This window comes from Rhopalosiphum padi, chromosome 1, assembly GCF_020882245.1.
Source record: "Rhopalosiphum padi isolate XX-2018 chromosome 1, ASM2088224v1, whole genome shotgun sequence".
NCBI classification, from domain to species: domain Eukaryota; kingdom Metazoa; phylum Arthropoda; class Insecta; order Hemiptera; family Aphididae; genus Rhopalosiphum; species Rhopalosiphum padi.
This window is the reverse complement of record NC_083597.1, coordinates 72,188,166-72,476,523: the sequence shown is the minus strand read 5'-3', so window position 1 is coordinate 72,476,523 and position 288,358 is coordinate 72,188,166. Positions and strand designations below refer to the sequence as shown.

The 288,358-nt window shown below is 26.3% G+C and overlaps 12 protein-coding genes, 24 long non-coding RNA genes, 1 other non-coding gene and 4 pseudogenes across 38 annotated transcripts; 15 read left to right on the top strand and 26 right to left on the bottom strand.

The window, feature by feature from the left end:
* Positions 1-134,136: 134,136 nt before the first annotated feature.
* LOC132918153 (uncharacterized) lies at positions 134,137-135,110 on the bottom strand. Its single transcript, XR_009660389.1, has 3 exons — positions 134,958-135,110; positions 134,735-134,882; positions 134,137-134,280 (listed from the first exon to the last, which is right to left on the bottom strand). It is a non-coding gene; the product is annotated as an uncharacterized LOC132918153 (long non-coding RNA).
* Positions 135,111-142,011: 6,901 nt separating this feature from the next.
* Positions 142,012-143,326, top strand: LOC132918118 (uncharacterized). The gene is made up of 3 exons (XR_009660382.1): positions 142,012-142,150; positions 142,221-142,368; positions 143,201-143,326. It is a non-coding gene; the product is annotated as an uncharacterized LOC132918118 (long non-coding RNA).
* Positions 143,327-146,168: 2,842 nt separating this feature from the next.
* On the bottom strand, positions 146,169-147,393 carry LOC132931660 (uncharacterized). The gene is made up of 3 exons (XR_009662770.1): positions 147,236-147,393; positions 146,996-147,142; positions 146,169-146,308 (listed from the first exon to the last, which is right to left on the bottom strand). It is a non-coding gene; the product is annotated as an uncharacterized LOC132931660 (long non-coding RNA).
* Positions 147,394-152,144: 4,751 nt separating this feature from the next.
* LOC132917741 (uncharacterized) lies at positions 152,145-153,357 on the top strand. Its single transcript, XR_009660325.1, has 3 exons — positions 152,145-152,256; positions 152,327-152,474; positions 153,232-153,357. It is a non-coding gene; the product is annotated as an uncharacterized LOC132917741 (long non-coding RNA).
* Positions 153,358-158,053: 4,696 nt separating this feature from the next.
* LOC132917742 (uncharacterized) lies at positions 158,054-159,228 on the bottom strand. Its single transcript, XR_009660326.1, has 3 exons — positions 159,069-159,228; positions 158,829-158,975; positions 158,054-158,189 (listed from the first exon to the last, which is right to left on the bottom strand). It is a non-coding gene; the product is annotated as an uncharacterized LOC132917742 (long non-coding RNA).
* A 1,896-nt stretch (positions 159,229-161,124) lies between these two features.
* LOC132917743 (uncharacterized) lies at positions 161,125-162,232 on the top strand. The gene is made up of 3 exons (XR_009660327.1): positions 161,125-161,228; positions 161,299-161,446; positions 162,106-162,232. It is a non-coding gene; the product is annotated as an uncharacterized LOC132917743 (long non-coding RNA).
* A 2,444-nt stretch (positions 162,233-164,676) lies between these two features.
* LOC132932034 (uncharacterized) lies at positions 164,677-165,809 on the bottom strand. Its single transcript, XR_009662806.1, has 3 exons — positions 165,699-165,809; positions 165,462-165,608; positions 164,677-164,806 (listed from the first exon to the last, which is right to left on the bottom strand). It is a non-coding gene; the product is annotated as an uncharacterized LOC132932034 (long non-coding RNA).
* Positions 165,810-167,933: 2,124 nt separating this feature from the next.
* LOC132926785 (uncharacterized) lies at positions 167,934-169,498 on the top strand. The gene is given in 5 exon segments (XM_060991189.1): positions 167,934-167,937; positions 168,717-168,832; positions 168,834-169,004; positions 169,179-169,247; positions 169,349-169,498. Coding segments are annotated over 5 exon segments (510 nt in total).
* Positions 169,499-170,267: 769 nt separating this feature from the next.
* LOC132926778 (uncharacterized) lies at positions 170,268-175,779 on the bottom strand. The gene is made up of 6 exons (XM_060991175.1): positions 175,612-175,779; positions 175,230-175,409; positions 174,108-174,488; positions 173,717-173,785; positions 173,483-173,628; positions 170,268-170,292 (listed from the first exon to the last, which is right to left on the bottom strand). The coding sequence occupies exons 1-6, from the start codon at positions 175,777-175,779 to the stop codon at positions 170,268-170,270; spliced, it is 969 nt and encodes a 322-aa protein (XP_060847158.1).
* LOC132931691 (uncharacterized) lies at positions 170,515-171,854 on the top strand. The gene is made up of 2 exons (XR_009662772.1): positions 170,515-170,920; positions 171,732-171,854. It is a non-coding gene; the product is annotated as an uncharacterized LOC132931691 (long non-coding RNA).
* Positions 175,780-177,604: 1,825 nt separating the features above from the next.
* LOC132931921 (uncharacterized) lies at positions 177,605-178,877 on the bottom strand. The gene is made up of 3 exons (XR_009662793.1): positions 178,730-178,877; positions 178,490-178,636; positions 177,605-177,740 (listed from the first exon to the last, which is right to left on the bottom strand). It is a non-coding gene; the product is annotated as an uncharacterized LOC132931921 (long non-coding RNA).
* A 2,744-nt stretch (positions 178,878-181,621) lies between these two features.
* Positions 181,622-182,712, top strand: LOC132932321 (uncharacterized). The gene is made up of 3 exons (XR_009662843.1): positions 181,622-181,709; positions 181,780-181,927; positions 182,588-182,712. It is a non-coding gene; the product is annotated as an uncharacterized LOC132932321 (long non-coding RNA).
* A 4,283-nt stretch (positions 182,713-186,995) lies between these two features.
* On the bottom strand, positions 186,996-188,303 carry LOC132926770 (uncharacterized). The gene is made up of 4 exons (XM_060991167.1): positions 188,286-188,303; positions 187,607-187,993; positions 187,234-187,302; positions 186,996-187,145 (listed from the first exon to the last, which is right to left on the bottom strand). Exons 1-4 carry the CDS (start codon positions 188,301-188,303, stop codon positions 186,996-186,998), a joined length of 624 nt encoding a protein of 207 aa, XP_060847150.1.
* Positions 188,304-188,736: 433 nt separating this feature from the next.
* Positions 188,737-189,956, top strand: LOC132932073 (uncharacterized). Its single transcript, XR_009662809.1, has 3 exons — positions 188,737-188,848; positions 188,941-189,087; positions 189,821-189,956. It is a non-coding gene; the product is annotated as an uncharacterized LOC132932073 (long non-coding RNA).
* Positions 189,957-191,320: 1,364 nt separating this feature from the next.
* Positions 191,321-194,625, top strand: LOC132926761 (uncharacterized). Its single transcript, XM_060991155.1, has 6 exons — positions 191,321-191,450; positions 192,498-192,520; positions 192,647-192,775; positions 193,603-193,980; positions 194,290-194,358; positions 194,455-194,625. Exons 1-6 carry the CDS (start codon positions 191,321-191,323, stop codon positions 194,623-194,625), a joined length of 900 nt encoding a protein of 299 aa, XP_060847138.1.
* Positions 194,626-196,167: 1,542 nt separating this feature from the next.
* Positions 196,168-197,416, top strand: LOC132932320 (uncharacterized). The gene is made up of 3 exons (XR_009662842.1): positions 196,168-196,283; positions 196,354-196,501; positions 197,291-197,416. It is a non-coding gene; the product is annotated as an uncharacterized LOC132932320 (long non-coding RNA).
* A 2,811-nt stretch (positions 197,417-200,227) lies between these two features.
* Positions 200,228-201,361, bottom strand: LOC132932326 (uncharacterized). Of its 2 annotated transcripts, none has more exons than XR_009662848.1 (3): positions 201,206-201,361; positions 200,969-201,115; positions 200,228-200,357 (listed from the first exon to the last, which is right to left on the bottom strand). It is a non-coding gene; the product is annotated as an uncharacterized LOC132932326 (long non-coding RNA). The 2 variants fall into 2 exon arrangements; XR_009662849.1 differs by having other exon boundaries at positions 200,969-201,132; positions 201,206-201,239.
* Positions 201,362-201,995: 634 nt separating this feature from the next.
* Positions 201,996-204,772, bottom strand: LOC132926751 (uncharacterized). The gene is made up of 5 exons (XM_060991145.1): positions 204,605-204,772; positions 204,260-204,439; positions 203,102-203,482; positions 202,242-202,310; positions 201,996-202,145 (listed from the first exon to the last, which is right to left on the bottom strand). The coding sequence occupies exons 1-5, from the start codon at positions 204,770-204,772 to the stop codon at positions 201,996-201,998; spliced, it is 948 nt and encodes a 315-aa protein (XP_060847128.1).
* A 1,727-nt stretch (positions 204,773-206,499) lies between these two features.
* LOC132932319 (uncharacterized) lies at positions 206,500-207,627 on the bottom strand (annotated as a pseudogene).
* Positions 207,628-210,046: 2,419 nt separating this feature from the next.
* LOC132932322 (uncharacterized) lies at positions 210,047-210,895 on the top strand. The gene is made up of 3 exons (XR_009662844.1): positions 210,047-210,168; positions 210,246-210,393; positions 210,777-210,895. It is a non-coding gene; the product is annotated as an uncharacterized LOC132932322 (long non-coding RNA).
* A 1,516-nt stretch (positions 210,896-212,411) lies between these two features.
* On the bottom strand, positions 212,412-216,248 carry LOC132926741 (uncharacterized). Its single transcript, XM_060991134.1, has 5 exons — positions 216,180-216,248; positions 213,820-214,122; positions 213,015-213,398; positions 212,641-212,709; positions 212,412-212,564 (listed from the first exon to the last, which is right to left on the bottom strand). Exons 1-5 carry the CDS (start codon positions 216,246-216,248, stop codon positions 212,412-212,414), a joined length of 978 nt encoding a protein of 325 aa, XP_060847117.1.
* A 1,758-nt stretch (positions 216,249-218,006) lies between these two features.
* Positions 218,007-218,868, bottom strand: LOC132926729 (uncharacterized; annotated as a pseudogene).
* A 1,862-nt stretch (positions 218,869-220,730) lies between these two features.
* LOC132932143 (uncharacterized) lies at positions 220,731-222,064 on the bottom strand. The gene is made up of 3 exons (XR_009662819.1): positions 221,987-222,064; positions 221,775-221,921; positions 220,731-220,857 (listed from the first exon to the last, which is right to left on the bottom strand). It is a non-coding gene; the product is annotated as an uncharacterized LOC132932143 (long non-coding RNA).
* A 2,263-nt stretch (positions 222,065-224,327) lies between these two features.
* On the top strand, positions 224,328-225,103 carry LOC132932324 (uncharacterized). The gene is made up of 3 exons (XR_009662846.1): positions 224,328-224,401; positions 224,480-224,627; positions 224,975-225,103. It is a non-coding gene; the product is annotated as an uncharacterized LOC132932324 (long non-coding RNA).
* Positions 225,104-227,748: 2,645 nt separating this feature from the next.
* Positions 227,749-231,094, bottom strand: LOC132926717 (uncharacterized). Its single transcript, XM_060991120.1, has 5 exons — positions 231,017-231,094; positions 228,943-229,251; positions 228,314-228,697; positions 227,961-228,029; positions 227,749-227,898 (listed from the first exon to the last, which is right to left on the bottom strand). The coding sequence occupies exons 1-5, from the start codon at positions 231,092-231,094 to the stop codon at positions 227,749-227,751; spliced, it is 990 nt and encodes a 329-aa protein (XP_060847103.1).
* Positions 231,095-232,658: 1,564 nt separating this feature from the next.
* Positions 232,659-233,721, bottom strand: LOC132932325 (uncharacterized). Its single transcript, XR_009662847.1, has 3 exons — positions 233,632-233,721; positions 233,405-233,552; positions 232,659-232,793 (listed from the first exon to the last, which is right to left on the bottom strand). It is a non-coding gene; the product is annotated as an uncharacterized LOC132932325 (long non-coding RNA).
* Positions 233,722-235,782: 2,061 nt separating this feature from the next.
* LOC132932323 (uncharacterized) lies at positions 235,783-236,714 on the top strand. Its single transcript, XR_009662845.1, has 3 exons — positions 235,783-235,936; positions 236,013-236,159; positions 236,575-236,714. It is a non-coding gene; the product is annotated as an uncharacterized LOC132932323 (long non-coding RNA).
* Positions 236,715-238,405: 1,691 nt separating this feature from the next.
* LOC132920452 (uncharacterized) lies at positions 238,406-239,199 on the bottom strand. Its single transcript, XM_060982896.1, has 3 exons — positions 238,825-239,199; positions 238,642-238,710; positions 238,406-238,558 (listed from the first exon to the last, which is right to left on the bottom strand). The coding sequence occupies exons 1-3, from the start codon at positions 239,125-239,127 to the stop codon at positions 238,406-238,408; spliced, it is 525 nt and encodes a 174-aa protein (XP_060838879.1). The 5' UTR covers positions 239,128-239,199.
* Positions 239,200-243,054: 3,855 nt separating this feature from the next.
* Positions 243,055-244,454, bottom strand: LOC132932328 (uncharacterized). The gene is made up of 3 exons (XR_009662851.1): positions 244,302-244,454; positions 244,030-244,216; positions 243,055-243,182 (listed from the first exon to the last, which is right to left on the bottom strand). It is a non-coding gene; the product is annotated as an uncharacterized LOC132932328 (long non-coding RNA).
* A 1,304-nt stretch (positions 244,455-245,758) lies between these two features.
* LOC132917732 (uncharacterized) lies at positions 245,759-246,834 on the top strand. The gene is made up of 3 exons (XR_009660322.1): positions 245,759-245,816; positions 245,909-246,055; positions 246,689-246,834. It is a non-coding gene; the product is annotated as an uncharacterized LOC132917732 (long non-coding RNA).
* A 958-nt stretch (positions 246,835-247,792) lies between these two features.
* On the bottom strand, positions 247,793-249,768 carry LOC132926707 (uncharacterized; the record flags this gene model as incomplete). The annotated part of the gene is made up of 5 exons (XM_060991110.1): positions 249,601-249,768; positions 249,000-249,308; positions 248,344-248,730; positions 248,011-248,079; positions 247,793-247,933 (listed from the first exon to the last, which is right to left on the bottom strand). Coding segments are annotated over exons 1-5 (1,074 nt in total), but the record flags the coding sequence as incomplete, so codon positions are not given.
* Positions 249,769-252,344: 2,576 nt separating this feature from the next.
* LOC132926698 (uncharacterized) lies at positions 252,345-255,233 on the bottom strand. Its single transcript, XM_060991100.1, has 5 exons — positions 255,228-255,233; positions 254,476-254,784; positions 252,936-253,322; positions 252,603-252,671; positions 252,345-252,530 (listed from the first exon to the last, which is right to left on the bottom strand). Exons 1-5 carry the CDS (start codon positions 255,231-255,233, stop codon positions 252,345-252,347), a joined length of 957 nt encoding a protein of 318 aa, XP_060847083.1.
* A 587-nt stretch (positions 255,234-255,820) lies between these two features.
* LOC132932327 (uncharacterized) lies at positions 255,821-258,073 on the bottom strand. Its single transcript, XR_009662850.1, has 3 exons — positions 258,000-258,073; positions 257,773-257,920; positions 255,821-256,115 (listed from the first exon to the last, which is right to left on the bottom strand). It is a non-coding gene; the product is annotated as an uncharacterized LOC132932327 (long non-coding RNA).
* Positions 257,524-257,596, bottom strand: Trnak-cuu (transfer RNA lysine (anticodon CUU)). Its single transcript has one exon. It is a non-coding gene; the product is annotated as a tRNA-Lys (tRNA).
* A 1,816-nt stretch (positions 258,074-259,889) lies between the features above and the next one.
* On the top strand, positions 259,890-261,030 carry LOC132932318 (uncharacterized; annotated as a pseudogene).
* Positions 261,031-262,563: 1,533 nt separating this feature from the next.
* LOC132926689 (uncharacterized) lies at positions 262,564-265,422 on the bottom strand (annotated as a pseudogene).
* A 3,375-nt stretch (positions 265,423-268,797) lies between these two features.
* On the bottom strand, positions 268,798-270,199 carry LOC132918154 (uncharacterized). Its single transcript, XM_060979268.1, has 4 exons — positions 269,891-270,199; positions 269,283-269,663; positions 269,100-269,168; positions 268,798-269,025 (listed from the first exon to the last, which is right to left on the bottom strand). The coding sequence occupies exons 1-4, from the start codon at positions 270,182-270,184 to the stop codon at positions 268,873-268,875; spliced, it is 897 nt and encodes a 298-aa protein (XP_060835251.1). The 5' UTR covers positions 270,185-270,199; the 3' UTR covers positions 268,798-268,872.
* Positions 270,200-275,009: 4,810 nt separating this feature from the next.
* LOC132926680 (uncharacterized) lies at positions 275,010-276,927 on the bottom strand. The gene is made up of 4 exons (XM_060991079.1): positions 276,691-276,927; positions 275,636-276,022; positions 275,261-275,329; positions 275,010-275,183 (listed from the first exon to the last, which is right to left on the bottom strand). The coding sequence occupies exons 1-4, from the start codon at positions 276,820-276,822 to the stop codon at positions 275,010-275,012; spliced, it is 762 nt and encodes a 253-aa protein (XP_060847062.1). The 5' UTR covers positions 276,823-276,927.
* A 2,692-nt stretch (positions 276,928-279,619) lies between these two features.
* LOC132931651 (uncharacterized) lies at positions 279,620-280,604 on the bottom strand. The gene is made up of 3 exons (XR_009662769.1): positions 280,470-280,604; positions 280,243-280,390; positions 279,620-279,740 (listed from the first exon to the last, which is right to left on the bottom strand). It is a non-coding gene; the product is annotated as an uncharacterized LOC132931651 (long non-coding RNA).
* A 1,202-nt stretch (positions 280,605-281,806) lies between these two features.
* LOC132931667 (uncharacterized) lies at positions 281,807-283,118 on the top strand. Its single transcript, XR_009662771.1, has 3 exons — positions 281,807-281,958; positions 282,037-282,184; positions 282,996-283,118. It is a non-coding gene; the product is annotated as an uncharacterized LOC132931667 (long non-coding RNA).
* A 3,465-nt stretch (positions 283,119-286,583) lies between these two features.
* On the bottom strand, positions 286,584-288,145 carry LOC132931476 (uncharacterized). Its single transcript, XR_009662657.1, has 3 exons — positions 287,990-288,145; positions 287,773-287,919; positions 286,584-286,697 (listed from the first exon to the last, which is right to left on the bottom strand). It is a non-coding gene; the product is annotated as an uncharacterized LOC132931476 (long non-coding RNA).
* Positions 288,146-288,358: the final 213 nt, after the last annotated feature.

Here is a 288,358-nt window from a genome sequence, read left to right as displayed (position 1 = left end):
GATAAAAGGTATAATATTCCATGTATTTTTTTAAACGATAAATAAAATAATATTACGTTAAGTTGTTATCGATACAATTTTAAGTATTTATTAAATTATATTTGTTGTTTTAAGACTTCGATTCCGGAAACGGATTTTGTTCTAATCCACCAGCTGATTATTCCTGATAAGTTTATCGCTTTGAAATAATATTGGAAGTTTTTTTCTCGAATCTTAAAGCGTGTAAAATCGAATACCTATTTACGTGAATATTATATATATATAGGCTATTTATCGTCCACGACAGTCTTTAAATAGTATATACACGTTGACCGGCTGTTTAGAATATGATTTCTTCCGGGGAAACGAGTGTACTCAGCCTCTGGGTCTTGCAAGTGCGGGGTCGTCGTTCTTTTAAAGGATCGTCTGTCTCTTTCACGCTCTCTATCTGTCTGTCTCTTCATACTGTCGCTCCACGCGGCCAATCATTTTTCTTCTTTACGTTTCTCGTTGCATTACAGACATCAAAAGGCGTTAGCACATACCTCTCACTGACACTCACACGTACACACTATCGTGTAATTCTAGAAGAGATGGCTGTGTGTGGGTCGGTTGGGAGGAGGGATTTAGAGACCGACTAAAACCGTCGGAATCAGACATTTTTCAAACACGCCACGAGAATATCCCCCACCTACTACTATCCGGTTGTTAAATCTTTGTGAGCCCTGACATCCATTTGTTATCCGCAGGTAGACCTCGAATAGCGTTAACGACTTGCCCCACCACATCCGGCGTCGTAACTGTGAGGTGTCGGGGTCATTGATGGTGATGGGACCAGGAACGTGGTCGAGGGTGGGTGACGGAATTTTGCAAACGAGAAAATAGAAATATTTCCTGTCAGTTTTAGGAATTCAGCTCGCCGGTGAACCCGTCGGACGGCGTCTGTTCGACCGACGTAAAATTGTTGTCAGCCAACGAACCACCTAAAAATACCTTTGGCGCGAGCACCATGTGTGTGCTTACATGTCGTGTATGTAGCCTAAGTTACGCGGCACGAGCAAGACTTTTTCCTCGCATGATTTTCTAAAAAAAAAAAAAGATGAAATCGTTTTCGTTGGCGGTATTTTATAACTCGAGGTCACATAGTTGCGACGATGCCTATTGGAGAAATATTAGTTTCCCCAAGTCTTACATTTTGCGTGTTTTCTGCATAGATATTATATTAAAAACGAACTTGACTTATAAATTATATGTTACTATTACCTTTTATGCATTTATTTTCACATAATAATACATCTCAAGTGTCCAATAACCATGAACAAACAGATTTTCAATTAAAAAAATTATAAACCATCGTTATTATATACTAACCTATTTTTGGTCATAATAAACACATAATAATACATTATTTGACACGTATTTGACACTTTTCCTTGGCTATTTACTTAGTTTTTTACCGTCTCATTAAATATTAATTCGATTCTCGTGAAAAAAACTAACGTAAAGTATACTCGTTTTCGACGAGTAAGAATTTGTATTTGTATATTAAACATTATAGACGAATAATACGAATTAAGGCGTTATCGGATCCTTTTTTATGTGTAACGAATTCAAATTTGTACCCTTTCATCGGACCCCTAAGGCGTACAACGGCAGTAGTCGTGTATACACAGAGACGTAATCGTTGTATTTTTGTCGCGAGTGTATGTAGCAACGACTCCGTAGGCGTTTTAATAACAATCGCGTTAAGTAGTCAGCATTCGTTTAAATCGAAATTTATGCGTATTTTAATAACGTTCACGCGCACTTTGTATTGTTTGCCTGTAAACTTTCTCCCGGCTATTTACGAAGAGCGCCTGTAGTATCGCCGGTGACGTTTACATCATTACCACTGAAATTTAATTAATTGCACAGCCGCAGATACTGATTTCATATCACCTTTTGACTACCTCTCGATATCTTGCTCTGCACTATAACTTGTATATAAATTCTTATTTCATGTTCAATTTATTTTTCTGTAAGTACCGAAAATGTGTCATTTTTATAAAATATTATTATTTTGTAGATATATAAAATACAAGTGGATTTGCGTTAGTTTTTAGCATAAAATCGTTGACATGACACATTGTATAGAGGAAAACTGTTAGCGAAGTTATAGTTGATAAAAAGTTATGATATTCTGTCTTTTATTATAGTTTAATACTATCGTACGTGAATATTTACATGTTATATTTATTACCCATTCTCGGTATTTTCAATTTGAAAACATTTCTTAAATTTAATATAATATATAATGATATAAATAAAGCATTGATATTATATTGCACGACGCGTATTACTTCCTCTTGCTTATTATTGAATGGAACAAAGTCCTTAAGGGGTATTATGGAAAACTTTTAAATACGGACTGTTGTTTAGCAAATAAAAAACTTTAGATTCCGATAATATAGACAAATAACAATAATACAATAATAATAAAACATTAAGAAATGTTAGTTTCTTTGAATTATTTAAATGGCTACAGATCTTAAAGACTGAAATTGGCAATTTTATAAATTTTAAATTGAAAAACAAAAATTCATATTAAAAGGAAAAATAACCAATTACGCAGAAATCGAAACTTCAAACTTGCTTTTATTTAAGTTTTTTGAGTTTAACTAAGAAACGCGTCAGTTTTATAAACTAAAAAGCACCAACGTTTAATATAAATAAATACCATAACGTCGGTTCGCGTTATTATAAAAATATGAAGAAAATATTATTTTTTTAATAATACCACTATACCCGTTAGCTGGCGCACTGTATAGGCAATTTCGGTACATTGGCGTGGAAGACGTGTATTTCAAACTTACTGACTTCATGCACAATGGAAATCTTTTGATACGACGACAAAAATATATTTAATAAAATCTAATAAATTTTATTCAATAATATTCTAATTACACGTAGAGCTTGGGCATTTAGTCGAGCACCCGATAAGTAATAACAACGCATTAATTTATTAAACATGGTATACTCATAAAGACGATATAATTATAAACATCAGTCAAAAAATAAATCAAAGAAAAATCGTTTCGACTATGGCAATGCGTTATTATGTGTGTACGTATAGCCATATTTATTCATATATTTGAAATTGGTCTACAAGTTTGTCGTTTTAACGATACAACAATAGCAATCGAGTTTATAATTTATGTATAGTCTTTTAAGAGATGTACGTATATTATCTGGCCTCGGATTCTTGGGTTACGAAGAGGCGCTCGGGTTTGTTTCAGAAGTATTATAAAGTTTGGAATGAACCCAAGGGACTTCAAACATATCTGTAGAAATTTGTTTTTTTTTTTCGTAAGAAAAGCTGCGACCCATATTATACACTATACAGTTACTGCAGGCACATACGTATTATAACAGCAGGCGGTCGGCTGCGGTCTCGGTTTATTGAGGTGTTCTGCATTGTGAAAACTATTTATTGGGATTTACATAATGTTATGGTTTTATAAAAATGGTTATATTTATAATATGAAGTGTTCTCATTCTGGTATAATTGCTCAAGAAAAATTTTTGTTTTTTATATTCACATTTTCCAGTTTTCGATTTCGCCAGTCTTTCGTCCATAACATCGAATACAAATCCAATACCCATATTTATTTACAGATTTATAATACATCGAATAAAGCTATAACGGTTAAAGTAAAGATAACAAACTCGCTCTGGCTATATAAACATTATATGTATATAGACAATAATAATATTAACAGTAGTTCCTTCCTACGGAAGTCACTTTCTCCCCACCCCCTATTGAATCAATTAAACCTAGTATTGATTTTTACCATAACTATGTTTGCCATTAACAATAGAACTTATGTTTGCCCATTGTAAGCATATGTGTGAGTGTGTGTATTGAAAATGTTTTCTCTGCTTGTTCTTTATTTCCTTTTTTTTATTACTTCTCCCCCTCAACACACTCACGCGTATATATCGTATATATTCTGGCCAGATCCGTGTATGCGTGGGTGTACGCCAAACGATCGATTACGCCAATGTCGTTTTCTACGGTGTCCACCGCCGCCGCCGAGTAGAATGCAAATACATTCCGGCGAAGTTTGTTTAAACAGCGTGCAAAGACTGCAAAGGGTGCGAGCCTTTGCCTGTCTACGTATAATATATATATAGTGTATATAGGTATTACAATATATATGGAAAGTCGACAAGTAAAAGAAAATGCGTCACGCGCAAACAAATGGACTAAATCACAAAAACAGGTCAGAAATTTACTTTACTCACGGATCATTTTCTTCCCTAACTTCGTTTCACATACACATACGCGTGTGTGCGACGAATCCACGTTTCTTCAAAAACGTTTCCAAAACGTGTTTCAATGCACGTTTTCCTATGTAATTAAAATTTGTATGTAAAAATCTCCCGTGCGTTATACATAATGATAATAATATTAAAAACAGGTTGGCTCTTTTTTTTAATTACCAACCAATCTTTTTACAACGCCTTGAGTACGACAAAGCTTGTTATCAATTACCTAATTTAGTGATAAAAACATCATATTTAGTCTTACAATTAAAGTCGTTTCAAAATAGTAAATATGATATTTTATAACATTTCATTGTTACTTAAAAAAATAAACCTCATTATAGTATAATCATTGAAATATTTTTTTACGTATTTTTTATGTATAAGTAATTAATTTAGACATTTTAAAACATTGATGAATTTTCGATAACTATATTTAAACCTGATTTTATTTCAATGCAGTCCTCCCGTTACAACGTATTATTTAAAACAATGAAAGTTCTAGGTAATATTATCATTGCCAGGCCATTTTGAGTGAATGTATATAAAGTATGTTATTTATAAACGTGTTTTAACAATTTCGGAACTGTTTAAGATATTCCATAATAATATTATGTAAATATGGTAACAATCGAAGAACGTGCGTAGAAATAATTTGATTACGTCCGCTTATAAATTGCAAGAAATTTTCAATTCACAACTTAACTATAAAATACGGTACTCGACATAAAACTTCAAAATGGCTACGGTACCGTAATTGATATTAAAATGTATATTATAATTTATAATACTTATAAAGTTTAATAGATTAAAATATAATAATATTTCGTGATAAGATAATTTTTAGTTATATAATATATGATATTAATAATAAATTATACTCACATTGTATAATAATATTTATACATTTTATTTATTCGTAATACTATAATTGTAATTTGACAATTAATGTGATATATTTATAGTTATTAAAATGTTTAAATAAAATTAATCAAAAAAAAAAAAAAAAATATTGGCATCAAATAAGATTGATAATGAAATATTACTTTTATATTTTTAGAAACACCACATACTGTATTACGGTGGTCAAATTTTTAATTTATTTTATAAGAATAAATATTTGTTTGAAGTTCATTTTGATGAAGCAGAATAATTTAGGTTCGTTATCGAAAACATTTTCCGAAGGAGTTCGTTATACGCTCTTATATCGAAAGCATAACAGGCTGAGGAATAGTAGACGTAGTGAGGGTAGATGAATGGAATTGTTTCGAAAAGTTTTTTTTCTTCATCCGATTGGTCTAACTAGCCATGTACGCTTTGTCCATAACTAGAGGGCATTCTTAACAGTAAAGGTGGTTGCGGTGGTATAAGGAATAAGTTTATAAACTTTCGGAAGATTGCCTCTTCAGCCACCGCCCATTTCGCCTCGAGTTTAGAACCCTAGCCTCTTCTTATCTTTAAATAAACTATCGTAGTAGTATCGTACTTGGAATAAGTAATCAGCGTAATATTTTCTTATTTTACATTTGAATAATTTTCTATAGCTATATAACTAAAGTATATCATAATTTTGTTATTATTATTTTGAGTGTATTTCGCTGTTTCGTACATTTTATATATACAAATATATGTATTGGAATAATATAATGAGCATGTAGTGGTTAGTTATAATAATTTTAAACAAATAATTATAAAAGTGTATAACCGTCGGAGTATTTTTTTATTAAGTTAAAACATTATAATGTTTCAGAAAAATCATGTGTTAAAATTCGTATTAATTAATCTCTGTAATCAATTTGTATCATAATCTATTATAACTTACAGTTCATTAATTTACAAATTTTCACTCATTTTATATTTTGGTTTTCATCGTACCTATACTGTTTTTTTTTTTATTATAATTCAGTATTTACAATTCAGTTGTAATTCCAATTTTATATCGCTTCGAATATTGCCGATATTGAATTATTTAAATTAATTTACAAAATAAAAATATGTGTTAATAACAACCACTTTATATTGTAATTATGTTGTGTTTTAGTAGGTATATAATATATTCTCAATAATTCAGTAAGAATTTGACGTTTTCAGATATTAACCTAAATCAAGTGAACGTATTATGATTTCTACCTAATATTATTTGAGAAATGTGAGATTTTTCTATATTTAATACGTATATATGTTTTCAAATTTTAATATAAAGCAGTAGACTTTTTCGTCAAATTATAAAAGTTATTAAAAAATCTAGCGTTTTTTTTAGTATATATATATAAACTTGATTACAAAATTTAGTTATGTATATTATGTTTTTTTAATAACACTGCATTTAATGTATGCTTATTAACCGTGTCGAATTAATTTTATGACGAAAAAAATACATAATAATATATTTTACATCATTAGCTGAAGGGATGAACGTTTAATGTACCATTACGACGCGTTCAACTTTTAATTTAGTTTTACGCATAATATGTTACTAATACTTTTATTATACTATTATACAAAGTAGGTACGTTTATTTTTTTCTGCTTTATAAATTACATGGTTGCGTTATGATATCATATGAAACTCCCGCCTGACGTAATTTCCAACAATATTAAAAATATATTTACATTTTTTTCTATGTGTGGCAACATACGCACAACATCATTATTCATTATTTATTTAATATAATTTCCAATATAAATTATGATAATGATAATTTATTCCGGAATAATATTAAAATGCTGGAATTAAATATGAATATAATCAAAAACTAATCGAAAATATCGAATAATATCTAATATTATCGATTATTACTACATTTATATGTTATGTATTTTATATGCACCACGTTTCGTTTAAAATAAAATTAATTTTATGATTTAAATTCTATTTTAGAGAATGTGATAGTTATTATCTATTATATAATTTACTCCCCATTTGCAACAAAGTTAAGTAAAACTAAAGTAAACCAAAGAGAGTTCACCCCCGGGAATAGTTTACAGGTCATTAAAATCTAAAGAGTTTACAATAATAATCCATATCGTGTCATGTTCTATACAAATAGGTTACACAATGTTGTTATCACGTTATTTACCAATATTTCTGATTGTTTTTGTTTAGCTAACAACCTCAACTTATATTATAACAATACAATACAATGCAAATACTTTCATTGTATGTATTGTATTGTCGATTCATAGGTGAAAATTTAAAAACCAACTACATTTATTCTTATTATTGTACGTGACATGAAAGTTAAGTTCCATTTTATATAATTACAGTCAAAAATAGAAGTTTTATAAATGTATATATTTAACATTTTCACTTGCTTAACAGCATGATTTCGCCACTGAAAGAGGAAAGTCAATTTATTTGTTCCACGGTGCGTCAAATATTTAAATACGACGCGAAAATAGTTGGGCATGAATTGAGATTTCTAGTCAAAATTTCGTCGAACCGGGATAGGCGTATACGTCGTATTGAGCTATATAGATAATATTATAATTTATAACAGTATATACCTGTGGACTAGAATAAACGAAACGTAAGCCATGAAAATGGTATACGATCGAATAGACGGACTGGTCGTGGCGAAAAAAACCTTTTCATAAGATAGGCTTAGATCGTGCTAACTTTTCGTTGCCAATAGATTTAAATTAATGAGGCTGATAGCTGCGTTGAACGCGATTTTTTCCCATAAAAGGGTCAGCTTTTTGAATGTATCTGTTATACGATATTTTACTGTACATTATTTTGTATAGATTTGGAACGTAGATCTAGCTATATGTATTATAATAGGTTTTACATAGTGCAATGTAAAAAAAGTCACTTTAAATAAACGTACCAAATATTATCGTACATTAAAGACGATTTGTATTATTTATGTGTAATAGATTTTTTATATATCCTTTATTATATTGAAGGTCACGTATCTATACTAGATTTGTATTATTTTATAGCTAGAAACTGTATAATGGGGCAACCGGAAAATGCTGTGGGATACAGGAAAAAATCAAGGATTAAAGAAATAATTATAATTAAGAACAATTTTTAGGTAGACGGAATATTGTTTTAAGCTTGTAAATCGTAAGTATTATATTATTGCGAATGTAGATTTTACCAAAGTATTATTTCGTGGTGGTGGTGAATCAAATATTTTTTTTTATCGTCACCACGTCAGCGGAAACAAAAGACAATCATGTAGTGCTGCAGCGTATTATATACGTACTTCGTCGTCATCGCATCATAAAACAATTTATAATTTATATATGTATGATATGTATAAACCTATGTATTATGTATGGTATATGCATTATTAATACCCCATACAAACAGTATATTATGTATATTATTTCTGTATATAGACTCTCGCGTCGTTCAAGTGTAGGAAGGTATAGGTATATGCGGAAATGGCCGGTATGGCTGTAGGGGTTTACTGTGAGATTATTTTATTATATTATATAGTTATTATCGAAATACCGAGCGTATGATGGGGATGATCGGCAGTATCTATATAAACAAATACAAAATAAAATAACCCCACATTACACTACCGTACCGAAATATAATATTATTATGATGCAGGTATACACGGTATACAGTATACTATACCGGCAATACATTAATTTACTATTTATTAAATTTGTAGGTATTTACCTATATTATGATTTTATATGGTGAAAAATGATAGTTTTACACCACCGAGATTACGCCTATCTATATGTTTAAACTTTTAAAATGTTCGCAGGAGGTAGGATTAAGAGCAGTATTACAAGTAGAAGCGAAATGGTACGTATAAATAGATTGAAAATATTATCAAATCCAAAACATGAGCCAAAAATCAAACAATATATTATAGGTATGTAATATGTATAATCAATATTTAGCTGAATTTCAGTAAAAAAATTCTTTAAAAATTATTGCATTGAACAATAAATATCTTTTGAACTTTTACCTCAGTAACCAATCGAGATAATTACATTTATTTTTCGACAAGTACTTTATTGTAGATACCTATAAGTTTTAATACTGTGCGTTAAATGTTTCGTATATTTAAAAAAAGTTATTATCTGAAATTTCAGTAATGTGTAGTGATTATTTTTTTTTTACCGATACAAGAGTATTTCAATAAACCTAACGAGTGAGTGGTACCTGATCGCTAATTCTTAATTCAAACGTTACATTGTTCATCGTGGTAAATAATTGCCTGCAGTTGTTTTACGATTGTCAAATTGCAATAATCATAGATAAAATATAAAATATTTTCTGAATTGTGCATAGACATTATTTATTATACTTGTATATGGTTTATGGATTTGTGACAAAAAAAAAAAAAAACAAACAATCAAACAAAACACATTTACCCTGTTCGTAATATAATACGAGACCAAAGCGACATTGTGAAACCAATTTTATGGTTTTGAAGATATTACTGGAATGTATATAATCCCATATCAATCTGTATACAGCGTATTCTGCATGCCACGGTTGTCGCATGTAATAATATATGTATATTATTATGTATATATGAACTAGATTATAACGGTAGACGCGCCAAAGCCGGTACATGTTTTTCAAAATTAGTTTCCGTCGAGTTGTCCCGATAACTATGAAAACTCGTTGAGCCAAGTAAAAAGTAATTTTATAACATACGAAATATAAATGTATTTTTTCAGTCTGAATCATATATATTTGTATTTTACTATGTTGTATAATATGCGTGACGAAAATTTCGTGTTACGGTTTTAATGTTTCACAAAACGATTGTGCGCGCGAATAATCCAAAACGAAAAAAATAATATCGGTCGATAAATTACTATTGCCGGTTGTTATTTCACTGGTGTAATACACGTTGTTATATTATCTTTATTTTTATTAATTTATCGAGCTCGTCATCGCTGTTACTTATCGAAGCGCCAAAATCCCTATCTTTCGTATTTTCTTTCATTCTCGTTATAGTAATGAATCGTTTTACGACGCCCCCCCCCCCCAACCATCGTTGGGCACGTGATCTACGTCGTAATCGACCCTCGTCCACGAAATCGCAACTCATACACTGCTATAACTCTATAATAACCGATATCAGTCGAATAAACGGTAAACATTATATAAAAACCGTACGAACTTGTTATATATTGCTACGAGGTAGAATAACACTAATAATATGTAAGTATGGTTCACAGAGTTTTGATAATGATAATGTTGTATATATTGTGATATAATATTGCGTCACAAATTATCGACGACGAACAATATTGTTGACGGACGAAACGACGAGGGATTATTTCGTGTGCACAATAGATACAGCGTAATGACGACGATGGAACGCATATTTGGCAGTATATTACGTAATTATACCATTACGAAGAGAAAAAACTGACCTAATTATCACACAATGCTCAAAAATGTACCTACCATAAATCTGTGTCATTATTGTCATTAATTTATTGATATACCTTTTGCACGACAATAATGTATTATGTAATATTAATTTTCGTCGGACAAACATTATGTGCATAGACGCATAGTGGTTTTGTACAAGTACTAAAAAATATAACAAATCACACCTCTTGCAAAATCAAGGGTTTCCGTATATTTGTGATAAATGCGTTGTCATCCCCGAATACATCTATATTTATATACACTTAGTATATTGTTTAATAAATGTATACATATATTTACATAAAATACGCTCTATTACTTACAAGTCAACACTTCAACGTAAACGGGTCCCGTTTCCGCTCACTTTACGGGATGTTTGTAAACATAATTATTATTATTCAAATCGATGCACGTCGTACTTTGCACTATATACGCACAGTACACAAACAACAGGCGTTGGAACAATACCTTCAAAACATTCGTGCAAATTTTAGGCGAGTATATAATTATCACTACGTTTAAGATACCACGCGTCAAAAAAAGGGAAATATGTAAGCGAAATTTACGAGTATGGACACTAGTATAATTTTTATATAATCACCAGAAACTTTCGAGGACCAGCTTCAAAATCATAAGTGTGATATACCTAATCATTTTTAATAGTGCTTAATTATAATATTATTTAATTGAATATATTATTTGTAAAACGTGAAAAAAAAAAATAATCAATAACTTAACAAATATAATTATTTGTAATAACGAAAATGTTGGTAATTAAACGAAAAATAGGTTAGGTACGTTTTGATTAGGTGACATTATACATTTATACATAGTTAGGTTATAAGTATGCAATTAAAATATTAGATTGATAGAATTTATTTATTTATTTTTTATTATGTAGATTGCTTTTTTCATTGTAATTATTAAGTATCCACTTTTGCATAGGTGAGTAGTTTCTACCGCGTGTTCAGGTAAACACGTATGTCATGCGACAAACTTGAAAACAATATAATATGTTATTAAAAATCGATTGAAATATTTAAAAAAAAACGATAATTATAAATTATAATATATAATACGAGCGCAGCTCTACACTATTTTGCAGTTGTAATAATTACGTAATAATAATATTATTATATTGTGATTTTTGATATTTACGGCTTGTCGTTATTGTGTCAGAACCAGTGACGGCTTGAAGGAAACCACAGTCACTCTAATCTCGACAAAAATACGCCTTTCCGCGGTAAAAACCGTTTAAACAAGAAAAACTCATTATTTCTGAACTGCAATGTACGTCGAGTGGGTGAGCGCAACTAAATTATATAGGTATATGTATCTGGTGTATTTCAGTATTTCAACAACCGCTTGCGATATTGTTTCAATATTTCATGTAATTATAAAACAAGTGATGTGATTTAAAATTAATTAGATATTTTATTTTTACTTATTCATTTATTTATGTAATATAAATAAAAAGTTAATAATTTTTTTACTTAAAAAAACTATATAATATATAGAAAAATAATTTTTTATTAATTAAATACTGTTTTCACACGTTATATAATAATCTAATATGTATGATTAATGTTTCATTTTTAAAATAATGGGTACCGAGTAGGGATGATATATTTATATAGTTATTTTTTTAGTAAACAAATTATTAATTTTTTCTTTAAGATTCAGAGTCGTATTTAAAATAAATTTATATGTTACACACGTACAATATCATTAACTCGATTTACGCCAAGTATTTTTCAATTACTAAAATAGCCTAAGTTCTAAGTATAATTTTGTTGTTTGAATTTTAATTAAAATTAAAAAGGTACATTTTGTATACATTTTTAATGTTATAAAATATATTATGTTCTAGGGAAAAAAGTTAATCAACAGAATTACAATGGGTATTGCATTTTATCAAAAACCATCAAGGTGTATGAATATATTATATTAAGAATAGTGATGTAATAAAACAAGTTATGCGTATATTTTTAACAAATATGTTTATATTTTGTTGTATGTATATATAATTATATAATTTATGTTTGATAAAAATGTCAAGTATCTCTAGTCATTTATTCTTGAATAGGTAACATAAGAAAAAATTTGATTTTTTGTCAAAATCTGTATTTGTATAAGAATTCCCGTTTTTGCTTAATTTATTGTTCTGATAATTTCAAAAATATTTAAACATTTTTATTTTTGAACCCCTTAAAGTACCAACTAGACTCAATTCGTAATCAGAAACCACCCTTTAAATCGAAGATCGATGCTTTTTTTTTTACTATAAGATGTGTACACAGACAAAATAAAGTAAATATGCATCATTCATTATAAAATCAATACATTTATCGATCCACTTAAAATTTTAAACGAAAGTTGCTATTTAAGAAATAAAAATATAAAAGTAACAATAAAATAATATAGTAATAATATAAGTATTCTCAAATATTTTACTGGTTAGTAATTGTATTGCTCGAACAAATTATTGTTAAGAACGTTAATAGTTTAAATTGAGAGCCTTACCTATTTTAAAAATCATCCTTTATACGATATGTGAAAAATGGAAGAAAAGTATAAAAACGCTCTGGTTGTGGATATTCAAGAACAAAATTTATAATAAAAATAGCTCAGCAGCGTAACGTTGTTCCATTTCGTAACAACGATCAATGGTTTTAATTTTTTTAACATTCGTTTTTCTTTTTTTATCGACGACACAACGGTTGTTAATTGGTAAGAAATCGTATCGGAAATGATTTTTTTTGTATTTGAATAAAATTCCGTTTAATAACGTCTTTGAATTTATATTATTTTTCTTCTTTTCTTTTATTCGGTAAACGTTGGAGCGGAAAACGTCGGTGAAAGACCAAAATACAATTACAATAATTGGCCATTCGTTTAATAAAAAAATATAATAATATAGTATAATTTAAATTGTATTATTGTAAAATGGTATTTTCTCCCACTGGTCCATTCGTTCGTCAGTAGGTTCAGTAGTTTTATTATTATTATTATTATTATTATTCAACATTTGGTTAATGAATAAATATTTTATGGATATTCTAATATTATTATATTGTATTGTATCATAAGTACAAAATGTTACATTTTTATAATTTATAAATTAGTTAATATGAAATGTGGATCCACAAAACTGAAATAGCCAAAATTTACGATACACTTTAGTCATAAATTTATAACCAGCATGTAAAACCAATTCAATTCATATCCAAATTAAGTTCAACTCGAAATATATAAAAATAATTTAAAAAAACATTGAACTGGAGGAGTTTCAAATTACATAAATCAATAAATTATACTACAATAATTAATATCTTAACGACACATTATTATATATAATAATTCATCTGGATATTGAAAACGTGTGTTTTTGAAAATATCAAAGCTGTAAACTATTTATGCTTGTAAAATTATGATGGTATATAATAAAAAAGGAACATTTGTGTATATTAATATTTGCATAACATTGAAAGTAATATTTCGCTCTTGTACGAACGAAATGTTAATTTTAAGGGCGTACATATTATGTTCGTTTGTTTGTTTTCGTTCTATTTTTTTTTTTTTAATCTGTAATTAGTGTAATTATGTTGAAGTGTATTCATTAATCCTACAATGGTAACATTAACAATACTAATTTATAGTACTATAGTGACATGTCATGACATGATTATCGCAATATTGTACTCACGGGTGTTTATTTCAGTGATAAAGTTCTCAGGCTGTGATTGTCCAAACGCAATTCTTGTTAAACGTATATATGCAATCAAGGATTGAGTAGGGACGTCAACGCTTGAGACGTTTATTCGTCGAGATCCATCTTCCCACAGGACGGCGTGTTGGATAGATGATTTAAGCACTCATCTGGTGCCGAATACAGCAGGAATCGTAAACGATATAAATACAACACGTATAACAATAAAATTATTTTTAGTATACTATATTATTTTTTTTAAACTTATTTGTAGTGTCAACATTAAATATTAAAATTCGATAATAATTAAATGTTATAAACACATTTTTTTTTCAAGAATAATTTTGGGAATAATAATAAGGAAAGTAATTTTTTTTCTGTTTTGAATAATTTATTAGTTAACTTAATATAGACTATATTGTAGTCTATATTATAAAATTGTATTATGTACAGGGTTTGAGGGTAAATATTTGTACAATTCAAGTGTAATCTTAACAGTTGATATCACACAAAATTAGAATCACTGTAATAATTGTATTATAATTTATAATATATACTGTAGGTTATAAAAAAGTTTTTTTTACAAATTTTAAACGATGCTTTTTATATATAAATATATATAGGTATACATATTAATGTGTAAAAAAATAAATGTTAATTTTTTTATAGATTTTTTTTATACTAGCAATATAAAATATATTTTACAAATTAGGTATAAAGAATTTCGAATTAAAATAATTAATAAATAGGATCATTGATAAATTATAATCAGAACTCAGAAGTAAAAAAAAAATATATTAATAAAATAGTTTTAAATTTGTATTACTTAAATATTGTACTTTTATTTTATATATCATATTTATTATAATGGATAATATTATGGTGTATTATTTTTTTCGGAAATTTACCAAATATTAATATAATATTTAGTTTTACTTTCGCATTTCATTATTTATCATTTTTCTGACACTCTATATACGAATTAATTTGAAATGTCTTATGCATATTAATGATACAGAGTATGTTTTAAATATCGACCATGACTACCCCGAATATGTTCAATACACAATATATATTCATTTCCTAAAAACAATAACTCTACAATTATAACTCGTTCTGCATTTTACAAATGAAGAATATTAAACACATATTTTATAAAACTAAAAATATATTTTACTATGTAATATCATAATATGGAATACAAATACTATTTTAATCGATCGTAAAATTCATAATATAGCATGCGTAATAATACGTGAGTACACATAAAATGTGCAAATTTGCATATTGTAATTACATTTTATAGAAATAGTATGACAAGTTTTCAAAGGCATGGGAATCTAAATCTAAAAGTGTTTATATTTTTCTATCTATACGAATTAACATGATATTTTATTTTAAATTTATTCATTCAATTATATTATGTATCTTTATGAGTGGTAGTTTACATTTGGTATTTTTAGTATAATTATTATTATATTTTAGTTTTATATTGTTAAAATCAAGATAGTTTCATTCAATAATCGGCTGTAGCCCATAAGCGCAAAATATGACTCAGACACAACCCAAAATAGAAAAAATAAATATTCCATAAGCGCAAAAAATACCTTTTTAACAAAACATAAGCATAAATAATTGTTACTAAAATAAAATGAATTTAATCAAAACCTTATAATTAAATTAGATTTTACAGTGATATTAAAACGAGTTCAACAACTTAAAATTAAAATTACATATTGGTATTAATTTTATTAGAATAGTTAAAATTAGTGCCTATCTAAAACATATTATTTGTAATTTTAAGTCCAAAATTTTTAAGTAGTCCAATCTGAAATTTTTTTTTCTATGTACAAGTTCCATGTTTTTATAATGAAGTTGACTTTAGAGCTATCAAATACCATTTGTTACGAATGTATACTATTTATATTGTGTAGTTATCTTAAATGATAATATAATCAACCATCACTACGATAAAATACAATACGATAATTATAATACTAAATTTCAATTGAACTCGATTAGTGATTACTGTTGTTTTTGAAATATAGAAATACTATATAGTTCAGAAATTTGTCGAATTTGCGTTTTTTTATTTAACCGTAATAATTATGTTGTTATTATAGTAATTACTCCAAAAATGTAGTTTTAATGTTTATATTTATTTAAAATGTTGTTGGTAATATATTATGAATGGTAGTTGCGAAAACATTATTTAAATGCTTAATATCTAATATTATAGTGTTGTCATTTCAATTTTTCCCTTGAAATATTAATCAACATCTATAATTAATTTACGAATTTTATATTTTTATGCAATTGCTTAATACTTTATAATATAAATATAATATATTATTATATAAAATAATTGTGTTCAAGCGATTTTCTTAGTAATTGTTTGATTGCGATTGCATAATCCTTATATTATAATGTATAATATATAATAAACACAAAAAGAATACAATTTTGAAAAATACTGTTGCAAACTTTATATTTATTTTTCATGGATTAAAAGTTGTAATTTTCATTTCATTTCAGATATTTATATTTTTAGTTTTTTTTTATCCATGATGTTTAAATTAATATATTTATTTTTTATTTGTATACAAATCAATTCTAGACTAATTCGAAATAATTATTTAATATTAAAACATTGTAAATCGTTCTATAGACATTATTAATGCAAAGTGTTCTAACAAACGCTAAAGAAATAGAGATTTTAATTGATAATGATAAGACATAATGAATACACAGTGTTTTTTTTTTGTTTTTAAATAATTTATAATAAAAAACTTTGAATATTTAAGTTTCAACTACGTGTCACATAGGTACTCATATCAGTTGGCCGTTCCGCCGTCGGTATGTATCGTATCATAAACGGTGCGTGTTGTCACAAATATCAGAATTCATATATTATTAAACAAAAAAATAGGTAAAATAGGTGGGGAGAAGTTGAAAATACTTTGTGAATCGTTCGTTCATACATCGGTGGCTTAGCCGTAATACTAAGTACCGCCTGCCGCTAAATTTATTATTATTATTATTTATTGTGTTACGCTTGCAGCAGGCCTACGAAAGCCGATGAATTCTGTCGATAATAATTAACCACGCCGATATTGTATGCGTGTTGCGAGAACGATTTGTCTGTTTAATCGTTCGACACTCAAAACGATAGGGCGAACAATACGTACACATAATATATTATATTGTTATGATATAACGCTGTACCACAGGTATCGCCGCCACTCATTGTTCCGTCAGCCCCGGTCCGGAAACAATGAGGAAATTAATTTCCCGCGTATATTGTTTTCGATGGAATGGCGGCGGCGACGACGGGAAAAAACTCACCGTCCTTCCGAGGAACACCCTATAGGCAGAGAGGTACGTATTGCAGAGTACGCATTCGTTTATCATTTTTCTCGTCTGTATTAAAGGTCTCCTCCGTCCTATTGTGATAAAATTATACCTACGGAAAATTAAACGGGTCCGGCGAGCGGCGTCTCACGAGTGTAAAAAAGATATGCGACGGAAAAAAAATGTCAAGAGCCGCGATAGTGTGGATAGTGCGGGACCGAGAGAAGAGTGTGCACGTATAATACGCATGTATAAGTATTATAAATATATGCGAAACGTGACGGCGAGATAAGGATATATTATATATATATACACACACACTACTTCGCTACTTGGGATTTGCCGAAATCGCGTTTGCGGCACAATTGTTTTTTCGTAGTCGACCGTTGTCTCTCGGGGTTTTTTCCGCAGTTTTTTGTATTTTTTTCCCCCATGATGGCGGTGGCTCCGGAACGGGACAGTAGTCAAAATCGGAGCGGAAACGCGTGGTATATAGCTGCTTTTGTCTCGGCGCACAATTCTGCTCCTTAACGAGTTTCAATTAAGAGTTGATGAGATTAGAGTGGATGCGCGCGAAAAGCGGAGACGGCATTATTATAAGATATATCCGCGGAAACCCTTTTTTTTTCATCCGTTCGACTGCCACCGCCACCGCTGTCACCACCACTACCACCACCACCACCACCGACACCACCACCGCCACTACCACAACCACAACCACAGTGAACCGCATTGTCACTCTCTCGCTGTTACATCGGGGGAGCTCGTAACGACCTCATACTCCTGTGTGTCATCTGGACGTTTCAACCATTATTTAAAATAATTATAAAATCCTCCATGCCGATACTAATTTCTGGTTTTTGAATAATGAAATCATCGAATCACGCGCATTACTCCGCGATTCCGGTGTTAATATAAAATTATAATTATTATAAAAACCGCGTATATAGGTACACTCGCTTATTTCGAAGCGTGTGTTTTGTCTCGTTTATTAATACTGGAATTCACCTGAATTCACGTTATTGTATATTCTGGAAACTGCAAAGTAAACCCTCCGTGTAACGAGCACCACGACTCTTATAATCCATTATAATATCATTATTAATTATTTATTATAATTATCACGTTTTTCGAAAAAAAAACATTTTTTTACTAAAATAATAATAATTACACACAACGATGTCACGAGCATTCGGTTCGATTTTAATTTTTTTTTTTTTTAATTAAAATATATTTCATTTTTTCTAATAATACATATAACATAATATTATACACGAGTACCTATTATATTGATTATCATGTTATAGCGTAGTAGGTATTGTGATCTTAACTATTTATACTCCGTGTATACAGTCACTGTAGTATGGTTTTTAACTTATAACTATACATTTTATGCAGTATATTTCTAATTAAACGTCCAATGTTAAATGCGATAAGTTTGTCAATATAAAATGTATTTTTTTGGCTGAAGTAAATCCCTAAAAGTTTTTTTTCCTTAACGTCATATTATAATGTATACAATACATCAAAGGTGTATAATAAAATGTAATAACATAAAAAAATAAATTTAAAATGTAATTTATTTCTAGGTATTTCGATATATTGCCTACGTATTTTTATATTATTTTTCGCAATTTACGTAAGTTTCGTTTAATCGTTCGGCAAATTGTTATTTCTTAAAACTTTTCATAAACTCGTTTTTTCATTATATTTTCATCGTCGATCGTATTCAAAATGTATTTACCAGAAATACGTGGGTGATCGTAATATTCGATAAAGGGTGATAAATCTGTGAAAGTTCACTTAAAATTAAACACGATTGATTTCCTGTGTTCGATATAGCTACGTTTGAAACTATTTTTACTAATTATTACTGTCACTTTGTATTTCAAAAAAGATAATATGTGAAATCTAAAAAAAATAAACACACAAGTCTTAATAAACTTTAAACTATTCAAATATCATATTTGCAAAAACATGTTCAAATAATCTTACGAAAAAAACTAAAATTTTAACTAGATTTAAAAACATTTGTCTTTACACGAGCTAAGAAAAACAGATAAAACTCCCGAACGAGTAATAGGATTTATTTTTTGAAAAGCTCATAATTTGGTTATAAACTTGATTAGCTTGTAGATGACCACGCGTTAATAAAATATAGGTACATAATTTATAATATAATATGTTATATGAATACCGAGTATTTTTCTACAGTTTTAATTTAATTGTGTATATTATTATCTAAAATTGTCGACGGACATAGTTACTTGAAATATATTGTTTGCAATGCACTTCGTAACCACCAATATGACAATATATAAATTGATTCATAGAATCGTCTACTCACTCGTGTCTCTTTTAATTGATCTATTCTATGAGTTTAACATTTATTGCATACGCTTTATTTATCGTGATATTCACAAGATTTCACAACTCGGTGTTTAATTTTTTTTTTAAACATCTTATAACATAAATCGAAAAATCGATGTGCATCACGATAAAGTAACTTGAGATCGCCGTTAGATGTGTCACTAGAAAATTGGTAGTTCTATAAATTAGGTAATATACTAAATAGTATATTATGACATGTGTGCAAGGTAATTAATAACTTAATAGTTAGTTACTTTAATTAGTTTTATGTTTGTGTTTATACGTGTTGTCTAGACATTTCTCTACATTGAGGAGCATTTATTAGGAACAAAGACAAAAAAAATATTGTATACATATATACTACTGGTTGCTGCAGCACAAACACTGTATAGCATAGCATCGTTATTACGATAATACTTATACCGATAAAGCCAATAATTTTATCATATTTTCAGCGTTATGCTTAGAATTCGAAATTGGTTTATGCCTATATAGTCTATACTCTATACTACTCATACAATATTATTACGTATATATATCGTTGAATAAAACAATACGTAATATTTTTGTGTGATACAATACTATATTATATTATTTGTATTATGTATTATGTATTATGTGTGTAGTGAGTGGCATATCTTATAATATATTCCTGGTCATGACTATCGACATCGATATTATCTAAGCCTACCTCGCAATATCTTATACCGTTACGCCGTACAGTGGAATATTTTAATAAAAACTATAGCCAAACTTTTGGTTTTTTTTTATAAATTTCTTTTAAATTAAACAATCTATACATATTTTGTGTAATAAGTTTAAGTGGTAATGGAAGACGGTTTGAAAGAGTGAATTTATAGGAGAAGCCGCCCAATAACTACTAGATTATGACTCCTGATTCCTGAGTTTATAGGGTTAAATAAAAAGAATAAGTAGTCACGTACTCATTTTTTTTCAATCTATTGGGTTACTGGACATTGGTTTGGTAAGATTTTTTTGCTAGAATATTTGAACGCCTAAAGAATGAGATTTTGTTAAGTGAGTAGGATTTGATAGCGATTTATAGCACTGTGTTCATTTTTAGGTTAGAGTGTAGTATTTGATTATATATATAATATATATACAAGACTTTTGTTTTATATTATTTTTATTTTTTAATGTAATATGTTTGGATTTATTTTAACTTATCAGCTTTGGCACAAAGTTTCTGTACGCGAATAATGAGATTGTAGTTTTTTATTGTTTACATGCGAATATGCGATGATTGAATTTTTGTTGGCCAAAATTTAGTGTTAAAATTACATTTGAAATATATATACCTATATATAAATACATAATATGAAAGTAATAACTATTTTTTATAATAATAATTGATTTATTTGTAGCTAAATTGTGCTAAAATAATTCTTATAAATGTTTAAATTTTTTTTTTTTTAATAACAAACGTTCGTTGTTATATTTATTGTTTATAACAAAATTAGAAACTGGATTTTTATGATTTTATATTTTTACTGAAAGTATGCAGCTCCAATAGATTTATTTTCTTAGGAACTGACATACAAAAGGTTTTAAAGCATAAAAAACATATTTCAAGGTTAAACTATAATTAAACAATATACAACAGTATAATATAACCATAGAATAGATTAAAATAAATATGACTTTTGGAATATTTTTTTAAAAATTAGGATTAATTTAACCATCTTATAATTGTTATTAACTGTTACTTGTATTTGTTGTTCAATATTTAATACATGTTTAAAAAGATAATATTTTTCCAAAAAAAAGAATATACATGCATATATACAATTTTTAAGATTTAGGCACATATAAATCTGGTATCTACTTATAACTGTTAACTATGTGTCTATATTAGCTATGTAGCGGCGGGTATGATGGATATTACGACGAACAAAGATATCCTGTGTAAACACGTGCCATAATAACATATATTATACTGTTTTAGATATATATTATGAATGTACATTTATAACGATGTCCGGTGGATTGGATATAACAAGGTGGCGGAGACATTTAACATATTTCGCGGAAGTGATTCGTCGGGTGAATGCCGGAGTTTGTATTAAATAATAATATTATGTTCCGTGGAATTTCACGATGACTAAAGACTCGACCGTGAAGTGAAGTGTAGAAGTGGTGGCAGTACGGCACTGCGGGCAGAAGGCGGTTGTTGAAAAGCTGCTAAGGGAGAGATTGTTTGTGATGGTCTGCTTTCTATGTATAGGACGAAATAAATGTATAACATAATATTATGACAAGAATGATAATCCGAGCGTTATCGAGGAGATATAAATTAATTCAGACGTCCGTCTATTGTTTGGATAGATTATTGTTTGAGGACGCAACTTATCCATCGAAATGTTTATAGAAATCGAGTAGTATTTTCGCTAAAAGTGTAACTACAGTTTACGATTATACGATTAAACTGTCTTCCAAGTATAGGTAAGTATAGGTTTTTTACTTAAAATATCTCTAGGAATTTTCGTGTTTACCGCACTACGGATATACCTACTCAAATTCTCTCCCATTTAATATCCATAATTTAATATTATAACGATTTTTGCAATATTTACGTATAAGACATCGTGGTGGGACTACTATAATGAAATTTATTTATTTCATTTATTTATATCCTTATAACAATAACATTTTTAATAGTATTTTTTTTACAGATATTGTAAGTAAATTGAAACCTTTGAAAAACTAATTTGATTTATATAATAATATGTATTCGGAGAAATTCGAGTCGATACCTGGATACAGAAGAGGGAATTCGAGTGAGTAACTTTATTAAATCCCGATGTCAATTCGAGTAACCTTATAAATAAGTAAACGGAAGGCTGGGCAAGACCGGAGGAAATCCTTTGAGTGTGTCAATATCATTTTTTAGTGCTTAAATCCAAACAAGCGACCGACACGTGTGGAAATTAATAAAAATTCAACGACAAAACGGTTTCGGAAGGATAATAATAAGTAATTAGTATCACGTTTATTCGTCTCGTCGTGACGTAGAAAAAAAAAAGAGCCGACTCTTGGGGGGCATCGCAGGCGACGTCGTATAAACGCAGTATATGGAATTATACGAGTCCCGTCGCGTGTAAGACAATAATAACGATATAATAATAACACTCTATGCGTTTCTCGTGGGCCGCCCCGTTCGAGTCTTATATATTGCTTATTCGATGCGAAATTAAATCCAACACGGTTACAATTGTATTATGCTCGTGTCCCGCACCCGTCGGCCGCCCGATCGTCTTCGTCAGCAATAGGCATATTTACTTACCTCTTCGCGCGCATCTCTACAGCCTATACACTATACAGGTATATACGTGTACTACGCATATATATATATATATATATATATATATATGTCTATGGTATACATAATATTGTGCGTAATGAAAATCGTCGTCGTCGGATTATTGTGCCAAAGGGACAACGCCGTACTGACTGTCTCTCTCGCCGCGCTGCAGTGTCTCGCGCCCTTCATAATATAATAATAATAATAATAATATATAATAATAATAGTACGCACAGACGCGCGCGCGTGCATAGCTACGCTCTCGGGAATTTCCAGTGAAAACCATGTATTCACGGGCGAAAAGTCAACAATACGACACCGGGGCCCGACGCATAGTATTATGTGTACTACTACTACTACTAACTACTACTACTACCACTACTACTACTACTACAACTACTACTACAACTACTATTATATACAACTCTGCAGAGTCGCGATCGGGATAAAGGCCGCGTATTACTGAGCCGCCGCCGTCAGTACCGGCTGTCCTATATATTATATTTATATATATATATACGCGACGTGTATATAAGCGGGTGAGAGTGAATTAATTAATTATTCAACGCGCGAACGTCTCGCGATTATTGCAAAACGCGATTCCCCGTCCGTCGACGACGTACCTGCGATGCTGTACAGCATCACGATCGTTTTACCACCGCGGACGGTCCAATCTGCAAGGGGGCACGGCGAATACAAAATGAGTTATTATTATTATTATTTTTTTTAATTTCGACATCTGAATACGACCTGCGACGACTATCGTATAGAAAACTTGAAAAGAGTAATACTCTTCTACATAATAATATGTTAAGAAATATTATATTATAACGATAATAATTATTTCGATTACTCTTCGCGCGTTTTTCGTGATTTCTGCTGTATACAGTCACAGTGGCTATATGCAAACGAAACACTCTCAGAGTAATGTGTGTATTGTAATACTATTTAGTGCGCTGTATACAGTTATATATAACATAATTTCTACGATCTCTGCCGGCAAACCTACGCCGTTTCGACGTCTGCGAAATATCATAATATACAAGAGCGTAGTTGTTCGCGTTTGGCTCGTAAACTATTTCCCGACGACTTGAAAGATTATCTCTGCGTCTCTACATTTACGCGAGTGCAACAACGCGCGAACGCGTGCTTTCTGGATACAATGCGCAATGTTTTCATCGCATTCTTGTTAATGAAGATAGTTTTATTTAGGTCTTTCCAGTGGTTTTTTCTATAATATATGTTTTTTTTTAACTTCTAAACGTTTTTGATTTAATTTCTGTACATTTCGAACACTAAAAACTCATAAGATTTCATCGGACTTATTATTAGATTTAGTATTATGCGAGTATAGCAACATATTACTGTTTTGTGGGTAATGATGATTATAATATTAATGCGACAACATCATTTGTACAATTTAATTTTTATATTTCTTAGTCATCGAGTAGATACTGTATATATTTATGTTTTATTATAAACATCAAATTTTAGTATGGATTCGACGAATACAATATTGACCGGTGTGTGGTCTTTGTATCGACTAACTCTTTGAATCGGGTGAGAACTAACTCGTATACAATTTTTTCGTTAATAAAATATAGTCGCGGTCGTTCGAAAAATCATAAAGTTATAAGATAATAAAATATAAATCGACTGCATTGGCTATTCGACTACGATTCTCGTCAATAAATCGTATTACACAATTGCGTTATATACCTACCCACCTAGTGAACTATAATGATTATTACGATCGTTTCGATTTTTGTCATCACATTTCCGCAATATTATTATTATACGCTATAAAAGCCCAAGCCTATGACTGCACACGACAGGCGGCATTTGTAAATAATAATGCGCGTGTGCCATAAACGTGCGAGTAATAAAATAATAATATTAATATATACTTTTTTGCCGCGGCACAACTTTTTGAACGCTCAGAACGATGCTGAAGACGAGCACATCGCGTAGTATTAACTACAATATTATCGACGATATATTGTTTTATGTATTAGTTCATAATTTTATAACACTTCATATTATAATAATACACAGACACGAGATGGTACAAATTCTATAAGCCTCTGGAATCCTTTTAATGTTCATAAAAACGTTGTACGAACATTAAAAAATAATCTCACGAAAAAATAATAGTATGAATACCGCAGTTTAAGGTCACGTTATATAATATTATATTATAACTTCGCCTTCGATATAAATACATTCGTTTAGGGTCTGCTCATCAACAAACTATATATATATATCTGGTGCGCGAGATAAAATTCGTTTTGCTTAGGAAAAAGAACAACAAAAATGAAAAAGATTTGTCGTTATTACTGTATATAGAATACCCATGCTTACGAACTTTTGTAACGAGACAAATTTATCACGATGGTAAATGCTTTACTGTTACTTTTTAGGACTTCATAAATTCATAAAAGTGTTGCCAAAAAGTTCGAGGCGAAGCCCGAACCAAATTCAAAATGATTGTTTATGGACGGTGTGGAAACGAAATGCTGACGTTGGAAAACGCGAAGTTCCGTCGAGTATTTAACGCGAAAATTCAACACGTGATACGAATCTACGGACGGTATAAGTATACTTATACAGATGTCGGCTATATACGAGAATGAAAGAATTATGTGTTTTGAGTTACGACCAATTGCGGTGCTGTGAATTGAAAGTAATAAAAAGCTATTGAATATAAGTACTCATAGGTATATATATATATATATAAACTAAAGATTGGGAAAACTGGAAATATAAAATAAAAAAGATAAACATTGACGTTTTTTTATTTTATTTTTAATACAATTTATTATTTTAGAATATAAATGAATAATTATTTTACAAAACAGAATGTTTAAGTACAACTTAATTTAAATGTATATAAATAATAATAATAATAAAAAATACAACTTGCATAAGCAAATAACATAATTTTTGTCAATTTCGTTGATGTAATTTATTGAAATATTATGTTAAAATATACAAAATATAATTTGGTATAGGTACCTATAATGTAAGACAAAAATGTTGGTTAAAGTTAAAATTATTTTTATAAAATACGTAAATACATTAAATGTACAGCTGAAATATAATTCATCTGCGGTCGATAGACCGGTGAATATGTATAAGAAATTATTATATAGTTAAAAGTGGCCTATTATTATAGTACAACTTTATATAAATTTATAATTTGATTTTCAAATTGAAATATAAATATATTGTTACGAGCGTGTTCCTGAAAATAAATCGATAAATGCCTTCATAATTAATATAAAATGCATTGTAATTTGTGGTAACATGAAAGGAGAATAATAATTTAGGAGTACAGTGTGTTCCGCTTGATGTGATCGTTGACATGTATAATCAACCGTTTATTGGGATAAAAAAAGAAAAACCCAAATCAAATTTTCTGTCTCCAATTTAAAATTGACCCTGTAATAGATAATCACTATATTACTGAATAAATGACAATTAAATCATTTTATGAACCACTTTATTAATATTATGGATTTTCGCAATTATTATGTAATCATATTATGATCAACTACTGGTATACAATTAAATTATATCTTTGAACTTATCATTGTACCGTTGTACGTCGAGTCGTTATATATAGTTATAATACTTTGTGTTGTTCAAATATGTTCCTAAAATGTCAGACAAATGGAAAAAATGTATCAATGAAAGAAAAACAATTAGTTATTCTTTTTCATACGCTGGAAAAATGTCCACAGAGAAAAGACGCATAACATTTGAAATTTCTCATTCTATACCATAAATAAACATTTATAAAATCTCAAAAAAAATATTTTAACATCAAGAAAACATTTTCCTCGATAATTTAACACTTATTATTTCATCATAAAATAAAAATTACAAATTATAAATTTTGATTTTAATAATTTCGGACTTTGATGAAAAACAAACAACAATACATCACTCATTTATCCAATCTCAAATCAATATAGTTTTTTTTCTTTATTTTAAATGTATTTTTTTTTTTTATTGAGTTTAATTTTACATAATGCAAATTGAAAAAGTATCATAAATAAATAATGTATTTATTCAATTAATCAGTTTATAGTTTCAAAATCATCTGCACAAATGTCACCAATGATGGTACTAAGTCACTGTATAATAGTATAGTCATTCTGGTAGACCTAAAAACGTGTGTAGGTTGTTGAAATAAGAATGAAAAAGTATTTAACATAATATTAAAAATAATACTGCGAAATTTACTCGTATAGACAAAACCAGGTAACACTATTAGGCATATCATCTGGTCAAATCACATAATTCGGTATAGCGGTTACTAATATTATGATTATACGAATGCTGTAAAAACATAAAAATCACGAGTTTATTATTATTATTATTTTTTACAAAATGTCAAAACGTCCGCGTTGGCCCGAAAAAAAATAATTGGACGTTTATAAGAAATCTTAGGAATGTCAGTCGTATTTGCCGTGAAGAACGATAGCAACGGCTGTTAATATTCGCGGCATTTGGAAATATTACATTTCAACGATTTTCCGGAGGGAGTAATTTCAGACATGACAAAAATTCGCTAACATCCAAATCCATCCCCCTCTTCCTGCCGACACACGGGTAGTAATGTCTACTCGGATAATCGATAATAATAATGTCGCAAAATCGTGTGCGTACAGACAATAGACATATTGAATAGTTTCTTTATCCGAGGGCATTTAATAAGTTTATACGAGTTGTACACTACAATTTCATCGAGTGTCCCTTGTGCGTAAAAAATAGAAGTAGAAGTAGTCTACGATTCAGTTCAAAAACTTGACAACTTGTCGCGATAACAAATATTAAACAGTTTTAAAACGTTTTAACTTCTCTTAGGAAAAAGAATAACTACTGCGAATCAATAGTAAACCACTTAAGTTTAATCGTATAATACATTTCCTAATTTGAATTGTTGTTGCGTCAATGCGTCCAACAGTAAGTTAATTTCTAAATTTATTATTACTTGTTATTACTGATAAAGTGATAAGTGATAGTCATCTATAGTGCTCAAATGATTAATTATCGAATTTATTGTTATTGCAGTAAGTTTATATTATAACACTATACCTACTTTGATACTGTGTACAAACAACTCATCCGAACTGATAGTCCCGAACTATATATTCTATATTTTCGAAGACGTAAGAGCATCCATTTCCGTTTTTATGACTTCAATTTAGTCAAATAATTAAAATCGTTTTCTTTCTTTTACTGTAAATTTATTTATTTATTTTTTTAAATATTTTAATATTTTTGGCGTCCATCAATAATACGGCACTTTTTGTCTACTCGTAATATCACAAAAATATCGATTTTAGCGCTTTAAAACAGTTAGTTATAGATTCACACCGAAAAAGTCTCACGGGAAAACACCATAACCGCAGTTTTGATAAAAATAGACTTGGACTCTTATGTTTCGTAGATATTGTAATAACTAATAATAATACACCGGAATAATAAATAACGTTAATTTAAAAATGAATGGTTCGAATATCATACATGTCGTATTTCTCGGTACAATAATCTTATATTTTTTAGATTTTTGATATTTATTTTAATATTTTTGTTCATCATCGTATTGCTAACACGTTTTTGTACCTACCTAAACAAAATTTTCTTTTTACACGCGCGTATCGTGACATAATATTGGGGGCTGTTATTGTTGAATATTATTATTTTACCCACTTTGTTTCGACATATTATATGTGTTATAAACACATTAAATATTTTTTAAAACTGTCCTCGTGCATTATATTATTGTAATACATTTCGACCTTATCGTGATGTTTGAGTTATGCTCGGTGATCGGAAGGATCAAAACTGTTGCGCTGCTCATTTTGCGGTTCGTTTAATATTTTACTCGCAAAACGTTTTACAAAATTCGGTTGACAGAGTAAAAAAAATGTATTTAAATAATAAATTATAAATATTTGTGGACGATAACCAAATATCAATGGATAGATATAATACAGTGCAAGTTTAGTAATATAATAGAAAACAGATTTATTAGCATTTCCACATCGTATGTACTAATTAATTATATTATAATGTAGCGAGCTTTGATATTTAGCCAATTTGCTAATTATATATGTATAGAGGTATACATGGTATAGTGAAAAATAAAAAAATACACGTTAAATGTGTAGTTAAATATACTACAAACCTAGTTTCAAGTATTTTTATCCTATTTTTTTTTATTATTATTTGTATTGATTACAACATTAAAATTAAAAATACAGGTAGATTCAATAAACATGCTCACCCCTACTTTATTATTTAATGATACATTTATTTGAACATTAATTTTAAGAATTTTAAAGTATAACTACTTAAACTCAAAGATAGTATTTTAAAATCGTTAGATTTGTAAAACATTTATTAAAGAATCATCCTAAGGCGAAAGAAAATTATTTTTTTCAAATGGTTACTATAGGTACTATTTTTTTAATGTAAATAAATAATCACGTGCATTTTTTTTTTTATGTGATGTTTTTAAATCGAGATTATTTTAACGAATAACTTCTGAGTTATTAAACTTTATGTACTTAATAAAGATAAGAAAGTCTTTAAAAATCGTTTTCGCAAAATGTTGGATAGACCGATATTATACTTAGTAAAATATCTTGGAATTATTTAAAAAAATATAAAACATTAATACTGTATACTACCTTATATATCATATTTTAAATCCATCGAAGCTCTCAAATTTTTGGAATCATAATATTATATTATGGATTATTGAAAAAAAATAATAACTGAAGAAATAATTGTTAAATATCATATTTAAAAGTGTATAGAAAATGAATTGATTCTTATTACTTATATCTATACACGACCAAAAGTTTCCAGTTTGAGTTATTATTTATATATTATTAATTAATACTAATATATTTATAATAATTTGTAAAAAATGCTTAGTACATGCTATTGATTACATTTAAATATTACATCTATTTTGTATTTATGTAAAACCATTTTTAAATACTATATTATCTTTAGTATATTAAATATAATATATATTAATAACTTAAAACTCTTTTAAACTTTGATTAAAATACATTAACTTTTTTTTTTTTTTAAGTGATCTGCTTAATAAGTTATAGTAGGTAATAAAAAAATATGGTTCTCATAAAAAAAAGTTTGTATTGCTACAACAGGAGTAAACGCCACTTATTAAAATAATATAAGAATCTAAGCATTTTAAAATAATAGGCTTTTATATAATGTTCTTAAAAATTCCGAAAACTTGAATACTGTTTTCATACAAATAAATTATTAAAGGATAGATTATGGAGAAGTGATCATGATTGATAAATCACCCTGTATGCAGTATAGTGATAGTGATTTTTTTGATTTTCAAGTGATATTTTAAACTCTAACGCTACACTGGTAAAATAGATAGTTAATAAACCGACACTGATATGCGACACACACGGGTTTGATATTATATATTATTATCGGACAAACCAAACGCACGGAAATAGGTTTTGCGGAAATCCAACGTTGCAATATAAAATGATTTAATGTCACCGGTTGAAACGCAATGCTTTGTTTGTTCTATTGTTTTACACTAAAAATTAATAAAACGTCGACGAAAATGAATGATATGTACCGCATCGATGATACGCCGTCATGCCTATAAATACATAATATTATTATAGTAAAATTTGGTAATTTATTAAAACGTTTAAAATAAATCCAAAATCAAACACGTCGCACCCCCAAACTCATTTATCCGATGTATATCAGCTATTGTATACGCTGCATATTATTACTATTATTTTATTGTTATTTTGCGCTGCAGATATAGTGTGTAACGTTTTGACTTATAAATTACTTTATCATTATTTCAATAATATTATTTACCGACTATTAATTCTTAGGAAATATTAAATTTAATGTATTATAGTTGTTTGAGTGCGAGAAAATGTTCGTCTGTTTTTCAAAAGAGGTTATTACAACGTATAATTATTACCGGTATACCATAGCTAGTGACTATAGTGAGTTCCTACTGGTAACTCAGTATGTATATTATGTTATATATTATACTGATTATTGCGTTTATGCATTCGTCTGTAAACAGTGCGTAGTTAAAAAGCTTCTATGCTCATACATTCTGTTTCTGAAAATTATGGAAAATATTTATGGTCTGCAGTAGGCTTTTTGATTTAAATTAAACTCCACTTTAAAACCATAAAACACGACCTAACACTGTGCAGAGTCCATGCACAAAAACATTAACATAATAAAACAATTCACGTGTTGTAAAATGAATATTATTGTATAAAAACGTATTTATTAATATATTATACACATATATTATAATATGATTATATCGTAATTGTTCAGACAATTTATTCGACGACGTAAAAATGCGTACAAATGCAATCACCAAAAATCATTAACGCTGATGCGATAACACATAAAATGGTCATCATTATTATAGCGCAGGATAATGAAGTTTTTTTATAATACAAAACTCTCGTTGTTTTTAAAAGTATAATTTCGAGTAAATTCTATTTATGATATAATATCTATGCAATTATTTTTTCATTCGAATTTTGATATTTATATCTAATATTTTTTTTTTTATAAATCCATAATGACAGTTGGAATTAAACACTCAATGTGCACAGCACCTAGGTAATCCCATTTCCGGACATTATTGAAAACAAACAATAAATAAGCCTATATGGAATATGGATGGTATTCGAATTTGTGTTTCGCAAAAATAAAAAATTCGTCTTAATAAAAATCAATGCTTTGCACCAGACATTCGAAAGCTTAACCCTCAATTTATTCCGTAATAATATACTGACATGCCGCATTTTAGCACGGTTTCGTGACGTATATTAAACGCATTTCGCACGGTTTATATACGAATAACGATATGAAATATACGTTTCTGTCTCGCGAAGCGTTTGAATAGTTTCCGCGACGGACTCTGTTCGATTGGAATTGTTTATCGGTAGAATGCAGTGTGACGCTAGCCAGTTAAAAAGTTTGTGCTATTCTATATGCTGCAGGTTTTCTTACCGCGCGACCGGCTCCGTAAGCGACTCTTTGGCTTAATTCTCAAAACGAAAATTGAAAACTGGCAACTACAAAAGAAAAATGTATATTTAACGGAAAAGTATATTATACTTATTCCAACAAAGTATCCGAATACTTCACAAGACGTGTGATGGTATTGCTCCAAACGTATATAATATATTATATACCTATTCTGAAAAGGAAAAACAGTAAAATTATAATACTGTTGAGTAAATATTTTAAATTCTTATACACAAATAATACTATTATAATACTATGATTTGAAGTTTAATAATTGTAAGTTTAAAAATGTAAGTACATTACTATGATACAATTAAGTTAAAATAGTAAAACAAAGTTTAAAAACTTCTTTAAACAATTTATACAAACAATGATTCTTAAATAACTTACTTGAAATGTAAAAATAGTGTAAAATTAATTCTACTTAGCTAGTTGTATTTATTAATCGGATTAGTTTTATAAATCGTATAACTGATTGCATAATTTATACTTTTGAATATTAACCTATCAGATATTCAGTTATTTAAAATATATAACAAATATATGATGACTAATATTAGTAATTAAAAAATATGCAAACAAAAAAATAAAATTCAAGTACAATACTTTAATAAAAATTTAAGCATTGGTATAGGTTGATTTAATTTTTGCCAAATACATTACATTACTATTTAATAATTTTAATAATATATATTTACATTATATATTATTGTTATCAACTTACAAAGTTAATGCGATCTAAATACTGAAAAGGTTTTATATTTAAATAGGAAATAATTTAAAATTATCTAAATGCTCTGAACATATAATAACATATGTAAAAGTTTCAAGTTCCTAGAAAGTAAAAATAATATTTTTGAATTACATTCATATAAATAAAACTATTATTCTTCGTATAAATAACTAATTTAATCTAAATTTTAACTCTGAATATTTATAAAACAAATTGTGCATATTATGTATCCTTAGATTTTCGTAGTTTAAGAATAAACTACCTACGAGGAATCTTGTTATACATTTTCAAACTATTTTACAAAGCCAATAATTTTTTATTTTCATTATTTTATAGAAAAAAAATTCAAATTTCAAATGTACATAGCTAAAAGATAAAATAAAAATATTTTAAAAATACTTCATTTTATTCTAGAGAATTGAACATTTAATACAATTTTTAAATATTTACAGTTATTCAAAATATATTTGATTTGAATTATTTACAATAAAATAATAAATGTTACGATTTTATCAAAAACCGGTTTTTAGTAAAAATTCTAGATTTTCTTATCTTTTTTTCTAGTTTTTCCAATTACTTTTGTATAAATATATAAATAGTCATGAGGATTTTTTTTTACTTTCGACCTCCCAAACCCAACGTATTAACTAGATTGATTTGTTTAAAAAAAAATTGAAGTTCGAAATTTAAGTATCTTTTTTATTCATCCAAAAAGTCTCAAAAAGGATGACAGACACAAAAATAAAACCCACTTCGTTGTAAAATCTATACATTCATTGTTCCGTCCAGAATCTAAAAACCGTATTGTTATATTTTATAAACAATAAAATATAGTTTAAAATAGCAGGTTAAAACAATATACGGGGCCTCTTCAGATTGCGTTCACGATGGTCATTACTAAAAAATACAGCATGTGTATAAATGCCACTTTTAAAAACATAATATTATGCACGGCCCAAATGATTCACCACTTCACCAGCTAACCACATGCAACGTTTTACTTTCAATATGATTTTTTTCAAATTCAGATTTCTGGAGTTTTTAAGTATACTTAAAGAGCATAATATTTTCAAATATTAAGATTTTTACACCAATTGATGAGTGAAACCGCCCAATGACAAAATTTACTTATTTTTCAAATAAAATTCAATATACGTATTTATACTGTTCATTTTTCAACGCATGATTTTTCGCAAATATTTTTGAATTTAAATCCTAGCAATTAGTTTTTAGTTATTAAATTGTATTCACGAGGGATTATAGTCCTTAAAAATAGCTTAACGAAAATATAAAACAGTTGTGACATCTGATGTATTGGATCTAGTATTTACTATACTCGGTCAGTTTTTACAAATTATAAAATATGAAAGATTATTAATCACTAAAGTTTTAAAATCTTCGTAACCCTTAAACATTTAAACTATTTTGGTCTTGGACCAATATTATAATATTTTATTTAACATTACCTACGTTAAAATCATTATTTTATATATTTTTATCTTTGTATAGTACATAAAGTTAAGTAACTTAAAAATTACTCGTTCGAATTCCGAGTTAAATATACACTTTTAAAATAGTCTTCTAATCAACGATTTACTAGAAATAAAAAAAAGATTCTCGTTTAAAAAAAATAATTTGGAATCACGCCACGGGACACTACATCGTTAAATAGTATATAATATATATATATTTATTTGAAAATAAGTCTTCTGTTAAGTATAGGTTTATTTAAAAGTTTCCAAAACCGGAATTTAAATAAATTTATGACTTAAGTGAAAAAAAAAATGGGTTCGAGAACGTTTAGTAAATCGCCCGCTATTAAACACGACCGAGGAGAAATTATATAGCTGACTGACGCAGCAGCGGATGGGCGAGAAAAAAATTGCACTAGAATAATATAATACAATAGTTTAATAAATAATATTGTAACGTACACGGCATAACGTGCGTGTATATATTATGTATAGTATAGCTGGCGCAGCGTTGCATAAACGCGCTTAGGGTTTCTTATGCTATAGAAAACATATCTATAATAGGGGGCGCGCTAGTTAATTAAAAACAAGAAGACGGTCTCGTGTTAAAATTACTTAAACGCGCGGGAGATGTTATCCCGTGTACGAGACACCGCGCCGCGATGGTGTACATGTTATTATATATAACACGACTAAATTATAATATTATATACACGCGCATTATGTTAATTTCGAACTCGGCAAATTATTGTCGTCCCATAAGCGAGCAGCGCTATCGTCGCACTATTTAGTCTGAGATATATAAATGCAATAATATATTAATAATACCGCCTGCAGAATAATATACAGAAAAACGAAAGATTTAATCGCGAGCTATTTAAATATTTCCGTTGCTGCAATAATTATGCTCGGATTTATTATGCATTATTAGTCGCATTCAGAATCGCAATAATTAGTGCTGCGTGGTATTAAATGTACTTAAAAATATAAGAAAAACAAAAACCGTTACATATAAATGATATTGTATAATATAATATATACATTGTATACCTGCGCCAGTCCTACGGTGATATTAGTGAGTAGGTACCGGGCCACTGCATCGCAAGGATTTATTCCAACTTTACTGGTAATACATTTTTCATACCTTTTGCCATCACAAAAAAATATATAATTATTATATGTTTAATTTTAAACCAATAAAAACAATTAGACAATCATGTCAATGGGTTTTTTTTTTTTTTTAGATGAAAAGTCGAAGACAATCGGTGGCAATCGTCGATATTTATAAAATCTACAACACAAAAAAACCGTCCTTATCAATATACATATATATGTAATATTATGTATATGACTCGCTTATGGTCAACGATCAACATCGACGAAATAAACTATTTTTATATTAATTCGACAGATTATTTTTGTTACTATAGCTACTTTTTTTTGCCCTATACATTTTTGCTAACACGGCAAAGTAAATTAGAAATATTTTATATATTTCTGAATTTAATGAATTATGTTGATACTTATTATACTTTTTATACATATTTCCTAATTAGTATTCAACTACACCAATGTGAATATCAAGCACGTTAGCGCATGGCGTATAAATACCTGAACGTGTTATATTGATGAATGTGACTATTTCAGTACGTTTTCGAATAATATTTTCACTGGTTTATTTTTAATTTCTCCCCTTTTTGTATTACCATTATGCGTTTTTTTTCGTCCACAATTTAGGGTAGCGTAAAAGCCAAGTTTCAACAGATTATGTCAACCAAAGTAGACCAACAAGTCAAGGTGGACCGCATTGTTGAACCGTTTTTGTGAAGTATGTGGTGTGTGCTAGTATATCGTCGGCTTGGTGACGTAGGTACATACCCGTCATGTATGCCAAAATCTATTTTGATGGAAAAAAACAATTTTTTCTCCCAATTTTCCAAAATGGGACAGCATTTGATCGTGGTAATATATTATATATACATATAATATATATATTAATAATAACGTGACCTATATTTTTATATTTTTTTTTGTTCTGTAGAAATTGATAATATGTAATTCATAAGTGGATTAATTAACATTGTAAATCGTATTTGATTTCTAAAAAGCCCTCAAATGCTTTTTTTTTTTTATTAAGAATACAATCGTTTTTTAAAAAAAAATCATCCATTCTAGAAAATTGGGCGTTAACCTCTGAAATCAATTATTAAAAATTAATAAAAATCCGACCAATCTGAGTAAAAGACGTAGTGTAATTTTTTTTTGACATTTAGGTTTAAATTGGTTTAAATTAGTTTTCGTAGGGTTAAAATATTTAATTTAATTGAATCAAGCGGCCCGTGTTGCTGTTTCGAAATCAATAAATTCACTTTTAAATGTAATTGACTGCATGTACGTGTTTTCTTAGTGACTCACTCTTCGTTAAATATGTACTTATAATAAATTGATATTTTACTATACGAAATTACATAATATTTGTGAATGCTGACACAGGTTTAAATTTTTCGAAAATGTGCACTTAAATATTGTTACGCAATAAAATTTCATTACTCATATAATATAAAATATAAGAACATTATAAAAATTACCATTGTAATCAGTAACCATTGCAGACTATTACCAACTTTCAATAAAATGAAGATAACAAACGCCACTTTATAGAATTGACGGGCCATAATAGCAAAGATTTAATCAACCCAAAATAATTTACTTCGTAACGCATGTTTTAAACTAAAAATATATCGTGAATACTAAAAATATATTATGTTTTGATTGGAAATTCTATATTATGTAAATACATGTCACCAAAAAATAATAAAAAATATTCGTCGTCGTCCGCTTCGTCCGTCTTCACAATATTATTAAACGAGCTTATGACGTCGTGCGGACGTACAGAAACGTCTAAAATCAGGCTTTCTCATTGGTCCATCCTATATCGAGGCGGATTGCCCGCCGTTGCGTTTGTGCGATTAGCCAATTATACGCTATACGAGTGCTAATATGGGGAAAATTAAATGAACGACGCCGGAGAATCGTTATAATAAAGAAAACTGCCATAATATGGATCAGTATAGAAACCCCGTTGGCCGGTAGTGGGGCTCGGAATTCGGATATAGGGAGATCGTCGACAAACGTACATAATAATATACTAGAATCTTTTCGTCCCAATTATTTGTGTGCAATTCATATTATACTTTTGTACAATATTCTTCACTTATCGTGTTAACACACGTTTTTATCGTCTACGCGTTGTAATTAAAAATGAAAAAAGCTGCTTTGTATTTAAAACTATTTTGGTGATATATAGCTATAATAACAATAATATATTATTCGTACGAAAATACTGTTTTTGTAAATTTATTAGCAATAACTTTCTTATAATAAATCTATCGCGTAGGTATATTATAGTTGCTTGTGTGTCTGTATATAATATAATATGTCAATATTTGCGCTTTTAACTAATTTATTTATAGCTAGGCAATTCGTGCGACCGAGTCTGTATTATTAAAACGTAACGCCGAAGACAATGATATATTATTATTACATATGAGATTCTCGAGAACGCGAATCGGACGACAGACCTTTGGACGTTTGCAGAATGCTTTATCGTAATCAATATTTGTATACTTTAATGCAGTTTTGTGGGAAACTGCGTTTTTTCATATGGTAAACGGTAGACTTTGCTTTTAAAGAATCGATGGTACACAATATTATGTAGCAGCTGGTATTTTACGATAGCCAAAATTTACGCAGTAAAAATGTATTTCAATATAATTGTACCTATGTTTTATTAAATGTTAGCTGTGACAATATTACATGTTTGTATCATATTATAATTAAGTATGATAATTAAATCGGGGGTTTTATGGCATATAATTTAATGTGTATTGTAATTTTAAGAAGTTTTAAATACATTATTTCTATTTTAATAACCTATATCAGAGATAGGCAACTGTCGGTCCGCGTAGCATTGTCCATTTTTAACTGGCCGTGCTACATTTCAAATAACTTTATAAAAATATAAAATGTTAGGATTTTTCTGTATTTTATTTTGTTATATTTATAAAATCGATATAATGCTTATCGTAAAACACAGATATGAATTATTATTTAGTATTGAACTATTATTAAATGTCTAAGTATTATATTATTATTTATTATATATACGTATGTATACCCATACCCTGACCTATATAAATACAACTTGATATAAATGACCATAGAAAATTACTGCCATTTCATAAATTATATTAATAATTTCAAATATCTTGACAATTAAACTGACGGATAACACAGATTAAGACGGTTATAAAAATACGTGGGTGTTGTAGTCGCTTAAAAACTTAACATTTTTCTATTAGTAATAATGTCTAATGTATATTATTGGATGGCTTCTCAGCGTAGGTATTCAGGCTGGATTATAAATATTTAGCTACACAAACTAGTTTACTGATATTTAACATTTGCAAGTTAAAAAGAAAGAGAAGTAATTCTTTATATTAATCTTGATTTATATTTTACTATATAAGTTTAACTTTACAAGTTAAAAATATTAGTTAACTTGTATACCCTCGATGGTCATTTACCATTTGATCGTCATTTTTAGTGCTCCATTAATATTATATTTATTATTATTTACGCTACAAACAGTATAAATACATATAATATATTATATATTATGAGTGGATGATAATAATTATATCCCGGCGTTTGTCTCCCGAGTAGTCTCTGCGGGGCTTGCGTAAAAACTAAAACTCGATAATCGCTTTTTGAAGTGTGTAGAAAAATGCTAAAACTTGTTTTAATTACAATTTCTCGTCGTCTTTTTCTCGTAAAATGTACAGCGACGGTGGGGCATGCCATTAAAATACGCGTGCTACAATTATATCGTAATAGTAAATGTACCGGTGCCTACACCGTTCTCTCGCATTATTTCTACGATGATAATAATAATAATAATAATATCGTGATATTAATTGAGGTTGAGATATGAATATATTTTTTTTTATCGGCAGACTCCTTTCAGTTTTACTATTGGTAGATAATTATTATTGTTCTTTGTTCATCATCAAACGACAATCGTTTTATTATTTTCATTTTTTTCGGAAGACGATTCTATGTGAACAGTCTAATATACGCTTTCTGCAATAATTATTCAATTTGGTATTTATCCATTTAATTTAATACATAATAATATTATTTTTGATTTCTGTTTTTATATTACTTAAGGTGACATCGCTTGATTGCATTGTAGTCGTGTATTAGATGTATATAGAGTTCCTACGGGAGCCTGAGATAGGATTTTTTCAGACGTGATATACAAGAATTATATCGGTATTTAATCTTTTTGACTTTAAAATATTTTTAATAAAAAAAAAAACAAATCGAAGAATTCTTACGATTATTTATTTCACCGCGACTACTGCACACAGTTTCATACAACGGTTGCTTTTATACGTGATCCACTATATTATATTCATTTATTTACAGTATATTATATTTGTCACAGATGTCGATAATGATACAAAAATAATAAAAAATTTATAATTTATGTTGTTTATCGTGAACATTTATAATATAACAGAAAGATGATATTATAATATGACTTATATCGTACCAAATACTAAATGACATAGTCAATATTTATATAGTTTATAGTAAAACGCAAAAACAAACTTTTCGCAAAATTATATTACATCGCACAGCGCTGCACAACTCTATTGATTGGTCATCACTTGTCACAAATATACGATGTTCATATTATTGGAAATATGATATTGGATACAGATTCCGGTCATTTTTTAAATCGACATCAAATTTCTAAGTCGTAAAATACTGCGATATCAACGGTATCGTAACAGCTAATGTACTATATAATACGCGCATAAGTGATAACGTGATGGGTGACATAATATAATATTAATAGTATTGTTTTATTTGGCTATAATATATTTAGTGCATAACATACTGAATAAACCACAGATACAAACCGGTAGGCATTTAATTGTGAAATGAAACAATTTTTCAAAAATGCAAACATTAATTTTCAAACAATGAAAACTAAACAGTACCTATCGGTTTTGTTTTTGTCGAAGTGATTGGAGTTGTTCGTCAGTTGAGTTTACATGTATACCTATACAATTAGTGATAAATGGATGTGACTTTTTAGTAAGAGAATAATATATTATTATGATACTTTAGTCTTAAAGTTGACATAATACTATTAACGCGTGGGGGCCCCTCGTGCGTGTTTACACTGTTATATGAATATAACATTTATTATGATAAATTTTTGTACTTGTTTATCAAACCTTACCAACCTACGGAAAACAAAATGTCCGTGAATCGGTTTATACGAGTATATTATATGAATTATACATGCGCATTTCACAATGCACACTTCTAATAATAATAATAATTTATTATAATGATCATACTTTTTACGTACGTAAATAATTATAAAGACCGAGTGGAAAAGTTTTTCTCAAAATAACGATAACATCCGTGACAAAGTTTCTTTGAAATACGAATTTTGTATCTTATAATTATAAATTAAATTATGCTATTATTATTATTATTATTATTGTTGTTATCATCATCGTCATCGCTGTTATTATCATTATAATATTATGGTATACAATATACATATTCGGTGGCGTGCTCACGAATTTCGTAAACCGAATCCCACTCGAAACTTTCAGCTTTGTATACGCGTAAAACAGAATCGATTTCGACGTGGACTACTTACTATATTCGCACGATGGTTTGCTGGATGCACTATAATATATAGCTATATTATACTCAGCTACTCAGCGTAGGTCTTGCGTTATTCGTTTTATCTCGTCGGACTATCTTCAAACTGAAATATTATATATTATACTCGTCCCGCGCCTGTCTGGCCGTTTTTCTTATCCAACATTAATATTCTAAAACGTCTCATCAATGTTTTGTTATTCCCACAGATCATAAAAAAAGTGTGATCGAATAATTTATTAATTTTTCCCACATCGATGTGTCTTAATATATTAAATGCTATCGAATGAGTATAACTATATCACGAGCGTGTACGATTTGAATTCGATTATATTATAACAATATAATATAATGGTATACCTACAACAAAACATTTTGGAAAACGGAAACGGTTTGTTAGCCTATTATATCACTATTCACTATAATAAGTAGTATATATTTCGCGATAAGTATGTTTTTTTTATATAATATATACCTACCTAGTACCTAGCTATTACAAGACATTTTTTTTTTTTGAATATATAGTATTTACTTATTATAATATTATATAATAATATACATGTATGACATATTATTTAAACATTTGTATAACTCGACATTTTTTTATTTTTTTGTAGGTGTGCAGAAATAAGAATAACTGAATAACTTACGAGGAATAAAGTATTAAGTTTTCAAGATTTTTAATTTAGTGAATAATTTTTTATCAACGTTTATAAAAAAAAAATTAAAAATTTGATATGCCTATGAAAATCTCAAAATGATTTTAAAAATGTTGAAAAATAATATAATTTAATGATAACTACAATATAATAATTTTGTAAACATTTCAAGTATCTACGGTTATTCGTTTTTGAATTACAACAAAAACCAAAAATCATTTGGAAATAAATAGTTATTATACCAGTTAATATCAATTTAAAAATGTAAACTTCAAATACTCATATAAAACTAATGTGGCTTCCCGGTAAGATTTTTTTTATGTGTAGATTAAAATCGTATAAAGAACATTTTATTCAATTTAAATTTCTTAGATATAAACAGAATATTTGTTAAGTATTTTTTTAACTAAGAAATAACATTTGTTTTTCGAGATTTTTACAAATTTCGTTTAAGTCATAAATTTAAAATCTTTTAAAATATTCTGATGTTATAACTTTGATATTTTTTATTGGTAAAAGAACAACTTATTAGAAATCGTATTTAATTAAATTGTCAATTATTATTACCAATTATAATATTTTTATTGAAATTTACTAAAACCAAATCTAAAATGAATAGGAAATTGCAATTGTCTATAAAATATAAATAGACAAATAATAATATTTATGTGAATAGTCAAAATATTTTAAAAATTATACCATATTATATAGAAAATTATAATGTAAATATTTAGTTCAGATTCTGTGGTTTCGTTTTTGAATTACAACAAAATAAAGAAATAAATGTAGTCAAAATCGAGCCTAGCTTAAAAACTCCGGTGTTCCTTAATTTCTTGTTTGTTTTTCGTGATTGTAAAAAAAGTACTGGAACTTGGACCTCTTTTAAATAAAATTATATCCAATTTTCTATCCAAAACTACCTTAAAAGATGAAAATCAAGACATTTTATCAAAAAATATTATCGTGTATTCTTACACAAAAATAAAATAAGACACATCATTGTAAAATCAATACATCCATCGCTCCCATTAAAATCTAAAACAAAGTTATTTATGGTTATAAGCTTTAAAATAATAAAATATTTAATATCAATAGTCATATGCCATATACATATTTGTATTAGAGTTAAATAAGCAAATAATTTTAACAATGTTTCGGACTTGCGGATTTTTAAAAAAGTACCTATTCGCATGCTTAGGTTGAGACCATAGAGTTATCACCAAAACAAGATGCTATTAAAAAAAATAAGTGAAATCACGAGTTTTACAATAATATCTATAAAAGGTTATGAAAAATTGTATTAAAAGTAGCTTAAAAATATTAATATTAAATTTAATTCGCGAACTCAGGACGACCTATAAATTACATCAAATAGTGTGCTAATATAATATGTGATACATATATAATATATATTATAATAAAAATGTGAATTTTAATTTAGCCATTTGGTAAAAAGAACTACGAAAGCGTTGGTAATTCTGTATGACCTTTGATCTAGGAAATGGGGAACGAGAAACGGTTAATGATCAAAGTTTTGTCGCAAAAAAATCGTCTAAATTAATTATAAATCACTTTAACGCGTGACTTTATATTGTGTAGATCACAGAACAGCACGCTACAATATTGTATTATGAGTGTAAATCATTCGTTTGAATTCAGTGCGTTTTAATTTAAATTTCAATAGCTATATTCTTATTTGAAAATATTTGAACGTATACTCGTATAATATTGCCCGTAAAATCAATACCCCATTATTAACTGGTAAAAGCAATATAATATGCTTATTTCCTATTATCAAATACAAAATAATTTTTGTCACATTTGTACATTTAGGTACCTATGCTCTAGTAATTACTATTATAATGATATATGAAAGAGGCGCGTGTAAAAGTAAATACGCGTAAACGTTTTGAATTTCGTTTTAAAAAACTCGTGTAAAATGTGTTAGACACGAATAATTGTTATATGAATACGATATTATTATTATTATTAATATATTATTGCATGTAATACCTGGTTGAATTCACTAGAGGTACTGTGATAGTTAACGATTTATGACGGCATTATAAGGATTGTTTTCTTCTCATTCTTCGTATTTTCTTTGTCAACAGTGTGGACCTGCGAAAACCGCTCGGGCGGAAAACGCGCGTCTTATAAATGTTATATATATATGTGCATATATATATATATATAATGGATGGTATTAAAAAGTCGATTTTGAAAGAATAATTGGATTTAGAACCCTTATTTCGTTCTATATAATCCCGCGTAATTATATACGCGTTATCTTAACTGCGCTCTCTAATTTCCCGGTCGAAAACGTAATTATTTCGCAGTGATATAACGTCCGGATTGTATAGACGATAAATACAATATAGTCACTGCCAGCTGGTATGCACAATGTGATTTTTTGTCAACGCAACAATCTCTCATTTTTTTAGTTGTGACTTCGCCTTGTTTTGGGAAAATCGTTTTGCTTTTGAACTTGATTAGATTGATTAGATATGTACTATAAACTTGGTATTACAGGGAAATTATTACTTGATGTACTTACACATTGCAGTGGATATTCGTTTAATAACGTATTATTTTATTCAGGACAATAATTATAATTTATATAGGTACTTCCGAAATATCACTCAATATCACTCATAACACGTTAACAATTACAATAAAATATGTATTCGAAATAAGTTAATTTCAATAGACGATAATAAGCGTTGTGCAAGTATATCTCAGATAAAATAGTGTAAAGTTTGCGTTCCTTGTTCTGGTTTTGTATTATTTTAAAAAAAGTTCTAGTTTTAAATATGGAAATATGGTTTTTGAAAATTACAAATTAAGAGTTAGCCAATTTTCAATGTTAGAGCCTTAGTGAATTGGAAATATGAAACCTGTAAGTACAATTATAAGTATTTAAAGTCATCTGTTTTTTTTTTTTTTTTTTTAATGAAACTAAATAACCTAGATAACTTTTGTAATATAATATTAAGTGATATTATGAAGAGAAATCATATATTTAGATGTTTAAGTTAAAAGTTTATGACACCATTTTCTATTCGGTCTTTCGGATAAGATTGTTTACTTGGATGTTTTTTAGATGATTAGAGAGTGAGTTCTAGTAATTTGTGTACGATTTAATAACGATTTATAGTAATTTATTAATTTTTAGATCTGAACGGAGTGTTTGATTTGAGACATAGATGAGGGCTTTTATTATCCTACGATATATTTTGTTTTGAGTAGTTTGTATTTTATTTAGGTACTACATTTTTTCGGTTGCAAGCATTTTATGTATTTATTTTACAATAATATTTGTATTTTTGTATTTTGAAATATTTTTTTTATAGGGGAAAAAAACTTATTTTTAAATATTTGGAAAAAGCTAAAAGTTACAGACGCATAATAATATTACAAGTTACAACTGCAGTATGGAAACATTGGTTATACAAAAGTTGGACTGTATTTTTTCAAAATCTGTTATAAACATAAATTTACAACGATTTATAATTGTAATCAAATTGAATATATCATCGATTAAGTTCCTAATCAATGAAAAGGTAACACGTCAATTAAGTAGTAAATGAATAAAATGAAAATTTCAAAAACAATTAATATCATTGAAAAATCAGTACAATATTATTCGATGTACTCAAAATCTGTTAAAACGCTAAAATTGATTCTTTATATGAAATACATTAATTTCGGTCCCAATAAGTCGACTCATCTCATACGACTCTAACTATCGCTATAATAATGTGCGTGTATAACATTGGGTTCCGGCCTCGGTCCGGCATCCGTTTAGTCGGGACTAGAATATTGAGGCGGCCTAGCTTATTATTGCACGCTAAACCGCAATATAAAACACTTTGCGACGTACGCACGTTATTGACATTTATCATATTAATATTATTATCACGACTGCTGCGATGACGGCCGGCCACGGCACTGCTCGACGTCGTGTAATGTGCGGTATCGGAACGTTTATTTCCGCACGACCGTGCGCCGGGCCCGGTGCATGCCGTGCCGAGAAACCATAAACGATTTCGCTATGAATACGTTACGACGACGTCCCGTAATATCGTGACGCGCAGAAAACGCCACTGACGACAAGGGGCGGCGGCGGCGGCGGTGACGGTGGCGGCGTAGGAGGTGTTGGTCCTATTCTCGCGAGACTGCGTATTCGCGCGGACCGCGCCGCAGCTTTGTGTGATTCGTTTTCGCGGAACGTCGCGAAATTCGATTTCGGACCTCGAGGGAATACCCGCCGCCGTCGACCGCACACTGAATCCGCGACAAGCCGCTATATTATTATATTATATATTATATATTATACACGGACCGGGTTTCCGTAGTATAGACGCTCACGCCTATACCTTACTATATATATATATATATATATATTATATTGTATACACACTCTATATATCGCGTATATGTATAGCGTATATTATTATACGTCCGCTCTTTTTTTCCTCTTCCGTTTTAATTAAAAATCGCCACGACAGGCCGTCGTTTTTTTGATTACACGACCGACACGGCGGCGGGACTATAAGTCGCGCGAAATTTAATAAAAGGTTTTTCACGACAAAAACTCATTAAATGCGCGTCGTCGTCGTCGTCGTCGTCACCGTTGTTATTATTATTGTTATTATTATTTGTCGGCCGGAGTGACCCGCACTTCGTGGGTGGTGCATAGATGAGGTATAAACGACACGATTTTAACTATATACGAATAAGTTGAAAGCCATAAAGGCATCGAACACATTTTTAGATCAGCCATTATTTGTACAGGATTCGTATAGAAAAAATATGGATAGGTACACCTACTCGGTGATAATTTGTACGCGTGACACATGAACTGAATACGATTCGCGGTCGGCGAGTTGTCAATCACTGACATTGTTGAAATAATAGAAAGAAATACGACCATTAAAAACCAATATTTTTTACACACCAACAGATTTGATTTGACTAATTTGAGGTGCAGACACCACTATTTTGACGGTCAAAGTCAAACTTTTGCACCGGTTATTATTTTCTACGTCATGGAAAACGCTTGACATTCATAATTTGTATTATAAAAACTGTTAGATGATATGTTACTAATAGGAACCGTTCCTAATTTGTTATTTTCCATTTAGTCGAGTATGACATTTATCGATTTATAATTATAATAATAAAGAAAATTATCAATATTAAGATTGGTGTAAAGTTAACATACGTAAAACTAATTCCTTTTGAATTAAGAATTAAACGCACAATAGCAGAAAATTTAGATATTTATGTGGATTGTGTGTGTGTTGAATTGCCAGCTTTACACATTCGACGATGGCATCTTCACCACAGTTTATAAGATAAGTGGTATTTTATATTATTTATAAATAGCACTAGCAATATACTCCGGAAAAAACAAATCGAGAGCGTCAAAATAATGTATGTGATGTATACCAGGCAAACATTTTAAATTTAGAAATTCATCAAATTGTATTATTTTTATACAAAACAAATTTTAATATTTTTTCGTTCAAGATTTATATTAAAAACATTAAAAAAAATGTAAAATGATATGATATTTATTGGTAAATAATGTAATGTGTGTGAATTTGGCGACCTTCTGAGCCATGTCACAAGACGCCACTGATCGTAGCATCTATTATGATAACAACATGAAATCAAAGAAAAATATAATATAGAAAGTACACTGGATCAGCTGAACGGATCATTGTACCCTTAGAGTATAAAGTATATTATTGTCAAAGTTAAAACCATTTAACCACATCCGTAATCGCACAAGATTTTGTCAACGTGTTTTCCTCTTTGTCACGAAATAGCAAAAACGGAAACACTTCATTGGCGAGTACCTAACTATTGAGCATTGAAAATTTTATAATCTCGCAGTCTCATTACAGCATTCATACTTACAACTCCCAAGTAATTAATTGTATGCATTTCAATATAAATTATAAATATTAAATAATATATTTTTGTTATCGGAAACCGTCGAAGAGCGAGTACACGGAATACAACATGTGGTATAATTATATTATACATTTACATACTGCGTACACTTTTCGATTGATGTGGATAACGATATTATGGACGTGGGTCGATTTCAGTTGTGGTTTGCAAAAGTCTAATAAAAACCTACGTAATAATATAATGTAATATCACAGCAGTTTGTGATATCATAATGATACTCTCGACATGTTATACGATACCACAGCTGTCGGAATCGATTGAAAAATATAAAATGTTAGCTTGTTTTTTTATCAAAACCAACAGATGAAGAGATTTATAAAAAATAAATACCAACTGTACGATTATATTATAATGCATAAATTTAACGGTTGTCACGATAACATTATATCAAACAGGTATACATCCAAATGATCACAACTGCGACCTGTATAGTAGTCATTATAATATACAATTTACATTCTACATGTTATATCGCTACGGCGCGACGTAAACATAATTCTAAAAACTCACTACGCGTTCAATTTCAAACTTAAAAGACAGCGTCACGCCCGTCATGATGATATAGAACGAGATTAGTAGATGATCCGAGAGTATTATTCTTACTATTGTGCCTCGATATAAAACGAATAAAGCATTTAATCTATCGTACTCGACTTCCTTTTTCGATTTCAAATATTATATTCCAATGGTTTTATTCACGTTGAATGTTAAAGTGAATCACATAAATTCATACAATACACATGGTCGGTAAAACGGAGACATGTATGTTAGTTCCTATACATACAGTGGTAAAATTGAAATATTGTGTTAGTTCCTACACAGTGAGAAAATTGAAATGTTGGATAGTAAAAATACATAATTCTGTCTCAGGACTAGCAAGGTACTACGCAAGGTACTACCTTTGTATATGTGCGTGTGTGTGTATATATGAGTATAGTCGATGTGGTAAATTTTTTTCATTGTATGTCGTCGTTGTCGAAAATGTATCATACCCTTCATTTAGTGCATATTATTTCAACAAAACGATAGTAATTAGAATAAAATTCACACAATAAAATTACAGATTTCGCGATTTATTCCTAAAATCTATACATTTTATAAATGTGATAACTTTTTTTTTTTTTTAGTTAAAATCAGATTTTTTTTTTTAATATAAAATGTTTTTTTCTATTTTTTTGTTGGTTCATTGTGGTAGGCTACAATTTATCGTTCTTAAATTAGTTTAAAAAGCTTAATAATTTATTTTATTTATAATATTTGTGTATGTTGGTGATATTAATTTTAATTAAAATACAAGTGAATATTTTGATAACGTTTGTTATAATATGGATGATTTCAAAATATATACATGTTTTCACAACTCATCAACCTGTGTAAAGGAAGTAATATATATAATTTCTGTCGCTAAGTAGGCTCTTTATAACGACAACATTGTAAATTTCCGTTTAGCAAAACTAACTTTAAAATTAAAGTGATTTAACCTGTTATCGATACTAGCTCAAGGTATACAAACTAAGAACATTAAATAGAAGTTTGTAAGGAATTTTAATTTTGACACAAATTACATCGAGTATTGTAATATTTATAATTGCTCATAACTCCCTTAAAAATGTATAAAAATGACACTAAAACTGCCGTACAAATATAGATAATTTTCTTTAAACTATAAGTTGAATAATAGGTCAATCCTCTCTAATGTTAAAGACAAAAACACAAAATTAGTTATCTTCCTAGTGTACCGAGATGATCTGTTAATATTTCAACGTCTCGACTCAATTGCAGCAATCTAATGACATCGTATAATCATAATAATTTGTATTTACTGAAAAGTTTGAAATTGTGTATCAACGTGTAGACTGCAATTGCATTATAAAAGCATCATAAAAGATAACCATTATGTTATGACGACTGACCTGCTGAAGTGTGATAAAAAAAATCTTGCAAAACAATGTTTATCCAACTATGATATATAGAGGATTTAGTGACGATGACTTTCTGCGACGTAGATATAACTGTCCGTCTGAGATGTACAATCCTGTGGGGTTTATATGAGTAGAATAAGTTGTAAGTACCTATTTGAAGTTAAGATGAGCTGAGTAGTAGATCAAAATGTTGCAACTTCACAACTTCACTCCACTCCGATTATAATATTAACTATAATATATTTTACTGATTTAGTTGTTATATCTACTAGTTCAAAATTTAGTTTTATTGAAATTTTCAGATATTTATTCGTGTTCCGGGATATGAATAGTTAAACATTTTGATCTTCGTATAAAAATGTAAAAACCTGAAAAATAATAACGTTGAAAATAATAAAAATATTTTTATTTTTCAAAATTCTTTGCTAGAGATAGATTCTATAGTAAAGGACAACATTATTTCCAAAAAAAAATTAATATTTTTCGAGTAAACGGTGTGTCTATATCTACCAAACAATCATCAATTAATTATATTATATTATGACTTGTGATACTACATGGATTAAAATATTATTTGATACTACAATACGTGTAAAGTATATAGGTGTATATTACACATATATTATAAAAATGGACTTATGGACACTTTTTTTAAAATTATTAATTAGTATATATTTATAAAACCATAATGTATTTCTATTTATTTAGATTTTTACACCATTTCAGAAGTTTCATGTCGTATGGAAATACTGACATCTACTTGTTTTTCAAACGAGGATCAAATACTATTTTTACTGTAGATCAATAAACAGACGATTGCGTGTATCTAAATCAAAATGCGGTCGAGTATACAGAAGTTATACCGCGGTATATCAAGGAAAATTGAGGATGAGCATATTCGGTGAATCATCATATACCTATATATATATTTGACACTGTGCAATTTAGCGAATAATCGCGTAGGTATATAATGATATACGCGCGCGCCTATTCATTTTAATATAAATATTATATATATACGCAATGCACCTTAACCGCGATCGGCTGTAAACGCCTTTGCTGGTTTACCTATAAGCGGCACGCCATTTTTTTTTCACTGCGTTTTACCTACACTCGGGATATCCTATAAAACTATATTATATGCGTACTGTGTATATACTGTAATATATTATACACTATCGACACGCTAGCTATATGTACGTATTGCTGCTGCGGCTGCAGATAACGGCCCCTTGCAACGTCCTCGCGATAATAATAATACAATATATTTCGTCACCCGCTCACATATAATATGGTAAACTGCTACAGAGGCTGTTTATTTATACTCGTATGTGATTTTTTTTTTGTTTTTTTAACAAATGGTTTTACGAATTTTAAACTTCCATAATTAAAGTTTAATATATTATACACGAACAAAATTCAACCCCCGTCCCAGTACTACGTGACCCAGTGATATATGCGGCTGTATGGACACATTTTTGTACTGTTATAATATAGTCATTTTTTTTTTTTTTTTTTTTTTGATTTAACGCCTGCGTAGAATTATTTATTCACATTTTTGGAAATTCGCTCACATTTTTTTCTTGTATAATACAATTATAGGATTTAGATCTATTAAAATTGTATGCTTTCCGATAGCCTTTCAAGACATTGTGAATATGACCTACCAATACTTGGTGAGCACCAGTACTTTAATTTGTAAAGTTTATTAATTTTTATTTCTAAGTACATATTTTTTTGTTTTAATATTAGAGAATTTTATTTATCATATAGTTATATATCACTACTTTTTACGTATTATTTAAAAATATTCAAATTTGATATATAGACTATAGGTTTAGGTTTATAGATAACTACTGTGAATATTCATGGGAACAAAGTATAAATCGATAGTATATATATACATGACAATCGTGATAATTTGGCTTTTACTGTGAAACAATATATAAAATATATATTATTAAAAAAATAGAAGTTGTGGACCAAATCTTTTTTAAAGGTTTAACTAGTTTTAGATTCTGAGCAGAGCAAAGAATATATGTTTTAATAAATAATTATTATACCGAATATTTGCTAAGCGTAATATAATAATTATAATAACTAAATAGTAAATACACATAAAACGTGATTGTGCATTGTATACAGTTAGTTGCGGTTTTCTTTATAATAACATACGTTGTGTATAAAATATATAATATTTATTATAAAATACATTATTATTACTGTACATAATGATATAGACGCGAATCGTTTCCGCGTATGATGGCTATATTTAAATCGTATTCGTTATATATTGTTATAACAATGTATAATGTATGTCTAGCCGATACAATATGTGGAAATTTAAACATACTGTAGCAGCTGCGTTAAACGTAAATCAATTTTCTGGTTTAATATACACTCAAAATCGTTTAGGGACACGCACGCGATTCCGGCGCGTCGCGCGTTGTACTGAAAGTCGTATTACAATAATAAACGCATTAAGCTGGTGGAGATAAATTTTTTTAGATACTCGTATATCCACGATCGAAATCGTAAAAACTCAAAACTAAAATCGTATTATTCCCTTCCCTTACATCGATCCATCCTATAAAAATATACCATAGTCTCTAGCGAAAAACGAGGAGATTATCAATAAATTGTATATTCGCGCATAAAATATCTCGTATAATAATAATGCCAACAACGATAATATAAATTGTAATTCTTCAGAACCGACGTAGATCCTCTGTAAATTGGCGGTCGGTTACAACTCACGCCGTAATTGGACAGTGGATTTTGCAAAAAATAGCAAACCATAAAAGCAATAATACAATTATCAGTTATACTAATCAAAAAAAATAACTTAGGTATTCTATATGCAACGTGCCAACGTCGTGTTTTTCGGTCACTTATTTCTGTATGATAGAAAAACATTTATGTTTAGTGACTATTAAAATCCAAAAACACGTGAACAGATGGCACACTTTGACGATATGGTTATGGGTTGCCTACACCATTGGGGAAATATACTTTTATTCAATTTTTCCGGCAATGTAATTTAACGCATGTTCAAGAATATTCGGTATCATTATTATACTATCATACATGATGCTTAAAAACGTTCATTAAGTATTTGCAGTTTATTTATTGATAAAATGACAACTCAAATTTTTATGTTAAATAACTAAATGTTTTTAAAATATTCTGTAAAGTAAACATATAATAAGAGTTGTATTTTCTTAGACATTCCATACAGTTGTCGTGAAGTAAATGGACGAATTTTTAATTTAATTTTTAAATTTTTATGAAACCTGTATAAGATATACCGACGTCGGCTACGGTGCATATTACCGTATACTGAATAATAAATTTAATATCAGACACTACACATTATTTTTAAAAATAATTAACGTTTTACAAAATATCTTTGATTATTATAATTTTTCAACTTTTTTTAAAAACAGAACGTGCATTTGTAATTCCTTATTCTAAAGCAGTATATTTTTAGAATATTTCGTTATAACAAATACATTTTAAAATAATTAGTTTATAAATTATAAGTTTATATAAGTGGAGTAGAGTGTACAGGCAGAATATTGGTCCACTAGTCCACTCGTATAAACTTTAAATAGAAATAAATTACTGGTAATTAATTATAAACTACTTAGTATTTATCCAAAATTCGATTTTTTTGTATTGAAGTACTACGAAGAATATTTTGCTTTTAAATAATGAATTAAAAATTTATGTTTTCATTTAAAAGAGTACACAACTTCACTAAAATGTTAACGATAAGAAATATAAAAATTATAATTCTAAATTTTACGGCGGTACAGATTACGTAATCACGCTGGCTTAAAGTAATATAAATTACATTTGGGAAAGGTGGGTAGGGAAAAGTCCTTTGCCCGTACGCTCTCACGCAGACTGGTTCATTCGAAAGCATAAATAAAAGACGGCAATTTGAGCCATAATAATGTAAAATGTAAAGTCCGTGGCGGAAAAAAAGTTTTATAAAACTTTAAACGTGTTTTGACACGGCCAGTAGAACGAATAAAAAAATCTGTACGAAATTTCACTATCGGAAATTTAACCTTATTGCAACTTTCCAATACTATGCACGTGACCAAAATGTATATGGATTTATATAATATTATTATACGCTCAACTTGGTAAGCTAATTTTCAGTCAAAATTTAATTTTTTTCTATAAATTTATGAAAAGTTTTAAGTTTATCTAAAAATATAATGCTGGTGATTATGGCGACGAATTTCCAATTTTAAAATTCATAATCAACTCACATCAACACACTTCTAACAAAATAATACCAATTAGTTTTAAAACATCTAAACTCTCTTTAATTACCTTTTCGAACATACTATAATAACAATATTGCAATAGAATAATAACTGTTGTGTGGAAACCTAGCTTAACCTTACCAATAGATAAGGGTCAAAAAATAATTAATTTCAGACATTTTCTATGTATTGTGCAGTTTTTATTTTCCTTTTTTTTTTTTTGCCATTTACATGTACATCGTAGACAGTATAATCACATATCAGTTGTTGTTGTCAATATACGACAGAAATAAAAATAGTTCATGACATTTTACAATAACAAAAAAAAATAATAATAATAAAGATAAACATCATTAAATAACGTTTGAATTTTATCTTGAAACTGTGTTTTTATTCAATCGATTGTCAGTGTTAAGCATCCCACGTCGAATAAACCTACGTACGCCAGCCGCCACTGCAGATCCGCCCAGTACGCGCGCAAAATATAATAATTAAGGAGATCCGGACGAGAGCGATATTTTTCGGAAATTCATCCCCGCCGACACTAGACGTGGCGCGTAATCCCGGGACGTCCGAAATGTTAAGGAACTCCGTGACCGAGCAGTCTTCAAAATATATTATTATACACAGCACACGCGCGGCGATAGTTCGCCGAAACCCTTGGGAACAGAAACTTTCGACATCATTAATTTCTAGAAAGTTATCGGAATCTTTAATCAAATATTATATTATAATTAATGGTTAATTATACGTGTGTATATATACACATTATTATGTATACACTGTTTGTACAATACTATTACGAAAATATTATTATTATATAGACACTATATCGATGCAAGAGGTGCTGAAGTTCATAGCGTTCCTGCGAACATTTTACGCAAGAACGATCAAAATATATTATTGAATTTATACCGTTTGATTTGCGCCACCTTCGGACTATTTAACCATTTTTTTTAATGTTCATAGATAAATATTCATTACTATAAAATGTTAAAAACATCAAAATATGAGCCGCGCATGTATTTCGACCCCATTATCGCGGACCTATATATTATTTTTAATGACAAATTCAAATAATTAAAAAACTACGCGTTTGGACTTCTATTTTAAATACATTAATAATAAAAATAATTTACCTATATCTTCTTAAAAATTTTCAGTGAAAATACATTGCTTTTTATTTAAAATAAAAGCTGATACCGCGCCCACTTAACACTCCTTATTTAATGTTCTATAGTAACTATCAAAAGTATTCGGAATTATGTCTTTTAAGTACATTTATAAGCTCAAAAAATAAAAACAGATTTTGAATAACTCCATTATTAAATGAAAAATGTCGATAAGCGTGTTCGGTGTAGTATCGCCCTGTACATTAATATGATTCTCGAGGGTGTGATATTATACAGTGTATTCGCGTGCACGCCACGGGTACGAGCTAATAACGAGCGATGAATAATTTAATATCACAATATATTATAATAGATTCGCCGGATCGAATCAAACGCCTCGCAGGGTAAAAAAAAATAAACGAAACGTAAGTCTTACATTAATATTTACATATTTAACATGTTTAATAACCCGTGACATTAATGCACGTCGGCCGAACAAAAATTTGCGCGTATAAAGCGTCCTACACACATTATACTCATACATTATATGCCGTCTTTTTTATTTATTTAGGAAGGTTTTTTTTTTTTTTTTATCAAAAGACTTTTGAACCTCGAGGTAGATTTTCTAAAAAAGTTTGTCTCGTTAAGCTTGCAGAATTATAAACACTATTTTTTTGTGCACTGTACAAATGTAAAAGACCGGTGTTTTTAGCGTTTTTTTTTTCCATCCGTCGTATTTATTTAACCGAGACATTATTTAAAATTCTAATACATTTTAACGTTAACGCGTTATACATCATTGCAACGCCGTCGTGTACCTGCGCAAATGTTTTATAATAATTTATGGATACGAATCATCAAATTAACTAGCTGGCTAACATTTAAGTACTTACGAGCATTATTATGATATATATATATGTATGTATATATTCACGATATTGTTATACCTACAAACGCTTGCACGTGATAAATTGATACAAGTGCACAAGCGCGTTTGTCCATTACACGGCCGCCGGATTTTAATTAATCAAAGTTAATGTTTGGGCTTTTAATACGTTCATTTGTAAATATTTAATTTTTACGTTATTTTATCTGTTCAAAATGTTTTGGGCGTTTTATTATTTTTATATTGGATTAGCTTCGGTAACTTACGGTCCATCGACTGACTAATATTTTACTTTAAAATATTTATATATACATATATATATATATATTATAACACAATTATATAGCACACACGTTTGCTAGTATAATAAATTATCTATAATATTATTATTTCTTTAATGATTGTTTTAATTGTCAGTTGTCTGATGTCTCGTTTCACTATTATATTATACTCGTATTGTAGTGATCGGAAATGGAATTCGGGGCCGTCATTTTGATTTCTGGAATTTTTTGTTCGTTATCGAGGAGCTTGGCGGTTAATATTATTGTGCCCAGTAGGTTGCAAATTTGGATGAATCTTCTTTAAACATAAAGTAGTTGTACCTATGTCGGCATGCGCTATTCATACAAATACGTTAAGATGGAATTTTCTTTTCTATTTAAATTGTATTTTTTCCAATGTTCGGTATTGTACATTTTACTTTACACTGAGTTTGATTGATTTTTTTCTTCACAGTGCACATAATTATTTTTTATTAATTTATTCAAGTCTTTAAGGCGTCTTTGTTTTCACAAAATGTTAAGTTAATCTCTCTTTGGTTGTTAGTTTTCAGCATATTATGTCAGTTTAGTTGTTGTTTTCTATCCCTTAATGTTGCTAATGATATTGTTTTTACAATATTTCGCTTGAGTATTTTTTTTTATAAAATTATTGTTATTAATAACACATAATATCGTATTATCAAAAATTGATAACAATAATGTACGATGTAACTATTCAAACGAAATCGCTTTGAAAATAAATAAAAAACGCTTATCCAAATATACACAGTATAATATGGAAATATAACTATTTTACATTAAAATTGCATTTGAATGTGTCTGATCATAGTGATACTCTCTGTATAATTTTTATACAATGTCGTTATATATATTATGGTGTACCTGATGCGGCTATTGTATATTATGACCAGCGTCCTTTTTTTGGGGGATGATGAAAATCGACGTTTCCTCTGTTTCGTTTATATAGATAAGGTTGTTATATATAAACTCGTACGTCCATAAATCAAAAACCCAATCGCCGACATATAAGCACAGTGTATTTAACATGGTTATTACATTACGTTCAATATTATGTATACAATATTTTATTTCGTTTAGCACACTTTGTTTAGTATACAATATTATATTATGTGTACTGTGCAGAGACTTACAATTACGGAGAATACAAATTGCGTGGAAAACTAGAACAATACACTTATACGAGGTACTAATAATATACAAAGTATACTGACAAATCCGACTATATCGAAATTGTATACCGAAATATCAAACTTCCCGAGGTCACAATAGCTTATTAACACGATTATTTTAGATCAATCGCGTTGTGTAATAAAGATATATTAGATAGTGGTCTTTCGAGTCCCTCGTGTCCTTTGACAACATTAAACAACAGCCTTGTGATTACGTATGACTGTGTGAGTGTAATACTATTTTAATATTAATATTAATATCGTCGCCAAACAATGTAGTGATCGTTTATAATTCTAAATACATCACGATGTCGGTGTTTAAAAAAAATTATAATGTTGATAACAAATATTAAAAAATATGAATCATTTTTTAATTGAAATTCAACATTTGTTCTCCATAAAACTAAAAACTTCGCGCCCGAGTGTGGTTTGCATCATACTATATGAATATTCTGGTTTACTGCGTATTATATACACTTGGTCGAATAAGTTATTGTAGAGCATCCCGATGAATAACAATAATACGATGAGCGACGGAAAACGAAAATAAATAATTCTTTATTTTTTTTTCTTTTGCGTAACTCCGAATCATATAATATAAGATTTCGGGGACGCGAACAAACCAATTACGTAGTGTATAATATACATAATATATTAACGACAAGGCATAGAAAGTCGTGAACGAACCATAACGTCTCCACGCTTTCATTGCCAGTGTATAATAATTAAATTATCTACAGAAATGTAATTTGGATCGACGGATTCGCACCATCACAATTTATTACAATCGTCGCGTCAGTAATGCGTATAGTAATATATATATGGGTGATTAACCAAGCACTCTCACCCTAGTTTTTCATTAATAATTGATTTATCCAAACGATTATTTTCGGAATTTTTAAATAATATATTTAAGTTGCAATATTTTTAAATACTTTTTTTTACCGTATACCATTTATGGAGTATCACGTAGCGATGTAAACTGACTTCTTTCAATTGGCACCAATTGTTTACTATACATTGTAAAATATTATACATATATATATATATATATATATATATATATATGTAATATAAATTAATATACAAATGAGTAGTTCTTGAGTTTTTAAAATGTTTATACTAAGGATGATTATCGTAATATGTTTGAAAGATTTGGAAGCTACTATAGTTTGAAAACTTTAATAATTAATATTAATTCATCAACATTTTATAGTTGGTAAAAATAATCATTGTATTATAAATATCAAAAAAAAAAAAAAAAATACTAATGAATTTAACGTTATATACATTTTATATTTTTTAAGACCATTTGTTAGTACTATTATTTTTAACGTGTTCATATAATTACTCACAAACTTTTCGTTCGAATTTATATTTAGTCACATCAACACGTTTTAAAAAAATATCATCTTTATAATAATATAATATTATGTATTAATATATACGTGATACCAGTATATGTGTATAAAGCCACGTGGTAATAATTAAAATCTAAAAATACAAAATTTGTTTTTATAAACTATCCATATATAAACGGAGATTTAGAAATAATGTTGTACAAACGTATTAATTAAGTTTGGTTTAAACTTGGTACACAAGCCTAACCCGCTTTGTGTGAATTTCTCTTCCCTCTTGCATCCTTTAACCCAGACCCATCGTATCAAGACCAACAGTTGTATAACATTATAACAGTGCGCGGTAACCACGACATTCTATACGGGCTGACAACTCGCACATAATAATATAACAGCAAGAGAATTCGAGGAGTGTTCACACAAAACCACGGCAATATAACTTTGCAAAACAAGACTCGATACGGCCGTGTCATCTCCCGGGTATATTTGTTACTCTAAATAATCTCAGTGGATGCAAAACACAAAAAGCGCACATAATATAAGTATACTCGTACTTTTAATATTTTTATCTTCGTCGTCCAAACGTCGTAATAAAACAACGTTGTCCATATTATACCTGGGTAATATGTACCAGGTGATAATATTTTCAACGTGAAACATTCTTCATTTCACAATCTTATTACTATTAAAGTTTTAGAATTTTTTTTTTTTCATAATATCACGTTGTTACCTATGCAAAAAATAGTTATATTTTATACATCTAAGTATAATATTCTGATAAAATATATTGCTTTGTAATAAATAATAATTTAAAATGTAAGTAAAGATTAAAAAAAAATAAGAACTTATAAATAATTATTCTTTTAATTTCAATAATCTTTCATTTTTTTAAAAATGTTGTTGTCATTTAAAATATTATGAAAAAGATATTTTAAAAAAATTAAATGGTTTTTGAAATTTAAAAAAAATATTCTTCAATAAAAAATCCCGCAGTTGTGTTATATTATAATAAAGCATTGCCATCACTGTATTTGGTGACCATCACTCGACGACAGTTACTTTATATATGATATGACTATAATATTATATAATAAATAAAAAAAAAAAATGTTAAAAAATAACTAATTATTTAGACGTAATTTTTCATTATATTTAATCGGATGCATTATGTTAGCACGTTTGTATGTTTACGGAATAACATAATATAGTTATACCTCCATTTTATAAGTCACTCTTAAGTCGACAGTAGGTACTTCGAAATCCCAATGTTTGCGCCGAACCGTGTAAAATAATACCTCGTACATATGGGTCCAAACTATAACCTGACCTTTACGCGACTTACAGGAACGCAATGTAAACGCCGAATTCGTTCCGTAGCTTAGGTATCATCATGTAGTGTGAATGCGGCAATTGTTCAGTCGGTAATTCTATCGTCGGGATAAAATTAAAAAAAAAAAACATATAATATACTGCGCAAGGGTATGTCCGTGGACATGCGATTAAAATCCTGATTTCCGCAGAGTTTTTTTATATTTTTCTTCTTCTTCCGCACCGCACCAATCGTTTCGCGAATCGTACGACTGCGGCCGTCTCCCCGGAGATGTCGTCAAACGATCCATAAACTCCAATCTACTCTAGTCGTGTGTTTACACCGCTATAACTAAGCGAGAGGCGGGTTGGAGATCCCCGCGGGAAAATGTAGAGCACGCGAATGCCGGAGCGGGTTTTCCTGGTGCGCCATATGGAAGAGGGTAGGAAAAAAAACGCGCGTGGCAATTTATCATTATTCGCTCTTTCTTTCTTTTTTTTCCCCCACCGCGCGCCGTCTGCGTCTTTTTTCCGCTCGTCTCCCGACCGACCGACCTACTGCCCGTCCGGCCGACCGGCAGAACATATAAATTAGAATCGGGTAGACTTTTCGTCAAGAGACGGTCGTGCGCGCGAGTCGGTGACGCAAATTGATGTTGGCCAGACTTTCATGGGGGAAAAAAAAAATTTAAGGATAATGCAACTTTTTCGACCCCCGGATCCGTCGGTCCGTCCGCGGTCCCAGACCGGACTCGGTTCGATCCGGGACAGAGACCCGACACGACCCGAATGCCGCGCGCCGAGAAAACGGTTACACGCGTTACATTAATAACGATCGTCCGTCGTCGTAGTCGTATTCGCGGACGACGAGACGGAGAAAAAAACTGCACGGAAACGTCGGAGCCCCCGACCAGTCGACCACCGCAACGTCAAACGCGTGATGAATTGGATTTAATACGCTCACGAGTACATTGTATTTCAAAAGTCGAAAAAGAGCTTCAGTTCACAATACAATAATATATTACATGTTATATAATACTACATACTCCTGAAGACGTTTTACAAGCGTTTTTTCATTTCATACCAAAAAACCGTATACGGCGCGTTTGAAATTAAAAACAATACCTGGCGTACCTATTATAATATTTACATGAATATAATATTATAAAAAATAATTATATGAAGTGAAAAATATTACATACACATTAAAATGAAATGTCATAAACATATGTATTTTGTAAATGTTAGTTTCGAAACAGTGGAACCCGTTCTGCGATGTGCAGCGAAAGTTTCGAGTGTAACTTATTTTTAAGTAGGTCACTATTTAACGGACGAGTATTCGATTTCAATAATACATCGTTGTACACGAAAAACGATTATAGACGGAGATGGAGTGTCAGACTCTATATTTTCTAACGATATCATCTTATAATATATTTACACGATTGTTATATAAATAATACGCTGTAGATTGAACTAATTTTAGTTAAAAGTATCGCATAATATTATACTATACACTATTATAATATAAAACAAAAAACTGTATAAAAATATTATGTTATAGTCCAATGCTTTTGGTATTATCAAAAAACAGTCGAAGTAACTTTGATACCAATAACCAAAGAAAACATCGATTTTTGAACTATATTAACACGGCGATGAGAGTTGTGTCACAAAATAATACTTATTATTATTAAATGTATGAGTGATAATATGTTTTTATTGAAGTAAATCATCAAAAATGATCTGTAGAACTTTTTCTTAAAAACACGATATAATAATATAATCATATTTGACAACAACTACATAACTATAAGTTGTTTAAATAATTATCACGAGATTTTCAATAGGTGCACGCTGCATGTACTGGATAAATATACCAGAAGGTCGCACACCAAATAGATACCAGCTAATATGTAAATAAATTGTTATTGTTAATGTTTTATTGATAATAAAATTATATGATTCATGTTAACTTATAAGTGAATACCAACGGGCCATATAATTATGTGTATAGTGTCGTGTTTTTGTCCGATAAACACCATAAAAATATTTTAAATATTTTTTAAATGTTATCGTGTGTAAAAAATGTAAATGCATATAATTGCGAAATTGTTCAAATTGTTATGGTTAATAAAAGAACTAAAGTACCTAGTTAGTTTATGGAAAGTAGTTATTAATCGTTTCAGTAGTGTCATTTGTTAAAATTTAAATTTAAAATAAATGTTTATACTTTTTGACAGGGAAACAAAAATTTTATCAACATAAATCTATAGAAAAACTAAATTTCAAGTGTAAGTAAAAAAAAATATGCTTCAATAACGTTACTGTTTAATAATTATATTAATCAACGGTTTCTATGGGTAACCTTACGAAAATGTTGATAAAAAAAAAAAATAATAACAGTTATTAGTGGGGGGCGTCTTACTCGAAATTGTCAACGAAACAAACAATTATTTGTATCCAATTCAAACACACATATACAATTTACATATTATATTATATGCTAAAACACCTTTAATACTATGACAAGTAATAGTATACATGTGTGTGATAACTAAGTTACCGTAGCTTCTTTAAATAAAATATGACACGCAAATAACGGGTACCACTCTACTGTTAAATAGGTGTTGAAAAGGCTATTGCAATGAATGTGTAAAAATTGAATTCAATAATATATCATTGTACACGAACAATGAAAAGACGGCCTGTCCACTTATATCGCTAATTATTATACTTCATTATGTTTTTTTTTTTTTTTTTGTATTACTACTAAAGTAATTTATTTTATTAATATTACTACGGTAAAATGATTTAATTTTGACCGAAAACATATCATACTATATGAAATTAATATTTAACTATTATAATGATGTTTATTTTTATTATATCGTATATTATTGTTATTAACTTTTGAGTCACTTGTGTTTACCGTAAAACAGTGTGAATAAGTCTATCGTATAAATAGATTAAAAATAATCTACAAGTTTTAAAAATGTCATTATTGTTATTATTTTATAAAGTAAACAATTTAAGTCCCCAAGAATTTGTTTTTCGAATTATAAGAAGATAACTAAGATTGTTGTTATTCGTTTTAAGAAGTAATTACGTCCATATTTTAATTCCACCGTTCATGAAAATAAAAAAAATAGTGCTTATATAATTTATATTTAAAAATGTATTTGTTTCAAAATGAACTACACATGAAAAACATTGTGTTAAATATTCAAGTCATAACTATACACATTGAATATTTTATAAAAAACAAAATAGTTTTCAAATTTTCGTAAAACATGAAACGTGTATAAAACATACTGTGATAGTATATTTTCGATATTTTTTTTATTGACATATTATGAACAGCTTACGAAGAACTTTATATTACATTTTAAAGGTTTTTGGTGAACGAAAATATCTCATGTCTATAAATAGCTAAAAAAGTGCTGAAATATTATTAAAATGTTATCATGACGTATATTAAATTATAATAAAACATTTTATAAAATAAAAACATACATCATTGTAAAATTAACATATTTATCCTTTCGCTCAGCAACTAAAGAAGCCATAATATTTTTAAATGTATCAATAAAATGATAATTTTTTGAAAATATTAAATATTTACGGTTATTCATTTTTAAATTTTAACCAAAAATCTTAATTGACTTTGTCAAAAACTGGTTTCAAGTAAATAGTATCATTTATTTTCAAAATTATATTTCGATTTAGTTTTATTAAGTTAATAGAATATTCTAGGAATTTCCTCTCTTAATGTATATCAACTTGATACTATAAATCACCTTTAATATTAATTATTTTGTCATTTATTCTATTCCAAAAAGTGATCATAGACAAGCGAAAATGACTAAAAGTAAAAAACACATATCAACATCATTGTAAAACCAATAAATTCTTCATTCCACTAGGAATCTAAAATGTAATCGTGTAATAAATGTAGTGCTTTATTGGCTATAAAATACAATCGTATAAAAATCAGAAGAATGGTGTAACATTTCATTAGATTTTTGTAATAACATTCAAATGAAATAAAATCTCATATTATTATTTTGTCAATTATTATTGTACTGTGAAAAAAAAAGTCTACGAAGACCAGTAAAAGGAAAGAAGACCAGTTTCAAAAAACGAATGCGTTTAAAAATGTTTAATTAATTTTCGTGTAATTGTAATTTAGCTCTCAAGTCTAACATCCCAATTAGTTTTTAGTTAAGAGAAATATTCGCGGACTTTTCCATTTTCCACGCTACAAGACAGGAATAACAAACTTAAGCGTAATGTCATCTAAAGAATACGCACTACAGTCGCTGTCAGACTCATTACAAAATTATTATCATCATCATTTTTGTTTTCAATAAAATAGGGAAGTGTATTTATTTAATTTATTTGATAATTTTTATACCATAAAATATAGATAATTAATGTAAAATAACAATTTCAGTTTCGTATAAAAAAAATCGAAACGTTCTTATGGAACTGAAATCACTATATTATTATAGATATCTGTGCAATTATTTGGTGATTGAACTACGTGTTTTAGTTGATTTTAATGAATAGTATTCCACTTAATCACGATCATTCAACGTTCAGTATGTCATAAATTAATAAATTATTTCAATTAAAATCGCTGTATTGAATCAACAACCGTTCTAACTGTAAATAGGACGCCTATAATTTTATGCGGCCATTATTATTATAATGGCGACTGTTCGGGTAAATATTTTCCGAATGCGCAACCGAACCGGTGAAACGAACTTTCCATTATATTTGTGCTATAATATAGCTGGTATGAAAAACACTGAGAACCACACCGGACTTGACTAAAATAATATATTCCGACGAAACAACGCGCCAGCGTATTATAATATTAATACTACTTCAGTCGGCCAATCGGGAATTAACTAGATTACAAATTTCCAGAGCAAGTGGATCGGCGTTACCGGACCCATTGAATACTTTACGGTCTGTCAGATATTTGACTCGACTTAATTAATTTTTGTAGTTTTTTTCGTATGTTCGTTTCAACGTTATTTGAAAACCGGAAGCTAACAAAGTGAGAGCCGGAAATTACAATTAAGGCGGTATAACGGGCCCGGGGTGTTTTAATAAAACCCGTCGAGCTAAGACAACGCGTGCACGTGAGTTATATCAATAAAGTACGATAATATAATACGAACAGTGTAATGTATATGATTTTTATTGAACGGTTTAATTTATTATTATGTCGGACACGTACACTTTGATGTACCGATATTGCCTATACAATGCTCCGAACAACACTTAATGAAAAAACTCCAACGAGAGTAATGCGAGACGATTAAGAGAAAGTAAATAAAGTTTAACGGCCAGTAAATACTTGGTAATTAGTCGGCGATCGTTTTGAGATAAATTCCGTTCGAAACTCGGAAAACGTTTATATTACGGCACAAAAGTAAATGGACTTTTTGAAGATTAAATTTGAATAATGCAGTGATCGAATTATTGTAATCGGAGCCAATACGATCCCACAAACAAAAATATGAATAAATTCAATTGCCCCAGGAGTTTTATTGACTGAGAATTATTGGAGCCTTTGCAAATTGAGTTTTTCCAGCGTTTGATATTCTGTAAATATCACTTACGCTTATCATAATAAACCTAACTAAATTAAATAAATTGTGTAGACCAATTAAAAAATAAAATCGTCCGCTCCCGACCTAACTATATGTATATTGTAACGGAGCAACCTTAAACATTATTAAAAAGGCCCTTCACAGAGCCAAAAACCATAATTTATAATATATACTTTGTCCATTCATAGCGTGGCAAATACACGTCAATTAGCGCCGTCACAATTAGGGTAAATCAACTACTTAAGCGGGCAACTTACCTGCCACCCATTAGTCTTACAAGCTCGGCGACGATACTTCTGAAAATTGTTGAGTCTGTCCAGCGTGGAAATATAACCATAACGTCCGTGGCAGAAATGGCGGTGGAGTTACTAGGGAGTTTACTAGTTGGTATACAGTGTGTACTGGGTATAGTATATTAAGCACTGGTGATATTCCGAGAGTCGAACATCTTCTTCGACTACCTCCGAACCTTCTACACCTCGTTGAATAAAACAGAAACTGAAGGATTTGTAGAAAGAAAACATAAGCAGTCCGAGCGTTCCGGTAACCAGACCAACAACCAGCCGCAACCAGTGTCACCAACACCTGACCAGCTACCACGAACGAACGTAAATGAAAATGGGTTAACTAGACCCTATAGTGCGGACATACAACCGACAAAGGCTAATTTAATATTCCACCAGCTACACCACTTGGACACAATCCTACTGATTCGGCTAGCTATACGGATGGTAAGCTACTGATTTTATATTACACACTTCACGTGAAATTATTATTATACAGTTTGATAACCTCCCGTCATGTTTGACGAAGAAAACCAGACAAGCTGAAACCCGGTCACTGTTAATCGATGCGCCATCAGTAATCCCGTTGAGTACGGATACTCTACCCGTAGTTTTGAACCTTACCTGCGAGGCAATAAATACCAGATTCGTGGTCAACTAGTTAAGTGTACAGATACTTATAATACGGAAAACAGTTTTAATCAGACAGTTACCTGGTCGACGAAAAAATCCGTTCGACCTATTCCGTGGATACTAAAACCATCCATTTATGAACCGTTCAATAAAGTGCGCCTACTTAGGCCATGCTAAAATCTGAACGGAATGTGCGAATGAAAATCACTTATCTGAGCGGCCTTACACATCTGACCGGTTCCTTCCATTAGTGTATTTTTAATACTTATGTCGTCGTAATGTCGTACGATGTATTACTTTTAAATTATATGATTATCCATAGTGCCGACGTTCGCTGGACTGCCGGGATTGGCCTAGCCTAACGACCCACGGGTGTGTACCGTTTCAATAATATAATATTTAATATATTTAAATAATACGAAATAATAAAACTATGTTCTTTTACACAAAATATGGTAAACCCTTTGGTATAGAGTATACAATTTGTATAGAATTAATTATATTATATAATTAAAATAATAATATATTAATTACAATTTTAGTAATGAACGACGTAGATTATTAGCCGATAACAATAGCAAATTCAGTATCAACAATTAGCTATTGTATTGGACTCAATTAAGTATAATGGACATGACAGATTCCAGCCATAAACCAAAATTTGAAATCTGGGACCGAATCGTATAACTCTCGATATGATATCCCGTCTGTATTGCCGTGTAACAATATAATAATTATTATTTTAACAGCGGGCGCGTATCGCAATCATCAAGGTGCTAAACTTTGGCAACCGCGAGTAAAAATTATATTTATGCGAAAAGTATAATCACGTATTTATATTATTTTATTATCATCGTAGGTTCATTTATAACCGTTTTAATGACTTCTCGTCGGCCGTCGAGTTCGTAATAATATCGTACAAGTCACTAACACAATGGGTGTTTGTCGTTTTGTTTTCTACTTAAAGATTATATCTCGACGTTTATTTTATTATTACGACTCGGGTGCTCGTATAATACGTGTCGCACCGTGTCCCGACGATCGCCATCACCTTCGCAAGCACATTGAAGTCGTATCGGACTTCACGCTGCCGTTAATAATAATAATGTACGGAACAATATGTATTTTGTATTACGCCTATATAATAATAATACTGCTGTTATAATTACCATCGTTCGCCCCTTTCGGGATTTTACAATACGATATCATAATATCCTTTTAGTCCGCGGGGAGCGGCGCGTACAGCCGGTGTACTTTATAGACGTCCTAGGTACTTTATATTGTATTATTAAATAATATGATTTTCGACTAACGGTCAGTTCGATGAGAAAAGGATAATATTATAGCCGGTAGATAGGTACCTACTCAGATTTGGTTTCAACGTTATAAATGTCGGGTTGTCGGTGTCCTGCAGCCTCTGGCCGCAATATGTCTGGAAAGTTTTTGGTAACCATTAATTATGATAATAATGTGCGAGGATCATGCGACGCGTCAACGATGATATTAATATCATTATTATCTCCCGAGCGATAATTACGACACGGTATTGCAGCAGATAAACGCGCATATTACACAAAACTAATAAATTTCGCGTATACAACGTCGTAAAAATATAATGTAAAATAATATTATGGTATCCGAAAATGACCATTCGTCGTGAATTTTTAGACTGTGGATTTCAAAAATATTTCGTTTTTTCCGTCCATGTCAATTTAAAATAATACTGTTACACGGCGTATAATAATTAAGGTATGATGATTTGTTGACTTTACTAAAATTTATCGAATTAATAACATTTTTTATTCTAGAATTATGGTTAAATTACAATCTGTTTATTATAATTGGCACCTGAAGTAATGTTATCTTATGAAATATGTAGGTATTTGTTATTTGTAAAAATCACGTTTTATGAATCAAAAACGTAAAATCGCCATTGCATGTTGTTTCGTGATTTGACATTATGCGATAAATGTGATAATTTAATACTTTTTTAGCTATATACAAATATTATTATATCATATTTCGTGATCCCGTTTATCTAAAAGTTAATAAATCTTCAAATGTAAATTTATGTTTAACGCCTGATTTATACAAACCAATACGGTAATATAAGATTTACAATAAAATATGTTTCACATAATATAACAGCCGTATGTACTGCCAAATTAAATTTAAACGAAATAAAGGACTTCAAGATGAATGAAATTGTAATTTTAAAATATTATATGAAATGTAAAAATGACTAGTAATATTCCAAAATAATTTAATATTATGTTAGTGTTATTATTATTATTCTTTCTTAGTGAGCGGAAAATGGCCTATAACAATGAATTTAAATATTTTAGCATCTTATCATTGTTGCCGTATATATTATAATCTCATTTATTTTTTGATAAAAAGCTCTCCAAAATCAAACGCGTTTTACTTTGGTGTACAATCATATTTCTTAAAATGTTATGAATAATTAATTTTTATTAGACATTTTTTTTCGGGCAGAGAGAGGAATTTACCACTATAATATTTTAACAAATCGCTTCGGATTAACTATCAATAATAAAACAACAACCGTTTTTTTTTTTTAGCATATCGTTAGCATTATATATGGACGTTTGCAAAACATATTTCTCAAGATGCAGCAGCAATTTATACATTTTCCATTTGTCAGTTATGTTGAGTTATCTGTGTAATTGAAGTTGTACAATATCACACTAGGGAAATTATTTTACTATTTTAATTATTGACGGCCATCATATTATTATAATTTACATAACATATTTTAATTTCTACGATTTAAATTTAAATATTAGTTTATACGACATCGATTGGTTCATATTCCAAACTATGTTAAAACAAACTCCTCAGAAAGGGTATTTTTTACGCTATTTGATTGAATCGTCATTAAGAGGTTCTAAAATGTAAAATATTTACATCCATAATGTATATTTACTATAAATATTACTGTGGTAGCCGTTAAGCTTACACGCTGTACAGCTCTTGCATGTATATTCCGGTACGGCGGTAAGTCGAGTCTTTTTATCGTACTATAATAAATCGGTGACAGAGGGAGAGGGTGATTATAATAATAATAATTAAAAAAATATATATATAATAATACGGCTGATCAAATAGCAGACACGATGGTTGAAGTTACCCGAAACCTGGTGGTGATGGCGGTGGTGGTCACTTTACGTTGGTTTTATTGTTATTATTTTTTTTTTTCCAAAATACATTACGTAGTTTAATCACTCGGCACGCTCACGCTCAGAAGGCGTCCCATACCACGTTGGCAATAACTTTTACGGGTCCATTGCCGTCCCCTGGAAAGGATAATAATAAAAAAACAACCCTTTTTTCAGTTTTGTTTTCTGTGATAAATACCGCGTGAAACGTACCCCTAGATATGTAGGTCATGCGAGTACAAAAACAAGCTTTTTTAACTTGAAAATTCGTTGATTCTTTTTTCAAAACAAACGCAGAAACAAAACGTTGGTATTTGATATGTTTTCATAACTGTAATTACGTTATTTACGGTATTTATAACCTGTTTGATGTATAATTGTATGTGTTTTGTTATCATTTTCCACTCACATATGACTTAGCTACATAACATTATAACACTGCCAATATCACAAAAAGAGCAACACTCGATCAAGATTTCGTGTGCAGAAAATAATTTTGGATAAATCTATCATTTTATCTCTTTCTGGACAATATTATACTTCTGTGCTATTGTGATATTTTTCAGTTTTAGATTTCTAAACACAATTTTAGAACACCTCATACCATACCGTACCTATTAATTACTGGTACTTATAATTACGATTGCTGATTTTATTTATTATCTGTAGCTAATGTATATACGATACACGTACGATTGACAGTCGATTGTAATATTAATATAGATTTATACTAACCGATATTAAGCAATTTACACCAATGGAAATTTAAATTATATAATAATTTTAAATGTTTTATGGAGTTATAGATGAGTGAAAATACGTTTGAAAATCAAGAATTTGACAGACTCAATGAGTGAACTTTCCTAACATTACGTTCAATATATTATATTATGCAACGTTCAAATGGTTTTTTAAAGGCAATTTTTTCACGCGTTACCCAAGTCAAAACCATTTTTTTTATCGATGCTCATTTTACATATACCATATTTTTAGACATCACATGAAATTTCACAATATATTTTTCTTAAGTGATAGTGATAGTCAAAAAAAATGTAGAAAAAATTAATTCTTGAAACGCCACTGCAATTATTAAATAACTATGCAATATTCGTAATTATTGTTTATCATTTTATTTTTGTTATAAAATCTTCAAAACTATCAATAACAACGGTTATTATTGTTAGTTTTGAAAACTTACAAAAACAATAACAATTTTACAAATATTTTGAAATTATGTAATTCATTATGCATACATATCATTCGTGTTCAGTTTAATACAATTGATCATATAGGTCGGTGGTGACTCTTAAAAATATAATTATATTTGTGATGTTTTCTATGTTTGAACCTAATTATGCTTCGTCTATGTGTCTATATGTTACGTAGAATGTCGTGTTTTCGGATGTCTTTGGTGTATTGTTATTTATTATAGTGTTGGAATATTTTTGATATAATATGTAATATGCTTTACCGTTTGGTTCACACCGAAGGTAAAACCCATTGGCGACGTTTCTCTTCGACAGTTGGAAACACTAATAATTATTATTACTTTTACACAATCGCGTAGAAAATATAACATTTCAAAACAGGCGTCAAAACCGGGAGATTGTGAAATGATATCGGCGGGAGGAGAATAGAGAGACAGATCGTATATATATGTTTGTGTGTGTGTGTGTGAGTGAAATAGTGCGATAGAGGGAGATAGAATGCGAGCGTGTATAATATACTCTACGTCGCATGGCTTTTGAACCGGACGAGTATTGTTTATGGGCCCCCTCGAGGGGTATGGGGGATGCCGTAAAAACGTCCGACCGCAGACAGACTAATAGCTATCGCGCACTCGGCGGAATTTTAGGCCGTTTCCCGTCCCCTTATTCTCCGTGCCGCGCGTAGGGGTTTTTTATTTTAATTTTTTTTTTCCGCTCTTTCGGGCGAACGAGTGTGGCGCGGCGCGTCCCCCGTCGATCCGCCGTGCCATAAATACGCATTACGCTGCAGCGCTGTTTCCGTTCCGGACGTGAGTCCGCCAGAGTTATTTATTTTACAGGCAGTCTCCGCGGCGGGGATGCGAGTGGGGGGGATGGCGACGATGAGTATGTGGTGTTGCGAGTGTGTTATCTCGACGATAACGCCAGCATTCGTATATGTATGTTATATAATACCCACATACACACTCGCGCACGGCACACACGCGTAAAATATTATATTATTGTGTATACTATACGGTTGGAATTCAAATTATAATATTTCGCGTTCTTATCTCCGCCACGAACTTTTGAGCCGCGTTCGGCGCCGGGTGGTTGTTTCGCTCGTGCGGAGGCGGGTTCCCGGCGAGTATATAATATTATAGTACGCGTAAACGACTTATTTGCGACGACGACGACGACAACGGTCCTTCGATAACGTTTATGCGCGATGCGCCGCTCGGGATCGTCTCTCCGATAAACATATTTTCGCGCGACAGACAGACGAGTGTGACGACGTCGCACTGCGGTGACGACGATAAAATAACGTTACGACGTCGCGTGGTCGTCGTCGCGGTGTATAATAATTTCGTCCGGGAAATCCGACGTGAGTCGACACGGAATCGGCGAAAGTTTGTAGAGGTAGTCTCGCGGGTATATGACGTGTACTTCATACAAGTCGGTTCTTTTATCGAACGACGCCAATCTCGTTTCGCAGAACTGTTTACTATTTTTTTTTCCGTAAATATTATACATTTTATTATTTCCCATCGTTTTTATCGCCTAAAAAGTTCTGACGACCACATACATTTTTAATTGTATCTCTTTATCAAAATATTATTCGGAGTACTAACTACATTTGTCGGAGTACCAGTCGTACAATTCAATCAATAATATTCATCTGTGCGTTAAATACGTATAGCTCATAAAATACTGTGATAAATTAATATTCTGCTTTGCGTTAAGGAATTAAAAACTCGTGTTATCATTAAAAATGAACCAAATTAAATTATGAAAAAAGTTTGTTCATTAATAATACTGTTTTCCTCGTTAAAAGTACCTGTCGGACAGTAGTATCTATGCGATCGTATGTTTTTAGAAAACTCAAATTATTATAGTACAGTTGATGTGCGAACTAATGTTTTCACGCGCTAAACTTTACCCATATCTTTATTTCACGCCGACCGATAACGGGTGTAAACTATGATATATTATTTAGTTATTAAATTTCAACAATCAGTTCACATTCATCGCCCAGTGTGCACGCGTTGCCGTTATACTCTCATCAAATGTCCAGACTAACGTTATTAATTTAAACAGAATGTATCGAGTTTTATAGAACTTAGCAATTGCTCAACTGACTTTCGCCATCCTTTCTGTGAATATAAATTTTAATTTTAATATAAATATAATTAATAAATAATAAGAATATCGTAATATAAATCATAAATAAATAAAATCTAAACAACTTAGAATTTCCTAAATCACCATCATACACGGTGACCTTTGCACTCCACATATAATTAACTCGTTGTGTCAGCTGTAACAATACTTCTAAATTGGAATAAACTGTATCACCCCCCCCCCTCCTCATGATGATATTAAAAATCAAATAATACAAATTATATAAAAAAAAAATTTAATATATTCATCAATGTATGTATAGTATGTAGAATAATTATGTATATAATGTATGTAAATATATTATATAATCTTAGAGACGTGGCCCACTGACGGAAAGCAGCAGCGTCGGTAAGTGTGTGTAAATCACAATCGAAAGACTTTGAAAAGTTTTAAACACACACGCGCATATACAAAAGGTACATATAATTAAAGTGCATGTTATCAAAGTTTTGTAACGTTACAAGTTTAGTTTACACACACATACGCACACAAGCCGTTTTATTATGTGTATTTATATACATTATATTTATAAATTATAATACGTGTAGCTTACTCCGAGTGGAGGGTGTAGGTGCGATAGACTTATTGCAGTCTGGTGGAATATTTACATTCGTGTATTATGCCAAATATGTATAAAGTCAAAGTGAAAATTTAATTCGACTCGTTATCTTAAACAAATGTTAAAAGATATAATATAGGCGGAAGAAGAATATTAACACCGTGCACACTATACCATATCTATATGTACGCCGAATTACATAAAACATGTTTGAGTGCAGACGAAAAACGTCAATATTAACGTTAAGAGAAAACGTGGCAGGTTTTCTCCCTTTGAATGATTTTCTTTAAGTCGATTTAAAACCAAAATATTGCCGATTTTGCAAAAGTCATACACTGATGGTTGGGTGGGCGTAAATAATATTTATCTACTAAAAGTATTTATACTTTTATGCTATATAATATACTAAATTGTTATTGCCATATTTCATAAAGTATCAATTTACGTTTGGTTATGTTCTGATAATATCAATCATTATATTTTATTTATTTTACTATTTGCAATGACATTTAAAAAATATTTAGACTAATATTTTAAGCTATTTCTAATTTATAGTTTTTATTAATTATACATCAATAGTAGAATAATTTATTATTATTATGTATATAAATTATTGATTTATAGTGGTATAAATATTAAATATATTCTTCTTCTTCTTTGGCTTTTTACAGGCCTTTTAGGTCCATTGCCGCAACAACATACTGTCTCCATTCTTCTCTGTTTTGTGCCGTTTCTTCAGCATTCCTTACTCCCAACATCTTTAGGTCTTCTTTTATTCTATCAACCCATCTCTGTCTAGGACGTCCTCTGGGCCTCTTTGCGTTTGGTTTCCATGCGGTTATTTGTCCGATTAGTCCTTTTGATCTCCATACATGCCCAGCCCATCCTATTCGTGCGCTTTTCAAGATCCCAGTAATATTGGGTTCGTTATATAATTCCTCTAAATTTTTATTGCTACGTATTTCATATTCTCCTTCACTGTTTTTGTTTGGGCCAAATATCTTTCTCAATATCTTTCTCTCAAATACTTCTAACTTTTTTTCATCTGACTTTGTCGTCGCCCAAGTACTGCTTGCATACAAAGCTATTGGTCTGACTAGAACTTTATATAATGTTACTTTGGATTTCCTTGATAATAGTTTTGATTTGAACAATGGTAATAGTCCATAGTAGCATCTGTTTGCTGCAATGAGCCGTCTTTTCACTTCTTCGTGGCTATTAGCATCCTCATTAATATCTGCACCTAAGTATTTAAAATTTCCTACCCTTTCAAATGTGTACTCATTTACTTTCAAGGAATCCGATCTGTGGTTTTGTCTAGATACTATCATGTATTTTGTCTTTGTCTCATTAATTTTCAGGCCAATTTTTTTCCCCTCCTTCAGCAATATATCTGTTGTGTACTTTAGGTCGTCAACTGTTTCGGCTAATAGTACTATATCATCCGCGTAAGCGACTGCCGTTAGATGTCGATTGTCTTTTATTTCTATGCCCTTAGATTGGGATATAACTGTCCTCATAACTGATTCTAGGGCGATGTTGAACAGTGCAGGTGATAAAGCGTCACCTTGTCTAAGGCCAGTCGTTACCTGAAACTCCTCTGATAATTCTCCTCCAAAACTAATTTTACTTTTTGAGTTATATGTACACGATTTTATTAATCTGGTTAACTTGGCTGGTATTCCTAACGATTCCATGACTTCCCATAGTTTGTCTCTGTTGATTGAGTCATACGCTGCTTTGAAGTCAACAAATAGCAAATATGTGTCTTTATTGTATTCGTGACTCTTTTCAACAACTTGTTTTACGATGTGTATTTGATCTGTTGTTGATTTTCCTAGCATAAAACCAGCTTGGTATTCTCCAATTATTTCCTTGATATATGGGTTAATTCTAGTCAGTAGTATGTTGGATAATAGTTTATATGAAGTATTGAGTAGTGAGATCCCTCTATAGTTTTCACACTCCATGATGTCTCCTTTTTTGTGTATAGGGCATATGATGGATATACGCCATGCTTCGGGTATCTCCTCTTGTTCCCAGATTGTGTTCATAAGTTTGTGTAGCTGGTTCAGTAATCCTTGGCCTCCCTTTTTTAGGCATTCAGCTACTATTTCATCATCTCCCGGTGCTTTCCCGTTTTTTAGCATATCTAGTCCCATCTTCACTTCGTCTTCTGATGGTTTTTCAAGCTGCTGTTCTACAGTAGAGTATTGAATTATTGTGTTATTTTCATTTGGTTGGTTTAGCAATTTTTCGAACATATCTTTAAATTCACACGCAATTTCTTTACTCTCTGTTAGTAAGGATCCATCATGCTTCTTCATAGCTGTTGGCCTAGTTTGATATCCACGTTTAACTTCATTTACTTTTTCGAAAAATATTCTGGAGTTGTTATTCCTGTTGTTTTCTATGGTGTGTATCCGTTCTTTTTCCCATAATCTCTTATTCCTTCTGATGACCTTTTTTGCATCCTTTTGTTTTTGTGCTAGTAGCCTTTTATTGTCTTCACAAGGGTTCTGCAAAACTTTTGTTCTTGCTTTGTCTTTTTCCTCTTGAGCTGCTTTACATTCCTCGTTAAACCATCTTTTCTTTGTCTTTTTTGATACATATCCAAGTACTTCCTTTGCTGTTATTTTGATTGCTTGCTCTACCTTTCCCCAGGCTTCATTCAGGTTCACCATTTCTTGTATGTCTCGTAATTCTATCGATATTTTTTCTTGGTACACTTTAGCTGTTATTGTCTTCAGTATATCCTTATTAATTTTTTCTTTGTGCTTATTCTTTATTTTCCATTTTGTTGATATTCTGAGTTTGATTTTCGCTTTCACAAGGAAATGGTCCGACATTGCACTACTCCCTCGCATACTTCTTATATCTTTGACACATGATTTTATCCGGTTGTCCACTAACATGTGATCTATTTGATTTCTTACTAACCCACATGGGGAGATCCATGTTTGTTTGTGTATATTCTTATGAGGGAAGTACGTGTTACTTATTATCATATTTTTGGCTGTGGCAAAAGTGATTAGTTTGTTTCCATTGTCGTTCGTAATTTCGTGAAGGCTTTCGGATCCAATTGTAGGTTTGTATATGTTTTCTTTTCCAATCTTCGCATTGAAGTCCCCTAGTATTATTTTCGGTTTATCAATCGGTAGGGTGTCACACACCAGGTCTAAGTCTTCATAAAATTTGTTTTTTATGTCGTCACTCTTATCTTCTGTCGGTGCATAACAGTTTATTAGGAACATGTTGTACCATTTACATTTGAGTTCTATGTAGCATATCCGATCGCTTATTGGTTGGAACCTCACTATATTTGTCGCAACGTTATCACTTATTACGAAACCTACTCCGTGTTCATGTTTATCTCCACCACTGTATAATATTGTATTTCCTTGAGATTTCAAGGTACCTGAGTTTGTCCATCTCACTTCTTGAATCGCAGTTATATCCATCTCATATCGCTCAAGACACGATAGGGATGTTGTCAAAGCTCCAGCCCTATACAGAGATCGCACGTTCCAGGTTCCAATGTTGATGTCCGTTAAATCTTTGTTCCGAGGCTTATTATGTTGTTGATTCTTAACATCTATTTTTTTTTTATGAGGTAGGGTTGTCAGCCCTACGCTCAACCCCCAACCTGGAGGGCCAGACCACACCAACTAATTAAAGTCAGCGTGGGGCTATTGCAGCACACTTTTTGGTGTGCTGGGCGATGGGCGCGCCACTTTCCCAACGCCAAAAAATATTAAATATATGATAATATTATATAATATATTTAATAATTTAGGCTGGTCGTCTTTGCTTAAAATAATATCTCGTATGCAATTATAAAGTGATCATATTCAATGATAAACTCGAATCATACAGCATACAATATAACAGAACAGTTATCCTTTTGACCCTTTTTTTTATAGGGTATCGTTCTGTAACTGATTTTTTTCTGAACACATTAATATTAATACAATCGTACGAAAGTAATTAATGCGCAGTATACAATATGATGACGTATACTAATAATTAATAAAAAGACAAATAGACTGAGTTTAACCTTTATTGTATACACCCACTCTACCTGAAAAAGGTCTGAGATGATTATAATATTAATTTTCATATATTATTGACTGAGATCAGACCGACCGGTCAACCAATCAAATCGTACTTTAGGTTTCGTTCAGTTTTGGAGTAATAACACAGAACGTACACGCCAACGCCACGTATGATATTTATATCTCCCTCTACGTGATATCACATCACGGGTATATAACCGTCTCACGAGTTATTTTCTTTTTTATTTCGATATACATATAATGTAGACATTTTTTTTCCACCATACCATTAAATTATTCCACGAAAGTATGATGCTACATAGAACAAACGCGCACGTCGTGGACTTTAAAACATAACATTATTATTAATGCGCGTGAACATGAGATGATGAAAAATGTGTCCTTGCGGCTATGCATTTCCCCCCAAAACACAATCGTTTCGTATAAGCTACTACGTGCCATGCTACGCGGCACAGACACGAAGAGATTACAATATACTTTAATATAATGTTCCCAGGCGAATTTGTTATTATTATTTAATGAAAAATATCGTTTGATTTAATTAATTAAAAAAAAATAAAATATTTATTCGAAAACCACTTTTGAGTCAATTAATAACCGTTACAAAAAAATCGTGCTGCACATAAATCAAAAAACCTAAATAATTATGTGTTTATGTGTTTAATCACTGTAAAACTGTTATACGATTTCTACTACTTGTCCAATATAACGTTTTTAATATTTGTTTTGATGACCTATACGTATCGATATACTTAATAAATATATATATATATATATATATATGAGTGTGTGTATTTCAAAAACCACTTACGTCAATTAATAGCCGTACCAATAATTTCCAATTAATAAAAATAAAAACATTCACGTAATTATATTTTAAAATGTTTAATCACTGTGATTTTGTTAGGCATATAATATTATTTGTTCAATAAAATGTTTTAAAATTCAATCATTTCAATAAAATAATTTATTACGTACGTGTATTACTATTTTAAATGCGTCTACCTAAATTGTACATAGTTTACTTCATAAACCTTTAGTTTAAACGTAACAGATATATTACGGACGGCTATAGTTTTTATATTTAATTAAACAAACACAGTATTATATATTATTATAAATTAAAATAGTTTATTTTTTTTAAAGATTAAAGTTTGTATATTAAAATATTCTAAACTACATTGCAAGCAATATTTCACAACCAGTACATCGGACCGACTCGAAACGATACTAGAGAATTGGAGTATTATTTCAATACCAATATTTGTTTTTGTCATTTTCTGAACATAATATATCAATTATTTTCGCACAGGATGAAAAACGCAGCATTCCAATAATCCTTATGCCGGGATTATTTACTATTTGCGTGAATATTTTAAAAACTCATAAATTGTTGGATTTAAGTAGAGTTTTCGTGTACAGCTTAGTAAGTCTTCAATAAGGACAAACAAGTCGTTACAGAGTATACTGGGTGATTTATTTATGGTAAAACACTCATTCTTTCATAAAAAAAAAAAAAAAACGTTTCTGAAAATGTACAAAAATATATATTATATATTTTAAATAATTCTAAGTTATTACAAAACAAATTTTTGAGAAAACAAAATTATTAGATTTATATCGATAGATATAAGCTTATACCTATGACTGTATTCATTGAAATTATACGAATAAAACATCATCAAATGTTTTCAGTGCGTATCTTTGAATATTTAATGATATTAACGTTAAATATACTGCATTGATCGATACAATTTGTAATGCTAATATTATGCATGTTAAAAGCTACGTAAACTACAAATTAAATACGTTGATTTATTCTCGTAATCGTAATATTTTATTCTTGTGACCGTGTCACGAATTCGTGTTCAACAATTTTGTTTAAACTTAAACCGTATTAATTTTATAACATTGTAATATATGTATCTAAAAATGTTTACTGATGCTCAGAGCCATAGAGCCAGTATATCATCATATTAATGTGTTGTACACTTTTAAATAAATTTTAAACAAACTCATTATAGTGGATGGAAATGTGTTTCCGATTTAATATATTATTACTATTTTTTTTTAAATTGCGCGTGGTTTTGATCACATAGTTTCGCTTTTTATGTTCATATCCGTATACCAGTATTTAACACATTTGTGCATTAAATTCGGTGCCCTAATAACAATTTATATTACACAGTAAATTATTCGGGACATTATAGTCTGAAACGGACGGGTGTCGCGGCGGATAACGATTTTTATTTTATTTATAATAATACCATATTATATCCGTTGACCGTGCCAAACCAAATCGTCCGGAAACTCATTTCCGTCCGCGCCACTCATCTTGCCGTTTATATCGTCCCGAGAAATCCGCCAAGACGATCGAGCGCGATTTGTATACATCACAATGTCTGTATTATAATATTATAATAAACAATAAGCGATATATGTATATATATTATACATATACAAATTTATATGGATAACAAATATTTGCTTTTATCTGTATAAAATATATTATTATTATATTGTTTTACAAACGACCACCGCGGGCGCGAAGCGTTGTTTTTCGCTTATCCACTCGACGACGACGACGACGACGGTCGTTTGTTTTTATCGATGTACCTACCTTCCTGTATGGTAATATTATGTGTGTATATATATATATATATATATATATTTACAGAGCGGTTGTACAGACCGTTAAAATACATTGTGCGGTGTTTTATTTTTCGATAGTCTTCCATTAGGACTTTTACCATCATTTGCCGTTCGTGCGTGCTGCAGTATCTGTGCGCGCGCGTGCGCTATAATATAATAGCAGTGCATATTATATTATTATTATCGTCATTATTACTATTAGTATTACCATTACTATTACTATTATTATTATTATTATTATTCCATATATACACCGCGATTACCGACGTCGGGCGTAATCGTCGTAACTATATATACTCTGTGCCGCGACGATAACGATATTACCGACTATACCTATACCGAGGGCGTAGTCCGAATGAGAGCACAGTTTTATTTATCTATCCGGAATAATATAATAATGACTGTGCTGTAGGTAAATGTGTTATTTTTTTATTTTCACGACACGCGCAATTCCGAGTTAAACGAGCTGTAGTACTGCAGCCGATGACGATCGACTATTGTTTATTATTATTACCGATACTGCAACGCGTATAGGTAATAGGTATATCATAGGTATAAAAATATCGCATAGACATTTTTAAAATAAATGTATTGTTGGCCGATTTACCGAGACATTGTAATTGATTAAAAATCCATAATTTTCAAACCCAAATGTTAAAAGGAAACTTTAAGACTATTTTTGAACACACAAAATACATATATATGTTTTTTTTAATATAGGTATGCCGATAACACAATCAATTACGAGCAACAATAACTTAACGAGTACCTAAGGACATACGCCATATCGAATTTCACAAATTTTCGATAAGTCCGTAAAAAAATAATAATATCGCAGTTCTGCAGATAATATAAAAAAAAACATTGTTGATAAATTTAAATCAGAATTGTGTTTTTTTTTTTTAGAGAAATATAAATCGAAGAATATCCCATCAATAGTATATAAAACTTACCCATTAAATTATATAGGCTATGTAATATACAGGATATAACAGGACTATTTAACAAATATAGTAACATTTGTAATAGAAATTTCCGTAGAAATTAAGGGTTCAATGAGAGCAATCTAAAGGCTCCACGAATATATCCCGTAAATTCCACATTATTAGGAATGATGACCATCGTGGCTCATACATTTTTTTTTATTTCAAATGAATGTCCTTGGTTTTTTTTTTGAGTTCATGTATAAGAACTTCAGGACTCCGCGGACAAAATATTTTTACGTATTTCTTATATAGATTTTGGTAACGTTGGTCACTACTATAATTTCATATTGTCGTAATAATATGTGTTCGACAACAGGCTATTTTATAATTCTATAGATTATACTTTCTTAATAGCTTAATAGCTTTCTTAGCTTCAGCTGAATTTAGTTTCATACATTTTTCACACTTCTCTAGAAGTACTTGAAGATTTTTTATTTTTTTACTCACCTCTATCTAATTGTTCCTTTATTCATTTATTGATACTTATTGTTAATGAGGATATTTATTTTAATTTTTTTTTAAATCTGTCTAAATTGTAATTGTATATTGTTGCTGTACATTTTATTATCTTCAACAATGTAACACAAATTAGACGTTTGTCTCAAAACATTTCGCTCGGCGTCATTCTAACGTTTCGCGAATAAAATAACCGATGATTTTTGTGAAAACTACACACACATAATAATAAATACCCATCTAAATCGGTACCGATAACTTGTGGTAGTATAGGTAGGTAATATATTATTGATATGTCGCAGTTATGACGTTGCGTGTGGACATTGTCGACGCACATGCACGACGATTATCATAATAATAAATATTAAAAGCGATACGTGAATACGGTAATAATGATAATAATAACGGGGAACGCTTCTTTGCAGGAAAATTGTGAGGATTAAAACCGGTCAAAAGGGATGACGTGCAAAACATTTTGTATTTATTTCATTTTTCATGGTTATGATACGAGCTCCGAAGTGTAGTCGTGTTTTTTTCAGATTTCCTCCACTAACCGCGAGAGAGCGAGTAGGCTATTGAGTTTTACGATGATGTGCGTTTTTATTATTATTATTATTATTATTACCTATCCACGTTATATTTTTTCTCTAAACACATTTCGTGCTAGTAAATGCATTCTCTGCAATATATTCTTTCGTTTACCTATACATATATATATATATATATATATACGCGCTGTCATATTCAATCGGACGGAAGTTGAGCGTGTATTCGTGTTGTATTTATTGTCTGGTTGATTTTTTTTGTCGATATTGTGAAATTTCTATTATTTTTCGAAGAAATAGCGAAAAGCATAACAACATTTTTAAAAAATAAAACCCTATACAATTGTCTACACTACAGACTTTTTATCACAATATAGGCAGGTACTTAACTTATATTTTTTATTTTTTTGATAATTTTAAATATAGACTTTATGAATTAAATTTAGAAATACTCATGATATAATATAATGTAAATATATGCATTTTATTAATAAACATAATTTAAAATTTTTATAAATTTGGCACAAGTCATTTTAAAAACTTGTGTAATATTTTAATAACCCTTTCTCTCACTCAAAAATAAAAATAATAATAATAATTAACAACAATAACGATGAACAAATAATATATCGAAAAATGCTGAAAAATTAACTGATAATAATGATAATATTATATAGTCAGAGGATAGAACGATTGCCTCCAAATAATTTAAATGAATATATTTTTACATAACTTTTAATATCTTATAATGTGCTAATATTATTATAATTATATTATAAGCAAGATAATAATATGTCTTCCAGAACTATTATTTCAAATAAATATAAATCATCATGACTGTATATTGAATGTGTAATTTATAAAAAAAATAATATGCGAACTCCAGCTAAATATATAAAACATTACTATGAAATAATAACACAATGGATGGATTATGGTTTAATAACTAAGGTATGTATAACGGTCTTATTTACTAGACTTCCCTTTTTGTCATACCTTTATAAACACTATGTAAGTAGTCTCTAAACCACAATACTAGTTTAAATTATTAATATTTTACCTAATATTAGTTTTTCTATAACAACAGTGCTTTCAACACATCGTTTATTAAAATGATTGTTTGATATTTTAAATTTTAAAATTAAACAAAGAAAAATGCAGATCCCTTGGATTTATTTTTTTTAAAGAATAAAACAGCCTCAAACAAGAAGTCTTAACCAAATACAACGAATAAATAGAAAAAATAATTAAAATACATAATACTTACAATAATAATTATTATATTTTAAATAATTTCAAAATTCAACAAGTATCAAATGTAATTTTTTTGAAAATAAACTTTCTTTACAAAAAATACTTTATATCTATTATTGATTACTCTGACGATATATCATTGCTGACATAAATTACAGATATAATATAATCATAATATTTCGATCACCGTATAATTTTGTGCATAAGAATCGTCGTCCATCAGTAAGTCCAAGTTTTATTTAAAAAATCTTTCTACTTATACCGAAACTTACTGTTAAGTACACAGACACGTTTAGTTAATTATTTAAAAAAATAATATTTAAATTCAAAATATTAGTTATTCAGCCCAACATATGACAATAATGTATTTTAATAATATTTGCCTCGTCGCCCGCAGAATGTGTACAATGTTCCGTGGATACAGCAGGCGGTGTTTTTGACATAAAAAAAATTATTGAGAACGTTTTACAGGTCATCGTAAAACGCACGCACCTCCATTTTTCCCAACTATGGTAATAAAAATTGTTTATTCGGAAATTATGAACTCGCCGTCGTCTATTACTACTACCTATGCAATATTATGTACAATGTTCTATGCAGGTACATAAATTACATATAACGGAGGGAGTGGGTACATTGTGTGTTTATTTTTTTCTCTACAATAAACTATATGACGTTATTAACGTATGCGTAATAATGCGTTGTAATAATATTATTATAGGATGTTCGTATTTATCATCGAATAAAATAGAAATGTGTTTTATGAAACATTTTTAGAGGAATGGAAGGTAAAAAAAAACTTCTGTCACCTCGATCAGAATTATAATTATATACTGTTATTTTTTACAACGTATGATACCGGCAATTTAAATTCGCGCACACAAAATAAACGAAATGAAACGAGAGCAATATTGTTGTATTCAAATGTGACTACAGCTGCAGCAGATCGTTTTAAACAATAGTTTGTGCTGTGAAAACGGCGTACTATAATAATAGTTTGGTCGAGTTCAAAAAATAAATTGTTCTTTTGCACGACTCGACAGGAGCGTTGATATAAATTAGTGAAACTAAAAAATTAGATTAAAATCGAATAATTAATTTGATTTTAAGTGATAGGTATACGATACATAATATATATGATATATATGTATATGTATATATGTATAGATAGGAATAGTAAAGTGTATGTATATGCGTATATTGTATAAAAAACAATTTTAAATTTATTAAAAGTTTAATTCTGTCAAACGTTTTACTGAGATTGAGTTCGAAATTAACTCGTCATTCATTAAATTAATGTGAATACAATTATATAAGAATTCATTAAGAACACCGACTAATTATATTATTGAGTTAAAACTTAAAATTAACTTACCATAAGCTTATTAACATTAGCTCGTTAATGGCCAGGCGTTGACTGTAAGATATAGTAGTTATACACTATTACTATAGTTTTATAGTTTCTACTACGGCAATGTAAAATCAGCAATCTTGCGCAGAACATTTTTTTTATAGTCATCGATTTCCCCAAGGAACACCAAAGATGATAACGATTCCAACAGTTTAGATCACGCTCATGTCATTTATATTCAATGAACCTTATTGTCACACTATCGATTTGATTTTCAGTAGGAATTCAGTATATTAATTTTTTATTTCACCACCTAAAGAAAATTATGTTTGACTAAATATTTGGCGTATAAATATAATTATTGATGTATAGTCTGTAATTCGCATTAATTTATGGTGACATACTTCTTAAAATATAAGAGCAGTGCAGAGTTTTAATAATTCAATATTACACGTCATAATGGAACAGTGCAATGGAGTGTAACTCTCAGGTCAATAAAACTTGGTAAAAAAATATACATTCGCTCCTGTTTTCGAAATCAGATAAAATAACTGCGTGTGAAGAAACCAAAGTTAAAACAGTGGTTACTCGAACAAAAAATAAAGGTGACAAAATATACATATTATATAATGGTAATGGTTGTCGACGTTGAGTTTGTATTCATAATAAATAATTATTGTTCTTTTGGAAAATTCGAAATACGGAAATACTTTTTGAAATTTTAGAAATCGATTATTGTGACAAAAAAAATTCAATTAATAAAAGTATACGCATACAGATTCAGTTATTAATTGGATATTGATTAAATATATTTAATATTATAAATACGAATATCAAAAAAAGATAATTTATATATTTATTTCATTTAATTCATTTTGAATAATTTTTTATCTTAATTTAAGTGAATATAATATAATTATTGCTGTATTATAATGTAAATTCATAGTTTAGATTATATTACAAAGAGATGCAAAAATCTTACTATTGATAAAATCAATATTGCCATTATCAGAACACGTATGTAGATTGTGTGATTTAAAATATTATAGTAATAATATTACTCGTAAAATCTAAGTTTATATGAATAAAAATCGCAATATATTGACGTCATACTATATTTTATAGAATGGACATTTTAAATTTTATTAATAAATATTTATAATTATAATCTTTAGAAAAAAATGGGTGTCATTATAAAATGAGATTCAGATTTAAATACTGAATTCTACATTATAATATTTTAATAAAAATTAACTAAACGTTATAAAACTGGTTTCTTAAATTTCAAGTATTAAATTATCGTAGTTTTAATAAGAGAAAAAAGTCACTCGATGTTTTTATTTACCTATCTTATTAAATGTTCGCGATGTTTTTCTATCTTATTATAAAAAACTATTTATTTTAATAAAATTGTTTTGAGTCAAATATGAAAAAGTGAATTATTATTATTTATATTCCTTGACTAAATTTATCGAGATATCCACTTTCGCGCAAATCCGGACTCGAATATTAATAAAATTATGATAGGTAACATGTGCTTTTCAAAAATAATAATATTAGGTACACACAGTGTATAATATTTTACGTGCAGAGTTAATAACATTGCGCTATTGTGCATATTATAACATAACAACGCGGGATAAATAAATGCAAAACAGTTGTGCGAGTGAACTAAAATATTAATATAATTATGGTTCTTAAACGAAAATACGGGTCCACATAAACAACAATTTACGTTACGAAAAAAATATTTATTATTTTTGTTGTTTTAAACCACGCGAGAAACGTTGGACGTGTTTTATTTTTGTTGGTTATTTGTTTTTTGGCTCCGTAAACCGTTCATCGCTCCGCCGGGATCGACCACTCTACGCATAAGTGAATAATAATATTATAAATCTTACACTTATCGTTCGAGTGTGATTGTAAATCGAAAACCGCAAGAGATAATCTGACCGTAAAATTCTATTATCACGGCTCTCCATTATATTATATGTCTAAATCTAAGAATTTGCATGTGTTGTACGGTGAAAGACGATAATTGATAAACAGCGTCCCGTCAATGAAGTCATTTATCAAAATTATTCAATCATATTACGCAGTAGGTAAATGTTGAAATACAAAGCGTTTTAAACTGAAATTTGTACATATTTCATAGTTCGATGACGCCATTTAACTAAATAATTAGTGGTCAACGACGATAAATCTGAAATAACACATTGGTTCATTTTATTAATATACATCTTTCCTATTTAAATACCTACTTAAAACAATTTTTTAATTTTTCTTGTATTGCAGTTTTTAAAAATGTTTTGTCTGTTAATAAAAATATACAATACAATATAATAAACTTGAATGTGCTATTTATATTTTATGAGTTACATGATACAAATCTATGATGATTTCTGTCCACTAAGCAGGCGCAAACGCAGGAAAACATTTCGGTTTTTGAAAAAATGTACATAAATTATGATACTATTCATTTGTAGGTCAGGTAATTTATTTTTTGTTCTTAATATTTCGGATAGGGTTTAAACACCCCCCCCCCTTGCGTTCGCGCCAGCCACTAAGAAATGAACACGATTATTAATTATACATGACATTGATTATTAACGGTATCGATATGGCGATATCATGATCGCCGTAATATATAACACGTTAATAAGGTATGGCGTGTAAAAGTGGACGGACCCTGTTTCGTTCAAAAACAACTTAGTAATTTTAAAATTACGTTATCAATGATATTTTAATAATATTTGAGTTTAACATATTATTACCCACCACAAGAAGGCCAAACACAAAATCTCGTCGTCATGGTCACATAATATCTACAGATAAAAATAATATACATAAGTATACCTATTTATCAAGGTATCAATTTAAAGTGTATTAATTTTAATTAAAAAATAATAATTTGTTAAATATGCTATACATATATACTAAATGTATAATTTAAAATAAACTTCTTGAATGTATTTAAGATTTATTATTAACATTTTTGTACAGCTATAATATTTTGATCATAATAATACTAATATGCTTTGTCGATTTTTTATATAATTATAATTTGTGTTTCACAATTTTAAACTATTTTCTTAGGGTTCAAATTATTATTTTAATATTGTATTTTTATCTTAATTTTAAAATTATTAAACAATTTTTTGGTCTAAATGGAAAGGTCGCATTTTAGCTTAACGGTCGAGCCCGTATACGCAATTACGTGAAGCGATAGGAAAATAATCTTCAAGCTATCCTCTTCAAACTATCGCGAGCTCGACCCAATGGAACGTTTCATTATTTTAATAATGATTCAGTGTTACTTTACACTAAATGCGTGTAAATATTATGTTATAAACAATAATATAATATATCAGATGATATTGTGTTACAACGATATTAATAGAGTGGTTTATTAATGTGTTTGATTTGGTAGTTATGTCACCATTAGTCATATGTACAGTGATTTATGCCCACCCTCTTGTTTTTTTTTAATGCATTGAATTATTTAAAATCAAATTTTTGGAAACATACCATAGAGATACGAACTTTTGTTTATAATATGAAAAAGCCACTTTATTTATTTTAAATTATTCAGTAAATATATTTTTGGAAATGTTGATGTATCTGAATCAAAATTTGAAAGAACTGTTTCCGAGTAAGGTATTAAAATGTTTATACTATAGATAATATTCCTTTAAAAATATTTTTACAAAAATGTATACATTTTATATAATATTAAATCCAGTATATATTATATTCGAACAATATTTACAAATTATAAACTGTTAATGGAATAATATTAATGATAATAATTTTAAAGTCATTATAATTCTCATATTTTTCAAACCTTTTATTCTTATTTTTGACTATATAATATTTATTTTAAAAACTTAGAAACTAGTAATTTGAATTTTAATTTAGATACGTCATAAAAATTATAAAAAAATCATCTGCTGATAATTTAAAGTAAAACGTGTAAGTTTTAATTTGAAATCATAGATTTACATTGCATTCGTAAGTCTTTGAATATAGTAAAACAAATTATACAAAGTATATTATATAGATTTTAAGTTTATTTAAAAATTTCAAAAATCAAATTTTGAATAATTTCTATATTTTTAAAGAAAAATAGTATGCTTAACAAATCATCCTTTATACCTAACTAATATATTATACGACTAATTTTGGCTATTCCTAGCATGTTTATAGTGCAACTCGTATAATATAATATTTTAAAAATGTTTCTCATTGTTTTTTTACGCTAAACTATTTTTTTTTTTTTTAATTTTAATTTTAATTCTTATCAATAAAAATAAATTTCGTGATCAACGGAGATTTATATTTTTGGCCTAACATAATATAATATGCTATTTATGTGTATAATAAATAGATTTTTTTTTATAAATGTGATTTGGCTTACTCATAACAAATTTTTAGTATATTTTGTTGTTGATCTTATATTTTTTCTAGCAAAAGTTAAAGAGTTTCTAATTGACTAGAGATTCAGGAATTAGTATTTTTTTTTAGTTTTCAATATCAGGGGACCACATTAAATTATAAAATATATATATTATTTTTATTATAGGATTAATATTTGTTCAAGGTAATACAATTTAAGCTTTTAATCAATCTACTGACATTTAGGTACTAAGTAGTCATGATTAAATAACAACAATTACCTATATATTATGAATTTATGATTAAAAAAAAAACGGCAAAAACATTCATTTATGCATATTTTAACTGAGTAATTAATATACATAAACCATATGGATTGGTCAGAATAAAGAAAATTTTTTTTTATTTCTTCATAATGCATAATTGTTTGTCATAAAGAAATAAATTATACCAAAACATAGAAGATTATATACGACTAACGAATTCTAGAATTGATTATTTTTTCAGAGATTTCTGTATTAAAAAATATAAAGTTATAGTTCGTTGTTTAAATATTTTAAACGAATCGTGGGTAATTAAATAAAGAATACAAAAGTATGGTGTCTTGAAAAAGTTTTGCGGCTACCATTAAAGATTGTTAAAGGGCCGAATTTCAAAAAAAAAAAATCCCATTGGACCTATGTGGTACTAGAGCTGGGCTGATAAAAAAAAAATAGCGAAAAACGATTTTTTTTTATTTCAAAGCCTCATCTTGACACCTGTCCGGGCCTCAGTCGACCGCTCGTATAGTCAAAATCAAAAATATCCGTAGACCTTTTTATGAAAAGTTACGGGCCGGATAATGTACATGATCATAAACGAAAAAAGTCAAACATTTAATGGAAATGTCCGAGTATCTGATGTCGAAAAATGGTGCGCAGCCATGGAATTGTGCTGGCCGTTTCGGGGCGAGGGTGATAAGCACGGTGGGAATAATATCATCACGTCGAAATGTTTTGATGGTTTTCGACGGAGGTTATTCCGAATTCCCGTTAATAAATAATGTACCGTTACGCGAACTCGTGTTTTTATAATATTTTATTCCTTTATATCGCAGATACGCGACCCGAAATCAATACACACGAAGGAATAAGTCCATACAACGATATAAATGAAGCCGGAAAATAATGAAAGAAAAAATAAATAATTTAAAAATATACACTTTGTCGTGGTGGTTTCAAAGCTCCGGTAATTACGTTGGTCGCAAATGCTCGGGCGAATGTAATTTTCCATTTGTGAGACATGGTAGATAAAAATCCGTACTATCGCGAATATGCATACGTATATACATATATTATGTTCCTAGCCGAAAAAAATACACCCATACTTTACACGGTTATGTAAACTATAGTTTACAACGAATTCGAATTGCCTTACCCTTTTATTCAGACTACCTAATCACCGAAAAATATAAAATGTAGTCGGTGTAATTAGATTTTTTTTTTTGTACGAAAACTAAAAGTATTTTATTCAATTTTTAATTCCATTTATGCATAAATATTGACAAAAGTTATACGCCATATTATATTTTTATAAAATAATAAGTCTAGATAGTTGATATTATAATATTACTCGAACTACATAGCAGTACATAAAGTAATACACATTCAATGTCATCTTTTTGTAGAAACTAACGAATCGGTTTATTTTTGTCCACATGGGAACTAATGGAACTACGGGCATGACAGATGTAACCGTTTATCTGCTAAGTTTCGTGTGGAGACTTACCAAACCCCAAATACTTGGTCATAAAATACACGGCTCTGTTTAGCGGTATAGATTTTGTACACGACGTCCGTGCCGGATCCACCGAAAAATAATAACCATAAATCTTTGTTCGCGCTCGGTCTCGTGGCGGCCGAATAGGTCGTTTTCACGCGGTTAACAAAATAATAAGAGATGACGACGACGGTATCAAAAATATTACGTATATGAATACGATGAACGGACCCGGTACCATTCATCTTATGTAAATATATTGTCTTTCGCGATAAATATAATGTTTAAACATTATATTATGTACACCTACGTCCTGGATGCTGTAAGAAACTCCATTTACATCGTGTCATCCCTCTTTATCGCTATATACGACTAGGACATTCAATACTTTGAGGTCGGGTTCGACAATAATACGTTCGCCGCGTCCATTTTACGACGATGTACACGATACCGTCCTATTTTTTTTTTTAAATATATCAAAATTGAAAAACCAGTCGAATCGATTGCGACTTGGCGTGCTAAATAGCATCACACTTTTGATTTCTTGTGTCGACAGAAAGTCTTCGTCGCAGACATCAACCGATTATGGCATGATATTATCCGTAGTACTTTATATCAAAATTATAATGTCGGTAACTTTATTTTTTTTTCGACATAATTTTTGATTTAACTTGATAGTGCGGTGGCATAATAACATTATGTGAAACGGTAATAAAGGATTTACTATCCATTTTAGAAAACTGTTGCGTAGTGTATTAGCTTTAATAATTATTACGATTTTCCTTTGCGTCGATCGACCGATAGGTACGCGTGATGATAATAATTAGCAACACAATATGGAAATACATTATAAACATTAAACACCGATAAATAAAGTAAATGTTTGTCAAGCGTACAGCATCGTGTTAGAAATAGAGATAATTAATAATAATGCTATACATTATAAGTGTTTTAAATTATAAATTGTAAACTAAATAAGAAACTAATTAACAAATATCTAATTGCTTAAACACGCATAATGATTCGGGCTGAATATATTTCCCGAAGCGGTCTTGTAAACATTTTTCGACAAAGTTTTCTATTTCGCCTTTTTTAGTTGGATAAAAATAATTATTTTTGGCTTTCTTATAAGCTCGACAACCTATATCCGAAAATTCTTGTACAACGAATGGAAGTTGAGCTCAAATCGCGTTATAAAAGCGTATTTTGGAAAAATAAATAAGAGGGTATAATAAAGCAGAAGTTGAGAATTCGCGAAATATTAAATATTTTTAACTTTTTCAATTATTTACTTAAATTAAAATAAGCTTTAAGCTTCTGTTATTCTCTTTTGAGTTAGTTAATTTGCCTTAACTGTAGAAAGAATAACAAACAACAATATTGAAATTAACTAAAACAGTAAACGATTTAATAAACGTAAAAGTCACACAATGTCAAACTGTAGTTTTCGTTGATTTATCACGATAATGAACATTTGTTTATAAAACCGAATAAATGACTAAATATTATAATCTTTTTTGATACTCGCTAAAAAGTTTAGCATAATATAATTCAGAAAATATAGCGATTATAGTGATTAGTGATTATTTAATTACTTTATTTTTAATTTTTTTTTTCAAGTTTTATACACCTTAAACTAAACAAAATATATTATTTCTATGCTATACGATACAGTGTAACGGTTAAACATAATAAAATAACTTTAAAATAATAATATAATGCTGAAGCATGGAAAATTAGAAAAAAAAAAAGTATAAAAATACTTTTTGGAAAAATAGTTAATTTAATTAATGCGAATATTGCACAGATTGTACCTGTAATTTCGACAAACGTCTAAAAATGTTAAATCATGACTATAATAATTATTTGTTTTACATTTTAATAATCAGATACTATTAAAATTATATTAATAGTACGTCGTCTTTTTTGAACAAGAAACGTATAAGTACGTATACATTGCAAGTATATGTAAATTGAAACACAAAGTACTTTTAGCAATTTTCATTAATATTTTTCACAGTCCTCACTATTAATAAATTATTGTGTGGCGATCGTGCTATCGTTCGCCATTGGATTTATAAAACTGAAACTAAAACTTAATTATAAACACAACTCAACGCGATTTTTAATAGTAAAAAAAACAGTCCAACAGAAAAAATATGTTCGTACTTAAACTATGTGAATTGAGTAACCCTTTGTTTTAATACATTTACAATAATATGGTCAAGTCTCAAGGTACTGATAACTAACGGTGAACTAACAGAATTAAAAAAGTTCTGGAAATCTAATTGACCAAGTTAAAATTCTAACCCACTGGCAGGAAAGGTCGAGTTGCGTTCAAGAAACATGTATCTACCGTGTAAAGATGACATACAGATGTAGTTATAACAATAGTAATAATTACGCCAAATAATACAATTAGATTTTTATAACTTTTTTTTTATATTATATATATCATAATGTATTTTTATGTTAATCTTATAATTAATTAAAAATGTCTTAATAGTTTTGTATTTGAAATGTGCACTAATAGATGATAATTATATATAATTTATTTTAATGTCACTACTAAACACATCAAGCGTAACTATAATTAATATTTTACAAATTTTTCATCTTCTATTACGTGTTTCAGTAGACATAAAACACAATTTTATTTTCATTATTGGTTGTTAAAAATACTTTAAATAAATTTCCCAAACATTATGCATTTTTTTTCGCTATTTTTGTAAATGTGCTTTGTCACCGCAACTTTATTTAATGTTTGCGTTACGTTTGATATTTTTATCGCAGAAATTATTTTATTTTATAAAGCATAATACAATCTGTTTTCACAATACTATTTTATAATAATAATTGATCCATTTTATAAATTACAATAAATACGAACAGTGTGAAAAACATATGAATCAATAACAAAATCTCAGAATACGAGTTTTACTAGACTTTTACACATTATAATTGTAGACGTTTACTCCGATTTAATTTTAAAAGACTGTTGATTTATTGACTTATAGTGAGAAAGAAAATGTATTATTGATGAGTGTGTTTGATTAGTTTGATAACAGAGTGGATTTTTTTCTCATAATTATTTTCGCAAGTTAATTTACTGTTTTTAATTATTTTTAGATCGCTTTGTATGGCCGATTGTATTACCATGTTAGATGTAGTGATTATCTGAGTGATTGAAAGAAAGACTCATAAAACACTGATCCTCTCTAGGTTAGTATAGTCTAATATTTTAACTATATACAACCATATCAATTTGATGATTAAATTAACTATGAATAAATATTTAGTGTTTTAACTTATAGAAGATTATGGTGGGTCATCAGTTACTTTAGAAATAATATACATATAATGAATATTATACCTATAATATACCTATATTGCAATAGATAATTACATTCAATATTTTGTAATTGTTATTTTTTTTCATCAAACTGTTTTAAATATTTGGCGTTGGATCATATAACGTATAACCGGATATTCCATTTCAAATCCTAATCGTTCAAAATAAATTCTCCTGTAAACCCCTATTGTTTCGAAATAATTACAGGTACGATGTCATTATAATAATAATAATTATTATTATTATAGTCTTAAAACAAATAATATTATTATTATATTAAATATAAACTATATGAAAATAATATATAAACAAACAGTAGTGATATAAAAGAAGAATGCGATTGTTGTACGTTACGACACATTGAAACGAAGAATATGTCGTCCAATTCGACTCGTGTTCTCGATCGCAACGGACATAAAAAATATACCGACCAATTCGGAGAAGTGAAATCGTGAACTCTGGAACTATAATAATATTAACGAATACCTACGTTTTTTTTTTCGTTTACCGTACCTCCTATACTTAAAGTAAATATATAATATAATAATCTTCGTCATCGCAGTGGTAGTTTTGGCAGTGGCGTCGCCCGAGCTTTTACCCCCAACACACAATACGAACACCCGTGACGTATTAAATGCAGTATACCGCGGTATCGTATTACCAATCGCTATTATTGCCGGACGGCGTTTACGTGTTATATATTATATGATATTATGGCGTACGTCGTCGCAAAGTCAACACAACGCAACCGCGTGCATAATAGGCCATGGCAAACACGATACCGAGACACGTGGCAGTTATGTTTAATTATAACAATTTACTAGGATATTATGTACGGCCCGTAATATAATGTAGTACTTCGCCGTTTCCGCCGTCCGTCCGCCGAAGTGTTTGTGTACATATGTTTTCGAGCAGCGGATATAATGTCGTTGTGTTTGTTATGGGCGCGGTGACCGGCGCAAAATATCATATCGTTACAAATATTATAATTAATATACAATATCACTCGATCACGGAAATCAAAAATCCTACAAGTGTATATTATGTACGTACAATATTATTCATCTGCAGTGTAGATTCTACACTAGGTCTGGAGGTGTATAATATAATTATTATATTATTTATGAGTTTATGACCACAAATCGTGTTGGGCACACGCCTGTTTTTACGTTTAAGATTTTTGACCATTTCGCATTCGTTTTGATTTCCGTCCAATCGTTGTAGAGTGATAACATTAAAAGAGACGCAAAAATGCATTTTTTATTAGGTATTGCGACTTAGCAAAATTTAGTAAAATACTTTTTGAATAAAAAACTACAGTCACAATTTACGAATTCGCATTTCACGAATCAACAATAATAGTAAATACGTATAATAGTTTATCAAAAATAATATTAAGATATTAGAATATTAAAAATATTACTTGTTATTTATTATTTTAGCTGGCAAATGTTCAATTCAGCCAACCAAAAGTAAAAAATTTAGCAATCACTGGCGTTTCAATACCTGAATAGTGGTCAGTGCACTAATACTTATTGATCACTACGTAAAAATAATTTTTACCGAGGTTTACGTTCCGCCACTAGTACCTACGTTGTGTTTAATAATAAATCAAAGATTGATATTAAAAATAATTTATAAATATGCGTTTGTCACGACTCACGGCGAATGGTTCACGATAAATATTAAAAATAAATTGTTCCACATCCGATGTACATATTATTAAGTTCTAAGGAGTTCCGCACCAAACCTTGCCTGGAATTTGCGTAATATCGCATCGTATAATCTTATTACAGTGCCACCGATGTTTCCGATAAACGATTTGTTCACGCCGACGTGTTTCAATTCATATTCATGTTGTAACGTTGATCGTTTTCTCACTGTGATATTATTATACACTATATTGAGTCACATCGGGTGCGAACTTGGTACGGAAGAATGGCGTGCATATAAACTTTCTAATACGAATACTAGCCAATTATTATAATATTATAAATCCTGTACGTTTTAAATAAATAAATGCATTTGCATCACTGATTCACCGGATATGATAATTCAAGTTGCAATTAGTACATTAATACAATAATGATTTTACCATTTTATTTTAATATGTACTTTATATTATTATGTAATTATTTCAAATTTCTAAAATATTTATTCATTAGCATTGTAAAAAAAAATATTTTTTTTTTTTTTAATTGTTTCTAAAATTATATATGTCGAGATAATGTCGTGTGCGAAAACGCATTAAAAAGGAATACCATACGTGATACATAAAATTATGTATTATTATAATAATACTACGGCATTATCGTGGCGATTATGTAGCTAAATTGCCTAATCAAGTCGCCGCGTTACCGTTTACGATTTTGCTTATAATAATAAATTACAATATATTACGCTCATACAGTGATACGATTTGATAGTTTCACAATAAATCTTTATTTAAATTATATCGTCATGACTTACTCTTTTTTACTATACTATGCTACATTTTAAACGGTTGAATCGTTTTTTTTTTCAATTAAACGAATAATGCTTCGCAATAAAACAACAAAATGATAATTTAGTATCGATTAAGTTTCTAATAATATAATGTGCGTATTATAGATAATATATGTTTTTTACATAATATCATTAAACCATTTGTATTTGAATTAATTCGCTTCTATCTAAAAATATGTTTTCAGCCGCCTTTGAATGGATCATAAATTAATATTTTTAATATAGTAAAAATGTCCTTTATAATAACATATTATTATTAAATATTATAAAATATTATTATACAAAAATATATTTTATCTCCATATTATTGTATACGTATGAAAATATAATAGTCACATCAAAAATCAATTAAATTGTAAATAAGTCATACTCAACACGGTGTACTGGGGTCGTTTGAACTTTATACACAAACGGTAGTGCGCATAATGACATTACTATAGATGCATATAATTTTTAATTACAGTCTATCAAAGTCACTTAACAGTATAATATAATACCATATAATAATTAAAATAAAACAAAAGATCGTAACCTCCCGGCTAGATGTTCATTATGCTCTGCTGCACATACAACATCATATAAAGGTTGTGCAATAAACGAAAAAACTGACAAATTACACAAAAAACATAAAAAAAAAAGGTAAAACTTCAAACTAAACACGTCTCCACCGTCGTCACGTATTTAATACAATATCCACTCTCGGTCCGTCGTATGCCAGAATAACAGCCGCTCAACCAACATCCAATACTTCCGATTCAACTCCGAACGAATTCGACCTAACCTTATTAAACCTTCTAAGCCTTCTATCCACGGTCCTTATAATAAAGTTACAGCAAACCATGCCCATCGTAGTCACCATGTTCAATATCAAATCTTTTGTTCACAAATTTCATTAAAAATATTATTATCTATATTGAATTGCATTACAACACCATGTATCTAATAACTGTAAACTATTTTAATTTCCTTGTGCTTATATTAGTATAATATGGTTTATGTTATTAAACTTGTGAGAGTATTAATTTGTTAGAACATTAAAAAAAAAAAAAAATAACACTAAAAATAAAACAGATGATAACGGAATGCCATAAAAAAAAATGTAAACTACACTAAAGCAATAATAATACTGCAAACCTGCTTATGTGTGTGATGTATTTTCATTCTTTGTTTTTCACGCAAAAGTAAATAATATAAATATTTTCACCATCGTTGTGTAACATAATACCATAATATATACATGGTTTATGTGTATATATATACAAATTATATAACGTATTATATACGTATACACATGGGGTCACACATATAACCTGCATATATATACATTATAATATACGTTCGGATATATTATATAGATAGATGCCAACTATCCATTATAAAATTAATTCAGCGGAGAATATAATATATTTTCTTTAAGCGCCCTCGTGGAATTCTTCAAACATATTATAATATACTCTGCGTTTAATATTATATCACTCTGCGAAGAAGCGCAGTTACTCATGGTTTAAAATGACGTGCGTGTGTAGATTAAAATGTACAATTTATTTTTTCCTTTATTTACTCTTCGCACTCCATAATATTAGTACATATTAATCACTTTAATGATAGTGATACAGTTTATGCTCACTGCAGTTGTGACCAAAATGTATGATCCACGAGCCGCATTATCTGACCAGCCAGTAATTATTGCCATCCATCGCTCACAGAAATGTTTCTATATTTTAAAACGTCTAAATAAGATTCATATTTCATAATGTTTCACGTAATAAAAAAAAAATTCCAATAATACTGGGCGTTATTTTTATAATAACCGAGTAACACTGTTGAGGAGTGTTCGGTTTGATCCGCTGCGGTCGTATTTAAAGAAGTGTGCGGAAAAATTGGTATTAAATAAAAATGTGTTGAAACTATTCCTTATTATTTGTATTGCTGCATATCATCATCATTTTTACTCTATTTTTGTAAATTTTTTTGATAAAAAAAAAAATGTTAGTAATATATAAATGATAATCAAAGGCAGGTAAACGTAATGGAAATGTTAAATTATATAACATATAGGTATATTCTACGATAATGGTGTAACAATTATAATATTACATGGCACGTATAATTTACATTATATATCATATAATCTCTAAATATGACAGACTCTACTTGATATGAATGATTACTGAGCAATGCAATAACACAATTATTATTCATAAACAATATTAACTATACGACATATTGTCAACACACGCCACGGACGAACGGGCGATTAGTGAATTATATAGAGTCGATACGTCCATATATTTCTGCGGATACAGTTGTAATCATATACACGGCGTGGGACCCTGGATTCTTTCTAGGTAACTTATATTTAATTTTCGTCCGCTGGTCACATTACAGTTTTATGTGTCTGAGTGTACCATCTCTCAAATACGGTGTTAAAATACAAACTCGTCAAACTTTTTATTTATTTTTTGTATAAAAACGAAATTCATAGACATTTCTCCGAATAGTTACGTTTGAAAATATTGAAATCTTATATTACCCTATACGTTCAACATCGTTACAAGCAAATATTCTGAAAATTTTATACTATAAATATGTATTATATCAATTTAACAGCACTTGCATTTGGATGGAAAAAAAATGGCAAATGTACGTATAACAAAGAATAATAAAACATAATAAAAAACTACGCTACGATTTTTTTGTTTTATAGATTCTAAGTTAGACGAGGAAATGTAACGATTTTACAACGCTGTTTTATTATTTTTTATTTTCAACTGCAAACTCTTTTTTTTTTTGGTGTGGAATAAGAGTAGTGTTGAATAGAATTTTTCGGAACAATCAAAAAAAAAAAAAAAAAATCAGATATTTACCCGAATGCGGTATAGGTACATTGAAGAGGACGTTTTTCGATTTTATCATGCCCTGTCTGGGTTATTTTTTCTTTATTTTTCCACATAAGAATTGATGGTTTAAACTTCGTTTATAGAAAATTAAGAAGAGCTGTCTTATCCTCAGCCATCGTGTTTACGTGCGTGTGGTTCAGTACGATTACGACGATAAGGTTCGACATACAATGTGATGTAGAAAGATCATAAATTATGGTTCATAATATTATAAAAATTTTGTTTTCTCTCAGTGTTCTAAAATAACCGTTTGAATAATATGTTGGTTGGATAGGAATGTATGATTATAATATAAAGTATAATTATAAACATGTATAATTTTTTATTTTTAACTCAAACAGTGTAGATTTGAAGCTTTTAAATTTCAATGATTTGAGGATGAAAATAATAATACCTACATATTTTATAAAGCGATTATTAATATTATAATATATTATACGAATTCAGACCAATATAATAATCTATTAAATAATATTATTTTTCAATGTTCTGGACTATTTTTTTAACACGTTATATTTTAACTTCACACTCCATATCTTAAATATTAAAATATGGAACGAGTTTTTTTTTCGATGAAAGATGAACATTGTTTACATGTTTTTAGTATATTATTTTTATATCATTTTAATTGTTATATTTTTTTTCGCAGGGCAATATGACACAATGGTAGCACAGCTAGCCATGGTGTTCATTGTATGTCGGTACAGTGCAAAAAATACTACTTCGTATTACCTCACCTTCATTCCAATTGCTCTACTTGGCCCCCGGTGGGCCAACTCCATTGAAAGTGACGTTCATTTATTATGTGAAAAATTATCTTCTTAGCGAAGAGGATGGTAGTGTTATAGAAATGATACAATTTTGAAAACAACTAATAAAGTCATGTCAATGAAAAAGTAATGAAAAAAATTCTTGTTTTTTAGTTCACTCAAGGATTAGAAGGAATAGATTACAGGACATTAATAAAACATACAAGATTTAAATACCGGACTAGTTTACATTTTTTTTTAACTTCGTCTATAGGACACAAGGCAACTTGACGCAAAAACTGAACACGGACACACATGCACAACACTGTGTTATTAAAAGTGAATTACATAGGTAGGCTTACTATAGGCGAACGTGTAATGTCAAGATATACCTCTCTCTGGGTAGATAAACCTAGTATCGAATTATTCTAGTTAACTAGATTTTAGTACTCAAAACTTAGATATTTTGTTTGAAATATTATAGTGTTTTTAATAGAATAATATTATTGATTATTATATCATTTTAAATCGTTATAATTATCATAAATCGTACTGTTAATAATTGTTATAGGCCATTTCTGTTTTTTATACATAATACAAAGTACCTATACAAACTGTAATACAATTGGAATTTCGATTTAAAAGTTAAATAAAAATAATTATTATTATCCAATTATATGCAACTTACAGTAAAAAGTAGTTTTTAGTTTAGGTTAATGAAGTTCGGTTCGTTTCAATAGCCACACTAGTCGAATGGCACGAAACATATATGGAGATCAGATACTCTAAACGAATCAATGAATCAATTAGTTTGTGTGTGTTGTATGTGCTTATGTGTGCAAATTAATAGGAAAAGCTGAATGAAACAACATTTAGTAATCTATTTATAGGTATATACTTATTGATGTTTCATATTTGAGGTCAATGCCAAAACAGTTGTTTCTTGTCGGTGCTGGACGAGAAAATCTAAAACAGTTATGAGACTGCCATATTTCGCACAACCTACACGCGTTCATTTATACTATTATTTATTATATGTTCTTTGTGTGGGTGCGATACGAGAGAAACCGTCTCGTCGATGAAAATCCCTCAGCGCCCACCGTCCCGATATTATATCTGGTGAGGAATCGAGTTGAACATACAATATTTTAATATATTTATTATTATATGATGCATTGTTACAGATCACGAACGACGTCATGCGTTTCTATTCTATACACAATCGAACGATCTCCTCGATTTATTAAAACAATACAATTTAAATAAACGTTTGATACTCGAAATACTGCTAGGGAGGAACGTTCGATGTTTATTTGATTTTTAGTGAAAAAAAATTTAATTTTCGTTTCGGTGTAATGCGGTATTATTATATTAGGTTTTTCAAGACATAATAATAAAATAGCAATTGAATACAAACCATTTTGAGTAAACGATTCGTCAAATTCTGCATTTTAGTCTTAGTTTTTACTATTAGCAGCATGTCATAATCGGACATTAGATATCTTATATATAAACATTAGACATCTGTTTTATTATTTTTAGAACATTTTTCTGAACATATTTTTAGGTAATAATTATTGAAATCAAAGTTTTAATGAGTGATTTTTGAGTTTTTAAACTTTGTGTACTAACGATGATAATGGCCCCATGAAAATAAATTTTGAAAATATGACGGATATGGTGATTTTAAAGTTTTAGTTGACGCGTCAATATTGTAGAAAAAATTCAACGTAGTACAGAGTTTAATATGAATTACTTGATAATAATTAAATAATATCATGTTCTTTGAGTACATTTAAAAATTCCATAGCTCAGAATTTCTATTACCTCACCGTCGAAGGAAAAATGATGGCATGATTGGTGAATTACTCTGTTTAATTTACAATATATCGTCGTTGATGATACTATGTATTATAATATTATAATTTAATTCTATTTTTTTGTTATTAGCGAAAACAACGCGTTAACGAAAAATATGATTCGCCGGAGGGAAAACTCAGGACGGTCATGTGAAACCGTGTTCGTTACAAATTCGTTGCATGAATACATTTTCGTGAAAAATAATATCATGCGCAGTTGACGAATTCGTCGTATTTGACGTTTCTGTCATTTCGTCGAAATATAATTCACCACGAACACATTTTTTCCGCTCACGTCACGCATATGCAGAAAAATATTATATTAATACTACCAATATGGCGGTACGCATGATATAATTTGACTTATTTTTATTATGCTATTCTCGCGAAGCAAATGTCGCGTTCATTTTGTCATTTCCATACCGCATGTAAAAAACGAATTTCTATATCTTCTCCGAACCGTGTCAAAAGTACACATCAAATCGATATCGGTGCAATTGCGGTATACACAATAATATATTATAATAAAATATAGAACGCGTAATATTATGCACATGACAGGGTTCCGTATTACATATTATTATTTTGGAAAAACGAATCCAAATAACGAATAACAGGTAAAAACACGTTTCAGTAAATTATGTGTATTTCACATAATTTGTTATGTGAGACTGACTTTTGTGCTCGCGCTTTTAAAGACTATACCGATTGAAAAAAAAAACTAGTGCTATTGTATTATTCTTTTTTTTTAAAATGTAGCAATAATAAAAATCGAATTTCCATCGTAGAAAACACGACGTTTGAAAAATAATTACGTAATTTCAATGTTACGTCTGAGACGATTAGGTACTCGACAAAAATGGCTTCGGTCGCGTATTGATCGATCAGAACTCATTACTTTATTATATTATATTATTATTTATCCGCAGTCGATATATTAGTATTACAATTTGCAACGCCTACGCTTTACCGTTTTTTCCCTCGAATGTATAACGGCCTGTGATCCAATTTCCCGTCACACAATAATACGAATAGCCGGTGCCCCACACATCCGATAAAACGGTCATAAATACGCCGTTTGATTACAAATTTACTGTTTCGAATGGCGTGTTTAAACATTATTTATTAATTATTTTATTACCTATTTATTTATTGCGCTTGATATACGCCAGACGATTCGACAACCACAACGCATAGCATAAACAATTAACTCGATAATTGTATTTAGATATGAACAATGTATAGTGTTAACAATAGAAACGCATAACACGACAATAATATATTATTTTATTATCGTCGTCGTCGTCGTCGTCGTCGCGAAAAACGGATCGATAAAAATAATATTGCGCGAAACCGATTTTACATCGCCGCACAGGCACGGTATTCTCAACGGCCGGGTACACATTATTATTATAATATTAATATACGTTCACCTCTTAATTAAATTCACATGTTTTACTCGTTTAATAATATAATAATATTCGAGTATGTATGAAAACCTTTAAGTTTTAACGTGGATTCGGGTGCACGCAGTCGAGTGGGCACTTTGTAGAAATCGGCTCAAGACTATTGATGTAGTATAATAATATCATGTTTATTATTTTTTACACTGTTTTAACGTTTTGTCAAATCAAAAAGCATTGGAGTTGACATTAAAAAAATTCCACATACCTAGTCGAATTAATCAAATCGTGTATCATACGTGACGTATGTAATCGTGAAAAAAATGTATACATATTTTAACTTTGTTTATTACAAAAAAAAAAAAATCTTTAACTAAGTATTACAATAATTGTCGTGTACAATGTACATGCGGATACGACTTGAACGCACGTGAAAAATTCAGTAATCTAATGGCGACACATTATAAGATGATTTGATGGCTAAACCCGATTATAATTCAGGTTAATAGAGATTAAAGTAAGACTTAAGCCTCTGCACTATTTTTTCTTTTATTTGCAAAGAGGTTTACCATGAATAGTGTCGAAATCGACAGCGAAATTGTTTGTACGGGATTTTTGAAGTTATCTTTTTTGTTTATATTATTATTAAATCTATATGAAAAGTATGGTTAGGGGAAATTGTAATTATACGAAGAATTATAAATTTGAATGTTTGAATTTTTTTTCATAGTTGAATGTCGTTTTCCCTAATAAACATCAATAGAGTTTCATAAACAAATTATACGTTTTTATGATAAGCTAAGAATATTTATCAAGTAAATCATTCAGTGTTTTTTCCCAATAATTCGCTTGATTTTTATATTGTTAGTAAGTTTAGGTTAAGTGTTGGTTAAAGATTAAGCCTAAACGGGGAGAGTCAGGGTATTTTGGAATATTATGTTTATTTAAGGTTAAAGGTGGTAGGGTTCCTTGTTTTAGGGTTAAATTCAAAAGTGAGAATTTCTCGTAGTTTATTTTTATTTTCCGTTTAATAATAATTATGGAAATATGTATAAAGGGATGTTAAATGTTAGTGTTTAAGTATTCATATTGTTTCATGAAATAACTACTCGAAGATGGGTTCTTTATACACTAACCAAATTAAGGCGATTAACCATATTATAAATTATAATTTAACTAGATACCTATTTTATAAATTCTTCGTGATTGTTCATTTATATCATGTACATTGAAAGTAATTAAGATAAAATAAGATTTTTTCAGCGTTTTAACAAGTTTGTATTAGACAGTTTTATTTTAATTTTCGTAGAGTGTAGTATTGTTCATTTTACAACCACTCGAGTTCCTCAATTGTGTCGGATTGTACAGAGATCGTCGACTATTTATTAATTTGAAATTATTTATCAGATAGCCTTAACGATCATAAAAATGTCTCCTGCAGTCAAAAAACACAATTTTTGAAATTCACCATTGCGTAATAGTGATGTCTAGAACTTAAAAGCGCATGTCAACGTCTATGATAAAATCCTTAAATAAATTAAAGCAAAAACCGAAAATAGATTAAAAACTCGTCGTATTTCCTGATACGCTAAATTCGTATTTCGTATAGCGGAAAAAACGGAACATACGTCACGGGACATCACGTACTGTGAATCTCTGCTGAATCCAATAATAATCGTCACAACCAAATAAATTGCTGACTCGTCGCATAAATGACGTGCGGGGCTGGTCGACGTAGGTGGTCGCGTAGACAGTCTAGGCGCGCGCGTATGTGTGTGTGGTTAATATACGGTGACAAAGAATGTTTTTACGGGGTGAGAATAGAAAAAAGTGTAGGCGTAGTAGGTACATATATATATATATAAATGCAATACACTGCGTATGCAATACGCGTCGTGGAAAATACGACAATGACAGTGGTCATTATTCTTCGCAGTCGAGCAATAAAAATGCAACAACCTCAGCTTCCGCATCCAATGCTCGTCATCCGGTTATGCGTTTTTAGACTAGTTCTACACATTGTTCGAATATCGCGATTATTCTATACAATCGTCAACTGTGCATTGTAATAACAATAAGTAGGTAGTAGGTACTTTCGTACATGTGTGGGAAGATTGAATTGCACTTTTTATCTAAATTAAATTTCACTTGGGTTAAACAAAAAAAAGATAGTGGTCGAACTGCACTCAGGTAAATACTAAGTAATTTTACAATTGCACTTAGGGCAAAAAAAGAGTTTTCAACAAAAATGTTAGAAAAACAAATTTAATGAAAGATTTTTAAACGCTTATTTATTTTCACCCTTAAAATGATATAATTTAATAAAATGTATTAAATTTAATTTTCAATTATATAATATAATCATTATTATGTTACAGTATTTTCCATAGAAACTATAAGAAAGTATTATGTAATATATAACTGTACTGTCTAAAAGAGATATTTTCAAAAAACCACTAATGTTTTGTTTTAACAATAATTTAGATTATAATACATAAATTTGACAATACCTATAGGTACTTATGTTTTATCCATTCTTACCTATATACGCATACTTTTTTTTTACACAAAATTGTTATACATAACATACGCACATAATTTATAAATAATGTGATATCGTCTACACGAGTGTATATCATAATCATATTAATATATTAAATAGTATAAATATTTCAAAACTTTGAAAACACGGTCTTTCGGTGTGAGCATTTAAAAATTTCGAAAAATTGGGGTCAATCTGCAAAATATAGATACCTACATACCGCATATGTGTACGTTCCGAGCGGAAAAACCATTTTGTTTCCAAAACGTACGATATTATGTGTTGGTCGTCCGACGGCAGTAGTGGAAGTGTTGCAAGGGGAGGAGAAGGGTACCTGAGTATAATAGCTGCACGAGAGAAGATACTTTCATATTATTATTATTATTATTATTATTATTTGTAATATATTCGTATATATATATAATATGAGTCAGGCGGTGCCGTTACACATACTATACGAAAGAAGATGGGCGCGTGCGACGGGACGAGTGTCATCGGCGGTGGAATTTTTATTTCGCTATTCTGTTATACCTACTTTTATTTACCACTTTGATAATAAAACTGAATTTTTGTGCGAGCCCGCCACTGCCGCCGCGTACACATGTGTGTATATAAATGGGCACGACCCATATGCGTAGTATAACGTACGTACACGCAGCACGACCGGTGTTATGGTGTGCGTCGGGCTGGCGGTCGGTCGGCCGGCGATTGGCGCCTGAGTCCGTCGTATAGTCTGGTCGGAGGAGGGTCACTTCAATTTAATTTATCTGTCGGCGTAGACAAAACGCGAGCGGAACTCGCCACGGCCATTCAACGCGCGGGCTTATATATTATATATTATTGTATCGTCGGATCCTTCCGTCGAACAGGCAGTTCGCGGGGCCGGTGTGGAATTTATAGAGAAAAAAAGTGTTTGTGCATAATGAAAGCGAATAAAAAAAATACCATCACTTGGACACACGCGGGGCGTTTATTCGTGCACCCCCCTCTCCTATCACCACCACCACTACAACTATACCGCCATCAAAGCACGTAGAATTAGTGCTAAGAACTGACGGCTGTAATATAAATTTATATATATATATATATACGTTAATAGGTACACACAAAATATATAAGTTATTGCTTTTATGTGGTCTACATTGAACAGTATTATAAGTTTAAATGATTTCCACCCTGCCCCTCATCTTGTGTGCATAATATGCAAATCAAAAGTTAGCGATGCGATTGAAAGCTGCAACTTCAAGTTTATTTTGGCGGCATACGGTCAGGTAAGCGTAACAAACTTTGGATTTTTCTTAAAATGTGTGTATTTATTCAGATGCAAACTATTCGGATTACAATGTCCCGTATCGTAAAAAAAACGGCACAAATTTCAAACCGTAAGTCATCAAATTTAACAAAACAAAAATCATTTAACTTTTAGGTAAACTCGTTCGATTTAAAATAGTATAATATTATAGAATTGGGATTTTCGTTTATCGCAATGGAATAAAATGTACGGTTCGTTATTCTATCGTGTAATAAATTATTATTGTGATGAAGCATTCGATTTTTTTTTTGCTAAATAAGTTTCGTCGTACCTACAAACGTATAACGGAAAATTGACCGTGCATTTTATATGAAATAAAATCGATTCCGCGCAAAAACACTCGACTAAAGTGTCAAACAAAAACTAATTTACAAATTATCTACATCAAAGTGAAATATGCAAATATCGAATTTATTATTCTGATGTGTATAGCATAGTTTCAAAAATTATTATGTTACCTTTTTGCCGTTATGGTGTCACAGTAAAAAAAATATGTATATTAAAGAAGAAAAAAAATCCAAACCTTTTGATATCTGTTTTAATTTTTTTTTTTTTAATTTTTGAATTTTTCCCCTCGTTTATTTGTTTACGGGTAATCAAAATTAATTTTGACTGAAAAAAGTACATTGTGATCTCATTGATTTGCGTGAGGTCCATAACCCCAGCACTTTTACCTTTCTTTACTGATTGAAACCTATACTAATCATTTGTACCTTATTTGTAACTAATTGTAACTCAAATACCGTCACTTGTGCTTGAATGGTTTTCATATAACTCGCTATTCATTTTTGATAGTGGCACACTCATCTTTAAATTTCAAGTTAGGGGATTCGATACCATGATTTTTTTTTTTTGTCTAACGCCCGCGTGACATAGGATTTTAGATGGATCCTTTGCCAATCATACCAATTGATCAAATAAATGAAGCAATAAGAATTATTAAAAACAGATTTGAATTAGTCGTTGAGTCTATTTGACTTTTTCAGATTTTTGACTTTTTGATTTTAACTTCTCCAAAAATTGAAATACGGTAATTTTTAATTACTCTTTTTTAACGTAATTTTTTTAGGATTTTGGAGGAAAATATCAAAGCTGTGAGAAAGTCGAATCCAAATAGACTTGACGACAAATTCAAATCTGTTTTCAGAATTCTTATCGCTTCATTAGAACAATTGGTATGTTTGGCAAAAAACATGTCTAAAATACTATATCACGCGTGTGTTAGACAAATACAGAAAATCACGGGATGGAATCCCCTTAAAACCATATCAATGTTTGTACCTGTTTGTACCTTCGGCAAAACATATTATCTCAATAGTTTGTAGACTGCAATAATCAATATATGCATTGATCCTACTATTATAATATAGGGGTAGAAAGATTGGTTTTCAAAGTATTTATAATTTATTTTAAATTAGGGTAATAATGAATATAATTAACTATAATGCAGTGTTCAATATATTTTCAATTTTGTCCATTGATAAATTATTAAAAAACACTAATAAAAAGGTCGTTGGATCTGCAGAAACTTCTATATTTACCAGTAGTGCCAGTTCAACCAGCTCACGAGAAAAAATACCATAGTTTGTACTACGCTACATATAGTAGACAATTAATAAAGGTAGACAAGTGGGTACCACTTTGCTATACAATAGGTGTCGAGTGGGTCACTATTACAGGTGTGTCAAATTTAAATTCAATGATATATTGTTATATACGATAAACGATTCTAGGCGGAAACGGCCTGTCAGCCAATAATATTACTAAATATATTTCGTAATATACAAATATTTTTTATAGCTTTTAAAGCCATTTATTTTACTTCTAGTAGTATAAAAGGTTGATAATTTTTTACTTAACATTTATTATACCGACAAATTTTCAATAAAAATATTTTCTTTAAAAACTACAATGTTTAATTTGCATCTGAACACCTCATTTTAAAATGAATTTCAATGTTAATTATAATGATAATACTTTTAATATTGTTTTGAACAAATAGTAAGACAATCGGATTATTGCAGACTTGAGGTCAAATAGGATTAATATGAACACATACCCAGTATTATTGTTTTGTAAAAAAAATGTAATATTTTATGTTAAGTATAAAAGTATAATAATTAACAACTATGTTAGTGGATTATTGTACAAATTTGTAACAATCATAACGATTTAGTTTTATTTACCAGATCGTTTGTGGGTTATTTAAATTAAATATTATTAGTTGTGTTTATATTAAATTATACTGTACATTTATAGAGATTTAACATTGAAAATATTCACATTTAAATTTCGAAAGTTTTCATTCTGATTAATCGCTTTCGGCGTCATATTATTTTAATTCTGCATTAGTACGGAGTTTAAGTGTTGATAATCAAAAAAAACTTTCATAAAAAAAACTCAGTACAATTATTTTTTAGATTTGTAGCGCTGAGATTTCAAAACGATAATCTTTATAATATATTTAGTATCCTACAACGATATATTGGTAGGTACGAATAAATTGCATTCAGTTTTGATATTTTAATATTATAATATTTTTTTATATATATATAGCGCAAAATAGGTGTAATGATATTGTAGCGGTATTTTATATAAATCTTTTTTATTTCTAGCGCAGTTACATTATAGTACATAGTTACTGATTATCGTATTAAAACCATCATCGCGGTTAAATATTTTCACTCGATAAAAACCGTACTTTGATTTGTGCTAAAACGTCACAGTAATATATTATGTCGCATCGACTGAAATGCCGTTCGTCATTTGTCCGCCGATGCAAGCGTATACAATAATAAATTATAATATGGTGCCATCGTCTCGCTATTTAAATGTCGTCGTACGGTCTTCGTTTTAAATTAGTTTCTAAATATCTCGAATTTGTATTCCGCGTGCGAGGTTTATTGAAATTGCTATCATTCCTTTCGGCACCAGCAGTTTAACGATCCTGCTAAGGCGAGTTTATAATCAATATTATGTATAATAATGTGTGTGTGTATATATATATATATATGACGTTTTATCACACTGTTTGCCGCCGTCGGAAAACTAACCGATCTCAATAATTGGTTGTGTATAGGTATGATAATAATATGATACCTACCTCAAGACACGTTTTGCCGATTCGATTTTAACGGTCGTTTGTAGTTCTGTCGCCGTGTGCCATCTTATCCGGACCTACCACTACCGCCGCTGCCAGAATGAATATATTATTATCGTCGGTAAAGGTGTTTATATTATTACGAACAACGGAAACGGCGGCGATCCGATGTCGTTTAGCGGCAGTGTTGTTTGTTGTCATCGCCGCAGTCGCATAATAATAATACCTTCGTCCTCCACGATTGTACCGATCGCGGAATGACTTCGATTAAACGGGACCGGAAAACTAATCACGTGATTCGGCATTAACCGTATGCCCGCAAGTTTCTCGCGTCTTAAAAATATATTCTCAATAACGCGTAATTACGAAGTCGATATCGCGGCGGCACGAACCTTTTAACGATTGTAAATCCACACTCAACAGCATTGTCGCGACAGTCAGTAACATCGAATCACACTTATTTTTACCGAATGGCACTCGTGACGGTAAAATGTAATGTTTTAGTTACACTAATTTAAAAAATATATATATTTTTTGAAATCTACTCATTCCGATCATATGTGTATAAAATATATTATTTTTTTAAATTACGAATATCAGTCGACTGTAAGAAAAATAATTTTTATTTTTAACACCTATCTAAAGTTAATTGTTTTATATTAAAACAATTGTATTTAGCTACAATTTCAAATCAATAATATAAATCTAACTAACTTTTGCTAAGTTTCTTTCCAAATAAGTTATGTTAAATTAATAACAATAATATTCAAAAACCATAAGTTGGCAGTTATTATTATAGTATTATTATCGATCTACCTTTTGGATGTATTTTCTAACTAACCTACAAATATTGTACAGATTCCATACGGTTACGAACTCCTAAAACTTGTTCACGATTTTAGTAATTCACTTTGTAACTTACATTTGACTTCAATATTTAAATAATACTGCATTATATGTACCTGTAGAGCAATATGATGTACTAGTAATTTTTATAAGTCATATTCTCGTGGGACTAGGGTTCATGTATAATTTTTACACACATTCAAACAGATAGATAAATCGTTCCCTATAATAATCGTAACTATAATTATACCACAGAATTAACTATGAGACTTGTAAATACTGTCAAATCTATAAAAGATTACGACATCCAAGCTATCGGAAAGCTCTAATAATAATCTAAACTATAGTAAATGTACGTACGCTTTAATCGTTTGGGGCACCAATCACACACGTTGCGTGTTGGCTGTGAGAATTGTCTGCACAGAGATGTTTTCCGAGTATCATATATATTATATAACAGTACGCGTACGGTAGATGAGTACACACTAAGCACTGTTGTCCAAATTTAAAATATTGTTATGACTAACAATGTCCGTCTTAATAATCAGCGCAATATAATATTACAAAATTCGCCTAACGACTAACAATTATAATGTGTTATTTTGAAAATGAATGCCACTAATCAATAATCATTATATTATAGGTATTATAAATGGACAGTATAAGTTATACCGATGAGAACGAACATTGCTCTTAACCGGCTGTATAGTATATTCCTGTTATGTTCTCGGATACGAGTTTAGCATTGCGCGCGACCCAAGAACATATCCGCTTTTGGGTAATAATAATAATATGTACTATAAGATATTGGATAGTGCAGTATTCGGCTTTCCACAGTGGGCGTTGTAGATGAATCGCATTTCGAAAACATACGGCACTGACGGAGTGGTGTCGGCGACCGGCCCGCGATCTCGGGTAAAGTACCAGGAAGACGATACATAATATACGATGAGTTAAATCTATAATAATATACCGATTACGCGGGTAGCGTAGGAATATCTCGGCTCCGGGTTTTTCAATAGGCCAGACGCCCCGTGCACTCGTATATACAAGCAGTGAGATAGGTGCCGGAGGGGTAGTAGGGAAGGAGGAACAACGATCGTTCGTGCAGATATTTATATATATATAAAGAAAGTTCTCCTCGCTGAGAGACCGAAAACTTGGCTTTGGGCCCGTTGCCGGCAAACTGGAGGCCGGCCAAATTCCGCCGCCGCCACTGCGCGTTGGCACTAATCCGAATTCTGCTCGCGTAGGTATAATAATAATATGTATATACATTATGGAAACGGCGAGTGGCGACGGAGGTGGCACCCATACGTGTATATATATATATATACATAACACATAATAGCCGCTACCTGTTTTCGCCGCCACCTATTTCGCTGTTAAATCAGTCGAGAGGTGAACTTATGCAGTTCGCGGGGGCGAACAAAAAAAAAAAAAAACGAGAGACCACGCGGGACGACGATCTTTGCCCGGCCAAGTCGATCTCACGCGATTCTAAGGACAGGCGCATGCGCATTATCGACCCGTTACCTCGATACTGTGTTATTAGAGTATTATAGTGGTGCACACGCGAAACGAGTGATCTCAGACTAGAGGGTGGGCTTCAAAGAATAATCAGCCAACTTATTATTACGGTTTTGAAACATTGGTTAAGTAGTAAATGTATACACAAAATATAATTGGTTTCGGTTTTGTTAACGTAATTTTTTTTTTTTGAATTGGTCAGAAATAACAAAAATATCGATCAGAAATATATTATATTTTAATTTTGAAATATATTTTATTATATTATAGAAATTACATTATACAATAATATTATTATATACGCAGTTTCAACGTCAGTGTCAGTGTGTACTTTTACATTCTCTGATATAATATACGATAATCATAACTATCCTTTATAATTTTATCACTACGCGGATAAAAATGTTAAAATTACGAATACAATATGTACTCGTTTATGGAGTGTTTTAATTACCGGATAATAATTGACAAAGTAGTAATTTTAGAAAATTTTCTTGTAGATACTCGATATCAGTTATAATATTAAACTTGTGATTGAGAAATATAACAATTTTAATATAGGTATTTCGTAAATAATTCTACCATTTCCTGTCTATAGAAAAACTTAGAATTTAAGAAATTTAGAATAATTTCAATAGAAAATTAATTGGTTATTTATTATAAAAGTTTTTAACGATTTTCATCGATTTTTAAATCGATTTCAAGCCCCACATCTCGGAGCCAAGATAATAGCAATATAGCATAATATTAATATATACCAATATAACAATTTTTGTATAATCCGGAAGTGATTTATTGTGTATGCTTCCTTACCATATACATAGTGTATAATATTTACACTATGCGTATTATTATGACTTATAATAGTTTAATGCGAAACGACGTTCGCGCGCTATAAACAACGCAATAATAATATAATAATTTGTTCAGAAACTTTTAACGCGAATTAATATGCTCTTATTTCCGTGAAAAGTCCATTATCACTACCTCGACGGGGTATTTTTTATTATTGTTATTACCATCAATGAAAGGCGATGGGGGCTTACTGGTACGTTCCATTTTGAAATATATACCGATTTGTGTTGGACGTTATATTTTCGTCAAACTTTTTTGAATTTATTACAAAATGTAACTTTTTAGCGTTAGGTACGATCGACTAAGCGCGTATTATAATATTATATTACATAGTATGATGCATAAACTATCTACATAAGCGGCAGTGCATTTTACTATAATATTGTGTTATTAATTATGATTGTTTCGTCGACTTATAATTTCTTGATTAAAGTGCGTCCAACCTAACCCGACCTATATAATAGTATAATAGCATACATAAAAATCGTTGCCGGTTTCTTGACGATTTATCTTCATCGCAATCATCTGTAAGTTTGTATTTTTGAACAATATATAATATGACGTATTATTATATAGTACGCGTATACTTTGACATTGTACCAGTTTTATTTCCATTTATTCAATTACTCGCAACGCACATTCGTTCGAAACTTTTAAGAATTTACATTACGAACGATATAATATATAGGTGCTGTCTATTGTCTACGGATAGAATACTAACCACAATTCTTTAAAAAAAATAACAATATCGTTATTTCCATTATTCAATAGTTCTATATATATATACGTTAAATAATTTATTTCGTATAATATACTTTTAAATTAGATGTACAAATTGAAATGGTCTTTTTTTTCACGTTTTAAGCTTACGTTACAGATATATCTTTGAAAGAATTGCGTTATACAAAAATGAAATTTTATCCGGCGTTCATAATAATGTTATAACGTACTAAAAAAAAAAAAAAATAATTTCGCGCGTGTATAAATAATATAACATGATAAATATATATATATTAATTAAATTATAATATTATTCCGAAGAGGTTATAGGTACAACGAAATTAATTTGGAAGAAAATCAATACAAAAGTCGAGAGTCTGCATTGAAATGTATAAGTTTTCAAAAAGTAGGTCAAGATTCTTCCTGCAGTGTATTAAATAAATTACACTATAACACAACTGCGTACTATAATGCACAATTATGTTAACGTCGCGTATAAAAGTAAAAAATATTTAAAGTATGCATAATTATAAATAAAATTAACTACCTAAATGATGTTCGTCTAGCTGGTACGTTTAAATGATTACAGCCAAAGTCTACCATTATAAACGTCCGCGTTTCTATTCAAAATACAACTATGTATGTGATTATAATGTTTATGTTTTTGCATAATTTCCATTGTCTATCAATATTATTATCTGTTAAAAAACACTTTACTTGGGAAAAAATCATTTAAGCTGTGCGACCTTAGTTTAGATTCTAAACTTTAGAAACCGAATATCCATCTAAAAAAAAGAAACCTTAAACTGGAGTGCAATTTTGTTTTTGTATTTTTTTTTTGGTAACACTAATGTGAAAAATGCTGTTATTTTTTTTAAAATCTATTATGTTTTATGTCTTTTATCAAACTAGAATAACTTAATCCGTTTAAGTGATATTGAGAAAAAGATAGGTTGCCAAAAGTTAAAAAAAAAAAAAAAAAAAAAAAAAATACTTGGTGAAATGAAAAATATATTTTTCTTCGTTTTGTAGTAAATCTGTTATTTTTCCAGGCTTTCCGTCCATAGCCTGTAGCCTAAGTGACCGTTTCACGTGCCAAACCGTTTATCAAAAGAATTTTGTAATTATAGAATAATCATAAATTGAATACCACTCGTGAGCTATTTTGATTTCGTATTTGAGTATAATAATATTATAGTGTATTAACTGCCATTTTTTTCTTAAAATTGCATTGAAATTGATCCATATCAAATCCCCATTGAAATACGAACGATAATTTATTACTATATAAACGGTGATATGCGCATATATGGAGATAGAAACCGGCAATGCGTAATTACCGATATTTAGTCAATATTATAGTGATATTATGGTGCTCGCTGTAGTGCATCGCGGTCGGTATGGTATTATTATTGTTGAATTTATGTTGTGATTATAATACTTCATCGCCTTATCGGCGTTACGTATGGAATAGTAATGTATATATACTATTATATCGTATTATACATAAATGCGTATATTAATATGATACCACGTGGTTTATGACTAATACAGTCGCAAGTGCATGTTATTATTAATATTATTGTGTGCATACCTAATTCGATCAACCACGCCGCTGTTTATGATTGCCGCAGTGTGATTGATTATATTTTAAACTGTTATAAATAATTATTATCATATTATTATTAGACACACAATAAATATATATATATACTAAATACTTACATTTGTTGTCAATAAACAATTGAGTTTGTTCAAGCAATGATTTGGCGTTTTAATAATCAACCCATAAGAGACATATTATGTATAAAATATTATTATAGAATAATCGGTACCTACTTATTATAATATATTTTTTTTCATTATTATTCATATTGTCTCGGCATCGACGTGTCTGTTTTTTTTTTACCAATACTTAATCCGTTTTTTATTTTTATTTGTATGTATATAAATAGTTTACAAAAATGTATCTAGTTTTGAGTTATTAAAAAACCTGATCATATATATTATGAGTTTTCCGGAGAATACCGGATATTGCAGCTTCTTATCTATCCTTTTTGTATGCACGACATTTAGTTATAAATCCCATGGTCTTCCTTTCTCGTAAGATTTTGATGGGTTAACAATGTGTGACTATTGTTGAAAGTATCAGCTGTTTTATCAATGTGTCAGGTATGGAAATAACCATTTAACTATTTGTGTGTTTGTTTTTGATTTTCTTTAATAGTATTTTTCCTTGGATCCATAGCTGTTAGTTGTTACCTTGTATTGTTAGAGATGTATAAAATAATGTTTTAAATTATTTTTAGAAAAAAGCAACAACAACAAAAACAAAGGGCAGGACCAATAAAATCCAATCAAAATGTTTTATTTGACACATTTTTATAAAAGAGTTCGTTATCCCCGTTGAATGTTAATCTACAAAAGGAGATTGTTATTCGGCGTTATCCCACCGTCGTTGTGTTCAGGTATTTCATACTAACCATGTTACTCCCTGAATTTTCAATTCAATTTTTTGACAACTTTATTGAAACCATTGATTACGGTAAAGTTGATAAACACCAACATGATTACAAAGTTTACCTATGTTAATATATCTACAAGCTGCGACTGTCATATTTATCAATAATAATATATACCAAATAATTTAGATTATTTAAAACAGCAATTGTATAATATGTGACACTGCCAATAGTGTAAAAATCACCTTTTTTTTAAGAGAACGTGTATTAACATCGCGATGTATCATTATTTTAAAATAAAATTCGTCCGTAAGACGCGATTCACAGCCCGGAGACTAGACAAATCCCGTGGATGTAATCAGTAAATTATTTAAGGTCACACTAAAATGAAAAATAAATATTAATCCATGAAATCGCGATATTATAACATTAAAACGATTTAATTTTTCCATTCCGAAAGCATAATAATTCGGTCTGCTGCCGATGAATGGCGTGTGTTGAACCCTGCTGTTATACATACAGTCATATTATTGCCGTTGCATTTTCACGTTGTCATCACGTTGTGGTGTGGAAATTCGAAATAATGTGTCATACGAAAACTGCATCATTCATTTGATAACATTGTACGCGTTACGAACGAAAGTGTGTGCGTTGCGCTTTTATCGTCCACCCATGCGTGCGACCGTCGAGTCCTGTTTTCATGGTTTTTTTTTTTCCTTTTTCTTTTTTTTTTTTTTGTTTGATTTTATAACGAGTAGGTATACCCACCCACCTACGCGCGTATGATCATAATATGTGGCCGCTCCGCCTGTATTGAAAAAAGTACCGAATTATTGTCGTATCGTAGTCCGCCCCGTTTGTTTTTCGAAATTAATTTTTATGCTCATATTTAATTTTATTTAATATATAAATGCTCGTCGGCATACACGCGGTCGTTTGTAAAGGGGAAACGACCACGTCCATAGTCGACCTCTGCGGTGTAATATATAATATTGGCAATTGGCGTAATAATTCATCCGGGAAAAAACACTAAAGTCGGTTACACAGGCCCATAATAAATTCATTCACGTCCGTTTGAACCGCGGTATACCGGCTCGATGATAGTTATATTATTGTGTATTTGTGCATTTATTGGGTCGGGTGATTAATTTTTTTTTTTTTTTGGCCAGGATCGTGCTACGGTACATTTTATTAAATATAGTCCTTTTTTGGTTTTTAATTTTCGTTCTCAACTCTCCTATTATTTTCTCAAATCTCGAGAAGTGTTACCACAAATTCACTATTTACTGCCGTGCATTTAAGCGTGGGCTTTCTATTGCGATGCTGCTACACACACACACACACACACACACACACACAAATGTGTGTGTGCAGGTAAGTACACGTAAAATCTGATTATCCGACACCAAAAATAAGACGCACATAATGATATATTATATTGCACGTGTCGCGTGTTGGTATATGCAATTATAATATAATTGCATTTAGTCTACGCGTGCGTCGTACCTACAACCGAGACACATAAGTCGAATTCTCGACGCGTCTTAGTGTAAATTTATATCCCTTCACACATACACTTGCATTACGACAAACATATAACACTATATATTCTATTCCTTATTTGTACACCAACATCTCGATACGAATACTGCTTATCCCTACGACGTCACACACACACACACCCTTAACTGTAATCAACCCCCCCCCTGCGATCGAGCTATATCGCGTGAACGCGCGTGGTAAAAATGTATTATATTTACTATACCACATACTACGCGTGTAAATAATAAATTATATGATACATAAGTCTTACTACGCAACGATAGTAATATTATGATTGGCGTTTAGTACTGCGCACGACACTGTTTCCGATTGATTGATTCGCTGTAATCCGCGTTAATCGTTTAATGCCCGTTGAGTTTTAATAATATATAATAAACGACGCGTATTACAATGTTATACGCGTATTACGCTTCTCGAAACTCGTACGACGACGCGGCGGTTTAGTAATATTCTACCTATTTAATTCGCCATCAACGTAATATTTGCAAGTGGAATTAATACGCGCACAGTGCCCGACAGAGAAACTATGATTAACCGCGTTTATTAAATCTTACGAAGATTACGGGTCTGTACATGATTTTAAATTAGATAATTTCAATAAACGTTGTCGAATATTCGTCAATACAAAAACGAGACGTTAAAATTAAAAAAAAAAATATTACGTCAGTTATGAACACTTAATGGTGAATTTATTCATATTATTCACTACTCCTTCAAATGTATTTTTCATTTGTTCATTTTTGTTTGATTTTGATTTTTAATTTTACTAGATACCTGTGTCCTATTATATTGAATAGACAGATTTAATGAATGAAAAGTAAAAATTGCCTTGAAATTTATGAATATTTTATATCTATGTAATAGGTACTTTCTAATAGTAATAAAGTTTGGAATACAACGTACTATGCATTTTTCTCAGTTAAATGATCTTTGTTTTGGTAATTTTTTTCATATCCTGGTGAACAGATAAAGCAATTTTTTTTTAATTTTTGTTTTTTTAGGACATTTTTTAATTTTTATGGCGTTCAGAGTTTCGTAAATTTAAATTTAAAAAAATGTCTACCCAACTATGCGTTAAATAAAATAGTCATAGTAATAATACTGCAGGTGTACAATATGACGTGGGATGAACGCGTTTTAGCGAAATCGTGCGATATCATTATTATGATAATTATTATATTTTTACGACATCCCGCATCTGATTATTATTGTTGACACGCCATTGTTTGGATACGGTTTTTCACAACGAACGTGCTGAATGAATGTTTATGCTAATTTAATTTTTCACGTACGTTTGTTACCATACACACACATATATATTTAGGTAAAATCTGTATAATATATTTTATCGTACAGTATTATACACACAATAATATACATGATATTAGGTTTTTTTTTAAACCATTCCAAGTTTGCAGTTCCGAAACATTATTTTACATATATTATTATAAAAAAAAAAACATCATTTTACATATTATTTAATAATATCCGTGGACGCAGTTTAAATAATTTCTGATATCACTAACGCTTTTGCAATTGTTTGCTCCGATGAAATTAAAAAAAAAAAATAATACAATTACCTAATAAAATATCGTAAATGTGACGCATATTATTCATATCCAGCAAACGACCTATAATAGCATGCACCCTTACTGAGATTATATATAAATATATTTTTAAAAAAGCACATAATACGTGTTATCATTATCATACAACATACATCGTGTGAATAATATTTTATTAACGAACATCAAAAAATGTGTGTCGACGATGATATATACTCGTATAATTATAAAATAATATAATAATATTATATATATGAATTAAGTTGAAAAATATTGGAAACATATGTTTGATTTAAAAATCTTAAATTACCGTATTAGTTTAGAACCTAAAAAAATCTTACTATTTTTGAGAATATCATTATTTCCAGTTCTAAACATTTTTAATTTTAATTTTATGATTAATTTAATCATATTGGTAATCAAGTATTATATAAGATACGTTACACGACATATTAAAATGTTATTTATAAATTGTTATGAGTACCATTTTTTTATCATTATTCCTTACTTATTCCTATGTAAGTTGACCAGAATTTATATCACCTTACTTTAGATTATATTAAAAAAAGTTACATATTTGTGACAAAGTTTCAATCACTATCATATACTATATGACATATAGTATTATACGCTATTTCATAAAACCTACCTATATTTAGTATTTAAAAATCATTTTTTCATTAAAAATATGAACTCCATAACATAACCGAAGCATATTGGTTCTCTGATTTCGTGTAGGTACGTAAATGATCAATCATATTATATTATTGTCTTATTGATATAATTAAAATTACAATTTCGTATATTTCAGATATTTAACAATTAGACCACGTGTGAATCATATGTGCACTTGTAAACTCAAAAACAGAGTAGATATAGTGTCGTATTACTTACACCCTTTTGGGTTATAAGAGTTACACCCTATAACCACCCATCGCCTTACCTATTCGTACTCTCTAAGTTAATGACCAATCTCTAATTAAATTTGTAGGCGCTCTCAATTTAATTTAAGGTGCGTCGGTACACGTTTATCGATTAACGGTTCGTTCCTTTAAGGCCTCATTGACTAATCTGATATTAACACCCCTGCGCTATCCAGTCCTGAAAATTCGCATTTAATTATCTGATGTTAATGGCTCAGCGTTGTTCAGTCTTGATCTATTGCAGACAATTTTAACACAATTTTTAGTCGAAAATGCTTTTATTGGTTTTGAATAACACAAAAAAATACAAATCACTTGGACCGAATCGCATACGTCGCTTACATGTTTGTAATCGACACACCTGTCCTATGCTCTTGCCAAATTGAACGATAACAGCGGGACTATATCGTACAGTACGTGTCGCAGAGTTAAATAATACTATAATATTATAGTCAAATATAGTTATCTCAACACATTGTCCTTTAATGATACGACATTTTTGAATTACTACTTACTACAGTATATTTCTGAATATTATGCTACATAAATATTATTATACAATAATATAGACAACTATTTATAACATACGACAGTAGCTTATATAAATTAATTAACACAGCATATCGACACTGTCAAATAAAGCTGCAGTCGTTGACGATCGTTTTTGGTGGGTTGTTTTATTCACAATGTTTTCCTTGAATAATGCATTTATTCTGCAATATTCTGATTTTTAAAACTTGTAAATAGGCACCTAATAAATAATCAAATAGTGCGCAAACTTAATTGTTCTTTTTTTTAAAAGTTAACCCGCCCTATTTTTGTTTTGAACGTTTGATTAGATAATTTTTTTTTAAAGATTTCAGTTTAAATGGAAATTTAATTGAATTTCGACTTTTAATTATTATTAAGATGAGAAGATAATCAATTTTTTTTTATACAAGGAAATATAATAAATATAAACCTATGTAATTAGACATTTTTTAAAAATTATTCAATTTTTTCTTTGGCCTATTATCACAATTATATTATATGAATAAATTCATTAAATAATGGTAAAAGGGGAAATAGCACTTAGCTAACTTCATAAATCACTGTATTTATATACAGAGGACAAACCGTGATTTTCATTTTCCTTAGTTGGTTAAAACAGATATCGGGAAAATACAGTGACGACAACTCTGTATTTTGACAAATGTGTAATAAGTTCCAAATAATGTGATAAAAATAAACTATTTTATTTTATTATGATTGTTAGCGTAAGCGATTTACTCTTGAGACTTGAATGATAAAGTAAAAACTTAGATTAAAAACTTGAACTTTCGGTCTTAAAGTTTTTTTTTTAATTAAATGGAAAGTTTGGTGCTACATGACAAGTCTAAAACGTATATATTAATTTCTATTATATTTTAAAGGCAATTTTTTTTCATTTATATATTTTACATAACTATACAGTATACACAATGAGTATGGTTGAAAATTTAAATTCAAAAATTTAATAAGGTTTTTAACCTCAGGATATAATAATTATTAAAAACAACTTATTATCTGCCCCGTGTTTAATGCTTATATATTAAAAAATTAGTTTTGAGAAAATTATGTATTATTTTACTAATTATATTATAATATATGCAATGACATTAAAAAGGTAAGGCTACGATAATTTTACTATGTATTGTGTAATGATTTTGAGTACTCTAATACTTTATATTATTTAATAAACCGTATCTGTACTACAGTTTATTGTGTTTTAATACGCGAACTCAGATGTTTTATGTTAATTACTTATAATTTGTATATTAAAAGTTGATCATTATTGTCATTAAAATCGGTAAATGTTATAACAATTAATTTATTAAATGTAATTTATGTTATGCATTATACATATTACACGTCTTGTGTTTGTTGAGGCGAAATAACACACGCCTACGCGTAATATTATGATATTTGTGAAATATATTTTTTTTTTTAAAACGCATGAAACAATAAAGTATCTTTATGCAATATTTACTTACTACTATATTATTATCATCGAACAGTTTTTATATTATTTTTTACAAAGGAAAACAAAATATTGTACAATAATATTTTGCTCTGCTTTGTCTTTGTAATAAAATATCATATTATGTACATGTACTATTGTATTCGTATTCGCCACATATACCAAAAACGGTAAGCGTCATAATTATTGTGGTACTGTATAAACAGAGAGCTCATATTATTTTCTATACCTATTATTTTGTTTACCCCTGTACTTACAGTGTTTTTGAGTAATTTGATTGAGTTTTATGATTCTTTCGGATAAACGGTTTAGATTTTGCAATTTATCTTCAGAGTATAATAAAAATATAAACATTGTGATGGTATATTAATATTAGTATAAGTTAATAAATATTCAAGTGTGATCAACTGTAACAATTAATCGTATAATATAAATATATACATATTATTTTTATTTGAATTGTTGTAAAAACGTAAATGTGATATTTTTAGTTGACTAAAGTAAAGGATTATTTATTTATATTTTTACTAACTATGTATTATTATGACAACAATCATTTTCATCAGTATTTTTTTTGTAGAACTTAAAACGCCGTTGTAATACATAATTTTCATTGTGCAATACGTCATATAATACTTCAAGGCTTTGTTTTTTGTTATTTCAAACGGGTTTACTAGGTCCTATAGTACACAAGAATATTATTAGTACTCGAGACATTCGCATATTCCGTTAGGTAATATGTTTTGATTCGTTGAATAGGAAAATTTTTTTTTTTTTTTTTTCATGATATCTATTATATTATTATTTTTTATGTCGAAGCTACTTTTAACCAGCGTCACTCTGTGAATGAGTTCATTGGTAATTTTAAAAAAAAAAACAATATCAAATTTAAAATTTATTCGATTACATACTTTGCATATTTTACAGGTAGTCCTGTGACATTGGCGTTTTTAATGCAGCACAATAATTAATAAATCATACTTTATATAATTAATGCGGATCAACTGATACAGCTGTGTATAGTATAGTTTTATCGACACAAAATTTAATATGAAATCGAAAGAAAATAATATTTTGGAAAAAATAACATATTCGTTTATTTCAATATTATAAACGCGTTTAATATAGATCTTAAACATAACAAGGTACGAGAATTATTTTTATAAAACGTTAATTTCGAAAATCTATATTATGGTGTTACTGCAGTCAATAGTGTATTTCAAAAATAGCATACTCGTGGTAAATATTTCATAAAAATATTGTTAGTGTTGGGTTTTGTATAAAAATTAATATTTAATAATATTTCTTTTATTGATAGTCGTTTTTTAATTTTATCTTTAAAATAAGATCTAAATGATAAACGTTAAAATGTTGACCAGCGAGAGTATTCAATAAAACAGAATCATAATATTTTACTAATTTATATTAGAAAAGTTATGTATTTGTCAGTTAAATTTATCAACAAATATACATAGCATTTAAACTCGTAAAACTTTTTTTTTTTTATTAAGTTATCAAATGTTAGATATTGAAATACATTGGCTTATTTTTTCCAAAATAAAGTAAAAATTGTTGATGATTTCGTCTATAAAATATCGTTTTACTTTTCGAATTATTTTTTTTTCCTCGAAAGTGCTGTAGAGATGCATCCCACTTTTATACGATTTCCCCTTTGCTATTTCATATAGCAATATACAGTTCTTTGGTATGTATTATTTAAGTGTTATAAACACAGAATTAATCAATGAAAAAGTTGAACTGTGCTCTTGTTTAGGAGACCGCAAAGAGTTTTCGATACACGACAATATTTCCAGGATTTTACCAATGAAAATCATACTAAACGTATACATCGTCATCATTGAGAACATGTCTACAAATCACTCTATTTGGCTTGTCTATAACTATAATATTATAGTATTACGCGTATACTACAAATTATGTTTGTTTATTAATTTTAATTTTTTCGAAACGTCGTGGGTAATAACGCACTCCTCCTCCTAGCAAAGGCCCATGACGTTCGTACATATGACTACGTATTGCACGACACCAACACACACACACACATATATATATATATATATACGACGGCGTCACGGCGTATAATAATTAATATTTAATACGCGAGCCGGCCCGGCATAATATCATGATCGACGCCACGAAATTGACCGGCCCCGCGTATATGTTCTGCCGTCATTATACATAATTTATTATTATATTATAAATATATATATATATATATATATTATATTGACGTGTTTTACCGTCCACTTTGATCTCTTATTACTATGGTAATACATCCTTTTTGTATCAACGTGCCCTTTTGAGTTGTAAATTTAATACAGCGCACCACGTGTTTATAATATTATATGTGTATACATACGACGCGTCCGGTGTGTATAATATAATTATGTATTGCAACTACCTGTATGACGTAGTCGCATATGTGTATATTGGTGTATGTGTGTGTGTGTGTGTGTGTGCCCATAATAATATTTTTGTAATAATAATATAATAAAGTGGCGACCGGTGAGTTTCTAAACTGTTTTATGTGTCTCGTCCAACTAAATTTTGTAATTTTTATTTTAAATCGTTTTTCTATTGTATACGCTGCCGTACTTTTAAAAATCGTGTAAATCTGTCATTTTAACCGAAGAGGCAAAGGAGAGGTAATCACTAACAAATAATATCGATAATCGTGTGAAAAAATGTAATCGGGTAATTTTCGATGAAAATCAATTTGTCCGGTATTTTAATTCGATACTCAACGGATTCGAACCGAATTCCAGTTAATTTTAATATGCGTCAACGTTATAAAAGTATTAAGTACCTACCTAGTATAATGCAAGTTATTCTCTTCGCGTTCCAGAATTCATATATGTTCGGTTATGTTTACGAGATTACTCTTCACTATATCGACGAAATCTCGCGTGACTACGAAAATTCGATGGACAAGTTTGCTTTCTGTATAGTTAACTTTAAACATGTCTGGCTTTAGGTAATAGTTTATTATATAATGATATATAATATAAAATATAAACTTTTGAAATTTTCAATACCTAATTAAAATTTTTTTTCTATGAACTTCTCGGAAGTCATAAAAATAAACTATGAAAACATGTCGCCGCTCGCCGATCGGTCTTCACTAATAATAATAATAATAATAAAACAAACACGGCGTCTGCTTCGATGTAGATAATATTTTTGTGGTTTAAAAATAGAAATGGAAAATAAAAATGACAACGATATGGTTATAGTGTCCGCGATGAACGAATCAATAAAAAGCATCACGACCACCACATAGTATATAAGTACAATATATTATATAAAAGCCACCGTTCGGTATCCTGCAACCCTTAACATACATCTAAGACTCGAGCTATTTGAGACTATGTTTCATATAACTCATATAAATACTACGTGTGATATATTATTATTATTCGAAGTTTTAATCCAAGAACAACATTCGCGCTTTCGCGGCGCGTGGTCGCAATGATGTTTATTTATCATCGGATCGTTTCCCGATTCGTTTCTGGAGTCGTCGGAGAGGGAAATAACGGTTGGTCGTTTCTGTGCAATATTTTCGTGGTTTTCTCGTCGCGTCCGCTATGGTAGTGAGAATATTATGTTTATGCGCACGTTTTATAATACTCGTCGCGTCGTCCTGAGAATATAGTTTTTACGAGATACCGTGCCATTCGCGTTCAAACCCCTAAAACAAATACAATTATTTTCCTTTTAACGCGTGCATTTATTTTTGGATACGGTTTGATTGTTTTCCGCGTATTTCGATCGAAGGGAAACAAATTTCCGGAAATTATATTAATGCGTAATACTATGCAATACTGCACTTTTGAAACATTGTTTCGACAACGATTACATTTCAAACGTTTAAATTCTATTTTAACCGCCGCAGGGGACTTACACGATAATATTATTATGCATGTATAGATGAAAACTAATGTAAGAAAAAATAGTCATATTAAGTTCATCAGCTGGTTAAATGTCGAATAAATTAATAACGATATTATACGAATTAAAAAAAAAAGGACAATAATATTTAAATTCGATGTACACAGTTAATATTTTCATGTATTATCGGTCATGAGAATGAGGGGCATGCATTCCGATAGAGACAAAATAATATATTACGTATACGATCAAAACGCCCGTACTTATGCATACAACGAAATAATATGTATGATGTGTATATATCATGTATATATGTTTATATGTTTATACATTATGACAAACCGAGAGAAAAAGCTGAAAACTGCCGAGCCCTCCAACTGCAGACTTGCAGCAGTTGTATTATATTATTATGATATCGTCGATAATTTTTTTTTTTTATAAATACAAACTCTTTTATTTCGATTTATTTTTTTGGTATGGAAAACGTGCGTTTATATCGTAATTGATTTATTTCAAAAGAATATAATAATATTGTAATGTACATGACGATATCATGATCGGCGCGTTACCTATATTATACTTATTATTATACATTATTGCGGCTCTCAAAAGCTATATCATTATTATTATTATTATTATGTATTTATTTTGAAATTTTATTTACTGTATTTTTTCTTTCAAAAAAAAAAAAAAAATGATTTTATGTACGTGAACATTTGAATGACTTTTTTAAATTAAAAATAATATACAGTGCCTATTTATTATTTTATTGATGAATAAAAAGGACAAAAAGCAATAATTCATTCGTGACTGCGAAAATGAAAAGAAAAAAAGTATTTCAAATCTTCATGAATACCTCGTTAAATATATACCTTTATTTACGTAGGTACTTTATCGAAAGAAATATTTATAAAACTAATAATTTATGCTATTTTATATGATTTTCCGTTTTTTAGGATTCTGAGAATTTGCGCAATATACTATAGTTTCGTGCGTACTGGAATGATTAATATTCTATTATCACTCTCGGTTGAAAAATGAAAATGTTTGTTTTTCTTATTTTTACCGGCACGAGTTTATAACCTGAGTGCCTTTACACGAAGACAATTATTATGTACTAAAAATACGTCCGGTGACCGTTCTACTTCGGTAAATTAAAATTCATTGTATTTAAAGACATTCCATGGCCATTACCGTATGATATCGTTGAGTCGACGAGGGGAAAAAGAGGCTGAACGAGTTTAAGAAAAAAAAAGAATGTCAATAGTGTCCGCCGGATTTTGATGAAAATCTTACCCAGAGTGATCAGGTTTACGTATTATGGTTTAAAATACGCGAATTCTAAAATTACTAAATATTATACGTTTAATAATAATCTACTTATAGAATTTAATATTATTAAATTTTTTAAATTAGTAGTATGCTTATTCGTCCCACTATTATATAAGTGATATAAAATTAAACACTTTTTTAGTTTGAAATATTTTATAACGATAGTTGACTGTCGTTATGTTCAGTTCTGCTCGTTAAACTTCAATAGCAGTAGAAGGTACTTGAAAAAAACTAATCGCCAGTGTTTTTGGAAACTACCGTAATTATTAAACTCTTGGGCTAAAAATACAGCGACTAGTCAACAAATAACTGACAATACAACAGACATTAGATAAGAAGTTATATGTTATTTATTAATTAAGTTTCTTAACATTAAAAGATTTAAAGATCAGAACTCGTAGATTTTTTTAACTATTCACTATTACAGTTATACATTAATAGTTGATATTTTTTAATAGATTTACGAAGAGACGACCTATATAGGCCGTGATTAATAGTTATTAGTTATAACTTATTACACTTAATTAATAGAGATTCTAATAAACTATAATATTATATCATATTATACATTTCTTTTATTATATTTTACTATTATCAGCTTGTTTCACAGTTATAACTACTTTTACCATATTAAATATTTTTTCAAATGGAATATTACACCACAAAAGCATATTGTATCTTAAAAATAAAACTTTACTATACTAATTAATAGTAGTATCTAAGCAAATTATATTATTCGTAAAATCATTGATAATTTAATTTTTAACGAATTATTGGAACTTTTTGTTTCACCATGGATATAAAATATTAATTAATACAAAATCAAGTGTATTATATTATTAGGAAGAATTGATTACTATTTTCTCAGTTACTTTTCACATTGGAAAAACTTGAATAACTTTTGGGAAATTCAATAACAACGTTTTTAGACTGATTAATAACTAATTCTTTTTAAAAATATATATAAAATAAATATTAATTTATTATTCTCTTCTTTGTGTAGCTACAAATCAATAACTGGGGTCTTAGTTCCTAATAAATTTAATATTGTTAGTAAACAATCAAGTATTAATTTATTAAGACAAATTTTATATATATTTGAATATTTGTTTTCCCAAGTATCTAGAAAAGTATTCAAGTAAAAAGTATAAAAATACATTTGCACTAAACCAGGTATCACTTAATTGGTTTCTATTTTATTTTTACCAGCCGGTGTGACCTATTAAGTTGTACCAATCATCACATTCTCAAAAAAGCTGTATTTTTACGAATCTGATCATTTGAACGTGTTGATATTTTTTAATAATATAGTACAGTAAGTGATCCTATAGTTCTGAAACTTGAAAACTGTTCGCTTTATATTATGATATTGCCGTAATACCGATAATGATTGAGGCGTAACATAATATATTATTATGTATTAAACACAAAAAACAATACTGAATGCACATACCAATGTATTGATTAAAATATTATTTCGCACGATGACGGTTTATTCGTATTAGTCTGTCCACATTAACCTCGCGAAATTATCGTACTTACCCGACCGGCACTACGGCAGCAACTTACTCGAAATATGGATTATAATTTACAGTAATTATTTACACTCAAGAGATGCGTTGAGTTGAATAAGCCGACTGGATTATTTTGCGGTGTCAGTGCGCATATCAAACTTGTAACATAAACGCGTTTTGATTGATATCTCTACAGACGAACATTTTCGAACGGATTTGGGTAACGGTGACGATAAAATAAATAATTACAACCGACACTCGTCGAGTGATGTTATAATAGTCGCGCGTAATATATACTGCATTATACCGCTGTGTACAAAATAATAAAACTTGTTAAATGAATGAGAAAAAAACATCCGCGGCCGATGCGCTGAAGCAGTGTGATGTTTAGAAGACAGTTTTGATTAATTGAGTACCGTTCACAATATAGATAATTCCGACGTGACGGTGTAGTTTTAAAATCTTCGAAATGGATGGTTTTTCTTTGCCGAAAAATAAATTTACAATACTCCTATGACCTTAAAAAAACAACCAAAAATGTAATAAATCAATTGCTATCTTTGTACTTTGGTACATTCAGTGTTAAAAAGAGACGGTGGTTAGCGGATTCGCGTTTACATGCGACACGACGACGATGACATAATTACTGTACATAAGATAGTAATAATATTACATTTTATCGTCGCGACCATGCAATCCACTGTATCTTTATCGGGCGGTTATTGTTTAATGCATATCAAGTTAGCTCCCTTCTATTTTTTTCCAAACTTAACTGAAAAATTTTAAGTTCTCAAGCTTAATTTGTGAGTAATTGTTACGTATAGTTAGTTTTTTGAATTTTTAATTTCCTCAGAGCTATTTCGATATCGACCAACATTGACTTAAAGGAGGGACCAACTTATACTTAATACTATACCCAAATCATTTTTTTCCAAATTACACCAGACATATTGTTGTAGGGTTTACTTCGTAATAATATTAAGTTGATTATTCTATGAAGTTAGCCCTCCAGTAGTGGCCATAATTTCGAATTAATTAATTAAATTAATTATTAAAAAAGTCAACTTACAATTACAGATAAATTTGTAAAAAAAATTATGAAAACGATTTAATGGATTTTGTTTGTCGTTATTAGCGTTTGGCTGATTATAATTCTATTTCAGTAGAAAAAAAATAATTCTTAATCTACAAACGATATAACATAATGATATTATATAATACTCATTAATAATACGATTTTTGTTAGCGATCATGAATATGGTGATCTGAAAAAAAGAATCGAATGTCCAATCACGGTGTCCACATATCGTCTATTTTTTATGTGCAATTTAATTTTCCAAATAATCATAAAAAAATACAATATCACAAGAAATTATAAGTTGATATTAGCAATTTTTGGTGAATTTCATACTCCGATGTGGTATGAATAAATTATAGCTCCGTTTCCTATTTTTCAAATTTGATCACTCGTTTGGGTCAAATGTCATGACATTTTTCTACAGATACATATTCATAAATTTTATATTGCGTTTTCGAATGTTTAAATATGTTGGTTTGATGTGAAATGAACAGAAATAATACACGACGAAATAATGAAAATAAAAACCTTATAAGCAACAAATTTCAGCATTCGTGAATCGCGTGTTTCAATATTTCAGACAACGATAAGTCAAATTTTTCGAAATAACCATACGTTTTTAAATTTATTATAATATTGATCATAATATTATACTGATATCGTATTATATACATTTTACCGCAAAACATAAAGCCACTGCCACGTGTCCTACCACTATAGACTGTACATAAAAGTAACTATACCTACGATTTTTGTATGTAATTTAAAACGCTTGCAATAATAAATATACACCTCTGAGTTCAATATATTATTTTTTGCTTTAGTAATATTATGTGTGTTTGCTTCGAACAAACTTCACCATATTAAATTACATATAAATTATTTTATTATGTTATCAGTTTTGATTTTCCAGAAAAAAAATATATTACCAAACATTATTTTTGGGTTGCCTGCAGGTTGGGTTTTTTACCAAGTAAAACGAAATTATTATATTATACTAAACAAACACGTAAATAAACACGAGCTACACTCACACGCACGCATAGAGAAGTCTTATTATTGTGACGATACTAGAAAGTCATTGATTTTTACGAGTCGTAAAAAAAACAATGTTACGTTTAAATTAAATTTAAGTTGTAACGATAAAAAAATAACCGAATAAAGCAATATTTTTATGAAGCTCAAAAAAAGTTTCGCTTTCTATTATTTTCATTTTATATTATAATATTATTTTTCTGACGGACAAGTTAATACGAATAACAACACTACCTAACCGTTTCAAAATATGTTTCATATACAATTCTATACACGATATTGTTTTCTTTGCGAATTCAATATTTATTATGTATGTATATATATTATATTGTATTATTATGTATCTTGAAATCTTTTTTTTTGGCATTTTTTTATTTTCGCCAATTATTTTTGTTTATTGATGTTTATTAATCAAAACATTTTAACTACAAAATACTATTTGCTTAAAATATGATATATTTTTCTCTAGGCAATTAATATAAAAATACGATACAAACTTAATTTTACATAATAAACCATAATATTACTTGTAAGCTATGTGCAGTTAAATAATGATCATTACGGTATTATTATTATTAAAATTATCAAAACTTTAATTATTACTTAGTTGTGGACAAATAAACAAGTTAAGACCGAACAAAAAATAATTTTAAACGTTTTTATTGAATAAATAAAACGATGTTTGTTGCCAATAATTTTCACGCAAATCAATCGTGTTTATGGTGTTAATATATTACAATTTAGTCATAAAAATAAGACGATATAAGATGACATATTCGTAGAACGCATATTTTTTATAAATATTTCTTAAAACATATATAACATATTAGGATATATTTATTTTTTAAGTAATTATAACGTTTAATGTTGGCCAAACGTATATCCTGCAAGTATACCAGTCTTGGATTTGTTAATTTTAAATTTTCGAAGCTACACGACTGTAATATCTGTAGGTTAATATTGGTAAAAAATTGTTAACTTATCTGTTGAGTTTTATTATAGTTTCCAACAATCTCAATTCATAATCATCACGTGTTTACGGCGTCTTTTTTTTTTGTTATACAGAACACATAATATTACAACAATATTTAAATGTGAAACAGCAATGTTTGAAGTTGTTACACTTATGCAATTATTAAGACATTTGTACAAAGATTCATTCACATTTCAATTTAGTTTTACTACGAACACCACCGTGAGCCGATATACTCGGAAATAAAGGCCCTATGCAATATAATAAATAATTTCAAAAAGTAGAGTACCTGAGTATTTAAATTCTTTAATCGTTTATAAAATGCGTAAGTATTCAATTATGTGCATAGAATACAAACGTTATAAGCTTAAAATAAATTTTTCTCAAAGTTGTTCATTTTGAGTTCTGTTATAAAAACGCAATTATTTTGGTCACACTATACGACAACATAATAATATGTTAAAATTCACAATATCATACTTTGATATATGTATTGTATATATATATATATATATATATATATATATAGTAAATAGGGTTTTAAATGAAAAAATACTAGTTAATTGTCGGAAAAGTCATGGTTTATTTTACGGTGTCAATACGATCATAATAGTATATAATTATTGTTACATTATCATTTTCGTATTGTTTGGACTATGGCATTTTTGAGTTTGAGATCGATTGATTACATGAATTAACAGTTCTGAAACAAAATAAATAACAAGTTGATAGTTAAAATTTTATCATAATGTAATAGCAAACCATTTTATAATACTTAATTATTTAGTTATTGCAGTGTAATATAGGTATACCTACAAGTTTAGTGAGTATTTTTAGCTAAAATTAATAATATCTAATATTTATAACGGAAATCTCGTTAATCGTTAATTTTACATGTGTTGTATGACATATTTAGTTTTTCAACTCTTATCAAAGATTGCTATAGTTAATAGTGTATAAGTAAATTATACAAAAAACAATCGTATTGCTAATTTAATAAGTACATAAGTCATAATTAGAAGAAATTTTAAAATTAAAAACTTTTTATAATAATTGGTTTTGACAAATTATTGATCTATAGTTTATATATATAAAAAAAACGAAACTATTCGGTAGCGGAATGATCAGTTAGACTTAATATTATAAAATGATCTCACCATCAATTGGCTGGTGGCTGGGGTGGCTTTGGCGACCGATTTGATGGCCTTGGCAGATTGGACTTGTCCGACGACAACGATGTTCATGGATACCTTTTCAGCGCCCATTTTTGATTTGTTGGTTGGTTTTTGAGAAGTAAAGAAAAAACTGCAAATAAAAGATATTTTTAGTAACAGCGATTATTTTAAAAAGGAAAAAGTGTTTCAAGTGTTAAGTACTCACCAAAGAATAGATTTGCACAAAAAGATGTGTTATGTCGGAATTGAGATCTCGGAGGTCTTATATACGAGTCAATCGTCCCGCGAGAATGGAAAAAAAGTGGGAGTGAACGTGGCGTGATCGTAATAACATACCGTAAATATTATCGGACGATATTTTAATAATATTCTAACTGAATTATTCGTGAATACAAATTACGTAATGATATTGTTGTTTTTTTCTTATAATTAACACAAGCCGTATACCATAATTCAATAATTAATATTAAATTACGTGTTTTATTTTAAGCAAAATAAAATTGGTTTAATTTTTTTGATTTATATGGTTTGTTGTGTTCACCTCGATTAGGTTAGGTATATTTTACAATTACCAATCTGTGTTCCCAGATCGTTTAGTAAAGAAATCGATCATATTACTAATTTTGGTTAACCTAGTTAAAGGCTTGCCATTCGTCCTAGTTTTAACAGAATGTCCCGAAGTCCCGGTCGATCATTCAGTTTAATCCAGTAAAATGAAATTGACCGATGATCAATAATGGTCTAACATTAATTTTACGAAAAAAATTAAGAACTATACAACTATATTGAAAAAAATGCATTCAAATGTATGTATGTATATGTTTCTAATGTATATACAAAATATAAAAATTATACTATTTATACTTACCTACTAAAGGGTATTAAACAACTAATATGTCTATAAAATACTACTAATAATTAATAAATAACAATACATTAATATATTTGCATTAGCTAATAAATATTTAAATCAAAAAGGATATCCACTTATTTCCATACAAACATTATAATAAAAAAAAGGTCATATAATGTTCCAGTTTGCAGATTTAAAAATCTGGCAACCCTTCTGGTAAATTATTTAAATTGGTACTAGTGTTGGAGAATATTACTTTAAAATAAAGTTCTCGAAACACTTTATAGGTATTTTAAATGGTTGTATTTAAATATTTAAATTCCTAATTGAAGGCTAAATTGGAAAATTTTACGTATACGCATTCTCGTACACAGTTGTAACTTTATAATATAATTTTAAAGTTAGTGGAAATTAACACATTTTATTATTGACGTATTCCAAATTAATAATATTACATTATATTAGGTATCTGTATGTTAATACATTAAAATACACACCTTTTTTCAAGAAATATTTATAAATATACTATTTATATAAATAGTTCTCTATTATGCATACGTCTGGTTTTTACATCTTGATAAAACCTATTGTTACCTTATTTTATTTTAGGATTTTGTTTTTACGTAGTAAAAATTTGTTTTAAATTCAATAATTAATATTATACAATTATATAATCTATGGCGTTTATGTTATATTAATTAATTAATTTATACAAATAAACGGGTTACATAAATTTCTTTAACAAAGTAATAAAATAATGCGAGTACAGGCTATAGCTTAAGTTAATAATAGTAGGTATAAATGCAAATCAACTTATATGGGAACAAAAAATTAAAACAATAAAAGTACAATATTACTTTAATAGTATAGTATATTAATAATATATTATAACGTAAAATAAAGTAGAACAGTAATATAAAGAAATAACAAATAATAACAATAATAGTAGCGTTAACCAAGAAAGATAAAATAGATAGTTCATAAAACGACTAAATCTAAAGCAATATAAACATTTTGTCTGAAAACATAACGTGACAATAAAAAAAAAAAATCTACTTAATCCGATATAACTATATAAGGTACGCCAACGATAGAGCTTTGGAGAAAAATGAAGTGAAAGATTAATATTGTTTTTATAAAATGGAACGTGAAATAAGTTAGCTTTTCTTAAGCAGTGATTGATTATATAAATTATAATAAATTAATTATTATTTACTAACATTGTTGTATTGACATACTTTTAATAATAATATATTTTAATACCTATTAAAATTGTTTTAGTTAAATTAATTAAAAAAGCAAAGGAAAAAGAAATATGTGTGAAGAATTGGTTACCGATTAACGATGTAATTGAATCATACAAATATTATAAATACCTCTAAATAATATCGATTAAAATATGAATTCAATATTTTTGGAAACTGTTTAACTAAAATGCATAAGTCATAAAATAAAAACATCAATTTTTACTTATTTTTACATTAAATTGTACACTTTTTGTTAAAATTTACAAAATATTCAAAATAATAATGCATTAATGCAATAGTTATACACCATTATGCATTTTAATGGTTTGATTAATCAACTCGTTATTGTAGACAAACATGAATGTATTTATAGCTTAGTGTGTAATATAACCGATATAATATACACAAATATACGAGTGCCACATTTTTTTGACTTATTAATAATAATTTTTGATTCCATATTTTCAGAAACAAATTATATCGATATTAATAGACAAAATCAAAAATCTTCGATAGCTATATTAAATTATATCGTAACATACATAAAAATAGTTTTATGTCAACATAATTCTTTTGTATTTTCTTTTTTTTATTTCATAACATTCTTGCAAAAAATATTGTTTTATCAAACGTTATAAGTAAATTAGAATCAGATTGTTTAATTTTATAGAATAGCAGACACGTATTACAGCTATATTTTTTTATTATACTTATATTGCACTTCAGTCAATAATTATTAATTAACTAATTAATCGTTCAGTCTTAAAATATAGTTACCTAATTTTATTGTCGTCATATATTAGTATAATATTACAGCTGGTGTTTGAATATTTCTTAAAATATTTCAATTTTTAAATAAATTTAAAAGAACACTATATATTATTATGGTGTCAATATTATTTTTTAACATTTGATACTATTATATACATTATACGTTTTTTATACTTATGTAATTTAACAATAAATTAGTATACGATATTAGCAAAATGACATTTGAATAGAAAGTTGTCTTATTTTCGTTTCAACATATGATCTTCCTAATAGAAAACAAAATTAAATTAAATATTTTATCACACATTTCGATTATTATAATAATTATTGGTAATGTCTAATTACCAAAATATTTTTCTATATAATATAAAACCTATACAAATTTTTAAAAAAATTTACTCGATATTTCACAAAATTTGTGCAGTGGAAATTATTATGTTCACGATTTTTTTCTTATTTAAGTATTTATATTTTATTGTAAGTATATCGTTTCAGCAGACCACTCTGCGATGTACATATTATTATTATTATTTAGAAGATTTACTTAATAGTTTATTCGACTTTGAATGTTTTTCTATGGTTATTATAAAATATTATAATTAGGATAACAAAATATTATTATTTTTCTGTTGCGCAACATAAATTATTCATAATATTTATTATCTCGGGCAGTGTGGCGTGATCCTGGTGCCTCGTCGTCTGTTAACGCATTGGTCGACAACAAAGTGGTACCACCTGATTACGCTCGCTGTACAATATCATTACATATTATTATTTTAATAGTTTGTTTTCGCTGATAATCAAAATAATAATAAAATATGACTTAAACGTTAATTTTTCATATCTCGTCGTTCACACAACAATTATATTACCTTTTTTAAGCTATTATAAATACGTGAATAATATACAGAGTGTATCAAAATGATCAGACGTAATTTTAATGTAGAATTATTGTCATATATGTCTTTACAATTTTTTATAGATTATTTCAAGAATTTATATAATGATCTATTATTTTTAATTATTTGATTAATATTGTTTTTTTGATTTGGAGAAAAATTGTAAACTTATTTTTCATCTACATTTTAACAGTGGAGGTTTGAATGGCGCAAAAGCATAAATATAATTATAAAATAGTAATTTTATTTTCAATTTATATAGCATGATTGACTTAAGATGTCAAAAAAACACATATTTGCTGATATATATGTGGATAAAAAAATAAAATAAATAGGCTCTCGTCAACTTTCATAAAATAATAATTAAAATAAAAAGAAACTTAAAATCTGTTTTTTTTTTATACAAGGATTGCAGCTGAGAACCAACAATGTAATCCAAATGTAAATCATTTGCAGATATCCGCAGAAAAATAAAATGCATACATACGTCATACATACATACAATATATTACATACATACATACATACATTATACTACAAATTCACGGATTACGAGTTTCTAGTCACTTGTTTTTGCTTAAATTGGTAAATGTATTTCTTCTCTAAGATACAAAAATAATAATTATCAGAATATGAAGTCTAATTGAACTCAATTTGTAAAATTCGGGATGTAAAACTCATGACACAATTAATTTTTGAAAAAAATTCTAGTCACATAAAAATTTATTTTTTAAAATATCATCATACGATTATAAGAGTGGTTCGCTTGTTGATTATAATATTTTAATACGTCAGGTACATAATATTATTTTAGAACTCTAAGACTAAATATGTCGATAAAATAAAATAAAACCAACATTAAGATTTAACCGTAAACCACAAAAATCGTTTCGGGAACAAGCCCCGGTGAATAAACCTAATATCACTATATTGGTAGCGTTGGTGTGCACGGCTCTAATCTAATGTATTACTTTTAATATCGTAGACTTAAGTTTACATCCGGTTAGAAGTCGCAGGTACCCCATTGATATTAACAGATATCGCCGCGGATATAAATTACCTTCGCCCCTTCCCTTAACGTAAACGAAAACGTCAATGACCGTAATCGTGCCGCACTGCGGACACCGACGAGAATTGTCGTCGTTTGTTATCGTTTACACGAGGTCGGTCGCGGATGTAATATATTTGGGATTCGTTGCGAAAATACGTGCGTCTATAAACCGTTGGCGGACAACAAAAATCGAATAATACAGTATACCGCCACGTTCGAAACGTTTTAACCGCCCGTTGTTGGACAAAAGATATAGACAAAACCCATCACCCGTTTGTGACGAGTAACAATAATACATTATAATGATGCATTATAAATCAAAATAATATTAGGTATTATTGCTAATGATGTCGTCGACTGTCGAGCCGCTATTGATTCGTGTCTCAAACGCCGAGCTTCCGGTGAAAAAATAAAATCGCTATGATATAGCACTCATATTCAACTACTGTCCAATGTCGTATAAACACGAATAATATACTAATAAATTATTATTAATAAAAGTCGTTAAAAAAACAAGTAATGAAACGAAATGAGACGCAAAGAATAAAAGTTTTTTCAATAATTATTTTGAGCAAATCGTTTCGTTTTCGGTATTGACGATTATTATTAACTTACACGGTAGTTTATAAAATATGTTTAATATTATTATTTACTGTGAAGTGTGAACTACAACACATCTCGTGGTATTTACGTCGGGCCGAGGTGATGTGTATCAGAATGTATAGCAACCGACTGAAATTATAAACGAATATAATTGTTATGTTATATTAATAAAATATAACATTTTTTTTATAATTGGAATGTCTAAAACGCATACCCGTAAATGGTTTCTCAAAGAAAACAGAAAATTGCATTACCAAGTAGTAAAATTCTGCGGGACGTTTTTCACAAACCAAATTGATACCGGTCTAACGGAAAATATCACAAATCATACAATAGGAATGATAATTATTAATTAGTTCCTGGATTTGTATAAAAACGATTTGCAAAATATACTTATAGTAACAATAAAAAAATTGTAGATTTTTAGTAAAAACTACAAATGTTATGACTATGAGTAAACAGTTGGGAAACGATGCATAATCCTATACGAAAAACGATTCCGAGTGGAATACGAGTCTGAAAAACTAAATCACTAAATACATTTTATGATTTGTTTTTTTTTTTTTTGTAATGCTATTGAAGTAAATTATTTTACTATTAGTAGATATTATTTTGATAGATTGATTCAATTTTCGAGGAAAAAATAAAAATTGTTATATTATTAATATTTCGTAATAATAACAAATATAATTTATAGGTACCATAATAAATGTTAATAATTTTTAAATCAATACCATCATACCATAAAACTGTGTAATTGAATGTATGGTTTAAATAAGTAATATTTTAAAATTTATTTATTTACATATAAAAATAAAAATATCATTGTGTAAAGTAAATTTTAAATTTAGAACTTTAAATGTCCACACAAAATAATAATGTTTAGATGTTTTTCATACATTTTAGTTCCAGTATGAAATATTAATGAGGAATATTTTATTACAATTTCATAAAATTATCCTGGTGAATATTTTACATTAAAAATTACATTTATAGAATTTTTTAAAACTAAAAACAAAATGTCTTGTATCCAAAAATAGCTCAAAACAATTCTACGTATTTTACAGTAAAATAACAAAAAGCATTTGAGGAAAAATAGTTATTTTACGGGTGAAGATCAATGCCATAAGAATTGAACGTCAAAAGTTCATAAAAATATATTAAACTCCAGTAATATTTTTATAAAAAATACAAAAATGAAACAATGTAGTATATGTTCAAATCTCAAGTTGAAACTTAAAAAATAATTTGCTAATTACGACGATTTAAACAATATTTATTGTTAAAATTCTAACTTCAAATGCTTTTATAATTTTATTACGGATTATCACTAAATTGTATTTTTATTTTCTATAAGAACTTATAAGGAACCTCAAATTATATTTTCAACGTTTCAAAAATTATATATATAATAATTCGAAATAAATTATTATTTTCTGATTATTTCGATACATAAAAATCAAATCCAAATAAGTAGCTAGTTAATTGTTAAAATTATAATTATTTAAAACATAACTGAGTGGCATAGAAATGCTAAACAAAATTTTGGTAAACTATTTCGTTTATCTAAACTTCAATTAATACTTGGAGAGTTAGAACTAATTAATAACTCATTCAATGTTTAAAATAGGTAAAAAAAAAAAAATGTCTATAAACGTTAAAACGTTTTGAGTGTGTTTCTCTTTAAAAAAAATTCTTGTATATGATTTATGCTTATACTTTTTACGAAATTATTTTTATTTTTTTTTAATACACTTCTGTCGTCCTTGATATACTTATAACAATATTAGACATAGTATGATAAAATATCGTTTTACAACAAAATATAAGCGCTGTATAACAAAATAAAAATAATATTATCGACATCACGCCATGCTACGGCCCCACTTTTATCTGTCGACTGACACAGTATATAAAGACAACCGAGATCTCGATTCCGGCATAACACATCTTTTTGTGCGAATTTATTCTTTGGTAAGTACAAAACGAAATTTACAGTTTTATTTTGATATCGAATTAATAACAATTTTATTTCCACTTGCAGTTTTCACTTTAATCCTCAAAAACCAACCAACAAATCAAAAATGGGCGCTGAAAAAGTAACCATGAACATCGTTGTCGTCGGACAAGTCCAATCTGCCAAGGCCATCAAATCGATCGCCAAAGCCACCCCAGCCACCAGCCAATTGATGGTGAGTACAAATAATTAACTATACAATATGTAAATAATGTTATAGGTAGCTAGCCGATTTTTTTCAAATTCAAATTAATATTTTTCATAATTTAAATATACTAAATATATTAATAATTTTGAAAACGGATAAAACTTATTTTTAAATCTGATGAGTTTAATAAAGATTATTTCATGATTATTAGCATTAGTAATATTAACCACCCAAAAATAGTACAAATATATTACACCTTAAATCTTTAATAACATTGATTTTTTTATATTATTAAATGTCTCTTTTTTTTATCGACGATTTTAACTTAAGCAAGGTAGACTCCCATTAATTGTAATGGAAATCGAAATTTCATGTATTTGTATATTTTGTTTTGTAGTGGTTGTTCATAGTAAAAAATTATTTATTTGAAAAGGTGAAATCAAAATATATAAAAGTTTACTGCTTATTATTGTTTAGTTTTTCATTAATAGATGCATATTTTTTGTTTAGAATAATATGTTATATAAAAACAAATTTGAAACGATATTTGATAATATCATTCTAATTTATAAGTTTATATAAATACAGTTTTCCCCAATTTATTATGATTTTCTTTCTAAATATACCTGAGCATTATTTGTTAATTTTTATTTAACTTTAAAAAATATAATGTATATATATATATAGTTATTGTTTAAAATGCTTGAATACTAATTCGTAAATAGCAATATTATAATATTATACTCACATATTATTTTATGTATTGTTATACAAAAATATATTATAATTTATGATAAATGATTTTTAGTATGGAAATGTATATTTTAATTGATATTTGTCTTTGTATTTTTTGTTTCAGAACTGTTAATTCATGTAATCAATTAATCACACACTCAAAAATGCCATAGCCTAAACAATACAATAATATGTAATTCATATCATTATTGACACCATAAAATAAATCAGTCCTTTCCGATATACATAACTGTTTGTACTTATTTTTAATCTTTACCTTTTCCGATGTTTTGAATGTTGTTCTGTACTTTTTAACCACAAAGAAGTGTTATATAACCCATTTAACTACTTTTTATGGGTTATGTATCATGTTATTATGTCTATTATAATTATGAATATTTGGATAACAAATATCAGTTATATATTATACTTGTATATAATTATATCAGACGATTGATATTTTAATATTTTACTGTAGGAAGATTATTATAACAGCCATGCGAAATGGTTTTATAGTAATTAATATGATTATTTCAGATTTTACTCTAGGTATCTAATCAGAATATTTACAGTTCTGTATAAAGAACTTTAACTAATATACCAAAGTCATAGTCAGGCATTTATATTACATAGTATTCGTTCTTGGGTAATATTGATTACTTGTTAAAGTCTTTCATTGATGCAAATAATTAGAATAATAATATTATAAGATCTTAATAAATGAGCTATATTCTTAGATTTAGATTTCGTTAGATATTGATGAAAAAAACTTACGAGATATAGGTACATGCTATTTTGATTTTAATTTTTTTGTTTCAAGAATCATTAAAAAAATAATGATTATATTATTTTTTATTGAGATTAATTCTTTAGATATGAGATTTTTTTTGAAATTATAATAGTTATATTTTTTTTCTTGAAGCATTTATATTGACATTAACTCTCTACAAACCAATTTGCAATGATATGATTTGTTTATAGTTAAAATAGTTGCTAGAAGCTATGATATTATATTTTATTCATTTTTATATTAAATAAATAACGAATGTTTTAATATTTATTTCTATATAAAGTATAAATACTTTAATATATTATTTTATTATAGATTCAATATTAATTATTTGAAATTGAAAAAAAAAATAATAATTTTACTTTAAATTTAAAAGATGAAAAAAATATTGAATGTTTATTATATACAAATATAACATAATATAATAACATATTATAAAATCAATAAGCATTTTTTGACAAATAATTAATATTATTAATTTTTGTTATAACAGAGTTTTTATAATTACAGATAAAATTCTACAAAATAAGATGTATTTTGTAATGTATGTTTTCTTAATACATTTTATTCATGTTGTATAGATGTAAAAAAAATTAAAAGTAATTTGTGATAATAATAACAAATTAATTAATTTACTTTAAAATATGATAATATACGTATAAGCTGTTATAATGCCGTTTGTGTTGATGTAAATTATATACATTTAAAAATAAATTCTATAAATAAATTATAATATATTGAAAAATAAATAAAATCATTTCCATAACAATTATTCATATGATTAGTGAAATATATGTGACTCATATGTGTATGAAGGTACATTATATTTCAATGCATGACAAATTTTTAATTATTAATTAATTTTAGGAAATTGCATTAAATGCACTTATTACATTATTTAGTATTTACTTTATTTATTGGTTGTATTTATATGTCCTAAAAATAACTAAAAAATGCTCAACAAATAACCCGAAAATTCCATATAATTAATTACCTCTAAAAATTACATAAGTACGTACCTATAAGCTTTTAATTTATTTTCCATAGTAAAATAAAAACAAATTTAGTGAATTGTATTATATTATAAGTAAATTATTTAATCGAAGAAATTAGTAGTGTCTTATTTTCAATGGTATTTTTATTGGTGGATTAGAACATTTCAGCTAAAACTCAAGACGTTACAAAAATATTTAATCAAGATTAAATGTAATTATTTTATACGTTAAACTATTTCGTATCTGTTAATAGCGTTGAATAAACCTAATACAATATGACATAAGGGATTACATTGAATTATAAAATAATATACTAAAAGCTTGATAAATGTATAAATTAAAATTAAAAAACTATTTAAAAAAACAAAAATAAACCTACTATACATTTAATGTATTAGCAACGTGGAATTCACATATCTAAGAAATCAGAAAAAAATATATACATATTATGTTAAACTCAAGATATTTTCATATTATTCATTTTAAGTAGTTATTCGTGATTAACGATTAATTTTATCATAGGCATATAATACATGATCTACATTAAAATAATTGTAATATTTATATGCAAATATCACAATATTATTTTGAGCTAAATTTTAGTTATTATATGAAAATATAGAACGCAAATATTATATTAATACATTTATTTAGAAACATACAATCAATTAAATCCCCATAACGTCCATAACTATGCAATAATATTCAAATTTATATTTTAGCATTAGAATCTACACATTATGCAGCGTTTGTGATATTCTTAGTAAGTCTAATCTACAAAAAAAAGAAATATGTATTTATGAAAAAGCATAGTATGAGCTATGATAAATTCTTACTTTTATATTTTAATTGAATTATATAACTTAAGTATTAGCTTATTTCTTTTTTTGTATAATATACAATGATATTATTATTAATAATTATTAAATATAATTTATGTTCATAGTCTTTGCCAAGAAATAATTGTAAATAATAATTATTTAGAGTAATATTCTATCAAATAATAATTGAATAATTATTATTTACGATAATTCTATACTGAATATATATTAGACATTCAGACTTTTTCAATAGTTTAGTTGAAATATAAAAACTATTATGTTAAAAATGTTTAAATCTATCTTAAATAAGTTGGTGTAATTGTAGTTAAGAAAAAAAAAATACAAATTTACCAGTATTAGAATAAGTATAAAAAAAATAGTGCCCACTACATTATCTCTGCGATCTCATTAAAATAGCATCACAGAGTAAAGGCTTATAAATTATTTTAGGAACGTAAAATAGCAGAAATAAATAAAAACAACAAGTTTATTGACGGAAGAAACTGATTTATTTTGCAATGTCAATACATATTATAATTATAAACAAATTATAATAATATTATGTACTGTTTAGGCTATGGCATTTTTTAATTTGAGATTGATGTGGACGTCATGAATTAACAGTTCTGAAACAAAACAAAAAATAGTCGATTAAATACAACATAATATTATATAGGCAGGTAAAATAAAAGTAAGTAATCATGATAGAACCAAATTATAAACTAATGATTTTAAATGAAATTATTATGGCTTACTATTCAGTAAAATAAAATAAGACATTTTTTAATGTTACAAATTAATTTCATTAGGCAGCAGTAAGATAGTAAAAACTAACTAATGCAACTGCATTAAAATAAAAATTATTTATTTTGACAACTTTGTCCGTTTACAATGTATGTTAGGGATATTTTTGAGAATTTCAACAGATAATTAAACGGGTTTAGTAAGCTATGTTTATGAATTGTATCATATGAGTTATCTGTAACCAATATATATAATTTGACGAGTTATATACAATAAATTACCAAAAAAATAATTATTATTCAGTATAGAATATTAAAGAATTATAGTAAATTAAACAAGAAGTAATATATTATATTCGTATGATAAACAGAAAATAATATTAATTATAGTAATCATTTAATTTATTTACCAATTCGTCATTAATTTATCAAAAATTAAATCAATTTATTACTCCACTCATATACACAACAAATACATATGTGAGAAACATAGCGATGATACGAAATCAAAAATTCAAAAAACGTCTAAAATTGTAATCAAAACATTTGCAAAATAATTTATAAACTCACCATCAATTGGCTGGTGGCTGGGGTGGCTTTGGCGACCGATTTGATGGCCTTGGCAGATTGGACTTGTCCGACGACAACGATGTTCATGGTTACTTTTTCAGCGCCCATTTTTGGTTTTTGATTTGTTTTCGTGGAATGAAGTGAAAGCTAAAAGTATAGAAAATATATATAAAATACAAACGATTTAAATGAATTAAAACAAATATTATTATTAGATAGATTGTATTATAATATACTCACTGAAGATTAGATTTGCACAAAAATTGCGTTATGCCTGAATGAAGCACCAGAACGTGCTTTTATACACTCGCAATATTCGCTTAATGTGGTGCGGCGTGGTGGCGTGATCGTAACAAGTGCTTGTTGTTGGTTGTTGTCGGTTGGCCGATAGAGCGCTTTGTAGTAATTCGTGTACCTAAATATCGTACGTCAGACGAAATCGAGATTGTAAAATGTTACTAATGATTACGAATATTTGTTCATTGACCACTGTATGGATGTGATGTAATATGATAATTATAAATAAGGCAAAAATATCAAATTAAATCTAAGTAAAAATATCAAATAATATTGATTATTTCTGTGTTGACATGTTTATTATACAAATGCGTTTAAAACATGCATCATAAAAATAACTATTTATTCTTTAAATTTAACGATTTTTTTATAAATTCTCCGCCAATAATTTTTTTAAATGCATTTAAGAATCAGATTAGGACAACATTTGATAGGCATTTAAACAATGAATAGTGATTTAAGTCATTTTGTTTTAATAAGAAAAAATATTTTTATAACGATTTTACGCTACTGCATATTATATTTTAATTAATTTTATGCAATTATTAATTTATTGATTATTACTGCATATAACTGTTATATAATTTATATAATTTATATTTAAATTCTATGAAAAAATATCCATCTAAGCTCAGAATAATTTTTATATACAAAGATTTATCATTGTATATAAATTTAACAAACCCATTGCATTGACCTAATCATTGATGAGGTACACTCTAATCCTAAAGTTTAGTACAACTATAACTTATTGCACCATTATATATTGAGTGGAGCGATGAATATTATATTGATTTTATAATGATACATGTTTTTTTTTTATGTAGTTATATACACAATAAGTTATCAAAAATTGCTTCGATTTTCAGCTTCTTGTATTTTAAAACAGCCAAAGGCTTGTAATTCGTTTAATGTAACTCGAAGACGAACAACAGTTGTACATACTTGAAATAAATTATCAAGAAATGTTTTATGAGCATTTTTTGAATCTGAACCAATTTGATGAATATTTCGACTCATTTATAATAAGAAATTGGAATTTTTGTCATTTTTTTTTTTTATCTTTCAATGTAGATAATCAACGTAGTTAAAAAGTTTGAAATTTATACTAGATCCTACTACATTTATTTTAAAAGAATTACAAACATATTTAAATTACCAACGTACAATAAACTTTTTTTTATAAGCATTTGAAGTTAAAATTTTTCAAAATTTTTTAACATCAAGAAAATATACAAATTATAATATTACAGTAAGTTAAAATGTATAAAATGTTTAATTTTTATATTCAAGGTTTAATAAATTAATACTAAGTTTTTCAAAAACAGTTCATACTAACATCAAAAGCTCTAAAAAATATGTATGCATTTATTTCATTTAGTTTTTGATCTTTTTTAAATTCAATTCTATTTTGGATAAAGTTATTATATAATATTTAAATAATGTATAACGGTTTACATTATTTTACTATAGCCCAATAACATTATTTGTGGAGATATGTAACTTTCACGTATATTACAAATTTTATACACTCAATGGTACTTTAAAATGCAATATTTTCTGAAGAAATTAATTCAATCTATTGCATACATATAGCAACATAAATTACGTTAATAGCAATATCAAAAATATATATCATGAAATACAATTAGTGATTTAGACTGATATACTGATCAGCATCATTTTTCATGTACAATGACTTTTTGATTATTGAATTCAAATTCGACATTTTCATTAAAAGTACAATTGCCTTCTATTTAATATTTCTATGATCCAAGTACATAAATCATTAGATTTTTACCTATACGACATGATACATTATCAATTACTTTTAAGCGTTTTATCAACCAGTAAGGCAATGGCCAACGATGAACGGCATCAAAATAATCACGCCCCAATACCGCCACACTTAAAGGGGCCTCTAATATTTGTATAAAAAGACATCCAAATGTTCAATTCCAATATAACACATTTTTTGTGCAATTATATTCTTTGGTGAGAACCTATTTCAGTTCTCACTTTAATCCTCAAAAACCAACCAACAAATCAAAAATGTTCGTTTAAAAAGCATCCATGAACATCATACTAGTTGGACAAGTCCAATTTACCAAGGCCGTCAAGACCGTCGCCAAGACCAGCCCAGCTACAAGCCAATTGATGGTGAGCACACTCATACTATAATTTATAATTATATAATATAAATATATGTTTATATGTTTAATAATATATTTTTGTACCACTTTTTAAACATAAGATGTAATCGATTGATTGTGTCATTACTGTTTATTGCGTAACGAATTAACTTTTAAATATTATTATAAACTCAAATATCTGTATCAATTTTTATTTATCTTTAAAAATAACGCCAATGAAAATAACATATACTTGAATGTAAATAAAATGTATTATATATACGTAAATACATATTCATAATTAACATTTAGGCGATAACAATACAAGATTGCTTTTTTTGATCCTGTAATCAATTTAAGTTGTTGATATTTTAAATCGGTTTAAATTTTTAAGTTATTTAGATTTATAGTATAAAATATTATTGTCTTTTGCAATGTCTGATATAAAAATATTATATTATTGTATTAAAAGACCACGTTTTTATTGTTTCAGAACTGTTAATTCACGAAGTCACCACGTCCCAAGAATCCCAAACTCAAAAATGCCATGGTCTAAATAGTACATAATAATTATATGTAATTTTATATTCATTATGTGTTGATACCGTAAAATAAATCTGTATTTCTGCCGTTTAAGTTATTTGGTTTTCATTTACGCTATAAATGTAACATTTAGCAACCTAATGGTTTTGTAAACCAAAAAAAATATCGAAACAATATCAGAATTATTGTCTAGGATCTGTTCGAAACGTTTATTGTGACAAGAAATTAAAACAATGTCTTATTGTAATACACATTACCATAACACAACTTAACCATAAGAACTCCCAAGTAACACATCCAATTGATAATATAATATTTAATTATATTAATAACTTAGTATATTACTCTTATCTCATATTTTAAATAGTGGACGTATTACAAAACTAAAACTGCCCTTATGGAGAGGATTTTGAATGAACTGACATCAAACTGATACCGAACCAAATGCACACTTTCAACGCAACTTTCAGTATGGAAAAATATACAACAATTTAAATTGTTATCATAGAATACCAAGGTTAAATCAAAAATATATGAATCCAACCTATATCATTATGTATATTTAAATATATATATTTTTTTAACGTTTACACGTATGCCATTTGAAATTTATGTTACACTACATATTTTATCATTACGTATAAAAATATTTATTTTTTTTTTTGATATAATGAATATTTCAAAATATTAAAGCTAATTTAAAGGAATTTAACAATCGCAATAAGAAGCTAATAAGTGAAGTTAATAGTGAGTTTTAAGTTATATGTGATATATTAAATAAAATATTTTAAGAAATTTTCAACATTCTATAAATATTGTAATATAGTATATTATATTAATATAACTTTATAAAAAAAGAATTATACATATTCATAGAAATAAAAGATGTAACATCGTTCTAAATCTAATTTTGTTTTACATATAATTTGCATTTTAACACATGGATAAGACTGACCTTCAAAATGAAAATCTACACTCACACTTACTATCAAGTAGACCGAATACATGAGTTTATAATATTTCATATCAAATATGCAATAATCAAATTGTATTAATATAAGTGAAGTGTATAATATACAAATAATACAAAGACTGTTAAATAACTAGAACTATAGCAATTATATACTTAGACTTTTTGATTATTTATCCAATTTGAACAAAATTTGAATAAATAAATAAGCGCATAGGTACATTGTTTAATAAGATAAGTAGTTGTTTTAATTAAATCTGATATATTCTATACATGTGAAAACATATGTAGCGAATGTAGTAAATACATTAATCATACCTGGCGTTTTATTCTAGGATTTCTTTCTATCATGGAACGTTTATGTAATACAATACTCACCCGATTAAACTAAAAACCAAAAAATAATGAATATTAAGCTGAACGCTCAAGTGAACCATAATATGGAACCTTTAAATTCAAATCGAACAACATTTGTTCCGCTAAGATCAACTATGCTTGAAAAACCATATATTGATCTATTGATATCGTCTAACCATTCTATAACTTCCAAATACATATCTCTGAGTGTGCTTATTGTTGAATTTCTTTCCAAGATTTGATTATTTATCTTGTTCACCAACCATTTAATGAACATTAATATTAGTATGTATTCACAAAATGCAACGCACTGACAGACATTTGAGATAAGCCATTGGACCTTAAAATACATGTATTTTATATGGCCTGTATCAAAGTATTTTCACTTTAATAGCGTGTATAATTTTTATAAATTTCATATTGCGAAAAATAAATTATTATATTCTGATTATTTAGATTCGATACATAACAATCAAATCCAAATAATTAGTTAATTATTTAAAACATAAGTGAATGGCATAGGAATGCTAAGCAAAATTTTGGTTAACACTTTAGTTTATCTAAACTTAAATTATTCAATTGTAAAGTTAGAACCAATTAATAATTCATTAAAAAATTGATTTTAAAAATAGGTAACAAAAATTTCCAAAAATGTCAATACTTTTTGAGTGTATTTCTTGTAAAAAAAAATATGTTGTATATGATTTATGTTTACGCTTTTAACAAAATTATTATTATTGTTGTTTAATACACCACTTTCGTCCACGATAAACTTTTATCAATATTCGATATGGTGTAAATATATCGTTTCACAACACCGCTGTATAACAAAATAAAAATAATACTATCGACATCACGCCATGCTACGGCCCCACTTTTATCTGTCGACTGACACAGTATATAAAGGCATCCGAGATCTCGATTCCGGCATAACACATCTTTTTGTGCGAATCTATTCTTTGGTGAGTACAAAACGAAATTAACAGTTTTATTTTAATATCGAATTAATAACAATTTTATTTCCACTTGCAGTTTTCACTTTAATCCTCAAAATCCAACCAACAAATCAAAAATGGGCGCTGAAAAAGTAACCATGAACATCGTTGTCGTCGGACAAGTCCAATCTGCCAAGGCCATCAAATCGGTCGCCAAAGCCACCCCAGCCACCAGCCAATTGATGGTGAGTACAAATAATTAACTATTCAACATTTAAATAATGTTATAGTAAATAAGCCGATTTGTTTTTAAATTAAAATTAATATTTTTCATAATTTCAATATACTAAATAAATTAATAATTTTGAAAACGGGTAAAACTTATTTTTTAAATCTGATGAGTTTAATAAAGATTATTTCATGATTATAAGCATTAGTTTTAAATACAATATATAAATAAAAAAGTACAAGTTTAGATCATTCATAAAACTTAATTTTTTTGTTTTAATGAATGTCTTTTTTTATCGACCATTTTACTTTTAATAAGGTTAACTCCATTAATTATAATAGTGATTCCAATCTCATGTATTTTGTATATTTCATTTTGTGGTAGATGTTCATAATAAAAATTAATTTATTTGGAAAGGTAAAATTAAATATAAAAGTTGACATTGAATATGTTTGTTTAGTATTTAATTAATAGATGCATATTTTTTGTTTAGAATAATATGGCATATAAAAATAAATTTAAAACGATTTTTGATAATATCATTTTAGTTCATAAGTTTATATAAATACAGTTTTTCCCAATTTATTAAGATTTAACTTTATATATATATAGTTAATGTTTAAATTGCTTGAATACTAATTCATAAATAGCAATATTATAATATTATACTCACATATTATTTTATGTATTTTTATACAAAAATATGGCATAATTTATGATAAATGATTTTTAGTATGGAAATTTATATTATTTTTTTGTATTTTTTGTTTCAGAACTGTTAATTCATGTAATCAATTAATCACACACTCAAAAATGCCATAGCCTAAACAATACAATAATATGTAATTCATATCAGTATTGACACCATAAAATAAATCAGTCCTTTCCGATATACATAACTGTTTGTACTTATTTTTAATCTTTACCTTTTCCGATGTTTTGAATGTTGTTCTGTACTTTTTAACCACAAAGAAGTATTAACCAAGCTATTAAAAATACTTTTTATGGGTTATTTATCATGTTATTATGTCTATTATAATTATGAATATTTGGATAACAAATATCAGTTATATATTATACTTGTATATAATTATATCAGACGATTGATATTTTAATATTTTACTGTAGGAAGATTATTAAGTCACTCTTGCAAAAAATTGTCTAATTGTAATTAATCATAGCATCGTTCTAGATCTGATTTTTTCATTTAATATTTATTTTAACACATCCATAAGACTGACCTTCAAAATGACAACCTACACTCACACTTACTACCTATAAAGTACACCGAAAATCCAGTTTTAAAATATTTCTAATCAAATTTTCTTAATATTTATATAATATACAAATAATACAATGACTGTTATTTAACTAAAACTAAATCAATTATATATTTGTATTTATCGGTTATTTATTAAATTTGAACAGAATTTGAATAAATAAATATGTACAAATCTTGTTAGATAAAAAAATTAGTTGTCTTAAATTAATCTGATATATTCCATACAGGTTAATATGATAGTGTTCATGCAATCTTCGAAAGATAAAAAACTTGATCTTAATAAAAAGAAAAAAATTATTATCCATTGATATCGTCTAAGCATTCTATAACTTCCAAATACATATCTCTGAGTTTGCTTATTGTTGAATTTCTTTCCAACATTTGATCATTTATTTTGTTCACCAACCACCTAATATGCAATATTAGTAGTATGTATTCACAACATGTAATGCACAGACACATATTTGAGATCAACCATTGAACCTAAAAATATATGTTTTTTGTATTGTATGGCGTCAGAGTATTAGTCTTAAACTTATCTAACATACATAATATATCAAAGTATTCTGATTTAATTGAAAAAATGATGTGTAATTTATTTAAATATAAAAGTGCGTCGTTCTATTACCAAAAAAGGAGATAATTCGAATTTTTATAAGCCAAATGTTTATTATGTTTCAATTCATATAATTATTGCAAATTGAAAGTTTATTTAGTACGATTAAAAACAATATAAATCGAAAAGTATATTGTATAGGTACACAGGTTGAATATATATTTATTTTTCTTTAAAGTTGCTAATAGTGAAATCAATCTTATATTTACGTGGATAAATAGATTTAATCTACATAATTTTTTATAATATGATAATTCATGGAATAAGATTAATGAAAAAAGTTAATTTCGGTCTACATGGAGTTCACAAAATAAAGTTTAAATTTATAAGCTATTTACTGTAATTATTAATTATTTGAGTTGTTTAAATATACTAAATTCTACAATCCAATAGAAGAAACTAGAATACAACGATATAACGGGATAGAAACAACTAATGATATACTTTTAAATATCTATAATATTTGTACTAAAAAATTCTTATATGATAAATATACTTTATTTAATTTGTATAGTGTATAGATTTTATCGTAGTTGTACACAAGCCTATGTATAAAATCTATATTATTTATTAAGAAATACAAATTAAATCCAATTACGACAAACCAATTTATTTTTATTTTTATTGGCCTGACCACATTCAGTTGTATCAACTTTTCTTGAATATTTTCAAGTTTAGTTAATATCATGAATAGTTACTTATCAAAAAATATTCGACACATATGGGATGGGAATTTTCTAATTAATATTAATTCGATACAGCCGAGCATTATTAATGATTTTATTTCCATCATTTCTCAATCCACCTTAATTTTACCTATAAAATAAAAGTTCATAACATGCGCATTATACAATTTTCTTTTTCAAGATATTCGATATTGTTATGACAATGTTAATTGAATCGATTGCATATAAAATAACAATTATGACTATAATAGAATTGAGAATAATGCCAAAATTATTGAAATAAAATTAAACATATCGATTACCCATTTGTTGCTGGCGTATGTTGTATTACAACGTTAACCCAAATTATGAAATATCGCAAGACATTAAACATCACTGTCGTCTTTAAGCTTCCCTGGTTGTAGTTTATACTACCAATGCCGCATAACAAAAAACACCTATTAAAATTATTTAATACTGATTTCACACTCATATTTGTGTATGTTTGTTTTATTTACAAATTTAGTACAAAATTAAATTGTAATGATTAGTTGTTTAGGTGTTATGTGCCAATGGCACTGAATTCAACTAAATTAAAACTATTATTTTAACGTATTTACAAACTAATAGAATTACATTATTTTAATTGAATGTGTTTTTTAAGAAAAGTTATTGAAGTGAAAAACAAATATTGTTGGCAATTTATTTATATGCTTATTACGCATTGCTTCAATAATAATTGTACTTACTATGATAATTAATCATTAATAATTTAATGCATATATAATATATTAAGTAATATTTTTGACAATTTTAAAATGTATTTTCATGAATTAAAAATATGTTATTTGTAAAAAGTGTGAAGTAACCATTAAGATGATATCGGTGTAAGTAGTACAAAGGTTTTCAACTGTAATCGAGAATCATAATCAAACATTTCAATATTTAATTATACTAAATAGCATTCATTCTTGAATAATAACTTAACAACTTGTTTAAAGTATTTTTTCTATAAAAATATATTGAAATAATATTGCAGGATCATAATGGATGATCTATATTTTTAGATTATGATTTCGTTAAACAATGTTGAAAATAAATTTACGATACATACCTATCATATCAATTTTCATTTTTCCTAGCATAAATATAAAAAAATAATGATCATATTGTTTTTGAACAAGCTTGATATTTTGACTTATGATTTATTTTTAAATTATATTTTAAAATTTTTTCTTTAATCAATGATATTGACATTATATTAAATAAATCAGTTTTAAAAAATGTAAATATTTATTTAACGTTCTATGTATAAAAGTTAAATGAACGATATTGTAGTATTTTAACAAACTTTTTGTTAAAAAAAAAATCTATCAAGATCATTTTATTTTTTTCAAATAAGTATTTTAATATTCAAATTATTGCATACAGCCACTGTATGAAATATGTTGTATGATCGAAAATTTGTGTGTTAAGAATATTATAAATACTTAAAATGTTTACGTCATGTGATATTATATATTATTCAATTGTAAGAGTATATTAAATTAAAACTTAATAAAATAATATTTATTTATAATATTTATTTACGTAAATACTCTTTTACTACTAATTTTATTATAAATATTATAAATTTAATTTTGAACTGATTAGAAAAAATAATATTTAATGCCTATTATACAATTATTTTATAATAAACTAAAAGTGTTTTTAGATAATATATAGGTATATAATTATTAATTAAGCAGCTGTTATATTATAAGAGTGCTTCGAGAATTTAAAATACAATATGAATGATTTAAATGTTTTTGTGTTTTTATTTCTAAAATGTACTATATTTTGCTAAAGTGTTTTTTAATTTAATATATTTTAAATTTTTATCCTGTTAAACAATATTTTTGTTCGGTTTATACAAATGAAAACTAATTTATTAAATTAATCACAATTCAATTAAACAGTATAAGCCTATTATAAAATAAACGTAAATTTTTATAGTATGTTATTCACCCATCTGAATTGATTATTTGAAATATAATTTTAGTCTATAGGCCATAGGACATAAGGTGCCTTCGGGTTTTTAGAAAATAACTAATGGTGCCGTGAGTCAAAAAAGGTTGGTAACCTCTGAATTATACAAAAGTGTTATGGCTTTATAATAAAATTAAAAAATCATTTCAAAAAAATTTAGTCTGCTATTATACAAATATATATGACTCATAAGTGCATAAGAATGCATTCAATTTTAAAGCATTCAATATGAATAGTTAAACTATTTTATTTAATGTAGTAATTTCTCAAATTATTATATTTTATAATCAAAAATATTCAAAAATTCTTCGTAATAATTACATTTAGAAAATACAAACATATCAATTTGTATTTATTTTGTTTATCACAAAAAATAAATTTAACAATTGTTATCATGTTATAAGGACATTATTTTATCGAAAAAAATTAGAAGTAACAATCCTTTAATTTTCTTTAATTGGTGTATTTAAGAACATCTCACTGTATCTTTTATTTTATAAGAAAAAAAGTTCAACCAAAATTGTGTTGGATTATGCTGCAATCCTATTAATAGCAAGCGTTAAATAAATTTAACACAATGTAGGATAAAAATTCATTGAATTACAGAATAATGTACTGCGACTAGAAATCTATAAATATAAGGTAAAAACTATCTAAAATCTAAAAAATAAAAACGTATAAAACTTTTAAAAAAATCATTACACAAATCAAATAATGTAGGTTATCAGCACTTATCTTAGAAATCAGAAACAATTTCATGTTGCATATTTTAAAATTTTTCTTCCAAAACCATAATTGTATTAAAATGTTTAAATAGCATAGTCTTAAATAATATGGTAATTGTAGTTTATCGAAAAATTTAAAAATGTACCTACCAATATTAGAAAAAGTATAAAATATAGTGCACTCTACTTTATCTCTGTGATTTTATTAAAATTACAACCTAGATTTATAAACTATTTTATGAACGTAAAATAGCAGGAATAAATAAAAAAATCAGTTAATTGACGGAAAAGACTGATTTATTTTGCAATGTCAACACATATTATTTTAATTATCATTAAATTATAAAAATATGTAAAGTTTGGGCTATGGCATTTTTGAATTTGAGATTGATGTCGACATAATGAATTAACAGTTCTAGAACAAAACAAAAAATATCCATTAATACAATATACTTATGTATAATAAATTAAATAAAGGCCTAATTAAATTTAAATAAAACAATAAAATGACAATTATTTTCCAACCGTATAATTAAAATATTATTACTTTTTAAAACTTACTTTACAAAATGTGTTCTTAAAATTACTGAGAATTAAATCGGAAGATTATATAAATTGTTTATTTATTATGTTTACAAAAGTTATGATACCTATCTATAGTTATGTGCTATCTGTAATCGATGTATAATTTGACAAGTAATGTAACAAGATACTATTTAAAAAAAAATATTGTTATTAAATTATAGTATATTGTTAAAAATGTATAATAAAAAAAATATGATGTATACTTATATTTGAGTTGCAGTAGTTATATTGAGTGGTTACTACATTTTTATGAAATATACGAGACAATAATTAATTGATTTATCAATCATATTTACAATTGAATTAATATATCAATCAAAGTGCATTTTCAAAACGAAAATGTGTAGAAAATGAATATTGTTAAAAACAAATTAACAAGGCGAATTGAAAAAAAAGAACACCTAAATATCAATTAATATTTTAAAGTAAATAATATCTTATATAATATAATTTAAACTCAATAACTCACCATCAATTGGCTGGTGGCTGGTGTGGCTTTGGCGACCGATTTGATGGCCTTGGCAGATTGGACTTGTCCGACGACAACGATGTTCATTGTTACTTTTTCAGCACCCATTTTTGGATTTTGATTTGTTTTAGTGGAATGAAGTGAAAGCTAAAAGTATAGAAAAAATATATAAAATATAAACGATTTAAATGAATTAAAACAAATATTATTATTAGATAGATTGTATTATAATATACTCACTGAAGATTAGATTTGCACAAAAATTGCGTTATGCCTCAAATAAGCAATAGCTCTTCCTTATATACTCAGTCGGCTTTTGGTCAATATAGAGCAACGTCTAGTGGCGTGATTGTCCCAAGCGCTCGTAGTTGGTTTATGGCTGATAAGCCGCTCAAAAGCTATTTGTGTACCTACCCATCATATTATGATTTTAAATATTACCATTTTACTAATTAAGTTGGTGTGTAAATATGTAAATCTTTTATCCACCCAGTAATTTTTTTAGTTATAAAGTCGAAATAATTACAAAACGTGAAATTTTTAAGATTAAGACATCTCAATAAATCTTTATCAACATTTGATTTGAGATTCTGAACGGAGTGATTAATGTATTAGTTTTACAATGATGCATGTTATTTTTTTTTTGTGTCTGTCATCACGTTTTAGAGTAGCAATAGTCCTTTGGTTTAGGACTTTAGCCCCTCTCTGAAAAGGAAAATGAATCTAGTTGTTCCTTGGGGGGGGGGGTCAAAACTAAAAATTGTCCACTAGTTTTCAAAAGCATCAGTAAAAATCCTTAAAAAGTAAAGGAAAAACGTGCATTTTTACGCATAACCAGTTTTTAATAAAACCGATTTTTTAATTTGCTGTAACTCAAAATCGAATCATTGTAACTAATTGTAATTTTCACCAAATTTTTATAATAGCGTTGTCTATTTATGATAACATTTTCAAAATATTTTATACCAGCCATAAAATTAAAGTTACGTATAATAATCATATCAATATACAATAGTTTAATATTTTTATTAGCAAGAGTATTATACATTTATAACGGTCATGCAAAATGGTTTTATATTAATTACTATAATTATTTTAGATTTTATTCAAGATATCAAACCAAAATATTAACAATGCCATAAATGTATTTTTGAAATGTTTATATTGATATAAAAAAAACTTATTGTAAAATCTTGTGTTTAATTTTTAAGCTTTATAAGTTATAAATTATATTATAATAATTTATAACCAAGTGAGTAATAATACTATACATTGATATTATTTAAATAGAATAGAGCAAAAATTCCTCATAATCTGAAATGATGTGCTAAATAACAGTCAAAAATATTAGACATAATATATCATAATATATTATAATTGAGTATAATTATCCCAATCTAAATTAAAACTTTTATGTATTATAGACATTTTAAGTTTTTAATTATTTATTTAAGTATTTAATAATATGATATTATATTAATAATATAATAAGCGATTGTTTGAATTATTATAGATATTAAAACAGTTTTCAACTGATAAATATATATATATGTATAAACTTTAACATTTGTTAAATTCATTACAATAATATATGTTAAAAAACAATAATTCACTTAATTTACTACACAATACTATATTATCTTATAAAAGTTACATGATTCCTTTAGAGGTAACATCGGATTTCTCAAGAAAAGTTATTATTTTAAAGGTAAAATTTTAATTTCTTACAAAACAACGTTTATGAAAAAAAAACTTACAAATCGTTAAAGTTTTCTAAGAATTTAACTTTTTATTTATTTTAATATTAGCCTGTATACTTTTTATTATCTAATATTGTGGATTAAAAATAAAAAATATTATTGTTTTCCGCTTATTTTTTATACATAACAATTAAACCCAAAAAAGTAGTTAATTATTAAAGTTATAATTATTTATAACATATTTGAGTGGTATAGGAGTGCTAAGCAAAATAATTTTAGTCAACTATTTCGTTTGTCTAAACTTAAATCAATACTTGAAAGTTAGAACCAATTAATAATTCATTAAAAAATTGATTTTAAAAATAGGGAATAAAAATGTCCAAAAATGTCAATACTTTTTGAGTGTATTTCTCGTAAAAAAAAATATGTCGTATATGATTTATGTTTACGCTTTTAACAAAATTATTATAATTGTTGTTTAATACACCACTTTCGTCCACGATAAACTTTTATCAATATTCGATATGGTGTGATAAAATATATCGTTTCACAACACCGCTGTATAACAAAATAAAAATAATACTATCGACATCACGCCACGCTACGGCCCCACTTTTATCTGTCGACTGACACAGTATATAAAGACAACCGAGATCTCGATTCCGGCATAACACATCTTTTTGTGCGAATTTATTCTTTGGTAAGTACAAAACGAAATTAACAGTTTTATTTTGATATCGAATTAATAACAATTTTATTTCTACTTGCAGTTTTCACTTTAATCCTCAAAAACCAACCAACAAATCAAAAATGGGCGCTGAAAAAGTAACCATGAACATCGTTGTCGTCGGACAAGTCCAATCTGCCAAGGCCATCAAATCGGTCGCCAAAGCCACCCCAGCCACCAGCCAATTGATGGTGAGTACAAATAATTAACTATACAACATTTAAATAATGTTATAGTAAATGAGCCGATATTTTCAAACTAAAATCAATATTTTTCATATTCTCAATATACTATATATCTATTAATAATTATTAAAACGTAAAAAACGTATGTTTTAAAACTGACTATTTTAATAAAAATTAATTCATGTTTATTAGCATTTGTATAATAAACAGTATAAAAAAGTACAAATTTATATGTATTTTAAATCGTAAATAAAATTTATTTTTTTTTTATTGAATGACTTTTTTCATCGACCATTTTAACTTAAGCAAGGTAGACTCCCATTAATTGTATTGGAAATCAAAATTTCATGTATTTGTATATTTTATTTTGTAGTGGTTGTTCATAATAAAAATTAGTTTTTTAAAAATGTGAAGTTAAATATATTAGCTGACTACTTATTTTTGTTTATTATTTCGTAAATAGATGAAATTTATTATGATTTAACTTAAAAATATATAATATATAGTTATTGTTTAAAATGCTTGAATACTAATTCGTAAATAGCAATATTATAATATTATACTCACATTTATTTTATGTATTGTTATATAAAAATATGGTATAATTTATGTTAAATGATTTTTAGTATGGAAATTTATATTTTTTTTTTTATTTTTTGTTTCAGAACTGTTAATTCATGTAGTCAATTAATCACACACTCAAAAATGCCATAGCCTAACAATACAATAATATGTAATTCATATCAGTATTGACACCATAAAATAAATCAGTCCTTTCCGATATATATATAACTGTTTGTGCTTTTTTTAGTATTTACCTTTTCCAATGTTTAGAATATTATTCCATAGTTTTTAATCACGAAAACCTGTTATACAAGCTATTTAAAATACTTTTTAAGGGGTTTTGTATCATGTTGTAATGTCTATTATAATCATGAATATTTGGATAACAAATACAAGTTATATATTATACTTTTGTATAATAATTATATACAAAATAATATTTGTATACAATAACATAAGTATAAAAGTACTATACGAGTAATTTTAAAAATACAATTTAAAAACCTCCTTTTCTGGCATATGTTCAATCTTGTAGACTACTATAACATATGTTCATTGATAATTCTATTAAAAAAAACCGGGTAATATAATCATGATCACAAACAAATTGTTCTGGTATAATTATATAATGGTACAATATGCTAATAATTTGAACAATATTTGTACCGATAAGATCAACTATGCCCGACAAATCATATATTGATTTATTGATATCGTTTAAAAATTCTATAAGTTCCAAATACATATCTTCGAGTGTGTTTATTGTTGAATTTCTTTCCAAGATGTTATCATATATTGTTCACCATCTATTTAATGTACATCATTATTATTATGTATTCACAAAATGCAACGCACTGACAGACATTTGAGATAAACCATTGGACCTAAAAAAATTTTTTTGGCATATGTCAAAGTATTATTTTTAAACTTATATTACAAACATATAACAATATATTCGGATTTAAAAAAAAAAGATGTAATTTATTTATATATAAGAGTACATCGATGTATTATCATAGGATAATTAACAAGGAAATTATTCGTGTTTTTATGTGTCAAATGTTTATTATAATATTTCAATTCATATGTATTTTTAAAAGTGAATATGTTTTCAATATGATTAAAAATATTATACGTTGTAAATCATGTATACACAGGTTGTACATTCTAAGTTTAAAGTTTGATAAAAGTTAACTCACAACCATATTTACACAAAAAAAAGATAAACTTCTTCACTTAGGGGTAACAGGGGGGTAACACGGACTGAAGTGAATTTAGTTTTACATGGAGTTCATAATATAAAGTATGAATTTATAAGCAAATTGCGATGAAAATTTATTATTTAAGTTTTTTTTTAAATAATAAATTGTACAATCGGATTTAAGACTAAAATACAACGATAAAGCGCGATAGAAAGAAATAATAATATACTATTAAACATCTAAAAAATGTATAGTAAAATATTTTTATACGATAATATACTTACCAATTGTCTTAAATTGTATAATTAAAGTACGGAACCATAGGTGCGTGCAGCCGAATGGAACGTATGCATATTATATTTTAAGAAGAAATAAAAATTAAATCAAATTTATTTTTATTTTTATTGACCTGACCACATTCAGTCGTATCAACTTTTCGTAAATTTTTTCAAGGTAAGTTAATACCATAGATAGGAAGTTGCATATCAAAAAATATTCGATAAATATTAGATGCAAATTGTCCATTAACGTTAATTCGTAACAACCCAGCATTATTAATGACATTAATTCCAACACCTCCGAATCCACATTTTTCAACTATATAAAATCAAAGTTTCATAAAATTTTCATTATTCAGTTTTGTTTGTTCGAGCTATTCTCTATTGAGATAATATTGCTAATTGGAATGGACTTCATATATAAAATAAACTTTGATTTTTTTTAATAAGAGTGTAATTCCAAAATTATTTAAATAAAATCGTATATTCTTAGAACGTTGACACAAATTATGAAATATCGCAAGACATTAAATATCACTCTTGTCTTTAAACGTCCCTGGTTGTAGTTTATACTACCAATGCCATAAATCAAAAAACACCTGTTAAGATTCTTTAGTACTGATCTCACAGTCATAACTGTTTATGTCAGTTTTATTTAGAAATTGAGTACAAAATTAAATAGTAATGATTAACTAGTCACTCAATTCAACTGAATTAAAACTATTATTTAAACGTATTTACAAACTAATAGATTTACATTATTTAAATTGAATTTATTTCTTACGAAAAATTATTGAAGTGAAATACAAATATAATTGATAATTAATTTATATGCTCGTTACACATTACTTCTATTTTCATGTAATACATATTATATAATATAAGTAATATTTTTTTCAATTTTGAAATGTATTTTCATTAATTAAATATATGTGTTTTTTTTAAAAAGTATTAAGTAATTAAATGTTGACAGTGTAGTACAAAGGATTTCAACAATTAACGCGAATCATTCAAACATTTATATTCTAAATAGTATTCATTCTTGAACAATTACTTAACAACTTGTTAAAGTATTTTTTTTATAAAAATATACTTTAATATATAAGTATAAACATTTCATTAAATGACAACCTCTGGCTTATAATTTATTTTACTAACGTAAAATAGCAGGAATAAATAAAATACAAGTTAATTGACGGAAGAAACTGATTTATTTTACAATGTCAACACATATTATTATAATTATCAACAAATTATAAAATTATGTACAGTTTGGGCTATGGCATTTTTGAATTTGAGGTTGATGTCATGAATTAACAGTTCTAGAACAAAACAAAAAATAGTCGGTTAATACAGTAATATAATATTATACATCAGTTTTTCCCAAAGTGGGCGATATAATAACTAATCAGCACAATTAGATTATAAAGATTATCAAGAAAATAAAATGAAAATTATTTTCCAACTGTATAATAAAAATGTTATCACTTTTTAGAACTTAAACATTTACAAAATATGTTCTTGAAATTATTGAGAATTAATTTGGAAGATTATATAAATCATTTATGTATTTATGTTTACAAATGTTTGAATATATGAGTTATCTCTAGCTAATATATAAAATTGTACAAGTAACGTGACAATAAACTATTCCAAAAAAAACTTAATGGAGTTAACCTTATAAAAAGTAAAATGGTCGATAAAAAAAGACATTCAATAAAACAAAAAAATTAAGTTTTATTAATGATCTAAAGTTGTGCTTTTTTTATATGGTGTATTTAAAACTAATGCTTATAATCATGAAATAATCTTTATTAAACTCATCAGATTTAAAAAATAAGTTTTCCCTTTTTTTCAAAATTATTAATATATTTAGTATATTGAAATTATGAAAAATATTAATTTTAATTTAAAAACAAATCGGCTTATTTACTATAACATTATTTACATATTGTATAGTTAATTATTTGTACTCACCATCAATTGGCTGGTGGCTGGGGTGGCTTTGGCGATCGATTTGATGGCCTTGGCAGATTGGACTTGTCCTACGACAACGATGTTCATTGTTACTTTTTCAGCACCCATTTTTGGATTTTGATTTGTTTTAGTGGAATGAAGTGAAAGCTAAAAATATAGACAAAATATATAAAATGTGAATGATTTAAATTAATTAAAACGAATGTTATTATTAAGTTAGTTATATAATATACTCACTAAGTATTAAATTTGCACAAAAATTGTGTTATGCCTAAACGGAACAATAGTACTTCCTTTTATACTCCGTCGGCTTTTGGTCAATATAGAGTAACGTCTGGTGGCGTGATTGTCACAAACGCTCGTAGTTGGTTTATGGCTGATAAGGCTCTTAAAAGCTATTTGTTTACCTATCCAATCATACGTTGTATAATATTTTGATTTAAAATGTTACCATTTTACCAATTATGTAGGTGTGTAAATAGGTAAATCTGTTATCCACTCAATACTTTTTTAGTTAATAGTACATAGATGAAATTAAAAAAAAATTATCAAGTTGTTACTACTTTTTTTTTCAACAAATTTTCAAATCAAGAATTTAATTCTTGTCTATTCTACTACATTTATTTACGTTAACAGTTATTTTATAGAAACATTTAAAAAAAAAAAATAAAAAATATCTGAAATTATATAATATTAGATAAATTCAGTTGTATTAAGTGACGCTGGCACATACTCGTAATTAATAAAACACTAATCATTACAATTTAACATTGTACTCAATTTGTAAATAAAACAAACATACACAATATTAAGAGTGTTAAATCAGTACTAAAACATTTTAATACGTGATTTTTGATTTGTAGCATTGGTAGTATAAACTACAACCAGGGAAGTTTTAAATTGATGGAAATGTGTTTTGTATTACGATATTTCATAATTTGTGTTAGCGTGGTAGGAATATACGACGCCAACATATGGGTTATAGATATGTTTAATTTTATTTAAATAATTTTAGAATTATACTCTAATAAAATATAATTATAGTTAATCATATAAATAAAGTCGATTCCGATTAGCATTATTGTTACAATAATAGAGAATAGCTCTAACAAACCAAATTGTACAATGTACATTATATGAAATTTGGATTTTATAGTTGAAAAATGCAGATTTGGAAGTGTTGGAAATAACGTCATTAGTAATGCTCAGCTGTTTCAAATTAAAGTTGATTGGAAAATTTGCATCCTATATGTGTCGAATACTTTTCAATAAGCAACTTTTCATGGTATTTACTAAACTTAAAACAATTCACGAAAAGTTAATACAATTAAATATTGTCAGGCCAATAAAAATTAAAATAAATTGGTTCACCACAGTCTAAAGACGTAAGAAATATATTATAAGTTCTCATATTTTATTATTTAGGTGTTATTTAGGTGTTTTTACGGTTAAGTTTCGTTACGGTAATATAAATATATAGTTTGACAAGACATTGTTTAAATTTCACAGATTTTGGAGAATAATAATTATGATATTTTTTGCATCACAGATTTAAGCTTTTTTAAATTATCAAGTATTAGAATTGAATATATGATCAATACAAGAATTCTGGAGTTAATGCGTTATTGATTGTCATATCAGTTATGTTTGGTGAACCAAATATGAGTTATAGTTATATTTACGTAGTAAATACGGGTAAATTGTATAGTTATTGAATCTATAAGGAAATTGTTATACTTAATGAATCACCAAATCTTTCGACATAGGTATAATACTGCTATAACAAGTTATATTGATAATAAAATAAATTCGTAGCATTCTATGTAACGAATCAGAATATTTATATCTTTTATCAAAAAATAATAATTTTAGTTCTTTGGAAAAAAAGACAAAAATCATACGTAATCAAACGCCTTTTACCTCCTGTGTAACAGGCCAAATTAAGCATTTATCAAATAAAACTTCTAGTTAATTTATGAAAATGCATTTTAAAATTGTCAAATATATCACTTATATTTCATAATATGCATTACATAATTAATTATAATCATTTCAAGTATAATATAAGATTATAAAGTATAGAGCATAATATACATAAATTTAATATACCAGTAATATTTGTTTTTCACATTAATAATTTTTGTAAAACATATTAAATAAAAAATTATTTGTAGCTAAACACTTAAAAATAATAGTTTTAATTCGGTTGAATTCAGTGACGATTCCATATAATACCTAAAAAACATATAATTACCATTTAATTAATTATTTAATTTTTAAATAAAATTAACCTACATAATTTATTATGACTGTGAGATCAGTATTAAATAAATTTAACAGGTGTTTTTTTTTGGTATGCGGTATTGGTAGTATAAACTACAACCAGGGAAATTTTAAGACAACGGTGTTGTTTTATGTCTTGCGATATTTCATAATTTGTATTAGCTTTGTAGTAATATATGATGTCAACAAATGGGTAATTGGTATATTTAATTTTATTGAAATAATATTAGAAATACAATTAAATATAATAGAATCATAATTAATATTATATATGCAGTCGATTCCGTTTAGCACTAACATAACACTATCGAATAGCTCGCACAAAACAAAATTGTATAATATCTTATGTATTATCATTTTTTTTCTTTTATTATATAAATAATAAGTTAAACATTAAGTAAATATTATACCAAAATAAATAGATCATGCTTGATAATAACTAATCAAAATGCAATTTATCGTCATTTTTACCACCCCCGTTGTCACCAAAACTAGACTATAAAAATACAAAAATTCTGTTTTTTTCAAACCAATATACAGGTAACAGGTGAAGTCTTAACAGAATGATGGAAAACCATGATCCAATAACTAATACAGTGAAAACTCTTTATAACGAAACTCTTTACAGCGAAAAACTCTATATAACATAAAACTATTGGTTGGTTTGCTTTATAACCCATTCTGTTCAGATTCATTCTCTATAACGTATAGTCACTCTCAATAACGAAAAAATAATTTATGTTTATTGTTTCATAACACAATTTACCTGTTGAGTATTATAAATTATAAAAATAATTGGCAAAATTGCCAAAATGTCCAAGAACGATTATATTCTTTCATTATTTACTTTAATATCGTAATAATACCATTATTATCGATATCAAATATATTAATTTTATTATCGACCTAATATCTAACAATAATTTTGTCTTTGTTAAACCCTCTTTATTACGAAAACTCTCTTTGACGAAGATCCTCAAATCTTAGAAAGATATTCAACAATAAGTACACTCAGAGATTTGTATTTAAAAGTTATAGAATGCTTAAATTATATCAATAGATCTATATACGGTTTATCGAGCATAGTTGGTCTTGTCGTGTGCAAATGTTGTTCAAATTATTGGCATACTGTACCGTAGTATACTTTTTCCTGAAGGAAATGTTAATGATGATTATTTTGTACTTGTTTTAATAGAATTATCAATAAAAATAGTCAATGTTATACTATTATACGAGATTGAAAATATCACGGGAAAAGAGGTTATTAAACTATATTATTAAAACTATATAATTTGTATTATTGAAGTGCAATTATCTTAATAATATTAAATGTATTAAATATATTTTCATACAATATTTATTCATACAAATCGATAATAAATTAATTAATTATGTGTTCATCTTATTTTAATTCTTTATTTTTTTGGTTTTTAGATAAATCAAATGAGTCTTGTGTTACATCAACGGTCCGTAATAGAAAGAAACCCTAGAATTAAACGCCAGGTATGATTAATTTAATATATTCGCCAGATTAGATTTAGATTATGTCTTAAATGCATGATTAATACAGAACAATAATTTATAAATTTAATTCTTTTATCAAGATCAAATTGTTTATACTTCGAAGATTTCACGAGCACTATCATTTTGAGTTGTATGGAATATGTCAGATTAATTTAAGACAACTACTTATTTTATCAAACAAAGTTTGCGCTTACTTATTTATTCAAATTCTATTAAAATTGAATAAATAATCAATGAATATAAATATATAATAGGTATAATTTAGTTAGTTACCAGTCATTGTATTCTCTATATATTATAGCAATATTAAGAAAATATATGTTTAGAAATATTATAAAACCAGGTTTTGGTCAACTTGATAGTAAGTGTGAGTGTAGCTTGGTCATATTGAAGGTGTGTAATTGGTGTGTCAAAATAAAGCTATTACGGTATAAGAATATGCATAATACATTTATTAAAATATTGATGAGTGTTTGTTTCTTTATAAGTGTGATATATTAAATGTTAGTTGTAATAATATTAATGTACATTGATTTTATTTAGTCTCACACTTAAGTATGTTTGACCTTTAAAAAAATTGTATGTGTTCAATTTACTCAATAATATTTATTTCAATTGTATTATTATTAAACGATAATGAAATAATAACAATATGGTTAACAATAATAATAAAAAAAAATTTATATTAATTATAAGTTTACAATAATATCTAAAAATTAATTCATCACACAATAAAAATGTCCGATTGATTTTATAATATATTCACTTAAATAAATATTGTTATGAAAACATTTAAGTACATACACAAATATCATATTATATGCTTAATACTTTTGAAAATTTTAAAATCAAATGAATATAAAAACAAATTATATACCTTTGAATTTTAAATATATTAGTTTAGTGCATGTGCATTAGTGCATTAAATATATTCTGTGAGATATTGTATTAAAATTTCAAGTTTTATATTAGTATTTATATTATTTTATATTTTATTATTTAATTTTGGTCAACTATTTTGTTTGTCTAAACTTAAAATAATACTTAGAAAGTTAAAATTAATTTATAACTCATTAAAAATTCGATTTTAAAAATAGATAACAAAAATGTCCATGACGTTAATACTTTCGAGTGTGTTTTTCATTAAAAAAAAATATCGTGTATATGATTTATATTTTATACTTTTTACGAAATTATAATTATTATTATTTTGTAATACACTGCTGTCGTCAACGATAAACTTTTATCAATATTCGATATGGTGTGATAAAATATATCGTTTCACAACACCGCTATATAACAAAATAAAAATAATACTATCGACATCACGCCACGCTACGGCCCCACTTTTATCTGTCGACTGACACAGTATATAAAGGCATCCGAGATCTCGATTCCGGCATAACACATCTTTTTGTGCGAATTTATTCTTTGGTAAGTACGAAACGAAAGTAATAGTTTTATTTTGATATCGAATTAATAACAATTGTATTTCTATTTGCAGTTTTCACTTTAATCCTCAAAAACCAAACAACAAATCAAAAATGGGCGCTGAAAAAGTAACCATGAACATCGTTGTCGTCGGACAAGTCCAATCTGCCAAGGCCATCAAATCGATCGCCAAAGCCACCCCAGCCACCAGCCAATTGATGGTGAGTACAAATAATTGTCTAATGTCTTATTTAAATTATGTTATAGTAAGTCAGCCGATATTTTCAAAATAAAATCAATATTTTTCACGATCTCAATATACTATATATCTATTAATAATTATAAAAACGTATACAACGTAGGTTTTAAAACTGACTATTTTAATAAAGATTAATTCATGTTTATTAGCGTTAGTTTTATAAACGCTATAAAATATACGCTGTATATAACGCTATATTATATATACCACATGAATGTTTAGTAACATTGATTTTTGATTTTTAAAATGTCTTTTTTTTACCATTTTAACATTAGCAAGAAAAACTCCATTATATATAATGGGAATCAAAATTTCATGTATTTGTATATTTTGTTTTGTAGTGGTTGTAGTTAATAAAAATTAGTTTTTGAAAATGTGAAATTAAATATAAAAGCTGATTGCTTATTTTTGTTTAGTATTTCGTTAATAGATGCATATTTTTGTTTACAAAATATTATGTTAAAGCTAATTAGGTTAACGATTTTTGATTATATAATTTAAATTCAAATGTTTATATAAATACAATTTTCCCCACTTTATTATGCTATGATTTTAAATGTATCTGAGCAGTTTTTAGTAATTTAAAAAAAAGTATATATAGTTATTGTTTAAAATGCTTGAATACTAATTCATAAATAGCAATATTATAATATTATAATCACATATTATTTTATGTATTGTTATATAACAATATGGTATAATTTATGACAAATGATTTTTAATATGGAAATTTATATTTTAATTGATATTTGTTTTTTTTTTTTTTGTTTCAGAACTGTTAATTCATGTATTCAATTAATTACACACTCAAAAATGCCATAGCCTAAACAATACAATAATATGTAATTCATATCAGTATTGACACCATAAAATAAATCAGTCTTTTCCGAAATACATTACTGTTTGTACTTATTTTTAATCTTTACCTTTTCCGATGATTAAATTATTGTTCTATAGTTTTTATTACTAATAAGTATTAAATAAGCTATTAAAAATACTTATTATGGGTTTTGTATCAGGTTATTATGTAAGTATATTATAATCATGAATATTTGGATAAAAAATCCAAGTTACCTATGTATTATACTTTTGTTTAATTATTTCAGACGGTTGATATTTTAATATTTTAGTGTAGGAAGATTATTATAACAGTCATGCAAAATGTTTTTTTAGTAATTAATATAATAATTTTAGATTTCACTCAAGGTATCTTACCTAAATATTAACAGTTCAATATAAAGGACTTAAACTACAATACCTAAGTCACAGTCAGATATTTATTATACATTCATACTACATAGTACATAATATTCATTCTTGGACAACATTCATCACTTGTCAAAGTCTTTTACATATACCAAATATATATTGGAATAATAATATTATAGGATCATAATAGATAAGCTATATTCTTATATTAAAATTTTGTTAGATAATGAAGAAAAAAAACTTTGAGATATAGGTACATATTATCTCTATTACCGTTTTTTTGTTTTAAGAATCATTATTAAAATAATGATTATACTTATTATTAATTTTATTCAGATTTATACTTTGGACATGAGATTCATTTTTAAATTATATTAGTAATATTTTTTTTTCTTGAAACATATATTGTCATTATATCTTACTAAGTTTAGAATGAATACAAATATTTTTTAACAAAATATGCGAATCGATTAAAATTATAATATTGTAGAATTTTAACATATTTTCTTTAAATATAAAATGTTTCTAGATCATTTTATACAAAACAATTTTATAACATAGATATTCGTGCATTTTATTTTATTATTTAGTAGATAATTGGCCCCACTTAACATGTTTGTATGGGGGCCCATGAGTAGCATTAGCTACTAAAACAAAAATTCGTATCATTGAAATATAGTTTGTTAAAAGTTACATATACAGTTTTAAATTTATATTATAACTCTGATACTCTCAACAAATCAATTTTCAATAATATGATTTGTTCAAAACAGTTGTTACCATAGAAGACCAAGGTTCAATGTAAAAGGTGTAACCAAGCATGATATCGCTATGAATTCAATCATAATAATTATTATCTTATTATGTATATATAAATATATGTATTTGTCTTAACGTTTTCACGTATGCACATTTGTAGTTTATATTTAACTACATATTTTGTCATTATTTAAAAATATTTAAGCTAATTTAAAGGAATTTTACAATCGCAATAAGAAGGTAATAAGTGCATTTTTAGTTATAAACAATAATAATTAATAAGATATATTATACATATTTATAGAAATAAAGGATGTATATCTGATTTTATTACATTTTATATTAATTTTAATACATCCATTAGACTTAATTTCAAAATAACAAGCTACATTCACACTTACTATTAAGTAGAACGAAAACCTGATTTTACCAGATTTTTTCTAAATATTGTTATAATATACAGAGAATACAATGACTGATAACTGAATAAAATCATATCTAAATAATTTTAGATAATATATATTATATATTTATATTCATTGATTAGATAACTTATTTATTCAATTTGAATAGAATTTGAATAATTAAGTAAGCACATACTTTGTTTGATAAAATAAGTAATTGCCTTAAATTAATTTGACATATTCCATACAGCTCAAAACGATAGTGTTCATGCAATCTTCGTAGCATAAAAAACTTGATCTTGATATAAATAAAAATCATTATTCCGTTGGAGTCACGATTTATAACGTATCAATTATAGCGAATGTAGTAAATACATTAATCATACCTGCCGTTTTATTCTAGGATTTCTTTCTATCGTGGACCGTTGATGTAATACAAGACTCATCCGATTAATCTAAAAACCAAAAAATAATGTAAATTAAGCTGAACGCTCAAGTCAATCACAATATGGAACCTTTAAATTGCAATCGAATGTAAAATCAATTGTTAACTGTTATTTTTTAACTATTATCAAAAATGTTCTTACAAGATATTATATAATACAATTTTAGGTTAAAATAATACGTGATATTATGTGCGTAAAAACATTATATTTATTTTTTATTTGTATGCATAAACACTATACTATGTATACAATTACATAGGAGTATCAAAGTTGAAATTTAAAATATTAGAAATTCAACATATATAATTTTAATAATATAATATTTAAAAACCTCTATTTCCGTGATATGTCCAATCACGTATAAAAGTGTAACATTGAATATTTTTGATGATAATATTATAAAGGCATATGCAAAAAAATCATCATTAATATAATTTTCCATGAAAATTATATTACGGTACAGTATGCCAATAATTTGAACCATATTTGCCCCTATAAGGCCAACCATGCCCGACAAACCATATATTGATCCATTTATATCGTCTAAGCATTCTATAACTTCCAAATACAAATCTCTGAGTGTGCTTATTGTTGAATATCTTTCCAAGATTTGATCGTTTATCTTGTTCACTAACCACTTAATAGACAATATTAGTAGTACGTATTCACAAAATGAAACACACTCGCATACATTTACGATTAACCATTGAACCTAAAAATATAACTTTTTTTATGACAAGGTTAAAAAAATTGTCTTAACCATATTATCCTGAAAATATAAACGTATTTTGATTTAACAGAAAACATTGTGTATAATTTACTTAACTATAAGTGTGCGTCAATCTATGATCAAACAAGAAGACAATCTGTGTTGTTAATAGTGCCAAATATTTATTATATATTTTAATTCATATTCATTATTTAAATAGGAAGTATTTTTAATACGATTAAAAACAATATAAATCGGAAAGGATGTAGGTTGTATATACATATATATTTTTTATTGTTTTAAGTATGCTAATGGTGAACTCACTCCAATATTTACGGTAAAAGCACAAAATCGACTTCATCTACATCGTTTGTAAAATATGATAATTCATCGAACATGATAAATAAAAATGCGAATTAAGGTCTACATGAATCTCATAATATAAAGTTTAAATTTACATGTTATTTATAATAATTTATTGTTTGATTAGCTTATAATTAATCAATTATACAACAATATAACGGGATAGAAACAACTAATAATACACTCTTAAATATCTATAGTATTTGTACTAAAGAGTTCTTATATGATAATTATATTTACCAAACGTCTTAATGAGCACAGTGTATTTATTTTATCATAGTTGTAAATAAGCCAATATATCAAATGTATATTATATGTTAGGATATATAAATTAAATCCAATTATGATATACCAATTTATTTTTATTTTTATTGGTCTGACCATTTTAAGTTGTACCAACTTGTAGTGAATCTTTTCAAGTTTAGTTAATATCATAAATAGTTGCTTATCAAAAAATATTCGACAAATAATAGATATACATTTTCCAATCAATGTTAATTCGTAACAGCCGAGCATTATAATTGACGTTATTTCCATCATTTCTGAATCCTCATATGTTACCTATAAAATAAAAGTTCATAACGTGCACATTATACCATTCTGTTTTGTTCGAACCATTCAATATTGCTACAATAATGCTAAATGGGATCATGTACGTTTATAAGGTTAATCATGATTTGACTTTATATAATATATATAAAATATATATAATATTTATATAAAATTCCAAAATTATTTAAATAAATTTAAACACAATCATTACCCATTTGTTGACGTCGTATATTACTACAAAGCTAATACAAATTATAAAATATCTCCAGACATAAAGCATCGCCGTTGCTTTAAGACTACCCTGGTTGTAGTTTATACTACCAATACCGCATAACAAAAAACAACTGTTAAAATTACTTAATACTGATTTCACACTCATAATATTGTATGTTTGTTTTATTTACAAATTGAGTACAATGTTAAATTGTAATGATTAGTTTTTTAGTAGTTATGTGACAATGTCAATGAATTCAACTGAGTTAAAACTATTATTTAATCGTATTTACAAACAATAGATACAATAGATTTACATTATTTTAATTGAATTACAAAAAGTTATTGGAGTGAAAAACAAATATTGTTGGTAATTTATTTATATGCTTTATATGCATTACTCCTATTATACTTGACATGATAATTAATCATTTAATGCATATATAATATAAATAATATTTTTGACAATTTTAAAATGCATTTTCATAAATTAAATAGATGTTATTTGTAAAAAATATTAAGTACCTAATAAGATTTTGACAGTGTATTACAAAGGTTTTCAACTATAATCGCGAATCATAATCAAACATTTATACTAAATAGTATTCTTTCTTAAAAAATTATTACTTAACAACTTGTTAAAGAATTTTTTGTATAAAAAAAATATTGAAATAATATTGAAGGATCATAATGGCTGATCTATATTTTTAGATTATGTTTTCCAGATTTCATTAAACAATGTTGAAAATAAATTCACGATATATACCTACTATCTCAATATTTATTTTTCCAAGCATCATTATCAAAAAATAATAATAATAATAATATTGTATTTGAATAATATTGATTTTTTGACTTATGATATTATGATATTGACATTGTATTATGTCATTCAGTTTTAAACGAATTTAAATATTAATCTATCGTAATATGCATAAAATTTAAATAAACGATATTGTTTTATTTTTAACAATCTTTTTGTTAATAATACAATTTATCAAGATCATTTAAATTTTTCAATTAATTATTTTAATATACAAATTATTGCATACAGCCACTTTGAAGTTTCTCGTATGATCGAAAATTCGTGTGTTAAGAATATTTTAAATACTTAGAATGTTTACTTGTAATATTATATTTTATTCAATTATACAATTATTATAAAAATACATATGACACGTATACTCGTATGAATAAGAATGCATTCAATTTTAAAGCATTCAATATGAATAGTTAAACTATTTTATTTAATGTAGTAATTTCTCAAATTATTATATTTTATAATCAAAAATATTCAAAAATTCTTCGTAATAATTACATTTAGAAAATACAAACATATCAATTTGTTTATCACAAAAAATAAATTTAACAATTGTTATCATGTTATAAGGACATTATTTTATCGAAAAAAATTAGAAGTAACAATCCTTTAATTTTCTTTAATTGGTGTATTTAAGAACATCTCACTGTATCTTTTATTTTATAAGAAAAAATGTTCAACCAAAATTGTGTTGGATTATGCTGCAATTCTATTAATAGCAAGCATTAAATAAATTTATCACAATGTAGGATAAAAATTCATTGAATTACAGAATAATGTACTGCGACTAGAAATCTATAAATATAAGGTAAAAAATATCTAAAATCTAAAAAATAAAAACGTATAAAACTTTTAAAAAAATTATTACACAAATCAAATAATGTAGGTTATCAGCACTTATCTTAGAAACCAGAAACAATTTCATGTTGCATATTTTAAAATTTTTCTTCCAAAACCATAATTGTATTAAAAATGTTTAAATAGCATAGTCTTAAATAATATGGTAATTGTAGTTTATCGAAAAATTTAAAAATGTACCTACCAATATTAGAAAAAGTATAAAATATAGTGCACTCTACTTTATCTCTGTGATTTTATTAAAATTACAACCTAGATTTATAAACTATTTTATGAACGTAAAATAGCAGGAATAAATAAAAAAATCAGTTAATTGACGGAAAAGACTGATTTATTTTGCAATGTCAACACATATTATTTTAATTATCATTAAATTATAAAAATATGTAAAGTTTGGGCTATGGCATTTTTGAATTTGAGATTGATGTCGACATAATGAATTAACAGTTCTAGAACAAAACAAAAAATATCCATTAATACAATATACTTATGTAAAATAAATAAAATAAAGGCCTAATTAAATTTAAATAATTAGTTGCATTGTTATTTTAATGAAATCATTATAGGTTTTTATCACCTCAAAAAAAGAAAAAGACATTTTTTAAAAATCATCACAATATTAGATTATAAAGATTATCGAAACAATAAAATGACAATTATTTTCCAACCATATAATTAAAATATTATTACTTTTTAAAACTTACTTTACAAAATGTGTTCTTAAAATTACTGAGAATTAAATCGGAAGATTATATAAATTGTTTATTTATTATGTTTACAAAAGTTATGATACCTATCTATAGTTATGTGCTATCTGTAATCAATGTATAATTTGACAAGTAATGTAACAAGATACTATTTAAAAAAAAAATATTGTTATTAAATTATAGTATATTGTTAAAAATGTATAATAAAAAAAATATGATGTATACTTATATTTGAGTTGCAGTAGTTATATTGAGTGGTTACTACATTTTTATGAAATATACGAGACAATAATTAATTGATTTATCAATCATATTTACAATTGAATTAATATATCAATCAAAGTGCATTTTCAAAACGAAAATGTGTAGAAAATGAATATTGTTAAAAACAAATTAACAAGGCGAATTGAAAAAAAAGAACACCTAAATATCAATTAATATTTTAAAGTAAATAATATCTTATATAATATAATTTAAACTCAATAACTCACCATCAATTGGCTGGTGGCTGGTGTGGCTTTGGCGACCGATTTGATGGCCTTGGCAGATTGGACTTGTCCGACGACAACGATGTTCATTGTTACTTTTTCAGCACCCATTTTTGGATTTGGATTTGTTTTAGTGGAATGAAGTGAAAGCTAAAAGTATAGAAAAAATATATAAAATATAAACGATTTAAATGAATTAAAACAAATATTATTATTAGATAGATTGTATTATAATATACTCACTGAAGATTAGATTTGCACAAAAATTGCGTTATGCCTCAAATAAGCAATAGCTCTTCCTTATATACTCTGTCGGCTTTTGGTCAATATAGAGCAACGTCTAGTGGCGTGATTGTCCCAAGCGCTCGTAGTTGGTTTATGGCTGATAAGCCGCTCAAAAGCTATTTGTGTACCTACCCATCATATTATGATTTTAAATATTACTATTTTACTAATTAAGTTGGTGTGTAAATATGTAAATCTTTTATCCACCCAGTAATTTTTTTAGTTAAAAAGTCGAAATAATTACAAAACATGAAATTTTTAAGATTAAGACATCTTAGTAAATCTTTATCAACATTTGATTTGAGATTCTGAACGGAGTGATTAATGTATTAGTTTTACAATGATGCATGTTATTTTTTTTTTGTGTCTGTCATCACGTTTTAGAGTAGCAATAGTCCTTTGGTTTAGGACTTTAGCCCCTCTCTGAAAAGGAAAATGAATCTAGTTGTTCCTTGGGGGGGGGGGGTCAAAAGTAAAAATTGTCCACTAGTTTTCAAAAACGTCAGTAAAAATCCTAAAAAAGTAAAGGAAAAACGTGCATTTTTACGCATAACCAGTTTTTAATAAAACCGATTTTTTAATTTGCTGTAACTCAAAATCGAATCATTGTAACTAATTGTAATTTTCACCAAATTTTTATAATAGCGTTGTCTATTTATGATAACATTTTCAAAATATTTTATACCAGCCATAAAATTAAAGTTACGTATAATAATCATATCGATATACAATAGTTTAATATTTTTATTAGCAAGAGTATTATACATTTATAACGGTCATGCAAAATGGTTTTATATTAATTAATATAATTATTTTAGATTTTATTCAAGATATCAAACCAAAATATTAACAATGCCAAAAATGTATTTTTGAAATGTTTATGTTAAGATGTATGACCGCATGGCAGTGAATGTTGACAGTCACCGGTGTATGTTGACATTTACCGATCATTTTAGTGAATGTTATCAATTTTTACAAATATCTTAGAATGTAGACTTTTACCAGTGTTTGTTGATAAACGCAATAAATATTTACTAAATATTGACATGCTTGACAACATATATAATCAAATATATAGGTAAAAATAAATATACTCGTAGTTTAACAAATTAATTTTTTAACTTATAGATTAAGTAGTATTAATTTTTTAAGTTATACCTATTTATTACAACACGGTTAACTATCGAGGCATTTACTGTTACAGAGTATTCCCCATTCTTATACAGTTATATTTGTTTGAATTATAATTTTTTACAATATATTTTTAAATTGGTTCCGCAATTCGTTGATCATATGTTTTTATATGAACTTTGAGTAGTTCTTCGTTCTTTACATAATGAATAGTTTTAGTTTCAACTGAACGATTAGTTTATCCTTAATATCATTCGGATTATCTCATGCCAATCATGCCATAACATTATACTAACGTTAAAACGTCTCCAAAGCATTTGTGACTGGATAATAACGTCTTAATTCTATAAAACAATAAGAAAATACCTTTAAGTATAGTGATTTACATCGTGCTTCATGTGTGGTCACTGGTAAACATTTGCCAACATTAATTGTAAATTTGAACAATCACCGGTGTAAGAACGCGTTAAGACCATTTGTCAACATTCACTACGATTTTTGGTAAATGTCTACATACACCGGTGACTGTCAACATTCGCTTACTGCGGTCATACACCTTAACATTTATATTGATATAAAAAAAAACTTATTGTAAAATCTTGTGTTTAATTTTTAAGCTTTATAAGTTATAAATTATATTATAATAATTTATAACCAAGTGAGTAATAATACTATAAATTGATATTATTTAAATAGAATAGAGCGAAAATTCCTCATAATCTGAAATGATGTGCTAAATAACAGTCAAAAATATTTGACATAATATATCATAATATATTATAATTGAGTATAATTATCCCAATCTAAATTAAAACTTTTATGTATTATAGACATTTTAAGTTTTGAATTATTTATTTAAGTATTTAATAATATGATATTTTATTAATAATATAATAAGCGATTGTTTGAATTGTTAAAGATATTAAAACAGTTTTCAACTGATAAATATATATATATATGTATAAACTTTAACATTTGTTAAATTCATTACAATAATATATGTTAAAAAACAATAATTCACTTAATTTACTACACAATACTATATTATCTTATAAAAGTTACATGATTCCTTTAGAGGTAACATCGGATTTCTCGAGAAAAGTTATTATTTTAAAGGTAAAATTTTAATTTATTACAAAACAACGTTTATGAAAAAAAAACTTACAAATCGTTAAAGTTTTCTAAGAATTTCACTTTTTATTTATTTTAATATTAGCCTGTATACTTTTTATTATCTAATATTGTGGATTAAAAATATAAAATATTATTGATTTCCGCTTATTTTTTATACATAACAATTAAACCCAAAAAAGTAGTTAATTATTAAAGTTATAATTATTTATAACATATTTGAGTGGTATAGGAGTGCTAAGCAAAATAATTTTAGTCAACTATTTCGTTTGTCTAAACTTAAATCAATACTTGAAAGTTAGATCCAATTAATAATTCATTAAAAATTGATTTTAAAAATAGGTAACAAAAATGTCCAAAAATGTCAATACTTTTTGAGTGTATTTCTCGTAAAAAAAAATATGTTGTATATGATTTATGTTTACGCTTTTAACAAAATTATTATAATTGTTGTTTAATACACCACTTTCGTCCACGATAAACTTTTATCAATATTCGATATGGTGTGATAAAATATATCGTTTCACAACAACGCTGTATAACAAAATAAAAATAATACTATCGACATCACGCCACGCTACGGCCCCACTTTTATCTGTCGACTGACAGAGTATATAAAGACGACCGAGATCTCGATTCCGGCATAACACATCTTTTTGTGCGAATTTATTCTTTGGTAAGTACAAAACGAAATTAACAGTTTTATTTTGATATCGAATTAATAACAATTTTATTTCTACTTGCAGTTTTCACTTTAATCCTCAAAAACCAACCAACAAATCAAAAATGGGCGCTGAAAAAGTAACCATGAACATCGTTGTCGTCGGACAAGTCCAATCTGCCAAGGCCATCAAATCGGTCGCCAAAGCCACCCCAGCCACCAGCCAATTGATGGTGAGTACAAATAATTAACTATACAACATTTAAATAATGTTATAGTAAATGAGCCGATATTTTCAAACTAAAATCAATATTTTTCATATTCTCAATATATTATAAAGCTCTTAATAATTATGAAAACGTATAAAACGTAGGTTTTAAACCTGACTATTTTAATAAAAATTAATTCATGTTTATTAGCATTAGTATTATAAACAATATAAAAAAAGTACAAATTTATATACACTTTAAATCGTAAATAAAATGTATTTTTTTTTATTGAATGACTTTTTTCATCGACCATTTTAACTTAAGCAAGGTAGACTCCCATTAATTGTAATGGAAATCAAAATTTCATGTATTTGTATATTTTATTTTGTAGTGGTTGTTCATAATAAAAATTAGTTTTTTAAAAATGTGAAGTTAAATATAAAAGCTGACTACTTATTTTTGTTTATTATTTCGTAAATAGATGAAATTTATTATGATTTAACTTAAAAATATATAATATATAGTTATTGTTTAAAATGCTTGAATACTAATTCGTAAATAGCAATATTATAATATTATACTCTCATTTATTTTATGTATTGTTTTATAAAAATATGGTATAATTTATGTTAAATGATTTTTAGTATGGAAATTTATATTTTTTTTTTTATTTTTTTGTTTCAGAACTGTTAATTCATGTAGTCAATTAATCACACACTCAAAAATGCCATAGCCTAACAATACAATAATATGTAATTCATATCAGTATTGACACCATAAAATAAATCAGTCCTTTCCGATAAACATAACTGTTTGTACTTATTTTTAATCTTTACCTTTTCCGATGTTTTGAATGTTGTTTTGTACTTTTTAACCACTAAGAAGTATTAACCAAGCTATTAAAAATACTTATTATGGGTTTTGTATTAGGTTATTATGTAAGTATATTATAATCATGAATATTTGGATAAAAAATCCTAGTTACCTATGTATTATACTTTTGTTTAATTATTTTAGACGATTGATATTTTAATATTTTAATGTAGGAAGATTATTATAACAGTCATGCGAAATGCTTTTATAGTAATTAATATAATAATTTTAGATTTCACTCAAGGTATCTTACCTAAATATTAATAAACATTAAATATTTATATTAATATAAAGAACTTAAACTACAATACCTAAGTCACAGTCAGATATTTATTATACATTCATACTACATAGTACATAATATTCATTCTTGGACAACATTCATCACTTGTCAAAGACTTTTACATATACAAATATATTGGAATAATAATATTATAGGATCATAATATATAAGCTATATTCTTATATTAAAATTTTGTTAGATAATGAAGAAAAAAACTACGAGATATAGGTACATATTATCTCTATTACCGTTTTTTTGTTTTAAGAATCATTATTAAAATAATGATTATACTTATTATTAATTTTACTAAGATTTATACTTTGGACATGAGATTCATTTTTAAATTATATTAGTAATATTTTTTTTTCCTTGAAACATATAGTGTCATTATATCTCATTAAGTTTAGAATGAATTCAAATATTTTTTAACGAAATATGTGAAAAGATTAAATTTACAATATCGTAGAATTTTAACATATTTTCTTTAAATATAAAATGTTTCTAGATCATTTTATACAAAACAATTTCATAATATAGAAATTCGTGCATGTTTTATTTATTTTATTTTATTATTTAGTAGATAATTGGCCCCACTTAACATGTACGTGTAGGGGCCCATGAGTAGCATTAGCTACTAAAACAAAAATTCGTGTCATTGAAATATAGTTTGTTAAAAGTTATATATATATATAGTTTTAAATTTATATTATAACTCTGATACTCTCAACAAATCAATTTTCAATGATATGATTTGTTCAAAACAGTTGTTACCATAGAAGACCAAGGTTCAATGTAAAAGTTGTAACCAAGCATGATATCGCTACGAATCCAATCATAATAATTATTATCTTATTATGTATATATAAATATATGTATTTGTCTTAACGTTTTCACGTATGCACATTTGTAGTTTATATTTAACTACATATTTTGTCATTATTTCAAAATATTGAAGCTAATTTAAAGGAATTTTACAATCGCAATAAGAAGGTAATAAGTGCATTTTTAGTTATAAACAATAATAATTAATAAGATATATTATATATATTCATAAAAATAAAGGATGTAACATCATTCAAGTAAGACGGTAATTCAGAGGATTTCATATTTAAATATTTTATGGTATACTCAAAGTATCTAACCAGAATATTTAAAGTTCAGTATAAAGAACTTCAACTAAATTACCTAAGTCACAATCAGACATATATTGTACTAAATATTATTTTTTCTTAGATAATATTAATCGCTTGTTAATGTATTTTATACATAAAACTTTATTAGTATATTATTATAGAATTATAAATTATAAATCTAATATAATTTATAATGAATAAGATATATTCTTCAATTTAGATTTCATTAGATATTGATGAAAAAAACTTACGAGATAATACAGTTACTTACTATCTTGATTTTCTTTTTTTTTCGTTTAGCCACAATCTTTGTTTATAAGCATTTAAATTTCAAATGTTTAAGAAATTCATTGTACTCTCGATTATCTGCGGAATAGGGTAGCAGAGCGTCCACGGATAAGCTAATTCCACAGATATTCCGAAAAATTAAAATTACGAAAACGTATCGACAATTACCAAAAAATATTAAAATGTATTAAAAAAGCGTATTGTATTTTACGTTGTTATCGTGTAATTGGTTATCACAACCCAATTAAACCGATAAGTATGTATAACGTAAAGATATATATATTTTTTATTTTAATATATATTTTAATTAATAATATTAAATATTAAAAATGAACCTATATTATTTAGAGTATAGTAAGAAATCATTATTATAAAATAATATAAAAATATTGTATAGTTGTAATTTACGATTACTCTGTAGTCTGTAAACTATAAGGAGTAAGATTTATTTACAGCCTTTCCCATTAGTACATTTGAAAATGTAAAAACCAGAATTGTGTTAAAAACGTTTAAATAGCTTAGTCTTATAATTTGGTAATTATTGTAATATATAAAAATGTACCAATATTAGAATAAGTATAAAAAATAGTGCACTCTACTTTTCGAAAATGGTTTTGGCGAGTTCCAACAATTCGTCTATTTTTATAATGATTTGTTTGATGGAGTTTGGCCGTTTAGGTTTCTTTGGAGTTGGTTGTGTTGATTTCGGGAACTTTGAGGCTGTCACATTATTTGATATGATTGTATGATGAGTTGATATCGAGTTGATTTGGTATGATTAAAGGAAGGCTAAATACATGTGGTTATTAAACTATGTTCTTGTAGTGAGGTGTATATTGGTTTGAAAAAACAGAATTTTTGTATTTGACGATAATAACGCCAGAATTTTTGTTTTAATCCTAAATTCAATTTTTATAGTTGATAATTTAAAACAGCTTAAATTTTTGATTTATTTGGATTACTCATAACTGTTAATTCACAAAATAAATATATATTTTCTGCCGTTTAAAATGGTGGCATTTCATTTACGCTAGAAATGTAAAATTTTGCAAGCTGACATCATGACAGGTATTGTTAACCAGAAAAAAAACATGCAAAAAATATCATAATTATTTTCCCGAATCTCTGAAATTTAAACAGTGTCTTTTCAAACTATATATTTATATTACTGTAACAAAACTTAACGGTAAAACACCCAAATAATACCTAAGATAATATAATATGAGTATAATATATTTCTTACTTTTGACTGTGGACGTGATTCAAAATTTAAACTACCTATATGGGGAGAATTTAGAATGGGCTGACTTCAAATTGATGCCGAATTAAATGCTAAAGTTCAGTATGGAAAAAAAATACAAAACTCTATATTTTCACCAGAGAAGAACACATTTAAATCAGAAAGATGTGACCACGCGTGTTATCGCTATGACAGCGACCGCTGTGATCCAATCATAATATATAATTGTGTATATTCAAATAATAAAATATTTATTTATTTTAGACGATTCCTCGTGTGCGCTTTTTTATTTGATGTTGAACTCTGTATTTTGTCATTGCGTATATAAATATATTATATATAAGATGATTATTCCCAAATATTAAAGCTAATTTAAAAGAATTTTACAATCTCAATCAGCAGGACATTGTATAAAAAATAAACATTTGTTGACAAATAAATATTAAAAATGTCTTTTTTAGCAGTTTTAATAATTACAGAAAATTCTAATAATCAAGATTTATTATGTATTGTGGATTTAACATATTATGCAAGTTTTTTTTAATACATTTCAATCGTGTTACATAAATACCAACACGATGTAAATATATGAAGAGTAATTTATGAAAATAACAACAATTTTATTAATTAATTAAAAAAAATGATAATATGTAAACATAAGCTGTTCATTTTTAACACATCCCGATGGATGTGTTAAATACACAACACATTTACTATCAAGTAGAGCAAAAAACTGATTTTATAATATTTCTAAACATATTTTGTTAATATTAGTTTAATATTCAGAAAATATAATTACTGAACTACAACTAATTAATTGTATATTTTTTATATATATTGATAACTTATTAGTTTCCACGTAAGTAAATTTATAGTTGATGTTGTATTTCGTATTCGTATCAATATTGAAAAAACATAAAATGGTATAAAAATTATTTAATTTAATTTTAACTATAAATTATACAAAACTAAATAAAGTAGCTATGAAAAGTAAAACATACCTTAGTGATCGTCATACTTTTTTGACAAACTTTGTCTTAATTTAATAAAACATGACATGAAGAAACTTGAAACATTTTGTCACTACACATATAAATGACTTTACTGGCCTTCAATATAAAAATAAACTACAGTCACAATAACAATCAAGCAGAGAAAATACCTGATTAGTATAATAATTGAAAACAAATTTTCTTAATATTGTTATAATAAACAGAGAATACAATTACTGTTAAATGACTAAAACTATACCTATTAAATATTTATATTTATTGGTTATTTATTCAATTTGAACAGAATTTGAATAAATAAGTAAGCGCATATTTTGTTTGATAAGATGAGTAGTTGTCTTAAATTAATCTGACATATTCCATACAACTTAAAATGATAGTGTTCGTGCAATCTTCGTAGCATAAAATACTTGATCTTAATATAAATAAAAATCATTATTCCGTTGGAGTCACGATATATGACGTATCAATTATAGCGAATATAGTAAATACATTAATCATACCTGCCGTTTTATTCTAGGATTTCTTTCTATCGTGGACCGTTGATGTAATACAAGACTCATCCGATTAATCTAAAAACCAAAAAAAAATATAATTTAAGATGGACGCTCAAATCAAATACAATAATAAGAAATCGAATGTAAAATCAATTGTTAACTATTATCACAAATTATTTACAAGATATACATATTAATGATTTAAGTAAATTTTCGGTAATAATGATACATGTATATTTTTATGTATGAAAATATATGTTTTTTTTTGATATGCATAAATACTATATGTATATAATTACATAAGTATAAGAGTATCAAATTTTAAATTTAATATTTTAGCATTTAAACTTTTATAATTTTAATAATATAATTTAAAAACCTCTTTTTCCGTCATATGTCCAATCTTGTAGAATACTATAACATTAAATTTTTTTATTGATAATTCCATTAAAAAAAACGAAGTAATATAATCATGATCAGGAAAAAATTTTCCTGGGAAAATTATATAACGGTACAATATGTTAATAATTTCAACAGCATTTGTCCCGATAAGGCCAACTATGCCTGACAAACCATATATTGAACTATTGATATCGTTTAAGCATTCTATAACTTCCAAATACAAATCTCTAAGTGTGCTTATTGTTGCATATCTTTCCAAGATTTGATCATTTATTTTGTTCACTAACCACTTAATGTACAATATTAGTAATATGTATTCACAAAATGCAACGCAGTGACATACATTTGAGAAAAACCATTCAACCTAAAAAAAAAAATATGTTTTTTATTTAGCATTTTGTTAAAGTATTTGTTTTAAAAATATCTTAGAAACATAAAGCAAAGTATTCTGATGTAATTGAAAAATTTGCGTGTAATTTACCTAAATATAAGAGTATGACTACCTATTATCATACAGAGAGATAATCCGTTTAATATGTGCTAAATGTTTGTTATATTTCAATTAACATGCATTTTTAATTTGTTTCTTACAAAAAATTATTGAAGTAAAAAACAAATATTGTTGATAATTTATGTATACGCTTTATACGTAATACTCTCATTATACTTGACATGATAATTAATCATACAACGGATATGGAATATAAATGACCTTTTTTTAAAATTCAAATTGTGCATATTTAATCCTTGTTCATTCTTATACATTTATTTAGGTTATCAATTATTTTACAGAAACATTGAAAAAAGATCAAAATTGATACAAAACAATTGCAAATATCTGTAATATTAGATCAATTGTAGAAATTCAATTTGGCAAAAAACAATATAATAAAAATTAAATGTTGATGTAGAATTATTGAGATATTACATGTTTTGTAATTTTTTCTCCTTTATTACTAAAAATTACTGGGTTGCTAACAATTTTATATATTTTCATACCTAATAATTGGTAAAATGTGAACATCTTAAATGATAATATTACAACGTATGATGGCTAAATAGACGTATAAGAGCCTTATCAGCTATAAACCAACTACCGATTCATGTGAAAATCACGCCACCAGGTGTTGCTATATTGACCAAAAGCCGACGGAGTATAAAAGGAAGTACTGTTGTTCTTTTCAGGCATAACACATTTTTTGTGCAAATTTAATCCTTAGTGAGTATATAATATAACTAATTTAATAATAATATATTTGTTTAAGCTAATTTAAACCATTTACATTTTACATATTTTGTCTATAATTTTAGTTTTCAATTCATTCAACGAAAACAAATCGAAATCCAAAAATGGGTGCTGAAAAAGTAACAATGAACATCGTTGTCGTCGGACAAGTCCAATCTGCCAAGGCCATCAAATCGGTCGCCAAAGCCACACCAGCCACCAGCCAATTGATGGTGAGTTATTGAGTTTATATTATATTCTTTAAGATATTTTCATTAGAATATTGATTTATATTTAGTTGTTTTCCTTTTTCAATTCGCCTTGTTACTTTGTTTTTTAAAATATTAATTTTAGCTATATATATTCGTATTAAAAATGCACATTAACCGATACATCAATTCAACTATAAATAAGATTGATAAATCAATTAATTATTGTCTCGTATACTTTGAGCGAATGTAGTAATAACTCAATATAACGGGCAACTCAAATATAAGTATACAACGTATTGTTTTTATTACACAATTTTAACAATATATTAAAATTGAATAAAAATAGGTATATTATTTTTTTTTATTTAATAGTTTATTTTTACGTTACTTGTCAAATTATGCATTTGTTAAAGATAACCCATATATACAAGCATTTGTAAATATAAATAACTAAATAATTTATATAATCAAATTTATATATTCAAATAGTTTCAAGGACACATTTTGTAAACGTATATAAGTTTTAATAAGTAATAATATTTTTATTATACAGTAAGAAAATAATTTTCTTGAATTTTCTCGATTATCAATATGATCTAATATTGTGTTGAGTTGTTATTAAAAAATGGCTTATTCATTTTTTTTAACTGCTTATGATAATGAATAACCTATGAAGATTTTAACTAATATTGAATCTACTTCTTTGATTTTAGCAAGATTATTTATTACATTTATAATATTTTGTTTGTTCTAGAACTGTTAAATCATGACGTCAACATCAACCTCAAATCCAAAAATGCCATAGCCCAAACTGTACATATTTTTATAATTTAATGATAATTATAATAATATGTGTTGACATTGCAAAATAAATCAGTCTTTTCCGTCAATTAACTGGTTTTTTATTTATTTCTGCTATTTTACGTTTATAAAACAATTTATAAGGCAATTGTTCAAGAACGAATACTATTTAGTAAAAATGTTTGATTATGATTCGCGATTATAGTTTAAAACATTTGTAATACACTTTCAATATCTTAATAGATATTTAACACTTTTAACAAATAACATATATTTAATTTATGAAAATTAATTTTAAAATTGTCAAAAATATTACTAATAATATTATATATGCTTTAAATGACTAATTATCATATCAAGTATAATAAATTGAAGCAGTGTGTATTAAGCATACAAAATTGTATAATTCGCTTTTTATGAAATTTTGACTTTAAAGTTGAAAAATGCAGATTCAGAAATGTTGGAATTAACGTCAATAATAATGCTCGGCTGTTACGAATTGTCATTGATTGGAAAATTTATTCTAATACATGTTGACTATTTTTCGATAAAAAACTATCAACGGTACTAACTAAACTCGAAACAATACACAAAAAGTTGATACAAATGGATGTGGCCAGGCAGATAAAAATAAAAATAAATTGGTTTATTGTAATCGGACTTAAATTATATTTCTTAATAAGTAATATACGTTTCATAAATTACAATTATAATAACCCAAAAACACTATACACTTTAAAACAATCGATAACTATTTTTATGTAAAAATATTTTATTACAATTTTTTTTTAGATGATTAAGAGTATGTTATTATTAGTTGTTTCTATCACCCTATGTGTGTTAACTATTTATTGTAGTCTCTTAAAAACTATTGTACACGCAATTCAATTAATATAAATTTATAGTTAAAAGCTTTTAAATTTTAAACTTTATAGTTAATATTAAAAATCCGTGTAGACCTAAATTAAATTTTATCATTTATATTGTGGTCACGAAATCCGTCCGTGTTATTTCGTTTTTACAAAAGATGTAGATTAAGTAGATTTTGACGATTTTGTACTTTTAGCATAAATATTGAAGTGTGGTAACTATAATCAAACTTTAAGCTAAAAATATTCAACCTGCGATACATGCTTTACGACGTATAATATGTTTAATCGTATTGAGAACATATTCACTTTTAAAAATGCATGTTAATTGAAATATAACAAACATTTAGCACATATTAAACGGATTATTTCCATGTATGATAATAGGTAGTCATCCTCTTATATTTAGGTAAATTACACTCAAATGTTTCATTAAAATCAGAATACTTTGTTATTTATTTGTAATATGTGCTTAAAAAAATACTTTGACGTTATTCCATATAAAATACACGTATTTTTAGGTCCAGTGGTTGATCTTAAATTTATGTCAGTGATTTGCATTTTGTGAATACATACTAATAATAATGTACATTAAATGGTTGGTGAACGCCTATTTTATGCCTGAAAGGAACAGCAGTACTTCCTTTTATACTCCGTCGGCTTTTGGTGAACATAGAGCAACGTCTGGTAGCGTGATTTTAACATGTATCGGAAGTTAGTTTATAGCTGATAAGCCTCATTAAATGTATTTGTATGCGTGTACTTAGCCACCATACGTTGTAATATTATGATTTAAAATGTTCACATTTTACCAATTATTAGGTATGAAAATATATAAATCTGTTATCCACCCAGTAATTTTTAGTAAAAAGGGAGAAAAAATTACAAAACATGGAATATTTACGAATATGGTTAATTATAGATCTCAATAATTCTACATCAACATTTAATACTTATTTTATTGTTTTTGCCAAATTGAATTTCTACAATTGATCTAATATTACAGATATTTGCAATTGTTTTGTTTCAATTTTGATCGTTTTTAAATGTTCCTGTAAAATAATCGATAACCTAAATAAATGTATAAGAATAAACAAAGATTAAATATGCACAATTTGAATTGAATACATCCATTAGCATAGCCCATAGTATGCTTACTTTTCAATAACGCAGTACCAACTTGAACAATTATTTTAAAATGGTTATCTATTTTATTAGTTATTAATTATTTTTAATTTAAAACTGAATAAAAATAATAAAATCCAATTAATAATTTTTTCAAATCAATTCTAGTTAAATTATGAAAATGTATTTCAAAAAGGGTCACTTATATTCCATATGCAATGTATAATTAATTATCATGTCAAGTATAATAGGAGTATTACGTATAAATAATATAAATAAATTATCAACAATATTTATTTTTTACTTCAATAATTTTTTGTAAGAAACAAATTCAATTAAAATAATGATAATAAATCAATCGGTTTGCGAATACATTAAAATAATTGTATAAATTCATTTGTATTTAGTGACGCCGACACATACTCTTAAAACACTAATCATTGCCAATTAATGTTGTACTTAATTTGTAAAAAATACTAAAATTGACAATTATGACTGTGAGATCAGTATTTAATAGTTTTAACAGGTGTTTTTTGATTTGCGGAATTGGCAGTATTCATTTCAACCAGGGAAAATTTATGACAACGGTGATGTTTTATGTCTTTCGATATTTCATAATTAGTATTTGCGTTGTAGGAATATACGACGCTAATAAATGGGTAATTAATACATTATTACAATTTGATGATTTTAGAAGTATAATCAATATAATAAAAGACCAATATCGAATCACTTGCAAATCGCAAAATTGTATAATGTGCATATTATATACTTTTATTTTATAGATGTCTAATGAGGATTCAGAAATGACGGAATTAACGTCGTTTATATTAATTATTTGTTATGAATTGTCATTGATTGGAAAATTTATTTCTAATATATGTCGACTATTTTTCGATAAAAAACTATCAACGGTACTAACTAAACTCGAAACAATTCACGAAAAGTTGATACAAATGGATGTGGCCAGGCCGATAAAAATAAAAATTAATTGGTTAATTGTAATTGAACTTAATTTATATTTCTTAATATATAATATACGTTTGATAAATTACAATTATAATAACCCAAAAACACTATATACTTTAAGACAATCGGTAACTATTTTTATGTAAAAATGTTTTATTACAATTTTTTTTTAGATGATTAAGAGTATGTTATTATTAGTTGTTTCTATCACGCTTTGTGTGTTAACTATGTTTTTTAGTCTCTTAAAAACTATTGTAAAAGCAATTCAAATAATATAAATTTATAGTTTATAGCTTCTAAATTTTAAACTTTATAGTTTATATTATGAAATCCGTGTAGACCTAAATTAAATTTTATCATTTATATTGTGGTCACGAAATCCGTCCGTGTTATTTCGTTTTTACAAAAGATGTAGATTAAGTAGATTTTGACGATTTTGTGCTTTTAGCATAAATATTGGAGTGTGGTAACTATTATCAAACTTTAAGCTAAGAATATGCAACCTGTGATACATGCTTTACGACGTATAATATGTTTAATCGTATTGAGAACATATTCACTTTTAAAAATGCATGTCAATTGAAATATAACAAACATTTAGCACATATTAAACGGATTATCTCCCTGTATGATAATAGGTAGACATACTCTTATATTTAAGTAAATTACACCCAATGTTTTCAATTAAATCAGAATACTTTGTTATTTATTTGTAATATGTGTTTAAAAAAATACTTCGACGTTATGCCATAAAAAATACATGTATTTTTAGGTCCAGTGGTTGATCTTAAATTTATGTCAGTGTGTTGCATTTTGTGAATACATACTACTAATATTGTACATTAAGTGGTTAGTGAACAAAATAAATGATCAAATCTTGAAAAGATATTCAACAATAAGCACATTCAGAGATATGTATTTGGAAGTTATAGAATGCTTAAACGATATCAATAGTTCAATATATGGTTTGTCAGGCATAGTTGGCCTTATCGGGGTAAATGTTGTTCAAATTATTACCATATTGTACCGTTATATTATTTTTCCTAGGAATAATATTAACAACTATACCTTTTATGCTTTTATAATATTATCATCGAAAATATTCAATGTTATACTATTCTACAAGATTGGAGATATCACGGAGAAAGAGGTTTAAAAATATTATTAAAACTATTAAAGTTTAAATGTTATTATATTAAAATTCAACTAACATTTGTACTTATGTAATTGTAAATAGTATTTATGCATACAATTAATATTTTTATACATAAAATAACATAGTGTATGTAACCCAAATTTTACTTAAATAACAGATTTATATCTTATAAAACAATTTTTGATAATAATTAAATAATAACAGTTTTTAATTATTTACTTTACAGTAGATTCGATTTTAAAGATTCCATAATTTGATTGATTTGTCGTTTTATCTTAATTTAAATTATTTTTTGGTTTTTAGATTAATCGAATGAGTCTTGTGTTACATCAACGGTCCATAATAGAAAGAAACCCTGCAATAAAACGGCAGGTATGATTAATATAATATATATTTGTCACATTAGATGATGTCTAAATACATGATTAAAACGGAATAATAATTCATACTTTTAATTTTTTTACTAAGATCAAATGTTTTATACTTCGAAGATTGCACGAACGCTATCGGTTTGAATTGTATGGAATATATCAGATTAATTTAAGACAACTACTTATTTTATCAAACAATATTTGTGTTTATTTATTTATTCAAATTCTGTTCAAATTGAATAAGCTATCAATAAATATAAATAAATAATTAGTATAGTTTAAGTCATTGGACAGACATTGTATTTTGTAAATATTTGTATGCATTTTTGATTTTTTGGTTGGTTTTTGAGGATTTAAAATGACACATAATAATAAAATATGTATACATAAATTTTGCTGTTAATTTTTAAACATCAACGAATAAAAAATGTTGTTCAATGTTACCTAAATTGGGGCGGTTTAGCAGCACAATTAATTTGATGCTGTTATTGTCTTATTGGTTGATAAAAAGTATTAAGGTAATTGATAATGTATTACTTCATAATAATGTGTAAAAAATTTATTTATTTAAATGTTTGTTAAGCATATTAAATTATATTGCAATTATCTTGGCTCATAAATTTTTTTGTGTACCTAGAAAAAAATTGTACCTAGATTATTTACATACAACTAAATTTGAAAACTAGCCGTTTGGTATTAAATAAATAAATTAAAAATGTATTTTTAAAAATTGTTAAATTGATCTTATATGAAAAACTTATTGTGAGATCTTGTATTTATTTTTGAAGCTAATCAAGTGAATAGTTATACTATAAATCGGTATTTAAATTGAATTAAAGCCATTTATAAATAGTCTACATTTTTTGTAAACTATTCCGCTTATGAAAAATTACAATTTAAGATTTGTTAAAAATTTCAAGTCTCTACAGTTTTTCGTATCGGAACAATTTTTTAGGTAAAAAATTTCATTGACAAATTATTAAATGTTAACATTTTATTTTTTTCTTAATATTATTCGATTCTTCACGATTATTGAAAAAAGTACAATATTTTTTTTACTTTTTACCCCACTTTTCTCGAAATGTATTAAATAAATCAATTATTGTTTATCAGAAACTTTCTCCAAATTTTAAATTCGAATCATTTTAACTAACATTTAAACCCAAAAAACGACGACTCACTCTATAAAAAATATAAGTTATAGTTAAATCAATATTAGGAGAGCGATAACTCCTTATAATCTATAATTGTGCTAATAACAGTACAAATATTTGAAAATTATACCATTTTGAGTACATTAAATTTAAGTAAATAAAACTGTGCGATAATATTTTATAAGAGTACTGATATAAAGTCATTATATGGGCTAACATTTTCTAAATTAATACTCATATGATACCGAAGAAATCCAATGTTTTTCTATTAATAATTTATAATAAAGTATTAAATTATTAATTCATATTATAAAATGTATATTTTTTTATATTCCAGTATTATTTAACTATTTCGTTTGTTTAAACTTAAATTAATACTTGAAAAAATAAAACTAATTAATAACTCAATAAAAATTTGACTTTTAAAATAGGTAACCAAAATGTCCATAGACGTTAATACTTTTTGAGTGTGTTTCTCATTAAAAAAAAAATATCTTGTATATGATTTATATTTAATACTTTTTACGAAATTATTATTATAATTTTTGGTACACCACTGTCGTTCTCGATGCACTATTATCAATATTCGATATGGTGTGATAAAATATCGTTTTACAACAAAATATAATCGCTGTATAACAAAATAAAAATAATACTATCGACATCACGCCATGCTACGCCCCACTTTTATCTGTCGACTGACACTGTATATAAAGGCAACCGAGATCTCGATTCCGGCATAACACATCTTTTTGTGCGAATTTATTCTTTGGTGAGTACAAAACGAAAGTAATAGTTTTATTTTGATATCAAATTAATAACAATATTATTTCCACTTGCAGTTTTCACTTTAATCCTCAAAAACCAACCAACAAATCAAAAATGGGCGCTGAAAAAGTAACCATGAACATCGTTGTCGTCGGACAAGTCCAATCTGCCAAGGCCATCAAATCGATCGCCAAAGCCACCCCAGCCACCAGCCAATTGATGGTGAGTACAAATAATTAACTATACAATATGTAAATAATGTTATAGTAAATAAGCCGATTTGTTTTTAAATTAAAATTGATATTTTTCATAATTTCAATATACTAAATATATTAATAACTTTGAAAACGGGTAAAACTTATTTTTTAAATCTGATGAGTTTAATAAAGATTATTTCATGATTATAAGCATTAGTTTTAAATACACTATATTATATAAAAAAAAGTACAACTTTAGATCATTAATAAAATTTAATTTTTTTGTTTTATTGAATGTCTTTTTTTTATCGACCATTTTACTTTTAATAAGGTAAACTCTATTAATTATATTAGTGATTCCAATTTCATGTATTTTGGTATTTTATTTTGTAGTAGATAGATGTTCATAATAAAAATTAATTTATTTGGAAAGGTAAAATTAAATATAAAAGTTGACATTGAATATTTTTGTTTAGTATTTAATTAATAGATGCATATTTTTTGTTTGGAATAATATGGCATATTATAAAAACAAATTTAATACGATTTTTGATTATATAATTTTAGTTCATAAGTTTATATAAATACAGTTTTTCCCAATTTATTATGATTTAACTTAAAAAAATATATAATTATATATAGTTAATGTTTAAATTGCTTGAATATTAATTCATAAATAGCAATATTATAATATTAAACTCGCATATTATTTTATGTATTTTTATACAAAAATATGGCATAATTTATGATAAATGATTTTTAGTATGGAAATGTATATTTTAATTGATATTTGTCTTTGTATTTTTTGTTTCAGAACTGTTAATTCATGTAATCAATTAATCACACACTCAAAAATGCCATAGCCTAAACAATACAATAATATGTAATTCATATCATTATTGACACCATAAAATAAATCAGTCCTTTCCGATATACATAACTGTTTGTACTTATTTTTAATCTTTACCTTTTCCGATGTTTTGAATATTGTTATGTACTTTTTAACCACAAAGAAGTATTATATAACCCATTTAACTACTTATTATGGGTTTTGTATCACGTTATTATGTCTATTATAATCATGAATATTTGGAAAACAAATATCAGTTATATATTATACTTGTATATAATTATATCAGACGATTGATATTTTAATGTTTTATTGTAGTATGATTATTATAACAATAAACATTCATTGCGAAATGGTTTTATAGTAATTAATATAATTATTTTAGATTTTAATCAAGGTATCTAACCAGAATATTAACGGTTCAGTATAAAATACTTCAACTAAAATACTTAAGTCACAATCAGACATTTGCACTAAATAGTATTAGTTCTTGAACAATATTGATCACTTGTTAAAGTATTTTATATATAAAACTACCTATATTGGTATAATATTTTAGGATCATAATGAATGAGCTATATTCTTTGATTTAGATTTCATTAGATAATATTTTTAAAAAACCTACGATATATACCAACTATTTTAATTTTTGTTGTTTGTTTTAAGAAAGAATTTATGTTAAAATAATTATTTCATTGTTTTTTTTTATTAAGATTGATATTTTGGACATAGGATATATTTTTAAATTAAATTGGTGATATTTTTTTTTTTTAATAGATTATATTGACATTATGTCTATGTCAGTTTTGAACAAATTCAAATGTTTATTTAACGAAATTTGCAAAACGATTAAATGAACAATATTATAGTATTTTAACATATTTTTCTTTAAAAATACAATTTTTTTAGATAATTTTTTACAAAAAAATATTATAATATTGAAATTAGTACATAATATTAAAAAAAATCATATCATTAAAAATTTGTATTATAAGAATAATATAAATACTTACCTTTTTCCTTTTTGCATTATATATCATTACATTTTATATTAAATTAAAACTTAATGTAATAATATAAATTTATAATATTTATTTATGTAAATAAGTACTCTTATTATTACGAATTCGATTGTAATTATTAGAAATATAGAAAATAACATGCATATTTTTATTTTAGCATTAGAATCTACATATTATTCAATGTTTATAATTGTCTTAGTAAATCTAATATCATAAATAAAAAATATTTACTTATTTTCCTCCAATATCCATCTTTTCCTACAATAAACAAAATAATAAGAGAATGAATATAATAAAATAGTACGTACGACGATAAACATAGATCAATAAATAAATAAAAGAATAATAAAATAATAAAAAATAATAATTGGTTTGTAAAAAAAATGTGGAAGGAAATGGAAACCAACCTTTTTTTTTGGTTGAAAATGGACAGATGGACAGTAGAGGAAAACGGTATTTCGTTTTTGGAGGAAAATGGCTACGGCTAATTTTAGTACTGTATTACTAGTTTATATATTTTTTAAATATTTTAGATTCTAAACGAAGTGATGAATGTATTGATTTTACAATGATGTATGTTTTTATTTTTATAAATTTTTTTTTTATTTTGTGTCTCTGTAATTACGTTTTGAAGTAATAATAATGCTTAGATTTCTGACTTCAGCCCCTATCTGAAAAGTAAAATGAATCTAGTTAGAACTTTAGGAGGTCAAAAGTTTTGGATGAAAATGCATAACATATTTGTGATTTATACCTAAGGTTAAAAAACTCAATACAAAGTTCTCCATAACTATAAAAAAAACTCCAGTGTGAATATAGAAAACATTTTATGAGCGCATGAAATTTAATTTTTTACAAAATCGCAAAAAATAACGATATATAATCCTAAAACGATTTAAAATATTTGTTGTAGTTCAAAAATTATAAGTCATAGAAACATTAATCTTTCACCAGTAGAGAAAAATAAATTACAATTTAAATATTGGTGATAATATAATATAAGACTGACAAATCACCTCCGTTCAGAATTGTTTTTTATATACAATAATACCTGTCATTGCATTCAAATTTAATACACATCCATTATAGTGACTTACTCTCCTCCTTTACTATACAGCAGAGCAATACCCACTTGACCACCTTTTTTTTTTTTTATATTGAAATAAATTTAAATTATTAAATATTAAAAATGTACCTATTATTTGGAGTAGTAAGAAATCATTATTGTAAAATAATATAAAACGATTGTATAGTTGTAATTTACGATTACTATGTAGTGACTACTACTACTACTATTATAAGTAATACAATAATCGGAATGAATCGGAAATTCGGAATTTTATTGATAATAATAATTATAAAATATAAATAATATTAAATAATAAAATGTAACAATTAAGGTGAAATATTATAGTAATAAATTAGTATAAAATATTAATAATAGTAAATAAATAAATACATAATGAAATTAATAATTAATGTTAATGCTGGCAAAATTTTTCTTTGGACAGTTTCGTAATAACTTTTACGCCTCCCCAACAACGTGTATAAGCCCCCCATCCTCAATGGCGGCGCGCCCTCCAGTTAGAGAACCTGTTCTGTAGTCTGTAAACTGTAAGTAGTAAGATATATAGCCTTTTCCAATAATACAGTTGAATTTTAAAAACCATAATTATGTTAAAAATGTTTGAATAGCTTAGTCTTTAATAAGTTGGTAATTATAGTTAAGCGAAACAGTTAAGGATTTACCGATATTAAAAAAAAAGTATAAAACATAGTGCACACTACTTTGTCTTTGTGATTTCATTAAAAAGACAAGCCACACTTACAAATTGTTTTATGAATGTAAAATAGTAGGAATAAATAAAAAACGAGTTAATTGACGGAAGAAACTGATTTATTTTACAATGTCAACACATATTATTATAATTATCAACAAATTATATAATTATGTACAGTTTGGGCTATGGCATTTTTGAATTTGATGTTGATATCATGAATTAACAGTTCTAGAACAAAACAAAAAATACTCGGTTAATACAGTAATATAATATTATACATCAGTTTTTCCCAAAGTGGGCGATATAATAACAAATCAGCACAATTAGATTATAAAGATTATCGAGACAATAAAATGAAAATTATTTTCCAACTGTATAATAATAATGTTATCACTTTTTAGAACATAAACGTTTACAAAAATATATGTTCTTGAAATTATTGAGAATTCATTTGGAAGATTACATTAATCGTTTAGTTATTTATGTATACAAATGTTTGAATATATGGTTATCTCTAGCTAATATATATAATTTTACAAGTAACGTAACAATAAACTAGTACAAAAAAAATTTCATACTTATTGTTATTTAATTATAAGATATTATATCATTAACAATATATAATAAAAACAATACGTTGTATTGTGTATACTTCTATGCTACATTTGTAAGAAACATATGAGGCGATAATTAATTGATTTATCGATTTTATTTATATCAGTACACGTGCACACACAATTGTTAAGAACAAAGTTACAATGTGAATTGTAAAAATAAAACAATAAAATAGAAATAGAAATTCTAATTAAAATATCTTATAATATAGAAAAAAAACTCACCATCAACTGGCTGGTGGCTGGGGTGGTTTTGGCGACCGATTTGATGGCCTTAGCAGATTGGACTTGTCCGACGACAACGATGTTCATTGTTACTTTTTCAGCACCCATTTTTGGATTTTGATTTGTTTTCGTTGAATGAAGTGAAAGCTAAAAGTATAGACAAACTATATAAAATATAAATGATTTAAATAAGCTAAAACATATATCATTATTCTGTTAGTAATATATTATACTTACTGATGATTAAATTTTCACAAAATATGTTATGCCTGAATAAAGCGACAGTACTTCCTTTTATACTCTGTCGTATTTTGGTCAATATAGACTATAGAGCAACGTCTGATGGCGTGATTGTCACAAGCGCGCGTAATTGGTTTATAGCTGATAAGGAGCTTGAAAATGATTTGTTTATATTCCCGTCATGCATCAGGTAATATTGTTATTTAAAATTTTAACATATGTTTTTTTATGTATTAAGTTAGATATTTAGATATGTAAATTTACTTTAACCAGTACTTTTTTAGTAATTAAAAAAAAAAAAGAAAATACGATTATTTACGCATAACGCATAGGGCAAAAATATTTTTTGAAAAATCTTTATCGACTTTTGATTTTATTACTTTATTATAGTTTAACAATAATACATTTGAAATAAATATTATTGTGAAACAATTTTTGTGAAGTCCAAAAATATATAGTTAAGTGTGAGACTAAATAAAATCAATATACGTTAAGATTATTATGTCATTTAATACATCACACATATTATAAAGGAACAGTCATTAAGCAATATTTTAATAAATGTTTTATGCATCTTCTTACATCGTACTGGCTTCATTTTGTACACCTATAATTACACACTTCCAACATGACAAGCCACGCTCACACTTATTATCAAGTAGGCCTACAACCTGGTTTTATAATATTTCTAAATAGATTTTCTTATAACTAGTGTAATATATACAGAATACAATGTCTGTTCACTAACTAAAAATATACCTACCTATTATATATTCATATTTATTGATTATTTATTCAATTTGAACAAAATTTGAATAAATAAGTAAGCACATACTTTGTTTGATAAGATCAGTAGTTGTCTTAAATTAATCTGATATATTCCATACAACTTAAAATGATAGTGTTCATGCAATCTTCGAAGTATAAAAAACTTGATCTAAAAACGAAGAAAAAAAATTATTTAATATTATTTATGTATTAAAGACGTCTCAAATGTACTATGTAGCGAATGTAGTAAATACATTAATCATACCTGGCGTTTTATTCTAGGATTTCTTTCTATCGTGAACCGTTGATGTAATACATGACTCATCCGATTAATCTAAAAACCAAAAATTAATATAATTTAAGATGAACGCTCAAATAAAACTCAATATGGAATCTTTAAATTCGAATCGAAAGTAAAATCGATTGTTAACTATTATTTTTTAACTATTATCAAAAATGTGCTTAAAAGATATATATATCGGTTGTTTAAGTAAATTTTAGATTATAATGATACATGATATGTTTTTTTATTATTATAATTTATTATAATTTATTTAAATTTTAATTAATTTTTTACATTAATACTATATACAATAATTACATCAATATAAAGTATTAAATTTCAATATAATAGTACTTAAGAGGATGTCAGAGCACTGTTTGTTTTCTCTCTCTAGCCCACGCGCAACATGTATGTAGACAAAATATATTTACGCAGTCTGGGTAGAACTCGCTCAATTTTGGTTCTAGAGTAAATATACCTATTATAAAATTAAATGTTGATGATATTTCTGAGTACAAGGTTATGAGTTTTTTTAAAAAATTAAAATTTTGAAAAGTTAAAGGTTATTTAAAAATATTGTAGTTTAAAGCTATTTCTAAACGATATAATTAACGTTGTATTGAGAATAATGGAAAAAACGTATCGTCTTGTACTCAGAAATATTATCAAAATTTAATTTTATTATAGGTATACATATTTACTCTAGAACCAAAATTGAGCGAGTTCTACTCAGACTGCGTAAATACGATTTGTCTATGTTACGCTTGGGCTAGAGAGATAAAACAAACAGTGCTCTGACATTCTCTTAAATTTTTATAATTTTAATAATATAATTTAAAAACCTCTTTTTCCGTGATATCTCCAATCTTGTAGAAAAGTATAATATTGAATATTTTTGTTGATAATATTATAAAAGCATACACAGTATAATCATCATTAATATAATTTCCAGGGAAAATTATATAACGGTACAATACGGTAATAATTTGAACAACATTTGCCCCGATAAGACCAAATATGACCGACAAACCATTTATTGATCTATTGATATCGTCTAAGCATTCTATAACTTCCAAATACAAATCTCTGAGTGTGCTTATTGTTGCATATCTTTCCAAAATTTGATCATTTATTTTGTTCACTAACCACTTAATGTACAATATTAGTAATATGTATTCACAAAATGCAACGCAGTGACATACATTTGAGAAAAACCATTCAACCTAAAAAAAAAATATGTTTTTTATTTGGCATTTCGTTAAAGTATTTGTTTTAAAAATGTTTTACAAACATAAAGCAAAGTATTTTTGATTTTAAAAAAATGTGTGTAATTTACTTAAATGTAGGATTACCTCAACCCAATATCATATCGATAATTTGTGTTTTTATGTGATGTCAAATATTTGTTATATTTCAATTTATATACATTTTTAAAATTGAAAGTGTTCTCAATACGATTATAAAAATTATACTTCGTAAAGCACGTATACACAGGTTGTATATTCTTAACTTAAGCCTTAAGTTAACCTTAAGTCTTAAGGTTTGCTAATAGATAAATCAGTCCAATATTTACGCTAAAAGCACAAAATCTACTTCATCTACATGCTATGTAACAATGAGACAACGCGGATATTTTTTTTGATCACAAGATAAAAAATGATAAGAGTGAATTTAGGTCATTTAAGCTGTTTATACTATAAATATATAATCTATGAGTTGCTTAAGAATAATAAATTGTGCACACATATTTAAGAAATAAAAATACAAAGATATATAACGGGACAGAAACAACTAATAATATACTCTTAAATATCTATAAAATGTGTAATAAAATATTTTTAGATTATAATAGTTACCAATTGTCATAAAGTGTATTTTAAATTTGTGTTATCATATTGATGGTATATAAGCCAATATATCATACGTATATTATATGGTAAGAAATATAAAATAAATCCAATTATGATAAACCAATTAATTTTTAATTTGATCGGTCTGACCACATTCATTTGTATCAACTTTTCGTGAATTTTTTCAAGTTTAGTTAATGTTAAAAATAGTTGCTCATCAAAAAATATTCGACACATATTAGATGCAAATTTTCCAATCAACATTAACTCGAAACAAGTGATCGCTATAATTGACGTTATTTCCGTCATATCCGAATCCTCCTTAGTTACCTATAAAATAGAAGTTCACAACACGAACATTATACAATTTTGTTTTTTCAAGCCATTCGACATTGTTATTACGATAGTGTTAACAGGATCGATTGCATATAAAAGAATAATTATGATTTTATTATATTCAAAATTATCAATTAATTATATTAATATATTGATTACCCATATGTTGGCGTCGTATATTCCTACCACGCTAACACAAATTATGAAATATCGCAAGACATTAAACATCACCGTCGTCTTAAGACTTCCCTGGTTGTAGTTTATACTACCAATACCACAAAATAAAAAACACCTGTTGAAATTATTTAATACTGATCTCACAGTCATAATTTTGTATGTTGGTTTTTTTTTACAAATTGAGTACAAATCTAAATGTTAATAATAACTGTTTTAGGAATTATGTGCAAGCGTAACTATTATTTCAAAGTGTTTGGCTACAAATAAATTTTTATTGAATACGTTTTACATAAATGATTGAAATGAAAAACAAATATTATTAGTAATAATTTATGTTGGCATATTATACTTTATATTTATTACTCCTATATTATACTTGACATGATTATAATTAATTATATAATCCATATTATGAAATATAAGTTATATGTTTGACAATTTTAAAATGCATTTTCATAAATTAACTAGAAGTAGTATTTGTAAAAAATACTGATGGGATTTTATTCTTTTTGTTCATTGGCCACTCTACTACTTTTATCTTATTTATCTGTTAACGATATACGTTTACTTTTGAGTCCTTGTTGTTATTTTAATTATCTTGTCTCATGAATATTTTATAATAACTACTATATACTAAAAATTACAAATCAACCAATTGGTTTATAGTTTGAAGTTTCCATAGTAATATTGTTTACTACATATTATAATGGTATAATTTTTATAATTGATATGAATAACTATTAAACATATTATATGTATAACATAATTTAGTAAATGTTAACCATATATTTTATTCAAAAGTAGTATTTAAAAAAAAAAAAAAAATTGATATGCATTAAAAACGGTCTTGTCAACTTAATATATCTATTTACTAAGTATATTTTATATACATTGCTATTATAGTAATTTATTTTACTACTTTAAGTAATATTTATCAGAATCATGTTTATTAGAAAATATTTTATTATTAGTTTTTAATTATTATAATAGTATGCATATTTATATCGTAGTATACTACAATTATAAACTTTTGAGTCAATACCAGCACACCAAAGATTGTAAAACAATTGAATAGCATCATTTTTTAAATAAGTGCAATAATATAAAATTAATTTAAGCCTTTGTCGCTATGTGTATAAAACATAAAATGTGTGTAATAGTTTAAAATCAACATAAAAATATTTTTGAAATAGGTACACATTTTATCCAATATAAATATATATAAATGCGTTTTGACTACGTCATTTATAAGTTATATTATTTTAAATTCAAGTTTAATAAGTCTAAATTATTAACTTATTTTACACAGATATTATTTGTTTTGTTTATTAAACTGGTTTCCCAAAGGTTGTAATATGATATTATTAAATACGCAGATAAAATTCAAAACATTTTTGTGGTCTAAATTAAACCACAAATAATAATAATACAAATTCATATATCAAATTTTTATGTGAATATTTAAATGTTCTACTGATTTGTGGTATTTGTTTTCATGAACCTCAAGGTACTTACTAATTACTAATAATTATTATTTGTTATCGAAAGTGTGCTGAAATTTTTAATTGATAGGTAATGTTTCATAATGTGACGAAAAATAAATACGTTTGGGAACCACTGATTTGGTAGAAACATCTAAAATCATTTGATAAACGAGGCACAAGGAAAAATTACTATTAGTGACTTTATTATTAAATAATACGTATTAATTAGTTGTTGAATTATTGATAATTCATGTTATCAAACGTAAGAGAATGTATCAATTAGAGATAAAATGTGTACACATAATTAGTAATTAATGAATTACTGAACACTTATATAGATATAGCCACATCGAATAAGGTATGAGGTTTATATGTAAAATAAAAATATCAATATTAAATATCGGAAGTGAATGTTTTATTTTATGGTGTCAACATCAAAATGATTGTTACATATTGTATTGTTCGGGCTATGGCATTTTGGAGTTTGAGATGGATGAATTACATAAATTAACAGTTCTGAAACAATACAAAAAAAAATGCAAATTAACTATAACGAAATTAACTTTGTATTAGATTAATAATATAAATATAAATCATATAATTATAATTTAAATTAGATAGTAAGTGTAATAAAGTAACATAATTTCTGCGTTAAAATAATAAATAATTAAAATGAAAATATAATATTTTTGTATTCAACATTTTTAATAATAAATTAAACAGAAATGTCTTAAAAAACAAAATTCGTAAATAATTTTATTTAGATAACTAAAATGTTTTTTTTAAATATATATTTTTTAAACCAATTTAATTAGTTTTTTTTTGTACGGAATAAATTGATAAAATAGTAATAATTGTAATCATTTTAGTTAAAAAAAAAAAGAGGTATACAATTAATTTAAATAAATATTAATAAAAAAGGGCAACAAATAAGTAAATGAATTCTTGAATTATTAATTGAAAAATAAAAATAATGAAAATATATTCTAAAACGAAAAAGTTTACCTTTTAACAATAAAATTAATAATATTGGTCACTATAATATACATAAAGATGGTATTGACAAAATATATATAAATTGAAAATTAATAAATCTAATCATTTTAAATAATAAATATAGGTTTCAAACTAAATTTTAAAGTTATATAAAGGTACTTATCATATTGTTATGTATTTACCATGAGTTGGTTGATGGCTGGTGTGGCCTTGGCGACGGTTTTGACGGCCTTGGCAGATTGGACTTGTCCGACGACAACGATGTTCATGGATACTTTTTCAGCGCCCATTTTTGATTTGTTGGTTGGTTTTTGAGGAATAAATTGAAAACTACAAGTTAAAAATATAAAATAAAATGTTATTAGTTTTAAATGAAAATAAAACTATAATTGTTGTTTAGTATACTTACCAAAGAATAAATCTGCACAAAAAGATGTGTTATGTCGGAATTGAGGTCCCGGACGCCTTTATATACACTCACGCTGACCTTTAGTTTAAAGTGGGGCAGCAGCGTGGCGTGATCATTGTAATATTTTGTCGATCATTTATTTTAAAATTAATATATAATAATATACACTGTACAGATTAAAACATGAATTTTACATAGTTTTTGAGTTTCATGAAGTACGTGTAGGTAATTTAAATTTTTAAACTATATATATATACATAATATATATAATTGAATTCCTTTTTTATGCAGCGTTATTTAAAATGAAACATTATTAGTAATTATGTGGATTGCGGCAGCGTAGAACTGGGCAGTGTGGCTGTAGCTCATAAGCGCAAAATTTGACCCAAACGCAACCCAAAAGCATAAAAATAAATAACCCATTATCGCAAAAAAATTTAACCTTTTTAATAACCCATAAGCGCAAATAAATTTTATAAAAAAAGAATATTTAATTAAAATCGTAGTAATTATTAATATTAAATTAAACATTTACAGTGATATTGAAATTAGTTCAAAAAATCAAAAAGTCAGTAATAAAAATTAGTAAAAATAAAAAATATAATTTTAAGCATTATTTTAAATTGTAGTTAAACAAGTATCAAAATATCAATAAAAAATAAAAAATATAATTTTAAGCATTATTTTAAATTGTAGTTAAACAAGTATAGGTATTATGAATAAATAAATACATTTATTAAACTAATATAATAATGAGTATAAGTACCTTAAAATTAAATTTGAAATTTTAATTTTAATTCTGGTTGTCAGGAGCAATAGAAAATAGTTCATAAAATGCATCAGAAATGTCAGTAGAAGGTAAAAAATCCAATCCAAAGAAATACTTTAACCTATGTGAAATTTCTGATTCATTTTGGTCATATTCAATTTTAAGTCCCAATTTTGCAATTCGTCTATACCAGGCTTGCCCGAGATGAAACCCGCAACATTTAATTTGTGCATTTGGAAATATACGCAAAACGCCATTATGAGCAGATAGTTGAAAATCCAAATGTAGATTTTGAGGTTTTAATTCTTTCTTACATAATGTTTTTATTAAATGCCACATTTGTTCATAACTATCAGTTGTTTTGGACGGTAACAGACAATACACTACTTGGACGTAAATTGATAATACATAGTATAACTATTATTAACTAAATATTCTAAATTACTGTTTGTCGTGAATATTACGATTTTCGATCTACATAGCAAAATGTTTCATTACGATGTATAGTTAAATGCAGTACAAATGCAATAACCGTCGCGATGCGTTGCTGCAATCTATCGTAGAACAGGTAAGGCCACGCGTACATGGAAAGCGTCAAGTGTCGCGCGTTAGATCAGTAAAATATTGTATCAAGTAGTACAATTTATTTTTGCGCTTTTGAGTTACCGAAAAAAAAGGTCAATTTGCGCTTTCGGGTTTCACCAGTCCTCATAACTAAGGTTGCGAACCGCTGGCCTAATACAATACCAATAATTACACATTAAATCAAAACGACAAACAAGAATTATTGCGCTCTTAGTCATCGACTGTTTTTTTGTAACTTAGTATATAATTATTATAAAAAAAATAATTAAAATCATAACCAAACTAGATTTGTTTAGAACTGACGAATTTTTGTCACAATGCTTGAAGATTTTAGTAAAAGTTTTTCTTGTAAGTTCTTGTTATTGAAAAAAAAATGTTTATTATAAATCCACGGTCATTTTGCAGGAGAGTTTGAAATTTACATTTTTTCAAATAGCAAAAATTAACAAGTTATTCTGTAGTTAAACATTTATAAAATGTTTAATATTTACATTTTAGATTCAAAAATAGTCTAATTTTAAAATAGCCCTTTGAAGTTTTTTTTTAAAAGTATTAAAAGAAGAGTGGTGTGTAGTACTTCCTGCATTTATTTTATGAGTGTTTAAATTTTGACAAAATTAAATATCCATTCGTTTATTAACTATTTCTCATCAAACGATTTTTGGTATTATTTAAATGTAATCATCGATGACTTATAAATTGTTGACATAAAAAAACTTGATGATTAACAAAATTAACTTTCCCAGCCTCGAAAACAACATATTTTATCATATTGTGGTTGCAAAAATTCTAGTATTATCTACAATAATTATTTACATTGGATTTTGAAATAACTAATGATAGTTTGCTTTATTGGAAAATGAGTACATATTCACCATAATTGTAGGCAATATAAAAAATATTATCATATAATAAATATTAAAATAATAATAATAGTTATCAATATTATTATTATACATAGTAAATTATCATAATGATCTGGTCACGGCAAAGCCTCAATTTGAATTTATAAGTAAAATAATTCATTTTGTTAAGTAATCTTGAAGCCAATTTATATTATATTAAGGTGAAATTACATTTTAAATTTGAAAATTATAATTTTATAAATTCTGTGAATTTTAAAAGTTATAAACACAATTCATACACTTTTTATAAATAATCGTCATCGGAATCGTCATAATATATCGACGATCACGCCACGCTGCTGCCCCACTTTAAACTAAAGGTCGGCGTGAATGTATATAAAGGCATCCGAGACCTCAATTCCGACATAACACATATTTTTGTGCAGATTTATTCTTTGGTGAGTATGAAAAGACAGTAATAGTTTTATTTTCATTTAAAACTAATAACATTTTATTTTATATTTTTAACTTGTAGTTTTCACTTTAATCCTCAAAAACCAACCAACAAATCAAAAATGGGCGCTGAAAAAGTATCCATGAACATCGTTGTCGTTGGACAAGTCCAATCTGCCAAGGCCGTCAAAACCGTCGCCAAGGCCACACCAGCCACCAGCCAATTGATGGTGAGTACATTATTTTATAAGTAGTTTATTTAACTTTAAAATTTAGTTAAATATCTATATTTATTGTTTAAAATTATTGTATATAATATGTTAAAAATACAGTCTGATAATTTTTGTTCAACTGTTTTGAATAATACGTTTCATATATTTTTTGGAAATATAGACACAACAATTTATATTATACACTTACGAGAATACTTTATTTAAAGCTGATGAATTTAATGACTAAAAATATTATCAAATTTCTAGCTAATTATTTATTATATTTTCATAGTGTTTTATGCTCTATAATAATTTTGCGATAGTGAATGATAAATTATTATTATGTATGATTAAAAAAATAATAATTTTAATTGATTTGTTTATTTTTTTTTTTGTTTCAGAACTGTTAATTCATGTGCTACACACATCTTAAACTTAAAAATGTCATAGCCCAAACAGTACAATAATATGTAATTCATATAAGTATTGACACCGAAAAATAAATCAGTCATTTCCGATATATTAACTGTTTTCTTTTATTTTTTTAAACTTTACCTGTTTCAATGCCTTTGTTATTGAACTATGATATTTTAATTATATGATGGTGCCATATATATTATATCATTATTCCTAATATACATTTTGTGTGGTATTAATATTATAATGAATACTTGAGTAACAAGTTTATTACATACTTGATATCACACAATATCATATTTTAATGTTTTGTTGTATGTGGATTATTATAATAGTGATGCAAAAAGGTTTTATACATTCATGACAAATAGATTTGACTATGAAGTATTTCTAACCAAAATGTGTATATTACATCATTAAAATTTTGAAAATTGTATTGATTTTACATAGTATTTGGTCATTAACTACCTTGGTCTTCAAGTTTATGTTAAGACAATATTTGTTCGAGATCGATTAACTTTATCCTTCAATTAAAAATAGTAAACATTATAATATTATGTTTTATAAGTTACATAAACTTAGATTTCGACAGTTGGCGTAAACCTATAGTGGAAAAAATATATTATATTCTTTCATAATGATATTTTTCTTTAAAAAGTGCAATTTTGGGAACATAAGAAATCATTTATTTTGAAATATAAGACAGGATTAAAATATCAGAAATGATCATTTTTTTTTTTAAATTAATATTTTTCATTACAATATTAGTATGTCAATATATGTACGACGACTAAATGAAAATATTTCTTATAGCAAATTTTTATGTTAATAATGATAATATAGATAAATATGCAAAAACTGTAATTTATAGTTTAATATAATATTATATTTAGTTTCTTATATTAAGTTATAAATAAACCTAACAATACTATTTTAGTAGACACAAATACTTTGTATTATCAATAATATTTTACATTTTTGGAAATTATTGATATGTAAATGATTGTAATTGGTGACAAAACATCATTTTAGAGCTGTATATTTCATTCAAAACACCTATGTTATGTTAACCTAAGCAAATTCGCCAAGTGCGATATAAATGAGAAGTCAGTAATCTGTATATCGTAACAATAGACACAACGATTATTCATATATGATGTGACTTTTTTGTACTCCTTAAATAGTGAGACATTTTACTTGCGTATAAATATAAATTATTGATACAATAGTTCTACACATTCATACTTACTATAAACTAAGACATTTTTTTTAGAAGTTTCACTCAGACATACCACTGATATTTAGTGGCTGTAAACAGATAGATTCAACCAACTTTCAAAATATATTTTGGTCAGGCTCTGTAACAGTAATAAATTTATTTGAAAGAAAAAAAACAATAATCGTAGGTTTGTAAAGCATATAATCTAATAAGTACAGAAATATAGACGCTTGCTAATTTATATCAATGCTTACTATATAATAGAAAAGGTACAATCTCTTGATTTTAAATTTATTTGTATTTTTTTTAAAAAAATTGTCTTAAAATAATTATAATTGAAAGTGAAACTATTGGCTATTAACAGATTACTAATATTACGATTAAAGAATAATATTTTTGTTTATTGTTTATTTAATTTGAACAGAATTTGAATTATTGTATAAGCAAAAGCTTTGTTTAATAAAATAATTAAATGTCTTAGATTCATCTGACATATTCCATACAATTCAAAACGATAGTGTTCATGCAATCTTCGTAGTATAAAAATCTTGATCTTAATAAAAATAATTATCGTATATATTAATCAAAAATCTAAAAAAAATAACATTTAGCAATCACATAAATTATACCTGACGTTTTATTCTAGGGTTTCTTTCTATTACGGACCGTTGATGTAGGACAAGATTCATTCGGTTAATCTAAAAACCAAAGAAATAGTTTAAAATAAGATGAACATACAAATGATACAGAATTTATAATGTTCAGTACTTTAATCTAATGTATTATCACATTTTTAATGTTTAAATATTTTCAAAAATGATTGTATGAGATAAAAATCATATTGTTATTATGTAAGTCTTAAAAATAATAACATTATGGCACCCATGAAAACATTTACTATTAATTTAAAACTATTTACATATTAAATATTAGTATAAAAGTACTAAAACAATAAAATGATTAACTTACAAAATTCTAATTACATAATATAATATTTAAAAACCTCTTTTTCCGTTATGTGACCAACATTGTATAATATTATAAGATTCACTGTTCTTAATAATAATCCTGTGATAGTAAATACAAAATAATAACGGTCTTTCATATACTCTCTAGGGAATAACAAATTTTTGTATATCATATTAATGATTTCACAAAAATTTCCTGAAATAAATACAACAATGACCGGCAAACCATAAATTGATCTATTGACATCGTTCAAACATTCTAAAACTTCCAAATACATATCTCTGAATGTACTAAAGCATGATTTTCTTTCTGAAACGTTTTCATTGATCATGAACACCATCCACTGTATGTATAATATTAGTAGTATATATTCATATAATGAACCACATTGGCAAACGTTTAAAACAAAACTTGAGATCTAGAAATATATAATATTATTTGTAATAACGTCACGGTAATATGTATTGTAACTATTGTACAATCGTACTATAGTATTATCTTAATGTTTCATTAAAGGTAAATAGGATAAATCAGTTACATAGTTATAATAACACAATGATTATTTTGCTATGTTGTATAATATTATGTAATATTGTCTTTTTGAAAAAATAGTAGCAAACTATTACAATATATTATCATACGATTTGATTTATTATAAACTAGATTTATGAATATAGGTACATATTTTAATCCTAAGTTTTTTATAAACAAAATACTTAACATATATTTTATAAATGAAAATACAAGGATCGAGACAGAGGATTCGTGAACTATTTAATATAAATCAATTATCTAGTTATTTGAAAAATCAAACAATATATTTAGTTATTAATGATTACCATATCTTTTATTTCCATTTTTCCGACAAAGATCTTCACCCATAATAATGGAGTTATAATATTTGCTATAACATGTACAATTAATCCAATAATGAAAAACCAATTCATTTTCATTGGGACAACCAAATTCAAACGAATCATTTTTTCACGAATTTTTTCAAGTCTATACAATATCATAGATAATTGATTATCGAAAAATACACGCCATAAAATCGATATGAATTTTCCGATCATTGTTAATTCAAAACAAATAATTATTATTAAAGACGTTAGTTCAGACATTTCCAAGTCATTTATTTTTACCTATAAAATAAAATGACATATATAAATTTTACAGTTGTCACATTACAATAATATATAAGTTTTTATATCGAATTATACATTTTATAGATGATCACTAAATTATATTTATACAGCTATTATATATACAAAGGTATTTTTGTCACTTATATTTGGTTCAACATATAATAAAAGTATTAGGAAAGTCCACATCCATTGACAAATTAAATTTTTAAATCTTATATTTAAATGTATCATAAAGTCGTCCGTAATTATTATTAAATAAATCTATTTAAATAAAATTAAAAACAGTCATTACCCATTGGTTGGAATGGTACAATATAAATAAACCATCACCAATTAATATACATCGCAAGAAGTGTAACATTAAATTTTTCTTAAAATTTCTTTGCCCATACTTTATACAACCATTACCGCATATCAAAAAACCACTATTAAAATTATTTAACACTGATCTCATACTGATATCAGATTGTATTTATTTATATTTTCAAATAATGTAAAGAAAAATAACTAGTATATTAAGATTATTAGGCTTTATGGTTTGTGACCGTTGCTGATATTAACTGAATTCAAACTACTATTTTAATTGTTTTAGTGAATGGATTTTGACACGGAAATGAAAATGACCACTACGTAAACTCATTGAAATAAAAATCAAATATTGTTGAGTGGAAAATTGTCATTATAGGTACCTAGCTATTATTCTTAGAATAGTTATTTCACAAGTGGTTTCACACTCTATTATAATATGTTATTATTATTATATTTTAAAAGTTAAAAAAAAAAAAACTCGTCATTCTTAGGTTACTCGTCTAATATGCTATCTACCGCGCGTTTCATGGTTTAATATGCTATCTACCGTAAATATTGTATCTAAATGATTGACACACATTTATTGTACATCGATTATACATTTTTTTCAAAATATCACGTTCCGAATCACGTTTTATGTAATCGACACGACTCACAAACACACACTATTTTTTTTTTTTTTATGAAGCCTATGATCAATAATTATAAAGAGGTATAAATATAATACAATTTTGGATTTCGATAAAAGTTTAATTTTAATTTCAAAATGATAAAGTACATATAATATTACCAAGTATATTATACTATAAGATTTACGGTAGATATCATACTTAACTATCATAAGATTGCGGTAGATAGCATATTGGACGAGTACCGAATTCATAATATTAAATAGCCACTAATAATTATTTGCATGTAAATTTATTTTTTTAATTTTAAATATTTTAATGACGTTTTCCATTTAATGAAAATTACTGTTAGGTGTAATTTATTTATCTCTATTATGGCTAATCATTAAAATAATTGCAGTTATTAGCCAATATTTAATTTTACAGTCATAACAATATTGTGGTTTATTGTAATCCACGTCTGATGACCAATTTAATTTAACCTTTTGTAGGAAATTACGGAGGTCTTTAAAATATAAAATGTATGTATTAATATCTCAAGCTATTTGAATAAAATTATTTTGAGTTATTACCCATTTGCTAAAGTTGCAAAGTATAGAAAAAAAAAACCAAAAAAAATGTGGTTTGAAAATTAAATAATATAAACATTGTCATAAATATGATAATCTACACGAGTAAGTATATTTATATCTATATCACGTTATGCAAGACCATTGTTTGCCTATTACCCGAAGTATATAAAAAAGCGTCTAATAAAGATCTCCGTTTCAGCATAACGAAACTTTTTCGACTGATTCATTTTTTTTTATTTTACCAAAGAACAATAAATGCAATTTTCTTTACACTTCAATTTTATAAAAAAAATTTTCTACTTGATGTTTTACTTAAAAATAATAATGCATATTAAGTGTAAAATTATTAATGCTGAATTAAATATAAATATATATGTCATGCATATATTATAATTGATTTTAATTTTACTCATTCACCATACGTATTACTTAGCATGTTAAATTATATTATGAAGTATTTATAGTTGACCATATTATAAATCAAAATGTATATTTTTAGTTAATAAAAATGTTTTATATTTATTTTCTAATATACAAAATGTACCAATAAAGTCTTCATCCTATTACAAATTGATATAGCTCGGCAATCGTTAGCCGCAGATAAACGACCCATATTTACTAATGGAAAGCTAAGATAATCAAGTTTATTCTAAGATATCTAAATATGATGAGCCAATGTAAATATACGTCATAAACAAAATAATATAATCTTATAATTAAAATAATCAAACACGATTGGTGTTAAAATTACAAATTAAAAAATGTCTTGATAATTTCCTAAAACAAAACAAAAAGTTGAGTAAATGTCTATCGCTCAGCTACACATTATAAACATTATAAATAATTAAACTATACATATAGTATTTTTATGTCGAAAATATTTAATATGGAAATAATTATTTTGTAACAAAAATATAAACAAATTGTTATGCATTTAATTGTAATAAATAAATTAAATAATGTTCGTGATTTTGACGAAATTATCAAAATTTCAATTTCAAGTAATTATAAAAAATGAATGTGTGATTATTTTTTCATTCTTATAGATAAAAAAACTTATAAGGAAACTTACGTTAAACTTTAAAATCTTAGATATATTAGAAAAGTAAATATTTCTGTATTGTTATAACCATTAGATTGGCCATTACTCATTAGGTATAATTTTTACATCAACGATGTGATTTTTTTATTTATTGATTTTTTTGTGTTGGTAAGTTTATTATCGTCACAAAGCCTGACCCAAATTTCGTTTGAAATTTGGTTGGAACTGTTAGTTTAAATCCACTAAATTTCAATGACGTGTTTGAATAAAACTTCACAAACGACGTCCAAGTTGGGCTATGAGGCTGTCACGTTGTTAATGTTAGTAAATGTTAATTATCCTGTTTTTCATTGCCCCTAAAACTAAGACAATTTTAACCGAGTATAATTTCATGTAAATTACCATTGGTCATTATACTGTATTAAATATATAAAAATTTGCAATGTACATAACATAATAAACTTAAGATTCAAAATGATTATATTAATAATTTATATATAGGTATACGAAAGTATATTGTCTCACTATTTTAGGTATAAAATAAAGTCACGTCATGTATCGCTGTGTATATTTAAATATTTTAGAAATTTTAGAAATTCTTACATACAAGAATGCACATTTCTAGTTGATATTGTATTCCGTATTTGTATCAATATTAACCATATAAATGAATGTCATAGTGTTTATGGGTTATTAAAATATAATTTTGTGATTTTCATAATGATTTGACAAACTTTGTCTTAATTCAATTAAATACAAACTTGAATAAATTTGGAATATTTTATTATAACACATAATATAATTAATATTTTAATTATACAACAATTAATTCGATCTAATAAAGACAATTTAAAGATATTATACAATCAAAAACAGTAGGTAGTAACTTAGAAATGCATTTTTAGTAATAAACAATAATAATGTATGAGATATAAATATATAATTAAATTACATGTAATGTGTTTAATATAATATTTTAAACAATTTTCAACCTTCTGTAGGGATTGTAATATCATTGTATAAGTATACTTTGAAATAAAGAAACACTGACCCAGCAACAGTTAAATGAAAGTACCTATTAAATATATTCTGAAAAATAAGAGATGTAGCATAGACCTAGATCAGAATTGTTTTTAAACATTATAATTCAATTACACATAATTAAAACTGATATACAAAAGGACAAGCTACACGTATACACTAGCTATAGAGCAGATATAAACAAAATTTCTTAAAATGATAATAATTTAAAGTGAATACTATGACTATTTTTTAATTTTTAGCTATACCTATGTAATATATATATAAATATATTGGTTATTTATTCAATTTAAATAGAATTTGAATAAATAAGTAAGCCCATACTATGTTAGATAAAATAAGTAATTGTTTCTAATTAATCTGGCATATTCCATAAATCTTAAAATTATAGTGTTCATGCAATCTTCGTAGCATAAAATACTTGATCTTAATAAAAATAAAAATATTTAAGCCGTATTTATTATTTATTTAATACATGTAAATGTATTGACATATTGAATTCATTGACAATACCTGACGTTTAATTCTAGGGTTTCTTTCTATCACGGATCGATAATGTAAGACAAGCCTCATCCGATTAATCTGAAAACCAAAAAAACAAAAATAAGATGAACATACAAATTAAACACGAAATTAAATCTTTAAACTCGAATATAATGTAAAATTAATTGTTAAATGATATTTTTTAATTATTATTCAAAATGTCGTTGCAAGATATATATCAGTTGTTTAAGTATATTTTAGGTTATAATGATACATGATATGTTTTATATGAAAATATTTTTTAGATTAATTTTATGCATAAATACTATATACAATTACATAAGTATCCAAATATTCAATTTTAATACAATTTAAAAACCTCTTTTTCCGTGATATCTCCAATCTTGTAGAAAATTATAACATTGAATATCTTCATGGACAATAATATTAAAGCATATGCAGTATAATCATCATCGATATAATTTCCAGGGAAAATTATATAACGGTACAATATGGTAATAACTTGAAAAACATTTGTCCCAATAAGACCAACTATACCCGACAAACCATATATTGATCTATTGTTATCGTTTAAGCATTCTATAACTTCTAAATATAAATATCTGAGTGTGCTTATTGTTGCATATCTTTCCAAAATTTGATCATTTATTTTAATAATAGTTAGCTAATAGTAGTAAATAATAGTAGCTAATAGTTAAATATTAAATCAGTCCAATATCTACGCTAAAAGCACAAAATCTACTTCATCTACATTATACATAGTATGTAACAATGAGACAACACGGATAAATTTTTTGATCATAAGATAAAAAATGATAAGAGTGAATTTAGGTCATTTAAGCTGTTTACTATAAATATTTAATCTATGAGTTGCTTAAAAGTAATAAATTGTGCACACGTATTTAAGAAACAAAAATACAAAAATATAACGGGATACAAACAACTAATAATATACTCTTAAACATCTATAAAATATTAAAATGTGTAATAAAATATTTTCAGATCATAATAGTTACCAATTGTTTTAAAACACTTTTTATATTTGTGTTATAAATTTAAATATATATATATATATTAATTACCCATATGTTGGCGTTGTAAATTGTTAGAAAGCCAACACAAATTATTAAATATCGTAAGACATAAAACATCACTGTAGTCTTAAGATCTCTCTGGTTGTAATTTATACTACCAATGCCGCAAATCAAAAAACACCTGTTAAAATGATTTAATACTGATCTCACAGTCATAATATTGTGAACGCTAGTTTTATTTATAAATTGAGTACAAAAATAAATGGTTATGATTAGTGTTTTAAGAATTGTATGTGAGTGTTGCTGAATTAAAACTACTATTTTGCAAACAAATGGATTTAGAAACAATAAAATGAATAAATTTTTTGTGAAAAAATATTGAAGTGAAAAAGAATTATTGTTGGTAATTGATGTCTATCCTTTATATCCATTACTATTGCACTTGACATATATTAGGCTTAATCATATAATGCACATGTAATATAAGTGCTATTATGTTTGATAATTTTAAAATACATTTTCATAAATTCACTTGACGTTATTTGTAACAAGTATTGAATGTATTTGATTTTTTTTATTCTGTTATAAATTAAAAATACTTAATATTTCATAGGTTAAAATTTAAATAATTATTAATTATAATTATTATTAGACCGGTTTGTTGAACAGTAGGTATCATCAATTCATGTGGATTACTTTAATGGAGTATTAAATTTAAATTGGGTACTATATTTGAATGTTCAGAGCATTTTTGAGTTGAAGGAGAAAATATTCCCATAAAACCAAGATTTTAAGAAAAATGAACCAAAGAAGTGTATTGAACTATATACATATATTTATTATTTTATTTTTGACTTTTCCGCGATTGCGCATTTATAGTTGATATTGTATTCCGCGTTTTCATCAATAGTGAGAAAATAATAAAATGGTACTCAAATAATTGAACTTAATTATAAACTATAAATTGTAACTATAAATATTTTTAAGTAAAATCTAAATAAAATTAATTATCGGAAATTAAAACATTATATTGTAATTATCATAAGCTTGGAAAAATTGTGTCTTAATTCAATAAAATACAACTTAATATTAAACAATTTGAAGTATCTTATTATTTGAAATTAACATATTTTATATATACGTGATGTTTATAATTAACTGTTTTAAACATTTTTCAATATTATTGTATACTTAGCTTTTGAAATAGAGATATACTTTCACTGCCATAATAATATTTATTAAAATTTATCATCATATAAGATAATAACTCATATTCTTGAGATCGTTAGCACAAGATACAATATTTCTGTATTTTAAAATAAAATAATAATTTATGTATTTAGGTATAATTTGTATCCTAAATAATTATTCAAGTACAAAACTATTGAATAATTTTCAAGGACCACTTTACCGCTGATATGGTATTGGAACAGATATAAGGTCAAGGTATAAATAAATAAAAAAAATACTATCATAGTTTAAAAATATCGGAAGTGACTGTTTTATTTCATGGTGTCAATATCAATCTGAATAACATATCGTATTGTTTGGGCTATGGCATTTTTGTGTTTGCGATGGATGAACTACATAAATTAACAGTTCTGAAACAAAAAAATATATTATATATTAATCAAAACATTGTTGATACAAATTGTAAAATACAATATGTGCATTAAAGGTTTATAATTTAAATTTAATTTCATAATCTTACATTTCTGTAATGAAAATAATAAATAATTATAACAAAAATGAGTTAATAATGAAATAATAATAATTTTTATTAAATGCACAATTAGAACGAAATTTATAATTTATTATAATTTATTTTTAAACAATTAATTATATAAAAAACGGTTTAAAATATAATTAAAGATTTTGTGTTTTATACATTGTTTTGTTCATTTAAAATTTGTTTGATTTAAATGCCTAATCATTAAAAAGGAATGGCCATTCATGTAACGTTTATTAAGTTAATGAAAAGTATAGAAAACATTTGACGTTTATTGATTCAAAAATAATTAAAAATTGTGTAAACCACAGTAAACAGTTATTAATTAACGGTACCTAGTTGTTAATATTGTTTTATTATTTTTTTTATTTTTCAATTCTAGAGTATATTTAAAAAAGTAATAATAATAAAATATTGAATTAAATCAAGTATAGTATAGAACAAGAATCATTAAAAAAAATCGATGAATATAGAGCAGCTATTCAAACTAACAAATCTATATAAAATAGATATCTACATAATTATTAATTGCATATGAACCATTCGGAGTAAACAATAAGTTAATATCAATAAATAAAAAGATAAATAGCTATATTCATAGATTACATTTAACTACAACTTAATATACACTTTACTAAGTGAAATATTAGATTTTTAAACGTAAAACGTTATATTGCAATATTTTAATTATATTTCAAAGAGTATTAAATCGTATGAATCAAAATTTTGAAAAAATAAATCTATCATATTTTAAAGTCACACAATATAGATTCATTATAATATACTCACCATCAATTGGCTGGAGGCTGAGGTAGCTTTGGCGACAGATTTGATGGCCTTGGCAGATTGGACTTGTCCGACGACAACGATGTTCATGGTTACTTTTTCAGCGCCCATTTTTGATTTGTTTATTGGTTTTGAGGATTAAAGTGAAAACTATGAGGAGAAAAAAATTATTATTAATTTAATATCAATATAAACTATTATTACTTCGGACTTACCAAAGAATATACTTGCACAAAAATATGTGTTATACAGGAATCGACGTCTCATAAGCCTTTATATACACTCCTTTCAATCAATTGAAAGTGGGGAGTGTGGCGTGATCGTCGTAATTGTGTGGTGATTGAATTCTTACAAATAAATAACATAGATAAAAATTGTTATAACCATTTTTTTGGAAATGAGAAAAATAATTTTTTATGTTAGGGCATTTACTAAGCATGCTCTTACACATTTTTATTTGACTTTTTTTTTAGATTCTGAACAATCAATGTGTAAATTTATTTATTATTTTTTTCATTTCTTTTGTGACAGTAAAAATGATTCGATTTTCAAAAATTGAGGGGGTTTCGGTTAGAAAATAAAAAAAAAATAAGAAAAAATTGAAATTTTTGCGTGAATCTGAAAACATTTTCAAAATATTTTGACTGTTTTTGAAGAATTTATAGGCATGAGCAATTTTAGTTTTGTTTAATTTTTTTTTCATAAAAATATCAAATAAAATTATCAAAAATCTTTAATCACAATATTTTTTTATAAAAAAAATCAGAATTTTCTAAAATTCGTCATAATCTCAAAAACGTGTAAAATATTTCGTAATTATAAACTTATAAATTTATAAAAATGATTTTTTATATACTTGAGATTAAAAAATTTAATACATGATCATTCATAATTTCTTAAATCTATATAAAAAAAATAATACTACAAAAAAGCCAAATTAATTTTTAAGAACATTTGAAGTTCTATTTGGTGTGATAGCGGATATTTATCTGTAAAATATAATTATTTCTCCTCGAAAATTTTTGATATTTTCTTGTATTTCAAAAAGAAAAAAAAATGATAATATAACATTATTTAATTTTTGAATGAATTAATGCTGTTAACTTTTATGTTTGAATTCTTAAACATTTTCTGATAAAAACTTGCACGTATATTATGCATTTTACAATACGTGAATTGACATTTTTATAATAATATGATGATTAATTAAAATATATTATTTAATATTATTGTATCAACCTATTTACAGTTTACACTGTTTACAGTATGAAACCCCAAAAATTAATAAAAATTAAATTGTATAGTAACAACTAAATAGGTAAGTACTAAAAATATATTGATTTCGATATATTCTGATAAAATCGAATAAACACTGATAGAAATATCAAAAAACATATCTTAAAATATACTTATATAGTAACAGACCATTTCTGTTCAAAATAGTTCTTCATATGCACTGATTTATAAATTAATTCAAATTAAAAACACCCATTTTTATGACACATTCGATATTTAATGTTCAGCAGAGAAGTACTACCCACTAACCTACATTTTTAACAATATAATTACTACATTTGTCATATTATAATCATTAATTTGCTCAATGTACCTATTCATCATAAATTATGATTCATAATCATAAATAATAAAATCTTATTTTACTGCATTTTATCGTTTAGTAATTATTAAAATAAAAATAAAATTTTAAAAATCTTAGATACCTATTCATACTGTTTAAAGGAACAAACTAATATCGTATATTAAGCTCCATTTTTAAAAATGCAAATTACCATTTGGTATGAATCTTAATTTATTAATAGGATGGGTTTTTTTTTAATTAATTTTGAGTATAATATTAAAAATAGCACAACATAATTAGCTAAACAATTTTACAGTAAAAAGGGCAATTCTCATTAAAAAAAAATCGTATAATCATAATACAAGTTTCAAAAAAATAAATAATATTTAAAAATTTAATCTTTAAGTATACTTAAAAATTATTTATTATAAAATAGCTAAAACCGTTTTGAAAATAAGTAACTTTGAAATAAAGCCCATACATTTAAATAATTGTGAACCAAAAATATTCGCCTCACAACTTCAAATCGACTTTTCACAAATTAATTTTTGATAAAATCATATGATGTTAGTATTTTTGTTTTATTCTTAGTTTAGTAAGAATATAAAAAATGGCAGTAGGTAGATAGGATTTTGAATCTGGATAATATCAATTTTACGATGTCAGTTAAATACTTTTACATCTTATTTACAAGTCATATCAATGTAGATATTTCATATAATATTAATTATGTACAATGATTTAAAAGTATGGTAAATAATAAATATTATGAATAATCATAATGTTAAGCGTATTAAATTAATTTTGAGAGATAATCCAGAGTATAATTTATATTATGTACATGATGAGTATAACTACATATTTCGAGGTTTAAAAATTGTAATTTAACAATTTCCGTAAATTATGATAGATAATTACAATTCTTGCAATATTATAATGATCACGCCACACCGTCGCCCCACTTTCAGAGGCTATACACGAAAGTGTATAAAAGAGCAACCGAGATCCTGATCTCGGCATAACACATCTTTTTGTGCAACTACATTCTTTGGTGAGTACAAAACAATAAAAATAATATTTTCTATTTCTTTAAAATTAATAACATTTTTTTTTTATTTTCAACTTGCAGTTTTCGTTTTAATCCTCAAAAACCAACTAACAAATCAAAAATGGGCGCTGAAAAAGTAACCATGAACATCGTTGTCGTAGGACAAGTCCAATCTGCCAAGGCCGTCAAAATTGTCGCCAAGGCCACACCAGCCACCAGCCAATTGATGGTGAGTACACATATCTATTTATATGACAGTTAGATAGCCGATTTTGTCCAATTTAGATTTATATATAATTGGAAATATAAACACAACAACTTATGTCAATTATAAACAATAATTAACATTTTTTTTTTTAAATCTGATGAATTTAATGACTAAAAAGTTATTGTGATTATATTTAATTTTTTTTAATTAATTAATTAAATTTGCAAGGGAAACGATAGTCAATTTTAATTAAATAGTTATAGGTACCATTTTTTTATTGCACTTTAAAACACAATGAAAATTATTTGAAACGTTTTAATAAAAATTATCAATTAATAATTAATGTATTTATTTTCGTTTTGTTTCAGAACTGTTAATTCATGTAGCACATGCATCTCAAAATTCAAAAAAATGCCATAGCCCAAACAATACTTTAATAATATATGTCATGTATATCAGTATTGACACCAAATAAAACTTTCCGATATGCATAACTATTTGATGTATTTTTTTAAATTTTTACCTGTTTCATTACCCAAAATACTGATCTGTGATTTTTTAATCACCAGATTGTTTTATATACAAAAATATTATTTATATTATTTTAATATCTATTATCTTTTTTGTATCACATTAAAATGATGATATATACTTGGATAACAATTAATAACACATACTTCAATACCTGATAATACACTATATCACATGTTTATTTTTTTATATATGTAAATTATTATAATATCCGTTAAAGAAAGGTTTTAGAATAGAATAATGACAAATCATTAGTTATTTTTAATTTAATTAAAGTACATATATCTATCCAAATTGTTAATAATATAGTATTATGGATTAAAACTATTATAGATTGGTCGTAATTAGAATAATCAGATAATTTGCTCTTCAAACTATTTAGTCATTGACCTTGGTGAACTTACACTTGTCGATTGTTTTATTAATAAAAATATATCAGTTGAATAATATTAGATCGAAATCAAAAAAAAAAAAACATAAAAAATAGTTTAAATTGGAACATAATATTAGTTATACATAATAATATTATGCTTGATGGTTTCGTTTACGATATTCTATGGTGTATTAACATATAATGTAATTTTCTTTAACAGTAAAATTAATCTAGATTAAATGTTTTAATTGATGAAAAAAAATAATTAAAAACAATCCACGATTAATATTGATTTGATTAAATAATTTATATGTATATAAAAGAGAAATATAACAATACTTAATAATATATATCTGAAAAATGATTTATGGTTAATATAATATATTCCGTATTTTTATAAGAGATTTTATAGAATTGGGGTTTATCATTCAATAATCAAAAGGTTTTTGCGTTGATTTTTTTTTACATCTGATATTCACTGTTTTTTTTTTATACTTGTATTTAAAATATGTCTTATGAATTATCAACAATATCAACGAAAAAATTCTCTAAAAATAGCCAAAAATTTCATAAAAAAATGTCATGTAATACTGAAATTGAAATAAATAAAACAATAATGAAGTACATTTTTTTTTTTTTAATAGATAGGTTATAGGTACATATTATTAAATTTAAGAAAATTGTATTATTCTATTGAAACAATTACAAATTAATTATCAGCTATTTTTACTTTTAGTCATCGTCATCTTAGAGTTATTCTTATTTTTATTTATAAAATATAAAATTAAGACTATGTTAAATTGTACGGTAAATTATTAGATGTATGTTAAATAAAGACATATTTGCATAATCTAACAATATTTTGATATAATATTTTAAATTACTTAATGTTACATATTGAATTTGAAAAAAATATAAATATATGCTCTAAAATAAATAAAATAACCTGAAAAAGCTAAAAAAATATACATATCATTTTTGAAATATCTGTAAGAATACAATAGAATCAAATTATGAACTTGAAATACATTTTTATAGAACAATAAAAAAAATTATCTTGCCATTAAAATCTATAGATATAATTAAAGTATTCAAGATTCGCTGACAGTCAATTAATGTATAAGTTAAGCTTAGGTAAAATCATTAAACTTTTATTGTAAAAAATCACAATATTAATTTGAATTTTGAACTAAAGATTATACATTTAATAAAAAGAACAAATAAAATCAGAAAAACGAAAGTAAAAATGTTTGCATATAAAACACTAAATTATGAAATGATAAGAATAATGTTTTATTTTTTAGCAAGTAAATAAAAAGAAAAATATCTACTAAATACAAGCATACCAATATAGCTTATAATACGTTTGCAACTGTTTCTTTTAGATTCTAAGCTGAGCAATGCATTTTTTGATTTTATAAGGATGTATTATTTTTTTTTTTTTATGTACTCGATAGGGAGTCAATAAAATTATTCAATTTTTAACTTTCAGTATAGTTTTGAACAATAAAAATGTATTATGTGCATAAATATAAATTAGTGGTATTCATAATTTTATATATCACACTATATCTTATGCTGACATGTGTATAAGTACTAAACATTATACAAAAATTGTGAAATTTATAAAATTATTTTATTTTATAGTTTATAATCATTAATCGCTAGGTGTCAGAATAACGACTTTTAATTAACTTTAATATTGATTAATTGTTTTAAATTAATTAGAATTGATTAGAAAATTAATATTCCGTACATTAATATTTACTATACACACAGTGATACAATTAAAATATTTGATCTAATTAAATTATTAAATGTAATAAAATCATATTAGACAGTAAAGTGGTAGTGGTTTATTAATTAGCAACATAATTACTTTTAATGCCATGTTTTTACTAAAAATTATTTCAATCAGCGATAACACAAATAAATTAATAATATATAAATAAATCTATTATTATGAATACCCTTAAAAATAAACGCTAAAACATCTCAACAAAGCTCATAAATTGTTAACATTGAATTTAATATATAAATTTAACTGATTTACATATTAATGACATACACTCATTAGTAACTTTACCATAAAATATAGCAGGTAAAATGTCCTGATTTTATATTTATTTATGTATTTATAAATAATAACTTAAAATAATAATAATTGAAAGCGAAATCAGTGGCTGTTAATAGACTATTACGATATAGCTATTACGATTGAAGAAAATCTTTGTTTATTTATTTATTTAATTTGAACATAATTTGAATTATTAAATAAGCAATTGTTTTGTTTATTAAAATAAGTAGTTTTCTTAGATTGATTTGACATATTCCATACAGCTCAAAACGATAGTATTCGTGAAATCTTCGTAGTATAAAAATCTTAATCTTAGAAAAATAATTATCCCATACATAAAAATTTTAAAAAAAAAATCATTAAAATATTATACCTGTCGTTTTATTCTAGGATTTCTTTCTATTACGGACCGTTGATGTAGAACAAGAGTCATCCGGTTAATCTAAAAACCAAAAAAATAATTTAAAACTATATTTAATACATTTTTAAAGCTCTAATCTAATGTATGGTCAATTTTTTAGTGTTAATGTTTAAATATCATCAAAAATGACTGTATAAGATGCAAATCAATGTTATCAAATGAGTTTCAGGTAATAAAACATTATGGTACTCGTGGAAACATTTACTATTAATTTATAACTATTTACATAGTAAGTATTGAATAGTAGAAAAGTACAAAAAAATAAAATGATCTTACAAAATTCTAATAACATATTATTTAAAAACCTCTTTTTCCGTTACGTGACCAACTCCATATAATATTATAACATTGGCTATTTTTAATAACAATTCTATGCTAGCCAATAAAAAATAATACTGATCGTTAATATACGTTCTAGGAAATAACAAATGATTGTATGTCCATTTAATGATATCACAAATATTTCCGAAAATAAATGCAACAATGACCGGCAAACCATAAATTGATCTGTTTATATGGTTTAAGCATTCTAAAACTTCCAAATACATATCTCTGAATGTACTTAAACATGTATTTCTTTCTGGAATATTTTCATTTATCATGTACACCATCCGCTGTATGTATAATATTAGTAGTATGTATTCATAAAATGAACCACATTCGCAAGCAGTTAACCATATCCAATTAACCTTAAAATATATAATATTTAGAATGATATTACAGTTTCTTATATAGTATAATAAACTATCTATCATACGTACTAAAAATAAATTCATAGTATTTTTAAATTAAGTTGTTTATGAACATTTTGTTTAATACACATATGATAAAAGATAATTCCAGGATCAAGGCAAAGGATTAACGAAATATTAACTTCGAATTAACAATCCAGTATTTTTTTAAATTAACTAATAATTTAGATATTAATGATTACCATATTTATCATTTCAGCATTTTTGATACTAATGTACAACCATAATAATGGAGTTATAATACTTGATAATATATGTACAATAATTCCAATAATAAAAAACCAATTCATCTTTATTTCTATCATTTCAACCATATTCAAGCGAATCAATTTTTCATGAATTTTTTCAAGCTTTGACAATATTATGGATAACTGATTATCGAAAAATATACGCCATATGATTGATACGAATTTTCCAACTATCATCAATTCATAACAACAGATAATTATTAACGACGTAACTTCAAACAATTCATTATCAATTGTTGATATCTATAAAATAAAAATTGCATAAATATATTTTAGATAGATTATAAACTATAGATTATAATATTATTTATGTATTATAAATTAATTTTCAACATTCTACAATCGGTCACCAATTATAATAATTATTATTATTATAATCATACAACTCAGTACTCAAGTCAAATTGTTTAGCTAATCTCAGTGGCGTACTTACGGGGGGGGGGGGGGTCCAAGCGTACTGGACCCCCCCAGAATCTCTAAAAAAAAAAAACTAAAAATTCTTACATATTTGCAAGCCCCGATTTATGTAGGCACACGCGGACGATGTGATTTTTTTCCCGTGAACAAAATAGTTATATAAATATAGCGTAAATTAGCCAACGGACGTGGTCGAACGCTCAAAAACCCGCCGACGTGCGTAACTAAACTTTTCCTTGTATTGTATGTATTACCACTTTATAAAATACCCGTATTAGATAAACATCAATAATTGTAAAAAAAAAGACGCTTGGATTTTGTACTTTAAAATATAATAAAACAACTATTTTTTATTCTTATAATCTATTAAAAACTATTTCTTTATATCAGTACCTATCTATATTATGTCGGATTTATTAGACCCTCCCTCCCAGAAAAAAATTGAAAATACGCCACTGGCTGATCTACTGAAATTTAATTACTTATTTGTATATTATGTCCACTTGCATATTCTTCTAAATGATATTGTGTCGCATAAATTGTGTAAAAACAATTAACACATATTGATAATATTATTATATATATTGATAATATAGTTATTTAAATGTCAGCTATAAAAAATTATAAATGTATAACAAATACTCTAAAAATAATGAATATAATATCATAATATTAATTTTATTAGATATTGATACTATAGTATATACGAATATACCTAGTCTAGAACGTATTAAAAAATTCACGTATATTTACTATTTCAATTTTAAATCTTAATTGAAATTAAAAACTCTTTTTAAACGTTTCCTACAATTTGTATTATCTATCATATATAATTGCTTAAATAAAATTAAGTATAGTCATTACCCATATGTTAGTCGAGTAAAATATAGATAAACCAACGTATATTAATATACATCGCAAGAAGTAAAATATCAAATTTATCTTAAAATGTCTTTGCCCGTAGTTTATACAACCAATACCGATTATCAAAAAAACACTATTTAAGTTATTTAATACTGATATCCCACCCATAATCACTTGTATTTATTTTTATTTTAAAATTAAGTAAAAATAAAAAAAACAAATGTCTTGGGATTTATGGTTTGAGACCGTTGCTGATATTAACTGAATTCAAACTACTATTTTTAATTGTTTTAATGGATAGATTTGCCTAATATTTTTACAAGAAAATGAAAATGGCCATTACGAAAAGTTATTGAAGTGGAAATCAAATATTTCTAAGTGCATAATACTCATTATACCTTTTACTTAGAATGGTTATTTTTCAGGTAGTTTCACACTCATATACATTATGTATTATAATTATTTAAAATATAAATAAAATAAAAAAATTCTATTTTAGTGCATATATGGTTGATAATTTGTAACCATTGATGATTTAAACTAAATTAAAACTATTGTTTTGAATGGATCAACAAATGAATTCACATAATTACACTTGACCTTGATATTGAATATTATTCGCAAAACAAATATTGATGTTGATTTATATATATAATTGACACATATCCATTATACCTATTAGTTGTTTCTCAATATGTTATAATATATTATGCATAGTCTTGCTCACTGAAAAATGAGCGCAAATATTTTCGGGATCAGCGGTTCTCATTTTTGTGGTGGTTGTTTTATGACCACAAGACACCATGACCTAATATAGGTATTTAATATATTTATCGAATGGGTGTATTTTATATTGGTAGATATATGCTTAATATATTTGAGCAATTTTATTAAATAATTTAAGGCTTAAATGATAGTGTCCACAATATGTCGGTCATAGGTGTAAATTGAGGGGGCTTAGCACCCCCCTTTACATTTTTTTAAAGTTGTTTAAGAAATTTAAGGTTATTTATTAGAAATAATTATAAAATGTAAAACATAATTTCTAATCAGGATATCCGATAGGTATGTGTTAAGTGAATACTTAATAAGAAAGCTGTAAATGATAAGCTTCATGTATAAATTTTGTATTGTGAATTTATAATAAAATTAAAATGATTGAGCTATACGTTAATATTTTATAACGACAACGATAAAAAGTTGCGTATTATATGCCGTTAAATAAAATAATTTTGAAGTTTTTATACATTTTATATAATATTAAATATTAAAATTGTAAAAATTATATGTATGCGGTGGGGGGAGGATGCGAAGCCATGGTTTATTCTATGTGTATAATTTTAGCCCCCCCCCTCCTTCTAACATGGCAAATTTACGCCTATGATGTCGATCCATAAAGCCATACGTTTACCGGCACGATGTGTATCACTGCATTTGCGATTGATTTGTCGTATATATAAAAAAATATATTGAGATAGTTTGAACATTTTTATCGTTACAACATACCCAAACAATGTGATATGTATACATTCTCAAAATATTATACAAAGACAACATCAACCCCGCAGGGAAATATCATATAACAAATAAATCATTTATTTAAATCATGCAAAATAAACCGTGACACTCTCGACGCAAAAAAATCCACGTAAATATGTGTGTCCTGAGACATGTACACTTAAATACATGTACAGCTCAAATTATGCACAACAAGTACAATAAGAGTAATATGTTCATAACTCTATATAAACACCAAACGGTAACACAGACTTGTCTCATTCAGATACCATATAATATAGAAGCCTGACTACGTCGCGTTTGTCTGACACCGCAGCGTTTTACTACAATCTATACACAACGAAGAACGTTTTCTGAACACCGAATCTTTACGACAAAATATAACATTGACTGTACTAAAATTATATGGTAAAAAAGTTTTAATTACAAACCACTCTTAGAAAACGTTTTTCTATAGCTAACGTCTTATCGTCGCGTCGATCTGAATACCGGCAATGGTATTATATTGACATACTCGTAATCACCTTATTTCGTAATAAATAATACATTTTTTGTTTATTACACTGACTTAACGAGTCCACTATATCTTTTATCTATTACTAGGTCACATACTATACACATCTGAGTGATAGATTTACGAAAAAAAAATAGGAACACTACTCAATCCATTACCTACTATTGGTGCATTTGCAATATCAAATTTCCAAGCCCTGTTGGTTTACTTTACCAGAGACCCAAAACTATAGTCGAGAACCATTCTTAACTGAACTCTTAAAGATTCATGTAAAATTGGCATCTATTCAACTGACCTACAAGTAAATTACAGCGTAACTAAATCAAAAACAAACACCTTAAAACACGGAAAATACTGATTTATTTTATGAATTATGTAAAAAATTACATATAATTATTAATATGGATTGTTTGGACTATGGCATTTTTGAGTTTGGAATTCATGGGGAATGGCACTTTGTGAATTAACAGCTCTGAAACAATATAAAACATGGTTGATCAGCTAATACAATGATATATAATAGTTTGATGTAAAACATTCTGTAAGCGAATATAATTTTTGTAGATAAACCAAATAAATCATAAATTTAAACTGTTTTAAACTATCAACAATTAAAATTGATAATAGGATAACAAAAAAGAATTCTCGCGTTGTTATCGCCTTTGTAAACTATGTATAGTGTATTAAATGTCAAGTATAGTAATATTATTTACGTATAAATAATTGATTTTGTTTATTCTCAAACTTAAGGATAAGTTTTCGTCATTGACGAGTGACGACATTTTTATTATTCAACATATTCAATTAAGAAAAATTGATTCAAAGTTTAATTTTATTAAACGATAATAAAATAATAACGATGTAGTATGAAGTTAAGATTAAATTAAATAAAAAAGTATAAAGATTTTTGAGCTTATAACGATATCCAAAAATTATGTACAATCAATCGATTGCATTTCATATACATAATATTATATATTATACAGCCTGTATTTGTATAATATTTATCAAATTATTATCATAAAAATTATATGATTAAATCTCATAAAACTATTCAAAAATCGAAATTTTTTCTGTACTTACCATCAATTGGCTGGTGGCTGGGCTGGCCTTAGCGATGGTCTTGACAACCTTGGCAGATTGGACTTGTCCGACGACAACGATGTTCATGGATACTTTTTCAGCGCCCATTTTTAATTTGTTAGTTGTTTTTTGAGGATTCAAGTGAAAACTGCAAAACAATAATTAGTATATTATAATATATAAATATTGTTGTGAATTTCAAAACTTGTGGTTCAATGAATACTTACCAGAGAATAAAATTGCACCAAAAATGTGGTATGTCGGAATCGACAATTTGGATGTCTTTTTATACATATATGAAAGGTCGTCTAAAGTGGGGCGGTATAGTGGCGTGATTGATTTATTTGATACCGTTCATCTTCAGTTATTAGTTATTACCTTATTGGTTGATGATACGCTAAAAGGCGATCGATAATGTATCACGTTTTAATTATGTAAAAAATCCAATGATTTAAATGTTGGTTTATACAATCGGATTATAGAAATATTAAACAGGAAACGATTGTACTTTTGGTGAATGTGTTCAATTTAAATCCAATGATGATATATATGATTGCTCACTGAAAATAATTTTGAGATGTCTAACAGTCAATATCAATATCAATAATAATCGTATTTCATGATTAATATTTTTGATATTATTATTAATTTAATTTATGTTACTACTATTGTGCAATAGATTGAATAAAATATATCTCCAGTAAATATTGCATTTAAAAATACCGTAGTGTGTGTAAAATATTATAATATACTTAAAAGTTATATATCTCCACAAATAATAATGTTGTTGAACTATATTTAAATAATGAATATCACTGCGCAGGATTTAAATATATAATAATTTCATCTAGAAATAAATATTTTTTAGATTTTTAACTTTCAGTATGAACTACCTGTGAAAAACTTTGTATTAAATTGCTATGCCTAAACTATAAAAATTGAACATTCTAAATAGTCTGTAAATGTTCATGGTTATGACGAATTTTGAAAAAAAATTTTCTTCAAACTCCTTAAATTGTACTTATGTATTAAATTTCCAAACTATTTAATTGAGTAAAAAAATGTTATCTACAATTAAAGATAAAAATAAATATATTGAAAATTCCAATCTAGTAAAAAAAAAAATCAAAATTTGTTTATGTATAAAAAATAATAATATGTACATTTGTTGATAATTTCAAGTAATAATGATTACTGTTTTTAGTTAAAATAAATCATTAAAACTCGTTTTAAGAGAAATAGTTATTTTATGAGTAAATTTACCATTTTTGTCGACAAAAAAACTTTAAAAATCAGAAACCAAAAATATCTACAACTCAAAAAAAGAGAAAATATTAAAAAAAAATAATAATAATATACATAGAAAATGATTATACTAAAACGAATTGCTGGTCATTTTTAAAAATGTTGACCACTTTGAAATACAAAATTAATCCAATTTGTTATTGGAAGTAGTTTTTATATTACACCGTAGATTTGGAGTGTACCTTATCATTGAATATTTCACTGTAATGGGTGTGTTGAATTTACATTCAAAGATACTTCACTATATATACGAAAAATTATTCAGAGTAGAGACGGATCTGTTATCCCATTAAAATATAGTTAATAAATGGCATTATATTATAATGAAAATATCAAAATAATATAATATTTACAAAGTAATAAAATAATTCATGCAATTTAGTGAAATCATTTAAGAAATATTTTTTAATTAAAGTGGAATAAATAAAATCAATATAACAATATTCAATTTTTATGTATCTATAAAATTGTGTCTCAATTTAAATTTTAAATGTCAAAAAAAAAAATGAAATTTATATTTTTTTTTTGTTCCAGTATAAACTACATTCTATGAACCAAGCGTTAAATTGTCAATATTTATCTGTACAAATTAAACGTTTAATAATTTTTAAACTAAAAAAAAAAAAAATTGCAAATTATTTTCTGAAATTTAAAATTTAAATACTTTTTGACAATATTGTATAGAGAAAATTAAAAAATCTTTATGGCTTTATTATCAAAATTTGATGAATCTATTATTAAATTAAACTTATTGACAAAAATTTAATGCTACTTATCATCTATATTTGAAGAAAAAATCAAAAATTACAAATATCTGTAAGAATAAATCATCTGTATAAATTCACTTTTAGCATAGAACAATATAATGAAAATCAAATTTAGATTCAATGTTCGTGTTTTTTTTTCATGTCTTCTCACTAATTACTAATAAATTATTGGGTCATTGGGTATATGAGTAACTAGCTAAATGTACATATTTGCATATCTAATTAAATACGTAAAAAACATATGGTAAAATAATTGTAATTCATTATATTATCTGACACATGATGAGTAGGTACACAAATCACTTTTAAGCGCCATATCAGCAATGAACCAACAACGAACACTTGTTGCAATCACGCCACAAGACACTGTTCTATATTAAGCAAAATACGACAGAGTATAAAAGGAAGTACTATTCCTTCATTCAGACATAACACAATTTTTGTGCAAATTTAATCCTCAGTGAGTGCATATAATCTACTTAATAATAATATTTGTATTATCTAATTTATATCATTTACATTTTATATAATTTTAGTTTTCACTTCATTCAACGAAAACAAATCAAAATCCAAAAATGGGTGCTGAAAAAGTAACAATGAACATCGTTGTCGTCGGACAAGTCCAATCTGCCAAGGCCATCAAATCGATTGCTAAAGCCACCCCAGCCACCAGCCAGTTGATGGTGAGTTTATAAATTATTTAATATATTTCGATTAGATTTTAAATTAATTTAACTTGTTTGTTTTTTTTTTGAAATTTTATTTTATCATTGATTTTAACAATATTTATTTTATAAATACTTTTGTATGCACGTGACCTGATATACTCATTTAATAATTATAGTTTAGATTGATAAATCAATTAATTATTGTAATTAAATTATTATTTTTTTGTCTTAATAATTTATATTATCTAATAGTGCTGATGTATTATTAAAAAATGTCTTATTTTTATTTAAGTAATTGCTGATAATAATAATCTTCTATGATTTCATTCTAATAACATTGGAACTAATTATTTGGTTTTTACAGGATTCTTTATTACTTTTATATAATATAGTATATTGTATTAATCGACTATTTTTTGTTTTGTTCCAGAACTGTTAATTCATGACGTCCATAGCAATCTCAAATTCAAAAATGCCATAGCCCAAACAGTACTTAATATTTTTATAATTCGTTGATAATTATAATGTGTATTGACATTACAAAATAAATCAGTAACTTCCGTCACTTAACTTGTTTATTCTCTGTTATTTTAGTTTTCCAAAATTATTTATAAGTCTAAATTGCCATTTTAATAATATAACAATGATAAAGTAGTGGGCACTATTTTTTTATACTTAGTTTGATTGCGGTACATTTTTATTTGTTTCGCTTAACTACAATTACACCAACTAATTTAAGATATATTAAAATATTTTTAACAAATATTGGATTTTATATTTTAACTTTACAATTGGTAATTTGAAAATATCTGAATGTTTGGCATATTTCCAGTGTACTGAATAATCGTAAATAACAATTATTATACAATGATTTTTAAATTATTTGATAAAATCGATAACATACTACTATAAAAAACAATTGTAATATTTAACAAAAATTAAAATTTATTACAAAAAATAAAAAAAATATAGTGTCTTTAATATTAAAATGTAATATCTATTCAATCAAAAATCATTAATTTATATTTTATTTCAATAATACTAGTTTGTTATTTTATCAAAGACTTTGATTCAAAGTTCAATTAAATATAATTAAAGAAAGATTAAATATTTTATATTATTCGTTCATTAATATTTTCAAAATATAATACAATCGTATTCAGTGGTAGTGACTTATTAATTAATTAAAATAACATAATTGTTTTTGGTGATATGTTTTTACTAAATATTATATTTCGATTAGCAATATTATAACTAATAAATAAATAAATTATTATGATTATCCTTATAAATAAAGGCTAAAAAGTTATCAAAGCTCAGAAACATTCTTAATAAATTATTTATGGCTTATCATTAAATTTAATACATACATTTAAGTGGTTTACATAATGAAGATTACACTTAACACTTATTTACTATAATTACACTTAATATAGCAGATAAATTTCCTGAATTTATATGTTATGTATAAAAAGATTTTCTTAAAATAATAATAATTTAAGTGAAATCAGTGGCTGTTAACAGATTACAACTATTACGATTAAAGAATATCTCTGTTTTTTTTTTTAATTTTAACAGAATCTGAACTATTAAATAAGCAAATGTTTTGTTGAATAAAATAAGTAGTTGCCTTAAATTAATTTGACATATTCCATAAAGTTCTAAACGATGGCGTTCATGCAATCTTTGTTGTATAAAAAACTTGATTTTAATAAGAATAATTATCCCATATTAATCAAAAATCAAATACAAACCATATATACATTAATTATGCCTGACATTTTAAATTATGGGTTTCTTTCTGTCGTGTTGATGTAACACAATACTCATCCGGTTAATCTAAAAAAGCAAACAAAATAATTTAAAATAAGATCAACACACCAATCAAAAACAATCTATTTACTTTCAAGCTCTAAACTAATGTTTGATCACATTTTTACTGTTATGTTTAAATTTCTTCAAAAATATTTCTATAAGATTTGTTAAATCATAGTGTTATTACATTTAAGGTAATAAGTTATTACTAATAACATTACGGTACTCATGGAAATATTTACTATTAATTTATAGCTATTTACATTGTAAGTATTGAATATTAGTAAAACAGTACGTAAAAACAATTACTATAAAGCATGATTATTATATCTATAAACATCTCAATAGTCAAATATTTAAATAATAATATTAATAAATTATAGAAGTTAAAAGTAATAACTGATCATTTGCTACATTTTTACTATACTCATTAATTATAACTCTCCTTATTTTTTATTTAATTTGAACAGAGTTTGAATCAATAAGTAAGCTAAGGCTTTGTTTGATAAAATTAGTAGTTGTCTTGGATTAATCTGACATATTCCATATAGCTCAAAGTGATAGTGTTCGTGCAATCTTCGTAGTATAAAAAATTTTATCTTAAAAAAAATAAAATCATCCTATATTAGTAATTTATTTAAGACGTATTTGTTCATAGTTGAAGTAAAAACATTAATTATACCTGGCGTTTTATTCGAGGATTGTTTTCTATAATGGACCGTTGATGTAAGACAAGACTCATGCGATTTATCTAAAAACCAATAAAATAGTTTGAAATAAAATAAAAACACTGATTTTATTTACTTATTCATATAACATTATATGTGTTTAAACAAATAGAATAATAAAAATATTTTATAATTACCTCTTTTTCTGTGGCATGACCAATCCCATATAATACCATAATATTGATAAGCCTTGTCAATATTGATATGATGGCATATAAAAACTCACCTTCGATGTAAATGTTTCTCGAAAATATTACATGATAATAAAGTGTTAATATGATTTGACAGATGTTTGACACAATAAAGCTTACTACGGCCGATATACCGTATATTGATCTATTTATATCTTTTAAACATTCAACAACTTCCAAATGCGTGTCCCTTAATGTACATACATTTGACCCTTTTTCCAGAATTTGTTCATTTATCATGTATACCATCCACTGTATGTATAATATTAGTAGTATGTATTCATAAAATGCAAAGCATTGACAAAAACTTGAAACCACCAAATTGACCTGAAAATATGCAATAATTAATTAATAGAAGTTTTTCCCGACAAACGTGTTTTTTTATAAATGAATAATTGACAACTGTAAATAATAAACATTAAACTGTCAATGTATTAAGTTGATTAACAATGATAGTTTTAACATTCGACAGATAAACGAGATACAATAGTTACGTCAAAGTAACAACAAACAATATTTACTTAATGATTTATTTCGTCTGTAACGTATTAGTATCTAATATTGTATAATATGATTATAATTACCGGGCTTAACAACGATTGTACGACTTGAAAATAATTATGTATTATAGTTGCGACCAAATGTATATTGAATCCTATACAATTCAAAATAATTCCAATAATGAAAAACCTATTCATTTTTACTTTCATTGGTCTGACCACATTTAGTTGTATCAATGTTTCATGAATCGTTTCTAGTTTAGACAAAACCACAGACAGTTTATTATCAATAAATAAGTGCCACAAGTGGGAAATGACTTGTCCAATGAATAGTAATTCAAAACAACTCATCAGAACTATTGACGTAGTGTCTAACATCTCCGGATCGAAACGCATCGCCTATAAAACATAATTTCATATTATTTTTCACATATTATTGTATAATATATAATTATATAGAGTATACATGGAATATGCACGTTTATATTATTGACTTAATGATTCAAATTATTATTACTACCGATACGATTTAATAAATGTTTACATTCGCATATGATTTTTAGGTATCTAAAAATGTCACGCCGTAATGAAAACGACTGCACTTAAATGGAGCCTGTGATGTTCACCTCCGAGGAAGACATATATTATTTCGTCATTTCGACAGTATGAAAAAAAAAATCAAAATCGAATAAAATAATTTATAATTATTATACTAAAAAAAACATAATAGGATATTTAACATATTTAGAACATGCGGCGTATGCGTTATGTGAAAATATGTCCGCTGTAATGTATTACTATCAAAATATTTAATTGCTATACAGTTATTAATAATTATTCCTTACTATTTCATTTCCATCGTAGATTGTTTTTAAACCACAAAAAATAAATATACACCGCAATAAATAGAACAATATTGTCGTCTTAAAATTGCTCTGGTGGTAGTTTATACTACCTAAACCGCAAATCAAAAAAATCCGATTAAAAGCATTTAATATAGATCGCACATTCATAATTGACCGCGTTCTTCTTATTTTGCAATATAAAATGTCGATGAATATAAAACTGTGTTATAGAATAATTTATTGTTTATGGCTATTTTTTTTTTCAAGTTCATACTATTTAATTTTTTAACCATTGAATTCATGCAATTATCGATTTGAAACTAATAATGTGTGTAAATAACAAAAATAAGTTTCAAGTGGAAGCACTTATTAGTGTTGAGTAAACATAATATCATTTAAACTCTCATACTTAGTGGTATATGCTTAGCTATTTAAAAATAATAATATGTTATTATATAGCATTTATAGCTAATCATGTTTAGAATATTTTTTTATATTATTTTGATAGATTAACCATGAGAACGAAAAGTATATACTTTGTACATATATCAGTAAATTTATAATTTTGATATTTAATGAATATTCGTTTTTAAAAACATAAATTTAAGATTGTATAATAACATAATTTCTTTTAGAAAAATGTGTATAATTTAAATGAGAGAGAAATATTATGAAATTTAATTAAAGTTAACAATATAATTACAGTGGTCGCCACTTATTGTAATCACGGTTAATGTTATCGATCATGTATTGTTATCTAAAACTATAAGTACGGGCCGAATGTATACTTATATGTGTAAATTATGTCGATTATTATAATCAATACGCCGCATAATGTTATCAGTTTGAGGTCATAAAATCAACATTATGTACGAGAAATTGTTTTAAACATGGAGGTTTTGCAAAAAGTATCGTGTAGGAGGAAGAAGAAGAATGTTTAGAAATAGATTTAGATTTTAAAAATTGGTTGAAAATGGTGAAAATATACTTATCACATCAAATTTTACCGAAGACGATATTTTAATGCTTTATTACAAACATGAAAGAAATTGAGCTTTAGCCACAAACGTATACCTACTGAAAAACCTCCAAGTTCTTTTGAAATGAGAGAGGCCCTACGAGTATTACGAAGAGGAATGCAACATCACTTGTCAAATTTTGAATTAAATTATAAATATGAACATTTTATTAAAGATCTTTTAACGATACGAAAAAAAATAGACATCAATACATTTTTTTTTTTTTTTTTTTTAACAGTATTAAATTATGTATATCTACTCACAAACTTTAAAATTTAAATAGTAATAAATTATAATTATTTATAAATAATAATTTTTCTTAATAACTATGTGTGTATTAAATTTGATACAAGTGATACAACATAATATAATTTTTTTTTTATTATTTTAATAATGTTTTATTAAAATTATTTAATACTGATTTCACACTCATAATTACTTGTATTTATTTATATTTTTAAATGAAATAAAGAAAAAAAATATTGTAATAGGATTTATGATTTGTGACCGTTAACGGTATTAACAGAATTCAAACTACTATTTTCATTGATTTAATGGATGGATTTGCTTTAATATATTGACAAGAAAATGAATATAACTATTGCGAAAAGCCGTTTAAGTCATAATCAAATAACATTGAGTGCACAATACTCATTATATTTATTATATTTTGAATGGTTACTTTATACTCAAATTCTGTTTTAATTAATTTTAAGATAAATTAAAATTGTAACTTTTAAGTCATTAATAATTTATAATCGTTGCTGATTTTAACTAAATCAAACCTATTGTTTTAAATGAATCAAAAAATGAATTTACATTATTTCACTGTCACTTGAAAACGAATATTTTTTATAAAACAAATATTTATAATTGACACTCGTTAAACCCATTATACTTATTACATCTTTATTTATATTATACATGTAGTACTTATAGTGAATCATAATAATCATTTATATTAAATAAATAATTAAATAACAGATCAATAACATACACTGATGTTTCATAGTCAATTCGCAACATGTAATCATAAAAGTAAAATAAATGACTTTATATTATTAATGTGAAATTATTATAAAAATCCTAAAATAAACATACCATCATATCCACTAAATTTTTTATGTTTTACGTATACAATGATACATCATTGAATTAAAATTTACCTATTACAATTGACACTTAATGTACAGCAGCACGATACTACTTGTCTGTCTCTTTTATGTGTGTGTGTGTGTCTGTGTGTTCTGTAGTATAATAAATTTCAAAGACGTCTTTTGGATTCGTGCGCAAATAGGTACTTCAAAAGTGATGTGTTTATTATTATTATTATTATTATTATTTAGTAAATATTTATACAATTTTCTAGTTTATTGATTAAAATAAGGTATAATATTTTAAAAGCATAAAATAGTCAAACTTAAAATTTCTTAGTTTTTTATGCTTTGAATGAAATATACAGCTTTAAGATGATACTAACTAATTAATAATTTCTAAAAATTAAAAATATTAGTATTTATACAAATTATTTGTGTTTTCCAAAATTGTATCATTGTGTCATTAATGTATCAAACCTTTTCGCGTCACTGTTATTGTTATACTAATATATATACAACAAAAGATTAAAAGATGATATCATGTATATCTGGTAGGTATGTAATAAACCTGTTACCCGAGTATTTATGTTGGCTATATTAATACAATACAAAATGTATATTATGTATAATGATATAGTAAATGATACCACCTTATGATTTAAAGATCACAGATTAAAGGAATTTAAAGATTAAAAAAAAAATAAGACACAACAAGTCTGTACATCGAAATAACTGATTTATTTTTTGACGTCAATACTAATATGAATTAGGTACATATTATTGCACTGTTTGGATTATGGCATTTTTAGGTTTTTGATAGATAGAGTACACGAATTAACAATTCTGAAACAAAATATAAAAATAAAATAAGTTAATTTATATTTTTATTTTAATAATAATTATAATAATTTATTACTGACTATCGCATAGTTTATATAGTATAAAATAATATGAAAATAATATATTTTATTCCATATTCCTATGTATGAAAAGAATTTATATTCAAAAACTTCAAACAACTATTATTATATTTTAAAATACAATAGAAAAAAATGATAAATACTTTTAAATAAATAGCTGTAGATTTGATAATATTTTTAGTCAAAAAATTAATCAGGTTTAAAAAAATATATTGTTATAAATATTTAATATCAATTGTTGTTATTAGATTTCCAAAAACTTTTTGAAACATATTAATTAAAACTGTTGAACAAAAATTACCAACCTGCATTTTAAATCTCTACGTATAAGGTATAAATATCTATGATGTTGACCAAACATATCGAATAAATTTAAACAATAAATATAGATATTTAACTGAATTCTAAAGTTATATATTAATATAATAATAGGTTAGGTAAATGTTTAGATTTAAGATGAACAACGGACTGACTGGACTGGACCAGATTAACTGGATGTTTATTTTATTCTTATAAATGTATATTTTTTAATTTATTTTTTTGTAATTAAATAAAATATAATTTAAAATTATAAATAAAAATGTTTGGTTATTCCAGAAATAACATATAATTTTTTTTTTTTAATCTGCGTAATATTTAGTGTATAGTTTTAAATTATTAGTCTATTTAAATGTATATTTCTAAACTCTTTGAGGCACATTTTAATGCATATTTTGCCAGCCTTTAGTGCATAATTATTTAGGTATTTTTAAAGTCATTAACTTACGAACCCTGTATATAATGTACATATAATATTATGTACGCACCATGAGTACATGGTTGGTGGCTTGTGTAGACTTGGCGACGGTGTTGATGGCCTTGGCAGATTGGACTTGTCCGACGACGACGATGTTTATGAATACTTTTTCAGCGCCCATTTTTGATTTTTCGGTTGGTTTTTAAGGATTGATTTGAAAACTACAAAACAATTAATAAATATATAAACATCTTTGTGAATTTCAAAATATAAACGAATAAAAATTGTTGCTCAATAGGTACTTACAAGAAAATAAAACTGTACAAACAATGTGTTGTGTTAGAATTGAGTATTTGGATGTTTTTTTATACACATATCAAAGGCCGATTAAAGTGAAGCGATCTAATGACGTGATTTATTTGATGTTGTTCATCGTCGGTCATTGCGTTATTGGTTGATAAAACGCTTAAAGGCAATTAATAATTTATCACGTCATAATATGTACAAAATCGAATGATTTAAATATTCGTTCATATACTTAGATCATAGAAGTACTAAATAGGAAGTGATCGTACTTTTGATGAATAAGATAAAAAAAATATATCGAAAATTTCAATTTCTTTAAATTAGTCAAGAAAAGTCGAAATAATTTTAAAAAAATTTCATGAATAAACATTTGTTGATAATTTCAAGTACTTACGGTTATTTTACTAGTCATTTCAAAATGTTGACAGTTTTAAAATATAATATAATAAACCTAATTGGTTGTTCAATACCACCGTTCGATTTTCAACTCAATAGTTTTTGGACTACTTATTGTGTATATAAAACAAAAAATATATACATTGATACATTCCTCGCTTTACACAAAATCTAAAAAACCTATTATAAAATAACTAATAAATGGCATTGCTTAATATAGAACATTTTATAATATTATAACAATATGTACAATGTTATCAAATATATAATTTAGTGAAATATTCACGAAAATATTTCTGAATTAAAGCAAAACAAAAAAAATCAATATTCATCGTTTAAAGAACTATACAATTGTGACTCAATATGAATGTCTAAAAAAAATAAAATCCATATTTTTTTTCTTGATTTTTGTTTCCATTATAAAACAAATATTTCGAGTAACAATGTATTCAAATTATTCACTTTATGCATTTTAAACTACAAGATAATTTGCAAATTTTCCTTTTTTTTAAGAACAGAAATTTTGTCAAAAGTTACTTCTTTTCAGAAATTTAAACTTTAAAAACCCATCAACATTTTATAAATTTAGCATTAAATTAAATATATTGACAAAAAAAATCAATGTATTTAATTAATATTTGAATAAAAACTAAAAAAATCGTGAATTTCTATAATAGTATAGATTATCTGTAAAAATTCACATTTTGAATAAAACAAAATAACAAAAATCAAATGTTGATCAAGACTTTTCAATAATTAGATATGCTTACTTATGTGTAAACCATTATATTCTTATATTTTATTTTTCTGGCTTCATAATTAAAAAAATTCCTGAGTGTCAGATTAAGTAATTTACATTTACATATTAACATACATAATAAAATATATAGAAGACATAATATATAGTAAAATTTCAAATAAAAAAAATTACCTAACGTATGATGGGTAGGTACATCAATCGTTTTTAAACATCTTATCAGCTATGAACCAACGACGAGCACTTGTGACAATCACGCCACCAGACGCAGCTCTATATTGACCAAAAATAGACACAGTATAAAAGGGAGTACTGATGCTCCATTCAGACATAACACAATTTTTGTGCAAATTAAATCCACAGTGAGTATATTATAAATAGCCTACTTAATAACAATATACATTTTAATTAATTTAAATCATTTATATTTTACATATTTTGTCTATACTTTTAGTTTTCACTTCAGTCTACCAAAACAAATCAAAATCCAAAAATGGGTGCTGAAAAAGTAACAATGAATATCGTTGTCGTTGGACAAGTCCAATCTGCCAAGGCCATCAAATCGGTCGCCAAAGCCACCCCAGCCACCAGCCAGTTGATGGTGAGTTTATGAATAGATAATATTAAGATAATTGATTTTAAGAAATTTCGATTAAAATTTTGATTAATATTTAGTTGTTAGTTTTTTTCAAAATCATACTTTATCTTTGTTTACTAAAATTGCAACAAGTATGCACATCGATTGATATATTCATTTAACTATCGATAATAACGACAAATCAATTAATTATTGTAATTAATTGTTGTTTCATATGTTTCTTACAAATGTAGTTTATAAGTACAATAATATATTGTTTTTATTAAACATTTATTAAAATGATATATTATAATTGAAAAACATTTTTTTTAAATCGTTTACTATAACTATAAACTTAAATTACTAAAAAAACATAATCATCCGATTGAATAATTTTAAAAACATAATATTTTTAAACATATAAAGTTATTAAAATAAATGACATTATTATTATGCAGTTGATAAATGTTATTGTCATAATAATCCTTAAAATTTAATAGTGCAGATTTATTACTAAAAATTATCATATTTTTATTTTAGTTAACTATTGTTATTTAATTTAAATTACATTAAAACTAATCATTATATTTTTGCTATACTCTTTATTACTTTTATATGATTTAGTATTTTGTATTAATCGACCATTTTTTATTTCAGAACTGTTAATTCATGACGTCCATAAAATTCTCAAATTAAAAAATGCCATAGCCCAAACAATGCATATAATTATACTTATAATTCGTTAATAATTATGATGTAAGTATATTGACATTGTAAAATAAATCAGTTTCTTCCATCTTTAACTTGTTTATTTATTTCTGATATTTAATGTTGCTCCAATAATTTAAGTCTGAGTTGCTATTTTTATGACAGTAATATTATAAAATGGAATTTTCGAATATTTTTTAGAGCATTTTTTGTTTCTTTTTAGAACATTCAAATACAATCACTAAATATAGAAAATTGAGAAATTAGTTCATTGAATAAAATTATTGTTCAATTTTAAAAATGAAGATATGACATCATTCCAACAATAATAATACTTAGGTATATCAGAGTTCAATGAAATATAGTCAAATAATCGTGAAATATTTTACATTCCGTAAATTAACATTTTCTATACAGTATACACATTGATATTTTCAAAATATTGAACCTAATTAAATTATTATGTGCAATACAAACATATTCTTTAGTAAAATGGCAGTGACTTATTGTTGAAATTTATGCATGAGTGAACTTTAGGATTGAGGTATTTAACATAAATAGTATAAAGAATTTACGATTATACTATGAAATATTCACCCGTGTGCTTACAATGTATGAATATTAATATTTACAGTACATTTCAACATTTATATTAATTAAAAAGCATAATTATTTTTATGTTATGTTTTAAATAAAAAATATATCAATTAACAATAGAATTAATAATTAAATAATATATACATTAATGAATTCTTATTAATATCCTTATAAATAAATACTGAAACATCGACTGACTTCAAAAACATTTTTCGGCATTATGAATGATTCAACATAGAATTAATACGTATGTAAATTCAACTGACTTATAAAATTAACTCATAATATTCTACAATACAGCAGGTAAAACTTCTTAGTTTTATATTTACATAATTAATTGTATTTCAAAACATTTACTTAAAATAATAATAATTTAAAGTGAAATAAGTTGCTGTTAACAGTGTTAACAGACTACAAATATTATCATTGAAGAATATCTTAGTTTATTTTTTTATTTAATTTGAACAGAATTTGAATTATTAAATAAGCAAATGTTTTGTTAACTAAGATAAGTAGCTGTCTTCGATTAATTTGACATATTCCATACAACTCAAAACGATAGTATTCATGCAATCCTCGTAGTATAAAAATCTTGATCTTAGTCAAAATAATTTTAACATATTAATCAAAAATCGAATATAAATCACGTATAGTAAATACATTAATTATTATACCTGACGTTTTATTCTAGGGTTTCTTTCTATTAAGGACCGTTGATGTAAGACAATACTCATTCGGTTAACCTAAAAACCAAAAAGAATAATTTTAAATAAGATCAACACACAATGTTTAATCTTTAAAGCTCTAATCAAATGTGTAACTTTTTTGTTAATGTTTAAATCTTATCAATATTGACTGTATAAGATGAAAATCATACTGTTAAAAATAGTTTATATATTTATTTATTTTATTAATCATAGTATTAAAGTGTATTAGTACAAAAATACAAAAATAATACAATTCTTAACTTACAAAATTCTACTTATACAATAAAATATTTTAAAAACCTCTTTTTCTGTTATGTGACCAACTCCGTATAATATAATAACATTGGCCGTTTTTAATAAAAATCCAATAATAGCAAATGCAGAATAATAACCATCGTGAAGATTATAGTTCCTGGGGAATAACATATGACTGTATATCATTTTAATGATATCACAAATATTTCCTGTAATATATGCTAAAATTCCCGGTAAACCATAAATTGATTTATTGACATCGTTTAAGCATTCTACAGCTTCCAAATACATATCTCTGAATGTACTTAAACATGATTTTCTTTCCAAAATGTTTTCATTTACCATGTACACCATCCACCGTATGTATAATATTAGTAGTATGTATTCATAAAATGAACTACATTCGCAAACAAATAAACATATCCAAGGAACCTAAAAATAAAGAATATTTGAAATTATATTAATTTTAATCGTTGAAAATACCTATACCATTGCCTAACTGTCTATTCTATAATCAATGGTACTACAAATCAATTATTTGTATCTTTATTTTAAGTTGTTTAAACTATGGTTTTAATACACATCTTCTAAAAATGATGACGATAATCAAGGCAAAAAATCAATAAACAATTTTCCAATTTATATTCAATTATTTGTAAAATTAATAAATAATATAATTATATATAATATATAATTATTACCAAATCAATTATTAATACATTTTTGATATTAATTTTTATCCATATTAAAAGAGATGTTATACTTGCTATAACATATACAGTAATTCCAATAATGAAAAACCAATTCATTTTTATTTTCATTGAGCCTGCCACATTCAAGCGAATCAACTTTTCGTGAATTTTTTCAAGCTTTGTCAATATGGTGGACAGTTTTTTATCAAAAAATATACGCCATATAATTGATATGAATTTTCCAATAAATACCACCTCATAACAGGTGATAATTACTAGCGACGTTACTTCGGATACTTCCTGATCATTTTTTGAAAGCTATAAAATAAAATTGTGTATATACATTTTGCAGTTATTTCCACATTATGATATTACAAAAGTATTATAAATCCAATTTCAATATTTCATTATCGATCAATACAGCATCAATTGTGTAAAAATAAAAATATATATTAAGATTATTTGAAATGTAGCTATAAAAAATTAAGTATTTATAGACTAATTAAATATTACAACTTTTCCAAAGTTATGAACTCTTTTTGACGTATCATTAACTTTGAAAAAGTTTATTATATAAAACTATTTAAATAAACTGAATTCTAGGTATTACCCATAAGTTGAATTTGTAAAATTCGTGGAAACCAACAGAAGTTAATAGATATCGTAAAAAATAAAACATCCAAATCGTCTTAAAATTTCTTTGGCCGTAGTTGATACAACCAATACCGAATATCAAAAAACCTCTATTAAAATTATTTAATACTGATATCACACTCATAATTCCTTGTCTTCGTTTATATTTTTAAATGAAGTAAAGAAAAAGATATTGTAATAAGGATTTATAATTTGTGACCGAAGCCGGTATTAACAGAATTCAAATTAATAATTAAATTATTTAATGGATGGAATTACTTATTATATTGACAAAGAAATGAAAATAACTATTGCTAAAAGTCGTTTAAGTTAAAATCAAATAACGTTGAGTGCATAATTCTCAGTATAGTTATTACCTATATTTTGAATGATTATTTTACACTCAAATTCTGTTTTAATTATTTAAAAGATAAATAAAATAATTTTCACTTTTAGTCCTTATAGTTAATAATTCATAATCGTTGCTGATTTTAACAAAATTATTCCCATTGTTTTAAATGAATCAAAAAATGAATTTACATTTTTTCACTTTAACTTTAAAATGAACATTTTTTACAAAACTAATATTTATAATTGACACTGGTTAAACCCATTATACTTATTGCATCATAATTTATATTATATCATGTAGTTCTTGTTTGTTTACATACGTACAATTGTTTTAGACGTTTATAATTATATTTCTTTATTAATATTTAATCTATCACATTTTATAATATATAATACATTTAACAGTTTTTACATACTACATTAATCTGCATGATTTTACATTTCATTTTCTAACTTATAAAAGTGATTACAATTATATGTCATCAGAATAAAAAAGTATGATCAATTTATAACACCAATATTTTGTTCACTTCAAAAAAAAACTCGTAGGACATATAAGGAAATGTTTATTACAATTCTCAATACATTTTTTGAAAACAATATTTATTCCGATCCTAAGATTATGAACATGGACTTCGAACAATCTGTTATCCAAGCAACAAAAACCGTTATTAGTGAACACTTAATAATACAAGGTTGTTTTTATCATTTGTGCTAAGCGCGCATAGAAAACTAAAAGAGTTAGGATTGCAAAATAAATATAATAATGATAACGACTTTAGCCATTATTGTAGTATGGTCGATGGATTAGCTTTTTTAACGGTACAAAAAGTGACTGAAGGCATGAAGTACTTAAAATTAATTTGTGCGCCCGATAATATAGATATAATTGACTATTATAATGCGACATATATTACTGGAACAAACAGAAAACTCGGGGTTTCAAAATTTAGACGAAATAAACCATTGTGTCCACCGGAAACATGAAACGTACACGAGGCTACATTACACTGCAGACACCGTACAGATAATATTTGTGAAAGCTGGAACAATAGGTTTGCGCATTTAATCGGGCATAGTCATCCAACAATTTGGAAGCTGATAATTAAGTTTCGAGAGGAAGTGGGAGTAGATAGGTCAAAATAGCTATACATGACTTGGGACCAGAAACAAAAAAAAACACGGATCAGTAAAAAATATAAAATTACAATATTTATGTACTAAAATGTCTAATAGTGAGTTTACAATTGAAGAATTCTTAAACCGCATAGGTCATTGTCTAAGAAAACATAATTTATATTAATATTTTTATCTACGGACCTATTAAAATTAATTAAAATTAATCATAAATTAAATTATTATTATAAATGAAAATATGAAAATATAAAAAATAAAAAAATAATAATATAATATGTGTATAATGTGTATAATTATAAAATAAATATAAATACATATTAATAAATACGAGTATATAGAATAATTTGAATTTTCGGACTTTTGTTGTTAACATTTTGTGTACAATCTGATAACATTGAATTTAGTCGTAATGACAAATTTATATTTTTTTGTTATTTATATAAATAATTTTAGTTTAGTTGACGTATTTATAAATAAAAAAAAATTCATTGTTTGTTTAAATGTATTTCAAGTGTGTGATTAATGTGTTGAATTCTGTATTTCTTAGTATAATATGTATAAACAATAAACAATAATACTTATTTATACAACTAAAATAGATACTATGGTAGAGTAAAATTTCCTGATTTTTATATGATAAATAAATACACAATTGAGATCGGTCCTGATCGGTTGTATCTTTTTTTACGATTGAGAACGGTTTTACTTGTTACATTTTATGCAACATTGGAACATAGATTAAAAACACAAAATAGTATATCTAATATTAAATTGTAATATAACATATTAATATTAACATATGATATAGATTTTTTGTCATTTAAAAAATATACAAAAATAAATTATTTGTAAGTTTAAGATAGAATTTCAATTTTTTTTCGAAGTACTCATTTTCAGTTAATTTTAAATATCGCATAAATTCATGATATCTTTAGTTTGTTCAAACTAAATAAGAATTAAACGTAAAAAAAATACGATCGCAGTCATGACTGGTCAAGGTTTTTATAATATTATTGTTGATTAATTTCATTGTTGTCACGGTTTGTGTTTGAGATTCCTTCAAAACAGAAATCACTACCTGTCTAGGATGATGCTAGCTTAAAATTTAGATAAACGATACGTCTCTCAAAAATCGTTCACAAACGTTTGAATATAGAGTATAAAATATTATTTCTTTGATTTGATTCAATCGTGTAGCTAAAATAATAATAATAATAATAATTGAAAGTGAAATCATTGACCAATCGATTGAGGAACATCACTGTTTATTTTTTTCTTTAATTTGAACAGAATTTGGATTATTAAGTAAGCAAATGTTTTGTTTACTAAAATAAGAAGTTTTCTTAGATTAATTTGGCATATTCCATACAGCTCAAAACGATAGTATTCATGCAATCTTCGTAGTATAAAAATCTTGATCTTCATAAGAAAAATTATCTCATATTAATAAAAATCTAAAAAAATTACATTTTATAATCACATTATTAATACCTGACGTTTTATTCTAGGGTTTCTTTCTATTAAGGACCGTTGATGTAAGACAATACTCATTCGGTTAACCTAAAAACCAAAAAGAATAATTTTAAATAAAATCAACACACAATGTTTAATCTTTAAAACTCTAATCAAATGTGTAACTTTTTTGTTAATGTTTAAATCTTATCAATATTGACTGTATAAGATGAAAATCATACTGTTAAAAATAGTTTATATATTTATTTATTTTATTAATCATAGTATTAAAGTGTATTAGTACAAAAATACAAAAATAATACAATTCTTAACTTACAAAATTCTACTTATACAATAAAATATTTTAAAAACCTCTTTTTCTGTTATATGACCAACTCCGTATAATATTATAACATTGGCCGTTTTTAATAATAATCCAATAATAGCAAATGCAGAATAATAACCATCGTGAAGATTATAGAGTCTGGGGAATAACATATCGCTGTAAATCATTTTAATGATATCACAAATATTTCCTGTAATATATGTCAAAATTCCCGGTAAACCATAAATTGATTTATTGACATCGTTTAAGCATTCTACAGCTTCCAAATACATATCTCTGTATGTACTTAAACATGATTTTCTTTCCAAAATGTTTTCATTTACCATGTACACCATCCACCGTATGTATAATATTAGTAGTATGTATTCATAAAATGAACTACATTCAATAAAAACCAAATATATCCAATAAACCTAAACATAAAGAATATTTGAAATGTTATCACGGCCTTGTGTGTATTATATCTATCTTACATAGGTAGTACCGTTGATTTTAGAATAGAGAGAATACAGAACTCATAGACAATGCAACTTTAATATTTGGTAACTATTCATAACACGGAAACAATTATGATTGAGGTACTATGAAGCGGTAGTATAGAGTTGATACATCCACTAAACATGCAATGTAGTTGTAAGTTTATGGTGCAACCAGTAGTTAAGCACTATAGTGTGTTGTTAAAACAAAGGTGTTGATATTCTATCATGTTTGGTGAAAAACGTGGGGGTGCATAGATTCAAGGTGGTTCCTAAAGAAATACCAACAGAAATACAATAATTTTCACTACCACAAACTGGTATATAAATATGATTTATTTTCCATTAATTCCTTTAACACTACCTTTCGACAGCTATTATTAATACTATCGTTATCGTTGAAAATTCCTATACTATTTTGCCTACCTCTCAATTCTATAATCAATGGTCCTACAAATCAATTATTTGTATCTTTATTTTAAATTGTTTATATTGGTTTTAATACACATCTTTTATAATAGATGATTATAATTAGGGCAAAGGACTTGTAGCATTTGCATATTTTTTTGTTTAGGGCATATTTCTTCCATTTAATACTTTTAGATGCATATTTTAAATAATTTATCATTTTATCAATATTTTTTGTCGACGTTTTTATTTATTTGTTTATATAACCAAAGTAATGATGGATTTAAAATTATTTTAAATTTTGATCATAATATTAATATGGCTGTTGACTTTTCACAGACACGTGTTTTTCCTAGAAACACGTCTCGTTTTGAAGAAGTATCTAGATAAGAAAACCCATAAATAAACCCAAATAATTCAAATAATTAATTGTAACTTGTAAGTTGTTGAATAAAGTTGTAAATAAAATGTATTCATTAAAATAATAACTACCTACAGAAAAATTCTTATTTTTTGTTCAAAAATATTAATTTTAAAATGCATATTTTGTATATTTAAGTACATATTAGGTGATTTTTTAGAGCTTAATTATAATTAAGGCAAAAGATTCATAAACAATTTGTCAATTTATATCCAGTTAGTTGTAAAATTAAATAATATAATTATAATAGTAAATTATTACCATATCACTTATTAATACATGCTTGGTATTAATCTTTATCCATAATAATACAGTTATAATACTTGCTATAACATGTACAGTAATTCCAATAATGAAAAACCAATTCATTTTTATTTTCATTGGGCCTGTCATATTCAACCGAATCATCTTTTCGTGAATTTTTTCAAGCTTTGTCAATATGAAGGATAGTTTTTTATCGAAAATTATCCGCCATAGGATTATTGTTAATTTTGCAATAAACACCACCTCATAACAAGTGATAATTACTAGTGACGTTACTTCGGATATTTCCTTTTCATTTTTTGATAGCTATAAAATAAAATTGTGTATATATACATTTTGCAGTTATCTCCACATTATGATATTACAAAAGTATTATGTATTCAATTTCAACATTTCATTATCAATCAATACAGCATCAATTGTGTAAAAATAAATATTTATATTATGATTATTTGAAATTTAGCCATAAAAAATTATGAATTTATAGACTTATTCAATTTTACAACTTTTCTTTTTTGACGTATTATAACCTTTGTAAAAGATTAATTATAAATAACTTTTTAATTAAACTGAATTCTAGGTATTACCCATAGGTTGAATCGGTAAAGTTCACGTAAACCAACAGAAATTAATATATATCGTAAAAAATAAAACATCCCATTCGTTTTAAAATTTCTTTGGCCGTAGTTGATACAACCAATACTGAATATCAAAAAACCTCTATTAAAATTATTTAATACTGATCTCACACTCATAATTACTTGTATTTATTTATATTTTTAAATGAAATAAAGAAAAAGATATTGTAATAAGGATTTATAATTTGTGACCGTTGCCGATATTAACAGAATTCAAACTACTATTTTAATTGATTTAATGGATTTAAGTATTTGCTTATTATATTGACAAGGAAATAAAAATAATAACTATTGAGAAAAGTATTTTATGTACATGTCAAATTATGTTGATAGCACAATACTAAATAAAGTTATTATACTTTTAATATTTATTTTATATTCAAATTATTTTTTGATTATTTATAAGATAAATAAATAATTGTTACTTTTAATTCACTAATAATTTATAATCGTTGCTACTTTAACTAAATTAAACCAATTGTTTTAAATGAATAAAAAATTCAATTGACATTATTTCACTTTAACAAGAAGATGTGTATTTTTTACAAAACAAATATTTATAATTGACACTCGTTAAACACATTATACTTATTACATCATAATTTATATTATATTATCATATATCATTTATATTGAATAAATAATTAAATAACAGATCAATAACATACAGTGATGTTTCATAGTCAATTCGCAACACGTTATCATAAAAGAAAGATAAATGACTTTATATTAGCAATATAAATAAAAATCATAAAATAAGCTTATAATAAACTTATTAGAATCAACGTATGAATTTACATAATTTTGTAATCACAGATTAAGTGAATTTAAACAGGTAAAGATTAAAAAAAAAAAAATAAGACCAAATATTGTAATGTACATCGGAAATAACTGATTTTTTTTTTTTTGACAATACTTAATGAATTAGACACATATTATTGTACTGTTTGAACTATGGCATTTCTGTTTATGATGTATGTAGTACATAAGTTAACAGTTCTGAAACAAAAAAATAAACATGTAACTATTGCATAATTTAATAGAATATTATATACAACATTCAACATTAATAGTTATAATATAAATTTATATTCAAATATTTTAAACAACTATTATTGTGTTATAAAATACAATAAAAAATATAGTAATAAATACTTTTATAAAATAATTACATAATTTTTTTAATTGTTCGCAATTAATTTCATCAGATTTAAACTAAATATTAACGTAAGTTATAATATAAATTGTTATGTTTATATTTCCAACATTTTTTTTTGAAACGCATTAATTAAAATAGTTGAACAAAATGATCAAACTGAATTTTAAAGCTGTATCCAATCACTTAAATAAAATAATAACTGTATATTTGATAATATTTAAGCTATTAAATTCATCAGATTTAAACAAAATAATATCGAAAGTTTATATTGTAATGATATGCTCTCATATCATAATTGTATATTTTATTATTTTATTAAATAAATAACGGTAAAGTTGTCGCACGCAGATAACCGTCAATAAAAACCAATAATCCCTATTAATCACTGATGAAAGAAACGATTTACATTGTTTGGTCACGTAGGAACTCACACGTAATTGTGACAATATGGCGCAAATTGTGTGATCTATTTCGTGTGCCGCCAGAGACAAGGGATGGCCCAATGAGCATCTCTGTCGTCGGGTAGAAAGCCGATTTCTCTAAAGACGCGGGGGTTTTTAATGGAGCCGCCTGCCACACTGGCAGGCTTGACCACGTCGTCTTTTCTCTCATCAGTGCAGGCACACCACCCTTTTGGGTAACATCTCTCTCAAGAGTGCAGGCGGTGCGTCCTTTTGAGTAACATCTCTTATGAGTGCATGAACAACAAACACTTTAATAATATATCCTTCAAGAGTGCACGAGCACCAGATGCACCCACCACACCGCAGACTGCGAGCGACAACTGGACCATTTTCATTTCAACGAAATACTTCAGTGTTGTTTTTTATTTGGATCCGTGTGATTAACACTTTCTAGTTTTATCAAGACAACTACAGGTTAACGAATTCAACAGCAAATAAGGTAAGGTGCATGAGCATCATTTTATTTGCGTTAATTTGTGAAAATCTGATTTTATATGTTTTATTACTACGGTGTATTTGATCATATTCTCGAATCACGATCTCGAGAGCCCTCCGACTATCAGGAGGAAGGTAATAGCGTAAATTTAAATAATTTTAATATTTACATCTGATAGGTAACTATATTCTCCAGCACTTGTAAGTGTAGGGAAAAAGGTTCCACATATCCGACATTTATTCAAGGGTTGGGTCCCTTGTATTTGTCAATTTAGAGTTATCATCTAACTAAATATTATTATTTATCTTTATTTTTAATTTATTTTATTTTTGCGTTATTACAATGTGGCGCCTGACGTGGGGCTCGAACCCACGACCCCGAGATTAAGAGTCTCGTGCTCTACCGACTGAGCTAGCAGGGCATATCATTACAATATTTTTAACAATTTTTTTAAAATGCATTAATTATTACAGTGTACATATAAATATCTATGATACTGACCAAATATATCCAATAATTTTAAACGATAAATATAATATGTATTTAACTGAATTTTAAAGTTACCTATATAAAATACTTATAATATTATATACTCACCATGAGTTGGTTGGTGGCTGGTGTGGCCTTGGCGACGATTTTGACGGCCTTGGAAGATTGGACTTGTCCGACGACAACGATGTTCATGGATACTTTTTCAGCGCCCATTTTTGATTTGTTGGTTGGTTTTTGAGGATTAATGTGAAAACTGCAAGTTAAAAATACAAAATAAAATGTTATAAGTTTTAAATCAAAATAAAACTATAATCGTTGTATCGCATACTTACCAAAGAATAAATCTGCACAAAAATATATGTTATGCCGGAATCGAGATCTCGGACAACTTTATATACACTTTCGCCGACCAGTTTAAAGTGGGACGGTAGCGTGGCGTGATCACTATAATATTATGACGATTGCTTAATTTCAAATCATTATATTTAATACGCGTATTGTGTTTAGCTTCACAACATTTTTCAATTTATAATTTTGACTTTTAAAAGTATTCTTAGAAAATAAATAATATAAATAGCTATCAAAAGTACTTCTGACTGGCAGAAGCGTGGCATGATCATTGTAATATTATGATGATTATTTATTGAATAAATCATTATTTACAAAACGTAAATTGTGTACATTTTTCTGTCGTTTTATGTTACCTACAATCAGTAGCGAATTGAGGATTTATGATTTTAAAGTATCCTTTGTTATATTTAAACTGTCAATCAATTTAATGTGGTCCATGATAGTTTTATTATGCATATTCTAATAGGACAAACTATAATTTTTTCGAAATCTTATGAAAACAGTTATTGTCGATTTTATTAATTGTAGCAACTACAATAAAATAAAATAAAAAATGTTATTTTCAATGCTTGGCAATAAGTTAATTGAGTTAACTATCAATTTTTTTATGTAAATAATGAATAATTAAACTGTGAATGATTAAATTTAAATTAGCTTATATAATATCGTTGTTGACGAAAAATGATTGTGACTTGTAAGTGTACACAATTGTATTACATAAAAAAAAACCAAAAATCTTTTAATAAGAAATTGTATTAATTGTAAATGTTCGTGATTTTGAAGAAATTAAATTAAAAAAAAGTTTTAAAAAACTATCTTAGATTTATACTCAATTGTATTTCATTAAGTAATAAAAGCATAAGAAAACTTGTATTAAAATGTTCGAGCATTTTGACAGAACACACATTTTTTTCGAGTTTAATAGAAAAAAAACTAATCAACAATTCTAAGCAAATCAAATTTGGTTATTATCCGATGGTTTTGATGATTTTTTTTTCATGGCCATAGTTTTAGTTCAACAAAAAAATTTCAAAAAATAAGATTACAATAATTTTTTTTAGTCGTTTTGATTTATGAAATTGTTAGTATTGTATTAAGCTATTTCTTATATATCTGCTATAAATAACATAATATGTTTTATTAACATAAATAAAAATTATTTAAAAGGACGTTTAACCCGCATGTGTTGACTCCGTATTACACACGTACGACATAGTACATTATCGTTCACCAGTTGCAATAGTGTGCTTTTAGTTTTAATATTAGAGTAAATTGACCTATTATCAAACTTTTAGGTAAAAACATTATCTGTGTTCTTTTGTCGTCTTTTTACGATATTTTAATTTTTAAGTGAGTTATGATTATAAAATTATTAAATATTTGAAAATGCTCATAATTTATTTAAAAATTAAAATATCGTAAAAAGCCGACGAGAGAACACAGATAATATTTTTACCTAAAAGTTTGATTATAGGTCAATTCACACTAATATTAAAACTAAAAGCATACTATTGAAACTGATGAACGAAAATTTACTATGTCGTACGTGTGTAAGACGGAGACAACAGTACAACACATGCGACGTCCTCTTAATAAAATAAATTATAAGAAATCACTGAAAATTAGTACTTTTACAAATTGTATTTATGTTATTTTATGTGCGTATAGTATATTGTGCACACAATAGTTTAGGTACTAATAATGTCTCATTTTAAGTAACGCTGCATATAACAATGTTTATATTATGTACAGGATGTATGAAATTTAAAAGTTTAAATTACACGTATTTTATGAAACTCAACAACTATGTAAAATTCATGCTTTAATCTGTACAGTGTAAATTATAATATTATTATTTTCAAATAAATGATCGACAAAACATTACAATGATCACGCCACGCTGCCGCCCCACTTTAAACTGGTCGGCGGAAGTGTATATAAAGTCGACCGAGATCTCGATTCCGGCATAACACATCTTTTCGTACAGATTTATTATTTTGTAAGTATACGAAACAACGATTATAGTTTTATTTTGATTTAAAGCTAATAACATTTTATTTTGTATTTTTAACTTGTAGTTTTCACTTTATTCCTTAAAAACCAACCAACAAATCAAAAATGGGCGCTGAAAAAGTATCCATGAACATCGTTGTCGTCGGACAAGTCCAATCTGCCAAGGCCGTCAAAATCGTCGCCAAAGCCACACCAGCCACCAACCAACTCATGGTGAGTACATAATATTATAAGTATTTTATATAACTTTAAAATCCAGTCTGATACCTATGTATATAGTAAAAAATGATTAGATATATTAATTTTCAATTTATATCTATTTCATCAACACCATCTTGACCAATATAGTGACCAATATTATTAATTTTATTGTTAAAACTTACACTTTTTCGCTTTAGAATATTTTTTTTTTCAATTTATAATTCAAGAATTAGTTTACTTATTTGTTGCCCTTTTTACTAATATTTTTTTTAAATAAATTAACTAATAAATAACTTTTTTCTTTAACTAAACTAATAATATTAAAATTATTACTTTTTTATCAATTTACTCCGCACAAAAAAAATTGATAAAATAGCTTTAAAATACTATATTTAAAATAAAAAAAAAAAAAAAACATTTAAGTTATTTAAATAAAATTATTTACAAATTCTGTTTTTTAGGATATTTCTATTTAATCGAAATTTAAAAATGTTGGATACAACAATTACATTTTCATTTTAATTATGTATTATTTTAACGCAGAAATGATGTTACTTTATACGCCTATCTAATTTAAATTATAATTGTATTATGATTTATATTTATGTTATTATTCTAATACAAGGTTAATGAACGTTATAGTTAATTTGCATTTTTTTTTTTGTATTGTTTCAGAACTGTTAATTTATGTAATTCATCCATCTCAAACTCCAAAATGCCATAGCCCGAACAATACAATATGTAACAATCATTTTGATGTTGACACCATAAAATAAAACATTCTCTTCCGATATTTAATATTGATATTTTTATTTTACATATAATCCTCATACCTTATTCGATCTGGCTATATCTATATAAGTGTTCAGTAATCCATTAATTACTAATTATGTGTACACATTTTATCTCTAATTAGTACATTTTCTTACATTTGATAACATGAGTTATTAATAATTCAACAAAAAATTAATATGTATTAATAATTAAGTCATTAATAGTAATGTTTCCTTGTGCCTATTTTATCAAATGATTATAGATGTTTCCACTAGACTTATTTTCCTTTCGACACATTATAAACCATTACCTATCAATTTAAAATGTCAACACATCTTCGATAACAACGTTTAATTATTAGTAATCGGTAAGTTCTTTTAAGATTGTGAAAAACAAATAAATCAAAGGAACATTTAAATTCATAACAATTTGATATACGAATTTGTGTTATTAATTTATATTATTTGTATTATTTAACAAATAACATCTGTCGAAAAATTTAATAATTTACACTTATTAAACTTTAGTTGATAATAAAATAACTCAAAACTGACGTATTCAAAACAAATTTATACATATTTATTTCGCGAAAAAAAATGTTGTCAGTTTTATAATACAATGAAAACATTTATAAAATTTACTTTTATTTAATTCAACAAATATGTTTATGTTGATTTTAAACTTTTACACATATTGGCATATTATTATTATTTTATACATATTATAGTGACATTTTTAAACATTTAAATTAATTTTATGTTATAAGTAATAACTAACTTATTAACTATTTAAACCACGATGCCATTCAACTGTTCTATAGACTTCCGTAAGCTGGTATTATCTCAAAAGTTAATAATAATTAAATAATAGTTATAACTTATACGGTTATGTTTTACTTATCAAGTATATTTACATTGGCTTTTTATATTATTACATGTTGTGTAATAAATTTATAATAAGTCGTTTATGATGATAGTACACACTCAATATGTAATAATATTTAATATATTATAGCGAAAATTGTAAAATGTATGACGCATTTTCAAGAATAACCAAATAACATCTTTAATCAGTAATTTAGTTATTCAAAATGTATGATGATTGAAAAATTTGTATGTATGGCACAAACTTTCTAATAATCAATTATAAGAAACTAACCCAAATAACATTTGATCTGCGTAGGTAATAGAACACATACGTGTATACTGTATATGTACGTATATGCCTATTGCCTATAATATATTTAGGTAACCATAGTTATCTCTTCAAAAGGTGTTTAAAACTTAAATGTTAATAAAATTAGATATTAAATTAAAAAATCCTTATTATATTCAAACGATAATAGTGGTTAATTCATTATTCAACTGACATAAAATTAACTCATAATATTCTATAATAGAGCAGGTAAAACTTCTTAGTTTTATATTTACATAATTAATTGTATTTCAAAACATTTACTTAAAATAATAATAATTGAAAGTGAAATCAGTTGCTGTTAACAGTGTTAACAGACTACAAATATTATGATTGAAGAATATCTTAGTTTATTTTTTTATTTAATTTGAACAGAATTTGAATGATTAAATAAGCACATGTTATGTTAACTAAGATAAGTAGTTGTTTTCGATTAATTTGACATATTCCATACAGCTCAAAACGATAGTATTCGTGCAATCTTCGTAGTATAAAAATCTTGATCTTAATAAAAATAATAATTATTCCATATTAATAAAAATTATAAAAAACAAAAAAAAGTAATCACATAGATTATACCTGACGTTTTATTCTCGGATTCCTTTCTATTACGGACCGTTGATTTAAGACAAAACTCGTCCGGTTAATCTAAAAACCAAAAAGAATAAATTAAAATAAGATAAACTCTCAAATCAAACACGATGTTTAATTTTTAAAGCTCTAATTTAATGTTTGATCACTTTTTTCACTGTTCATTTTTATATCTCATCAACAATGTTTATATAAGATGAAAATCACAGTGTTATCAAATAAGTGTAAGGTAATAAAATGATGGTACCCATGGAAACATTTACTATTAATTTATTATTATTTACATACTATATATTGAATGTTAATAGAAAAGAACTTACAAAATTCTAAAAATAATTTTTAAAAACCTCTTTTTCCGTGACGTGACCAATTACGTATAACATTATAACATTGACTATTTTCATCAATAATAATATGATAGCACGTGCAAGATAATATTGATAATGAGTAAAACTTTTGCTAAAATAGTCCCTAGGAAATAAAATATGACTGTACATGGTTCTAATGATTTCACAAATATTTCCAATAACAAATGAAACAATGACCGGCAAACCATAAATTGATCTATTGACATTGTTTAAGCATTCTATAACTTCCAAATACATATCTCTGAGTGTACTTATTGTTGATTTACTTTCCAGAATGTTTTCATTAATTATGTTCACCATCCACTGAATGTATAATATTAGTAGTATATATTCATAAAATGAAACATATTGGCAAACATTTATACATATCCATAAAGCCTAAAATGTATAATATAACGTCACGACCGTGAAAGATGCACCAGTCCCTATTTTTGTGTGCAGTAGTAAATGACAAATAGACAAAAAACGTTTATGTTTACTAGTTACAACCTTTAAAAATGTTTTTCTAGATATGCTAAAAAATCGAAGTGTGTAGCAAAATTTACAAAAATAGGGACTGTATTGCATAAAAATACAATAGATTACGTACGTTGGTTTAAATAATTTATACGTGCAATATGTGTTGTTCGTATTCTATTAAACGCGTTTTTAAAAAATTAACCATATTAAAAAACAAATTATGCAGTACAATGGGTCATGAACGTTTGGAGTCATTATTACTACTTCCACAGAACAAGAAATGGTATTAAACGTAGATTTAAATGCAGCAATATATGAATTCAATAATATGGGTAGACATCTTTAAGTACATAAAAGACATTTACGATTTCTAGATATATAATTCATAATTATTATATTTGTTAGATAATTATACTTTATTTTAATTTACTAGTACCTGTTTAGTATAATGTATTTAAAATAATATAGTAATATACTTTAAATTATATTAAACTATGTAAGAAAAGGGGGTTATAAATTAGTTGATCAGACATCAGAAGGTCGATAATAAATATGGGTACTGCCCGCTTTTAGAGTCTGCGCACGTCTATGAGCGTCGAGTTATTCAAAGTAAAAAAACCGACGTTGAGAGATACATATTTAACATAACATATAAAATAATTTTCAAGGGAGATATATTTTTTTAAATTCTACATTTTATGTCATAATAAATAAAACCAATCGCTTATTAGAAACAATCGGTTCATTGACACATTTTATCTTGGTCTAAAAGTGTTTCTAATAAGTGACTCAACTGTATTTATATATTAATGATTACCATATTTATTTTTTCTGCATCACTGATATGCATTTGCATCCATATTAACGGAATCATCATACCTGCTAGAATATATACAGTAATTCCAATAATAAAAAGCCAATTAATTTTTATTTTCATCGGGCCTGCCATATTCAAGCAAATCAATTTTTCATGAATTTTTTCAAGCTTAGACAATATTATGGATAATTGATTATCAAAAATTATACGCTATATAATCGATAAGAATTTTCCAATGATCATCAATTCATAACAACTGATAACTATTAAAGACGTAACTTCAAACATTTCCTTATCCTTTTTTGATAGCTATAAAATATAATTGTATATATAAATTGTATTGTTGTCACTACAGTGTACGTTATACTATTATGTATTTAATTTTAAAATTTTATAATCGACCACTATTTTATATTAATATGTTATCCTATTTAAAGTTAGGTTATATTAAATATAATAGTTTGTCTTCTAGAATATAAGTACTATTTTGTATATTACTCTTCTAAGAAATATTGTACTTCATCAATTGTATAAAAATAAAATATATTAGTATCAACAATATTTGAAATTTAGCTGTAAAAAAATCAATAATTTAGAACAAATACCTTATAGTAATTAATATAATAATACTATATAAGTGTTATTAGATATCGTTATTTTATTATCATCGAATCAATATAACGCACGTAGTAAGAAATCAATATTTGTTAATTAATTGAATCTGAAATCCTATTTGAAATTATAAACACTTTTTCAACGTATCATAACATTTATATTATTATATAAAACTATTTATGTACAGTTACGTATAGACATTACCCATAGGTTGAAGTCGTAGATTAGATAGAAACCAACACAAATTAATAGATATCGTAAAAAATGAAACATCCAATTTGTCTTAAAATTGCGTTGGCTGTAGTTTATACTACCAACACCGCATACCAAAAAACCACTATTAAAATTATTTAATACTGATCTCACACTCATAATCGCTTTATTTATATTTTAAAATTAAGTGAAAAAAAATCTAGTTTGTGACCGATGCTTAAATTAACTAAATTCAAACTACTATTTTAATTGATTTAATACATGGAATTGCTTAGTATTCTGACAAGGAAATTAAAATAACTATTAAGAAAAGTCGTTGAAATGAAAATCAAATATTCATGATAGTTTTACACTCATAGTCTGTTATAATTATTTTAGACAAATAAAAAAAAATGTCAATTTGAGTCCTCGTGGTTAATAATTTGTAATCGTTACTGATTTTTACTAAATTAAAACTATTGTTTTAAAAAAATGAATGAATAATTTATAAATTTTATTGAAATTGATAACGAATAATATTTGTAAAACAAATATTGATTTATGTATATGTGTATACATTCATAAATAATTTTAATAATATAATTCACACACTCGTTATAACAATTATACTTATAAGTTATTACTTAGTATGTTTTATTAAATTATGTATAGTCGGGATCATGAAAAGTAAGCGCAGTTGAAGTTTTGTTGTGGTAGGAAATAAACGATATTCACTTATCAGAAAAAACAGTACCTATATATAAACACAATTAATTCTATAACAGTGATGTGTATAGTGTAGGCCATACACGTCACTGTATGGTATCAACAAGGTCCATTCAAGAATCACCTTTAAAGTAATTCGATTTATGATTTTTCCTCAGGTGAAAGGACTAGAACAAAGTGATTCACAAATATGTTCACACTTATAGTCTGTTATAATTCTTTATAAAACAAATAAAAAAAAAAAGATTTTGAGTCTTCAAGTTTAATAATTTTTTATTGTTGCTGATTTTAACTAAATTAAAAATACTGTTTTAAATGAATTGATATCATTACAATTGAAATTGACAATGAATATTATTTTCAAAACATATATTGATGTTGATTTATTTATGTAATTGAGCATTGACACTACTATACGTCTTGATAAGTTATATTATATTATGTATTTTTTTTTTTTTTTTTATTTATTCTTCAAAAAGATATAGTAGAGATTTACGAAAAGTGAGTGCTATTGGAGTTCAAATATTAACAGAAACTAGTTTGTCTGGGTTTCTAGTTTTGTGGTGGAATTTTTTCTATTGTCACATGACGCCACGCCGCGTCGTGCTGACCGTCTCATAAATTCTTCCTGTAATATTTAAAATAATTTCATTATTTTTTTTTTTTTTTTAATGTTACATTCCCTATGTATTTTAATAAAATGCGAGGTTAACCGTAAAAATGATTCTACATTTCAAATTTAAAAAAGCACACCTGTGCAAGTGTCTGATAATCCGTGATTTAAAGTTTAAATTGGGAACTCTTGAATCGGCACTGTTTTTTCGTGAAACCAACTTATAGTTTATGATAAAAAAGCAATTTACAACCTAACAATCGGGCTAAGATTTGTGGGTTGGATTTGACCATACCTGGTTACAAAATTGGCTCTATATGTATACCCTCGGTTAAAGATTGGTAGAACATGCTAAGATTTTGTAAGGTTTTGGGGGGATGGACAACAATCAGCACTGTGATCATATAAAATTGAGTATTAAAATCGGAAAATAATCAATATTCCTCAAATCTACTCATATTTCTATTGTTTATATGTTTCCTAACTATATACGAGTATGATATTGTTGTATATGATTTCTTGAGTTTTTTATATTCATGATTTTTAAGTTTATGTATTAAATGATTGTGTGTTTCATGGTTTTTGTATTAGCAGATGTATGCTCTTAATTTATTTGACTATTTTTATGAAAAATCTAGCTTAAACGATAGTGTCCATATGTCAACCCATAAAGCGATAATTGAATACGCCATCTATCGACACGATGGGTAACACTGCCTTTACGATTGATATGTTTATTAAATTCATATCACTAGTGGCGATAGTGTTTGTTATGCCTAAATATAATAAGCTACGATAGTTTGAACAATTTTATCGTTACAACATACCTAAGCAATGTAATTAACATAACCAAAATATTATACAAAGACAACAACAATCCCACATGGAAACATAACCTTATAAAATATCATATTATATATAATTATTTTATTTAAATCATGCAAAATGGACGATGACAACCCTCTCGGCACTCTTATGACAAGTCACGATGTAAATCCACGTAAATACACAAACTGATCAAACTCTGCATAGCTTATACTGTTTATAGAAACAAATTTTTTTTGGCGGTGGTTGGGTAATGCTAATAACCACCACATATTCTGTCTTATGTATGTCTGTTGTAGAATGAAAACTCATCAGTCATCATACACAAGTTAGCTGCTGATCAACGTTCTTAATATGAATAGACTCTATACAAAACTTTCAAAAATAGTAATAGTTGTTCCGAGCTTAAAAAAAAAATATCTTAATGCAAAATCTAATTAAAAAAAATAAAAACCACGTCTGTCACAGCTTAAAACCAATCTTACTATATAGTTTAATGCAGTAATCCCCCGTGATTCAGTCACTGCTCCTCTTTCGTTTAACATTTTCATCATAGACTCGACCGGAATGTTTTTAGGGGCATAGTAAAATTTTAAATTTGTGCCGGTATATATTTAGTTATCACAATATTCGAAATCATGATAATATAATTTGTTGTAATTAAAAATACCACTACAGCAGTTTTATTAATTTATTCATCTAACAAAAATATTCTGCACAATATAATATGTACCATAATTGGATATTAATAGTTTTGTTATATATAAATATATCATTTTATATGTATATACATCGTGCTTATTTAATATTTAAATAAGTGAACCTGCACCAGCAGGCTCGTGGAAAAATAGTCATTGACGAATTGAAAAATATGGGAAATATATAATTCATTTATAATAGGTACTTTAATTAAAATACATTATTAAGTTTACTTATATAAAATATAATATAATGTATAAGTATACAAATTTTTTTTTTAATAAACTATGTTTTTTATTTTTTAATTTTAAGTATTGCGTTTTTTTTATACTTAATTGTATTTATATCATTTTATTTTTAACTTCAAAAGTATATTTCTAGAAATCAACACATAAATATTGTGTGCACATACAACTTGATTCTATTTAAACAGTTTTTAATTTATAATAAGAATGTATAATAATGTGTTTAAAAAAAAAAATAGTTATATATAAAAATATTTTTTTAAAAATCGTGGCTGATACACGAATCTAAGATTCAAATTGTGTTGGTATTGTATACAATTGATAATTTATTATTAAATTTAAATTTAAAATATAAATTATATTGACCGGCTCTGTAACTAAGTGAACTTAGCATATACTATAGATAAGGGTTATTATATTTATAAATGTTTCAATAGTCCGATAATTAAAAAATTATATAAGGTAGAAGTAATAACTTATAATTGACTACATTTTTACTATACTCATTAATTATAACTCTCCTTATTTTTTATTTAATTTGAACAGAGTTTGAATCACTAAGTATGCAAAAGCTTTGTTTGATAAAATTAGTAGTTGTCTGGGATTAATCTGACATATTCCATATAGCTCAAAGTGATAGTGTTCGTGCAATCTTCGTAGTATAAAAAATTTTATCTTAAAAAAAATAAAATCATCCTATATTAGTAATTTATTTAAGATCACAGTAGAAGTAAAAACATTAATTATACCTGGCGTTTTATTCGAGGATTGTTTTCTATAATAGACCGTTGATGTAAGACAAAACTCATACGATTTATCTGAAAACCAATAAAATAGTTTGAAATAAAATAAAAACACTGATTTTATTTACTTATTCCTATAACATTATATGTGTTTAAAGAAATAGAATAATAAAAATATTTTATAATTACCTCTTTTTCTGTGGCATGACCAATCCCATATAATACCATAATATTGATAAGCCTTGTCGATATTGATATCATGGCATATAAAAACTCACCTTCGATGTAAATGTTTCTCGAAAATATTACATGATAATAAAGTGTTAATATGATTTGACAGATGTTTGACGCGATAAAACTCACTACGGCTGATAAACCGTATATAGATCTATTTATATCTTTTAAGCATTCAACAACTTCCAAATACATATCCCTTAATGTACTTATAGGTGATCTTCTTTTCAAAATTTGTTCATTTATCATGTATACCATCCACTGTATGTATAATATTAGTAGAATGTATTCATAAAATGCAAAGCATTGACAAAAACTTGAGGCGACCATATTGATCTGAAAATATGCAATAGTTAATCATTTGTTTTTTTTTTAATTAATAACTGTAAATAATAAACATTAAACTGTCAATTTAGTTTATTATATTAAATAATAGTTTTAAACATTCGACAGATAAACGAGATACAATAGTTACATCAAAGTAACAACAAACAATATTTACTTAATGATTTATTTCGTCAGTAACGTTTTAGTATCTAATATTGTATAATGTTTATAATTACCGGGGTTAACAATGATTGTACGACTTGAAAATAATTACGTATAATAGTTACGACCAAATGTATATTGAATCCTATACAATTTAAAATAATTCCAATAATGAAAAACCAATTCATTTTTACTTTCATTGGTCTGACCACATTTAGTTGTATCAATGTTTCATGAATCGTTTCTAGTTTAGACAAAACCACAGACAGTTTATTATCAATAAATAAGTGCCACACGTGGGAAATGACTTGTCCAATGTATATTAATTCAAAACAACTGATCAGAACTACTGATGTAGTGTCTAACATCTCAGGATCGAAACGCAACGCCTATAAAATATAATTTCATATTATTATTCACGTATTACTTTATAAGATAATAATAATGCACATTTATATTATTAACTAAATTATTCAAATTATTAATACTACCGATGTGATTTAATACATTTTCATTTTCACTTTTTTAAAAAATAACCTAAAAGGCTTATAAAAATGTCACCTCGTAGTGAAATCGACTGGATTTAAATGGAGTGTGTTATGTCCACATTCGAGGAAGACATATTATTTTGTTATTTCCACAGTATGAAAAAAAAAATCAAAATTGAATAAAATAATTTATAATAATTATACTAAAAACAAATATAGTAGGATATTCAACATTTAGAACAAGCGGCTTATATGTTATGTTAAAACACGTCCGCTGTAATATATTATTATCAAACTATTTAATTACAACAAAGTTATTAATAATTATTACTTACTATTTCATTTCCATCGTAGATTGTTTTTAAACCACAAAAAATAAATGTGCACCGCAATAAATAGAATAATACTGTCGTCTTCAAATTTCTCTGGTGGTAGTTTATACTACCCAAACCGCAAATCAAAAAAATCTGATTAAAATAATTTAATATAGGACGCACACTCATAACTGGTCGTAATCTTCCAATTTTGCAATGCTATATGTTGATTAATAATATATAACAGTATTATAGAATAATCTAATGTATATGACAGTTTCTGATTATTACCGGTTAACATAGTTAACAGGTTGACTGCCACGCTAAAACTATGAGATTATTATCGACATGTAAGTTCTAATAATCTGATCGTATACTTTTACTGCTAGGCCTTGAAGGGTCTTCAAACCCTACGATTTAAATTAAATTATATTCCGCGTAGGGTTCTAAGAATCGTCAAAATACACAGTTTTATATAGAAAAATACTTAGAAAATCTTTGAAACGGTTTTATAAAACCAATATTGTTCTATGATATTTTGAATGTAAATCAAAAATCTAAATACAAGAATTCATGAAAAATGATCATGGTGATCTCATTAAAGTTATTTTCAGGTCATTAAATCCATCCTACATGGCAGTCAACTTGTTAATACTATCTAATTTTTTAACAGATAGATTTACGCAATAATTCGATTTGGAAATAATAATGTATACTAAAAAAAATTAGTTTTAAGTGGATAAAAAATACATACTATGGTTGAGTAAATATATGTTTACCTCTCATACTTGGCAATATAAATTAATATAATTATATTATTATAGGCTATAGCACTTATGGTCGATCATTTTTAGTAGTATTATTGTTCATATTATTTCAATAGATTTTTATCATGACTCAGGAGAACAAAATGTATGAACATATCAGTAACTATAATTTTAATGTTAACAAATATATTTTTATTCTAAAAAATATAAATTTAAGATCGCACAATTACACAACATAACTTAGAAAAATGTTTATAATTTAAATGAGAGGGAAATCACATAATAATATTATAAAATGTAACTAAAGTCAACAATTATATTATTATTATTAACCTATTGGCTATTACTATTATTATCATTACCCATATTAAATGCCATGGTAAACATGTAGGATTGTATTTCTAATACGAATTTTAAAATAATAATTTTATAATAAAATTGTGTTAATGGAACGGGAAATAGTTACAATATTATTAAAAAATTATTAATTTTTATAGATATGTATTTGTTGACAAATAAATAAGCAAATCAACTTTAAATTGTAGTATTGTTACAATAATAAAATAATAAAATTGTCATTCATTATCAGAATGTTAAATAAAATAAAAGAACAAATTAAATATTTAAAGTATAATTATAATATAATAATACACCGCATGCACTGAACTTGGCAGGTGACTAAAAAGAGAATAATAAAAAAGTACGCACGTCAATAAAAATACATCAATCAATAAATAAAATAATAATAAAAAATTAGTTAATAATAAGGGATTGGCGATAACGCAACCAGACAATATGTAAAATATAAGATATAAAATACAAGCCATGTATTGTAAACATTTGGTTAAAATGTTTGACACTGGATGTAAATGTACCATCGCAATAAATATTTTTGGATTCACATAAAAATTTCAAGTTTTTGTAACAAGAAAATATTAACAAATTTTTACTATCATCATTAACAAGTAAAAATTGTTCTTCGGAAGTAGTCTTAATGTCCATATTGTTGATTGCTAAATGTACCTCTTCAATATTTTTCGGCAGGTTTGGCAGCAAAGATTGACGGGCTGCATAAATATTTTTCCTGATTTTATGAATATCGGTATCATCAAAATTTGAACAGTCGGCAGAATTTTATCCTAATTCTTTAAGTATTATTTTTTTTTTTGGTCGTGAGAATAAATCGTCAATTGCTTTTCGCTTACATGCATTATTCACTATTTGTCGATTTACGTTTTTTGGCGATGGCAAATGATTATGTACATTTTTGTGTAATTCATTGACTACTATTTCTTCAGTTTTATTTGTGTATATTACTGCTTGACAAGTAGTTAAACAACATCGCCAACGTAATAATTCTGATTTTGACTTAAACGCTAAAAAATATTTGTAACTATCACGAATTATCAAAGGTTTTCCTCGAGAACTTTCAATAAACGTCGCTTTTTCAGACATGTTAAAAATTAAAATTTGATAGAAACACTATTCGACGTACGGTAAGCTACTAAAAATATAGTCTTATTGATATGAGTATTTCGTATATTCGTGTGTCTGTCTAACTCAACTCAATGTTGATAATTAGTGACAATTGATACACAATATAACAATATAAGTATATACGTATATGCCCGTATGTTGTATGGACGTATCTTTATTAGGCTTAATCAAAGTTACAATATTAAGTTATCGAAACTGCATGTGTTGCCGGACACTTAGACTAGCCGATAAGACCACGACCAGAATTTAATCAACGGATAGGTACGCGCAAAACGTGATCCTAGCCATATTCTATTTTTATAATACGGAACGCAACACTACAACACTGACTAAAATATTGGAGGAAAATAAACATAATTTTAGTCAAAAATAATGTGGAGGAAAATGGAAACCAACCTTTTTTTGGAGGAGGAGGAAAATGGACAGTGGAGGAAAACGGTATCTCATTTTTGGAGGAAAATGATCCCGCCCAAAACTACAGTTTGAGAATCTGAGCCCCGGATGATATTTTTTTAATACCTAAAAAATGATACAAGTTATAATTTATTATCCTAATACTCTTCAATTAAAATATAAATCAATCTGAATTTTTTTTAAATTTATAAAAAAAGATTTATTATAATTTTATACTCTTGAAAATATGAAAACTGTTTTTATCCTATAGAGCAACAAGCCGTCCGGCAATTTCAATTCAATTTCATAATTTTCACCGAGTCCACCTCAACTAATGATTTCTGTATTCTAAATTAATATCGAAATTATGTTTTACATATAATACGCCATTTATACAAACTAAGATAACTCTAATGAGTAGTATTCTCTGTTTTAATATAAATGCATAAATAATTTAATCGTAAGTTCAACTAAACTATGTATCTGAACCTATAATCTGTTTTCACCCTCATCTCTTCTCCTAATAATTCTATAAAACACTCAATACATCGAATCTATCAAAAACTCTTTCTTTTGAATTATATTTACAGAAAAACCCGTTGATCACACTTATCTGACTTACAGTGTACTCACATAGTTTCACGTCAGTCAGAAAAGACTTAACAATCGATTCCGTAATAATAATGATACTATAGAACTCGTGATCAACAGGGTTTTCTAACTGCATAAGTACACTGTTATATAGTGTGTATATCTATGATATTGAATCTTATGTTTCAATTTCATTACTTCTTTATTCTTCAAAAAATATTAATGAAAAAAACGTATCTCAGATTAGGACCGATATAAAAAGGGTATGGAAGACACGTCCTAGTATACAGTATAATATTATTAAAATTTCAATAATTTAATGTTTATGAACGCTGATCATAAGTTTCTAGGACATGTGAAATGATACATAAAAAACTTTAATTGTATCGATCCAACAACCTAGTTTCCAAGATCGGTTCATGTATTGGTAATAGCTAACCAAATACTTTTTAAATGAACAGGATTAGGTAAAAATCAATAGAGCCACCAGGTTAAAAAGAACAAAGGAGATGTGTGGCAATAGTTTTCTTTAAAGAGCGTTTGAAGCTTAAATGTTAATAAAAGTAGCTTTTCAACTAATAATCACTATTTTATTCCCACAATATTACTTATTTTATCAGAATTCAGAGTTCAATGAATTATAATCAAAGATACATGAAATATATTACATCCCATACATTAATATTTTTAATACTCAATGAAATTTACAAAATAATTAAATTATTATTATATAATATATTACAACAATTTAATTATTACGTATAATACAATCATATTCACCTGTACACAATAATTTTTTTTTCCATAATTTTAGTAAAAATTATTCAAAATAGCAATAGAACTAATAAATTAAAAATATATAAATAAACGTATTACTATTAATATCCTTATAAATAAATACTGAAACATCGACTGACTTCAAAAACATTTTTCGACATTATGAATGATTCAACATAGAATTTAATACGTATGTAAATTCAACTAACTTATAAAATTAACTCATAATATTCTATAATACAGCAGGTAAAACTTCTTAGTTTTATATTTACATAATTAATTGTATTTCAAAACATTTACTTAAAATAATAATAATTTAAAGTGAAATCAGTTGCTGTTAACAGTGTTAACAGACTACAAATATTATCATTGCAGAATATCTTTGTTTATTTTTTTATTTAATTTGAACAGAATTTGAATTATTAAGTAAGCAAGTGTGTTATTAACTAAGATAAGTAGTTGTCTTAGATTAATTTGACATATTCCATACAGCTCAAAACGGTAGTATTCGTGCAATCTCCGTAGTATAAAAAACTTGATCTTAGTCAAAATAATTTTAACATATTAATCAAAAATCGAGTATAAATCACGTATAGTAAATACATTAATTATTATACCTGACGTTTTACTATAGGGTTTCTTTCTATCAAGGACCGTTGATTTAAGACAAAACTCGTCCGGTTAACCTAAAAACCAAAAAAAAATAATTTAAAATACGATGAGCTCACTAATCAAACAAAATGTTTAGTTTAATCTTTAAAGCTCTAATCTAATGTGTGATCACTTTTCGTTAATGTTTAAATCTCATCAATAATGTTTATATAAGAATATAAGATAAAATTCATAGTGTTATTAAGTAATTTTGAGATAATAACATTATGGTGTCTATGGAAACACAATTAATATGTAATTATTTAGATATTGAATATTGATAGAAAAATAAATTTAAAAAAAATTTTTAATTCTAATAGCATAATATAATATTTAAAAACCTCATGTTCCGTGAAGTGACCAATTCCGTATAACATTAGAACATTGGCTATTCTTATTAATAATCCTATCATAAGAAATATAAAATAATAAAGATCGTTAATAATATAGTCCCTGGGAAATAACAGATGACTGTATATCGTTTTAATTATTTCACCAATATTTCCTGAAATAAATACAACAACGACTGGAAAACCATAAATTGATTTATTTACATGGTTTAAGCATTCTAAAACTTCCAAATGCATATCTCTGAATGTACTTAAACATGATTTCCTTTCCAAAATGTTTTCATTTATCGTGTACACCATCCACTGTATGTATAATATTAGTAGTACGTATTCATAAAATGATCCACATTGGCAAACATTCAAAACTATAGTTGAGACCTAAAAAATATGTGATATTAATTGTAATGATGTTATGACAGTATGCGTTTTATCTTTCTTACAAAGCAATTAACATTAGTATACGTATAAGAATAAAATGATCTATTATCAAAAAAGAAAATGGTCTGCCCCTTTAAATCCATTTCTAAACAATATTAAAGTGATTAAGTAAAATATAGAATTTAAAATAGCTATATCTAAGGATGGTCATTGCTGAGTTTGAAATAAGAATAAAAGATCTGATTAGACGTTTAACACAGAAAATATTATTTTAAAGTTTCATAATAGTGTTTTGATTACTATAAATTATATAACTAAACTACCTAGTACAAAGTTGATTCGGCTAACTTGTATAATATGTATAACATAAAAATAACAAAATATGTTATAATAAAAATAATATGTTATTACGTCTTTTAAAAAGATAGTAGCAAACTATTATGTATGAAATGTGATTTATTAACTAGATTTATAAATATACATATTTTAATACTTAAGTTCTTGATAAACAATACATTTAATATAAATTAGATAAAAAATACGAGGATCAAGGCAAAAAGATCCACGAAAAATTTACATCAAATTTACTATCAAGTTACCTATTAGTAAAATTATAAAATATATTTAGATATATTATACGATCATATTTATATATATTTAACGATTACCGTATCTATAATTCTTATTTTTCTGTTATTAATTTTATTCCACAATAATGGAGTTATAATATTTGCTATAACTTTAACAGTGATTGTAATAATGAAAAACCAATTCATTTTTATTTTCATCGCTCCAACCATATTTGAGTGAATCAATTTTTCGTGAACTTTTTCAAGTTTAGTCAATATTACGGATAATTTTTCATCAAAAAATAAGCGCCATATAAACAATAAGAATTTTCCAATCATCATCAATTCAAAACAACTAATCATTATTAACGACGTTACTTCGGATAATTCTTTATCCGTTTTTTTTACCTATAAAATAAAATTACATATATACATTTTATAGTTATCAGTACATTATAATATTATGTATTATAAATTAAAATTCAAAATTCTATAATTGATCACCAATTTATAATCATACAACTATATGTATTTACCGTTGGGTAAAGTAAAATATTATTGTTGATCTACTGAAATTTAATTACTCATTTGTATTTGTCTACTCTTCTAAAAGATAAAGTGCCGCACAAATTGTATAAAAACAGATATTAGAATTAAAGTTATTTAAAAGTTAGCTATAAAAAATTATTAATTTATAACAAATACTCTAAGAATATTAAATATAATATATTATAATATTAATTTTATTAGGTAATGATATTATAATAATATAATATATACCAAGTCTAGAATAAACATATTAGAAAATACACGTCTATTGACTAATTCAATTTTAAATCTTAATTGAAATTAAAAGTTTCAGAACATTTGTATTATCTGTCATATAAAATTATTTAAATAAAATTAAGTATAATCATTACCCATAGGTTGGATAGATAATATATAGATAAACCAGAACATATTAATCTACAACGCAAGAAGTAAAATATCAAATTTGTCTTAAAATTTCTTTGCCCGTAGTTTATACAACCAATACCGATTATCAAAAAAACACTATTTAAGTTATTTAATACTGATATCCCACTCATAATCGCTTGTATTTATTTTTATTTTAAAATTAAGTAAAAAAAAAAACAAGTGTCTTGGGATTTATGGTTTGAGACCGTTGCTGATATTAACTGAATTCAAACTACTATTTTTAATTGTTTTAATGGATAGATTTGCCTAATATTTTGACAAGGAAATTAAAATGGCCATTACGAAAAGTCATTGAAGTGGACATCAAATATTTTTGAGTGCACAATACTCATTATAAATAAAATAAAAAAATTCTATTTTAGTGCTTATGGTTGATAATTTGTAACCATTGTTGTTTTTAACTAAATTATTTTATTGATCAATAAATGCATTTACATAATTTTACTTGAACTTAATATTGAATATTATTTACAAAACAAATATTTATGTTGATTATATATATATATATATAATTGACACAATATATCCATTATACTTATTAGCTAATTCTTATAAGTATATCATCACTAGCTCCTTATCTGTTTTTATTTTACCTATAAAATAAAATAGCTTATACACAGTTTACAGTTATCAAATTACAATATGATATACATTTTTTATACTGAATTAGCACATTTCATAGTACTAAATTATAGATAAATATAATATGGTCTAATAAAATATCATGTCATAATATTATGTATATATTGAAATCTACTGAAATATAGGTAGTTATTTGCATATAAACACTCACATACATTTCTAAAAAATAGTGTTCTGCAATTATTGTGTATCAATAAAAATTGGTATTAACACAATTTAAAATTTATTTATAATTTTTTAAGAATTTTAAAGAATACTCTAAAAATAATTAATATAATATCATTACAACAGTATTATTAAATAATGATATTATATTGCTATCCAGTCTTTAGAATAAACGTAGAAAGAAATCCACGTAAAACTAAATTTGAAATGTTTAAGTTAGATATATTCATTAGTTCATTACCCATTGATTGGAGTGGTAGAATATAGATAAACCAGCGTAAATTAATAAACATCGCCAGAAGTACAATATCAAATTAGTCTTAAAATTTCTTTGGCCATAATTTATACTACCAACACCACATATCAAAAAACAACTGTTATAATTATTTAATACTGATTTCACTCTCATGATTGCTTTAATTTAATTTAATTTATAAATTATTGTTAGTGATTTATGATATATATATATATATATATTATAATCGTAGCTGATTTTAACTAATAAAACTGTTATTTTAAATGAACTAACAAATTAATTTACATGATTTCACTTTAAATTGACAATGAATATTATTTGCACAACAAATATTGATGTTGATTTATATATACATAAATAATTTACACTCTTTATACCCATTAAACTTATTGCTTACTAAGATTTATTATATTATTTAGTACTTTTAGCTGATCATAATAATCATAGTACATATTTAATAAATAATTAAATAACAGGTCAATAACATAAAGCGATATTCTATACTCAAATACTAAATACACAACATAAATATTTATCCCACGTAAATAAGTGGAGAATGTGAAGAATTAATGTAGTTTGTAGTGATTTGGATTGGTCGACTTTGAAAAGCCTATTTCTATACTAAGCAACTTGAGATCAAACTGATGTATTTGGAGAAGCGAATTTATCGGCAGCGTAGATATTTAATAATATAAGAGAAAAAATTTGTTTTGATAAAATAATTAAATTCTCTCATAAATTATAAAATATTATAATATATTGATATTTTTGTATAAATTTGTTTTGTAAATTTTTATTCTATAAATTATATAAATATTTTATTAATATTATTGTCGATAATATTAATATGACACAAAATGGATATTAGGTATAATAATATGATTATAATATGGTACCACCTTATGACCTTATGATTAAAATATCACAGATCAATACTAAGGTCTTTGAAAACGGGTAAAATTTAAAAAATAAGACAAAACAGTTAAGTATATCGGAAATGACTGATTTATTTTTCGGTGTCAATACTTATATGAATTACATATTACTGTACTGTTTGGGCTATGGCATTTTTAAAGCGAGGATTGATGGAGTACACGAATTAACAATTCTGAAACAAAAACAAAAATTTAAAAAAATTAAAATAATTATTTTAATAATAATAATTTATCATTAACTAACACATAATTTATAATAAATACTATAAAAATATAATATACTATTTATTGCTATCCGTAAAAATAATTTACATTTAATTACTTCAAACAACTATAATTGAGTTTTAAGTACAATAGAAATAAAATAATAAATAATTTTAAATATAATAGCTGTATATTTGATGATATTATTAACTGTTCAATTTATCAGATTTAAACAAAATAATATCGCAAGTTTATAATATAAATTGTCATCATTATATTTCCAACAATTTTTTTGAAATGCATTAATTAAAACAGTTGAACAAAAATTATCAAACAAAATTTTAAAGTTGTACTTTTAAATATCTATGATTTTGATAAAATATATCCAATAATTAAAAAATATATATATATAGGTATCAAACTGAATTTTAATGTTATATAAAATAGGTACTTATAATATTATGTACTCACCATGAGTTGGTTGGTGGCTGGTGTGGCCTTGGCGACGATTTTGACGGCCTTGGCAGATTGGACTTGTCCGACGACAACGATGTTCATGGATACTTTTTCAGCGCCCATTTTTGATTTGTTGGTTGGTTTTTGAGGATTAAAGTGAAAACTACAAGTTAAAAATACAAAATAAAATATTATTAGTTTTAAATCAAAATAAAACTTTAGTTGTTGTTTAGTATATTTACCAAAGAATATATCTGCACAAAAAGATGTGTTATGCCGGAATCGAGATCTCGGGCGCCTTTATATACACTTCCGACGACCCATTTAAAGTGGGGCGGCAGCGTGGCGTGATCGTTGTAATATTATGATGATTGTTTATTGACAAATCATTATTTACAAAACCTAAATTGTGTTTAATGCTTTCAAAATAAGCAGATTATTTTACTTAAAATTTTTAATTTTCAAATGTAGTTTCACTCAAATATATAATATAAATTTACTTCAGAAATACTTACCAAAATAAATTTTTTTACTTTAAAATTCAAATTGAGGCCGTAGTTTGATGTGATGATTGTGAAATTGGATATGTATTTAATAATATTTTTTATGTTGCCTACGATCTGAATATTTATGATTTTAAATTATCCTTTGTTATATTTAATTTATCAATCAATTTAATGTCGTCTGTGATAGTTTTATTATGCATATTCTAATGGGACAAACTATAATTTTTTCGAAATCTTATGAAAATAGTTATTGTCGATTTTATTAATTGTAGCAACTACAATAAAATAAAATAATTAACGTTCTTTTCAAGGCAATTACTTTTATTTTACAACTATTTTTTTTTTAATGTAAATAATGGATAAACTATGAATGATTAAATTTAAATTAACTAATATATCATTGATGACGAAATATGATTTGTGAGTGTACACAATTGTATTACATAAAAAAAAAAAAAATCTTTTAATAAAAAATTGTATTTCATTAAGTAATAAACATATAAGAAACCTTGTATTAAAATGTTCAAGTATTCTGACATAACACACATTTTTATCCAGTTTTATAGAAAAAAAACTAATTAAAAATTCTAAGCAAATCAAATTTGGTTATTATCCGATGGTTTTAATGATTTCTATTTTCATAGCCATAGTCTTAGTTTAAAAAAAAATGTCGAAAAATAAGATTACAATAATTTTTCTTAGTCGTTATGATTTATGAAATTATTTGTATTCTATTAAGCTATATAGTATATGTCTGTTAAAAATGACAAATATTTTATTACTATAAATAAAAATTATTTAATAAAAGAAATTATAAGATTCAAAATCACTGAAAATTATTATTTTTACAAATTGTATTTATCTTATTTTGTGTGCGTATACTATATTGTAAACACATTTGCTTTTCTAATAATATTTAATTTTAAGTAAAGCTGCATAAAAAAAATATAATATTATATAATATTATTTACAGGATGTATAAAATTAAAAAATTTAATTACACGTACATCATGAAACTCAAAAACTATGTACAATTCATGTTTTAATCTGTAATCTGTACAGTGTATATTATAATATATTAATTTTCAAATAAATGGTCAACACAATATTACAATGATCACGCCACACGCCGCCCCACTTTAGACTGGTCGGCGGAAGTGTATATAAAGGCGTCTGAGATCTCGATTTCAGCATAACACATCTTTTTGTGCAGATTTACTCTTTGGTAAGTATACTAAACAACGATTATAAATTTATTGTGAGTTAAAATTAATAATAATTTATTTTTTATTTTAACTTGTAGTTTTCACTTTAATCCTCAAAAACCAACCAACAAATCAAAAATGGGCGCTGAAAAAGTATCCATGAACATCGTTGTCGTCGGACAAGTCCAATCTGCCAAGGCCGTCAAAACCGTCGCCAAGGCCACACCAGCCACCAACCAACTCATGGTGAGTACATTATATTATAAGTATTTTATAGAACTTTAAAATCCAGTTTGATATATTTATATTATGTACATTGTTGTAATTAATGCTTTTCAAAATAATTGTTGGAAATATAAATACGACAATTTATATTATAAACTTTCGATATTCTTTTGTTTAAATCTGATGAATTTAATAGCTTAAAATATATTATCAAATATACAGCAATTATTTTATTTAAATAATTGGATATATTAATTTTCAATTTATATATATTTTGTCAATACCATCTTTATGTATATTATAGTGACCAATATTATTAATTGTATTGTTAAAACGTACACTTTTTCGTTTTAGAATATATTTGATTTTTTTTTTTTTTGATTTTTCAATTAATAATTCAAGAATTAATTTACTTATCTGTTGTCTTTTTTATTAATATTTTTTTAAATAAATTATATAACTTTTTTTTTTAACTAAACTAATTACAACTATTACTATTTTATCAATTTATTCCGTACAAAATAATTGATAAATTTGGTTTAAAAAAAAAATATTTAAAATAAAAAAAAGTTTTAGTTATTCAAATACAATTAATTACAATTTTTTTTTAAGACATGTCTACTTAATTTAAATTTAAAAATGTTGATTAGAACAATTAAATTTTCATTTTATTTATTTATTATTTTTACCGCAGAAATGTTGTTACTTTATAACACCTATCTAATTTAAATTATAATTACGAGTATATGATTTATAATTATATATTATTTTTCCAGTATACAAGGTTAATGAATTTTATAATTGATTTGTATTTTTTTTTTTTTTGTTTCAGAGCTGTTAATTTATGTAGTTCATACACCTCAAACTCAAAAATGCCATAGCCCTAACAATACAATATGTAACAATCATTTTGATGTTGATACCATAAAATAAAACATTCTCTTCCGATATTTAATATTGATATTTTTATTTTATCCATAAACCTTATACTTAATTTGATTTCAGTTATATTTATATAATTTTTAGTGTTTCGTTAATAATTACTTAACTGCACATTATATGTGTATTGAACTCGTATCTCAACCTGATGCACTTTCAGACTTTGATAACTTGCATTGATTATATTACAATATAAATTTTAAATTTGATCCTCGTAATGTTTAAAAATGAATAATTGCCACATTTTTTGATAAGAGATGCCAAATTAGAAACAATGAAAAATGTACTTTAAACCATCCATAGATCTATAATTTTATAAATTAGTTAAAAATCATAGTATTATTAAATAAGTTGTAGCCTGTAGGTAATAACATTATTGGTAACAATGGAAATATTTACTATTGATTGAATATTAAACAAGTATTAAATATTAATCAAAAATTTCTTAAAAAAAAAAAAATTAACTTATAAAATCCTCATAATAATATTTAAAACCTCTTTTTCCGTGACGTAATTACCAATTATTACCAAGTCCATATAACATTATTACATTGGCTATTTTCAATAATACTTCTGTGATAGCAAGTACAAAGTAATAATGCTCCTTAATATAGTCTCTAGAAAATAACAAATGACTATATATGGTTTTTAATGATTTCACAAATATTTCCCGCAATAAATTAAACATTGGCCGGCAAACCATAAATTGATCTATTTACATCGTTTAAGCATTCTACAGCTTCCAAATAAATATCTCTGAATGTACTTAAACATGATTTTCTTTCCGAAATGTTTTCATTTATCATGTACACCATCCACTGTATGTATATAATATTAGTAGTACGTATTCATAAAATGGACCACATTGGCAAACATTTATACACATCCATTGAACCTAAAAATATACAATGTTTTGAATGACGTCAAGGCCACCTGTATGTTGCATCTATAATCTTACATAAGTTGTAAATCAATTAACAGTACCTATCTTTAATTCAAATTGTTGATAAACATTGGTTTTAACACATATTTGATAAAAGAGAAGAACAAGATCAAGGCCAAAGCATCAAAAAAACAATTAACTTAACATCAACTATCCAGTTATTTGTAAAATTAAACAATTCATTTAGATATTAATGATTACCATATCTACTATTATTACTTTTCCGACATTAACTTTCATCCATATTAACGGTATTATGATACTTGCTAGAATATGTACAGTAATTCCAAAAATGAAAAACTAATTCATTTTTATTTTTATCGGGCCTGCCATATTCAAGCGAATCAATTTTTCATGATTCTTTTTAAGCTTAAACAATATGATGGATAGTTTTTTATCGAAAAATACTCGCCATATAATTGATATGAATTTTCCAATCATCAACTCGTAACAGCTAATAATTATTAACGATGTAACTTCGGACATTTCTTTATCTTTTTTTAATATATATAAAATAAAATTGCATATATATATCTAATGGTTATTTGTACATTACAATATACTATGTAAGTATTATAAATTAAATTTAAACATTTCATAATTGATCACTAATTATGTTCATTCAACTATATTATGTATTTACGAGATTTTATATAATAATGTTGTGTCAAATAAATAATTAGCCTACTGAAATATAATTTGTATAGCCTACTTACATACACTTCATCAAGATATTGTGTAAAAATAAATATTGGTATTAACATTGTTTACAATTTAGCTATAAAATATCAAGAGTTTATAATAAATACTCTAAAAATAATGAATATAATAACATTATATTAGTGTTATACCTGTCATAACGGAGTAAGAAATCAACATCCGTTAACAAATTTAATCTGATATTCTATTTGAAATTATAAAAAATTCTTTCAACGTATCGTCACATCTGTATTATTATATGAAACTATTTAAATAAAATTAATTATAGTCATTACCGATAAGTTGAAGTCATAGATTACATAGAAACCAACACAAATTAATAAATATTGTAAAAATAAAACATCCTATTTGTCTTAAAATTTCGTTAGCAATAGTTTATACTACCAACACCGCATACCAAAAAACCACTATTAAAATTATTTAATACTGATCTCACACTTATAATCACTTTATTTATATTTTAAAATTAAGTGAAAAAAAATCTAGTTTGTGACCAATGCTTAAATTAACTGAATTCAAACTACTATTTTAATTGATTTAATACATGGAAATGCTTAATATTCTGACAAGGAAATGAAAATGACTATTACGAAAAGTCGTTGAAATAATAAAAATCAAATATGGATGAGTTAAATATATGCACAATATTAATTATGGCTAATGTAGTTAGAATTGTTATTTCACAGATAGTTTCACACTCAGTCTGTTAAAATTATTTATAAGACAAATAAAAAAAATTCATTTTGATTCCTCGTGATTAATAATTTGTAACTGTTGCTGATTTTAACTAAATTAAAAATATTGTTTTAAATGAATTAACATAATTTCACATGAAATTAATAATGAATATTATTTTCAAAACATATATTGATGTCGATTTATATATAGGTATATATAATGGATACTCATTGAACCCATTATACTTATTACTTAGCAAGTTATATTACATTATGCAGTACTTCTAGTTGAATCATATATACTTAATAAATAATTCCATTACATAAAGTGAAATTCTATACTCAATATACAGCATGTATAAATTCCTAAAAGTAATTTAAATGACTTTACTAGAAATATCAAAAAACATATCATTTTAAGTTTTAATTTGTTTTACAGTATAACTTAAATAGCTATAGAATATAATATAATATATTATACTTATATAGTTTTCCACAGAAATAGTAGAAAAATGGGAAATATTCATATTTCGTTGCATTTGATGTATGTCTTCATTTTAGTCTTTTTGTTATTTTATTAATTATTATGTATAAATTATATTTTAAATTGTTGATACAAGAAAACAATAAAAAATAAAATATTTTAATATGTGAATATTCATTTTTTTTACGACATTCTTCCGCAATTTTAGTCCTATAAAATACAAGCACCATTTCCAAATTACAAAACGCTTTAGAAAGTTAATTTCAAAGTATTCTCTAAACATTAAACATATTTTTTAATTGAACATTATTCAAATTAATAAACTGTAATATTAGGTTATAGGTTGTTACTTATTACTTACGATACACTCGATACAGCGTAATTTAATAATACCTACATAATTACAATTAATTTTATAATTATTTTTAATTTCATAATTTGTACTTTTTTAAACTACGACTAAAATATAATCGTGTGCATTTAATTTCTTTTTAATTTTTTCTTATTTCACGATTTTAAATTGTTTATACCTAAAGTTGTTAAAAACATAACATATTATATATAATTAAACCTTAAATTTAAAATGCAACAACACAATTTTCATTAAACTAAGATTCTAACATTTAAGGTTATAAATAATGAACCAAACAAGTTAAATATCGGGAAAGTCTTATTTATTTTGTTGTAGCAATACATATTATGAAAAATATATTTTGTTTGGGCTATGGCATTTTTGAGTTTGTAACGGATGAACTACATAATTTAACAGTTCTGAAACAAAACAAATAATAATATATTAATACTTAATTAATAATTATTTTTTAATTGTCAATTGACGTAAAAAACAAATACAATTTATATTAAAATTAATATTATGCAGTAGCATATAATATTTAATATACTATAAGTATATTATTATATTTATGATCTTAACTCCACTAAACTCTAAAATAATATATTTTTATGAAATTTTATTTTAAGAATAAAAGATTAAAAAATTATTTTGATTTTTGTAAATAAATCCAAAATTATAGTATACCCTTATTAATATTACCTTAGAAATATAATATAAATTAAAAATAGGCTAATCGTAAACATATCCAAGCCCGATAACAAGCTACTATTGTATTATGTATAGCTAGACACATCGTACGTCACTAAAGTTATTATAATATAATTATTATTATTTCTTATAATATGTTGTATAAGATGTTATATTAATATGCATTCAAAGATTTCATAAATATTTATAATATTAAAGTGTATACAAAATTTTACACAATATTTTTTATAAGTACATAGTATTATAGTATTAAAAATATTAATCAATGAGAATTCCATTTAGAAAAGAAAAAATTAAAATCTATTATACAAATATTATATAATTGAAATTAAATATAGAATTATTTAAGAAGAGAGCAATGGAAATTGAAGAAACGTATGAAACAAATCAAAAGAAAGAATATTGCTATTATCATATCTTTCAAAATATTCAATTAAATAATTTAAAATTACAATAATAAAAAAAAATACGTGTAATACATATGAATTTGTAAATTTAAATTTTCCCATGTTGAATAAGTTATTTAGATAATCACCATCAATTGGCTAGTTGCTACAACAGCAAGTTTATAAAGTTTATAACATAAATTGTCGTGTTTATATTTCCAACAATTTTTTTGAAATGCATTAATTAAAACAGTTGAAAAATTGATCAAATCGAATTTTAAAGTTGTACATATAAATATGATATTGATAAAATATATCCAATAATTTTAAACAATATACACAGGTATCAAACTGGATTTTAAAGTTATATAAAATACTTATAATATTATGTACTCACCATGAGTTGGTTGGTGGCTGGTGTGGCCTTGGCGACGGATTTGACAGCCTTGGCAGATTGGACTTGTCCTACGACAACGATGTTCATGGATACTTTTTCAGCGCCCATTTTTGATTTTTATTTGGTTTTCGTGGAGTTAAGTGAAGACTGAAATTAAAGACATAAATTTTGTTAATTCCAAATGAAACTAATTCACTTGTTATCGTTAAGTACTCACCAAATAATATATTTGCACAAAAAAATGTGTTATGCTTAGTCGAAGTTTTCAAACGTCTTTTATATACTAGTGATTACTGCTATAAAAATAGATGAGTTTAGTGGCGTGATATTTTCACAGTCCTTGAATAATTATAGTTATAATACCTAATATGCCATAAATGCAACGTGTTGTACAATATACCATAAATATTAAATACGTTATGAGTGGAGTGGTACAAAGTGGCGTGATCGTATTAATCTGATAAAAAATTGTGTTTTTGTTTACAAACAAAATATAGATAATGATGTTCCACTCTATGTCGTAATCATATTGCAAGGATGAAAGTTTAAAATTGTATTTTAACTAATTTAACTATAGAAACATTGT

Excerpts from the sequence above, each read along its gene's own strand:
- LOC132926778 (XM_060991175.1), bottom strand. The coding sequence starts at position 175,779 with ATGAGTGTGAAATCAGTATTAAGTAATTTTAACAGTTGTTTTTTGTTA. Across the intron at positions 174,489-175,229 it reads AGTTGGTACAACTTAAAATG|GTTCAATGGTTAATCGTAAA; the intron begins GTCAGACCAATA and ends TTATATTTTTAG. Across the intron at positions 170,293-173,482 it reads ATTCTATTCAAATTGAATAA|AAACAAAATAGTTGACCAAA; the intron begins ATAAGTTATCTA and ends TTAAGTTTAGAC.
- LOC132926770 (XM_060991167.1), bottom strand. Across the intron at positions 187,303-187,606 it reads GACATATGACGGAAAAAGAG|ATTAATCGGATGAGTCTTGT; the intron begins GTTTTTAAATTA and ends TTTGGTTTTTAG. Across the intron at positions 187,146-187,233 it reads ATCCTAGAATAAAACGGCAG|ATCAAGTATTTTATGCTACG; the intron begins GTATGATTAATG and ends ATTTATATTAAG.
- LOC132926761 (XM_060991155.1), top strand. The coding sequence starts at position 191,321 with ATGTACATTAAATGGTTGGTGAACGCCTATTTTATGCCTGAAAGGAAC. Across the intron at positions 192,521-192,646 it reads TATACGACGCTAATAAATGG|ATGTCTAATGAGGATTCAGA; the intron begins GTAATTAATACA and ends TTTATTTTATAG. Across the intron at positions 194,359-194,454 it reads ACCCTGCAATAAAACGGCAG|ATCAAATGTTTTATACTTCG; the intron begins GTATGATTAATA and ends TTTTTTACTAAG.
- LOC132926751 (XM_060991145.1), bottom strand. The coding sequence starts at position 204,772 with ATGACTGTGAGATCAGTATTAAATAATTTCAACAGGTGTTTTTTATTT. Across the intron at positions 204,440-204,604 it reads TATACGACGCCAACATATGG|GTAACTAAGGAGGATTCGGA; the intron begins GTAATCAATATA and ends TCTATTTTATAG. Across the intron at positions 202,146-202,241 it reads ATCCTAGAATAAAACGCCAG|ATCAAGTTTTTTATACTTCG; the intron begins GTATGATTAATG and ends CTTCGTTTTTAG.
- LOC132926741 (XM_060991134.1), bottom strand. The coding sequence starts at position 216,248 with ATGGGTCGTTTATCTGCGGCTAACGATTGCCGAGCTATATCAATTTGT. Across the intron at positions 213,399-213,819 it reads AAATGGAAATAAAAGATATG|ATCTCAAGTTTTGTTTTAAA; the intron begins GTAATCATTAAT and ends ATATATTTCTAG. Across the intron at positions 212,565-212,640 it reads ACCCTAGAATAAAACGTCAG|ATCAAGATTTTTATACTACG; the intron begins GTATAATTTATG and ends ATTTTTATTAAG.
- LOC132926717 (XM_060991120.1), bottom strand. The coding sequence starts at position 231,094 with ATGGTGTCTTGTGGTCATAAAACAACCACCACAAAAATGAGAACCGCT. Across the intron at positions 229,252-231,016 it reads ATATTTGCGCTCATTTTTCA|ATATCAACAATTGATAATGA; the intron begins GTGAGCAAGACT and ends TTTATTTTATAG. Across the intron at positions 227,899-227,960 it reads ATCCTAGAATAAAACGACAG|ATTAAGATTTTTATACTACG; the intron begins GTATAATATTTT and ends TATTTTTCTAAG.
- LOC132920452 (XM_060982896.1), bottom strand. The coding sequence starts at position 239,127 with ATGGTATACATGATAAATGAACAAATTCTGGAAAAAGGGTCAAATGTA. Across the intron at positions 238,711-238,824 it reads GTCATGCCACAGAAAAAGAG|ATAAATCGCATGAGTCTTGT; the intron begins GTAATTATAAAA and ends ATTGGTTTTTAG. Across the intron at positions 238,559-238,641 it reads ATCCTCGAATAAAACGCCAG|ATAAAATTTTTTATACTACG; the intron begins GTATAATTAATG and ends ATTTTTTTTAAG.
- LOC132926698 (XM_060991100.1), bottom strand. Across the intron at positions 253,323-254,475 it reads ATGTATTAATAAGTGATATG|GTTTATTGGATATATTTGGT; the intron begins GTAATAATTTAC and ends CTTTATGTTTAG. Across the intron at positions 252,672-252,935 it reads GTCATATAACAGAAAAAGAG|GTTAACCGAATGAGTATTGT; the intron begins GTTTTTAAAATA and ends TTTGGTTTTTAG.
- LOC132918154 (XM_060979268.1), bottom strand. The coding sequence starts at position 270,184 with ATGTTAGACACTACATCAGTAGTTCTGATCAGTTGTTTTGAATTAATA. Across the intron at positions 269,664-269,890 it reads TACAATCATTGTTAACCCCG|ATCAATATGGTCGCCTCAAG; the intron begins GTAATTATAAAC and ends GCATATTTTCAG. Across the intron at positions 269,026-269,099 it reads ATCCTCGAATAAAACGCCAG|ATAAAATTTTTTATACTACG; the intron begins GTATAATTAATG and ends ATTTTTTTTAAG.
- LOC132926680 (XM_060991079.1), bottom strand. The coding sequence starts at position 276,822 with ATGGTTGGAGCGATGAAAATAAAAATGAATTGGTTTTTCATTATTACA. Across the intron at positions 275,330-275,635 it reads GTCACTTCACGGAACATGAG|GTTAACCGGACGAGTTTTGT; the intron begins GTTTTTAAATAT and ends TTTGGTTTTTAG. Across the intron at positions 275,184-275,260 it reads ACCCTATAGTAAAACGTCAG|ATCAAGTTTTTTATACTACG; the intron begins GTATAATAATTA and ends ATTTTGACTAAG.